General features: G+C 48.5%; 6 protein-coding genes, 2 long non-coding RNA genes and 1 pseudogene across 27 annotated transcripts; 2 read left to right on the plus strand and 7 right to left on the minus strand.

The window, feature by feature from the left end:
• Window positions 1-1,352: 1,352 nt before the first annotated feature.
• Window positions 1,353-21,424, minus strand: PRKAR1A (protein kinase cAMP-dependent type I regulatory subunit alpha). Of its 2 annotated transcripts, none has more exons than XM_036451400.2 (11): window positions 21,257-21,424; window positions 17,902-18,087; window positions 11,758-11,928; window positions 10,907-10,998; window positions 10,640-10,701; window positions 9,751-9,797; window positions 8,885-9,043; window positions 6,897-6,957; window positions 5,753-5,874; window positions 4,718-4,799; window positions 1,353-3,781 (listed from the first exon to the last, which is right to left on the minus strand). In XM_036451400.2, exons 2-11 carry the CDS (start codon window positions 18,073-18,075, stop codon window positions 3,609-3,611), a joined length of 1,143 nt encoding a protein of 380 aa, XP_036307293.1. In that variant the 5' UTR covers window positions 18,076-18,087; window positions 21,257-21,424; the 3' UTR covers window positions 1,353-3,608. The 2 variants fall into 2 exon arrangements, with proteins under 2 accessions (XP_036307293.1, XP_036307292.1); XM_036451399.2 differs by lacking the exon at window positions 21,257-21,424 and adding an exon at window positions 20,831-21,016.
• A 20,306-nt stretch (window positions 21,425-41,730) lies between these two features.
• On the minus strand, window positions 41,731-42,165 carry LOC118726522 (annotated as a pseudogene).
• Window positions 42,166-45,830: 3,665 nt separating this feature from the next.
• WIPI1 (WD repeat domain, phosphoinositide interacting 1) lies at window positions 45,831-74,622 on the plus strand. 9 transcript variants are annotated; one of them, XR_006742490.1, is made up of 13 exons: window positions 45,834-46,019; window positions 51,033-51,115; window positions 52,617-52,786; window positions 58,694-58,790; window positions 63,762-63,859; window positions 64,499-64,591; window positions 65,224-65,294; window positions 65,829-65,936; window positions 69,253-69,417; window positions 70,169-70,278; window positions 70,844-70,960; window positions 71,354-71,596; window positions 71,629-72,423. XR_006742490.1 is itself a non-coding variant. In XM_045586275.1 (13 exons), the coding sequence occupies exons 1-13, from the start codon at window positions 45,940-45,942 to the stop codon at window positions 74,122-74,124; spliced, it is 1,341 nt and encodes a 446-aa protein (XP_045442231.1). In that variant the 5' UTR covers window positions 45,834-45,939; the 3' UTR covers window positions 74,125-74,622. The 9 variants fall into 9 exon arrangements, 8 of the variants coding, with proteins under 8 accessions (XP_045442233.1, XP_045442230.1, XP_036307291.1 ...); XM_045586275.1 differs by lacking the exon at window positions 71,629-72,423 and adding an exon at window positions 74,077-74,622 and having other exon boundaries at window positions 70,169-70,276; window positions 70,842-70,960; window positions 71,354-71,454; XM_036451397.2 differs by lacking the exon at window positions 71,629-72,423 and adding an exon at window positions 73,404-74,176 and having other exon boundaries at window positions 71,354-71,454.
• Window positions 74,503-157,766, minus strand: ARSG (arylsulfatase G). Of its 2 annotated transcripts, none has more exons than XM_036451386.2 (12): window positions 157,567-157,766; window positions 120,336-121,097; window positions 108,542-108,729; window positions 106,173-106,220; window positions 104,280-104,391; window positions 102,422-102,559; window positions 99,909-100,090; window positions 98,907-98,987; window positions 88,190-88,298; window positions 86,001-86,121; window positions 81,545-81,635; window positions 74,503-75,600 (listed from the first exon to the last, which is right to left on the minus strand). In XM_036451386.2, the coding sequence occupies exons 2-12, from the start codon at window positions 120,551-120,553 to the stop codon at window positions 75,308-75,310; spliced, it is 1,581 nt and encodes a 526-aa protein (XP_036307279.1). In that variant the 5' UTR covers window positions 120,554-121,097; window positions 157,567-157,766; the 3' UTR covers window positions 74,503-75,307. The 2 variants fall into 2 exon arrangements, with proteins under 2 accessions (XP_036307279.1, XP_045442228.1); XM_045586272.1 differs by lacking the exon at window positions 157,567-157,766 and adding an exon at window positions 135,169-135,389.
• SLC16A6 (solute carrier family 16 member 6) lies at window positions 135,475-152,106 on the plus strand. 4 transcript variants are annotated; one of them, XM_036451389.2, is made up of 7 exons: window positions 135,477-135,652; window positions 141,311-141,470; window positions 144,754-144,992; window positions 145,762-145,905; window positions 147,687-147,815; window positions 148,663-149,469; window positions 151,046-152,106. In XM_036451389.2, exons 2-7 carry the CDS (start codon window positions 141,460-141,462, stop codon window positions 151,294-151,296), a joined length of 1,581 nt encoding a protein of 526 aa, XP_036307282.1. In that variant the 5' UTR covers window positions 135,477-135,652; window positions 141,311-141,459; the 3' UTR covers window positions 151,297-152,106. The 4 variants fall into 4 exon arrangements, with proteins under 4 accessions (XP_036307286.1, XP_036307284.1, XP_036307282.1 ...); XM_036451393.2 differs by lacking the exon at window positions 145,762-145,905 and having other exon boundaries at window positions 135,475-135,652; XM_036451391.2 differs by lacking the exon at window positions 147,687-147,815 and having other exon boundaries at window positions 135,476-135,652.
• Window positions 157,767-158,668: 902 nt separating the features above from the next.
• Window positions 158,669-167,109, minus strand: AMZ2 (archaelysin family metallopeptidase 2). 7 transcript variants are annotated; one of them, XM_045586282.1, is made up of 8 exons: window positions 167,031-167,109; window positions 166,661-166,750; window positions 164,879-165,161; window positions 164,431-164,604; window positions 164,201-164,329; window positions 161,148-161,311; window positions 159,766-159,942; window positions 158,669-158,861 (listed from the first exon to the last, which is right to left on the minus strand). In XM_045586282.1, the coding sequence occupies exons 3-8, from the start codon at window positions 165,159-165,161 to the stop codon at window positions 158,706-158,708; spliced, it is 1,083 nt and encodes a 360-aa protein (XP_045442238.1). In that variant the 5' UTR covers window positions 166,661-166,750; window positions 167,031-167,109; the 3' UTR covers window positions 158,669-158,705. The 7 variants fall into 7 exon arrangements, with proteins under 7 accessions (XP_045442238.1, XP_045442237.1, XP_036307300.1 ...); XM_045586281.1 differs by having other exon boundaries at window positions 166,577-166,750; XM_036451407.2 differs by lacking the exon at window positions 167,031-167,109 and adding an exon at window positions 166,958-166,972 and having other exon boundaries at window positions 166,661-166,752.
• Window positions 167,110-182,417: 15,308 nt separating this feature from the next.
• LOC118726224 lies at window positions 182,418-191,184 on the minus strand. Its single transcript, XR_004990243.2, has 2 exons — window positions 189,278-191,184; window positions 182,418-182,645 (listed from the first exon to the last, which is right to left on the minus strand). It is a non-coding gene; the product is annotated as an uncharacterized LOC118726224 (long non-coding RNA).
• A 204-nt stretch (window positions 191,185-191,388) lies between these two features.
• Window positions 191,389-220,869, minus strand: GNA13 (G protein subunit alpha 13). Its single transcript, XM_036450630.2, has 4 exons — window positions 220,415-220,869; window positions 217,813-218,039; window positions 200,069-200,119; window positions 191,389-195,408 (listed from the first exon to the last, which is right to left on the minus strand). Exons 1-4 carry the CDS (start codon window positions 220,695-220,697, stop codon window positions 194,836-194,838), a joined length of 1,134 nt encoding a protein of 377 aa, XP_036306523.1. The 5' UTR covers window positions 220,698-220,869; the 3' UTR covers window positions 191,389-194,835.
• On the minus strand, window positions 206,872-213,944 carry LOC123652920. The gene is made up of 3 exons (XR_006742491.1): window positions 213,933-213,944; window positions 207,857-208,741; window positions 206,872-207,399 (listed from the first exon to the last, which is right to left on the minus strand). It is a non-coding gene; the product is annotated as an uncharacterized LOC123652920 (long non-coding RNA).
• Window positions 220,870-245,491: the final 24,622 nt, after the last annotated feature.

Below are 245,491 nucleotides of genomic sequence, written 5' to 3' on the forward strand. Positions count from 1 at the left end.
AATTCTATTTATAGCCTTTACTAATAACTATTATGATAGCTACCTTGGGGGACATATTAAATGGTGATCTAGCCATTGCTTCTCAAGATTGTTTTACAAAAAAGGGATCAGCAATTAGTTTGTGGTTGGATATATTGTAGCATTAAGAAAACCGACATTGTGCTACTTCAATTTTAAAATGTTGGTATTTGAATCATTAAAAAGAGAAACCAATTCTATACCAGCCATGTTTTAGAGGAGAATTAAACTATAACCAGTACAGTCCACCTAGAAACATTAAAAAATATACATATATATCTATTACCCCCCCCCCCCCCCCGTGTGCGTGTGTGTGTGTGTGTGTGTGTGTGTGTGTGTGTGAAGCCCAGCTGGTGTGGTTCAGTGGCTGAGCACTGACCTATGAACCAGGAGGTTGAGGTTCAATTCCCAGTCAAGGCACATGCCCTGGATGTGGGCTTAATCCACAGTGTGGGGTCTGCAGGAGACAGCTGATCAACGATTCCCTCTCATTATTGATGTTTCTGTCCCTCTTTCCCTCTCTTCCTGTATGAAATCAATAAAAATATATTTAAATGTTTGCTTTTACTGATTTTAGAGAAATATTGATCAGCTGCCTCTTGCACACCCTCGGTAGAACCCCAGCATGTGCCCAGATAGGGAGTCAAATGAGGCCTTTTAGCATATGGGAGGACACTCAACTGAGCCACACTGGCCAGGGCAACTAGGGAACATTTTTAGTTGTATTCGGTTGTAACTCTAAAGGTTCCTCTCCAGTAAGCTGATGGAAAGGATTACTGAATCTGGATGAGATACAAAGCAGTGCAAACTAAAGGGTAATCTAGAATACAACGCATCTCCAACTCACCGGACATAAAGAAATACCAATATACTAATGAGTACAACTTAATTAAGTCACTCATAAAAACTTTACATATGCAAAATATATAAACAGACCTCAATATCTAAGTGGCAATTAAGTTTAACCAAGGTGAGTATTCTGACCAGAAATAATATTTCCCTGTTAAGTCTGGGAAAGTTCCAAAGCCAGAGAACCAGTCTTCAATAAAAAGGAAATGTCAGGCTTCTGATTTAACCCTTCCTTCCTCTACCCTGTGAACAGACCTGCTATATCTCAATTACCCTTTAAGCAAGGTTTTCAGATTCATTCTTTGACAAGCTGACTTGGAAACCACTGAAAACAAACACACGACTCTTTCTAAACACGAATTCCATAATTCACCTGTGATTTTCATCTTGCCCACCAGATTTGGAGATTCCAGAGTTCGAAGAAGGGGGGTGGAGGGGGTGGGGGAGGGAAGGACAAAGGGAAGAAAAACGGATTCATTTAAGAATTTAAATTATTTAATCTTTTTTATTACTTGATCTACCATTAAGACAATCTATAACAAAAAGAATAGAGTATATTATTAGCACACACAGTATAATCAGACTAGTAACCAGGAAACAATACAAAATGTTCCTTTGGCCATCTAATCTTTCTAGAGCAATAGATCTGAGAAATTCACTTACCAAGTCCAGAAATGATGACTTCAAAAGTCCTGATTATCAACTAAGACAAATTACACCATCATGATATCTCACAAATACTCAGATTGCACAAAGATAAAGCTTTAAATGTGTTAATTTTTAAATTTAGACTTAAATTTTCTTAGATTAAAAATTACAAAAGGGAGTCAACAGCAAGCCAAATTATTTAAGAGCAAAATTCATTTAGGAAGCATTATATGTGAACATGATTATTATATACAGATATGGAACTGCAATTTATGGCATTCTAATTAATTCACTGAAGTACAGTTTTGGCATTTAAACAAAGATCAAATCAAGCTTTACAAAGCTAATAAGAACAATTTTTACTTTAAATTTTTTAAATATAAAAGGTAGTTAAACACAACATATAGATCAGAAACCCTACTTAATATAGATTTGAAACATAAAAAAATTTGTAATAAGGTGGCTTTCTATCCCACACTGAAATGTAAATAAAACCTCTTTCCCAGATTTATTCTTCAAACTTAGTAACAACCTAAAAACTGCTCAAATCTATGAAAAAACTCTACCATGACCAATTTACCTTTTAAATGGCCTGGGAAAGGGTAGGAGAAAGGATTAGTAATCAAAGCCAGTTGCATACAAATGGAAAAATGCTTGCAGTCACTCCCAAGTATAACCCTACATCACATATAAGTCAGGACGAAAATAAAAGTGCCCACATTGCAGAACCGTGAGAGTTTGTTAAAAAAAAAAAAAAGACATAATAAAAATAAACTGTTGGGTATCATTGGTGCGCATGGAATAATGTACGTAACACATAAGGTTGATATGGCTGGAAAATACAAAAATACAGTTAAGACGCAAAACACAAGCTTACTTTGAAAGAACAAAACATCTGCCGGAGAATAAATGCTAACTAGGAAAGCAGAACTTTCAGCAGGATGGCCTTTGAGACCAATTTGAAACACAGGCACACCCCACCCCACCCCCACCCGCCATACACTCTAGCTGATGTAAAAAGGAGGGGAAAACACCAAACCAAAGTAAAAAACTTCTCCCCAAAGTCTCTTGCCCCAGTGAATTTAGTGGGCAAAGTTCTCAACAATGAACTCTCCGCCTGGCATTTCTTCCTTTAGCAACATCCCTCCGTTTTTCTGTTAGGACTTTTGCTCCATATGTTCTATCTATTCCCAGCAAATGAAATCTCCTGGAATCTGTGCTAATGAGCACTAGATTACCCTGGAATCCACTAACCAAAAACTCTAAGTCAACAACCAAGAGTGGAGACCTGGAATTCTAATTCCCAATGATCAACATTTGGCACTAGCTGGATTAATAAAGAATTTCTGAGCTGAGGCAGATGTAGTTAAATCATAATTGGTATTTACAGCCTATGATTTAGTTCCGAACTCAAAAGACAGGTATGAAAAGCTATACCTAAATGTGTTTCAGAACTGGAGAGGAAACAATCACAAAGATATATTCAATACCAGGCAAATTCATCTGACAAACACAAATTCTGGTTAAAAGGAAGAAAACATAACAGATCATATCCATCTGATAACTAGAAGAAAATGGGTATTTTCCTACCCTTAATCTAGTTTAAATACAGGCAGATACCTTCTAAGATTTTTTTCTGTATCAGTTTTCCTAATCCTTAGAGCTTAGTGAGAAATCATTTATTCTATAAAGAAATACAGCATAAATGGCCACCGTCTAAATATGCTTAAGATAATTAGAAAATGTTATCACTTAGACATCTTGCACTGTTACATTACTCTATGGTAAGTATTTAATGCAGGGATCTGCCCTCACCAAAAAGCATGGCATGTATCGCCAGATGGAATACTAACACTGCACAAAGAGAAGCAGTAACAGCAAAGTCTCCATAGAACTCTCTATTTATTTAACTGTGTAGGAGCATCCGGTTAATGCTCCAAATTAAAAACGGTGCAATAAAAGCAACTTTAATATAAACAGACAAGAAGCTGCAATGCCAGTGGCCACGTGGTGCTGCAAATAGGGAAATAAAGCAGTTTGCAAGAGTGAGGCATGGATTGGGGAGGTGAAACGGGAGGCACAGGAGGCAGATTTCAGACAGACAGGGACACAAAACTATTGTACTGCTGGATGTTTCGTTTGAGGATATCTGAGCACGGGCCAAGAACACGTTCAAATCTAGGTCGGTCCAGCTTAACGCACTTCAAAGGGCCACGAGCCACCACCGTGGCAGCTCGGGGACGATTCATCAGTAGTGCTATTTCACCTGGAGAAGGGAGAAAGAGGAATAAGAGACGGCTAACTTCTATGAGGAACATTTTCTGAGATGTGCACTTCAGAAGAAGAGAATATGTATTTCTCTTCATAACTTAGTACAGGCCACATCAAATCTGTACTTAAAAAACAACTGATCGGCCCAGCTGGCGTGGCTCAGTGGCTGAGCATCAACCTATGAACCAGGATGTCACGGTTCAATTCCTGGTCAGGGCACATGGGTTGTGGAGGCAACCAACCAATGATTCTCTCTCATCACTGATGTTTCTTTCTTTCTCTCCCTTCCTCTTTGAAATAAATATTTATTTTTAAGAAGTATTTTTTTAAAACGAAATGATCAATGAGATAATCAATAACTTATTTATTAACTGAGTAAAGGTCAAAATCTCACACTGGTTCTCAGAGAGGCAAAAAAGATTGCAATCTGTATATATATTTATATATATATATATAAAAGCCTAAGCAACCATTTGACCAGTAGCTATGATGTGCACTGACTACCAGACGGCAGACGCTCAATGCACAGGCATGGAAACATAGACCAGATTGATGAATCTCAGAGGGAAGAGGATGGGGGGAGGGCGGGAAGAAATTAACCAAAGATCTTTATGCATACTAAAGGTACAGTGGGGTCCCTCAGCCTGGCCTGTGGGGACTGGGTGAAAAGCAGCAGTCCAATATCCCCTGAGCATTCCTGGATTGAGAGAGGGGGCAGGCCAGGCCAAGGGACTCCACCGGTACACAAATTCAGCCTCTAGCTAAAGAATGAAGTTCCCAGGTATTGGCACCAAATCTCCACCCCCACCCAAAGTATAAAAAAATTAAATTCAAGAAGAAGAAAAGACAAATTATGAGACTACGACATTGCACTTAAAAGTGACTTAAAGAAACAATGCCTGTGTATTACATTGTGAGGAAATCTACATACCAAAATAATCAGAAGGCCCCAATCTTCCCACTTCAACGAACTCTTCATTTTCTGATCTACGCTGTAGCACAGCAGCTGACCCCTATAAGAAAATCACCAAGAAGCAAAAGAAATATTTTCAAGTTTAGGGTATAGTATATACTATGTAACTTTAGCTACTCTGAAAGAAAAAAAGAGAAAAAAAGAAAAAAAGAATTTCACGGATATTTAAAATCCTGTGTGTTCATATGACAAAAGCTGGCTGAACAGAGTGACTGCATGAGCTTAATTCCTATTTAACCAGCAGCCCCCCAGCGAGCCCTTCTCATCAAGCTAAGGTGCTTGGGTAACCTGAAGGGTTCACACAGATTAGTAAACTAGGGGAGGCGGGAAGCGGGTGATCTAAGCTTGCTGCCTGGTTTTATAGGTAAATTTCATAGGAACAGTGCACCAATTTATTTACAGTGTCTGCAGCTGCTCCTGGACTATGACGACAAACTCTAGGGCTCAGAGCCTAAATTACTTATCATCTGGCCCTTTACAGAAAGAGTCCCTTGATCCCTTGATCCCCCTCACCACACCCCCAGGTTAAATAAAACCAACTGGGATTTATGGAGCCACATTCACACTAGAAAATACACTTTTTGGATCTACTTTTTCAGTTGAGAGTATCTGCTGTACATTCCCATGGGTTGTGAAGCTATAAAATATAAAATATAGTAATTTTTAGAATTTAAACCCTTGTCTTTGATCTTCGGTTGCCAAATAGCCCAAACACATAATTTTAACAAAGATGGTGTTTGTTTAGCTTGCATAGGGGGAATAACTTCAGCAGGCCAGAATCGGGCTATTCCTAGATAGCCCTCCCAGACTTCTGACTCAAACACATTTAAAATGTGGTGGTCTGACAGAAAACCAAATAACTGCATTCCAAGATGAAAGGCAATTTTTAAATTAAACTGTCAGATATTCTTTAAAACTAAGGGTGTAATTAAGAATTAACCTTTTTGTTTTTTCTCTACAACTTCTAAAAGTATCAAATGCAAATCCTTTTACCTCTAAGATAATGAAGAACTCATCCCCTGGTTCTCCCTGCACCACAATCTTCTGCCCATCTTCAAACTGGACTGGTTCCAATGCATCAGCTACTGTGAGACGTTCCCACTTGTCCAAGGATTCTGAAAAGAATTGTTAAAAACTTTAAAACAAAAAGTATAAAGAGAATCAACCATATAGCCATGCCCATTCAATACTTGGTGAGTGTCTCAGATTAAACATGGTACCTCTCCTCAATTACCTCTAGTCTCAGCAAGATCCTCCGATTACTCACAGATAACCCTTAGGTCCTTACTTAGCAGTTCCTGTGGCCAGGTTAACTTAGACTAAAGGCACCCAATGGTAAAGGAATTAAAAATTAATCATTATGTATTCCTGAAGAGTGCCATCAATGCAAATCAAACCTGCAATTACAGAACCCAAAACAGTGTCACCATCTATATTATTCCAGAGGTTTATAGAAGTCATTTATCTATTTAAATCCTCATTTGAATTAATTTATCAAACTAACAACAACTAGAAAATAGTTTGGCCTTTGGAATAAAGCAAATGGAGCAGTTTCAGAGAAAGGACAAATAAGGAGGTCGAGGGTGTCAATTCACTGTAACAAAACAATGGCAGAAGGCATCCTATCACCTTATAAACACTGCCATTTAACCTTTCAATGGTTGTAACAACACACAGACTTAGCTCCAAAACTTCAACAAAACTTGTAGCTTTTTTGAGAAAGCAAACACCACCTCATCTTTCTACAGAGGAAATATTGTAGGTTCTTGGAAAACTCTCCTTAACCAATAAACTTACTGATGGAGCAGACAGACATCACAGGAGAAACAACTGTCAATGTGCAGAGGCAGGGAGAGGACACAGCCTTTCTGTCTCTCCAGGAGAAGTGAGTAGCACATAACTCCAGAAAGCTGGTCCCAGCTCCAATGTTTCCTAAGGTTTGTCCTATGCTAGCAAATTAAGCACACTTTAAAATTACTTCTCGGTCACACTTTAACTCTGTATTCTATGTGTTGTATGTTACTCTTAGTAAAAACAGAATTGTTAATGAGTAGTTTTTATGAAACATAATAGATTTTGCTAAAGTATAGCTAACACTTCAACTTGAAAATTCTCTATGTCATCTTCCAAAACTCACCTAAAATTGACACTTTACTAAGAAACTCCTCATACATCTTCCGCTTTCTCAGAGTGCTTCCCTATAAGAAAACACACAAAAAAACAAAAAACATCATGTCAAAAAATGTGTAATTATCAAATAATACTGTGGAAGAATAAATACTAAGTTTCAAGTAAATTGAGAGAAGTCACAGCTTGCTGCTGCTGCTTCTTGATACATAATTATTTTTCTTCATATGACTATAGTTGAATATAGTTCCAGCTCAGGGTTGTTCCTCATAACTCCAATCCTCCACGGAAGGAAAAAATAAAACTGCTACCACTTACAGCCCTCCCCCATCCCCAAAAGTGCCAAACTGTCTTATTTGCAAAGTTTGTTAAATATATGTAGGGAGGAAAAAGGGGAACAAACAGTACCCTATAATAAACATTCCTTACACACACACACACACACACACACACACACACACACACACACGGCCTGATGCACGGGGCGGGGGGGGGGGGGGGAGGTTGGGGGGTGGGGAGGAGAGGGTGTCCCTAAGCCCAGCCTGCACCCTCTCCAATCTAGGACCCCTCAAGGGATGTCCAACTGCTGGTTTAAACCGGCAGTCAGACATCCCTCTCACAATCCAGGACTGCTTGCTCCCAACTGCACACCTGCCTGCCTTCCTGATTGCCCCTAACCATTTCTGCCTGCCAGCCTGATCATCCCCTAACCACTCCCATGCCAGCCTGATTGATGTCTAACTGCTCCCTGCCAGCCTGTTTACCCCTAACTTCCCTCCTCTGCCGGCCTGGTCACCCCTAACTGCCCTCCTCTGCAGGGTTGATTGCCTCCAACTGCCCTTCCTTGCAGGCCTGATGCCTCCCAACTGCCCTCCCCTGCTGGCCATCTTGGGTTCTTGGAAAACTCTATTGTGTGTTGGAGTGATGGTCAACCTGCATATTACTCTTTTATTAGATAGGATAGAGGCCTGGTGCATGGGTGAGGGCCAGTTGGTTTGCCCTGAAGGGTGTCCTGATCAGGGTGGGGATTTCCTTGGGCTTGAGTGAGGTGCCTGTGGTGGTTTTCAGGCCAGGCACACCCCCTGGCGACTCAAGCAGAGGCCCTGGTATCTGGAATTTATTTACCTTCTACAATTGAAACTTTGTAGCCTTGAGTGGAGGCTTAGGCTGGCAAGGGCAGGTGGAAAGCTTGGCTTCCTGTGTTGCCTGGAAAACCCAAGCCTCCCTACTGCTCTCTGTGGCTTGTTTGGGTTTATTTGCATACTTGCTCTGATTGGCTTATGGGAGTGGTGGAGTGATGGTTAATTTGCATATTACTATTATGTAGCACACACATACATACACACACACACACCTACACCTATCCCCCAAATACAGAAAAATTTCAAAGTACATCTAACTGCATATTGTCAAATAGCTAGATAGGGTCTGCACAAATTTAGAAAACCATTCAAGGTGACTAATGCCGTTATCTGGGACTTAACAAACATCCAAAGCTACTCTATTAATTTGCCACGAAGTTCTCATAAAGTCTATGTCATCAGAATGTCCAAAAAGTTTTATTATTTTGTTTATTCCTTCAGTGAGAGGGAACATGACATTTTCATTACCGATTACCCACTTTCACTTTAGGGAGCTGATTACTTCTGAATGGCCTTAAAGAACTTTATGCACTCAGAAGCAGCACTATCAGACTATCTGTGATATGTAAAGAGTAGGCAAGTGAAGATGTGCCTATGAGCAAACAGAGAGAATTCCAAAGGTAAGCTGACCATTTCATATACACTACATTTGTTTCCCATGTAATTACTGGTCACACTTTTGTTCTAAAAGATCACTGTCTCAAATGGTACAATGAGTAATGCTAAACTGGGCTCAATGTAAAGCACTCAATCATTAAAAGTAACATTCTCATTTTAATTTGGTGATATTATTCAATTTAAACATTAGTTACATGGATAGGTAGTCTAAATCACATTTCAAAAACCATGGTCTTACCATAAGGATTCTTCTATAGCTGTCTCGGTCAATACCCCACAATTTCACATTTGTCTTCGCTTTGACGGTGGCTGCTCGAGGTGTTCCATAAATCAAAGCAAGTTCTCCAAAGCTTCCTCCTTCCCCAACACTGGTTGCCCATTCATTGTTGACGTAGACCTAAAATGCAAATGACAATTGCTTTTTTCCCTAAACACACAAATATCTAAGTATTAAAAACAGGCAAACATTTTTTTAGGGGTCAGAATCCTGAACTTGTTTTAAACAGAATAAACTATGTTTTCAATACATAGCAGAGAAAAATACTTGACTTCTGACAATGAGTTCAGTTCCGAGTGTCTGTGATTTACCTGGTTTAATTATCTGATAAGAAAAAAGTACTCACTCAACTGATTAGGGCAGAAAGGTGAAGTAAACATTAATAAAAACCATATACATTTACAGAGTACGGTGCTGAGCAGTGTGCTAATAATAAGCACTTCACTTGCATAAGGCACTGAATTTCCTAATAATCCTGAGAAAAATGCCATTAGTATCTCATTTCATTTATTATCAAAACTTAACAGAATCAAAAAGTTATAACAAGTCTCATTAATTAATGACAGGGTCTAGAGTCTCCCTTACACCTGTCTTACTCCACAGCACACACGCACAACTTAACCGATTCTCCAGCAAAAGTTCTGAACTGCATGTCTACCTAAAAAATAATATCTTGAAAAAGTTTGTGTCATCAAAATATTTGGCAAAATATTAATGGAATTAACATACAAAGGCTGTAACAGCCCTTTAGAAACTCTGAAAACCAATATATTTATCAATACATTGACTTTTAAGGTTATCAACATATTTTTGTGATTAAATCTTACATCCATCTCTCCTTGATCAATTACATAGAAGTTATCCCCTTCATCACCTAAAGGAGAGGAGAGTAAAAATGTTAGCAGCATTTTACAAATTAAAGAAACACAAAGGAAACTATGAAATTAATGTGAAACGAACTTATTTCCAGTTCTACTATGAAAGAAGAGAGTGTGTTATAAATTAACACAATTTTTCAAGGAGAAAAAGTACACTAATATATTTAAAAAATCATAAAACTGGTAAAATTTTCAGTCATCTCATGATGAAAAATACCTCTGAAGAATAACTTCAAAAACAGCCATTATGTGTGTGCAAAAATATTTACCTATCATCTGTAACAACATAAAAACCCAAATAAGTAACAAAATATCAGGCTGTCAAATATAGGAAAATATATGGATCATAAAAACCCAAAAAGATATCAAGAGTACATAAGAAAGGCAAAAGGTGGGAGGGACCCAAAAGGATAGATCCATGTTAGTGTATGTGGGAAAAAGATAGCAATCATTAGAAGGTATAAAACCTCATAAATAGAGAACTACATAATGGAGAAAATATTTATGCTTACTTCCTACTTTTTTTTATATGTGATTAAAAATAGGAAGGTTATGATTCTGAAATTCTATACATCCAACATAAAAAATGCAGGAATTTCCTTTAACAGTTACTAAAAACAAAATTGTATCAGATGGTAGGGAAATATTAATCCCTTAGGATTTTTAGTTTAGCGTGCCTTTTAGTTAAGTCAATTTTAATTTTCAAAAGAAGTTCAGTAGTTTAACAAAAGGAAACTGGTAGGTTGAAAGAGAAAAACAAACTTCAATATTAAAAATCCTACAATCTAGTCTCCTCTCCCAGAATAATATTGCAAGCCACAAAAGCAGCAGCCCTTACCTTGCTGAATAACAGTCTCTCCAGCAATAAAGGAAAGCGGAAACATGGCATCAAAAATATCACTGCAAGGGACAGAAGGCCTCGTGTTACATTTCATGTGCCTCTCCTGTGGATTTCAAGCATTAACCTTAAAATTCAAGCTCCTAAAATGTTCAGCAGGATTGTCATCAGGTGAGTAATGAACGTTAAAATGTGCAGCTATGATGAGACTAGTTTGGGACTACAGCTTTACAGGAAAAGGGCACATAACAAAGAACCTCTACCTACCTCCTCTCATTATCATCAAGATGTGCAAACAGCACGTTCTTTTCAATGGCCTTGGCTAGTGCAGCCATTGTCTTGTAATCTTTCGGTATAACCTAGAACAGAAGGTCAAATGATGACTGCGTAAACCAAAGACATTTCATGCTTGCAACCTGCGTGTCAAGTAAATGACAAGCTACAGGATGGTATTAAAACAAGACTGCTTTGAGCTAAGTATTTTCAACATAGCCCACATGTACTACCTTTGATCCACAAAGTACTCAACAAATACTGACTCATTAATCCCCTTGCTTATAGCCAGACCTGTATTTAAAAGCTGGTATTTGGTTCCCATTCAGCAACTAAAGAAACAAACCAAAGAACACCTTGACCAAGATCATTATTCTAAGGCAAAGAGAACATTTTATGGTAGTTATTTTTTAAATTGTGATCTCTTCCCCCTTCAAGCTAATAATGTCACCTGAAATGGCGGGTGGGTTCTAAGGAAGAACCAATCAGGATGATGCTTACAGGATAGAAGGTTAACAGCCACAACATGAATTACAAGATGCCAAAAAAATCGACACCATGATCCAAGAGAAAAAGGAGTACTGCCTCCTTCTAGTGCAAAACATCATGAAAAAGAAAACTCCCCAAAACGAAATTATTCACTGTTTAATAACCACTCAGTTCTTTTCTCTGGTGGCACTGTCATCACAGAAATTGTCCCTCGGTACCCAAGAACAACTCAGGGTGGAGTATAATCTAGCCCGTGTGTGGTTTACTATTCAAAATCATGACTGCATTCATCAAAGCAACTAGAATGTTTTGGGTTCCCGAAAACATTGCCCCAAATGTTTAGACATCAAAGCTACCTTTCTAACATATGATGCAGCGTCTTCCTCTGTGTAGACTTCAGCGCTGATGGCACCTCGTCGCCTCCGGCCTTTAACCACTGGGTTGGGTGGAGGAGGAGAGATTTCATCCTCCCTCGAATCTCCACGAGTGCTTGCTTTCTGCAGATTCTGAATCTGTTTGGCCTCCTCCTGGGAAAGAAAACAACAACATATACACATATATATACGTATATATGTGTGTGTATACACACACACACACACACACACACACACATTTTATAAAGGAGATCTTTCAGAATGTAAAGTAGGTGTTTTCATATTTCAATGATAAGTCACCTCAAATCTCTTCCTCAACACCAATGTAAAAGAGGAAAGGCCAATTCCAAATGGGGAAAACTGGAGTTGAGTTTGAAAATAAATATTCTGAAACAAGGACTGTTTCTCAGGTGATAATAGATGCCATACTTATTAATGAACAAAAGTCACTAGTATAAGAACACGTAACATGCAAGTAAAAAATTAGATACTCATTATAACAACACTAGAGGCCAGGTGTACGGGTCCCTTGGCCTGACCTACAGGGATCCGGCTGAAACTAGCTCTTCAACATCCCGAGGGGTCCCAGATTGCAGGAGGGCGGTTCTTGGGTGACGCACCCTGCAATCGGGCTCCTTCCTCTCTGGTTCTGGGTGTGTCACCTGAGAACCTCTGCTGCCAAGTGACTTGCAGTTCATGCCTTGCAGTAATGCAGTTCAAGCATTAACCTTAAAATTCAAGCTCCCAAAATGTTCAGCATCTTCCCCCTAGTGGTCAGTGCATGTCATAGCTACTGGCCGGTGGCTTAAGCTCATATATATATATATATATATATATATATATATATATATATATATATATATATATAGACAAGGATTGTAACATACACAACAGCAATGAACTGCAAAACAAAATCCTGAGGAATTAGGTTTTCAGTATGCTGCTGAAGACAGCATGAACCCCTCCTTCCCCCCAATAGAATGTATTCAGGCATAGCAAAGTGATTCAAGAATGTCTAGGTTACTGTGTTACTTCATTCATTCAATAAGCATTCGCTAAATCCCATGCCAAGGCAAGGGAAATATAAAAACCAATGAAGGAGGGTCCTGAGCCCATGGAATTCATTTCTAACTGGAGTCTCAGAAAAAAACCCACACACAACAAAAACACCCCACAAATAATGAAATTATGTGATGATGGAAACCAAGAATTTAAATTAGATCAATATTTCTCCTAGCAGAGCTACAAGCATTCTTCATTATCAGTGTTTATACTTATAGTTAAATTTTAAAAGCGTTACCTGCTTTTAAGAACATCTTGCTAAATTAATTCACATTAAAAACTGAAATGAACTATTTAACATTCTTATTTATCAAATCTAGAGCCTAAAAAGAAATTCCTCAGGTCTGCAGCAAAAATGAGTTTATTGTGCCTGATACAAACTAAGAATGAAAACACAAGAAGGTGTTACCCACTGCTTTCTCCTTTGACTCATTCTCCATTATTTTTCTAAACCATCTTTCAAATTCAAAATGAAGTTATTAGCACTTATGATTTCAGGAAAGTTTTTGATAAAAATGTAATTAAGGAAGTGGCTACCTCCCCTCTCCCCCCCACCCCCAACATGGTACTTTGGCCTCAAGCCAATACACATGCAGTAAAACATCCAGAACAGTAAGCACCAATATATTAATAGTGTTAATTTCTATTAACAGAACCATGCCTGACTTTTACTTTTTTTTGTTTTTGTTGTTGTTGAGGAACAGTGCTTGCTTTATTTTTCTCATTTGTTTGGATTTTCTAATTTTTAATTAAGAAAACACACAATAGGAAAAACATATCACAAAAATAGATTTAATACATTTGTATATTTGGTTACAAATGCATTTACTTCTTGACTAATCCATTCTATTTCTAAAAATTTATTCTAAGATATGCATATATGTGAAATGACATATATACAAAGTTAATCCTTATATCATTTTTAGTAGAAAAACACTGGAAACAACCAACATGGTCATTAATGGAATGATTTTAAATAAATTATGCTATATCTATGCAGGAAATTACCACATACGCATTTGAAAATAAGAAGCTTTATATATGAATTTGTCTATAACTGCCCATAGACCTATGAAACAGTGGTTGCATTCAAGGAAGACAACAGAGAAGTCTTTATTGTTACACCCTTTTATACCTGCAGAATTTGAAACCATGTATAAATATGTAACTAATTTTTAAAAAACCAACATTTTTAGAAAATTCACTTCCATTTTCATTCTGGTAACTGCAATAATCAGTAAGGTTTTCTGATTCCTTATTAACATAGAACTATAAAACTCAAGTCTCCCCTAAGTTTAATCAGCTTAACAATAACCCACAACCTTCGGACCAACTCCCCTAAGTTTAAAGAGTATAAGTGAAAACACAAATTCCAACTCCTAAATTTGTCATTGGAATATCACAAAAATTTCACAAATGACATCTCATTTGGAACTGTATTCTATCTAACTGTATTTTTAAGATTCTTTTGAAGGTAACTTTTTCTTAAATCCTCACCGAAGGAAATTTTTCCACTGATTTGGAGAGTGAATAGAAGGAAAGACAGAAATACTAAGTTAGAGAAACACACACTGATTGGCTGCTACCTGCATGTGCCCAGGGCCTAGGTCAAGGAGGAGCCTGCAACCTAGGTAGATGCCCTTGACTGGAATTGAACCTGGGACCCTTCAGTTCACAGGCCAACGCTCTATCCAAGCCAAACTAGGGCAGCATTTTGATTTTAACAATTTGCATAGATTCTCATCTTTACAGCAGATATAACCTAATCTTGATGACTCAAAGCCATTATCAATTTCGATTTCTAATTATCCTTGTTCTTGCTGTCATCAATTCTGCCAGTCTCCTCCCACTTCATTTCTTTCATATATTAAAACAATCCACCTCCTATCCCCCAAACCCTCCCAGACTATCCTTTTCCATGTTCAGACTAGAGGCCCAGTGCATGAAATTCATGCACTGGGGGAGGGAGCGGTGTCCTCGCAGCTGGGATTGTGAGCCCTCGGGGGTGTCTGAGTGCAGCAGAGGCGGGGAGAGGGTCCCCGCCATCACCACTGCGCTGGCCAGCTGTGAGCCTGGCTCAGGGCTTTTGGCTGAGTGCACGGACCACCAGGGGGCAGCTCCTGCGTTGAGCATCTTCCCCCTAGTGGTCAGTGTGCATCATAGAGCCCAGTGTTCCACAGTTTGGTCAATTTACATATTAGCCTTTCATTATATAGGACTATATAGGATACTGTCCTGACCACTTAGTGTTTTTAACAATTATTTGTTCCCTCCCTTTCCTTACCAGTCTATTCTTTCCTGTAGGTAAATTACCACCCCACTGACTTGGGGCTTGACCTTATGCCTTGCTTTGACCCTGGACTGTAAGTGGACGTGCCATACCATGCCCACTTGTGCAGTCTGACTCTGCCCCCTTGAACTCTGTCCCCTTTCTGCCTTGAGAAGGGCATGCTCTAATAGTGGCTGCTCCTTCCACTCAGCCCCAGAGTTAAGACATGTGGAGACAAGACAAGATGTGCTGAGTTCAGAAGATTTGCCTAGGATTGAGAAATAAGAAAGATCTTTTGTATAAACCACTGAAATTTGAGGGTTATATGCTGCTGCAACAATAACTATTACACTGTACAATCATAACCAAGTTACTTAATCACTCTTAATTGCATTTTCAACCTCTGTAAAATGGTGATAATCACCTAGCTCACAAGTTTGAAATGAGTATGTATGTAAAGTGCTTCACAGAGTATTTGGCACATATACTCAGTGGTTGCAGCTATTGAAATTCTTCTATCAGACAGGCAAAGTTCTAATATATGCATAAAAGAGGACTTGAATTCCAGATGACAGTCTGAAGTAAAACACAGCAGCTTTCAATAAACCCTGTGACAGCCTGGCCGGCGTGGCTCAGTAGTTGAGCATCAAGCTATGAACCAGGAGGTCACGGTTCAATTCCTGGTCAGGGCACATGTGCCTTAGCTGAGGGCTCAATGCCTAGTGTGCAAGTGCAGGAGGCAGCCAATCAATGAATCTCTCTCATCAAAGATGTTTCTATCTCTCTCTCTCTCCCTTCCTCTCTGAAATCAATTAAAAAATACATAAACATTAAAATAAAAAATAAAAAACGCTGTGAAAGTTTTTGGTGCACTGAGTAATTGAGGATACCAGAAACATGACCCTTGGTTAACACAAGAAAAGAGGTGAGAAGAATGTGACTGATTTTCAGACATCTAAACCTAACACCTAATATTTAGAACTGACCTGTTAAAAAATTGAAATCTACTTACTTAAAAGCCCTGGCTAAAGAAATGTTTGCAAGTGAACAAAAACCCTTGCATTATAGGAAAAGCTTGTTAAGCTGTGACCTTCATTAAAAGGTAAAGCCCACACACATTAAATCTAAAAAAAATCCTACCTGCAAAGAAGCTAATAACAATTTCTTGCCTTCCCCTTTGATAGTGCTTAATCAGTGCTATTGTAAGTACAGGGCTTTGAAACTAGCACCATACATTGAACATTCCCTGAAAAAAGACACATCATGTCTCACCAACTTCATCCCCTCCTTGGATGGTTTCTAGTGATATACAAAGAGAAGAATCATATTACAGTGACCCATTTCAGAAACAAATCTCTAGGAACGCACTTTATTGCAAAATAGAAATGCCCGTAGCAGCCTGGATCTAGAGTATCTCACTATTTGAACACAGATTAGGGAGAAATCTGCCCTGGCGAGGTGGCTTATTTGGTTGAAGCATCATCCTATACACCAAAAGGTTGGTTGGGTAAGTACAGAGGCAATTGATTGAGGTTCCTCTCTCACATTTATCTCTTTCTTGCTCAATCTCTCTCTAAAAAAATAAAATATAAATAAAATAAACATATCCTCAGGTGAGGATTAAAAAAAACAAAAAACAAAACATAGACTTTCTACTACAATTCCAAGACAGCAAGGCTACATGCACAAGGATCGGTTATATGTTGTTATTGTTAATTAATTATGGTACTAAACACCAATTTTAACAGCTTTTCAAGAAAATAGAAAATTCTCAATCATTGAGCCACTGAAACAATTTTTAAAACCTTAGTACAAAGTATTTTACAAATAAGTAAATCTGATTAACTGTCGAAATCAATTGGATTTATCATACATATTTCCATTAGACAGACAATGGTCATATACCTAAAATATCCCTAACTGGTTCATTATCATTATGAATCATATCAAAACTTCAATATGCATAATAAATCCTATAAATTTATCTCACAAATTTACAGAAGCAATTCAAACACGTACTCAATACATTTAGGGATCCAAACTTTCTCATTCATTATTTCTTGAGGGAATAATTAAAGCATGGTCTTTGATAAAAATTATCATTTTGCTTAGAAAAACATACACATATGCTTTGGGCACACTGATATACACACAGTGAGGATAAAAAAAAAGCTAAACAAAGAAAAACTGGTTTAACTTTTTTTTAAAAGAGGAAATGAGTCCTGACCAGAACTGTAAAAAAAGTACAATTTTGATAATCGTCAACCTTGATTTCTGCTCTACAGTCAATTCATCTGAGATATAGCCTATAAAAAAATGAACTGCACTATTTCAAAAGTTCTGATATACTGGTCACAAGCTAGACTCAAATGCTTCATTCCCTTGGTTTTAAAAGGTGGGATAAGGCTTATTAAGCTTTGCTGAGGAAGAGAAAAACATTAACTGCTTTTAAGTACTTTAGAATTTCTCATTCCATACACTGCTATATTATTTCTGATCAATTGTATGCAGTCAATTATTTTAACCAGTTTTATGTATTAATTAAAAGTTACAAGTTTGGAAACCCTTTGTTTGCCATGTAAACTTAGCATACAGATTTGTTTTCTGGCAAAGCCTATTGAGTGCAAAATTAAAAATTACAAATGCCTTAACTGCCCCCTTGTTTTGAAATTCTATTTTAGTCTTCCTATTTGGTCAGAATTTTGTTTCTTCCAAAAGATACAAATTAGCAACATTCCACAGCATTACATTTAACAATTGTCAGGGTCATCTCATCACCCCACATTTATTTTTACCTTCTCCAACCTCTCGAAGTATTCCCTGAGGAATGCCATGGGTCTCTCGGGTCGGGCAGTGCACAACTGCACAATGGAATCCTTCAGCAGGGCCTGAATGTTGTGCTTCTGCACGTAGAGCTCACATTCCCGGAGGCTGCGCTCCTCCTCAGCGGCAGAGGTGCCAGACGCCATGGTTCTCGTTCTCTACAAGGAAAGAGGCACACATATGCTTGCGTCAACTATAAAGAGCAAATGCCAATTTGGCTTTTGACTTAACAGAGTCATTAGGACTGATTCACAAAGGTGTTTTCTCCCCCACCCTAAGTAGGTCTTTATTTTAAGGAAGGAGAGAGCTAAGGGATGCTAGGATATGCAGAGAAATAGCATTCTTCCAAAGAAGTGTTTCATTCAGTTTCTGCTGCAGGATCTAGATTTTTGTAGGCAGCAACCGTAAGAGGCAATAACCTCAGCTCCAGGGAGGAAGTCTGAGCCACAATCCCCTGCAGAGGTGGGGTGCCGAGGAGTCAGGCCCTATGGGAATTTCATTCAGTTCTCCCCCTGCAAAAATAATCATGATGACGTGGGAAATGTGTAAATGGTAAACAGGACAGAGAATTACAAGGGCACACAAGTAGGCTCTAAGTGAAAGCAAATAAGCACAATGAAGAACATCTGACATTCCTTATATGAAACTCCTATCTCAAGGGACCATCCTAATGTCAGCCAGCAAACCACTGGGGCAAAGGATCTGATGTGCCAACTACTAGTGTAACCAAACAATTTTAAAGCACAAAAAGAACTCCAGATGAGACTCTTTTACCAGATCCCAACCCTAACTGATGACACACTCACCGCATTGGTAAGAAGGAAAATCCTTAATAAAAAAAAAAAAAAAAAAAAAAAACTTACCAAATAAACTATAAAAGATTTAGACAGGAAAATGTCAAAACATTTTCTTCATCTGGACAGGGAAATATTAAAATACGCTAAGTTTTAAACTTACATAAAGATTCAATAGATAAATTGCATTCAATGAATTTTAGAGGCTTTGAACTATCTCGACATGAAATATAGTAACAGGTAACTAACCTTACTTTGGAACTAAAAGCTTAGTTGATTTAACCAACAGATTCAGAAACTGTTTTCCTTCTAACTCCTAATTACTAAATAATTGATTAGAAAATAAAAGCCAAGTCTGCTCTGCAATTAAAATTAATACTAATCCAGACTTTTCAAAATATAATGCATGCAAAACTACTGAAATGAAACGGTACAAGTAAAAGCAGAAAGAAATACTAGAATAAAGTGCTACACTATTTCTCATGTTATTTTGGCGGCTTTTATAAGGGTCAATAAAGAGCAGATTAATTAAGAGACCAGGAAAAAGTGGGTAGCTTCCTGACAACATACATCAAAGGATGCAGACAAGGAATCATGCTGCCATTTCAGAAATAAACAGCTAAAAAAACCAAAACAAAGCCCAAAACATCCGCTTGAGGATGGGTTTATGCCAGACATTTTTTCAAGTCAATCATAAGAACTGGGAATAACCTTCACCGGAATTTTAGGCATTTCTGATAACACTGAAGGCCACCAAGAACAATAATAAATCAGATCCCTTATGCTTTAAAACAGACACCACCACCCCCACCCTCCCCACCCCCGAATATCTATACATATATTCAACTGACCAGAGAAACCATTCAAAGATTAATGAGAACTGGGGTCTAAAGGGACGAAACTGATTTATTGGAAACAAAGGAATGTATTTAAAAGACCAAAAAGTAGACCGTAGCTGGTAATACGTCAGCACATGAACAAAAATGCCCCCGTATAATAGAGTCGCCATGTGAATCCCTGAATATCCAAATTTCACCGGTCTTCATATTTTTAACTGAATATACGTTGACTCTGTTACCTGCACTGAGTCTGAGGAGCCCCACAATTTAGCTTCTCCCTCCAAAAATGATTGAATACAATGTCAATTGTAATGTCTCTGCACTCACATCCTCTCGTGTGGAGGTTTCGGTTGGGATAAAATGCAGGTCCAAAGGGATTACACGCTAGGAGGAAATATTAAAAACGCCTGGCCGAACGCTTGCAGATTGCGGCGGCGGCACCCTCCCGGAGCAGCCGGGAACGCTTCCCTGGGGAACACGGCTCAACAGGCCAGCCCTTCGGGAAGCTCCCGGGTCGCCCAGTCTCAGGGCATCGCACCTGCCCCGGGCCGCAGGGGTTAACAGATACCGCGTATTTTTGAGGGGAAGGACGGGAGGGTGCCCTTCGTCCTACTCTAGTCGGAAGGCCACCGTGGTGGCGACGGGGCCTCGGGAGAGGGGGGAAAAAAAATCGGGAGGAGGAGGTGAAAGGGGACAAAAGGGAATTTAGGAGCCAGGCTAGAACCGTGGGGGGAGGAGGGGTAACCCCGGCAAGGAGGAACAGCGATCTCCAAAGAGGAGAGGACAGTCGAGGGGAAAACAAGAACGGACGGGTCTCCGAGATCCGCCAGAAACGCCGAGGAAAACCACGGCCGAAGCCGGTAAAAACCGAGCTGCTGTCCTTCAAGAAACGGGGGAAGGCGAGCGGGGCGGCCGCGGCGCGCGGGGGCGGAGGCGGGGGCGGCGGGGCGCGTGGGCAGCGGAGGCCCCGGAAGGCCGCGGAGGGCCGGGGGCCGGAACCAGGAGAAACGGGGGGTCGGGGAGCCCCGCACGCGAGCGAACGTCCCGGGGCTGGAGGCCTCGGAGGTACAGAATCGGGGTCGGAGGCGCGGCCCGGGGCGTGAGGCGGCCTCGCGGGGAGGCGCCCGCCGGGGAGGGGCAGGGGGTGCGGCCATCCCCTGCAGGTCGCTCCCCGTGACGCCATCTTGGATCGGTCCACCGCCCCCCCCCCCCCGGACGACGGGGCGGCGAAGCTCGCCGCAGCGGGGCCCCGCGTCGAGCGCACTTGCCTGGGGACGGACGCGGGGAGGCGAGCGCGGGGCTGCGGCTGCAAGTCTGCGGCTGGCGGAGCTGTCTCCCGGCGCTTCCCTCCCAGCCCGGACCCAGTCTGCGATAGCGGCTCCGCGGCGGCTCCACCGGAAACGACCCGGCCGCAGCCAATCACCGCTCGGCTGCTGACGTCAATGCGCCTCGTTCTGGCCAGACCCGTCGCCTTGACAACCTTAAAGGCGCAGCGAGCCGCCCCATTTACGCCCCTTCTGGAAGGAGCGCCCCCCATCCCCGACCCTCCTCACCCTGGAATCGTACCCCTTCTGCTCTTCTTTCCTCCTTAACGCCTCCGTTATCCGCATCCCTTTTCTCACTGCCGCCTCTTCGCTTTTCCCCCCCATTCTTTCTAGCCCGGCGCTTCCCTGCTATCCACCTGTCATCCTTACCTGCTCCCCTCCGGATGCCTCGGGGTCCCCTTTGTTCTTCCCGCTGCTCTGTATTCCTCCTCCGCGCGGCGATCACGAGCTCCCTTCTCTCCTCCGCTCTTCTCCTCTCCTTCTCTCCTCCTCTCCCAACCCTCACTCCCGCCGCCTCCGCTTTTTCTCTCTCCTCTCCACCCCACGCCCCCAATCCCACCCCCAGCCCACGTGGGGCGGCGCCTCGGATGTCAGGTGGTCGGCTCCGCCCCTGCAGGGAGGACGCGGGGGCCCCCGCGGGGAGATTCGTGCAGCTCCCGGGCCCCGAGGAGGCGGTGGCGGCCCCCGCGGATCTGCGGCAGCTGCGCCCCGGGCGGGCCGAGCGCGGGCGGGTGCCGGGATGCGCATCCTGTGCCCCGCTCCCCGGCGCTGCGCGAGCCTCCGGCCCCGGCCCGCCATCCGGTCCAGGAAACCTGAGCCCGGCCAGGTGTCTGCTTTGGCTGACCGGGCTGCTCTCCCCCTCCGGGGGAGCTGTCGTCAGTGGGAGGCCACACCGTCCCCGTGGGCACAGGACACTGGAAAGGATGTTGTCAGGGTCCAAAATTGGCCCGAGGCCTCCTAGAACCTGAAATACTACCACCACCACCCATCACGCCCAGCCCGGTGCGGTGAGAAGCACGAAGCGTGCAGATGGGCACGGGCGCCCTGTGACCACACACAAAATCTCAACCGCCCACAGAAGCTGCTCCAACCGAGGGTGACTTGGGGGGGGGGGGGGGGGTAGCGATTTCACTCCTTCAGTCATTTCTTCCTCTCCCGCCCCCCCCCCCCCCCCCCATCATAGTATCTATCTGCTCCTGGAGGAAGGAAGAAGGGAGAGCAGGGGACAGGTTCCTATAAATAAAATCGCTAAATGAATACAGAAGACCCTTGGAGTACACGGATCCTTGGGTCTGACTGGTACCTGTGGTACTCGCCTGGTATATGCCTCCAAGGCTGTAGGTGTAAATACAATGAATGTAAGACTGAATTCATAGTGATTGAGCCTGGATGGACCTAGGAATCAGGAGGTACCAGTTAGATTCCTCATCAGGGCCACATGCCCAGTTTTGGGGCTGAATCCCCAGCATGGGGCGTGCAGGAGGCAGCCAGTCCATGATCCTCTCTCATCCTTGATGTTTCTATTTCTCTCCCCCCTCTCTGAAATCAATAAAAATATGTATCTTAAAAGTAAAATAAGATTGAATACATAAACTATCTCACTAATCATTTTTATATTGATTCCAGGTTGAAACGGCAATGTTTGGATATATTACATTAAGTGTGACTAAAATTAATTTCATCATTTTTTCCTCCCTTTTTAATGTAGCTTTTAGACAATTTTTAATTGTGGCTAATGCTGGTGTTCTATTTCCGTTGGACAGCACTGATGTAGGAGGCCAACTGCTCCCCTCACTCCACCGGGCTGTAATAAGAGTCCTGCTCGTTAGAATATTCTAGTTAAGTCTGGTGATCCCCCTGCTTTCTGAGAGAGGAAGCACAGGCAGCATCAGAAAAACCCGATTATGCCTCCAAGGGGGACATGAAAGAGGAAAGTTTCTCCTCCCTCAACTCGGTACCCCTAACATGTTGACCGTTGGCCTTGTGCCAGGGATGGGTGGCATAGGGGATTAAAGACAGAACCCGAGTCATATAGGATTTCACCCTTGCCCGCACAAAGCAGCGCTAATAAACTGAACCCGGAGCTGGCAGGCAGGACGGAATTCGATAGCATTGAGCAGGCCGGGTCCTGTTCCGAGAAGAAAACAGTGCAGTCAGATAAATCTGAGTTGGGTTTCAGGCCCTGCCATCTCCGGTAATCGGCTTAATCTCCGAGAGCCTCAGTTTCCTCAATTATAAAAGGATAAGCAGGGCTGCGCTAAAGTGACCGAGGAAAGAAAATAATGGCGAACATGTACGTAGCACTTACCATGTTCCTGGCACATAACAATTTAATCCTCATAATAACTCTGTGACGTAGGTATTATTATGACTGTTATTGTTCCAGAAGGAAAAGGGGGCGTGGAAGGGCTGAGTGACGTGCGTGCGCAAGGCTGCACAGGCAGTGGTCTTAATCACTCTCCTTCGCAGCGTGCGTCTATAATAAAAGTGCAATATGCTGATTAGACTGGACAGCCAAATGACCTTCTGGACGACCTTCCGACGAAGCCAGGGCTGCGAGGGCCGAGCCCCTTGTATGGATTTCGTGCACCAGGCCTCTAGCATATACATAAAGTGCCCAGCACAGGATGGGGCACATCAATAAATGTTCATTTGCCTCCCCCATGTCCAACTGCTCCTCCTCTTGCTAAAGAGCTACCCAAACTATACGAGTTGTGTCCCCACCATTAGTGTTACCTTCCTGAGACCATCGAGACACTTAGAATAAGGAAGCACCCCGACGACATGGAACTGAGTGCTTTGAGTGGCAGCTGCTTCCTTGCTAAGGCCCTGCTGTCCGTGTCCCTTTCAGCTGCCACAGGCCACTTCCTGTATCAGTCGTGCTTAGCCTTGTTCTAGCTGCCAAATCCTCCGATGCTGGGGCTTTAAAAGACAAAACAGGAACTGGCCAGTGGCTCGTGGAGCCTGGGGAAGAGCTCAGGGAGACAGCTGTTCTGAAAAACCGTACAACCCCGGGGGCTCCCCAGTGATGGGAATGCTCCTTCGGTGCCCCGGTGAGGTCCTGAGAATAACAACTTGTAAGTCTCATGTCAGAAATGATCATGGCTCCACTGCCGTGTCTGGGGTCTGCCCTTCTCCAGAGGCCTCTGCCTTGGATTCCGAGGTCTGTCGGCCCGTCCTTCGGCCTGGGTTCTTAGCAAGCTCAACAAAGGAAGCCTCTAGGGCAGCGGTTCTCAATCTTCCTAATGCCTGGGCCCTTTAATACAGTTCCTCATGTTGTGGTGACCCCCAACCATAAAATTATTTTCATTGCTACTTCCTAACTGTAATGTTGTTATGGTTATGAATCGTCATGTAACTATCTGTGTTTTCCAATGGTCAAGACCCACAGGTTGAGAACCAATAGCAGGGGTCCCCTAAGACCACCGGAAATCACAGATATTTACATTATGATTCATAACAATAACAACATTACAGTTATGAAGTAGCAACAAAAATAATCTTATGGTTGGGGGTCACCACAACATGAGGAATTGTATTAAACGGCCGAGGCATTAGGAAGGTTGAGAACCACTGCTCTAGGGTGAGGTTGCAAGTAAAATGTTCTCTTGAAAGCAAAATCCCTTAGTTGCTGTTACAATGTGTGTGAAGCAATAGCAAACCATTTGAAAACCAAATATCCGCAGTGCGTTCAGTAGGAAGAAATAGAACTAAGAGCCAACTCATAAAAAGAGAGAATGCTTGGGTGGCCCATTTCTTAGCGTTTCTTATGCTTGCAGCTTCCCTGGGCTGAGTTCAGGCCCACAGGTGTGAGATGGAGAACTTTTCAGACTCTCAGCACCCAGGTGGCGCTGAGGATGTACGCTCGCTGCCCGTGGGACCCAAGGTTTGTTTCCAAACTGAACTCAGTTCCAGCGAGCACGCCAATGCCCAAAGTCTTCCTACACTTCTCCCAGGCAACAGCTTATCTAAACAGAGAATGGGTGCTTATCTTGAGCATCACTGAGAACATCAACCACAAAACCGGAAGAGTGGCACTCTTGGGTCTCCTCGTCAAGAGATTTCCAAGTAAAAATATCTTCGGCCAAAACATGTCTTCGTCCAAAATAGCATGTGTAAACCCACAATGTTCAACAAGAGAGACACAGAGTACTCTCGTAGGTTTTCCAGAGAAACATCGCCAAGGGAATGTATATATAGAGAGAAAGGAATGTGTTTTTAAGGAATTGGCTCATGTGACTGGGAACCCTCGCGAGGCTGAAGTCTGAAGGGCACACCAGCAAGCTAGGAACCCAGGGAAGAGCTGATGTTGCCCCTTGCGTTCGAATGAAGCCGGGTGATAGAACTTTTTCCTCGGGGAACCTCAATCTTTTTTCTTAAGGCCTTCAACTGACTGTGTGAGGCCCACCCACGTGGTGGAAGGTAATCTGCTTTACCCAAAGTCTACTGATGAGAGGCCAATTACATCTAAAAAATACCTTCTCGAATAGTCACTCCACGGCTTCTGTTCACAGCTGGCAGGACTCAGATGGATGGAGCCCCCAGTTTATAACCCCCGGCCCCTGCTGTGGACGCCTGTGCCACCTCCAGCCACTGCTCTCAGATCCGGCGCTGCCATGAGTAGCTTGTGCGTGATTTCTGCATGTTTTTTGTTTGTTTCAGGTTTTCGCCAGGGCCTCTACAGTTTCCCGGAAGTGGGGCTGCGCTGGAAGAACACACGTGTGCGGTTTGGTTACATGACGCCAGTCCCCTTCCCAGGGATGGTCCATTTCTCGGTCCCACCAGCTCCATCCAGGGCTCTTGTCCCCTCAACTTTGCCAGCGCAGCATGTGCTCAGCCTTTTAATATCTTTTTAAAATACATTTTTATTGATTATAGAGAGGAAGAGAGAGGAGGAGAAGAGGGGGAGGGGGAGGGGGAGGGGGAGAGAAAGAATAATATCAATGATGAGAGAGTCATGGATCGGCTGCCTCCTGCATGCTCCCCCACTGGGATCAAGCCCAAAACCTGGGCATGTGCCCTGACCGGGAATCGAATCATGATGCTCAACCACTGAGCCACACCAGCCGGGCTGGTCAGTCTAGATTTTGGCATCTAACGGGGAGAAATGGTGTCTGATGTCATTTTCTCCTACAGTTATCTTATTATGAATAAAGTGGAAAATCCTTTCACATGGTTAAGAGAGGTTTGCATTTTTCAGTCAATCGTTGCTTGTTATTTCTAGCCAGTTTTTCTATGGAGCTGCTGGAATTTTTGTCTTTATTTTTAGTGGCTTTTATACATCAGGGCTACTAACCATTTCTCTTTGATGTAAATTACAAATGTTTCCCCCCCGCAAAAAAATAATAAAATAAAAAATACCTTCTCAACAGCATCTAGACCCTAAGGGGACCATGGCCTAGCCACGTTGACATGTAAAATTACTCATCACAAGCCTGATTCAAGTCCAGCCCAGATATTTGTATGAATCTCTTCTAAAGGTTCTCTTTCTGAATATCCATTTTCTATACCTATACTTTTTTCCACAAATGCTAAGGCTTTAAAAAAAACAGGGATTGGGCCCTAACTGGTTTGGCTAAGTGGATAGAACGTTGGCCTGCGGACTGAAAGGTCCCAGGTTTGATTCCGGTCAAGGGCATGTACCTTGGTTGCGGGCACATCCCCAGTAAGAGGTGTGCAGGAGGCAGCTGATCGATGTTTCTACTCTCTGTCCCTCTCCCTTCCTCTCTATAAAAAAAATCAATAAAATATATTTTAAAAAATAGGGATTGGGCCCAGCTGGCATGGCTCAGTGGTTGAGCATCGATTTATGAACCAGGAGGTCACGGTTTGATTCCTGGTCGGGGCATTAAAAAATAAACTAGTGATTGGTCTGTCATCCACAGAGACCTTTTGAGTGTGTTGACTAGGGTCAAATCAATAAAGTCAACAAATCTTATTCACATACCTTTATTAGAATAGCATTTAACTGACCATGTATTATCTACCTATTCCAGGAACTACATCAATCTCTCTCTCTCTTGCTCTCTCCATATATATGACATTTGTCATCCTCTTTCAGGGTGCTCACAGATCTCGAAGCCCATCTGCCCACAGACACCAGGTTCAGAAGACTTTAAGAGTGTTTCCTGAGCCTCTACACAGCAGGCACTAGGTGTGGAAGATGTAGAGATGGAAGAACCATGGCCCACCCTCCAAAGCTCTCAGTCTCAGGGGACCAGCAAGAACGTGGTGCGAAAGGGTCAGGGCAATTCACAGCACAGGTGGGAGACTGGCCACCAAGACGGCACCTTTGATCTGCCATCGGGAGGGATCTAAGCTCTTAGCAGTTTCTCCACATTTGCATAACCCGACTAAAGTAAGTAATCAGGAAGCTGTCACGCGGCTGAATGTTCATCTGAAACTTGGATGAAACTTGGATCAAAAGGCGACAGGAAAATACAGGGACCGTTAAGACTGCACTGTCACTAACTGCTTGTCCACTCATGTCCCACGGGGTAGATCCTGAATCATGTCCTTACCCAAGCACACCACAGTGTGATTTAAATCTCTCTCTGTGTGTGTGTGTGTGTGTGTGTGTGTGTGTGTGTGTGTGTGTGTGTGTATATATATATATATATATATTTTTTTTTTTTTTTTTTTCCCCCCCAGAGAGGAAGGGAGAGAGAGGAACATCAATGATGAGAGAGAATCATTGATCGGCTGCCTCCTGCACACCCCCTACTGGGGAGCAAGCCTGCAATCTGGGCATGAGCCCCTGACTGGAATCAAACCTGGGATGCTTCAGTCCACAGGCTGCTTTATCCACTGAGCCAAAACACAGTGTGATTTTGAGTGTTGTCCCCAATGGACACATTTTCCCCAAGCTTCTTCTCATGCCTTCCCAGAAGTTCTGTGTGTCACCCAATATGCATTCAATAGAGTCCTTTTCTACTTCTGTCACCTAGGGTCTGTGTCCTTGCTTACCTACGGAGCTGACTGACAGAAGCCTCACATCCTGACCTGGAAAATAACAGTATGAAAGTCTCCAGGCTCCTATTTGGATAACTAGGAAGCAGCCTATTCATTCAATATAAGGTGTTCGCACTTCAGGCAAAGCATACATTCCTGAGACTGATCCTGAGATGGGCTGGTGGGTTCCAGCTGGAGTGGTGCCACCAAGTGGGAAATAGTAGAAACAGCCTCAGAGTCTCTCTGGCTTTGTAATTATGTGGTTGGAACTTGATGACGTCCGTCACCTTATGCCAGATTTGCATCATGCTGACGCACACACTTTCGTCGTTAGTGCGCTTTGAGTTGTGCAGGACAATCATCCTTTCATTCAGTAACAGTTTCACATGTACCTACTCCACCAGAAACTGTTATAGTCCCGACAAGAGCGAGCCACACACAGTCTCTGTCTCTAGGGGGACACAGACAAATACACATGGGGAAGGGAGAGTGGAGAGCAGTCAGGGATGGCTTCCCAGAGGAGGTGGCATCTGGGCTGAGATAAGAATGAGGAAGAGCTGGGGGTGGGAGGGGAAGATGGACACTTTCCAGAGAAAGGAAACTTAGGCAAAACACCCAGAGGTAAGAGGCAATAGGCGGCAGGCAGGGCACTTGGGAGACTGCAAGTAATTCAGGACGCGTGGAACCAGAATCTGTGAGGGGAAATCGCAACAGAGGAGTCTGAAGAGTTCGTAATAATAAGGCTAAACACATGCAGAGTGCTTGCTGTGCGTCAGGGACTGTTGTCATGTGTCCCATGTTCCCTCACTTTACATGTGTTCCCTCACCAGAGCCTTTTATTGTCATTCCCATTTGACAGACGAGGAGCCTTAGGCATAGAGAAGTCCGATAACTCGCCCAAAGGTAGAGCTGGGGTGTACACCAGGGCCTTGAGCCAAGCGAATGAACTTGGGCTTTCATCTGAGAACAAGCGGAACTCTCCGAGGAGGCAGCGACCCGATCGGGGTGCGCTTTAGAAAGATTACGGGATGCCAGCGTGTTCTCCGATGTCAACGGCAAGATTGAAACCAAGGACGTTCGGGGTTAACGCTCGGAGCTGACACTACAGACATTAGAGCCAGGTCCGGAAGCAAGCCGGGGATGGGACTGGGGTCCTGGCCAGGTTTCCGAGAACTGAGTGGGGAGCTGCCAGGATCCCAGCCGAAGCTTCCGGAGAGAGGGGCACAGGGAGGGCAGCCGGCTGGCTCAGGCTGCACCTTCAGCCTGCTGGAGCCTCCCTGCCCAGGGCCAGACACCAACTTATCTTTTCAGAATGGCCCCTTATCTTCCAGGGCTTATCTTCTCGCCTTCACCCTAGATCCTCACCCAACTCCAACCCATTCTGTTACTTACACCCAGACACCAAAGGACCAAAGGCACGTTACAACACACAGGCCTATAATCAAACTGTATTCACTCGTGAATAAGAATAATCCTTAAGATCAGAAGAATCATAAGTAAGAACAGAAATCAGGCTTGGGTGGCAGAGGGAGAAGGGAGAATACCGAAACACAAATGTTCAACTGTCAAGTTCTCCACTGTTGCCGTCGTTAAGCTCCAGTTTGACACTAAGCTTCCAGCCCCAGCGAGAAGGGCGGCCCAGACACCGACCCATCGTTGCTGATGAAGGAGGAAGGGCACCCATTGGACAAGAGAACGTTGGTGGCCCTTGGCTCGTGAAGCTAGCTCACCTGGGCTTTCAAACTGGGCTGCTCTCCAATCCCTTCACGACTCGCCCCAGGCCGTGGCATTTTGTGGAAGAGCCACACTCAAGGGGCCAAAGAGTCACATGTGGCTCTCGAGCCTCAGTTTGCCGACCAATGGTCTAGGACATTGCTTACAAGCATATAGTCATCCATCAAAATCTCGCCCAAATGTCAAAGTCCGGCACTCATGATGGTTCCGTCTACTCCCTGATCAGATGTTCTTTCCCCGTCCATTTCTCTGCCTCGTTTTCACTTCTTTCATGCATCCAGTGCATTTACACACATGTCACAGTTCAGCGTATCTATGAGTCATCTTACGGCTGTGGGATAGGCTCGCCATTGCTGTGACAGCTCTGGGGTCAGTCTCCCTGGCTTCCGCCTTTGCCACCCACTGGCTGCGTGGCCTTTGGTGGATCATTTAATCTCTCTAAGCTTCAGTTTTCTCGTCTGAAAAATGGGAATTGTATGCTTGGCTGGTGTATTTCAGTGTTGGGTGTCGACCTACGAACCAGGAGGTCACGGTTTGATTCCTGATCAGGGCACATGCCTAGGTTTCGGGCTCCATCCCCACTAAGGGGTGATCAGGAGGCAGCTGATTGGTCTCTTTCATCATTGAAATTTCTCTCTCAGTGGAAATTTCTCTCTTTCTCTGAAATCAATGAAAATATAATGTTTAAAAATATATTTTTATTGATTTTTTTAATAGAGATGAAGGGAGAGGGATAAAGAGCTAGAAACATTGATGAGAGAGAAAGATTGATTAGCTGCCTTCTGCATACCCCCTACTGGGGATATGCCCACCACCAAGGTACATGCCCTTGACCAGAATCGAACCTGGGACTCTTTAGTCCACAGGCTGACACTCTATCCACTGAGCCAAATGGCCAGGGTGAAAATATAATTTTAAAGAAACAACAATAAAATAAAACAAAGTGAAGCAGAAAAATTGGGGATATAAAAGCGCCCAATCACAACAACCTCATACCAATCAATAGAAGACTACATCCATGTAACAAAAATACATCATTTTTTTTAAACGAGCATTTTCCTTGGTCTCAGCACGGTTCCTGACACAAATGATCATCTCACCATCATTTCACATCAACGGCATCTTCATAATCCTCAGGTCCTCTCCCAGCTCTGAGCTGCCCCAGGCAGGAGCCACCCGTAACAGGTGGCCCTTCAAATGGAAATCCATGCTAACTGCATAAAACGTAAGTCAGTTTCCCTGGGACCACATGTGGCTTGTGCCTACCACATCAGACAGCTCAGGGAGTGTTTCCATCATCACAAAAGCTCTCTGGCCTTGGCGAGTCTAGAGCGAGGGTCAGCAAGTTCCCCCTGTAAAGTAATTCTTTTAGGTTTGGCAGCCATCTGGTCTCTGTCACAACTACCGACTCCGCCACGGGAGCATGAATACCACATACATGAGTAAGCGTGACTGCGTTCCATACAACTGTGTATGGACACAAAATGGAACCGCCTCTGATTTTCCTGTTACAGAATATTATTCCTCCGAGTTTTTCAGCCACTTAAAGAAATGTAAAGGTCATTCTTGCCTTGCGAGCAGTGCAAACATAGTTGGTGGGCCATCCACTGCTGACCCCTATAGTCTGAGCTCCTTCTAGACCAGTGATTCTCAACCTTTCTAATGCTGCGACCCTTTAATACAGTTCCTCATGTTATGGAGACCCCAACCATAACATTATTTCTGTTGCTACTTCATAACTATAATTTTGCTACTGTTAATGAATTGTAATGTAAATATCTGTGGGCACTACTTACTAGTCTTTCTAGAATATTCAGAGGAAAAGAGAACGCTTGTTTAAAAGAAGAAGAAAAGGAGAAGGAGAAGGAGGAAGAGGAGAAATGAGAATCTCTTCATCATCCAGAGCGGGAGCCCCCTGATGCAATAACAGACTTCAGCCCAGTGATTTCCATAAAACGGCCCCCGGAAAGCCAATTGGCTTCCAAGACTCCATAATCCACAGGCATTTAAAAAACCCCGAGCGGCCTCTCTGCCTGGCCGGGACATCAATCTGACTAATGTGAAATTGATTGCAAAATTGGCTGACTCCTGAGAGAATCCTTTCTTCCCTTTTGAACAATCAACTGTTCACTGAAACCCTAAATGTGATAGGGACTGTAGGGCTTAATCGTGGAGCTGAAAGTATGTTTCCTTAGAATCAATGGAATGAAACACACACACACACACACACACACACACACACACATATATATATATATATATATATATATATATATATATTTTTTTTTTTTTTTTTTTTTTTACACGAAGAAAGTGTAGCTCTTCTGCCTTGGCAAGAACAATTAGAAAGTCTCCTCCTTTATCCCCCATAACCTCTTGTCCCCAAACCTGGCTGCAAAACAATCTCTATCTCGGTGTGGCAGGCTTCACCGCTTTGCAAACACAGGGAAAGAGTAAGAGAATTTCAAACAGATCCAGGGATATCCCTTTTTCTTTAAAAAAAATATTTTTTAAAATTGATTTCAAAGAGGAAGGGAGAGGGAGAGAGAGATAGAAACATCAATGATGAGAGAGGATCATTGATGGGCTGCCTCCTGCATGCCCCACACTGGGAATCTGAGCCTGCAACCTGGAATGTGCCCCAACTGGGAATCGAACCGTGACCTCCTGGTTCATAGGTTAACACTCAGCCATGGAGCCACGCCGGCTGGGCAAAATGCCCCTTTTCCCGCCTCCAACCACACCCCAACCTTATTTCCAGGTGCCTCCTTCAGAACCATCTCCGCCATGCTCGGCCTCGGAGACGAACTCACACCAGTTTTGAGCTTAACTCCTTATTGCCGAGCGACAGGAGCTCCCAAATTCATCCTGATCATCCCAATGCAGTGGAGGCCCCATCAACAGCCTGATCACCGCATCCGAAGGCCCCTACACCTACCTCTCTCAGGGCTTCCCTTCCACCTCCAGGTGAAGGGCTTGGGCCTCTTCTCCCTAGAGTTGGCAGCGGGGAAGCTGGGGGTGCTGAGTGTCTCTGGAAGATGCACTGACAGCGTGTGGCCTCATTCTCTCCCAGGACGTGCAGAAGCCTCCCCAGGCGAGTGGGTCCAACCGCCGCGGCCTAGAGAAGAACCTGGGCCAGCCCCTGTGCATCTGCGGGCTCTGGCCACGCAGACCTGCAGCTCCATGACTTCCTGGAGCCATGTCCCGGATGAGCAGGCAAAACGCATCAAGAAGGTGGGTGACACTTGTGACACCTGACCTCCCTCGTCTCCGCAGGCTGGCGGCCCCCAGGCTTCGCAGGGCGAGGATCTCTCCGAAAGGCTCCTCCCCAAGCATGGCTGGCTAGGCACCTCCGGAGCCCAGAGGCCTCTGAGGGGCCCCTCGGCCTCCCCCTGGTGTCAGGCTTCTGTCTGAGCCTCTCTCTGCAACCACCAGGCAGCCTTTTAACCCCCCAGAGCCCTCTCCCAGGCCTTGACCAAATGGAAACCATAAAGCTTCCTGCAGCAAAAAAAGAGAGAGGGAGCTTTTGCTCTCTTCATGTTGGAAATAAAGAAGTGTTTATGACAAAAGCATGTTCGAAATAAGGAGAGATACTGTACAGAGATAAAAGAGCAATATCCTGGGAAGATGTAAAAACCCCACCTGTGACACCCAACCATGTGGCCTGAAGACCCGTGAAGCCGAGCAACAAAGACCCGGATCAATAAGCTCCCCAGAAGGAGGCCAGGTGCACACGGGGAGACCAGAACCACCCCTGGAGGACCCAGAGGAAGCCTTGGACCGATGGGAAGGCATGTCATTGTTCAGGGCGTCACCCAGGTACCTGGTGGCCCCTCAGTAAGTCTATGATTGAACTCTTACAACATATGTTTTATGCCTCGCCGGATTTTGTTCTCGCCCCGTTTCTGAAATACCTATGCTATTTGCTAGACGTTTTGAGTAGACAACTCCCCTTAGGTTTACGGGAGTTTCTTTCTATTCCCAGCTGGCTGAGGCGTTTTATCGTGAATGAATTTGAAACCTGTTGATCCACGCATATGTTAAATTGCACCGAGTGTATTACTTCTCAAATACTAAACCATCAAATATTGTACATCCAATGTAGACATTGTGATTTTTTATATTATTCTTTTTAAATATATATATAATATATATATATAATTGATTTTTTACAGAGAGGAAGGGAGAGGGATAGAGAGTTAGAAACAATCGCTTCTTGGCCTTTTAGCTAAGATCAAGCGTAGAGAATTAGAAACATCAATTAGCTGCCTCCTGCACACCCCCAACCGGGGATGTGCCCGCAACCACAGTACATGCCCTTGACCAGAATCGAACCTGGGACCCTTCAGTCCTCAGGCCAACACTCTATCCACTGAGCCAAACCAGTTTCGGTAAAAAGAAGCCCTGGCCGGTGGCTTAGTTGGTTGAAGCAACATCCCGTACACTAAAAGACATTTTTAAATGTCTCAGTTGCTTAATTGAGCACAGCGGGAAGCTCGATGTGTTGGTTTTGCAGGTAGGTGCTCTGTGGTTTTTATGTGATGAGCCGATTGAGAAGCCCTGGTGTGGAGGGGTGAGCGGCAGCCACCTGCCTTCCTGCTCGGCTGACCATTCATCACAGGACCGGAGGCGGCCCTCTCACTGTGTGACCGCAGGCAGCCAGAGATCAGGCCGCCCCGGGGCACTGCCAGCCAAGTCACCCAGCCCTCCTGCCCCCCTGCACACGCACAGGGTGTCCAGCGCAGGAAATAGCCTTCTGCCAGCATCCTCCTCAAGCCTCAGGAAGCACACCTCATCTTTTGAAAAGCAGCCACAGAAATGACAGCTGACTCCCTCCCTTTCCAAAAACCTAGCGCTCCCCCCCCTCCCCCCCCCGCCCGAGAACAGCGGCGTGGACCTGACTGCACGCTCCACGCTGGGAAATCTCCCAGGCTTAGCAGTGTTCAGCGGGAGCGGAGATGCCAAACTCCACAGAGCTGTGTACAACGTAAGACACGTATGAGAATATTAATGGTTTTAGACAGATGAGCGAGCGTCAGGACATTACCCGTGGACAGCGGAGTGCTGAGATTGTGAGGCAACGTGCCTTTCTTTCTCCAAGTGTTCCTCTTCTTGTTGACAGGCTTTTTAACTGAACAAGTAATACACGGCCATGTTTAAAACACCAGTGACAGGGGACACCAATGAAGCGTAAGCTGGGACCTCTGCGACAGGTTCGACAATTTTTTAAAAAAGGATGAGGGCAAATATGTGATACCTTAATCAATAAAGAAATTAAAGGAAAAAAAAAAAAAAAAAAGAGGAGTAGCCCCCTCCACCCCACTCGCATTAACCTCCAAGCCTTCGGAAATGTCAAGAAACCTGGAAATTACTGTTTCCAGTTTATGTCCATTTTTCCGGAACCAACAATGCACATTCAAGAGAGACAGGGCACTTGGTCCCGGCTGATGTGGCTCAGTTGGTTGGGGTCATCTAGTATACCTGGGGGCTGCCGGTTCGATTCCGATCAGGGCACATGACGGGGTTGTGGGCAATCAGGAAGGCAGGCTGGTGAGCAGTTGGGAGCCAGCAGTCCTGTATTGTGAGAGGGATGTCTGACTGCCCTTTTAGGCTCGATCTTTCTGGGACTGGGCCTAAATGGGCAGTCAGATATCCTTTGAGGGGTCCTAGAATTGGAGAGGGTGCAGGCTGGGCTGAGGGACACACTCTCCTGTGCATGAATTTCATGCACCAGGCCTCTAGTGGAAAATAACAGCCTGCCATTCAAATAATCAGTGCGTAAAATGGTACAACACAAGTTATTTCTGTCCTTGGTTTGGGATAAATCTCTTAAAAAAACAATATCCCCTCCCCCCAAAGAAAATACAAACAAAAAAGCAACTCCACCAGATTCCCTGGGGTTGCCAAAGCAGGATTCTTGCAAGAGCTCAGGAAAAGACCCTATCAGAATGCCAGGGGAAGTGTTGATGTGCTCTGGGAGGAAAGTCAGAGCCAGACAGAACATTCCAGCGAGCGAGGTCAGACGTGGGTCATCTGTAGATAGTTGTTGGCTCAGTTGCCTGCGTGTGGAAACAGATCTCAGGGAGAAAGCAGAGAGAGTGGAGGGCCTCGGGAACAGCCACGTCAGATATTTTAAGACATGTCTCGCCCACTTGTTATCTCTCCCAAAGGCTCTGGAGCCAGACTTCCATTAAAAAGTAGAAGGAATTTGACTATGTGATCATTAGAAATTACATACCTAGGTCAAGAGGATAGAAGAATCTATACTATGTTCATGGATTAGAATGAAAGGGTATTTCCCACCTCAGAGAAATAATAAAAAACCTGTCACATGCCCTTCAGCTCTGCAGCGGTTAAAACTCTCCGTTGTGTTTTTGGAAAATACCAGCTTTTTATCCCTCACGAGTATTTGCAATTGATAAAGTAGCAAATCCCGCAGATAACAGGCACCAAAATAAACCGGCGCAATCGGTGTTGGTCAACGAGCATTTGCCAGTCTGCGTTTCCCTTTATAACAGAGGTTCTCACTCGTGAGCGACACGTGACTGGCTGGGAGCTGCGGCAGGGTTCCCGAAATGAAAGGAATACTGAAAACGCCAAACCAGGACATTTCTCTCCAGGGCTTCAGCGACCGGCACATCCTCCATGACCACTGCTCTGGCATCGGCGGCCACCTCTTTGCCAACGTCTCTCCCGATGACCATCCACCTTACGCTCAGGATATAGATATCTACCAACTGTCACATTGATATCAGACGGGGACACACAAACACGATCATTTCAATAAGAGCAGGGAGAGCACCGGGGAACAAAAACCACATTCCTGTCACAACGGACCACAGTCCTGTCAGGAACGAGGCACCATCCTCAAAGATCAGACTCAACAAGGCAGGTCCCTGCGTGGGTGAGACATTTCTGGGGAAGGCTTTGAAGGGAGAGGCGAGAGCCAGCGGGATGTGGGTAATCAATGATGCAACCTCATTCCACCAGGAAGCCCGTGAGGCCCAAGGACACCCAGGTGGCACTGGCTGCCAGTCTACCTGCTGACCTGTCTGTCTCTCCTTAGTCCGGTGTCTAACAGGCCATCGAGTCCCACAGCTTCTACCTCCATCCCCCTGTTGTCCCTGAAGTTCAAGTCTAATCATCTCGAACCGGATGCACCAGCCTCCCACCTGCTCTCTGCCTCTGCTTCCCCATCCATCCCCTGCAGCTTCCCCTTCTGCTGCCACCTGAGCTTTGGAAGATGCGAGTCTGGCGTGGTGGGTCAGCTTCCCCTCTCACACAACTCCGGTGTGCTCAGGAAGTGTATGTTGCTTAGCCTGGAGGCAGTGCGGCCTCTCTCTGGACCTCTGTGTATTCCCCGAGACCGTCCCAGGAGGCCCCGGGCAGGAGGGAAGGGAAGAAGCCCTGGTCAAGCTAAAAGAGCCCACAGCACAAACGCTCAGCCACAAATGTTAGCATCAGGAGGGTCCGGGCAGATGAGAGGCAGCTACCAAAAATAACACATGCTTCCTATAAAAGAAAAAAAAAAAAAAAAAAAGTCCTCACCCTTTTTGTTTGTCAGACACTTTTTTTTATATTATTTTTTAAAATATATTTTATTGATTTTTTTTGCCCCCCTCCCTCCCTCTCATACATACCCTCCCTCCCCAGGGTTTTCTGTCCTTTGGTTGTACTTATATGCATGTATACAAGTTCTTCGGTTGATCTATTATCTCCCCCAGATCTTCCTCCCCTCCCCACTGTAATTTGACAGCGTCAGACACTACTTTCCAGTTGGTACACTAGACCATGTCAGCGAGTGCAGTGTTCTCACTACAGACTCAGAATTTTACGGTAGGAAGTCATCGTTCGTCCAGCTTTTCCTAAACTCTGTTCTATGGAATGCTCAGAGTGTACATGTGTGCCTGCACATGGTATTTTGTGGAAGAGCCGCACTCAAGGGGTCAAAGTTTGCATGTGGCTCGTGAGCCGCAGCTTGCAGACCTGTAGGAAACCACCACCAGGCTCACCCAGTGTTGGTTGTACTTACTTACAGCAGCAAAGCAGTGTGCACACCAGAGATGCCACCAGGGGGCGTCTCAGCAACAGGCTGTGGGCAGGGTCTTCTGTAAGCTTTGGGTTTGTGCTAAGGGATCCGAAGGTGGGAAGGGAAGGGGAAACAGAAACCAGGTCAGGCCGGATCTGGTCAGGAAGCAGGCGTTTTAAAAACTGGGTCTCTCACACCTTTGGTTAGAGGCAGGAGGAATGGGGTGAGTGGGGGGAGGCATTGACACGAAAGAAGTAGTCACCCGGTGTTTGTCATTCTGCAGCTGCGGTGTGGCCTTGAGAACAGCACTGTTTGCTGTTGGCCTCGCCCCGGCCTTGCTTCTGGCTGTCCAGTGGGGACATCACAGAGCAGGGCTCATATCCTCGTTCTCAGGCCCCACAGGAGTCTGTGGGGGTTCCGGAAGGAAGAGACCTACATACGCCTGGAAAATGTCTGTTAAACAAGGTTCAATAGGCACAACGCTGGGCTTTCTGGCATTCCCCCCCCTCCCCCCCACTTTCCCACAGCACTTTTAGCTCGCCAAAGGGATTGGAAATTCCCTAAGACACCTTCCATTCATCTCAACACAGCTGCCTGGGTGATTCTGTTCAAATACAAGTCAACATGTCCAGCCTATCATTCTGACCGGTTTTCTGCAGCCACCCTGGCCTCCTCCCCCAAGCACTTTCCTTCCTTCTGCCCGGAGCACAGTTCCCCCACGTGGCTGCCCGCCTGCCCCATCTCTCCTCCAGTCTTGGTCCAAATGAAACCTCCCCCTCCCCAATACTTCCAAACGCCCTTCCACAGCTTGGTGTGTCTCCCGGCCACTCCCTGACATGGAATATGCCGTACAGTTTATGTATTTATTTTTGGTTTTGGTGTCTCTGCCCGTGTGGGCAGGCATTTTTATCTACGGTGCACCGGATGAGAGAGAAATGGTCAAATGCAGGCATATGGAACGCTCCCAAACTCCTCCTTGGGCAGAGGAAGTGGTGAGGCCTGTGGGGCTTTCCATGTGTAGACAGTAAAGGAGTTTGGGAAGGACACTGGGGGAGCCTTGGGGCTCTGGGATCAGCTCTGTCTTCTCCTTCAGGCCTGACTTTCCTTCCAGGCCCACCCACCCGCCTGGAACTGAACACTGTACATCACTAGATGGCGCTGTTCACCAAGAATCGTGGGACTCTGCTCTCCCCGGGAGCCCTTAGGCCAGTGGTGGGCAAACTGCGGCTCGCGAGCCACATGTGGCTCTTTGGCCCCTTGAGTGTGGCTCTTCCACAAAATACCACATGTGGTGCGCACTACAGTGCGATTGAAACTTCGTGGCCCATTGCACGGAAGTGGGTTTCGGCTCTCAGAAGAAATTTCAATCGTTGTGCTGTTGATATTTGGCTCTGCTGACTAATGAGTTTGCTGACCACTGCCTTAGGTCTTTAGTCACCTTCTCAGAGTGAAGGGTTCTGAGAAATGGATACCACTCCCTACATCATTTCTCTAGAGTCTAGACTAAGAAACCCAGAGCCGGATAGAACCACTTATCAACTAGCCGGACCCGCCCTGAGCTCGGTTAACCCTTTGCTTGGGAACAAAGATGTTCTTAAACACTTCTAATACCCTGGCAAACATAAACAAAGCTTCCATCCTCCTACCCACCCACACACCCCCCCCCAAAAAAAAAAATAAAAAAATAAAAAAAGCTGCAGGGCTCCATAACCTGCCCTTGCACTTGGCCTGTGGCCAGCCCTCCTGGCATAAAGCTGTTCCTTTCTCCCCACCCCTGGCCTCTCTGTCCCTGTACAGTTTGAAGTACAGGTTAAGATGCCAATTCTATTTCTAGCCTTGAGCCACAACAGGCTGAGAGGCAGTGTGGAATGGTGACCTTGTACTTGGGGACTGAACAGGAGCTACATCTCCATCACAGACTGCCCTGGCCCCCCGCCCCCCCTTTTTTAATTTAAATATATTTTATTGATTTTTTTACAGAGAGGGAGAGAGAGGTATAGAGAGTTAGAAACACCAATCAACTGCCTCTTGCACACCCCCTACTGGGGATCTGCCCGCAACCAAGGTACATGCCCTTGACCGGAATCGAACCCGGGACCCTTCAGTCCGCAGGCCCGAGCCAAACCGGTTTTGGCTGCCCTGGCTCTTTAGCAACGTACCCAACATCTCTCCAATTCGGTCTCTGCAGCTGCGTGGTGGGGATAAAACCCGCGGACCCAGATAGATGGAGTGAGCGTGAGATAAGAAGATGGATGAGGCTTCAAGCCACGCTTTCTGTAAAACCCCCTTTTCCGTGTTCAGGTTTGTTGTACTCGGAAACTTAAGCCAGGGTGACCGGCTGATCTGCTGAATCCTTTCCTGCCGTCTCGGTGGGTCTTGAGATGGCCTGGAGAGCCAAAACCCCATCACTGAACCAACCTCTCCATGTTGTCTCCATACTGAGTAGACCCTTAGCTCTGGCGTGTCTGCAAATGCACACACAGCAAAAGCTACTGGCATCGTGAATATCAGCCCATCAGCGAGTACTGATGGAGATCTTTTTTTTTTTTAATATGTTTTATTGATTTTTTACAGAGAAGAAGGGTGAGGGATAGAGAGTTAGAAACATCGATGAGAGAGAGTCATCGATCAGCTGCCTCCTGCACCCCCCCCCACTGGGAATGTGCCTGCAACCAAGGTACATGCCCCTGACCGGAATCGAACCTGAGACTTTCATTCCGCAGACTAACGCTCTATCCACTGAGCAAAATGGGTTTTGGCAATGGAGATCTTATGATCTACCTTGGGGGGTTAGGAAGATTATTCTGGAGACAAAAATAACAGGTGTGTGTGTGTGTGTGTGTGTGTGGTGGGGGGCGGGGGGGGGGTGAAGACAAAGACACCAGTTCACTCTCCAGTGAAATGTCATTATTTCTGACTCGTGAGAGGAAATACATAAGTCAAGGAACATGAGAACGGTTGTTGGTTTTGCTCTCTTCCCCTCTTCCCCCCCTGCTTTTAAGTCAATAAAACCAGACATAATGGTTCCATATTGGGAACCTTTGCACATAATAGGACTGTTCCTTCCCTGCAGTCATGTTCTCCCTACAGACTGTGCCTGTGATTAGGGACAAAGAGTTCAAATGTGGCCCTGGACTTCCTGTTTGCCAATCTGATAGGGTCACCTGCTCTCCCAGGAATCACACCACCGCCAGCCACCCTCTCCTACCTCAGGCTGACTCCCCATGCTTCCTTCATGCTGTGACACATGACCTGGCCCCGGCCCCACAGCTTAGCTTACCTATTCTGTCCTGCCCCCAGGCCCTTCCTCCCCATGCTCTCCTCCCAAAGGCCCGCCACACACCTATCCATCGGGGGTCGGCTCTTTCTCAGCCCAGGTTCTGGGTGTTGAAACAACATCAGAAAAGCACAAGGAGATTATTTCCTGTGACCTGATTTTATAAAAATAGACTTTATAAAAAGAAGATGAGGACAGGAGTGGTGTCTGCTCACCTAGTAGTTACTCTAATTATAGACGGTTGGGTGTGACGGGCACTCTTACTGGGTGACATGAGGGTTGCGTCAGACAGGATGTCTCCTTCCCAACTTCCCCTGGTAATGCCCCCATGGGCAGCTTTAAATGACAACCCGATGGTTCTGCAAATGGGGCGCCTCCCTAAGAGCTGAATGGGGCGGCGGGGGGGGGGCAATTTTGTATTCCCAAGGATGTTCCAGTCCCACAGCCCAGCTTGATTCCCCCGAGATTTGCTGACTTGCTGTTTCTCTAGGGATAATGGGCATTTTGTCTGGGGGGGAAATAGCCACTGAGACATTCTCATTTGGAAAAAGGAGAAAAAGCCTTATTCCCATTACAGAACAGTGTTGTGTTCACGTCCCCTGTCCCCCCCCCCAAAAAAAAAATATCTTCTGCTTCTGCTATTTAGCAGTGAGATTTCTGTTCCACCAACGTGCAAGGGTTAGGATGATGTAAATCCAACATTCAAATTAGGAGCTTCCACTCCCATGGGACCTAGAATTAGGCCTGGGATTTAAAAACAAAAGCGGAGCCTGACGATAAATGAATTCCGCACCTCTGAACTGAGTTGTTGCCTTTCTTTGGCTATTTATGTGAGTGGACATCTGGGAATTGTTTTTTTTTTTTTTTTTTTGAGATAGGAGTTCCTTTTTATTGATGTGGTGGTGGGCTCTGCCGAGCAGCCCCTTTACGTTTAAGAGCATTTTCCTTCTGTTCTTCTTCCTGCACCTTCTGCTGCTGCTTGAGCTGCCATGCCTCTAATCCAGCATCCATTTCCTGTGACAGCAGTACTACTCGTCTTGCGAATTTTTCTCTTTGGGCTAGTCTTCGAAGCTGGCCTTTCATCGGAGGAGCAGGGCGGCCATCCGAGTAAGACCAGTCTGGAAGCTCTGTCAGGGGCCCATAGTCTGTAGCCCGAGAGATTGGCAGCCATGCCCTGCTGGAATCTCCACTCACTCCCGGCCCTCGCCACCGCCCTGCCGTGCAGCCTCCGGGCCCCTGTGCGGAGCAGGATACCTAAAGCAGCCATGCTTCGGGCAAGGGACCGAAAGTCAACATCTGGGAATTTTAAAAAATATATATGTATTATTGATTTTTTTACAGAGAGGAAGGGAGAGGGAGAGAGAGTGTCAGAAACATTGGTGAGAGAAACATCCATCAGCTGCCGCCTACACACACTTCCCTCCCCTCACCCCCCTACTGGGGACACGCCAACAACTAAGGTACATGCCCTTGACCCAAACAGAACCTGGGACCTGTGAGTCTGCAGGCCGATGCTCCATTCACTGAGCTAAACTGGCCAGGGCCATCTGGGAATTTTTGTTTGAGGGTGGAGCTCCTCAAAGAGGCTGCTTATGCCTTTAACAGATGTCACACCCTGGCCCTCCACAAACCACAGCCAGTCGGCTGGTGTATTTAGTTTGGTCCACCTGGTGGTTTTCTGTAAAATAAGAATCAGTTGTCAACATTTTAAACAATAGTTTTATAGAAAATAAACAGGCTTATATAAATATAGATTAATATAAATATAGATTTATATAAACACACTTATGTAAAAATATAGATTTCTGAATTGTCTTGGGGAAAAAGTAAAACCAGATGAGGCCCTAGTTGGTTTGGCTCAGTGGATAGATCATCTGCTTGCAGACTGAAGGGTCCTGGGTTCAATTTCAGTCAAAGGCACATGGCTGTTGGCTCGATCATCAGTTGAGGGCGTGCAGGAGGCAGCCAATCAATGATTCTCTTTCATCATTGATATTTCTATCTCTCTCTCTCTCTAAAAAAAATAATAAAAAAAATAAATCAATAGAAATATTAAAAACAAAACAAAGCCTGGCCAGTTTGGCCCAGCGGATAGAGCGTTGGCCTGCAGACTGAAGGGTCCTGGGTTCGGTTCTGGCCAAGGGCATATGCCTGGGTTGTGGGCTCGATCCCAAGTAGGGGTGTGCAGGGGGCAGCCAATCAATGATTCTCTCTAATCATTGATGTTTCTATCTCTCCCTCTTCCTTCCTCTCTGAAATCAATCAATCAATATATTAAAAAATAATTAAAAAATAAAAAATAAAAACAAAACCAAACCAAACCAGATGAGGCAGTCCTGAGTCCTGAGATGTTATTTTCACTTGGGTAGCTGGTGGATGGTGAGCCCAGCAGGAAACTTACAGGGGGATCAGTAACAGGAAGGGTGGGACCAAGATGACCCGTTTTCTTCCATAACTACCTCTCCAGGCCCGAACCTCAATCCCAAGGAACATTCAGTTCTGAAGCGAAATGCCTCTTCCTAAATACCTCCCCAAACAGCAGAAAGCAGCACATCCGGGCTGCCCCTTTTCTAACCACAGAATCAGCTTTAGCCCGCCCCTCCTCCTGCCTGCCACGCCCCTTCCCCATCTGTCACCAGGCCCCATGGTGTGTCACATGGCCCTTAACGTCTAGCTAGTATGAAATGAGATGTGCTGTAAGTGAAGAAGACACACTGGGTTTTAAATACTTATGCAACCATTATCATCATCATCATCATCACCATCACATCATCATCTAAAATAGCTGATTAATCATTTTACATTGATTACCTATTAAGATGGTATTTTTGACATCTTGGGTTATATTAAAATGTACTTGCCCATTTCTTTTTGCCCTTTTTAAATGAGGCTTCTACAAAATTTAAAATTCCATATGAGGTTCACAGTGGCTCACATTGTCTTTCTGTTGGACAGCACTACCTCAAAATATCTCTTGGTGTAGAGGTGCTTATTATTGTTACAGGGCAATCATAATGCAGTATATAAATGTGTCAAATCAACATGTTATACACCTTAAGTTTATACAACGTTACATGTCAACTATATTTCAATTAAAAAAAATATCTCGAGTTTGTCCTAACCTATTTGACCTTGCCACCATCCAATAGCAGAGTAATATCTCACAGACCTTCACTTCTAGAATATCACATTAGTTTAGGCTTCCCCTACCCCTTCTAATCTGTTTTGCACACCCTGGCTGAGTTTATCTGACTAAAACACTGCTTTTATCATGAAACAGTCCTGCTCAAACATTAACACCAGCTCCCAATTCTACTCCACGAAGTCCAAACTCTTCGTAATAACAACTTCCACTTTTAAAACCTGTTCAGCACTCCGTGCGGTTCTCCCAGCAACCTAGCACCTAGCAGACCAGACACTTGGTTTTCTAAATAGAATAGAAAGGACTGAAGCTTTTGCCTGAGCTCGAGGGCGAGGGAACACATCTTTGATCTGAGAGGTCATAAAGATGATGCAGTCAAAGCATCCAAACAGCAGCTCCTTCCACTCAGGATGCTTATGCAAACACCACAGAACCAGCCAAAGAGCAATCACACACAATGTGAGTCTATGAGACAAACTATTTTTACATCAATCGAGAGAAGAAACTGCTATATTTGCATTTCAGAGAACCCAAACAGGAAATCCAACCAGAAAAGCTTAAGTGAAATAGTCCTCTTCTCTTATCCATTTTATGTCCAAGTGTCAAAACAGATAAGTTTGAACTATACCAATTTGAAATGCTGTGACATAACAATAATTGAAATACGATTTCATCTCAAAATTTGAAAAGCATGAATTAAAATTCCCCAGGAATTAAATAAATCTAAAGCTTGAAGAGCTGACAGAGGTAATGATTCATAAACTGTGCTGGTAATTCTACACGGCAGCATGTTTTGACCTGGGGAAATTAGACCCTTTGTCATCTCGAATTACATGAGTTTTGCATTGTGTATTCACAACTTCATACCTTTCATAAAACACATCATCCTATACATATTTTGGGTTGCTTTTTTTTTTTTTTAGTTACAAGAATCAAATAAGTTTTGTTCAATACTGTCTAGTAGAGCCGTTTGGTGCTTGGATCTTGAAATCAGACAGACCCACCTTCTCCATGGCAATCATGTTACAACATATAAATGTGTCCAACCAGCATAGAATACACCTTCCATTTAAAAACGCCCTGTACCATTTATTGTATTACTTTGGACAGGTTGGTTAGCAGTCCCAGGCTTCAGCTGCCGCTTCTTTAAAAATGGGCATCATTGTACTTTCCTCACAGCGTTTCATAAGAATTCAACGAGATAATACCCATCAATACAGAGCTTGGCATGTAGTAATTCTCCGCGGCGGCCGTGCAATGGCAAGATAACGTATCTGCCTGGCCTTAGCATCCTCATTTGAGAAACTTCTTTTTCAAAGCAGCTTGGAGACTCGACAGAAGGGTGGGGCCTCGGCGTCTCACGCCCTCTACTAATAACCTCTGTAAATTTAATAGACCCAGCGTTACACATGACGGGGGGGGACTGGGTGGGGTAGGAGCCCGAGCGTCCGCCGGTCCCCTCCGCGGCCGCCGCGACGCAGAGGCCGGCCTGGAGCCAGCAGGCCGGGCCGCAGCTGCACTGGTTCTCTCTTTTCCCGGCCGGTCAGCCGCTCGGGCGATGAAAACACCACCACGTGGCCTGCCGCCGCCGCATAGGGCGCTGTCGCCCAATGGCGAGCTACGTCATGGAGCTGGGGGCGGGTCTCCAGCGAGGCAGGTCCGCCCACCGCCGTCTCCCATTGGCCAAAGGCGCGCGGCAGCATGGGATCGTGGCCAATAGCGGCCCGAAGTTAGGACCCCGCCCTCCTAGTCGCCCCGCTCGGCGGCACCGGCGGGAGGGGCGGGGCGAAGAGGAAGAACGGGGCGGGGCCGGGGCGGAGAGGGGCTGGCGACCCGGCCCGCGGAGCCGGCGCCAGCGGGCTGCTGAGGTGGCCGTCGCCGGCTCGGAGTTGCAGCTTCCCCGGGCCGAGCGACCCCCGATGGAGGCCGAGGCCGCGGACGGCCCCGCGGGCGGGGCCGAAGCAGCGCTCAGCTGCTTCTCTTTCAACCAGGACTGCACGTAAGCCGCGGAGCCCGCCGGCCGGCCGGGAAGCGGGGGGCGGAAAGTCGTGGCCAGGGAGGGGTGTCGTCCTGTCTGCAACTTGTGGCCATAGAGGCGCGGGCCTGCGCCCCGAGAGGCCGGCGGCGGGACGGCCGGCGCTGGCCCCGACCGGTTGGGGTCTAGGTAGCCACCTCCTCTCCCCACCTCCTCCCCAAGCAGGGGGTTTGGGGAGGCGGCCCCCCAAAACCCTTGCTCGGGTGGAGAGCCCGGAGGGGCTGGCCGAGGGTGAAAGAGGAGAGGCAGCCAGGGGAGGAGAGCCGGAGAAAGCGAAGGAATGGGGGGTGTGGGCTGGTGACCATAGTGGGGGGTCCGGGGAAGGAGTGGGCAGAGAGACCAAAACAAAGGAGGTGGGAGGGGAGGGGCCGGCTGCAAGCTGACCCGAGGCGTGGTGGCTGGGCCCAGGAAGACCCGAGTCCAGGAAAAACTTTCCCATTTGTCCCGGAGCATCTCAACGTGGCATTTGGGCAGGGCCTCGGACCGAGAGGCAGCCTATCCCTGCGGCCAGGCCGGCCCCGGCCCGGCCCCCGGCGGCGGGGCATCGGGCCTGCCCACTCGGGATGGGATGTCAGAATCCTTTCCCTCCGCTCGCCTGAGGCTCAGCGAGGCCGAGTCGCCCTGCCCACCAGCCCGTTCTCCGTGCTCCACCCTGTTGCTTTTTTTGTGGAGTGGATTTTTTCATGTTTCCCCTGGATGTTCATGCGTGGGCTTGGGCCAGAGAGCTGGGATTTATTTACCCAACTGTATTCCAGGCACCCGGAGGATTGGGTCCCTTGAAAGCAGGCTTTTTTTTTTTTTTTTTTTTTTTTTTTTTCCTTCCCTGCCTTTTCTTGGAGTTGTTCGATGCCAGCCCCGGGGACCATATGGAATAACCTCTTTGGAATGTAACCCCCAGCGCATCAGGCCCGGACGGCCTCTCCCGGCTCCCCACTTCCTGCTGTACCAGTTTCTGTTGTGTTCTTGTTTGGAGTCAGTCAGCTTCAGGCTTGTGCTTTTGGCCTGCGCCGGGGCTGTGCTAATATTGAACCTTCCGTGGTGTAATTAAGGCCATCATGTACCATAAGCAGTTCTGGCTCCCAGTCCCTTTGTCTTTCTGTTTAAAAACATCCCATGCCAAACAGTGTGTCTTTGTTCAAAACACTGTATGTGTGATCCCCAGTCATCTGATTGCTGGGCAGCCTGGTCAAGATGTGCGTAACTTTGACGCTTTCTTTTAACCCACAATAAGAAATAGATGTTACAACATCACCCCATTTCCATATACAAATAATACCACTAAAAAAAAAAAGTGCACCACAGGATGGTGTTTACCTTTATTATGGGCAATCCCCGCTGGCATTTTCTGTTTCCTTTTTAAAAGCCATGTGTGACTCCCTGAATTATTTTTAGGATTCACTCATGGTTTGAGACGCACAATGTACAAAAAAGGATAGTCTAGATAAAAATTCTGATGTTTTGTAAGAAACATTTTGCAAGAGGGGATGGCTGTTGAAATGCCTAGGTGTTTTCCTTCCTAAGTGAACACAGTTTAAGGAGAGGAGTTATGTTGCTTATTAGCAAATGTTCTAATTTCTGCTTTATAGCATTGTTTATTAGATTATTTTTTATTTTTGTTTTTAAAAATTGATTTCAGAGAAAGAGGAAAGGAGAGGGAGAGAAAGAAACATCGATCTTGGCTGCATCTTCCTGGGAATGGAGCCTGAAACCCTGGCGTGTGCCCTGACCTGGAATGAAACTTGGTGACCTCTTGACCTCTGGGTGCCTGGGGCAACACTCAATCAACTGAGCCACACGGGCTAGATCTTATTAATGTTAATATATTTTTTTAAAATTTTCACCCGAGGATATTTTTCCACTGGTTTTTTAGAGAGAGAGGGAAAAACAGGAGAAATATCGATGGGAGAGAAACACATGGATTGGCTGCCTCCTGCATGAGCCCTGACCAGGGCCCGGACCAGGGAGAAGCCTGCACCTGAGCTTCATGCCCTTGACTAGAATGGAACCTGGGACCCTTCGGTCTGCAGGCCGACACTCTATCCACTGAGCCAAACCGGCTAAGGCAAGTCTTGTTGATCTTTATTCTAGTTAAGTCCAGGCTTTCATAGCAGTTGGATACGAATGTTATTTTCACATCTGCAGGGTGCTTGGAAAGTTAATTTCCTTCGTCCCTACTGTCAGTTCTGTTTTTTTGGATGAAGGCTCTGCTGGGCAGCTCTGTCTCGCTATAAATAAGTTTTTGTCACAGTTGTCTTGAGCCACAGAGGGTATGACGCTGGGTTTTAAAATGAGTCGAGCCCCTTACCAAGCACATTTAGGATGACCAGTGTGTCTTTCCTCTAAGTCACATGTGTCAAACACAAGGCCCGAGGTCCAAATCCGTCCCGCCAGGCCTTGCAATGTGGCCCGCACCGCGCTGTCATCACTGCACTCCGCTGCGTTTCCATCACAATGACAGTTTATGACTGTTCAGTAAACCATTCGGCCCGCGATTTAGGCTGGATTTTAGATTTTGGCCCCTTCTCTGATTGAGTTCGACACCCCTAAGTGTAGTCTAAGTTTGAGATCTAATGTGTCTGGGGAAGGTGGGTGACGATGGCTCTCCTTCACTCACGCTTCCTGCGTGGCCCTGTGCTGGACACTTGGGTGCATGTTTCCATTTGATTGGAGAGACCCGTGTGTCCCAAACCCTGTGTCCATGAGAGGGGATGAGAATTTTTTTTTCCCCCCTGTAAAAGGGCTTTATGGATAAAATAAGGTTTTCATCTGGATTCTTTGATTCAGAGATGTTTGTAGCCATTGATTAATCGTTTACAACATAAATAGTGACCACTCTCCCAGTTTCTCATATATAAAATTCTTCTGTGCAGGAAGCAGGGCATATGTTTAAAAATTATTTTACATAGCCAGATCTTTTAACATTATAAGACCCTAGTTACATTTTTGTTGTTGTTGTTATTTGAAAACTTTAGAAACCTGTTTACAACGAAATGTGTCTGTCTGTCTGTGAAAAGGTTTATGTGAAAACATTTAAAACACTACAGAGTGCGTTTGGAAGGTTTAAGATGCTGCTGGCTTGCCTTTTCAGTAGCTGACATCACCGAGGCTGTGTTTACAGATGCCAAACCTACTCACCCTCTGAAGCAAAGGGCCGGCACCATGTTAGCCACAGGGCAGGTTGGAGGGCTCAGGAACAGAAGCCCTTGCCTCGCTGATTACAAGTTGACTCTAGTCACAGATCCATGTGTCCCAGGGAAGAACAAATGTTTGGGTAGGGAAAAAAAATATTCCAGAGAAAATCACGTGACCGTCTCTTTTTTAGGCGAGTGAAACCAGAGCCGTGGCCACCTGCCTTGTCGCAGTACGCTAGCTGCTTATTTTAGTATAGGCTGCTCTGTGAAGAGCGAATCTCACCTTTTCATTTGTTTCGTGTTTGTTTTTTTAAAAATAATGTATTTTAATTGATTTTTAGAGAGAGAGGAAGGGAGAGGTAGAGAGAGAGAGAGAGAAACATCAAGGATGAGAGAGAATCATTGATTCTCTGCATGCCCCCCACTGGGGTTCGAGCCCACAATCTGAGCATGTGCCCTGACCAGGAATCCAACCCGGGACCTTTTGGTTCCTGGGTCAACGTTCAACCACTGAGCCACACCAGCCGGGCTCATGTGCTTGTTTTAAATGAGGAAGTTGGACTAACTTTGAGGTCCACTGAGGCCCATGTTAAGGTAAGGTGCCTTTCAGCTCAGACACTCCATTTCCCCAGGATGGAAAGTGCTCAGGGTCAGACTGCTGATTCTGCGCATCTTGTGTGTCCGATTTAGTTCATCACTCAAGTCTTAGGGGCAAAGCAGGGGAGAGCTGGATGGGGATTCCCCGCTGCTGAACAAACAAGCTTCGTGTTCAGTTGCCTTCATCCTGAGGCCAAGCAAACCTGGCTTCACACTCTGTCTTTAGCTATGGGTTGGGAAGTGAACAATTTAAAAACAAGATTTTTTTTTTTTTAAGCTGACCTTGTCCCAGATAAGCGTTTAGTTTTTGTTTTGTTAGTTTGTAGAGCATATTGGGGGAACAGAGGTGATCAGTATTTTTTTTTTTTTTTAATTTCCCAAGTGAGTTTAATGTCCATCCAGGGATTACAGCCACTGGTATAAAGTGTCTGGGAAAGTTTCATGGAAAGTGGTCAAAGGAAGCATCTTTTAAATTTTGCCTACTAATGACCTACTATGCCTATGAGGAACATGTATTTCCTTTTTAAGCAAAAAGAAGAAAAGTCGTCAAGGGAATAAAAAATGACATACCTCTTGGTATAGTACCTCTCCCACAACCAGAAGACCCCTGATTGTGTTGGTGGCCCCATGGTGAAAAGTCTTGAACAGCCCGTTTTCCCTATTTCTGCTCAGCTGGGAAAGCATGGTCTCTGGCGAGGTCGACATTTCCTTTGATGATTGAGCCCATGAAGTTTCATGTCTCATAGCCACTTCACATTTCTGTGAAGAACTGGGACTAATCATGCCTGCCCATCTCACAAGGTGTACCTCACCAAGTTAGAAAGTTACCACATAGCACCTGGCCAGTGTGGCTCAGTGGCTGAGTGTTGGCCTAGGAACCAGGAGATCACAGTTCGATTCCCGGTCAGGACACATGCCTAGGTTTTGGATTCGATTCCCAGTGTGGCGCATGCAGGAGGCAGCCGATTGATGATTCTCTCTTGTCATTGATGTTTCTCTCTCTCTCTCCCTCTTCCTTCCTCTCCCTGAAATAAATAAAAACATGTCTATTTGTTTTAAGAAGAGAGGAAAATGTCATTAAAGCATTAAAAACAAAAACAAAACAAAAAATGTAGCCAATATTGAAGCGCCTGAAGATGTTGGTTGGTCTGCCTCCATGAGGTGAGAGGGAGAAGGGGTGTCAGTCTTCACGGCTGTGGCTGGGATCCAGTACCTGCTGTCATTCCCAGCCTCTCCTTATCGCCCGCAGATCCCTAGCGATTGGAACCAAAGCCGGTTATAAGCTGTTTTCGTTGAGTTCTGTGGAGCAACTGGACCAGGTCCACGGCAGCAGTAAGTGTGTGCGTGTGAGGTCTCGGGTCGCCAAATCCTCCCTCTGGACTTTAATCCGTGCTGCTCCGGAGCTGTCTGCCTTTCTCCCCCTTACCCATCAGACTCGAGTCAGTATTTCTCAGGTTAAACATAAATCAGTGTCTTCGCTTGCTTTAAAACCAAAACCATAGTGAAGCACTTGGTGGGGTGTAGCAGTAGCTTAGGTAACATTTCATATTAAGAAATCCCTTGCTTGGAACCCTGTTGACAATTTTTCATATACATATACGCACCGCCATCAGTTTTTACAGTTGTCATAGCAAAAGATCGGTTAGGATTCCCCCCCATTAATTGGCACTGTAGAATATTGGGAATGTTTTCAGCCATGGAAGTATGTCCTTTGCTAATAAAGCAATACAACCCCATGGACATAGTCCAAATTGAAGATGCTGGCGTACTGCTAATAAATATTTTTTTAAAAATTCAGCTTAGAAACGTGACTCTTATCTTCCCAGGGAACGTAATAGTTTGTGCCACCATAATAGTGAAGAATATAATCTTTGGATTTCCTGGGAAGAAATTGTCTGGTAACTAATATATTGGGCTCCTGATTTATTTGTGAGATGTTATTTTTATTATGCCATTTTCATGGACGACTTGCTCTGTATCTGTCCTGGGTTGCTCCCTACGGGACTTGCCCAAGATCAAGAAAGGCATGCATAGGAAAAGAGTATTCTTCGGCCCTAGCCGGTTTGGCTCAGTGAATAGCGCGTCAGCCTGCGGACTAGGGGTCCCAGGTTCGATTCCGGCCAAAGGCACATGCCCGGGTTGTGGGCTTGATCCCCAATAGGGTTGTGCAGGAGGCAGCCGATCAGTGATTCTCTCTCATCATTGATGTTTCTCTCTATCCCTCTCCCTTCCTCTCTGAAATCAATAAAGAAATGTAAATATATATATTTTAAAAAAGAGTGTTCTTCGGAGGCCCACTAATGTACCTTCTTCCCGAGTACAGAGGTGCTTCCCTGGTCATAACACTGATGTCCAGATGGTTTTCAACAGGAAAGGGATTCCAGAAATTGACAGGGAGCATAGCAGGATGGGGTGGGGGTACAGGTCTTTCTGTGTCGATGCCCCCCATGGTGGTCCCCCTCGTAGCAATAGGAACAAGAATTCTGAAGGCAAAGGCTCCCGACAAAGCAGTCACTTCTTTGAAACCTCAAAGAATGAGAAAAGGGTAGCTGAGATGGCCCAAACCCCTCATTATGTTTCACAGAGCAAACAGTGGCGGGCACCCCAGGGCCTGGAGGGGAGCTCTGGAAATTCTGACTTGGTGTTTGGTCGCTAGCATCTTCTTTAGATATGTGAAAGGGCTGTTTCACTGGGAAGTGGCTAAAGCTTCCCCAGGGGGTGGGGGGCATTGCAAATGCATTCTAATGGGGGTGCCCAGTCAGCAGGACCTAAGGGACGCAGGCTGGCTGGCCGAGGCTGGAACCCGAGTCACCTCGGCTGCTTTCCCTCCCAGATGAAATCCCGGACGTGTACATCGTGGAGCGCCTCTTCTCCAGCAGCCTGGTGGTGGTGGTCAGCCACACAAAGCCGCGGCAAATGAACGTCTATCACTTTAAGAAAGGCACGGAGATCTGCAATTACAGCTACTCCAGCAACATCTTGTCCATAAGGCTGAACCGACAGGTAAGCGGGGCAAGATCCCTCCGGATTGCAAGGCTGCTGCTGGTTGGGACCGAGCAGAAAGATGGCTATCGTTCAAGAGGAATGCCTCTAAAACAAGCATCAAATTCTACTGGGCATTTTCATCCTCAGGCCTCGATTTATGGGGCTCCTGTAAAGAGAGTTTTTAACTCCATGCACTTGTCTCAGTGGCGGGTCCTCCCTGGTCCCCCTGCCTCTTGTTCTTTCTCAAATATCGGCCACCGGCGAGGGGAGCCCTCCCCTGGGTGCAGGCTGGGCGGGCCTCCGGCTCTGAAACCCTGAGCTGTTGCAGGGACACCCCTGGTTCGGGTCCCCGATGCTGGCACTCGCTGCAGACCGGCGGTCACGTCTCTCGGAAGGAAGCTCCTGAGGACAGCGTGTGGTCCTCCTGGGGAGGCTCTGAAGCCGGTCAGTAAAACTGCCCAGCGGGCCAGGTCCTCCGGCTTCCACGCCTCTTCCGCCCAGCTAGCCCTTGAAGATTTTTCTTGTAGTGTTTTCTTTGTTGAAGGAAGGCTTATTCTTATCTCAACTATGCAGCACCTTCTCTTGAAAAATACCCGTTCTTGTTAAATAAGTGGTTGAGGTATTAGCCGAGTTTCCGTTGAATTATTAGGTTCTACGTCCTAGGAGCAGGGCAGGGCCGTGTCTGGTTTTGATCACTGCTGTAAGGCCTGGTGGGAAAGATAGTGAATGCCTGGTGGAAAACTCTTCCACAGATGCCTGTTTCCTGAGCACCTGGTCCATAAACAAACAGACAGTCTCTGCACGACCGCACAGCTCTGTCCGTGAGGCAGGAGGGTGGAGGTCCAGGACAATGGTCTCTCCTGTCTTTGCACCTCGAAGAAGTGCTGATTAACTTTTTTAAACAAACGAGACAGTTTATGGTAAGGAAGAGATTATTCCTTTGAGTTGATCAAATATTTTCATTTGAGTCTCCACTTAAGCCTGCATAAAAGCAGAGAACAGCATGAGAAATAGGATATGGGGGATATTTGTTTGTTTATTTATTTATTTTAAAATATATTTTATTGATTTTTCACAGAGAGGAAGAGAGAGGGATAGAGAGTTAGAAACATCAGTGAGAGAGAATCATCGATCAGCTGCCTCTTGCACACCCCCAACTGGGGATGCACCCGCAACCAAGGTGCATGCCCTTGATCGGAATTGAACCCAGGACCTTTCAGTCCCCAGGCCGACGCTCTATCCACTGAGCCAAACCGGTCCCGGCATATTTATTTATTTATTTATTTATTTATTTTTTACGCAAAGAGGAGCCGGAGTAAAGAAGAAAAAAACCCCGGGTTCTTAGCAAGAGAGGAAAAGGCAGTTAGAGGGTTTTCAGCTAGAAGGCTTTTAATTTCCAGCACAATGCCTGGCTCAGGTGCTCCCTCTGAAGTCTGTTGTTAGCACGTTCAATGTTGTTGTCGAACTGTCTTGTTTTGTCCTCTGCATGCAGGAGTAATCAGTGTGGGAACATTAACTATCCTCTTTCTGTAGCCGATTGTCTCTCTCAGGCTGTTTAGGCCAATGGTCGGCAAACTCATTAGGCAACAGAGCCAAATATCAACAGTACAACCATTGAAATTTCTTTGGAGAGCCAAATTTTTTAAACTGACTCGCCCAGGCCGTGGTATTTTTATGGAGGAGCCACACTCAAGGGGCCAAGAGCCGCATGTGGCTCTCAAGCCGCAGTTTGCTGACCATGGGTTTAAGCAAATGTCCTGGAAAGATCAGAATTCTCCCATAGTATCTATGGCATGTCTTTGTATAACTTCTCTCTTACTTGCTCTCTGATATTTTCATTATCAAATGGGACAAGGGAGGGTTATTCCAGTGTCCAATCCAGTCTGTTGACCTTTAGATGTCACCCCACTCAGCATAACACTCATTACCTCTAGGGCTCTCCTCCCCCACCTCCCAAAGGACAGGAATGCACCTGGAATTACCTGGCTGATCGAGGCCAAGCTAATGTGAACCCAGGGCCCACATTTCTGCTCCTGAGAAGGTGCTTTGGAAGCATTTGGGGTTTGCTGTTCTTAAAACATTCAGGTTTGGGCCTTATCAACTTCTGGTTTAGGCAACTCCTGCAGCCTTCAGATAGATAGAAAGGAAGAATATCTAGTGATCGTAATCTTTTAGATGTGATCCCCCCCGCCCCCAGCACTTAACTGAGGAGATGCATTCAACGGAATTGTAAGGTTCCAGCTGAGAGGTTTGCGACACAGGAGCAAGACACGAGAGTCCAGGAGATCAAAAGGGGGAGGTTTTAATCTTGTGCTTCTGGGCAAAATTCTCTGGTCTGAGGGTGGGCCAGGGAAGTTCATGCCAAAATGGGGGTTTAGGTACTTCTTTTATACAGCTGTTTAGTGGGGGGAGAGCCAGAGAGGTGTGGAATTTCTGCCAGGAGTCTAGGAAGGCGCCAGTAATCTCTGTCACCATCTGCCTTGCAGATGCTTGCATCTGCTCTGGACTTCCCCCCTGCCTCTACCTAACAGGAATAAAGGCGGTTACCCAGATGCACTTCAATATGCGAGCATTTACGGTCTTTGCCACCTGTTCTCAACCTCCGCCTGGATGCCAAGGGCCCTAGAACAGATGCAGCATCTGCATCCAGGCTCGGACACCCAGTCTACGTTCGTGGTGCTCGGGAGCAGATGCTATAAATATTTTTAATTGCTAAAAGGGTTATTAATTATAAAACCTCGAGAAGTGGATGAGAGTCGGAGTGACAGGGAACAACCTGGAAACTGGCTGTTGAAGGAAGCCAGCTCCAGGCTCCTGCCCATCTCAGAAGCGTGCTGTCACGTGAACTGAGGACAAAACGCCTCCTCTTGGCCTCTGCGAGTTCTCGGTCTGTTCCCCTCCCGCTTAATTCTTGTCTGCTGCCCACACAGGGTTGACCTGAACGTGGGCCAAGTGGGCCACAGAGCAGATGGTGCTGAGAGCGCCAATGGGAATAGACGCAGACGGGACAGACTAGCAGTAGGGGCCATTTCTGCAGGAGGCGTGAGCTGGGGATTGGGTGTGGGGCTGGAGAGGACTACGAGAGAATCTCACAAACTTAAGGACATACACACGCATAGAGATAGTCCACACCATAGTGAGTGCTGGCAAAAGGCACGGGGATCAGGGCAATCGGAGAATATGTGCTCCACGGAGGAACACTCCTTTGTCAGACTCAGCACCCACCCTCAGACCTGTGACCCCAGAGCCTGCGTTAAGATGAAGATGTTGACATTTTATTTTTCTGCCTTTCTGCTTGGTTCAAGTGTTCATCTCCACTTTTCTGAGCTTTGAAGAGTCTTACTGGGCAAACAGCAAGGCAGGCTTTTCCCAGGATGGGGAGCCTCCTGCTTTTGTGTAGTGTGTTAGGTACTTCCCTTTCCATGTTTTGAACCCTGGGATAAAAGGGTCTGCTCCGTCAATGGTGGTTCTCAGACACAGGTGTACGTCAGATCCTCGGGGCACTGGCTGCACCACCTCCCGAACCAGAATCTCCGGGGAGAGCCCAGGCCTTGCCCCTTGGGTGCTCAGATCCTCACCCAAGTCCTTACCCACGGGCCACAAGTCAGGCGAGAGCAGAGGTAGCAGGTGGCTCAGAGTGAAGCCAGAGCTACCAGATGTGGAATTCTTCCCAGCTCCTCGCCATCACCCGCATCTGCTCACCTGTGCTGAGCTGTGCATCCAGTTCCTCACACAGCAGCATGTTAACCCTGTGGCCTGTTTCCACTGGGTAGAGAGCAGGGCTATGGGGAAGAGGCTCCAAACCTGACAGGTCTCGTTGGAAGAAGAAGAGAAGGGTCTTACGGCCCTGGGGAGGGCGATCCCCAAGGAGTGGAGCTGAGCATGGGAAGGGGAATGGGGTGTTCCCATGCCGAGGCTGGGGGGCGTGCACAAAGGTAGGTCTGCAGGAGAGTTTAAATAAGTTAAAATCTGACCATTCATTGGAGAGGGGTAAATCAGAAGATTGGGGAGCAAAGAAACCTACGTCTGCACAAGAGGGAAGAGAGCCTGTCTCCACATACGACAGACCCACAACCAACATGATACTCCATGGGCAAAAACGACAAGTGTCCCCCTTAAGACCAGGAACAAGACAGGGATGTCCGCTTTCACCACTCTTATTCCACACAGCACTGGAAATCCTAGCCACAGCAATCAGACAAGAAAAAGAAATAAAAGACATCCAAATTGGAAAGGAAGAAGTAAAACTGTCATTATTTGCAGAAGGAGTGATACTGTATATAGAGAACCCTAAATTTAGATCCTACCAAAAAAATAGTGGAATGGATAAATGACTTCAGGCAAGTAGCAGGGTACAAAAGAAATATTCAGAAATCAGTTGCATTTTTATATACCCATAATGAACTATCAGAAAGGGGAACTAAGAAAACAATTCCATTTATAATTGCATCAAAAAAATAAAACGGGGATAAATTTAACCAAGGATGTAAAGACCTGTACTCAGGAAAGTATAAGACACTGAAGAAAACAGTATGGAGTTTCCTCAAAAATTAAATGTGGAACTGCTGTTTGATCCAGTGACCCCACTTCTAGGAATATACCCTAAGAGACTCAAAACACCCATCAGAAAGAACATATGTATTCCTATGTTCATAGCAGCACAATTTACAGCAGCTAAGATCTGGAAATAGCCCAAGTGCCCATCAGCAGATGAGTGAATAAAAGTGCTGTGGTACATTTACAGCATGGAATACTCTGCAGGAGTAAAAAAGGAGGATCTCTTATCCTTTGAGACAGGATGGAGGGACCTGGAGAGTATTTTGCTAAGTGAAATAAGCCAGTCAGAGAAACGCAAGTATCACATGATCTCACTCATACGTAGAATTTAATGAACAAAATAAACTGATGAATAAAATAGGTCCAGAGACATAGAAACTCAGAACAGACTATGGACTCTCAGAGGAAAGGCAGAGGTGGATAGGAAGAGATCAAAGAACTTGTATGTGTATATGCATAACCCTTGGTCTCAGACAATAGATGGGGGAAGGCCTAGGGCAGAGGGTGGGTTGGGGGTGGTGGATTATAAGGGATCAGGGGGTAGAGGGCGGAAGGGGACATACTCATATGTAATACTTTCAACAGTAAAGACTTAATTTATAAAATAAGACACTGGAGAAAAAAGTTAAAGAAGATATAAATAAGTGGAAGCATATACTGTATTCATAGATAGAATATCATTAAAATGTTAATACTACCCAAAGCAATCTATAGATTCAAGATACCAATGGCATATTTCACAGGACTAGATAAATATCCCCCGAATTTATATAGAACCACAAAAGATCCAGAACAGTCATAGCAATCTTGAGAAAGAAGAACAAAGCTTGAGGAATCACTCTACCTGATATCAAACTATACACTTCAAGGCCAATGATAATCAAAACTTCATGGTACTGGCACAAAAACAGACATGGATCAATGGAACAGAGTAGAAAGCCCAGAAATAAATCCAGGCCTTTAAGAACAATTAATATTTGACAACGGAGACAAAAACATACAATGGAGTAAAGATAGTCTATTCAATAAATGGTGCTGGGAAAATTGGACAGTTAAGTGTATGACCTTACATAAGAATAAACCCAAAATAGATTAAAGACTCAAATGTTAGACTCAAAACCCTAAAACTCCTAGGAGAAAGCAGGCAGTGAAATCGCAGACATTTGTCATAGGAATCTTTTTTCCCGATATATTGCCTTGACAAAGGAAACTAAAGGAAAAATAAACAAATGGGACTACACCAGGCTAAAAAGTTTGGTGCATACATGTGTGTGCATGTGCACGTGTGCATACATAGACATCATCTCCAAATCCATCAGCCAGAGTTTTCCTCTGTCAGACTTGGTTGACGTGTCTGTGTGGTTACAGAGGCTGCTGGTGTGCCTGGAGGAGTCCATTTACATCCACAACATCAAAGACATGAAGCTGTTGAAGACCATCCTGGATGTTCCTGCAAACCCAACAGGTGAGCTCCCGAACGAGGGGGATGCCCGCTCCTCTCACGTCCAGGTGCCCCCTTCACAAACCATCTTTCCGCCTACCTTGAGGACCTGAAGCAGTTGTTTTGCTTTATAAGTTTTCATGGTGTTTACCCCAAGGCTGTGTTTTAATGGGGGCAGGTTCAAGTACGTCAGGCTGTGCGCCCTACAAGAGGCTGTGGCCCTCACGGCCGCCTCCTCCCCACCTCCCTCCAGAAACTCCTTTCATCTGGGCCCATTCTCAGCAAATGTGTCAGGGCGTTTAAGGTCGACGCGTGGGAGATTCCATGCATCTGGTACCGAGAGGTGTTCACCCCTAATTATTTTCTGTGGTTTCTCAGCACAGAGTAGGCGTAATAATTAAGAGCAGGTTTTGACTTGGTGTGTCTACGTGACTAAGAGAGAGACAAACCGAACTGCAAAGAATATGTTCTGTTATGTTACAGAGAAATCTCCACGTTGGACTTCCCAAACTTCTCAGGATGGGACGCTGCCGAGTCAGTTTCCCCGTTTAAGTTTGTGAAGTGCAGTGTTCTAGCCTTCTGAAAGGCCAGGGTCAGGTTGAACAACCACTGTGTGTCTTTTTAAAAAAATATATTTTTATTGATCTCAGAGAGGAAAGGAAAGGGAGAAAGAGAGATAGAAACATCAATGATGAGAGAGAATCATTGATGGGCTGCCTCCTGCACGCCCCACACTGGGGATCAAGCCTGCGACCCTGGCATGTGTCCTGAGTGGGAATCAAACCCTCTTGGTTCATAGGTTGATGCTCAACCACAGCCATGCTGGCCAGGCCGCAGTGTGTCTTATTACACCTGTGAGAGGATGTCCAGGAGTTTTACAAATCCTGAAATTTATACTTATCCTCTCAACAACCCCCCTGCCAGAATTACTCGGAGAGTTAACTGAGGGCAGGGAATGAGAACCATGGCACATCTGCCCCACATCACACGCGGCCCACTAGGCTCACTCACTAGCCCAGCGCCAGCCCCAGCATCGCATGACATGACCGCTCCCCACTCCAGAGCCATCGGCTGCCTCTGAACCCTCAGAACCACAACTGTAAAATCCTGAGGTCAGTGGCCGCCTTCATCCGCTCACTCTCTGACAGATACTCTGAACAGCACCGAAGATGGACACGCTGGCTCTGACCCATATAAACCCTTCATGCCCACAAGACAGACAGAACCGCATGTCTCATGGCTCGAACTCACATGCTGCATGCACGCTGCCCACGTGAACCATGAATCAGTGGCACGAACCGCGTCCTCCCGCTGCTCTGCGCTCAGCATCTGTGTGGCAGTACATTTCCTCCCTCTTCATCTGTGTTTGTGTCATGCCGTTCCTGTTGTGTCAGAGATTGCAGGCTGCTTCCTCTAAAGAGGTAGGCCCGACGGGGCTCGAAGCTAATTTCCTGCCAGCACAGCAGTGCGCCAAGCTGTGGAGGACAGACATCTCCGGACAGGTCTGCCAGCCACGGACTCAGCTGTGCTGCCGATCTCACAACCGTGTATGGGGTACTGAGGGGCAGTCTACACCCCCCCCCCCCCAATACTGTGTCTAACTGAGTCCCCTCTCTGGAAGTGGTGCTGCAGGCCGGAAGCTGGCTCTCATTTGCAGAAACAGTGCATTTGCAAGCACAGATTCCTTCCTCTGTCTGAAAACGGGAAGGCATGCTCTGGGCCACCCGTCAGCCCAGAGGGAGCAGCATGTCATCAGTCACCATTAACTTGCTTGAAGTTGGACGTGTCATGCTAGGCATCCCAGGACGCCGGTGGCTTAGAATCACAGGACGTCCCTGTATCCAGCGGACGATGCCATTGGCTCTTGAAGTGAGAGCAGGCCCTTCTCTTCCAGCTGTGGTGAAATCATAGCTGACAGTGATCTGTGAAATCCTGTGTCAAGTGTCAAACATCAGAACCTCGTTCCTATGGAAGGAAATGTGCTCACACGTTGAGAACAGTGAAAACCCTCTGGGTTTTAGGATGGTGGCTGATTACCTCTTCCTCCGTATCTTCTGGCTTTGCAAATGGCTAATCACTTTTCTGTTATAAAATACTACCAGAGGAAAGGCTCGTTTCCTTCCTTAAACGGCTTTGTGCGGCACCTGTGACAGGAACTGAAGACTTTGTGCTCTCCTTGGGGGCTTCCAAGCTGGTTGGATCCCAGGCAATCGAAGGAACTCACGTGAAGCGTTTGTGGGGGCCTTGGTTGTGTCTGCGAGGGTCGGCGTGCAGGACCCCGTGACTACAGGCAGGTGGTAGGCACAGGTGCAAGCCCAGAGCCCAGTTGTCAAACACGTGGGCTTGTGCCAGTGTGCCCCTGCCCTGGCCGCTCCCCTCTGCCCCTTTCTTGTTAGAATCTGGGGCCATGTCATTCTCCTCCAGGCGACACAGGAGGTGCCATGTTAGCTGAAGACGTTGAAGCCTGTCTTCCTTCCTGAGATATTCGATTTGAACATGAAACTCTGAAGGGCACCTGTGGGAATGGCTCATTCTAAAAGACAAGAAGTAACCAGGGTGGCTGAGGACCTGGAGAAAAGGGAGCCCCATGCCGTTGGTGAGAATGTCAGCGGTACAGGCACTATGAAAAGGAGCAGGGAGCTTCCTCAAACAGCTGAGCTGTCAAGTGACCCAGCTGTCCCACTGCTGGGAATACAGCCTGAGCAAATGAAATCACCCCTATGTTCATCGCAGCACTGATCCCAGCAGTCAAGATCGGGAAACAACCTACGTGTCCAGCAGCGGATGAGCTGATAAAGAGAATGTGCTGTGTACGTGCAACGCAATCTGTTCAGCCATGAGAAGGATGAACTCTTAGCATTGCGACAACACGGATGGGCCGTGAGGGTATTATGCGGAGCGAAAGATGTCAGGCGGACAAAGACAAATATCGCAAAAACCGTACGATCTCTTATATGTGAATTTTTAAAAATGACTTTGTAGCTACAAGAACAGATTAGTGGTTGCCAGAGGAGGGAAGTGAGGGGTGGGGGGCAAAATGGTTGAAGGGGGTCAACAGGCACACATTTCCCGTTATAAAATCTGCCCTGGGAATACACAGCATGGTGGCCACGGGGAAGAACGCCGTGTTGCACATTTGAAAGTTGCTAAGAGATAAGATCTTAAAAGTTTAGCAAGAAAAAAAAAATTGTAACTGTATGTTGACAGATATTAACTAGACTAGTGATTATTTTGCAATATATACAAATACTGAATCATTATTTTGGCAGACCTGGATCTTGAACTCATGTCCCCTGTCTGTGTGTGTCTGCCAGATAGATATCCTTAAAACACTGCCTGTTTTTTTCCTAACAGCTTATTGTGATATAATTGGCATGCCATATGACTCACCCATTTACAGTACATAATTCAATAGCTTTCAGTATATTCAAAGAGTTGTATGACCACCAGGGCAATCAACTTTAGAACATTTTATCCCCTTTAACCCCCCTAAAAAACACACACAAAAACCAAAAAAAAAAAAAAAAATGAAACCCATACCTCTTAGCCATCAGCCCCCATACCTCCAGGCCTAGGCAACCCTAATGTACATTCTGTCTCTAGATTTAGCTCTTCTGGACATGTCATAGTAGTGGAATGATACAATATGTGGTCTTTTGTGTCAGTCTTCTTTCACTTAGCATAGTATTTTCAGTGTTCGTCCATATTGTAATATCTATAATAATAAAAGCATTATATGCTAATTAGATTGGCTGTCCTTCTGGACGAAGCTGGGGGCTGGGAGGAAAGCCTGGGGCCTGGGTGCCAGAGGGAAGCCAGTGCAAGCAGTCAGAGGAAGGAAGGCCTGCTCTTGCACAAATTTCATGCATCAGGCCTCTATGTTAGTATTTCATATCTCTTTATTAATTAACTAGAGGCCCAGTGCACAAATTAGCTCATTGGTGGGGTCCCTCAGCCTGACCTGCACCCTCTCACAATCTGGGACCCCTTGGAAGATGTTGGATAGCCAGTTTCGGTCTGATCCCCGCAGGCCCAATCCAGAAAGGAGGGAGCTCAATCCTATGTGTTGAGCGTCTGTCCCCTGGTGGTCAATGTGCGTCACAGTTACTGGTTGACTGGTCATTCGGTCGACAGGTCACTTAAGCTTTTATATATATAGAATAGATAATATTCCATTGTAAAAATATACCACATTTCACCCACTCATCAGTTGACAGTCATTTGGGCTGTTTCTACCTTTTGACTGTTACGAAGAATGTTACCATGAACATTTATATCCAAGATTCTGTGTGGCTCTGTGTTTTCATTTCTCTTGGGGACAAGTCCAGGAGTGGGGTTTTTGGTCAGACGGCAACTCGGTGTTTAGTCTTGTGAGGAACAGCCAGGCTGTCTCCCCAGCTCTGGCCCACGTGGCCTTCCCAGCAGCAGTGTGAGGGTTCCAATTATGTCTTTTTGATAATAGCCATCCTGGTGGGTGTGAAGTGGTATCTCGGTGTGGTTCTGATTAACTCTGCTTTTTTTAAACACATGTACCCAGAAACCTTCAGAACATGCCGGACACATTCATCAGATCTGAACTCAAGTCCTTCTAGGGTTGCCATGTCCGATCTTCCTTTCTGCTAACCACCCCTCTGAGAAACCCCATGCAGACCAACCTGGTGTCCTGGTCTTCCCTCCCCCATTTCCTTCTGCTGGGCAGGCTGATCTTGAAATTGCATTTTGGTTTGCAAAGAACCCCGATGAGATGGGGAATTGGTTCCCAGAGCAGAACTGGGAAGGTCCGAGTGGTCCCTTGTCAGGCCTGGGCCAAGAGTGACCTTGTACCCGCCAGGGGGCTGCAGGGAACCAGAGCAGGCAGGTCCTGTCTGCCACGCCGTTCCTCCCCTCACCAGGAGGTGGCGGTGTAGGCGAGCCATTTTCAGGGGCCCTTTTGCAGGTGAGTTCTCTCTCTGTGGACACGGGCTTTTTTTTCATCTGCTGTTTGTTCTCTGCCAGGTCTGTGTGCCCTCTCTATCAACCATTCCAATTCTTACGTGGCTTATCCTGGAAGCCTGACCACAGGCGAGATTGTGCTTTATGACGGACACTCCCTGGTAAGTTGGCAGTGCCCGGGCTGACCCCGCCCACCTGCATGGCTCTGTGGTCAGTGGCAGGTGATGAGCGGGCTCTGTCGCAGTGGGGTGAGGTGCAGAGGCAGAAGCAACGCTGGGGGAGTTCGTTCCGGCCCCGGCGCTCGGGTGTGGAGAAAGTAGTGATATTTGCCCTTGAGCCATCCGTCAACATAGCCGGGAGGCAGCGTGCCAGGCCAGGGCAGACAGCTGCAGCGCCAGGGGAACCAGCTGCCAGCTGGTGGCCTGCTGTGGGCGTGGCCCTAGCGCTTGCCGACTTCCTGCCCTCCGCTTGCCAGGCTTCACAGAGCGGGCAGCGCTGCAGGGGAGCCCCCTAAAGACGCACGTGGGGAGGGCTCTCGACTGCGCCATCACTGCACACCGGGCACCGTTGGGCATCCGTCTTCCCGAGGGCGGGACAAGGGATGGAAACGCGTGGCCCTTGATGCAGAGTCTGGATGCACCTGAGCACGTGCACAGCTTCCACGTGAAAGGGCTGCTGGAAAGGGAGAAGGGTGACTGGCAACTGAGGGAGGGTGTCGCGGAGGGCAAGAGGACGCGGAGGGAGGGGAGATCCATTGACCGTCCCCCTTTCCCGAACCCCTTGTTCCTTTTCACCAACAGAAAACAGTCTGCACGATCGCGGCCCACGAGGGGACGCTGGCCGCCATCGCCTTCAACGCCGCGGGCTCCAAGCTGGCGAGCGCTTCTGAGAAAGTGAGTGCGCCGGCCTCTCCGGGGGGCTCTCCTCCCTCGGGGCTCGCTGGGTGGCGATCGATGCCGCTCAGAAGTCGTCTCAGAAGCAGCCCAGCAGGCATGGGGTGGCACGCTGATGCCTGTTAACTCACCAGCCCAGAGGCTTGTGCTAGGCAGGAGGCAAGATATTTTGCATAAAAACTCAGTATCTTTACTGAGAAGTGGGTGTGTCCATCATGGATACAGACAGAGGCTGCCTCTCCTCAATGTGGCATAAACGGAAAGCTTTGCGAGGTAGCAGGAGGTTGAGCGCTTCCGACTGGAATAATTGGGGAGTGTGAGCAAGCTGAATGTTCAAATGCCTCGGAGAACAGGTCTCTCGTGAGCGGCAGAGACTGACCGTTCCAGGAAGCCAGAGCCATTTGAGCGAACACACACCGAGCCTTGGGCTTGGCTGGGAGGGAAAAGGGAGACAGACGCGCCCCGAGAATTGCTTATATGGCACATATGCAAACAGAGAGGCCCCCCGCCCAGCACTCTGTGCTTCCTCCCCGGGGACAGGTGTTCAACGCCAGTAAAAACACGTCTTCTAAAGAGGCGTGTGTGTGAGGAGCCATGGATGGCATGAAGCGCCCGCCTGCTTTCTTTTCCAGGGCACGGTCATCCGGGTGTTCTCCGTGCCCGAAGGGCAGAAGCTCTACGAGTTCCGGAGAGGAATGAAAAGGTGTGTGTGCGCTGAGACCCACGTGAAGCGCCCACGGAGCGCTGCAGTGGGCGGCCGGTAGGGAGAGGCGGGAGGGGTGGCTCTGTGCCCGCCTCTCAGTGCTCCATGGGGGCAGAACTGTGCTCTCGCAGGCAGCTGACCCAGGGCCCCACTCACTGCTTAGGACACCTGAGCGCGAAGGGGCCGTTTTAACACGGGCTCAGCCAGGGGAGTCCTTGGTGGGTGTCGCTGTGTGGCCAGCAGAGGAAAAACGAGATCCAAAAGCAATTTCTGGTCCCCTTCTGCGGACAGAGGAAGGGGTGATGGTCTGGGACCCCGCTGGCCGTAGGGTTTGCAGCCAGCAGTGCAGAGGGCAGCTGGAAAACCTCCGTGGTGACCGGAAGGAGCAACCTGTTCCTTCCTGCCTGAGACCGTGACCCTGTAGGAACCTTTCCAACGTCGATTCCTAACGAACGCCCAGACTCTGGGGACACGTGGTTCTCTTATGAAGCTGACTCTCTGGCTCACGGGTCCACCTGCTGCTCTGTGTTCTAGGTACGTGACCATCAGCTCCCTGGCCTTCAGCATGGACTCGCAGTTCCTCTGCGCCTCCAGCAATACCGAGACGGTGCACATCTTCAAGCTGGAGCACCTCGCCAACAGGTAGGCTCGGCGCCAGGCGTCACACACTCATTAGGCGGGAGGATGGGGCCCCGAGTATCCTGTGCTGGCGGCCACGGACAGCACGTGTGGTTCCCTCTCTCTCTGAAAGCCACAGCCTTGGCCTCCCTCGTCAGAGCGCCGAGGGTGTGTGAGCAAAGGCTCGGCGGTGTAACGCATGGAGGCCATGTCTAGGGACCCTCCAGCGGGGGCAGCCACTTAATCTTTCTGGACGCGGTACAGATTCATCTACACACCTTAGGCTTGTTGTAAGGATTAACTGAGCGCCTAGACCTCGGGGGTGGGGAACGTCCTGCCCGTGGGTCTTGTAAGGCCCCGCACCCGAAATCACTCGGTCTGGCCCCGCCCAGGCCTCAGGGGTGAACTAATGGGCTGTTTGACCAAGTACAGCAGGCTGATATTTTGCGTTGCTCTAACTCACATGTGTCAAACACAAGGCCCGCGCGGGCCAAATCCGTCCCGCCAGGCCTTGCAATGTGGCCCGCACCGCACTGTCATCACTGCTCTCCGCTGCGTTTCCATCACAATGACAGTTTATGACTGTTCAGTAAACCATTCGGCCCGCGATTTAGGCTGGATTTTAGATTTTGGCCCCTTCTCTGATTGAGTTCGACACCCCTACTCTAACTCTAGTAATGCAGTCATTGCCGTTACCCGCCCCAGAGTGCCAGGCGAGGGCTGCCAGTGCCCTTGTGTGTGACTGGCAGGCGTGGGTGGGGTTGGCAATAGAGAGCATGTGTTAGATTGCAGTCGGGCCCTATTATCGCCATAACGAAATACCACAAACGTAAAACAGCCAGCGGGCGTACCTCACGGTTCTGTAGGTCAGTCGGCGGGACGGCTCAGGGCTCCGTCGGGGTCTCGGGAGGCAGACATCCCCATGGTGGCCAGCCAAGTTCACATCTGGAGCTGAAAGTCCTCCAGACTCACCCGTGTTGCTTCCTCCTCGGGCTTTGGCTTCCCCCGGCTCCCCCTCTGCCCTCCTTCCCCGCCAGCACGCCGCTGAGAAAGCTCTGTGCGTTAAGGGCGCACGTGATTCGATTGAGCCCAGCTGGGTAACCTCCCGCGCTGCAGCCGGCTGGGCCTCTCACCGTCACTGCTCTCAGCACCGTCAGGTCCCGGGGCCAAGGTCGGGGGGCTGTGGCGGAGTCTCGGGGCCACTGCTAGGCGTTCTGCCTGCCGTCGCGTGAGCGTGAATGCACAGGGCAAAGTGCTACGGGCACGCCCCCGTCTCCTCCTGCGGACGTTCACACCCGAAAGCACCACAGCTGTGAGGCGTTCCCCCGCCCAGCGCCGTGCGTGGCAGCGTGACCTTGCCCAGCCCACCTCCCAAGGTCAAGATCCCACTCAGTAGCAGTGTAGGTGGCTCACACCTTCCTCGGGGGGCGATGGACAGTCGCGTCTCCTGACACTTCTCTTAAGTGAAGGGAAATTGAAACACGAAGGCTTGGTCATCAGCTCAGTCCCACTCAGAAAGCAGGTGGTGGAGTCGGCGGTAATGGCGGTACAGGCCGTAGCCACTCCAGGAGCAGAGGAGGGAGAGGAGATAGAGTCCCTCCTCCTCTCGGTTCCCACTTCCTGCATTTGCACCTCGGGGATAACCACAGTCACCTTGCTGGGGACAGCTACGCAGGGGACATAGGCATGGGGCCTAGCACAGCGCCCGCACACAGCCCAGCTGTTTTGTTAGAGGGCGTCTCCGGGGCTGGTGTGACCGAGGAGGCTCTGGGATGGTGGCCTCTGGGAATGAAGGTGCCTGAGGAGGGAGTGCCATGTCCCCAGGAGCGTGTCCGTTGAGAAGACAGAGGATGGACTGGCCCGAGAGACTGGAGGGGACCGACCGCACAGAAAAGTCACAGATTGCACCAAGAGATGCACTTCCATTTGTAGAGCCCCTCACACCGTCCTCCCCGGGTCCCACCGCATCCCTGCCAGGCAGCGGGAGGTGCTTCAGGTGCCCCTGTCAGTAACTGCTGGGGTTTTCTTATCGTTCTCCTGGGCTGTGTCTCCTCCATGAAGGCAGGACCGGACACTAGAGCTCTTGGCAGGACAGTTCCAATTTTAAAAATTTGTCCCGCGTCCCCACGGTGTTTTAGAAAAGTCCAAAAGATTTAAAAGAATCTTTCCAAAAATTGGGACTTGTTTAAAACGCCGAGGGAGCCGAAACTGGTTTGGCTCAATGGATAGAGCGTCGGCTTGGGGACTGAAAGGTCCCGGGTTTGATTCCGGTCAAGGGCATGCACCTTGGTTGCGGGCATATCCCCAGTGGGGGGTGTGCAAGAGGCAGCTGATCGATGACTCTCTCTCATCGATGTTTCTAACTATCTCTCTCCCTTCCTCTCTGTATAAAATCAATAAAAATATGTTAAAAACAAAACAAAACAAAACAAAACAAAAAAAACGCTGAGGGACTCGGGACAAATTGTTAAAAATTGGAACTGTCCCGCCAAAAGCTGGACGTCTGGTAACCTTAGGTGAATCCCAGCCCTGAGCACAGGGCTCCAGGGACGACAGCAGTACACCCGGGAGGGCCAGCTTTCAGATGAGAACAGGGGGCCCAGAGGTCTGTCCAGAAACCGCCCGCCAGCCGGGAACAGAGTGAGAAACAGACCCCAGAGCTGTATGTGTGTGTTTCCCGCCAGGATCTGGTCCCCCAGACCAGCACCTCGAACAGGCGTGGCCACCCTGGTCACTGTGCAGAGCCGGGGCGAGGCAGGTGCCCGTGAGCCGTCCACGCTCACATGTCTCAGCAACAGAGCGGTCACCGCTCTGGCCACTGCGGGGGCGCACCGGGTCCCTCCGAAGGATCTGCACCACACGGAATCCTGGTGCTGGGTGCTCCGGGCTCGGATCAAATACGGCCCAAGCGTCTTGCCCTGGGGGGTTTGCTTCCCACTCATCTGGCCCCCCGGCCACACACTGAGTCTGAGGGCAGGCTTGAGCCTGTTTACAGAGTCCAGTTAGCGATCCCATCTCGCTCCCTCCTCTCACCCCCTTTCAGGAGCCTAGAAATCCGACCAACAGACACCACGCTTTTAATGCAGGAAAGTGTAACACTGGGAACCTCTTAAGAGCTTTGTAATGGCCCTTCTGAGGGACAGCGGCCACTTGCCCTGTGGGCACGGCCAGGACACGGTGTCCCTGGCTGCGCCGGGTGGGCAGGACATCACACTGAGGTGGCTCCCTCCTCCCTCGGCGCCGTGAGGGCGGCTCCCGCGTGCGGGGGTGGGTGGGGGTCACCGCATGGGTGCCCACAGCTCGGGCTCACGGCGCCTCTGCCTGTGCGTTGCTCCCCCAGCCGACCCGAGGAGCCTTCGACCTGGAGCGGCTACATGGGGAAGATGTTCATGGCAGCTTCCAACTACCTCCCCGCCCAGGTGTCAGACATGATGAACCAGGACAGGGCCTTCGCCACCGGGCGCCTGAACTTCTCCGGGCAGAAGAACCTCTGCACCCTCTCCACGTACGTACGTAGGGCAACGCCACTCCCACCCCCTCACACACACACATTCACGTCCCCAAAGCACCAACGCCCCAAACACACGCACAGGAAAAAAAATAATAAAATAATACAAAGAGAGAAGAAGGCCAAGAGGAAGGGTGAGCGAAATCAAACCCTCCCGCCGCGCATCAGCTGCCCGGTCATGACACGTGTTCGCGGGCGGCAGTGGGAGCTGGCCAGGGGATTCATGGCGACACTGTCCCCGAGAGCAGCTTCTGTGTTCACGTAATTATGTGCAAAGGCCCAGACACCTACGGGGTTGACATGTTTTACCCAAGAGGCTCAAAGGAGTTAAACATTTAAAAAAAATTTCGTAACGCCAGCCAGCCACGATGCAAGCCAACTTCCCACTCATTTCCTTCCCGTCACTGTTAAAGGTAGAGACGCCATCCCGTTCAGGTAAGCTCATGGTTTTGTTTTTGTTTTTGGTAACAGCTCTCCCTGGATCGGCGGTGTGGACATACATCATTTTGTCTCTCCCACACAGTTAGGTTCAAAGACAAGAGTTAGCTCTCAAGGTAGATCACTAGGTCAGAATGCAAAGAAACAGCCAGGCACCCAGAACCCGGGCCCAGTGGGCTAAGGGTTTGTTGCTGGCAGAAGGCGGCGGCGGTCAGGGGGAGCGAGGCCTGGTTGAGGCCTGGCTGTCGGAGGCCGGCCTGTGACCCGCCATTGTTGTTACCACAACACACGTTTTCTTTTGGCTCCTTAGGATCCAGAAACTGCCGAGGCTGTTGGTCGCATCCTCCGACGGACACCTTTACATCTACAACCTGGACCCTCAGGACGGAGGAGAGTGTGTCCTGATCAAGACTCACAGGTGGGGTTGCCCCGTAGCGTCACCCCTGGGCCAGGAACAAGGGCGAGCTTGATCTCCCGCGCTCTTTTTCCTCCCTCCTTCACCGGCAATCCCGGCGCAAACCGCCAGGGGGCGCCTGCTCCGAGTAGGGCTCAGTGTCAGGCTCACCATGCTGGGCGCTTCTGGGAAAGTGAATGAGAACACAACCGTCTCCCTCCTCGTGCATGGTGGGCGCTCAAAGATATTTCCCGAGTGGAACCGGAAAGTTCTCGTGACTTCCACGACCCAGTACAGGAGGGCCCGTTCCCGCAGTGGACAGGACAGGACAGGACAGGACGCTGAGCTGCCCATACCCCTCCCCCTGGAGCACTCCTTGCGAGCTCGTTTTTGAGTCCTGGCCTGAGCGACCGGGCAAACCAAGCGCCAGTCCTCCCTTATTAACCGTGAAAAGGGGTCACTGTGAGTCGCATGGCTGACCCTGGCCATCGGGTCCCAGCAGCAGGGCTGAGGGGCTGGGGCTCGTGGCTGGGGGTGGGCTCCTGGATGTGTGATGATCGCTCTTCTCCCTCTTAATTGCTGCCGTTAGACTGCTTGGCTCAGGAACCACGGAAGAGAATAAAGAAAATGACCTCAGACCTTCATTACCTCAGTCCTATGCAGCCACAGTGGCCATACCAAGCGCGTCTTCCGCCTCCACGGTGCCAGGTGAGGCGTGGGGACCTGCTAGCGGGACCCTCCCCTCCCCTTCACGTTACCTGCGGAGGGCACGCCCTCCCCACCACGCAGAGGCCGTGGGAGGAGCCTCTGCAGGCAGCTCCCCGAACCCGACAGGCCCGGCACGGCTCCTTTCCCTAACAGGTTAGCCCTCGGCCTCTGAGGACTGGCAAACCAGTGGGAAGGTTCAGGCGCCCGGGTGGGGGTGGTGAGGCCAGTCCGCCCGCCAGCCTCTCGGGGTCAGAGACCATCCACGGTGGGAGTGGAACTCCCCCGGGTCCCCGGGCCTCCCCACCTCCCCCACCCCGTTTTCTGAGGTCCTGCCCTGGTCACGGCGCAGGAGGAGACCCCGGGCTCCTCTCACGTCCCCTTCTTGGTTTCCAGGTTACTCTGAGGACGGCGGGGCGCTCCGCGGAGAGGTTATTCCCGAACACGAGTTTGCCACGGGACCAGTGTGTCTTGACGATGAGAATGAGTTCCCCCCTGTGAGCATTAGGAACCCTTAAGAGAGCCGCTCAGTCTGTGCGCTTCGAGGGCAGCCTTGGCCTGGGCAGGAGGCGCAGGCACTCTCCCCCTCGGCTAGTGTAGAGCTAACCCCCCTCCCTCATGCCCAGAGGCCGAGTGAGTGCCGGTCGTGCTGCGCGCTGCCCACTCTGCAGGCCAGCCCGCAGGGGGCGCTCCACACGGACACTAACGCAGGGATCCCGGTGGCCTCGCTCGCTCGCTATCTCCCGGCCCGAGTCCGTGGCTTGGCTCCTTAGTGCTGTCTTGGCTGCGGGGTGCACTCTGAGTTTCCTGAGGCTCCGGGGTCGCTTTCGCAGGACGCTGCGGTCTCCGGACTACAGGGGGCGATCTAACAGGGCTGGGCCGCTGTGCTCTGCGGGCCGGTGAGCGGACCCTCCCCTCCAGCTGCAGGGCAGACCCAGGATCAGCGGCAGCAGCTACAGTCCTTGTTCACTCACGGGCAGCACCCCCCCCCCCCTGCAGCTCCCCTGGGGTCCCAGCATCCTGCTCCCTCGGTCCTGGCAGCAAAGGCCACGGGCTGGCCTGGCGCTGGGCTTGGCTTCTCCCAGCGTCCCGGAGCACACAGCAGGTCCTCTGCCTGGGTGCCCACGGCCGCCTTCGCTTCTGACTCTTCCAGCTTCCATTTAAGGCAACATATAGACGCCTCTTGTGAGCTTCCGTCTGAGGACAGCCCAGAGAGTGGGCCTGAAGTCGGTTGGAGACAGGAGCGGTGCTTGGGCCGAGACTTGGGAGTGGGGGGTCCGCTGAGTGAGTCGGAGGCAGAGCCCCAGCCCCTGGGCACTGCTTCAGGGCCCCTTAGTCCTGGTGTGCAGTGCTGCCTCCTGACCAGCACTTGCTGTCAGCGGAGATTCCGTGGGCAAAAGGATGGCCTGCAGGTCTGGCTTCTGCTTGCATAGATCCATAGGGCAGCCTCGTAAGCACAGTCACTAAGAAAAGGGAGGGGGGCTGGGCCCCCAGTGCATGGCTGGAGGGCTGTGTGAGGGAGTTGAACTCCCCTGGTTCCCGGGCCTCCCCACCTGCCCCACCCCGTTTTCTGAGGTCCTGCCCTGGTCACGGTGCAGGAGGAGGCCCCGTGGCTCCTCTCAGAGGCGGGCACTGCAGGGTGAGACTTACACGCCGGCTCCCAGTCTGCAGGCCCCCAGGCCCAGGGCCAACCAGGAAGGCTTTAGGGTAGAGAGCCATGGTTCTTAGAAATACTAATTTTTACCAATTCAAAAGCCTCTGCCGGCCGGCTGCCTCCATGTGCCAGGTGCCTTGCCTTTGGGTTCTCATGCCCCACCTACCCATAAAGGTGGTGCGTTTTTTTTGTTTGTTTTTTGTTTTTTTCCCATCACCCAAAAGTTGGTGGCTATTTACCCGAAGTTGCATCTTCCGGGAACCAGAGCAAGTCAGACGCAGCCGGGCATATAGGTGACGGGGAGGTCACGGTCTGTGACTGCTGCAAAGGTTGTTCGAGTCTTAACTGTTACCAGGGTAGACCTTGCCACCCCTTATATTTACAGAACCGGGTACTTCAGGTGCGGCACGCACCTGTGTGAAACAGTAGGTTCACGGGTCCAGCATTTGTTTGGAGTGAAAACAAAAACAACGGAGATGCTTAAGAGCCAGCCCAGAGGCCTGTCCCCGGGCACTGCCTCAAGATGGAAAAATGGTTTAAAAATTATGTCAGGGCCCCCTGAGGGGGACCCCTGAGGGAGGATCAGATCAGCTGTCAGATACCAGTAAGCCTCGGGGATGGGGAGGAGAGGGTCCTGTTCTTAGAGACACTGACCGAGGAGCAGGCGGTTCCCCATCTCCCCACACAAGGCCCAGAGACACGAGCATCTACACGGCCCAGCCCGGTCATGCCTTTCCCACAATCCCGTGCAGCTGGAGAGCGCAGACGCCTTCCTCTCCCTGCCTCTGATAGACGTATCTGTCCAGAATCCACACCTCGACCCACAGTCCTTAGAAACCCCCAGGACAGTGAGAGAACCCTGGTCCCCGCTCGGGGAAAATCCCTCTGTCGGCTGGAGCGTGGGCTTGCCCGGGTGCCGTGAGGTCATCACAAGCCGCCTTTCTAAAAAACAGACCGACAGGTGCCTGGGCACGCTCCCTCCCATCTCCCTCCCAAAGGGTTTGCTTTGCTCCGGGGAAAAACGAAAGAGGAGAGAGCGGATCGCCTCTGCTTCCTTAGAAAGACGCAGCCCCGTCTCAGGAGGGCGGCCGACCTTGGTTTCGGTAACCAGCCAGCCTTATGGTCTGCCCGCTTCCCCGCACGAGGCTTACTCTGGTGGGCACGAGGGAGGGGCCGGGACCCCGCGTTTACTGACGTTTTCAACAATGATGTAGCAGCCTGTGTTTACAAGATGAGCCTTTAAAAAAAAACAAAAAACCCGCAGACACACATCAATACGCTTGCAAGTATTTTCCCTGCAGTCAGTTCTGAAACGGTGCCAACCTCGCCCGCGCCCGGGCGGCTGCCCGCGGCCCGCGTGCCAGCCTCCCCCGCCCACCCCGCAGGCACAGACCTGCCGCCGACGCAGCCTGCTCCACCGCCTCTTCCCGGGGAGAGTAAGGCCGTTCTGTTTTGATTCCGGTAGATAATCTTGTGCCGCGGAAGTCAGAAGGGCAAAGCGAAGCAGTCATGATGAGACGCGCGCCTCAGAAATCAGGACACCCCCCTGTCAGGTGGTTCTGGAGGAAACGAGGAAGGCGGAAGAATGGCGTGCGGTTGTGGGCGCGGAGTGGGGGGCAGGCATCCCAGGTGCCGCCTGCTTAAGCCACAGGACGTGGCTCACTGCCCACCAAGCCCCCCTCGGCCCCGGCGGCTGCCCTTGGGTTCGGGAGGCATGGTATACGCAACCTGCTATTGAAACTCTATTGCAGCCCTGATGTCAACGCTAACCAACCATATTGGTCTGTAGCCGGAATTTTGTATTAAAAGGGGCATCCCTTTTCAGTGTATGCTGTGTAAAAATGTACCTATAGGAAAATGTCTTCGAATTGTACTTCTGTATATTACATACATAGAGACTATTTTAACCAGGCGAAGTATTTTTTTTTTTTTTTTTTTTAGTGATTGGAATAAATCATGTACTACCTTTGAGTCCCATTTAGGACACTAACAATAAAATCATGGCAATGCATTTTTAAGGCTCTGAACGTTTATTTCTTCGTGGCTTTAGGAAGCAGGAAGAACTCCTCAAGTCTTTACAATCTAGCCATTTGACCTTTAAAAGGGGTCAGGGGTGGCGGGTCGGGCTCTTCTGCTTGGAGACCTGGAGCCTCTGACTTTGTCTAGTCAGCACCCACACCACCCAAGCACCCCCAGGGGTGGCCTCAGGCCCTAACCCAGACCTCCCGGGTCAGAATCCGTACTTTCCCAAGCTCCGGGTGAGATTCGTATGCGAGTTAAAGATGGAGAAGCGTTGCCTAGATACCAGCTGGCACAAATCTCTACGAAAGTGACCAGTGAAACAGAATGCATTAAAAAAAAAAAAAAAAGACTAAAACAGATTAAGTGCCTGCCTCACGTGCCAGGTAATATATGCCCGGCACTTCTATGGACTGCCTGACAGAATCCTCAACATCAGCTTGCAAGGTAGGGGAAGTCAGGCCCAAGTTCAAACGCCGGGCCTTGACCCTGGGCTGCCTCTGAGCCTGTGGGGTCCCCGTTACAGCTCTTGGCAGCTGATCTCCCAAGCCGGCATGCGGACAGGACAGTGGGGGATGCAAGGCAGTGGCTTCCCGCCCAAATCCAGAGACCTGTAATGTGTACATCAGTAGAAAGGGTGGGTGTGCACTTGCCGTCTCATTTTCTGACGCTCCTGCTCATGGGAGCACGGTCTGGGAGTCGGAATGGCAGCGGCAGGCAGGCTGGTGGGGGTCACAGCAGGGAGCGGCTGCGGGGTCCTGTGTGTAGTCTGCTCTGGAGACGTTGTCCCCAGCGATGTCGTGCAGGACGCCGGCAAGAACCTCGCTGACTCGGGGCAGCACACTCTGGTACTCGGCACTGCCTGGGTCCAGAGGCATGGCTTCCGCAACATCCTCTTCTAGGTTGAAAATAAGGGGGGGCTCGTGGTACCGTGCAGGCCCCATGCTCCCATCACAGGCTCTGGCTCCACCTACAGAGAGGGTGACAATAGGGCCTTGTCAATCACAATTCTGCCCGTGTGGCAAGAGGGGAGACCCGGGACTGACTGTTAATGAGCTCAAACACACCAGCACGTGACTTTTCAAATGATTGCCCTCCCTGTCCAAGAAATGACCATGAGCATCTGAGTGCTCGTCCCACAAAGCTCCTGCTCTCTGGAATGATCTGGAACTTCTCCTTAGACTTGCCTTCAGAGCCAGTAGAACATGCGTACAAATGTCTTTCATCTCTGCCCTCTGGGAGTAAAATCTGTTTTTAAATGGATTTCTTGGATAGCAAATATATTCAATTATAAGCATCAGGCAGGCAGACGCGATGACTCATGCCACTCGGGGCAGAAGTTGAGATTGCTGTATGCATTAGGCTGGCTGAGAAGGCAGTCCCGAAGAGGAGGGACAGGTGCTTGGGACGAAGGCAGCATCCTTGGTCGTTAATGATTCAGATGACTTACTTTCTTTGCCTTTTCCATGCAAATAAGTAGTTAAGATATCTGACAAAAGTGAATATGATATAATGGAATGAACAAAAGGAATGAAGGCCAAGGACGGCCCTTGGAGACATGGGAGTTCGTTCCTGAAGACCTCCTTCGACTTGGAGCCCCTCAGTGGCCAAGCACGACTGAGTCAGAAACTGGAATCCAGCTGCCCCAGGGAAGCAGAGCTGCTTCTGGCACTGACGTGTGAGAGAGCTTTTTCCAACGGCTCCGCACACATGCTTATGGGAAACCCAGCTGTATGGTTAGGAGGGCCCAGCCGATGGCCTCTTCTCACCCCCTGTATTAACAAAGTGGGAGTGTAACACCAAAGCGCCAGTTGGTGAAGGCAGACCCCAGGGGCCAGGCCTCGGCTACAGCACACGGCTTTTCGTTCTAGCCCCATGTGGGCTGACCTCTTAAATCTCTGAGGGATACAATGAGTCGGTGGTGTGGTCTTTAGGGAACCGACCTCAATGGCTTTCCTCCTGTGACTCAGATTCAGGTTGTTCAGCTGACAAAGAGAGTCACTGCCTTTGCCTGGAGTTTGGGGTTGAAACAACAATAAAGAGTGGTCATGTGGTGTTGGCCATCAATCAAGTCTTCACTGGGGTAGGCTCCTCTTATGAGAATGAAAGACTTCTGCTGGAGCCAGTTTGGCTTAGTGGGTAGAGCATCAGCCCAAGAACTGAAGGGTTCCAGGTTCAAGGACACCTACATTGATTGCAGGCTTAGAAGTGAGACCACCCCTCAATAACCATTGGGTGAGGTTCAAAATGGGTCATACCTCTCCACAACCATTGGGTGAGGTTGGAAGTTGGTCCTGCCCCTCAACAATCATTGGTTGTGGTTGGATGTGGGTCTTGGCTATCAATAACCATAGGATGAGGGTGGAAGTGGGTCCCACCCTCAAACCCAATTGGTTGAGGTTAGAAGTGGGTCCTGCCCCTCAACAATCATTGGGTGATGCTGGAAGTACACCACGCCCCTCAACTACCATTGGGTGAGATTGGAAGTGGGTCACGCTCCTCAACAAACATTGGGTGAGGTTCAAAGTAAGTTCCACCCCTCAACAAACATCAGATGAAATAGGAAGTGGGTCCTGCCCCTCAACTACCATTGGGTAAGGTTGGCAGTGGGACCTGCCATTTAACAACCATTGGGTGAGGTTCAAAGTGAGCCCCACCCCTAAACAACCATTGGGTGAGGGTGGAAGTAGGTCCACAAGGCAGGACACAAATTAATTACAGAAACACAGATCTCTCTGAACAACCCCCACCTTTAGGCCCAGTCCTTTGGACCGGTCCCGCCTCCTCCTCACTGCTCATGCCCAATCTACCCTCAAGGACCTGGGGCAATTGTGTTATCCCAAAGCACTTCCCACCCCCTCCGCTTTGCTCCCATTACCAGGAGGCTCTATGTGTCTCTCTCCCAATGCTCAGACTGTGGGATGGAAACCGTAGCAGGTGTACAGTGAAGATCCCAGCAGACACCCCAGGATCCTGGCCACCAAGGCCAACATCAACAGGGATCAATTGTGTTGGTATCACGTGCCCTGACTCTGTGCAATAAGCATGCTCCACACATGTGGTGCTCTTCCCTAAACCCCAGTCGATTATGAGGAAAACATCAGAGAATCCAAAAGGCACCCTTCAAAACACAGGACCAGCACTGTGCAGCCACACACGGCCCAGGGCGGCCCTGAGAGGGGGTGGCTGAAAAGCTTGGAAAAGACAGACAAGAGAGTGAAAGCTGGGTCTCGGTGGGATGCTGCTTCCTGAGAGACAGTGCCCAAGCCCACAAGCAGAGTCTTTAGTTTGTAGCAGATGCCACGAGGCAAAGTAAGGACTTGGTCAAGATGTTTACAGCATGCTCAAGGGTTTGAATCCTACTCCATTACATGCACCTGATCAAACTCTGTTTACTTGCAGCCTACATCGCTCAGGAACGTGGGGTCACGTGTTCAGACCGTAGGTTCAAGTTTATAAGACTAGCTGTCGGGTATAATTGTGCTGGGAGGCTCTGCCTTCCAAGCTGGGACATGCACATGGCCAAGAGAGGACTGGGCCCTCTCATGAGTCCCAGTCTTGAACCTGTCCAAATGCTGTAGCCCCTCTCCCCACAGCACCCTCCAAGCTCTTCAAGGTCATTAAAAACAAGGAAGACTGAGAGACACTGCAGAGACGGGGCTAAATGCAGTGTGGGGTTATGGGTAGGTCCTACAACAGAAAAAGGCTATTAGTAAAAGACTAGGGAAACACAAGTCTATAGTCCAGTTCAAGCAGGGCAGCAGCATTCACTTGTTAGCTGTGTAGGTGCCGTAGTTATGGAAGCTGTGAACAACAGGAGAGACTAGCTATGCAGACCTGTGCACAGGAACCCTGTACTCACTATGCAATTGTGGGAAGAAATCTAGAATTATTCCAAAATAAAAAAAATTATTTTTAAAAATGTAATTAACAGCTCTGGCCAATTATGTTCAGTGGTAAGAGCATCAGCCCAAAGACTGGTTTGTGGGTCCAACCCCTCAACAACCATTGGGTGAGGTTGGGAGTGGGTCCTGCCCCTCACCAACCATTTGGGTGATGTTGGAAGTGGGACCCACACCTCAACAGCCATTGGGTGAGGTTGAAAGTTGGTCACGGCCCTCAACTACCATTGGGTGAGGTTGGAAGTGGGTCCCCCTCCTAAACTACCATTGGGTGAGGTTGGAAGTGGGACTGGTCCCTCAACAATCACTGAGTGAGGTTGGAAGTGGGTCCAGTCCCTCAACAGCCATTGGGTGATGTTGCAAGTGGGTACCGCCCTGACCCTGCTGGGATTTGGTGACTCCGCAGCACGTAAGTCCCCCAGGGGTTAGGATTCCTGTTTGATGGGGGTCATTTTTAACAGCCCTGGGACTTCCCGGTCATAGTGTGACTCCAACTCTGCGGTGCCGAGAGCCTTCTGGCAGGGCGCTCCCTTCGAAAATGAACTCGGCCTGGGGGCGCCGTGCCTCTGAGATAATGTAATGTAAGGACTGTAATCTGGACACGTTCCATCTGAGAGCGTCAGAGTCATCGACTGGTTTGCGTTTCAGGGCTTGGAGGATCAAAGGCGGCCGTGGCGTTTTTAATATCCTCCCAGCGATGAGCTCATAGAACTTGTTTTCACGCCACGCTCTCTCCCGGGTCACTTATCGACACTCCGGGAAAATCAGTTTTGTTCTGTTTTCTATAATTCTTTGGAAAGTTCCAACATGATTAACTTAATCAAATTGGAATCTGCAGCAGTTAGGGTTTTTATTTTTTGTTTTGTTTTTCATTCATTAAAAAAAAAAAAAAAAAAGTTAATGGTCCTTTTAGATGCAAGACTCTGTCCACGCACATCAAGATAACAAAGATGAAAGGGCTACGGAGCCCTGGGCTCGGAGAGCTTGAAACTAGTCGTGGGAGCCTGGCTGGTCTGGCTCGGGGGTTGAGCAGTGACCCATGCACCAAGAGGTTACCAGCTGGATTCCCGGTCAGAGCACATGCTTGGGTTGTGGGCTCGATTCCCAGCGGGGGGGGGGGGGGGGGGGCTGCAAGAAGGAGGCAGCCTAGGGATGTTTCTCCCTTATTGATGTTTCTCTCTCTCCCCCTCTCCCTTCCTCTCTCTGAAAAAACAAAACAAACAACTAGCAAGGGAAATAAAGCACGCACTTAAATGACTGGCATGTGGGCAAGAAAAGAGAGAAAAGAGAGAGAATGTATAAAGTGGAGCCACTTGAACCAAGCTGCTAAAATTAACATTATGAAGGCGGAGGCGTGAAGGACAGATATGTTCTTATTGCAAGGAGCCCGGGCCCTGGGACGTTTTGAACTTTCCAGTCCTGCCTCAAAGCCTGGCTGTGCGTCTCCCCCGGACATCTGACTGACAGCGGTCTTGGACGAATCCTCAGGACGCAGGACTGAGCCTTCTCATGAATGTGCTTTTCGCTACAAGAACCCTTTCTTCTTCACTATAAGAACTTCTTTCTTCTTTGGAACACGTCTGGGTGTTTGCCTAGCTGTGTCCCCAGTTTGCAAACTCTGAGTCCCTCACGTGAGTAAATCTTTACCACTTATTTCTAACAAAGCCTGCGGTCTCTCTCTGAGTCTGTTTGAGAATGTGACAAACATCAGATTTCTCCAGACCCTACACGTCTGGGAAGATGAAAGTTTTATGTTTTGTTGATTTCAGAGAGGAAGAGAGAAGTCTTTCTTCTTCAGCTGCCTCCTGCACACCCCACACTAGGGATGGAGCCTGCAACCCGGCCGTGTGCTCTGACCAGGAATCAAACCGTGACCTCCTGGTTCGTAGGTTGACACTACTAAGCCACTGAGCCCTGCATGCCGCCGGGGCGAGAGGGAGTTTTATGATTCGGTTTGAGGCCTTCAAGTTGAATTGAAGATGGAGGCTGAGGCCGTGGCCCTCGGAGATGACAGGAAGGGAGGGGGACCCAGGAGGCTGGGGTCTGAATGCAATGGCAGCGAGAAGCCCTGGGAGGTCCTGAGAAGCATCCTAATCCGGTATCGAGTTTCTGATCACCCACTGAAGGTGGCCACCCAGACTTCCATCGGTTTGCTAAACCGACCTCCAAACTCTGTTTTCCGAAATTCTCTCGTCAAGTGAATCACACTGTCAAGCATCTCTGAGCTTCTCCTTAATGTTCACCCCCTCGGGCATCTAAAGCGCAACAGTGTCACGTGGGAAACTGAACAGAAAGAACCACAGGCTGAGGTGGAGTCCCTGGTGCGAAGCCGCATCACCAATCCCAGACTCTCACCTCGCTCTCGGCAGGTGCAGCCTCTCCCAGGAGTGGGATCTTACACCCACCCGTCCGAAGGTCTCATCAATCCTGGTGAGGTGATCTGCAGGATAACCCCACCCCCACCTCGCCCCGCTATTCCTTCCCTCCCCCCAAAGACCGCTGTCCTAAAAGGAATCCTTTCCTTTTTCTAATAACGCCCCGGCCACACCCTTCTGCTATACAACCTTCCCTTCTGTACCCTGCACGGCCCCCCCTCACCAGAGCGCCCTTCTATTGGTTAGATGGGCTGCTGCCCAGTTCACGAATCACTTAATACAGCCAATTCGCTCTCCAGGTGCACTCGGGGGTGTTCTGTTAACAAACGAACCGGTCTTCAGGTGAAAAGCACTGTGCACCGAGTCGAACACTCTGAGCGTGCTGGAAGCGTAGTAACAGCAGAAAGACCTGTTCGCTGCGGGTGGTGGGTGCAGAGCACCGGTGCTGGGCCCCTGGGTGCTGAGCCTCTGGGTGCTGGGCCCAGGCTTTGGATGGAAGGGCTGGGGGGAGGGGGTGGAAGCGCTTCCCAAGGAGGACCACCCACACTCATTCCTGCAGGCCTGGGTGAGAGTCCCCACAGGGCAGGGGCCGGGAGCCCTCCAGGCCTGCGGGCGGGCGGGCACCTCCCGAACTCACCGGTGACGTAGAAGGCCTTGTAGCGCTCCAGGCGGACGGCCTGCAGGGCTCCGTGCTCTCCCGCCGCCCCACTGTTGGGGTGAAACAGCGCCTGCGGAAGGTGGTGGGGCTCACTCATAACCGGGCTCTCTCTTCTCGTCCCCCCAACCCCGCATCGAGGTCCGTTCGTCTGCTCCCCGCCTCCCTGCTTCGGGTCTTATTTTGTGGGTTAATTCATTTTGTTCGTTAAAGTCCACAAATAAGTGAGATCCTGTGGTACTTGTCTTTCTCAGTCTATGCCTATATGCATGGCCCACAGACATGGGCAACAGGGTGTGAAGACCTGGGGGTGGGGGGGAGTGGGCGGGATAAAAGGGGAGGGGAAATGGGAGATACCTGAAATATAAGGTGACCAGACATCCCAACTTTTTAAAAAATATATATATATTGATTATTTTACAGAGAGGGATAGAGAGTTAGAAACATCAATGAGAGAGAAACGTCGATCAGCTGCCTCTTGCACACTCCCTACTGGGGACGTGCCCGCAACCAAGGGATATGCTCCCGACCGGAATCGAACTTGAGACCTTTCAGTTCACAGGCCGACGCTCTATCCACTGAGCCAAACCGGTTTTGGCAGACATCCTGATTTTTAACAATTTGTCCCCCGTCCCGTGGCGTTTTAAAAAATCGGGACTTTTTTAAAACACCGCAGGACAAATAGTTAAAAACCGGGACTGTCCTGCCAAAAGTGGGACGTCTGGTCACCTTACTGTAATACTATCAACAATAAAAATATATATTTAGAAAGAAAAGAAAGAAAACCAGGCTAGAGGCTCCCTGGGAAGCTAGAGGGTCCCTCTCCCCCACAACACAGACTTCCCTCACCCCCCTGACCCCCTGCTCCCCCCCCTCTGCCCCCGCCCCAAACGCTGACAGACACCGGCCCGAAGTCCACACCAGCCCCGTCCGTCCGTCCTGGATGAGAATGATCAGAGTGGGTCACAGCTCCGGCCAGACCCCCGGGCCCAGCACCAGCTGCAGGGTTCCCAGCTCCGTGAGCCTGGAAGGAACCTCGTCCAAAACCCGAGAATCTCACGATGATGAGGACCACAGCAAGCGCACTCTGAGCCCAGCGCTGTGTGCCCACAGCTCTGCCCCGCCCGCCCCGCCCGCCGGCTGCCTATGGGTCTGGGAACCTGCCGGCGCCACCCGGACGCCCGGGGCCTCCGATCTCTCCAGCAGCCGGGCTGTCTTCTCACCTGAGCCCAGGGAGGCCCCGGGAGGCCCCTTGCCAGACCCTCTCAGTGATCCCTCCAGGAATGGGTGCCCCCTGCCCTCTGAACGGGGCCTCAATCCTGCTCCCCCGGGGCCGGTCCTCCTCCCTCCTCTGCAGGTCCCGGCTGAACAGAGCCCTACGGCCTGGAGACACCTACGTCGGGGACCCCCAGGGCAGGACCGGGCAGGAAACCAGTGGTAAGGCCGGGGGGTTTGGGCTGGACGCGGGAGGCCGCCCTGGTATGAATCATGACCGATATACATCACCGGGAAGGCGATTCTGTGATTCAAAGTTTCCATGGGGCAAAAAAAAAAAAAAAAAAAAAAATCAGAACCATCTGTGGAGCGGTAAACAGCTGTGCCCCCACCTCCCGCCCCGGGGGATGCCGCGGGGGCCCCTCCCACACCTGCCTCTCCCAGGCCGGCTCTCGTGACAGCTCGGCGGCTCCCCAGGCAGCGTGATGACAGCGGCCCCTTCCAAACAGGAAGAGAGGCCGTAACTCAAAACCCTGGCTGCTTCAGGCCAGCGGGAAGCCAAGCCCCTCGCCGCAGGAGGCTGTGCGGCTTCCTCCTGAGGCAGCAGGAAGCGGGAGGCCTGGAAAGCCTTCTGTCGACAGATGGGTGATGCGCTCCCACGTCCAGGAGACGGGGGCCGGCCTGCTGGTTCCAATCGCGGGCGGGCGGGCGGGCGCTGCGTCCCGGTCGCAGATGCCACCGTGTGGGCCGAGATGTTTGTGCAACGTTACCAGAGGCAACCTCACAGCCCCAGAGGATGCTGATGGGGGGGGTGGGAGGGGGCGCGCTCACTCAGAAGCCTGGCTGGGTTTCAGAGAACTTGTCTGTGCCTCTCCCCTGCCCCCTTGGAGCTGACGGATTGTATTCTTGTTTCTATCAACACGGGAAGGCGGTTGGCAAACCGACCCATGAGTCACAGCTGAGGGAAGACATTTTCCCCTCCGAGGGCGCCCGGTCCAAACGTCGTCGAAGACAAGACCGCCTCCGGGAAGCACGCTGCCCCTCCGCGGCTGCCTTCCCCACCTGCGGGCTCCGCTCTGTTCTGCTTTGTGTCTACGCACGCGCGCACCGCCTTGATGGGTGAGTGCAAAGTGGGGGCTTGGTGCCAGGCTGTGCCCCCTCCCCTGCCTGGCTCTCCTCCGTCTCCCTCCTTGGGGTTGCCCTCTTCTGCCAAGACACGGACAGACACAGCGAGACCGGAAGCAGCAGAGTGCCTCTGGGTTTGAGCATCGCGTCACAGGGCCCCGGCCGCCCGTGAGAAGACCGTTCGGGGGGGGAAACCCCATCGCCCGTGAGCCTGCCTTTCCTCCTCTCCGCGGAGGGCCCGGAGCGGGTGCCAGAACGCCAGGGGCTCTGGGTCCCTTCGTTTGTAGGACAGGGAAGAACCGCTGCTGAGCTACGTGTGCACATGGCACTGAGATGACGGGGAGCTCCTTTGAGCTTCCTGAAACCGGGATGGCTTTCTTCCAAACCGACCCCTACTAGGATCGTTGTAGGCCTGAGATGTGCCTATCGGTGGGCACAACCAAGGGGTGCTTATTTAAAAACACACATGACATGCACATACATGCATGTACATGTACGTAATCAGAGTTTTTACCGCGTGGCCTCCCTTCGGCCAATTAGAGATGGTTTGGTGCGGTGTCCTGGGTCGCTGACCAGAGAGATAAATCCAAGGCCAAATTCGGGCCAGGGCCAGTCACGCCCTCGGTGGCTCTCCATGAAGGACCTCATGAATGCGGCCGAGACCTGGCGCCCCAAGAGGCGGGGTGGTCACAGGGGTGGCTCATGCCGGCAAGCAGCCCCCGGCGGGGGTTCCCGGGCCCCGGGGTGCGGTCAGGGAGCAGCTCCGCCTGCCTGAGCTGCGTGGCCACACGGACGTTCCCACGAAAGCCTGGTGGGCGCTTTGTCTCTGGTCCTCGGGCTGAGCCCTGAGGGGGGCCTCCTGAGCCTGCGGACGTGAGGGAGAGGGCGAGCGTCCTGCCCTCTGGGCACGGAGGGAGTGAGCGCCAAGGAGCTGGCTCCACAGGCCCTGGCCACATCAAGGAGACCGCAGTCCCTGACGCGCTTCCTGGTGACTCCGATGAGTCGGTCAGTTGCCATGGTGACGCACACTCGGGAGCATCTCCCTGACGTCCTGAATGGGCCCCCAGGGTCACGTAGAGAGACTCCCACCTTCCTGGCTCTCGTGGCTCAGGGAGCGGGGCGCGGCCTGGGAGCGCCAGCTGCTCAGAGGGTGGGGTGCTCCGGAGAGAAGCGGTTCTTCTCCGGGGGCCCCGGGTGCGGGGCGGGGGAGAGTACGTGCCGGGCACCGGGCATCCTCTGACAAACCCCGGGCACAAATGAGTGCTCCCAGAAGCGTGGGGCTTGCTGGGGCCGGCCGCGGGGAAGGACAGCACGCTGAGCTCACGGCATGTGAGCCGCTTCCATGTGGCCCTCGGTAAAGACATAAATAGAATCGGACGCTTGGATGTGCGGCCTCTAACTGAGAAGCCCCGTGCTCACAGCGCCTTGCAAAGAGGGTTCCGGCCCCTCCCTCCTCCCCCCTCCTCCCACTTCCTCTTCCCCTTTGGGCAAAAGGAAGACTGGGAAATGACAGGGACAGGCCATCAGGCCCAGCATTTCCTGGTGGCGCCTCAGAGCACCTGGGGAGAGGACACCAGGCCCTGGCTGGTGTGGCTCAGTGGATAGAGCGCCAGCCTGCGGACTGAAGGGTCCCAAGTGCGATTCCCGTCAAGGGCACATGCCCAGGGTGCAGGCTCCACCCCCAATAGGGGGCATACAGGAGGCAGCCGATTGGTGACTCTCTCTCATCATTGATGTTTCTATCTTTCCCTCCCTCTCCCTTCCTCTCTGAAATTGAGAGAGAGAGAGAGAGAGAGAGAGAGAGAGAGAGAGAGAGAGAGGGAGAGAAAGAGGGAAAACGAACACCAGGTGCTGGGTCGCACCGCCCCGAGCTAGTGTGGGAGCTGAAGGCCTCACGTGCACCCACCTCGGCCGAACGATTAGACTCAAATACAACAGACATTCTGGCTGATTCCGGAAAGAGGAAGAAGGGAGAGGCTCCTCAAACTGGATCTGGAGTGGTCCGCCGCTGGCCTGCCTCCCCCAGGGGGCTGTTTGCACAACGGGGAACAGGTCCACCCCGGAGGAGCCGGGCGGGGCACCTGACTCCGGCACTTACCCTGTGCCCGGTCTGCGACCCGCCGAAGAGCACGTCGGAGGCGTCCAGCCCGTCGAAGTGGCGGCCTGGGGGCAGGCGGGCACCGGCCAGGGCCACCACGGTGGGGAAGATGTCCAGCACGCTGCAGGAGGATCAGACAGACACCGTGGCCCCGGCCGGCCCCAGACGCTCAGCCATGCCGTGGTCAAGACCCACCGCACAGCCCGAGTGGCCCACCCTCCGCGCCTGTGCTTCCCTCACGCTCCCCCCGGGTCTCTGCTCCCCCAGGCGGCCGAGCGGCCCAGCGGCTCAGCACCCAGCGCTGCGGCCGGGCGTGGCCTGGGCTCACACCCCAGTGCTGCCCCCTGTGCAGCTCCGGGGCCTTCGGCTTTCTGTTCTGTGAAATGGGCACGATGCCCCGGCGGGCGTGGCTCGGTTGGTTGAGCGTTGTCCCTTGCACTAAAGGTTACCAGCTCCAATCCGGGTCGGGGCACACGCCCGGTTTCTTGCTCAATGCCCATCCTCTGAGCAGTGATGCCCCGGGGGTAAGCACCCCGGGCGGAAGGGCGGGGTGTGTTAGTGTCCTTCTCCCGAGCGAACCCTGGGGACAGGCAGCCGGCCGATCCCGGCAGCAAGGGTGCTCCCCGAGAGCGTGCACGGATCCCCGCGGGAAAACACGAGGGTGGAGTCCATGGAGACACGCCGTCCTGCTACCGTCGAGACGGTCTAACGCACATGTGTCAAACACAAGGCCCGCGGGCCAAATCCGTCCCGCCAGGCCTTGCAATGTGGCCCGCACCGCGCTGTCATCACTGCACTCCGCTGCGTTTCCATCACAATGACAGTTTATGACTGTTCAGTAAACCATTCGGCCCGCGATTTAGGCTGGATTTTAGATTTTGGCCCCTTCTCTGATTGAGTTCGACACCCCTAGTCTAACGCCAAACGCTATCCTACGAGGCGCAGCTCGCGGCCACGGTGCTGTCCCGGGGACAGTTCCCGGCGCCCTCGGCGAGCGTCACCTGTACCGGCAGCCCCGAGCCGCCCCCGAGCCGCCCCACTATGGCCTCTGCGGCCCGATGGCCGACAAGCTGACGCGATTCCGTCACGGCCAGCGCCGGGTGCATCCAGGTGGAAACACCACTCTCGGGAGAAGCCGTGCAGCCTCGGTGATGTAACGGCAGCCGGCCTGTGAGCACGGCCTGGCACTGCGCCCCACGTGGGCCCCGTACAGCAGCCCGCCTGGCCCTCCGCCCGCCCGGCAGCTGACAGCACGGGACCGCAGGCCTCCTGACTGTGCGGGGCCGACCCTGAGTCCTGGGGCTCCCGCTCCCACTGGCATCGGAGCCATTCACCCGGCCTCCGGGCCCCTGCAGCCTGCTTTCCTCTCCTAACGCTGTGTTCCCTCGGCCGGGACCCTCCGCTAATGATGAAGAACCTGCGGAAACAAATTAGTCTTCCAGCAGACCCAAGCTCCCCGCCTGGGAGCGGGCACCGGCTGCCACCGCAGGCCCCGCTGTCCGGAGCACAGGCAGAGCCCTGCGGGAGTGAGTGAGTGAGTGAGTGAACCGTCCCCGATGGATACGCTGCCCGACGGCCACTCAGCCAAGTCCTGGCCCCGGGAATGGCCTCCCGGATCTGCCCCAATAAGGAGCTGAGAGCGCGGGCGGGATGTCACAGGCACGCTGCCCTCCTAACGCAGGCAGCACCCGGGGGCCCGCTCCTGGCAGAAGCTTCGTGGCCGTAGGACGAAAGCCCTCACTAAGGGTTCATTCCCTCTGCGCCAGCCTGGGGGCCCCACCCCCTCCCACCCCTCTCTCCCCGCCGCCTTCTCCCCCTGCCCATCCCCACCCTCCAGGGCACCGGGACATCTACACTCCTTCCTTGGGGCCGTGTGATTGCCGGTGAAGGGCTGGCTTCCCACAGCACCCCTCGGACACCTGCACCCCACCCCCATCACCACAGCGCCGACGATTCCTCCCACCAGGTGGGGCCAGGGCAGAAGGGAGAGGCTGTTCTGTTTGGCAGACACACCACCCGGTCAGGAGCCCGCCCAGCACCCTCTTCACTCAGACAACTGAGAAGGTCCCACCGCGCTGCTGCCCGACCAGCTGCCAGACCAATATCGGAAGGCAGGCGGGAGGAGGTCCCTCACCCACGAGCCCCTGAGATTTCCTGGTGGTAAACCCCAGGTCACGTGGGTCTCCTACCTTAATAAGGCGGCGCTGGTGACATTGCCGGGGACTCTGCCGGGCCAGTACGCCACCGCCGGGACCCGGTGGCCTCCTTCCCAGGTGGTCTGCTTGGCTGGGCTTCCCCCTGGAAAGGAGGGGCAGTGGGTGCGTTGACAGGTGACTCCGGGCTTCCCCTCTCGCAGCCGCCCTCTGGCACAACGGTCCCTCCCTCAGGGGGCCGCCAGGAGCCTCTGAGAACACAATAGTAACCAGCGATTTTTTTTTTTTACAATATATTTTTTAAAATCTTCACCCAAGGACATTTTTCCATTGATTTTTTAGAGAGAGTAGAAGAGAGAGGGAAAGACAGAGAGAAACACATCAATTGGTTGCCTCCTGCAGAAGCTCTGATCAGGGCCCGGCCTGGGGAGGAGCCTGCAACTGAGGGACGTGCCCTTGACCAGAATCAAACCCGAGACCCTTCAGTCCACAGGCCGACGCTCTATCCACTGAGCCAAACCGGCCAGAGCAAAACCAGCTGTTTTTATTCAGGTGGTTAATATCTTTCAATACGTGCTTCTATTTTACTGGACTCAACATACGCAAGGAGTGGCCTCTGTCCCTCCCTATTTCCTTCAGGACACTTCACGCTTCACATCGTCTGGTTTACGGGCTGATGGTGAATCCACACGGTGAGACTTCACGGCTCCCGGGCCCTGGACACGGGTACTTAACGAATACCTGGTAAAGCAAGTGCTCTGTCTTTCTACTGGTTATAATGGAATCGTTTCGGATGAAAATATACAATTGGCCCGGCCGCGACAGCTCAGCGGTTGACCTATGAACCAAGAGGTCCAGGTTTGATCACTGGTCAGGGCTCCTGCCCCGGTTGTGGGCTCGATCCCCAGTGCGGGGCGTGCAGGAGGCAGCCCATCAATGATTCTGATCATTGAAGTTTCTATTTCTCTCTCCCTCTCCCTTCCTCTCTGAAATCAATTTAAAAAAAAATACAGTTCTTTGAAGACAGGCAAAGCAGAACATTCCCCAGCTATGTGATCTGCCCAACGCCCCGCGCTGGTCTGGCCCGGGTTTCACTGTTGTCTTTGCTTTGCTTTGTTTTTCCCTGAATCCATGAGTTGTTCTGATGTTCATTAGTAACAGTTCCAACCTCTGGCCTCTCAGGAGGAGGCGGCGAGAGCAATCGCTGTGCAATCTATGAATTTCCACTTTGCTAACGAAGGGAATTCTTTCTGTGTCGGCCAAGGCCAACGTGACCACCGGTTTAACGATGACCGGCGGGCTGGAGGAGATGAGGTCATGGTTGATGGAAACATCCTGAATGCATGTTGCCTTGAGCTAACCGTGACCTCCCCACTCCCACACACACCCCACCCGCATCCTGGCTGAGCCAGGGATTCCGCAACGTTAGTGTGTGGAAAGCCCCGCCGGGGCAGGCATGTGAGGCTCCCACGGACGGTGGTCATGCAACTCCCCCGTCCGGCTGGCGTGCATGGGAGAGCCATGGCCGCGGGAAGGAGGGGCAACAAGACCGAGGCGTCTGCCCCGCTGCCCTTATGCCAGCCCGCCCAGCCCCACGGTCCTGGCCCTACATGCCACCCCGGAGACTTTCTCATAGCCGGCTTTCGAGTGCCCGAAGCATTAAAGTGACAGTCAACACACAGAACAGCTCCCCTCCTGGGACTGTTCATGGTCAGGGGCGTGGGGCTCTCAAAACCAAGTGGCGTTGTGCGGGCTGGACGGGGAGCCCTCTGGCCTGGCCCAAAAGGTCTCAGAGACAGTCTTCCGCACGAGAAGCACCCCTTCCACAAACACACAGAGCCACTCCCAACCACGATGCCCACGGCGAGAGGATCCAGGGCCACAGGAAGCACAGAACGCACTCCCACGAGGCTGCGGGTGCATGGCTTACGCCCCAGCTGAAGGCCAACGAGCAGGCAGGCAGGGAAGGTCCACGCTTGCCTGTGCAGGGCTCTGCAGAGAATTCCACACCCGTGAGGGGAATTTATGTGGAAGCCCGGGGGGGGGGGGGGCGCGGAGATGGGAGGGTCAAGTGGATGGACCACGGAATCTGTTCATTTGCATGTCCACGATGCACGCACTCCAGACAGGTCTGCTTGGCCGCTGAGGCCAGATGCTAAGGAAGGTGAAGCTTTAGCTGTGAAGTGTGCCGACAGTGCTGACAGCCAACCAGAAGGCGGGCGAGAGCGCTGTGCGTGGCGGGCGAGGGCCCCAGGGCCGGCCCGGGAGCTGGTCTCCGCCTCCGGATGTTTCCGGAAAGGTGCGCTGGCCCCGAATGAACTAACCGGCTAATGGGCCTCCGCCCCTGGGGTGTCTGCTTGTTTGCCACAAGCTTCTGTGTTTGCTGTTTTCAGAGGAGACTGTTTCCGAGTTTGCCCTACTGCAGCAGAGGGCTGAGAGCTGGAGGGGCTGCAGGCACCCGGTCAGTTATAAGACGTGTACATGCCAACCCAGGGCAGAGTTCACAGGCTCAGAGCTAAGAGGTGGCGAGAAGAGGGCTGGCTGAGCGAAGCCCTCGGCAGGTCCACTGGAGGGCCCATCCCTCTCCCTCCCCCCCACGTCTGGCTGCGCCCTGGGATGTGGCTCTCACAGAGAGCCAGGGTTCAAAATCCCAGCCACGCCCAGAGACCTTGCAATCGAAAGCCATCTACTATCTGAAATGCACCCGGGGTGTGCACAAGCAGTTATAAAAGTGTGTGACCACAGTCTTACTCTGAATCCCAGCGTCTGCGGTACTGCTGGGGGTGGACAGACTCACAAAATCCACTTGGCGTTTCCCATGGGTGCCCAGGGCTGTGGGGTCTGGTGATCAGAAGAACGTTCCTCGTTGTGACTTGTCGGCACCAGCAGAGGCGAATCCCAGGGGCGCTGCCTCCGGGCCCCCAGGACTGCCCAGTGCCTCCTGCTCCTACAAATCGGACCTCATTTCCAGTTAAACTACAGCAACACGAGCACCTCCTGTTCACGGAGCCCTGCCTACGCGCCGAGGTACCCCTGGGTGCAACACGGAGGGCTTCCCTCCTTTAATCTTTTCGATCACCTGGAGAGCCAGGTGCCTCTTACACCCGTTTTTCAGATGAAGAAACCAAAGCTCAGAGAGGTTAAGGAATTTGCCCAAGGTCACACAGCTAGCAAACTCGAGAGCCAGGATTTGAGTCCAGGTCTAATCACAAAGCCAACCCTCTCAGCCATTAAATCTTCTAGGACGGCGTGCCCACTCATCCCTGAATGCATGGTAGACGCACAAGGGGAGTCTTGAAAAATGCCCACGCCGAGGAGCCTTCCCCAGAAACCGTGACTTCACGGGCCCGGGATGCACGCCGGTGAGGAGTGTCCATTCCGGAAGCAGGAGGGCGGGGACACGGCCACAAAGTGGACACGAGTAAAAATCAAATGCAGCCTCGTGCTTTCAACCACAGGGTTTTATGCTGCCCACACCTCTGCACCTTTAAGACGGATGGTGAACAGGAACCCGTGAGTTGTCATAAGAACAGGTGAGCCTGTAGAATAAATGCCTACGAACTCTCTGATTCCAGAAGCCACTTCTCGGCGAGGATGAGCCCTCGCCCCCTCCAGACCGTGGCGCGCACGGGAGAAGCACTGGCTGAGTGTGGGCTTCTGCTGGGAAAGGCCGGCCTGCCCACGGGCGTGAGAGCGCCTTGCAGTGCGCCTGCGGTGAGCGATGGCTCTCATTAAGGCAGAGCCTCTTACTTAAAGCAGTAACTATTTAGCCCCAGCAACCGAAGGATAAACAGAACCGTGATTCACGGAGCTGCCTCCCTGGTCTTCCCTGGCTACGGCAGTGACGTGCCTCCCCCCCGAGCGTGGAGGCAGGGCCGGCCACACTCAGGAGCAGCAGCCTCTCCCCGGAGGGACGCAGGGCCACACTGAGTCAGGAAGACGGTGCGCACCCCTTCTCCACAGAGGGGGACCCCGGCTTACGAGGTCCAGGGGGACTCGGGGGCAGGGGGCCCCGGTGCTGGGGGTCTGAGGATGTTAGCAGGGTGAGTGGGAGGCTCCTTGGGCACCCGCAGACCCCAGGTCTGGCTCCAGGGCCATGCTGCTCGCTGGGTGGCCTGAGGCAGAACTCTGAACACCCGTCCGGCTCAGTCTCCGCGGCCACAAAGGGCAAACATGATGGTATTTCTCTCCCGGGGCTGAGCGGAAAGCTACAGAAGGGAATGTGTGTGAAATTCGAAGCAAGAGCTTTTGGCACGGTGCCTGCCATGAAGTGCCATCCACAAATCAAAAAATTGCCTCGCCTGCGTGGCTCAGTGGTTGAGCATTGACCTATGAACCAGGAGGTCATAGTTTGATTTCCGGTCAGGGCACATGTAGGGGTCTTGGAGGAGGCAGCTGATCAATGATTCTTTCTCATGATCTTTCTTTCTCTCATAATCTCTCTCTCTCTCTCTCTCTCTCTCTCTCTCTCTCTCTCTCTCTCTCTCTCCCTCCCTCCCTCCCTCCCTCTCTCTCTCTCTCTTCCTCCCTCCATCCCCCAAAATCAATAAAAATATGTTAAAAACAACAACAACAACAACTGAAAATTACCTACAGGCAGAGAACAGACGAAGTTGCCACCTGACGGCTCGCACACTGAGCTGAGCCCTCTGACACGTTGTTTGGCGAGGATGGTTTGGTTTTGTTTAAACTGATTTTCTACGTCTTTGGACAGGACCTAGTCTCCAGGGTCCTGAATCCCTGACCAGCCCACGCTGACGACACAGACACCTGGCCATTCGGATCCCTGCCTGGCCCGCGAAGGTGTCTGGATCGGTGGCTTGGGCAGAGAACACGCCTGTGCTGAGGCGTGCACGTCCTCCAGCCTCTGAACAGCCGGCTTCCTTCCTAAACAGAAACACTCGCGTGCCCTTGCCAAGGGTGCCCGGAGCTGACGGGCTTTCCAGAACCAAAGGGCAGCCAGGCCTCCTTGGGGACTGAGGACGCGGGCTGGCCTGGTGGGCCTGACGTGTGAAAATGGGGGCGTTCCAGGCCTGGTGACCCACACAATTCAACCCCCCTGCCCCCAACCAGAGCCAGCAGCCACCCCCTTGTCCCGTGCTCCCTCCCCCAGCCCACCTCCGACTTGTTTTCCCCTCCCCTCCCCTCCCACACGGGGCAGAAGGCCCCTGCAGAGCCCTGTCCCAGTGGGAAAGCTTATGCAACCACCTGATAGCATCAGATTACAAACAACCAAGGTCTCTTCGCGCTGGGGATGCCAAACTCAACAGAGTGTTTCCTCATCACCCAGGGGAGGAAGGAACAGCTCTGCTCTTCAAATAAAACAACAAAGAGAGAGTTTCCAGACAGAGGAGCCGTCTGTGAGGGGACAAACACGCGCTGGTTCTGTCCCGGGCGGGAGCGGGGTCTGCTGCAGGACAGAGTGGGCAGGGCAGCTGCTCCGGGCCAGGCCGGGCCGGGCCGGGGCCGAGCGCTTGGGGTCAGCAGTGGGCAGGCACCACGCGTCCTCTTTGTTTGGGGGAAGGCAGGGCCACTTTGGGTGGCCTCCTGCCTGCCCCCTCCCCCGGTTTGGTTTCTCCTCACCCCTGCAGGGCACAAGCCCAGGGGAGCGCCCTCACTCCTGCAAGGGGTGAAGCTGTGACCCCAGGAGACACTGCCTCAGCCCATCAGCTGAGCAAGGCAGGTGGCCAGAAAAGGCAAGGGAAGACCAGGAGGGGGCCTGGGCCTGGGAGCAGGGGAAGGCAGCACGTGCCTGACGCAGCAGGCTGGCGGCAGAGAGGAAAGAGCCAGGCTCTGGGTACTGTTTGTCCTCCTCGGTTGCAAAAACACTGGCTGTCTTCTCTCTTTCATCTGCTCTTGAGACCGGCCCCCTTACAGCAGGATGTGCGGCATCCCACCGATGAGGAACAGGTGGTTCAGAAGGGTCCCAGCTCACCTCCGATCTGAGTCCTGGCCACATGCCTTCCACACAGGGCTCTGCCTGGCTTCCCTGAGCCCCCAGCAGCTTTCTGTGCAGGAGGAATAGCTGACAGAAAGCTGGTTTGGGGAATGAAGATGAGGATGTACTAGATGTACAGGTTAATAATGCAATTAGCTCTTAACCAGTTAATAATGCAGATTAGATTAGATATTAACCGGCTAATAATGCGGATTTGATATTAACCAATTAACAATGGCAGATTTTATAATCAAAGAAAACACGATAATTTCAAGAGAAACACCAAAAGTGCTTTATTCAAAGTAATGTCCATGGCTAGCTACACATTTCCTCACCTTTCAGGTAATTTGTGGATATTGTCTTAACAGAACTTTGTATGTTTTTTTTGTGTTTTTTAAAAAAATATATATTTTATTGATTTTGTACAGTGAGGAAGGGAGAGAGATAGAGAGTTAGAAACATTGATCAGCTGCCTCTTGCACACCCCCCACTGGGGATATGCCCGCAACCAAGGTACTACATGCCCTTGACCGGAATCGAACCTGGGACCTTTCAGTCCCCAAGCCATTGAGCCAAAACCGGTTTTGGCAGAACTTTGTATGTTTTGAGGCAAACCATTCAGAGACCCAATTTTCCACTTCTTCGTACGTTTTGAAGTGCTGTTCAGAAAGTGCCTGTGCCACTGATCGGAACGAGTGGTAATCTGAAGGAATAAGGTCTGGTGAATACGGCGGGTGGATTAATTCTTCCCAGGCAAGATCTTTTAGTGTGTCTTTTGCTGGTTTTGAAGTGTGTGATGGTGCGATATCATGAAGCAAAATTACTTTGCCATGTCTTCTGGCACGTTCTGGTCGTTTCATGATCAAAGTGTGGTTCAAATTGATTATTTGTTGTCGATAGAGATCAGTATGAATGTTTTAGATCAGTATGAATGTTTTCACCTGATTTTAGAAGCTCATAATACACCACACTTTCCTGATCCCAAAGGCAGAGCATTGTCTTCTTTCTGAAGCGATTTGGCCTCATAGTCCATGTTGATGGTTGACCTGGATCAACCCATATTTTGTGTGCTTGGGATTCTCAAAATAAATTCACTTTTCACTGCCAGTCACAATTCGATGCAAAAAAGACTTTCTTTCATGCTGTTGAAGCAACATTTTACTGATGACTTTTCAGTTTTCCATTTGTTTTTCTTTCAGTTGATGTGGCATCCATTTTCCTTCCTTTAAAATCTTTCCCATTGCTTGCAAATGATCAGAAATTGTTTGCTGAGCAACGTTTAATCTTTCTGCAAGTTGTTTTTGAGTTTGACAGGCACCTTCATCCAATAATGCTTGTAACTGTTGGTCTTTAAAGTTTTTCGGTTGACCTGGACGTTCTTTGTCTTTCACATCGAAATCATCAGTTTTAATGCATTTAAACCAGGGTTCACAAGTTTCTTGAGATGGAGCACGTTCACCATAAGCTTCCCGAAGTATACGATAACTCTCAGCAGCACTTTTCTTCAAAATAAAGTAATGAATTAAAATCTCCCTCAAATGTTCTTTTTTTGGCACAAAATGAAGTGTAAAGATATCTATGATGTTAACACCTTCAGAAAATTTGATATATGAAGTTTTGAAGCTTGTTGTCAATACAACAAAATAGCATACCTATCAAATCATATATATATATATATATATCAACATGTGTGTAACTCCATCTACTAAAAAAAATCCGCATTATTAACCGGTACACCTAGCATTTAGCCTTAGGCCAAACTGGCCTTCAGGATCTCCTGAGGAAAGAATGGATCCGGCCCAGCCCCACCACGAATTCAGGGGCTGTGCCTGCCACTCAGATACCACGTCAGGCCTCCCTCACAAACCCCTGGCCGTCTCCTCCTCCCAAAACCAGCACTCAGGAGAGCCCTCCTGCCGCCCTCCCAGTGGACGAGAGGCCCTTGAGCGTCCTGCTATCAGGGCAGGACCCTGCAGCAGGATGACCTGCTGATGTGTCCGCTCCCATTCTGTCCAATCGAAGTCTTTGCCGTCATGCAAATGTTTTCTATGTGCACCATCCAATAGGGTAGCTGCCCACCACACAAGGCTTCTGAGCCCTTGAAGTGTATGTGGCTAAAGTGACCAAGGAACTGAATTTGAATTTGAATTTAACTAGTCATGTGTGGTTACTGCCACAGATTTCTGGGCCACGAACCCAGAGTTCCTGATTCAGCAGGTCTGGGCTGCGGGGGTGGGGGGGTGGGTGGTGGTGGTAAGGGGACCTAGAACCTGCATTGCTAACAAGTCCTCAGATGGCACTAATGGTCCCTAGACCACGCCTCGACAACAGCTGGCTCACATCTGGAAGTTCCAGACTTGGATGACTCTAGAATCAAGATGGTCTGGATGTGGACACTCTAGGTTGGTGGTTCTCCAAGTGGGGTCCCTGGGGTAGACTATCAGCGTCACCCAGGTGCTTGTTGGAATCGTAGCATCTCTTCGCCATCCCAGGCTCACTGAGTCAGAACTTCACCATCCCCTCCAGCCAGGGCCTTTGGTGACCTGTGTCCCCAGCACCGAGTGCCGGGCCCACAGCAGGTGCTCAGCTAAAGGAAGGAAAAGGGCGGAGCAGGTTGCCCAGCTAGTAAGTGTGTTTCTCCTAAGGCAACGTGCTTCCCTCAGAGAATGGGCCTCCCGGCCACAACCTTCAGCTGGAATCCCTCTCCCCAAACTGCCTCCCAGGGCGGGGAAGAGACAAGACGAGACAGGTCCTCAGGCAGGAGGCCCAGCGGTCACCTTTGGGGGAACAGAGAGCTCCCCACAGAGGAGCCACTTACGATAGACCCTGTCTCTCCCCCCCCTCACCTCCTTGGTTTCCATGCCTTCTGGATTTTCTCCCTGGAGAGTTCTGACTCCAGGCTTTCCAACTGAGCGTGGGAGGTGGCAGCTGGCCTGCGGGTGTCGCCCTGTGACCCACTAACGCAAACAGCCACTCCCCTCTCACACCTGCTGCCGTTCCGGGTGCCAGACACATCGCCACCTACGTCCAGTCCTGGCACCTCTTCCTGGACCAGCTCTCCAGGAACCAGAAGTAGGTTACAGTGTTCTTGAACAGGAGAGAACCAGAGAGGTCCTCAGAGGGAGAGGCCCAACCCTGAACGGCAAAGTATCCGCTCACTGCCCAGGGAGGGGCGTGGCACCGGTGCCCTGACCCCTGACCCACTCTCCTGACTCGACATGTGGCACAGGCCCGGCAGCCGCTCCCTCCTCAGGTTCTCCAGGGTCCGAGCCAAGGAACACCCGGTGAAAACTGCCAGAGAAGAAGAGACGACGGCATGTCCCTCCCGCCCCCGGCCATGAGGGGCACAAAGGTCACAGTCCTGGCGAAGACAAATATTCTGCCCGACAGTTAGGGAGGGACTTTGTGTCCTTTGACCTGGACACTGGAGGCCACAGCTCAGGATCGAGCTGGACAACAGGAAAACCCGGGCACAGGGGGACCCTGCCACGCCTACCTCCAAACCCCTCGGATACAAGCACCATCTAAAAACGTATTTTAACTTTTTCGGATATAATGCCAGTTTGTTGTGGCCAATATATATATATATATATATATCACACTTCAATCCTCCAGAGAGAATTACCGCTAATCACTGGTTTCCCTTTCTTGCCTCTTTTAACAATTTTCCCAAGAACACCTATGCTTATTTCCATATAATTATCCCTTCCTTATTGTTTTTGTGTTTTGTTTTTTTTAATATTAATCCTCACCTGAGGATATTTTCCCATTGGTTTTTAGAGAGAGTGGAATGGAAGGGAAATAAAAAGAGAGAAAAACTTCAGTGTGAGAGAGAGAGACATCGATTGGGTTGCCTCCTGCCCGTGCCCCCGACTGGGGCCAGGGATGGAGCCTGCAACCAAGGGACAAGCCCTTGACTGGGATCGAACCTGAGACCTTTCAGTCCGAGGGCTGGCGCTCTATCCGCTGAGCCAAACCAGCCAGGGCCTTGGCATGTTGTTTTGCAACCTGCGTTTTCACGGGAAAGTACTGTATGCACATGCTTCCAGGTCAGTGATATGAGCGTTTCACACTCCTCTATTGATCGGGCCATGTCCAACAGGCATCGCTGCATGTGCATCATGGCGCACTTGGTCATTTCTCTTCAGGACACATCCTTCGAGGAGACGCCGAGGCACCAGCAGGCACGCGCCTTTTTCAGGGTCTGGTCCGCACTAGCGAACTGTCAGAGCGGGTGGACACGGAGCTGAGAGCTGAAGGATGTTTGATCAGAGAAGGGCAGTGTGGCACAGTGGGGAGATCGCCAGCTTTAGCTGGGTGACGGGGGACAGGCTATGTGGCCCCTCGGAGTCTCTCTCTCTCTTCATCCATAAATGGAAATGAACCAACCTTTCACGATGGAAAGCGTTAGAGACAACGGACACAGAAACCTTCAGTGAGCTCCGCATACTTATCTCTTGGATGAATGGCATGAATTAATGGTTAGGTGGATGGAGGGATGACGTTTTTTAAAATGAGAGAAAGGAGGGAAGGAGAATGAGAAAGGACATCGGGATGAAAGAAAAGGGAGAGCACAGTCGTGGGCAGGTCCAGGTGTGGCTCGTCGGGAGAGGGTGGTCTGAGGGAGCCCCAGGAGGAGAGGCGAGAGCAGGATGCTCCGGGCTGAGCAGAGACTCTCTCTTCCCCACAGGGTCTCTTCTGGGGCCTGGTGGCTGTTGAGGACTTTGTCCCTGGTTCACGAGGATGCCCTGAGGCCCGGAGATAGAACCCATGTCCTGCCCACAGTGGGACCCACCAGCCCGGCTGAGCCCCTACCTCGAGGAACTTGCCACAATCCGGTGAAGGGACCCACGCTGCCTGCCAGCTCACATTTCTGAGCCCATGGGCCGTTGTCGCCTAAAAACCAGAAGGAGCAACATGGGAAGGTCAACAGACCAATGGGCACTTTGGCTGAGTCTCTCTCTCTAGCCCTACCTCCCTGGGCACGGCAGGGGACCGGACAGAGGAGGGGCCTGTACAATCCACCGGGACCCTGCCCTGGAAGCGCTGCTGGGCCTTCAAAGAGCGGGGCTCCCCCTCCCCGAGGCGGTCCCATCGGGAGGCCCATGCCTTGTGGACCCTGGCCTTGTACAGCGTTAGCCATCTCATCGCCCGCGCCACCAGCCCAGCCACTGCCCACTGAGACCCTAGGATGCGCCCGGGGCTTCACACACATGATCTCACAGCCTCCATCATGCTACGGACGAGGCTCCATGGTCAGCTTCCCTTTGCACATGAAGAGACAGGTGTGTCGACATCAACCTTCTCCACAGTCGCCCATGGATTCAAGTCCAGGTGTGTATGGACCCAGTGCAGCGCTCTGACCCCCTGCCCTCCTCCGACCGGGACCTGAGACCCACTGGGCCGTGCGGGCCTCTGAATGGCCCGCCAGTTCCGCTCCACTCAGCCAGAAGACGGGACCTGGCGAGCTGGCAGCCATAGCCCCCGGAGTCCCCGGGACAGGGCAGATGGTGAAGAGGGAGTCTACAACAGTCTGAGCACTCCACAGGTTGGCAACGTCAACGTTATTCATTAATTAAGACTGAAGGGGCCAGGAGGGTACCTGCTCTCTTTGCGCAAACCTGTCCAGGGGCTCAGCGTTGCAGGCCCCCGGTGGACAGGGGCTCAGCATTCGCCAGCCCTCACCGGCAGGGCCCCAAGTTCGGAGCGAGCCCCCTGCCCGGGGGAAGACGATCACATGACCAGACTCAGCTGTCAGGGCGCACGCGCAGTCAGCCGTTGGCGCCCAGTCAGGCAGGCTGGGTCTCGCCACCTCACCTGCAAACCAGAGGAGCGTATTTCCCTTGGCCGTGCGGTCAGCTGCGTCTCTGATCCGGCCCACCAGGCGGTCCATCTCCCGGAGGCCCGCGGCGTACGGGTCTGCCGCCCGCGGGCTCCTGGCCAGGGGCACGTGCATGTGGGCCAGGCCCACGTAGAGCAGGAAGGGCCTCCCGCTGGCGCTGGAACAGAGAGCCACGGGTCACCCTCCCGAGGGCCTCAGAGCAAAGCCCCAGAACACCTCCACCCCACGTACTCGGGGAGTGCGTGTCTGCCTCGAACCTTCCTAGGCTATGTGGAGGCGACCTGGTCAGCCAGTTAAAACCTGAGAGCAGCCCTGGCCGGTTTGCCTCGGTGGCTAGAGCGTCAGCCCTCAGACCAAAGGGTCTGGGTTTGATTCCTAGTCAAGGGCATGTACCTGGGTTGCAGGCCCAATCCCGGCCCGGTCTGGGCATGTACAGGAAGTAACCAGTGGGTATTTCTCTTTCTCTCTCTCTCTCTCTCTCTCTCTTTTTTCCCCTTCCTTCCCTCCCTTCCATGCTCTCTCTAAAGATCAGTGGGACAAATATCCTTAGGTGAGGATTAAAAAAAAAAAAAATTCTGCCCTAGTCCGTTTGACTCAGTGGATAGAGCAGGGGGCCTACTGTGGCTTTGCAGAGCTGAGGGAGGCCAGGGGGCATGGTGGATAGGAGCAGGGGGAGGCCAGGGGCATGGTGGACGGGAGCAGGGGGAGGCCAGGGGCATGGTGGACGGGAGCAGGGGGAGGCCAGGGGCATGGTGGACGGGAGCAGGGGGAGGCCAGGGGGCATGGTGGATGGGAGCAGGGGGAGGCCAGGGGCATGGTGGACGGGAGCAGGGGGAGACCAGGGGCATGGTGGATGGGAGCAGGGCTGGTCAGGGGGCATGGTGGACGGGAGCAGGGGGAGGCCAGGGGCATGGTGGACGGGAGCAGGGGGGGGGCCAGGGGGCATGGTGGACAGGAGCAGGGGGAGGCCAGGGGGCATGGTGGATGGGAGCAGGGGGAGGCCAGGGGCATGGTGGACGGGAGCAGGGGGAGGCCAGGGGGCATGGTGGACGGGAGCAGGGGGAGGCCAGGGGGCATGGTGGACAGGAGCAGGGGGAGGCCAGGGGCGTGGTGGACGGGAGCAGGGGGAGGCCAGGGGGCATGGTGGACAGGAGCAGGGGGAGGCCAGGGGGCATGGTGGACAGGAGCAGGGGAGGCCAGGGGGCATGGTGGACGGGAGCAGGGCTGGTCAGGGGGCATGGTGGACAGGAGCAGGGCTGGTCAGGGGGCATGGTGGACGGGAGCAGGGGGAGGCCAGGGGGCATGGTGGACAGGAGCAGGGGGAGGCCAGGGGCATGGTGGATGGGAGCAGGGCTGGTCAGGGGGCATGGTGGACAGGAGCAGGGGGAGGCCTGGGGCATGGTGGACAGGAGCAGGGGGAGGCCAGGGGGCATGGTGGACGGGAGCAGGGCTGGTCAGGGGGCATGGTGGACGGGAGCAGGGGGTGGCCAGGGGCATGGTGGACGGGAGCAGGGGGAGGCCAAGGGGGCATGGTGGACGGGAGCAGGGCTGGTCAGGGGGCATGGTGGACGGGAGCAGGGGGAGACCAGGGGCATGGTGGATGGGAGCAGGGCTGGTCAGGGGGCATGGTGGACGGGAGCAGGGGGAGACCAGGGGCATGGTGGATGGGAGCAGGGGGAGGCCAGGGGGCATGGTGGACAGGAGCAGGGGGAGGCCAGGGGGCATGGTGGATGGGAGCAGGGGGAGGCCAGGGGGCATGGTGGACGGGAGCAGGGGGAGGCCAGGGGGCATGGTGGACGGGAGCAGGGGGAGGCCAGGGGGCATGGTGGACAGGAGCAGGGGGAGGCCAGGGGCATGGTGGACGGGAGCAGGGGGAGGCCAGGGGCATGGTGGACAGGAGCAGGGGGAGGCCAGGGGGCATGGTGGACAGGAGCAGGGGGAGGCCAGGGGGCATGGTGGACGGGAGCAGGGCTGGTCAGGGGGCATGGTGGACAGGAGCAGGGCTGGTCAGGGGGCATGGTGGACGGGAGCAGGGGGAGGCCAGGGGGCATGGTGGACAGGAGCAGGGGGAGGCCAGGGGCATGGTGGATGGGAGCAGGGCTGGTCAGGGGGCATGGTGGACAGGAGCAGGGGGAGGCCAGGGGCATGGTGGACAGGAGCAGGGGGAGGCCAGGGGGCATGGTGGACGGGAGCAGGGCTGGTCAGGGGGCATGGTGGACGGGAGCAGGGGGTGGCCAGGGGCATGGTGGACGGGAGCAGGGGGAGGCCAGGGGGCATGGTGGACGGGAGCAGGGCTGGTCAGGGGGCATGGTGGACGGGAGCAGGGGGAGACCAGGGGGCATGGTGGACGGGAGCAGGGGGAGGCCAGGGGGCATGGTGGACGGGAGCAGGGGGAGGCCAGGGGCATGGTGGACGGGAGCAGGGCTGGTCAGGGGGCATGGTGGACGGGAGCAGGGGGTGGTGGGCACTCGGCCAGAGGACTCCTCACCTGGCATGCTGGATGATCTGGGTGGCCTTCTCGGCGTACCGGCGCGCGAGGCCGCCCAGGTCCACTGGCTGCTCCAGGATGCGCAGGTTCTCGTACAGAGGAAGGGCCACGTCCGTGTAGCAGTCCCTGTCGGGGCTCCTGGGTACAAACCGCAGACGGGGAGCATTCAGCTCCATGACCTTCTCGGTCCTGAGGCGGAGCAAGATGCTCTAACGCAGGGACACTCCTAACTACAAACCCCTCAGCGGCCTGGCGCCCGGAGGTTTCCAGCCGCCACCTCCTCCGCGTGTGAAACCACCACCTCTTGCATTCCCTCTGAAGAGAAAGACTCCTGAGCTAGGAGCTCTATTGCTTCCACGTTGCTGGGAGGGAAACTGAGGTCTAAACAGACTAAATTACTCAAGCAGAGCCCCTCAGCCCATCAGGAGCCCATCCCTGGCTTCTCGCACTGTCCCCCCAAACGATGACAACGTCATGAGGCACAACATCTGACAGCAGAACAGCAGATGGCCGGGGACAACTGTGAAATTTCAAACCATGTCTAGAGAATTTGGAGAACCTTTAGCCATTGGGGGCGCGGGGGATGGAGGTCAATCCAATAGCCCCTCCAGGAAAAAACAATCGCAGCCCTGGGTCTTACAGAGCAAAATGAGTCTGACCTGTTGCTGAAACTGGTTTGGCTCCGTGGATAGAGCCTTGGCCTGTACCTTGGTTGTGGGCACATCCCCAGTGGGGGGTGTGCAGGAGGCAGCTGATCAATGATTCTTTCTCTCTCATCGATGTTTCTAACTCTTTGTCCCTCTGGCTTCCTCTCTGTAAAAAAAATCAATAAAGTCTGACCTGGTTGCTTCCTGCACATGCCCAGATCAGGGCTGGAGACAGAGCCTGCAACCGAGGTACATGTCCTTGACCGGAATCAAACCCAGGACCCTTCAGTCTGCGGGCTGATGCCCTATCCACTGAGCTAAACTAGAGCTTTATCACCTTTTTCTGGTCGTTAATGTATTGCAGGCTCATCACTGAATTTTGGGAAATGCAATGAGAAAGAAAAAAACACACAGAACTCTTAGTCCCACAACCAGAGTGGATGGCCCATTGTTGGCACACTCCTGTGGTGTCTCCTGACTGACTATACCACATAAACGCTTAGATAGCTATGACCCCACTGGTGGTGATTATTTCCTGCTTTCTCCACTTCAGTCCTGAGCATTTCCCAGTGCGCTGACTGTGTGTGAATGAGTGCCCCGAGGCCGGCCAATGCCAGATGAGGCTTATTTGTCGGGTGGGGCTGGGATGAGCTTGTAAGGAGCCCCGGGTGCTTCCTCTCTGGGCCAGGTGGGTGCCCAGGAGCAAAGCCAGCAGGCAGAGAAGGAGGAAACCCCACTGGTGACGGGGCCGTGCGGGGCTCTGCCCAGCAGAGTTAAACAGTCCCAGGAACCCGGCCAATTCTAATGAGGAAATTCGGTGAAATTCTATTGGCCTCACCATTGCTAGAAGTTTTCTTGCTCTTTTTTTTTTCTTTCTTTCTGTCTTTTTGTTTTCTTTTGCTGTTAATCCTCACCTAAGTATATTTCCCCCCTTGCTTTTCAGAGAGAGTGGAAGGAAGGGAAGGAGGGGCAGAGAGAGACACATTGATGTGAGAGAGACACATCAACTGGTTGCCTCCCACATGCACCCCGACCGGGCACAGGGATCGAACCCACGACCCAGGTGCATGCCCTTGAATGGGACCCTTTCTGCACGGACCACGTGGCCAGGGCGCTGTTTTGCCGTCTTGACTGTCCCGTCAGCCCCTCTGAGTTCCTCCTGGTGGACCACACCCCCAGGGCTGGTGGCTCTGGACCCCACAGCCAATTACCTTGATGGTCTCTCGCCCCGGGGGCACGCCGGACACGGAGGGAGGTCAAGGCCCGGGCTGTCCGTGCAGCCCATATCGTGGCTGTACGGGATCCCAAAGTAGTAATCGAACCCTGGAGGAGAAGCAGCTGGTTAGCACCCCACTCGGCTTCCGTCCCAGGAGCTTGCATTCTTACACCCAGGACAAAAATGTCACCTTCCCCCTTCTCATACCGCAGTGTGATGGAGGGCATAATTAAGAGAGCATTTGATGAATATCCCTTTGCAGTCTGCAATAAACACTTTGGTGGGTTCTGGCGGGAAGGCCAGGTTTGGGACACAGTCTGTGATCCTTTACCCCAGAGCGGGAGGAAATGGAGAGAACGATTAAGCCCCTGCCATCCCGGTGCAGTTACTGACACTTTGGGAAAGTATTGGCTGAAAATCTACTACCCGTGTTTCCCCGAAAATAAGACATCCTCCGAAAATAAGACCTAGCACAACTTAGGGAGAAAAAATTAATATAAGACACCGTCTTATTTTCGGGGAAACAGGATACATGCCTGACGCCGTAAGGGACTAAAGAATAGGTTCTGCCTCAAAATACTTCCCTTCTGAAGGGAACATAATATACACAGATTAAGCTGTAAGAGACGGAGAATCCATAGAACAAGAGCGATTAGGTCAGGGGCGGCGACCCTTTTTTCTGCCAAGGGCCATTTGGATATTTATGACATCATCTGGGGGCCAAAATGACCAACGGGAAAAAATCAGCCTGCTGTATGTATTTGGTCAGACATATATATTTGCGGTTAATCCTCACCTAAGGATATTTCCTCCCTTGATTTTCAAAGACAGTGGAAGGGAGGGAAGGAGGATGTGAACGACAAACATTAACTCAGCGTTTTTCAACCGCTGTGTGCCGCGAGATGTTGCCTGGTGTGCCGTAGGTGCAGACAAGACAAGAATTTTATAATTTTTCACTATTTTGTTTACTTAATATTTCATAATAAAGTAATTATAAAATACTTTCTTTGTGTTTATTTGATTCCTATTCAAGAGAATTACTTTATATATAGTCAATATAGGCACAGAGTTAAATTTTTTAACATTTTCTAATGGTGGTGTGCCTTGTGATTTTTTTCATGAAACAAGTGTGCCTTTGCCCAAAAAAGGTTGAAAAACACTGCATTAACTCACTCCTAATGCCTTGGCAGAGCCAGATCCAATGACTGTGGGCCTTTCGTGGCCCACAGGCCAGGTGTTCCCCACCCCTGGGTTAGAGGAAGACGTTACCCCCAGATGCTGGGTGTGCGTGGGGTGGGGCAGAAATCTCATAGTGCTTCTAGGAAGGGCTGGCATTTCAGCTAGACCTCAGGAAGCTGATGGGCCTGGGCCTGAGGTACTGAGGTGGGGTGTGGGTGTGGGGTGTGCTGAGGGGGGGCGGGGAGGCTGTGAATTAAATTGAGGCATGAATATCCATGTGGGCTTTTTTCTGAGATCCTTTCTCATCCCGTCTCTTCTCCAAGCCAAGCTTTAGTGTGAAGTTTCCCACGGGATTCCTCTACTCCTCCCGCGGGGCCGGGGTCCCTGCATGGGTGGCCCCATCAGACAATGTTTACTTCTTACCACACTAGGACATCAGCCATGTCCCCTGAGATGCAAGGAACCCCGTCAGAGAGAAGAGTGGGGCTGGCGATGGGGAGCCAGGGGGCAGACAGGAACCAAGGATAGGGGACAGGGAGGAGGGTGTGAGATCAAGGGGAGCCCAGGCACCCCAAATGCACCCGGGGGATACTGTGAACAACGATATCCTAACTCAGGAGCAGGATGGCTTCCAGGTTACTCCAGTCCTTTTACACGCAGGTCCTTATTTCCCGTTTCCCAGGTAACAAAGCCCCCAAAGAGTGCTTACCTCGGAAGTTGGGGTGATAAGAGCTGTGATGCCCGAGGTGCCATTTGCCTGCAGGGAAACGAGAAAGAGACTTTCAGAGGCCTCTCCTGGGCCCCAGCCCCTCCGGGAGCTGCTCACACTCTTGGTTCCCCATCAGGTCGCCCTTCCCTGGGTTCTGGCTGCAAGGCCAGATCTGGCTGCAAAGTGATGAGGCTGCAAACACAGTGCCAAAGCCAAACCCTGCTCCGTGGGGCCCAGAGGGAGTCCACGGGGAGAGAGGAAGCGAGCCTCCACAGGAGAACGCAGTGCGAGGGGAAGACACGCCATTCCTGGGAGCCCAGCGAAGCCAGCAGGCTGAGCTTCGCCCCTCCACGAGGTTCCAGTGCCCACAGCAACTCCCCTCTCCCCCCCCCCCCCAGCCAGCTGCACCCCCACTCTGCTCTCCTGGGCTGGGGCCCGGCCAAGGGTGCATGTGCGTGCCCCACACGGTCTCAGAGACGCCTGGTTGCATCATCCTTTCTGGCCAACGCCCACAGCCCGCAGAGCAAGGACGAGAAACGGCCTCCCCACTGCGGTTAAGCGCACTGACACCTACCCAGCTGCCAACGAGCAGACTCCTGGCTCTGTCGATGCCCGAGGTCCAGGCCGGGGTGGGTGGGGGGAGGGGAAGCTGGTGATGCAAGCCAAGTGCTCCGATAATGCTGGACCTCTCTGACCTGCTCTTTCTGCTCAGAGTAAAGAGGCCGGGGGACTCACTCACAGGTAAAAGGGCCCGGAAACAAATGCGGTTCAAAGATCTGAACCCGTGGGCCCTCGCTGCAGCCCGTTAGGTGGCACACCGTCCCTCCTGCTTCATGCCCGGGGGAAGGAGGCAGGGTTCCCACAGGAGGACCCAGCTCTTGGAGAGTCGGAATAACAAGCACAGGCAGACCGAGGCGGATGCCGGGACTGCTGGGTTGCCTCAGGGGAGAGACCGGCAATGAAGCAAAACACGAGACCAAGTTGGACCAGACATGCCTGTCTCCTGTACCCGCTCGGGGCCAGGCGGCGCTGAGCAAGTCTCCACACCTGCCTGGGACTCGGCCTCCCCCCTATAGAGTGTAGGGCGAACCAGACCCAGGGCACGGCCATACGTGGAGCAAATAAACACTCAGCCCAGCGCGGGCACAAAGTAAAGATTAAGTAAGAGGTGCTTCGTGAGAAAGGAAAGCACGCTGGCGGGCAGTGTGGCAGATGCTGCTGATTGCCTGCCCTACGCCCATGTCCCCACTCATCCCGCTCCCAGAACTGTGGTTTTTGGGAACCTGGGGTTGGGAACCTGTGCCTGATGCCAAATCACCCCACCCCCCACCACTATTTCCCAGACTTCCTTGCAACAAAGAGTGGTCATGTGACCCAGCTCTGGCCAATAAGGTGCAAGTGTACTTCTGGGGCTGAGAAGACTGTGTTCCTGATAAAAGGGAACAAGTGGGCTAGCACTGCCTCCCCTTTTCCCTTCCTTGAGGCCAAATGATGGCGAATGGTCTGAGGCTGCTCTACGGCAACCAAGAGGCAACAAGCAGGACAAAAGCCAACAGAGTAAGGGCAGCAGAACAGAAGTGATTTCTCTGAGTGGCTGAGCCGATAGAAGCAATCACTTAGCTCTATGCTTATTAGAATGAGAGGAGAATAGCTCAGATACCCTTTGGCCCGCTGTTAGGCCTTCACAGTTACTCACCGCCGAAAGCATTCCTAGCTTAGACAGCAAGAAATCAACAAAAAAGCAGACAGACGCAGACGAGGCAGCGAGTTAGGGCTACACAAAGGCGAAGCAGCCAGCCCAGGACAGCGGGACCTCAGTTCTCAGACTTAATTCGTTTGGGGAAGGCTGCTCCAATCACATTTTCCCCATTAGAAATAATGTCAATGAATTAACCCGTACCCCACCACAAAATGACCCTCTGTTTTAATCTTTCTCATAGACAGTACATGTCTAATGTACTGTTTAATTTACAAATATGCACTTTGAAAACAAAAAGGACATGAAATGTACATGAAATAAATGAAAAGTCAACAAAACGGAAATTAAATGTATAGTAAAAAAATGAAAATGTAACAGTAATAAGCAGCAACGAAAGCAAAACACATGCACACACACACACACACACACAAATATTCACAGCACGATTTCCTGAGATGTTAACAACATGAGGTTTAGTGGTAAGCTGACTCATACTCTTGTATTCTCTCCTTCGTCACCTGAGAGGCACGTGACTGATCATACAGGTATCAGCATGACAGGGTTGCTGGGTTGAGAAGTGAACTGTTCGAGACAGGAGACATTCGAGAACCCAGGTGTGACTGTAGGTGCAGTGGGAGATGGGGCTGGGGCTGTGGGGCACCCATGTTACCTATCATCCCGGTGACGTAGCCGGCTTGTTGCAGCACCTCGGCCACGGTGGTCTCGTTGAGCGGAAGGCCCCCTACAGAGGTGACGGCAAAGTTGTGTGTGACTCCGTTGCGCAGGCCCAGCCGGCCGGTGAGCAGGGCGGCCCGGGAGGGCGAGCAGGTGGAGGCAGCCGCGTGGAAATCCACAAACCTGCATGGAAAGGGAAGTGATAGAGATCTCTAAAAAAAAAAACAAAAAAACAAAAAAAAACTCGCCCAGTAGAACAAGTAAAGAAAAGGGAGCCCAGAGGAGGAAGGGGACTAACCCAAGGTCACACAGGTCATTCCAATGGATACAATCCAACATATTTAGTGGATCCTCTTTATCCAAAGATTCCATATTTCTTACGTGTATCTGTAACCCCGAAATCAGTACGCCGTGGCTCTTACGCGGTTATACAGAGTCATAGGCAGACCTTTGGGAAATCTCAGACACCTGACCTGCACAGGCCCAGCTGTAGTCGGCTCTCATTTCTATAAGCAAGTGTCCTCCTTTTCAGAGTCTGGTCAGTACCCTGGTTTTTGCATTTTTGTTCTTCCATGTTGTTGATTTCACTGTTTGAAACGGCCCTCGTGCAGAAGGCTGAAGTGCTGGCCAGCGGTCCTAAGCTCAGGAAGGCTGTTATATGCCTTACGGGAAAATATACATGTTCTATAAGCTTCATTTAGGAATGTGTTCTAGTGCTGTGGGCTGTGAGTTCAATGTTAATGAATCAAAAATATATGTTAAACAAGCTGCCCTTAAACAGAAACACACACAAAACAAGGTTCTGTACTGATCAGTTGATGAAAATGTGGCCAGAGGCACATAGGAACCTAGCCTTGTATTTCCCCTAGAAGCAATGGCTCAGTATTCTTCATCTATACCAGTGTTTCCCAAACTTTTGACATATGTGTATCCCTTCTATAATTTTCGTAACACTGAGTACCCCTCATATTCATGAGAACGTAGAATTAGGCGCAGCTAAGCACGTCCCCACCAAACTCCAGTGCATATCCCCACCAAACTCCAGTGCAACACGTACCTCCACCAAACTCTTCCTGTACCCCTGGGGGTATGAGCACCACACTTTGGGAAACACTGATCTACACTAATAAAAGAGAAATATGCAAATTGACCGTATCTTCATGACACCCATCAGCCAATCAGGAGTGAGTATGCAAACTAACCCAACAAAGATGGAGGGTTAATTTGCATATGCAGGCACTGCCCCCAGCTGCTCGGGGCCTCTGGGCAGCGGAAAGGTGATTTTGGGCAGAGCAAGACAGAAAGACAGTTCCAGCCTGAGTGAAGGTGGTGCTGGCAGCCAGGGGAGGGAAGGCCCATTCTTGCACAAATCTTCATGCATCAGGCCTCTAGTAATTCAATAATTATCCAATAACTCGGTGTCCACGGAGACCTTATAGAACATAACTACCACCAATAACAAGAGCTGACTGTACCCGCTACACACTACCATATGCCCAGCCCTCTGTCAGACACCTTGAAAAAGCATAAGCAGTCTAGCCATTTTCCTATCCTTGAGGAACATGACTAAACTTAATGTCACCGACAATGGGGCAACCTGGCCTTGTATGTCTCCTAATGGGATGCAACATGAAGTTCATAAAGTCAAGGATTCCTGCCAAAAACATTTAACTCGAACCTAATCAGTCCCCTGAAGCTAATTTCCAGGTTCCAGAAAATATCACTAATAGAAGAACAAGCTGTTTGACACCACAAGGAAATAAGTGCACAAACCAGCCTCTAGACATTCTATAAAACAACTGGTTGGGGAAAAAGAGCCAATATCTGACGGGAAATTGGATAGAGGGGGGGATACTGTACATTAAAACAGACATAACCAAATGGTCCTTGATGGATCCTAGTTCAGACAAGCTAATGTAACAATACATGTGGGGACTAATTAGAGAAACCTAATATTGACTGGATATAAGATGCAGCTAGGGAATCATTGTTCATTTTCATGAGTGTGGCCATGTGGAAAAATGTCTTTATTATTTTTTCCAGCTTTATTGAGATATAATCGACACATAACATTGTATTCATTTAAGGTATGTGACAGAATGATTTGATATGTGTATCTACTGTGAAATGACCACAATAGTTAACATCCAGCACCTCATATCCAAGTATTTTTCCTTGTGATTAGAACTTCTAACATACACTCTCTTAGCAGCTTTCCAATATACACTACAGTATTGTTAGCTATAGCCACCATCCTATACATTACAGCCCCAAGGTAGAATTATCACCCAAAAGCATATAGTGTAGTCCTCATCTCACTACCTCAGAATGCGACCTTATTTAGAAACTAGAGGCCCAGTGCACAATATTTGTCCCTCAGCCTAGTCTGCACCTTCTCACAGTCTGGGTCCCTGAGGGGGATGTCCGACTGCTGGCTTAGGTCCGCTTGGGCATTCCTTGAGGGGTCCTTAATGCTGCTGTGGAATCAAGAGAAGCTCCTGCCACTGTTGCTGTGCTTGCCAGCCGTGAGCTCAGCTTCTGGCTGAGCAGCACTCGCCCTGTGGGAGTGAACTGACCACCAGGGGGCAGCTCCTGCATTCAGCATCTGTCCCCTGGTGGTCAATGCACATCATAGCGACCAGTCATTCTGCTTGTTTGGTCAATTTACATATTAGACTTTTATTATATAAGATAGTCATTGCAGAGATAATGTTAAGTTGAGATTACAGTGGAGTAGGGTGAATATAAGTTTTCTCTTTACCGCCCAGCATGGCTAGAGAGTTCCTGAGTAAGGGAGGCTGGGGATTGAGAAAAGGAAAAAAAAAAGAGACAGACACAGAGACAATAGGGAAAGCCTGGACTGGGTGGGACAACTGTCCTCTGATGGACAGACAGTGACCCAGAGTTGGTTAAGCACATTTATTATATACAGCATGATTCCAGGAAGTTTTACTAGAGTTTAAGACAAAGGAAATTATGTGAAATCATGGTTAAAGATCAAGCTGTAATTCTTCATTCTTGTGGCTTCTTGGTAATTGTCACTCCTGATGAGCCTGGATAATTGCGTCTGTTCCTTGCACCTGGCTGAACTTAGATAATGAAACCCATCTCCTGGCACCTGAGCTAAAGGTCAGGCTGACAACATACCTGCCTCTGGCAAGGTGCGTTTCCAGGACATGGCTCTGTCAACACCATTGGACTCAGCCGACAATTAGCTCCTGTGCCTTCCCAGGCACTCTCTACAGCACATGTGTCAAACACAAGGCCCGCGGGCCAAATCCGTCCCGCCAGGCCTTGCAACGTGGCCCGCACCACGCTGTCATCACTGCACTCCGCTGCGTTTCCATCACAATGACAGTTTATGACTGTTCAGTAAACCATTCGGCCAGCGATTTAGGCTGGATTTTAGATTTTGGCCCCTTCTCTGATTGAGTTCGACACCCCTACTCTACAGGTTGAGTCCTTAACCCAATATAATTGGTGTGTTTATTAGGAGAGAGAGACAGTGAGGAGAATGCCACATGCAAACAGAGACACACGGAGGGAAGGTGGCCCTGTGAGGACAGAGGTAAGGACTGGAGTTATACTGCCTCAGGCTAAGGAGTGCCTGGGGCTAACAGAAGCTGGGATAGGCAGGAAGGAACCTCCACTGGAGTTTCCTAGGGGCCTAACTGCCAACACCTTGATTTTTAATGTCTAGCTTCCAGAACTGTGAGAATAAATTTCTGTTGTTTTAAGCCACTCAGTTTGTGGTCTTTTGTTACAGCAGTTACAAGAAACTAAATACACCACCTGCATAGGCCCAGCATTCATCCCAACAGGACCCTGATTCCTGGAGCATCTCACATCCCACACACAACTCTCCAGCTCAACACCTTGGCTCTGCTGTATCTCAGCCCAGAGTGCTTTACCCCTCACCTCCCTCCCAAATTCCTACCTGTCCTCTGAAACCTACCACTGTCTGCCACACAGTCTTTCTTTGTCCCCCAGGAGGATGGGCCTTGACCTTGACCTCTGCAGCCTCTTCATGTCTGAATGGCGACATTCATCTGACATCAAAGCCCTTATGAGAGTCATGCCTTCCTGTGGTGCCTGCACCCCTTCTCTACCTGCCCATCCTCAGGACTCCTGTGGGGCTGCGGATGCCTGTTCCCTGCCCCCACTCTCACTGGCCTTAGACTGAGGAAGTCCTAAGACCTGCCCTCAGTGGTATCAGCTCTATCAGCTCCAAAGCCTGACTTACTTCTACACAACCATGGGAGTCAGAGAGAGACACACAAGAACATCCATTTCCCAGCTGACCTCCGGGGATGGGCACAGCACGTCAGTGGTCCATGTTTCCTTCCTGCTCACAAACTGCACAGGAAGCCAGACTCCGAAGTTTGCCTTGGTGGGTGTGGAGTTAACTAACTAAGGGCATCAAATGGATTGCTAAGCTTAAGGGACTTCTATCCACAATGGAGTTAACTTTGCCAGTGGGTCTGGGATGCTCAGAGGCTGTTGACCACCACTTCTTCACCCCTGGTGCTACAGGATGAATGTTTGTGTCCTCCAAAATACGTCTGTTAAATCCCTAAAAAAGTGATGGCTTTTGGAGGTCAAGCCCTTGCGAGGTGATCAGGTTTAGAGGAGGTCCTGAGGGTGGGGCCCCCACGATGGGATTAGTGCCCAGATAGAGAAGGAGACCAGAGCACTGTCTCTGTCTCCACATGAGGACACAACGAGGGGTCAGCCAATTGCCATCCAGGAAGGAGGCCGTCAACATAACCTGGCCACATTGGCAACCTGACCTTGGACTTCCCAGCCTCCAACACTGTAGAGCAAGCATGTCAAACTCAAAGGCTAACACAGGCCAAATAAACAAGGCATGTGGCCCATGGGCCATGAGTTTGACATGCTTGCTGTAGACTCTACAATGTAGAGAATAAATGTGTATTGTTTAAGCTCCCCGCTCTGTCCTATTTGTTGTAGCAGCCCAAGTGAATACACCTAGGCAGTGCCAAAAACACATGGCGATCCTGACCCTGACCCCACCCGCCTATTTCTCGTGACTCTCCTGAGAGCAGGCTCTCCTTGGCCATGGTAACGCCATCACCTTGGAAACAGCTGCAGCACATTTCTACAGCAAGATGGAGCTTCGAGCTCCTTCCCAGTCTGTAGGTTTTGTGAGAATGTGACCTGGAGTTGCAACTCCAGCCCCAAGCAGGGCGCCTTGCTGGGATGGAGCAGTTCTGGCAAAATCTGGTGGACGAACGAGCAAAACTGGAAGAGAAAGAGGCCCCTGTCGTCTGATTGGAAAAAACACGTTAGTCCGCTTTCTCCATAATCACTTAAGCTGATGTCTTCAGGGCTCAGTTCCCGCCCCACCGTGTGACCAAGTTCACAGCTTAACTCTCAGAAGCAATCTTACTTCCTTAGGTTCCAAGTCTTTGGAGAACCCTGACCACATCCACGCAGCCCTCTGAGCTGACCTGCCTGTCACCTTCCCCCCTCCCACCTCTGTCTCTGTTTGGCAGGGACTAATTAATAAGGAATAAAATGCTCTTGCTTTTTGGAAAGCCTCTTGTTTTCCCCCAGTTCTATCTGGGCAGGCTCAGGCCAGTTCGCCAACAGGGGTCCTAATTAAAGTCTGAAAACGCATTGTAAAGCGAGGCTGGAAACACAGAGCCAGACATTACAGCAGCCTGTTAACGGGAAAATCAGCTCAAATTAAGACACAGCCAGACGGAAACCAAAGCAACTTGCCATTGCATAAATTACGTGCGTTAAGAATCAGGGGAGGTTAGCAACCACCGCGAGAGCCCTGGAGAGGCATCACGTTGCGAAGTTCAGCGTGTCCGGCCTTCGTTTATAAGGAATTTAAAATAGATGATGACACCTTCTGTGGCAACTCTCTAAATAGCTATGTGACTGGAATAAACACTACCTTCGCTCCATTCACAATTTAAAGGCTTGGAGGGGGAAATAGGTCTGAAAAACATCATTTGCTGTGGCCTTTGTGGGTTGAGGGACAGGAACCAGAAAAAAAGCTAAAGTAGGACTTAGACCAGCTCACCTCAGCCCCCATGTTTCCTTCATCCTTCAGAAGGTTAAGTGGGAGTATTGAGATAGCCAGTATGCAGGCTCTTTATAAACTACAAGCAAATGTGGCAGCAAATAGCCAAGTTTGAGTGTTTTGTTCATTTGTTCATTCTTTCATTCATTCATTCATCCATTCATACACCTACTCATACTCCTGATCTTTTCAAAAAAACATTCCTGACAGCTGAACTTGGTATGATACTTGGCACTTTTTCCCTTTCTCCTTCACGTTCTCCTTGTGGACACACACAAGGTACATGAAAGCAAGATGCACACACAGGCCTCTCAGTGCCTCCTAGAATCGGCAAACTGCGGCTCACAAACCACAGGCAGCTCTTTGGTCCCTTGAGGGTAGCTCTTCCACAAAATACCACGGCGTGGGCGAGTCTATTTTGAAGAAGTGGCATATTATTGTAGAAGAAGTTTAAGTTTAAAAAATTTGGCTCTCAAAAGAAATTTCAATCGTACTGTTGATATTTGGCTCTGTTGACTAATTAGTTTGCCGACCACTGGCCTAGACCAGCACTTCTTCTCCCATTGCCACGACCTTGAGCCCAACCACCCTGGAGGCACCTGCAATGTGCCCCCTGCCCTCCACCAGAGGAGACCACCCCTAGAAAGCTGGAACAATCCATCTCAAATGCAGGTGGTTGTCCTCGGTGCTCAGGGCTGCCCACTGGCTTCAGGATCAAAGTCAAACACTTGAGCATGCACACGATGCCCTTCACCACCCACCTGCCCACTAGGTCAGCCTCACGCTCCCTGTCCCAGCCATAGTCAACCACTATGATGCCAGCCAGCGCCAGGAGAGTGAGGGCTTCCTATTGTTTGGGCACTCATACATTCCCAGCACCGAGGACAGTATCTGGGGGAGCTTCTAGAAATGGGCACCTTTCCAGCTGTGGGTCTTTGTTCATGCTGTTCCCTCTGCCTACAACACTCTTTCCTCTCCCTTCATCTGGCTGATGCCTACTCATCTTTAAGGTCTCGGCATTCACTTCAGCACAACCTGGCCATGGCAGCAACCTGACCTTGGACTTCCCAGCCCCCTAACAGATGAGCATTATGGAGCAAGTCATGGCTTCCCTGAGGAGAAATGACCTTTCTTTCCTTACAGTCCCATAGCATTGTCTCCAATATGATGCAGCTCTGAGGAATTCAGCTCTTATCACCCGGAAGGTGAGAAACCCAGCGTGGACATTCATTATTATTATTATTATTATTATTATTATTATTATTGATTTCAGAGAGGAAGGGAGAGAGATAGAAACATCAATGATGAGAGAGAATCATTGATCGGTTGTCTCCTGCACGCCCCCTATTGGGGATCGAGCCCACAACCAACGCATGTGCCCTTGACCAGGAATCCAACTGTGACCTCCAGGTGCATAGGTTGGCACTTGTGCTAATTCCGTCCTGTAGGAGGTAAACTTGGGTCATGAAGGATGGGTCACATGTCACAATTCCCGCACTGATGGCGCATCGCCTTCTGCATGCCAAATGCTGGTTTCTTGTCTTCTTTTGGCCAGAGGACTGCAAACCGCGGAGGGCCGAGCTGGCTGGGGTGTCCCGGCCTTGTCTCAGGAGCTGCTCTCAGTAGAGGTTCATCGCTGAATGAATGTCGTGGGGAGGCTTAGAAGCGGAACGAATGAGGGCTACCAGGCAGCTGTTTTGAACTTGCAGTTGTGAAGTAAGCGGGCCCCGAGGCCTCACAAGTTTCTATCTCAGTTCCTTTTTTCTAAGATTAGCTGCCATCTGGATCATTGTGTGCCTGGACGTCCCCATCCACTGAGGCAGACACGAGGTTAAAGCCCGCAGCACCACTACCATAGGCTTCCCCTTGCCCCAGGCGGGCAGGATGTGATTTCTACGTCTCCTGACCTTCTTACCCAATAGCAACGACGTACAATCGCCTGTCCCATGGCGCTGAGCACCTACAAGGAAGCCGGGACCTCCCCAAGCAACCAGCTCAGAGTTCACGACGCAGGTCACAGCACCAGAGGGTGTGTCCCTGATGAAGGTCCTCAGCCCTGAGTCTGAGGGGGCAGAGCTGGATGGAAATTCCTTGGTGGGGGAAGCGCCTTCTTCCTGCTGGCGTAGGTCTCCTTCAGAAAGTTCTAGCTCTCACGGCGTCCGCCAGACCTCATCCCACTCCCCTGCAGCTCTGGGCGCCAGCCTGGTTCTCCTCTTCCTCTAGGTTACTGCGAACCCCAGGGCCCGCAGCGGGCTGAGGCAGCCCTGAGAGGTAACGGGATGGAGGGATAGTTGCGAAAGCCAATGCTGAGAGCAGAAATCCAATGGCATTTGGCTGAACGGGCAGCTCAGCTCGCTCCTTGCTGGGGCCCTTTTTAGAAACAGCCTAAGCCCCTGACAGCCTCTGACCTCCCAGGGGCCAGCACTGCCCTTGGATTTCTAGCTCAGCCACCGCCTGGAAGTCTCAGCAACAGCACCATCGGCTTAAGGAGAATTAAACTGCGGGCGGAGAAGAGGTGAAGCAGGAAGGGGGAGCATTCCAGCACAGAGTTACTCTAGCACAGTGGTCGGCAAACCCATTAGTCAACAAGAGCCTAATATCAACAGTACAACGATTGACATTTCTTTTGAGAGCCACATTTTTTAAACGTAAACTATATAGGTAGGTACATTGTTATTAACTTCATTAGGGTACTCCTAAGCTGGCCTTTGCTAAAAACTCATGGGGCCAAAGAGCCGCCGTTTGCCGACCACTGCTTTAAGCCATCCAGGATTGGTTGAGCCTGTCCTAGGAAATGAATAGGCTAATCTTTAAAAAAGACAATAGAAAAGATGCGTTCTGGAGTCTCCCAGTTTGGCAGTCAGCGTTCTGGTCTGGGAGCCCTGGTTTCCCGCTGGCAGGAGCAGCAGGGGGAGCAGCCAGGGGGAGAGTGATCCTCGGCCACACAGGAAGCCCGCCTTCCTGTCAGCAGAGCCCAGAGTGAGAGGCCCAGGACCTCGGGCCAGAGGGCTGTCTGGGGGAGAAAGCATTTCCATTCATGGGAGAAGGAACTCGCAGAACTCACTGCACTCTGCTGCCTCTGGTCCCCGAGGCTCCTATTTCTCAGGAGGAGAGTGTGCAGGTGGGGACGGCCCCTAAGAATGTCCAGCCCTTTCCCGCCCCCCCCCCCCCCACAAACACATATCCATTTCCCCACTAATCCACTCACCACCAAAAGCACAAGTTCCCAAGCTTTTGCAACCCATTTTCCTTTGACGATCTGGTCAATGGCATGGACTTTAACTCCTTCCCCCGAAAGAAATCCCCATGTGGGAAATGTGGGGTGACATTTCGAGGGAGGCGTTATGAATGCCTAAAGCCCATTTATGGATGAGCCAAGATTTATGAATTGCCTACTATGTGACGAGCATGGTGTCATGAGCTAAGAATATAAAGGGGAAGAATGGATAAGGCGCTTCTCTTCCTGATGCCTAGAGCTAGGATCCAGGCGTGTGAGTTTCCAGTGGCCGCCGTAACAAATGGCCACAAACGAGGTGGCTTAAAATGACAAATTTAGTCTCTCCCAGCTCAGGAGGTGAGAAGTCGGCTCCTTCTGGAAGTTCAGAGGGAGAATCTGATCTAAGCCTCGCTCCCAGCTCCCCGTGGTGGCCAGCAACCCTTGGTGTTCTTGGCTGGTAGAGGCACCTCTGCCATCTCCGCCTCCATCTGCACATCGCCACCTCTGTGTCTCTCTGCGCCCTCCCTCCTCCTCCTCCTCCTCCTCCTCCTCCTCCTCCTCCTCCTCCTCCTCCTCCTCCTCCTCCTCCTCCTTCTTCTTCTTAATATATATATATTTTATTGATTTTACACAGAGAGGAATTGAGAGGGATAGAGTTAGAAACATTGATGAGAGAGAAACATCAACCAGCTGCCTCTTGCACACCCCCTACTGGGGATGTGCCCGCAACCAAAGTACATGCCCTTGACCGGAATCGAACGTGGGACCTTTCAGTCTGCAGGCTGACGCTCTATCCACTGAGCCAAACCGGTCTCGGCGCCCTCTCTTCTTATAGAGACACTAGTCAGTGGACTTAGGACCCATCCTCAATCCTATAGGACATCCTCAAAATCCTCACGTACATTTGCAAAGACCCTGTTGTCCTAGAGCACATGTGTCAAACACAAGGCCCTCGGGCCAAATCCGTCCCGCCAGGCCTTGCAATGTGGCCCGCACCTCGCTGTCATCACTGCACTCCGCTGCGTTTCCATCACAATGACAGTTTATGACTGTTCAGTAAACCATTCGGCCCTCGATTTAGGCTGAATTTTAGATTTTGGCCCCTTCTCTGATTGAGTTTAACACCACTATCCTAGAGGGTTATGTTCTGAGGTTCCAGGTGGACATGAATGTGGGGTGGACGCTGTTGAACCCAACACAGGTGTTCAGGTGATTAGATGACCGCCATGGAGAGCTGAGGGGCAATGGCAGGCTCTCCTGAGGACTGCGCGTGGAATTGGCGTGGAATCGGAACCCAGGGAGTAGAAACTAATTCAAAAGAGGAAGTGGGAAGTGCACTAGTAATCTCACAGGTGAGGACAGCTGCAAGCCAGAGGGGCATTGCAGAACAGTGTGGATGGAGCTTGGATTGTATCCTCAGGGACACAGGGTCACTCTGAAGGACTGGAAGCAGAGGAGTGTCTCTAGAGAAGTCCCCTTGGCTGAGATGAGGAGGCTGGACTGGAAAGGTGAGAGCACAGGCGGGACCCCAAGGGCCCACAGCTCAGGGGGCACTCCCGGCCCCGGGTGCAAGTGGCCGGAGCTCCGTGGAGATGCCCCTGCGTCGTCCCACACAGCGAGCGGGAGTGGCCCCGCTGAGCAGGATGGAGGAGCAACCCAGGGCAGACGGGACCTGAGCCGGCCAGTCGGATCAAGGTCAGCCCGAGAAGAAGGCCCAAAGGATTGAAAGCTGACACTTGTGTTCTAGCCATGTGGGGAGGGACTAGGCATTTGAACAAAAAACTAAGGAACACTTCTGTCCGCTCAGACGCAGACCCTCTGGGGTAAGTGTGCCTAAGTATTGTTCAGCTTGGTATTCGATTTCCTAACACACACCGATTCTGAATGTTATCAGATGGATGGATGGACTGGCTTCATACCACATTAATCAATCCCATAACTATATCAACATGGACCCATTAATTAATTCTTCAAATGCTGTCCCTTCCCCCGAAAAGAGGCAAGTAACACATCCAAAAAGAAGTGGACTGCCTGGCCAGCGTGGCTCAGTGATAGAGCTAGGAAGTCATGGTTCAAATCTCGGTCAGGGCACATGCCCAGGTTGCAGGCTCGATCCCCAGTGGGGGACATGCAGGAGGCAGCCTATATGATTCTCTCTCATCATTGATGCTTCTATCTCTTTTTCCCTCTCTGAAATAAATTATATATATATATAATTAGAGGTCCAGTGCACAGATTCATGCACTGGTGGGATCCATTGGCCTGGCATGCGCCCTCTGGCAATCTGGGACCCCTCGGGGGATGTTGGATAGCCAGTTTCAGCCCAATTCCTGCAGGCCAGATTTAGACAGGAGGGAGCCTGATCCCCACAGGTCCAATTCAGACAGGAGGAAGCCCAATCCTGTGGGTTGAGCATCTGTCCCCTAGTGGTCAATGCACGTCCTAGCAACTGGTTGACCAGTCGTTCGGTCACTTGGACTTTTACATATATATTAGGACTTAGGATCCTCAACTCACCTCATTCCCTCGGCGGCCATCTGATCAAGGTTGGCAGTGTCCTTTGCTTCTGCCCAGTTCGCTCCCAGGTCTCCCCACCCCATGTCATCTGCCAAAATGATCACAAAATTGGGTCTCTGGGCTCTTGCTTCCCCACGGAAGCAAAAATCCACAAGAGGATAAAGGCAACCCAGGAAACTCACCCCCACCAATGAAACCTTTAGAAAGAGCCAGGCCATGGTGGGGAGGGGAGGGTGCCGGCTCTACGGAACGATGGCCGGCCACCACGAGAGGCGTCTCCGAGAGTCCCCTTCCGCTCACTCTCAATGCAGGACGTCTCCGGAGGTTGGTGTGTGGCAAGAAGATAGTGCCACCCCCTCACTGGAAAGATGGGGCTGCTTAGGCCCAGCGTTCTGGTGGTGGTGGTGGTGGTGGTGGTGCCTACGTGGAGGGTGGGAGCTGCAGAAATGAGGCCCTCGTCTAGAATCCCAACTCAAGAGAGTCGGGAAAGTTGCGCCCCCAAATGTGGCTTTCCCCCAAGAGGACTGGCTGTGTGCCTGTTGGACGTCAGTGTCCACCACGGCCCTGGGGCCGATTAGAAAGTGATCCTGCCGTGGCCCAGGATGTCAGAGCCGAAGCATCTGGTCGGGATTCCAGCTGCTGAGCGCAGGGCACAGTCTCACAGCTGCCGGACACCTGGATGTTCCAAAAGCCGCCGTTGTTGGTCCCCAGCGGGTTTCTGAGTTCCAGGTGGCTGAGGGCTTCATGTTTCGGTGAGGTTTCCTGAAAGAACGAAAATCGACAAGAAAACAGGCTGAGAAGGGCCAGCGCAGCTGTGTTTGACTCAGTAGCCTAGGAAATAATCGCTTTCCCATGCCAGCACATGTTTTCCTTATTATTCGGGTATTTCACTGGCTCATCAGTTTCTCCACCTGAGGGACAGGGAGGACGATAATATTTACAAGAGCCGATACTCACGCGGGTGGGGGCAACATCAGAGATGACTTCTCTCCACCCACTCCCTGTATACACGAGGATGCCGAGGCCCGGTGTTTGGATGGGCCAAGGGCCAGCATGCCACTCCGCATGACCCGGGGCTCCCCCACTGCCACCCACCAGGCTTCTCTGATTCACAAGAAATCCCCACACGGACCACGACGCTATCAAACCCACCGAGGAATCTAGGTGAAAGGGTGCGACCCCAATGACCCAGATCTGACCTTTCCTAACAGTTGTGCTGCAAACAAACAATTCCGCACAAAATCCTGGACAGATGCCCGGCCAGGGTGGCTCAGTTGACTGAGCGTCACCCTGTGCACCAAGAGGTCGCTGGTTTGGTTCCCGGTCAGGGCACATGCTAGGGTTCCGGGCTCCACCCTCAAAAGGGGGTGTGCGGGAGGCAGTTGGTAGATGTTTCTATCTTTCTCTCCCTTCCCCTTGCTCTGTCTCTAAAATCAATAAAAACATTTTTTTTTTTTAAATCTTGACAGAAAAATCTAAGGGGAGATGCTATGGGAGCTCATTGCAGACCCTTTCAATTTTGCTGCATCATTTAAAATTGTTTCATAATAAAATGGTAGGAAAAAATTTTTATTTCTTAATCAAACTGTGTCCGTTTATATCCTGACAATGTCATTTTTAATTAAGAAAACCTAAAGACAAATACTCAACCTGTGCTTCTCACACTTCAATGTACATACCGATTACTTAGGGAGTTCAAAATGCAGGGACAGCCCGGCCGGTGTGGCTCAGTGGTTGAATATCAAACTATGAACCAGGAGGTCAGTGGTTCCATTCCCGGTCAGGGCACATGCCCAGGTTGCAGGCTCAGTCCCCAGTGAGGGGTGTGCAGGAGGCAGCCAAGCAATGATGCTCTTTCATCATTGATGTTTCTATCTCTCCCTCTCCCTTCCTCTCTTGAAATTAATAAAAAAAAATTTTTTTTAATAAATTAAATAATGCAGGTTCAGGAGGTCAGGCTGGGGCCTGGGTCCTGCACTTCTATCAAGCTTCTGCTGAGCTGTGTCACGCCTTCCTCAGCAAAATACCTGGGAAAGAAGGTCCTGATGCAGGTCCCGGAAGAACACTAACCCAGCCGGGGAGGAGTCAGCTTCCGTGGACAGACACAAACGCAATCAGTCACGTTCGGGTTCAAACGACAGGTTACGCCTTCCACACAGCTTGCCAACGGGAGCCATAAAACAAAACCACAGCACCCAGAGTGCACTTAAGAGCCGGAACTTTACGAAGCTAGTCAGAAGAGAAAGACTTGAATTGTGGACCAAATGAAAAGCTCAAGTGGACACCAACCTCCGGAGAAGATGGCAGGAGAGCCAGACTGGAAAATGGCATGAAGAGATCCGGCCGTGGGAAGGCATGCACCCAGAGACGGGACAGCGGGAAGACAGAGGTGACCTCGGAGGGAGGGACAGCCCCACGCTCACCCACCAAGAGGAAGCCCACGGAAACAGCCGTGCCTTCTGGAGGTCAATGACTCCATTGTCCAGAAATGCAAACGTTTGTTTTCCAAAAGGAGGGTTATGATTTCAGAGTCAATTAGATTCCACTGGTGTTTGTTGATCTTGGGGCCCCGAGGACGTCTCTCTTTCTTGAAGGCAGGGCCCTGGCACCGGGAGGGCGCCCCGCACACATGCGGGGACCCGCGGGTGGACTCCCGGCCTCCGTCCCACTGGCTTCTGACCACGGGCAACAAGCACAGGAGCTTTCCTGCGTAAAGCCACTTCGCTCGCGACGCTGGCATGGCCTCATTCCTGGGTCCCTAATCCGCTCCAGAAGGACCCACCACAGAACGACTTAAAAAATAATAATACTGGCTTAAGACGGAAGCTAAAATGAAGGTGGAAACATAGATGGTTTTTGCTTAATTGTTCCACGATAAAACAAACATTCCTTTGAGGATTTTCAGAGAATCGCTAAATACTTCACACGTTCACAGAATGGAAAACAGCTCATGCAGCCAGCGCTCCATGGCGTTGGAATCCTGCATTCCCATGATTCCGGGGGGACAGTTATTCCTGCCCCCCCTTTATTTCTCTAAACTACAACGAAAAGGCAAACAGGACACTCTAAGAGTGGACTGTAAGCCACGGACTTAAGACCTCAGTGTGGAGGGGTGGGGGAGATCCAATCTGACATTTTGGGAAACAGCATAGAGGTTCCGCAGAACATTAGGAAGAGAACGGCTGTGGGATCCAGGAATCCCACCTGTGGGTGTTTACCCAGAGGCAAGGGCATCGGTCTCTTGAAGAGAGAGCCGCACGCCGTGCTTACGGCAGCCACGACAGCAACACAACTTCCGTGCACATCGAGGGGTGAACAAGTGAGGGAAGCGTGCTGCATAGAGAAGATACAGCATATAAACAATGGAGTAGCATTCAGCCTTTCCGAAGAGGGAAAGCCTGTCATTTGCAACAACCTGGATGAACGTAGACAACATCATGCCACGTGCAATAAGCCCGGCACAGAGACAAACCTGCAGGATCGCACCTGCGTGTGGGACCGGAAACAGCTGACCTCGCAGAAGCAGGGTAGAATGCTGCTGGCCAGCGGCTGGGGAAATGGGGAGAGTTGGGCCAAGATGACAAACACTCAGGGATGCAGGACGAATCATTCCAGAACCACAGTTAATGATACTGTATCGCAAACTTGAAATCTGCTAAGACAGTAGATCTTAAAAGTGTTCACACACAAAAATAAACAGTAATCCGTGAGGGGCTGGATGTGTTCATCAGCTTCACTGTGGCGATCATTTCACAATCAAAACATCACGTTGGAAGCCATCAATACATACAATTTTTATTTGTCAACTGTATCTCGGTAAAGCTGGCGGGGTAGTTTTTCAAAGATCCAAGCTAAGACCGAGCTCAATGGCTTATCTGGGTAGCTTTCCCAACTTTTTATTTTCTCCCCCATTAATATGTGTTTGTTGATTTCAGAGAGAGAGGAGGGGAGAGGGAGAGGATTCAGCCTTTCATAAGAAGGACAAGTCACTGATAGGCTGCCTCCTGCACACCCCTTACTGAGCATGTGCCCTGACCAGGTGTTGAACCGGTGACACCCTGGTTCATGGGTTGATGCTCAACTATTGTAACTATTGAGCCATACCTGCTGGACTCAACTTTTTCTTACCCACCACCCTCCCCTTCTCAGAAGAGAATGTGGACACAAACAAGACGCACTCCTGTGGGTGGGCTAAGGAACAAAGCTCCCCACCCCCACCCCGCCTTCCACTGGCTGGAAGCTGTCTGACCACCTGACTCAACAGACTCCACGAGGAAGGCCGTGGCTCCATCTGCTCAGTGGGAGCAGAGCTGGCTGGCGGGCTCCTTGCTGGGCACCAGGGTGGACCCTCCCGGGGCAGCAGGCCAGTGAACTTGAGTTGCCGCCAGTTTCGCAGTGACTCCTGCTCTTTTCCGTGAGCCCTGGTTTAAGGCAGGACCGCTGGGCCTGCTCACGCCTGGCCTCCCTCCGCCCTGGTTTGTTTAGAGACAAGGCCGCGTAGACGTGGCCTGACCCACAGATGGGCTGCGGTCCAGAAGAGAGGGACGTGCACAGGCGGAGATGTGCTCTGTGCGAGGCGCTGCCATGACCGGAGCAGGAGTCCGTCACCTGACCGGCTCCCCGGGGCCTCGCCGAGGCCAAGCAGCCCGGAGAGCGCCCGGATGCAGCTGAAACCACCAGAAGGCGAGGTGATGTCTCCGAGCCCCGCTGGTGTTCCAGAGGCGACGCTTCCCATGAGCCGGGGCCAAGGAGGACAAAGGCCCGCGGGGAGTGTGGTCTCTGGGGCAGATCAGAACCCGGTCAGGGTGCCTGCTGCCGGAGGAGTCACATGGGGCTGCCAGTGGGGGCCTGAGGCACAGGCTGCCCCAGGGGAGCAGAAATGTCTCCCCCAGGCACTGCCTTCTACCCAGCCAGTGTGACTCAGTGATAGGTGTCAGCGGGGGCGCTGTGCACACAGTGGTGAGGGACACAGGGAGCCCCTGCCCTCCCGGCACTCTCCTGCAGGGGGTGGGGGTGGGGCCAGAACACGAAATGAGTCAACACCAGTGGTGGGCAGAACGTCAAAGCCGGAAGAGGAGGGGGAGGGCAGGTGCAAAGTGAACGAGGGAGGTCAGGGACAACCTCCCTGAGAAGGCGACCTTTCTAGAAGGAAGTGTAGAAGACAAGGAAGGAGGCTGTGCAGCAGCAAGCAGGAAGGCAGGCACCTGTCAGGGGCAGCAAAGAAGCCACCACCAGAGGCATGAGAAACTGCAAGCGTTAGAGGGAGTCAGGGGAAGGCAGGTGTGCAGAGTGTGGGGGGAGGCTGGAGGGTTTGAGCCCCTGAGCAGGTCCTGCCTGCATCCACCATGCCCGCTGTAGCTCTGCAGAGAAGGAGAACGTGGGCCTAGCCCATTTGGCTCAGTGGATAGAGTGTTGGCCTGTGGACTGAAGGGTCCCGAGTTCGAATCTGATCAAGGGCACATGCATGGGTTGCAGGCTCGATCCCCAGTAGGAGGCAGCCGATCAATGATTCTCTCTCATCATTGATATTTCTATCTTCCTCCCTTTCCCTTCCTCTCTGAAATCAATAAATATATATATATATATATATATATATATATATATATATTTTTTTTTTTTTTTTTTTTTTTAAAGGAGAACGTGCTACAATAGGACAGGGAGAAGGGGAGCTGGGAAGTGAGCAGTCCACTGGGTCCTCCAGGTGACAGCGCCAGGGGGGAGCCAAGTGCCCGGGCACGCCCTGCGCTGGCATGGCCCTTACACCGAGCTCCGGCTGAAGTGTGTGTGGCCTCCCCCTCCCGGGAGCCCAAGTGGCCTGGAGGATCTACTTGCCCCGGTTGCCAGGACAAACAGTGACCGAGGCAATGAATGTCTACGTGTCATCAATATCCTCGTGGCCCCTAGCTCTGCCCCTGGGCCCTAACATGTCAGCTAGAGAGAGGGGGAGGGGAGGGGAGAGACAAAGAGAGAAACGTGGATGTGAGAGAGACAAATCGATGGGTTGCCTCCCACATGAGCCCCGACCAGAGCTGGGGATCAGATCGAGCCTGCGACTGTGGTGCATGCCCTTCACCGGAATCCAGCCCAGGTCCCTTCAGTCCGCAGGCCGATGCTCTCCCCACTGAGCCAAACCGCTAGAGCAACCCTGCTTTCTTCGGGCAGATCTGGGGAGACCTCACAGTCTTAGCTCAACAACAAAGATGTGAAGTAAATCCCTTTTTTTGCCGGCCGGTGTGACTCAGTGTGACTCCCAAATGTTTAAGAATTTCTTTTACGCCCTAACCGGTTTGGCTCAGTACGGCCGGTGAGCATGGACCTATGAACCAGGAGGTCACCGTTAGATTCCCAGACTGGACACATGCCCAAGTTGTGGGCCCCATCCCCAGTGGGGGGCGTGTAGGAGGCAGCCGATCAATGAGTCTCTCATCACTGATGTTTTCATCTCTCCGCCACTCCTATCCTCTCCGAAATCAATAAAAACGGTTTTTTGTTTGTTTGTTTGTTTGTTTTTAATATATTTTATTGATTTTTCACAGAGAGGAAGGGAGAGAGATAGAGAGCTAGAAACGTCGATGAGAGAGAAACATCGACCAGCTGCCTCTTGCACATCCCCTCCTGGGGATGTGCCCGCAACCCAGGTTCATGCCCTTGACCGGAATCGAACCTGGGACCTTTCAGTCCGCAGGCAGATGCTCTATCCACTGAGCCACACCGGTTTCGGCAAAATCAATAAAAATGTGTTTAAAAAATGTTTAATCCTTGTTTTTTCTTGGGCTGCATTTTCTTTAGTTTTATTGACATACGGTTGGCACACCACACGGTGTCAGGTGGAGGGGTCCAGCATCATGACTTGGCTTTCATACACTGAAATGATCACGACAGTCAGTTTAGTTAACATCCATCATGTCCTGCTAGACACGATACGTTAAAAAGAGGAAAAAAGTGCTTTTGTCCCCGGGAGGAGAGCTTTTAGGAGCGACTCTCTTAGAAACGTTCAATCGTCCCGCACGGCGGCTTCACCGTGCCGCATCCTGTCCCAGCACTCCGTCATCTCGTAACAGGAACGAAGGAAGTCGTTGACCGCATGTCTGCACACAGGCTTGGAGAGCAGCTTCTCTTAGCCATTAAAATGCCGGCGTGTTTGTTTTTTAAGCTTGAAGATGTCACGTCAGATCCTGGTGCTGGGAATATCACCTCGGTGAACCCAAGGATGCCAGGAAACTCGGGGGGAGGCCTGGGGGAGCCCCTCGGACATCCGGCCCGCCTTTCTGCAGGAATCACCTGCTGGGACTGTCACAGGAGGAAGCCACGGGGCAGGAGCCAATTTGGGAAGGCAGAGGCGGCCGCACGCAGCTCACGACCCGGCTGTCTGCAGAAATGCTATCTGGGTCCCTGAAATCGGGTCAGAAACACAGGAAGCATTGGCGGGCCTCGGGACAACATCCTGCCTCTAAAATCCTCCCCTCTCCTGGAGAAGAACACTCAGGAGAAGTGTGGACAAGAGGGAAGGGCTCCAGGTCAGTTACGTGAAACCCGCTCTTGAGAGTTTATTTCCCAAATGTTTAAGAATTTCTTTTACGCCCTAACCGGTTTGGCTCAGTAGACAGAGCATCGGCCTGCGGACCGAAGGGTGCACGGTTCGATTCCGGTCAAGGGCATGTACCTAGGTGGCAGGCTCTTCCCCTGCCCCAGGCCCTTGTCAGGGCATGTGCAGGAGACAGCCAATCCATGTGTTTCTCTCTCATCTATGTTTCTCTCTGTCTTTCCCTCTCTCTAAAAATCAATGGTAAAATATCCTCGGGTGAGGATGAAAAAGAAATTCTTTTTTTTTTTTTTTTACATAGCAGTACCTATTATTTATTAAACATTCTATGATGGAAGTTGTCAAACATACAGAAGTTGAGAAACTCACGCACACCCATCCAATATCTAGATTCGACAATTACCAACACGTGGCCAGTCTGGCTGCTCTGTCTCCTCATCTACTTCCCTTGCCTTCATCCTCCACACTGGATTATTCTGAAACAAACCCCACATATAATTTTACCCGTAAACATGTCTATATGGTCCTCTAAAAGATAAGGATTCTTTTCAAATGTAACTATAATTCTATTAATAGCCCCCTTTAAAAATGAACAATTTTTTTTTTTTTTTAAATAGAAACATCAGTGATGAGAGAGTGTCACTGATCAGCCGCCTCCTGCTACCCCTACATTGGGGATCAAGCCCACAACTTGGGCATGTGCCTTGACTGGGAATTGAACTGTGACCTCCTGGTTCATAGGTCAATGCTCAACCACGGAGCCATGCCAGCTGGGCTGAACAATACCTTTTCACATTAAAAATCCAATCAGTGTTTATATGTCCCCCCTTGTCTCGTCGATGATGATTTTACTTTGTTCTAATCAGGATCCAAATCCACCACACAATGTGTTTGTCTCTTCTCTATTCATGAATAAGTTCCTGCTCTCTCTTCTGTACAATATACTTACAAATTCGTTTTTTTTCTCCTATCAAATTTGTTAAATTTTGGATCTGGCTAATTGCACCCTGTGATGTCATTTAAAATGTTCCCCACTTTCCTGTTTTCCCTGTAGACTGAGTTGTAGATCTAGAGATAAGATTAGACCCAGATTTGATTTTTTTTTGGCAAGTCCACCTCATTCATCTTACCTTCCCCCGTGTCTTAACAACACTGATAGTGGTTCATAAGGCAAAGTTTCATTTCTCATGAGAATAGGGAACTTTCTCTTAAATGCTACATATGATCTTTTCTGTTTTTGCAGATTTATCCTTTCCCCAGATCTGCTTCACCTCTGCAATGAAACAGGCTGGATTCTGTCTTGGACTGAATGTTTGTGTGCTCCCCAAATTTGTAAGCTAATTCCTAACGCCCAAAGTAATGGGATTTGAGATGGGGCCTCTGGGAGGTAGATCAGGGTTGGATGAGGTCTTGAGGGGGAGGTCCTCATGTTGGGATTAGTGCCCTTGTATGTATAAAGAGATAGGAAAGAGCTTATTTCTCCAACACAGAGGACACAGTGAGAAAGCCAGGAAGAGAGCCCTCATCAGGATCCTAATCAGCCAACACCTTGACCTTAGACTTCACAGCCTCCAGTATTGTGAGAAGTAAAGGTCTGATGTTTAAGCCCATCTTTGGTATTTTATTATGGTAGCCCAAGCCCACTGAGACAGACTAGCACAATTTTAAAGCATAAAAAGGCCATTGAGAGTGCTAATGTTGCTCTAGCTGGTTTGGCTCAATGGATAGAGCATCGGCCTGCGGACTCAAGGGTCCCACTTGGTTGCGGGCACATGCCCAGTAGGGGGTGTGCAGGAGGCAGATGATCAATATTTCTCTCTCATCAATGTTTCTAACTCCCTATCCTTCTCCCTTCCTGTCTGTAAAAGTCAATAAAATATATTTCTTAAAAAAAGAGTGCTAATGTTGCTAAGGGTATAAAAGAAACAATAATCACAGGTGACTGAAGAGGTGGAAAAACTGTTGATTGAATAAACAACAAGCAGTGAACCAGTGACAGCATTTCGGAGGCAGTAGAATATTAAAAATCCATTTATGGCCTAACTGGTTTGGCTCTGTGGATAGAGCGTCAGCCTGTGGACTGAAAGGTCCCAGGTTCGATTCCGGTCAAGGGCATGTACCTTGGTTGAGGGCACATCTCCAGTAGGGAGTGTGCAAGAAGCAGCTGATCGGTGATTCTGTCTCATCGATGTTTCTAACTCTCTATCCCTCTCTCTTCCTCTGTAAAAAAAAAAAATCAATAATATATATATATTTTTAAATCCGTTTATGGCTAGTAGGGGCTGGTTTGATAAATTTAAGAAGCCTTTATTTATAGATTAAACTGTATGTTAGACATGTGCTGTGTATAAGACAGGTGAAAGCAGGGAAGCATTTGAGGGTCCTGACCGCATTAATCCAGCTTCCGATATTTCTAATGGAGAGAGAGAAAAAACAATGATTCGGTTTCCCAACAAAATTGCTTCTTGAACAGCCTTCCGGAACCAATTATACCGAAAGCCAAGGTTCCACGGTGCATCTAACAGGAACAAGGAGGGCCCAGCCGCTTCACCCTGACTTGAAAGCCGGGCTTCCTCCCCTCACGTCCCAGACCTCGGGTGACCTTGCCGAGTTCCCCTTCGTTTGCGAGTCTCACTTGCAGAGGTGCCCTTGTTGAAATGCTGTTTGGGGGTAAGTATCACACGCGCGTCCTGTCTTCCCACCTACACAGTCCACACTCTGAGAGGAGGGGCCCCAGCCTCTGGGCGCGGTTCTGTGGCCTGGGAGGTGTCTGCGCCCCTCAGGCCAGCTCCTGATGGGGCCATGCTGAGCAGACACTGCCCCGGGAGAGGATCAGAAGGAGCAACGGGCTTGGGTCGGAAGGATGGGCGCTTCCTATACCCCACCCTGCCACACACCCTTTTTAAAGAAGTATTTTTTTTAATTGATTTCAGAGAGGAAGGGAAAGGGAGAGAGAAATAGAAACATTGATGATGAGAATCATTGATCGGCTGCCTTCTGCACGCCCCATACTGGGGATGGAGCCAGCAACCCAGGCTGGCTCATTGGGAATCGAACCGTGACCTCATGGTTCATAGGCCTACGTTCAACCACTGAGCGGCACTGGCTGGCCAGGCAATACACTCTTTCTAAGCATCAGACTCATCTAAGGAGTCCACAACGCTCCACCCACCATGGCAGGGCAGGGTCCCTCTTGGCTTCCTATTCAAAACACACCCCTGGATCTCCCTTCTGACTTCTCCGTGTCACCCCTCCTCACCCGGAAGTGCGAACATGTCCTGTCCCAAAGGGACCAACATGGACACCTCACACCACGTACTGTGCCAGGGAACAGCAGGCAGAGCGTGTTTCGACAAGACGGCAACAGCCAGCACCTCCCTTTGGGCCAGACACCGAGTGGGAGAGCAGGTGTTCATGCCCGGGGCCTTGAGCAGCAGGACAGGTGGCTCAACGCCAGAAAGGATCCGAAGAAACCCGGCTGTACCCGGAGCCAAACCCAGCGGGCCTGCGCAGCACTTCCCGGACTTGCCAGTTAGGTTCCGTGACCCACCACTGCGTCATCAAAGTTGAAGATGGCATGTGTTTCTCCTAAAAGCAATGCGACTGGAACCACTTGGTTCTGAGAATGTTGATGTTTATTCTGTGTCACTTTGAGGTCTTCTGCAGCAGGTCTGGCTAGGTCAGTGGTCCGCACACTGTGGCTCTCGAGCCACAGGCGGCTCTCTGGCCCCTTGCGTTTTTGATTTTTGTTTTAGCAAAGGCCAGCTTACGAGTGCCCTAATGACGTTAATAACAATGCACCTACCTAGACAGTTTTAAGTTTAAAAAATCTGGCTCTCAAAAGAAATGTCAATCGTTGTTCTGTTGGTATTTGGCTCTGTTGACTCATAAGTTTGCCGACCACTGTCCTAGTGTATTCCTAGCTCTGGGTAAGCAGGGGAAGACCACGGTGGCAGCAGCAGGCCTGAGCCCCCACGGGTTCTCGGATTCTCAGAAAACCAAGTTTAGGAAACAGATGATGTTCCAGGCAGTCAAGGACTCCTGCAGAAGGTCCCCTCAAATGCTCCCCCTCTTCCCCGGAAGCTCTGAAAACTCGGCCTGCAAAAAGCAGGCTAGCCCCCTGCTCTGAACTGCAGGCAAGATTCCTTCCAATGGAATTCGCCCAGGCTCAAGTTCTCACGGGCTGGTAAATGCAGGGAGCTTATTTGCAAGCCAGGGTCATATCTGCTTGGCAACCCAACCAAGAAGACGAGAAGTTCTACAAATGTTGACAGAGAACAGGCAGGCCAACTTTGCATAATGGAACCCGTTTTCATGCAAATGACTCGAAACAAGAAGACCAGAAAGAGAGCAGTGGGGATGGGTCTCACAGCCAGCGGATTTCCAGAGAAGATGCTGAGGGACTTTTTAAGGGCATCCTTACAGCCCTGCCCACTAAGGGCCAAGGGGCTCTGCTCCACGTGGTGGCCGCGGACACTACAGAAGATGCTAAGAGGGGAGAGGGATCCCTTCCTTGATTTCATGATTTTTCTGGTTCCCTACTCCAGACTCCGAAGGTTCTTTTGTTCAGATTTAGAACTAAACAGAGGTGGTTTTGTGTGGGGAGGTGTTCACCATGGCAACGTGGTGCTTTCCCTGGGAAGAGTGAAATGAGCAGGGGTTTGCACGCTCGGTCTCACTAGGATTGAGGGAACGCGGGGAAGGCAGCCAGCCTCTAGCCAGGCGGGCACAAGTCACTGGTTTGTGGCTGGCAAGGCTGGGTTCCTCAGCCAACGCGCTGTGATCCAAACACAGGTGGCACGTGCCATCTCTAGACCAACTCCATCTGCAACGTGGGCCAGCGTGTACCACTGTGAGAAACCCTGGGCAAATCCCCCCAGTGCTCTGCGCCTCAACAGTTCCCACCTAGAAAATGGGGATGAGTCCTAGCTGGTTTGGCTCAGGGGATAGAGCATTGGCCCATGGACTGAAGGGACGCAGGTTCGATTCCAGCCAAGAGCACACGCCCGGGTTGTGGGGTCTCAATGCCCAGGGTGAGGGGTGCAGAAGGCAGTCGATCAATGATTCTCTCTCATCTTTGATATTTCTCTCCCTCTCTGAAATCAATAAACGTATATTTAAAAAGAAAATCATTTTTTGTGTGTCAGCTGCCTAAGCCTGATCATAGGATTAAAACTGGGTCACATGTAAGGTACTTAATAAAATGCTGGGAACTAAGCGAATCTGTAAAGACTCATTATAAGATGAATAAAAATAATCGTGAGCATTCATTATTAGTATTATTGCTATATCATTACAGCTCAGTCCCAACAGCCCGTTGTCCCACATGGTCAAATACTCAGAAGTGACTCCCTCGGCACCATTCACCTCTGGCGCCATCTTCCCTCTTTTTGTTGTTGTCCATCTTTACCCGAGGATATGTTTTCATTGATTTTGAGAGAGAGTGGAAGGGAGAGAGTCACCGGTTGCCACCTGCAGGAGGCCCTGACCAGGGCCGGAAATCCAGCCTGCAAACCAGGTCCCTGCCCTTGACCAGAATCAAACCCGGAACGCTTCAGCCAGTAGTAGGCTGACGCTCTATCCACGGAGCCAAACTGGCTCGGGCTCGGCTACGGCCAACTTGAACATCCAGGAGCTGAAGTACCAAGACCTCTCATGACCTGCTGAGTGAGGCCCACGCAGTTGTAACTGCTGGGCTGCACCACTAGGCTCTTCAGTCTCAGCAAGACTCAGATACACTGGTCACCGTGTCTATTCAATATGAATAAAGCGGCAGGTCCCAATGCTCTGGTTACACTTACAGTCGTGTTAGCACCCACGGGTTCTCATGTTAGTGGTAACGATCGGGTGCCACGTGTCGCCATGTGTGGATTCTGCACAGAACCACTCGGCAAAGGATCGCTTGCAGCGCGGGTGAGAGGAATCAGTGATTGGACTTGGTAAGCCATAAATAATAAATCAGTGAGAACTCATCGGTGCTGAGGGCTAGCCATATTACCAGTCACTTTGACCTGAACTTTACAGGCATCAAAAATTAAACCTTCCCATTCTGGGAGCTGTCGCCATTGTCCCCATTTTACAGATACCGACGCTGACGCTCTAAAAAGTTTAGTTACTCTCACAAAGCTGCAAAGCGGATGGGTGGCTCCTGGCTGTGAAGCAGAGCACTCTACCCCAGCACCCCTGCCCCCCCCCCCCCCCCCACACACACACGCCGGGGCTCAGGAACAGCACAGAAAGGCATTTGGCCCGGTGCACACGCTATCCCCAAATCATGAGGATCATCAGGCGGCGAGCAAAGAGCGGTTTTAATCAAAATTCACATGGCCCATTCCTCTCCTCCTGGAGGCGACCCAACGAACGTGCACGCACTCGCAGACTAGGGTCTCTCGAGTTTGACATCAGAACCACATTATCTGAACCCCAAGGAAGAGAGAGAGCAGCCCGCCCCAAGTAGTCGGGGCCTTTGCCCCGAAACCGGGGTCCGCGGAGGGCACGGGACCCACAGTCTGCGTCCCCGCGGGCTCTGAATCGCGTGGGGCTGCTTCGTTCCCAGGACTGCTCTTCACTGAGGCTCCCCATGCGGATCTGATGAGCTCACGGGGCCCTGGGGGTCGGGAACATCCGGATGGAGGGACACGAATTGCTCCCTAAGGCTCCCCCAGGCGCCCCGGGCCAGCAGCCATGCACCTGTGCGGCTCCCGGCGGAGAGCGCGGTCCGCGTGTGCCCCCGGCCGGGATGCTGACTCAGCGCGGATGATGCCGCCGCCGCCGCCGCCGCCGCAGGAAGGGGGGAAACCAGGTCACCCTCAGCGGCCGGGCTGCCAGCTCCTGCGGCCACTGCGGCACTCCCCCCTCCCTCCCGGGAGGGGAACTGCGGGGTGCACCGTGGACGGAGTGGGGGAAGTTGGCCCTGGAGGAGGAACTTGGGGACCGCGGCGCCGCGCGCGCGCAGCTCACGCTCAAACTGGAAAGAACCTGTTCCGCCCGCGGAACCGCTAGCGCCGCCCGCGCCGCCGGGGACCCTCCCCAGAGCCCCTCATCCTCCTTCTTCCTCCCCCCCCCCCCCCGAAATCCTCAGGACACGGCCGGCTGGGGCATGCAGAGGGGCTGCAGCGAGGACGATGGAAGGGCTAGCAGCGAGGGTGCGGGCGTCCCCACACAAGCCCGCTCTCCCCGCTGGCAGAGCCGGGGTCTCAGCGCCGGGGTCCGATGGGGCCAAGGCGCGCAAAGCCTCGGGCGGTGCGGGCACCCGGGAGTGGGCGGCGCGGGGGACAGCGGCGCCGTTACCTTCCGTGACCCCCGGCCGGGCTGGGGCGGGCGCGCGCCTGGGGCGGGCCGGGTGCACGTGGGCCGGCGCGCGCGCTCCGGGCGGCCCCCTCCTCCGCGGCGCTCGCTCGCAGCACATGGTCGGCGGCGGCGGCGGCGCGCCCCCGAGGCCGGCGGAGACCGGCTGCAGCCGGTACAGGATCAGAGGGAGGCAGAGACCGGCGCGGGGACCCGGGCTGGGCGCCGGCGGGCGGGGGGAGGGAGGGAGCGGGCGCCGCCGCCGGGGTGCCTGGGGCGCGGGAGCCCGTGGGGGGCAGGGGCCGGGGCGGGGCGCTGCGGGCGGGTCCCGCGGACACTCCTCTGAGCCAACAACTTGCGCTGGGCTCGGGCCCACGCCCCAAGGAGTTAAACCTCGCTCGTGTCACCCAGCGGCTTATAAGGCGGGGAGGCCCGGCCCGCGCCTTAGTGGGAGCCTCTGGGGTTTATTCTCTGCCCTGCTAACTTGGTGAGTTGGTTTTATTATCTTACACGTTTCAAACTTTGGTGACGGGGTGTGGGTTGTTTTAATGGGTGAGGCACCTTTTTTAATTATTTTTTTTTTGGCTGGGTGGGTGGTGGGAGGCGGAGGAGAGCGCTTGAACACCTTCACCTTTTGGAGAGGTTACTGCGAGAACATAGTCTCTGGCCCTTCGGAATGCCAGGGCCGCCGGGGTGAAGCGCTCTGGCCGGTGTGGGCAGCTGGGAGCTGTGATCCCGGCCTGACACAGAAAATCCTGGCCTGATACAGTTGCGTCCGGAAAACAGCTAAAGGCGAGCCTGGCTGACAGTGCGTGCGCCTGGCCCCGCTCTGGGGGCTCCGGACCTCGGGGCCACTGGGGGCGCGGGGCGCAGCCTTTGCAGGGATTCCCCGCAGGAAGCGAGCCGCCTGTGCGCCCCCAGTGCCATATGGCAGAGGTGCCTTCCCCAGATCCGCGCACGCATGCGGGGCGGCCGCGAGGGAAAGTGGGGTTCCATGTGTCTCCCACCCACAGCTCACTAGCCTGTGGGACCCCCTGGGGGAGGCAGGCGCAGGTGCTCAGCGGCTGGAGCCCGCGCCGCTCACCTCCCCAGGCTCCCTGCGCTGCCAGCCGCAGGAACGCGCCCCTGAGGCTGAGCAGTTCCGTAGCGAGGGAGGCTGATTTTGTAGAGGAAACGGGTTATTTCCTTCTCGTGTTTTTCTTTTTTTTTTTTTTTAAATTAAAACAACAACAACATGCAAACACTCAGAACCAACGCTACCCTCCCTCCAGCCCCCGGAGGCAGGTGGCAGAAGTTTGCGCGGTGCCAGATGCAATGTCACCGGACACGGGAGCGGTAGAGAGAGCTCCCCAAGAGCCAACTGCGGAAGAGCGATTGCAACTTGTCAACCAGGAAGCTGGTTGAGATTGCACGGCCACGCGCTCCGTGCCAGCCCTTTCTCGAAAGAGATAGTTCCTGTCTTGGACAAGGACATTTCTCGGGAACCTTAACTGTTTTGGAAACCATAATAAAAAATGATTTAATTTGTTTGCAAAAAAAAAAAAAAAAAAAAAAAAAAAGCCAAGTGCTTATGCTGAAATCTCTAAGCGATGCACCTCCCCACGTCCCAAGCACCATGGTGTGGCATGTTGGGGGGTCAACAAGCCGTCCGTCCTGCCTGGTGGGCACAGAGATGTCTCTTCTCGTGACTGAGGGGAGGGCAGGCAAGGCGGAGGGTTACGGCGTGGAAGTAAACAGTGCAGCCAGGGAGACGTGGCCCCGCTCTGAATGAGCACCCCGAGCCCCCAGCTTTCCCTCTGCGGCTTCCCAGAACGGGCTTTTCCTCAGTGGGACTCCTGAGGAGGACACTTAAATTAGGGGCTTGGGTTGCAACGTCAGGATCTTGTAGAGTGGGTGAGCCGCTTGTATCCGGTGATTCAGTGCTGCCGAGGCAGCCCTACAGGTTAGGCTTGGGATTTCTTTTTCTTCTTCTTCTTCTTTTTTTTTTTTAATAGAGAATGAACTTTGCCTAAAAAAGACAGAATGATTTTTGACAACTGGGAACGGAAACAGCTTGTCGAAAGCTGTTCCCCAGGCCACACCTTCAAGAAGAAGGGAGGTTTGGCGATGCATCGCCCAGACTTTGCTTACCCCAGCTGCCGCCACCGTTTCCAGCCAGAGATGGCATTTTGAACTGGACTCTGAGATGGTCTGTAAGAATCGGATAGTTTGCAGTCTTCATGCCCCCAGGTCAGGTCTTTTCTCAGCAAATCAAACGGCAGTGAGATCCCCAGGCTTAGCAGCTGAACAAGCCTTGGCTGAGGGCTCATTTATTTAAGGTTAAGGCAGTCCAGCGGTCGTAGGGGAGATTCCAAACTGCCCAGCGTGTTTTGTGTGCCTTCCTTTGGAGGAGCATTCGGGTGGAGACAAGATGGTAGCCAGGAGCCTGTGTGTGCGCGGAATCATAGTTTTACGGTTGGAGAGACCCTGGGATTGCCACGTCTAACCCCTGCTTTCAGAGATCATGGACGTTAGAGACCAAGCAATACCACTTCGCAGATAATGCTGGTGGGCTCAAAAGAAGCCAGGTGGCTTTGCCTCAGAGCACTCCACAGGGGTTGAAAGAAAAAGAAAGAGTAGCTTAGAGCAAGCCAGGGCCCCAGGCTACCTAGAATGATAGGTTTCAGGGCGGGAGGAGGTCTGAGGTCACCGAGATCTAGTTCATCTGCACTCAGCCTGGCCCTCCAGGAGCAAAACGATGCACCCAAAACCAGTCACTCAACTCGCCTTTCCAGTTAGATCCCTGCATAGTAAAACGAATATCCCTTATCAGATCACTCCACCGAAACGGACAGATAATTCCCGATTCTGGAAGAATCTGGAGAGGCTTCTAAGTGAGTGAGTTCAAAAGCCGGGGCTTCGTTTCCTCACTCTGTCGAGGCTGAGCTTGCTGAATGAGTGGCTCGAGGAGAGGAGACGGGTCCGGGAAAGCCTTTATTCTGCAAGCAGGGACTTCAGCACCCGGTGGCTCGGCTCCCTGAGGACAGAGCGGTGCACTGCTCGGGGGTTTGTTCAGTGAACTTTGGCTGAGCACCTACTATGTGCCAGACATGCTGCCAGGCACCGGGTCTGCAGACAGCTGCTGACTACTACCCTGTAGGCGCCTGCCCTGTACAAGATATGTGTTATTCTTCCGTTTTTATCGACACTGTGTGATCTTATCTTCAAAGCTACATTCTGCAGAGGTAGCCTGCCTTAGAATGAGGAAGTCATAAACCAGAAAGGAGGGCTGAGTTCCGGGACGGGGGTGGGCAGGGGGGTGGGCAGCTTGCCTTTATGGGATCCTTGTGGGAACAAGAAGGTTTCTGTCCTCCGAAAACCTAGGCGTGCAGGTGCAGGTCACGTGTGCACGTAGCTTCTGGAGAGGGGCACCGATGAGAGCAACGCTCTGACAAACAAAGGAATCGGGCGTCCTGAAGGGGCTCAGAAAGCACAGCGACCAAAAGGCCTCCTTCTAGCCAGCTGACCTGCTCTCCCCCAGGCCCAGCTGCCTCTCACCCCCTTCCCAAGAGCCACCTAGCATGTGCCCCTTCGTCCCAGCACCCTGGTGTCCCTGGGCCCCCAGCTTTGGCCGGAGGGATTGGGTGAAGAGTGAAACTCTGAGCCTTGAATATTCTCCAGAAGACCTCTGACTAAAGACGACAAATGAGCAGCTCAGGCCCAGAGAGGTGGAGTGACTTTGGCAAGGTCACACAGCGGCTCTGGTGAATCAGGTCACAGACCTCCCTCTACCCACAAAAGTCAGGGGAGTTTTTTTTTGTTTGTTTGTTTTTTTAAGAAAACATGTTTCCTTACAATGTCTATGTAAAACAACCCCCTCCCTGGCCCTTAAAATGCCATCCCAGAGCTGATCCCACAGGGCCCAGGAGGCAGGACACCTGATTCCGGACCATTTGGGTCGGGTCTCTTTACCTCCCTGGGGCTCAGTTTTCCCGTTTTGCACAAGGAGCCGCCTCGTGCAAGGAGGAGATGGACAAGATGAGGTCCGCCCTCCCTTTCAGCCATCACATTCTGTAACTCAACTCCACTCGGGGGCTACAGGTGGATCCTGATCCCACCGACTGGTCAGGACAGGCAAAGGAGAGGGGTGCGCCCACCACCAGGGCCGGAACGCTGGCCTGACGCAGGGCCTTCCGAGGACGGGGCGACCTCTCCTCGCACAGAAAGTGCAGTGTAGTCCACGTCGTCTAAAAAGATCTGTCTTCATCCGGCAGTCATTTTAGGCCAAAGAGAGAGTCCGTTTGCCTCTTTGGGCCCTCATCAATTTTATCCCAATATGTGTGTTCTTTACCCCAGTATATTTATGTGCAGGTGGGTCCTGAGCCCCCTGGTAAGACTCAGACCTTACATGCACCCTCCTAGGGGCCTGGCACAGCTGTGCCTGTCCGAGTGTGCTGGCCTCTGCAGGGAGGTTGTAAACATGCATTTTAAGCTGCAGGCTCCTTATCATGATCGACAAGCATGTAAGCCTCAGAGCAGAGACCATCTCTCTGTCTTTTCACTACAGTATTGCTATTGCCGAGGCCTAGCTTTGGGCGTGGCAGTAGTAGGCACTTTTTTGAAAAATAAATAAAAGTTATATGCAAGGTACTGGGAAATGGGGGAGGGCAGGACATATGAAGAGATGTAGAACCCAGATGCTGTTTTTTATGAGCTTAACATTAAACTCCTCAAATAAGATAGACTCATTGAAGTATTCAACGATGCCTGTCACGTGGAGAAAGCCCTTTAGGTTGAGTCAGCCAGAAGGAGCATCGCGGGAGATGGATTTTGATGGCACCGGGTCTTAAAGGTGCCAGCTGCAGAGGGCACAGGCCTGGTGGTTAGAACCTGGAGGGCAAGGAGGAGTGAGGCCATTTGGGCCATGGCAGGCAGGTCACGTTTTAGAACAAAAATAAGGCTTCAAAGGTGAAAGGTAGGTCGGGGTTCGATCCTGAAGGACAGGCTAAGGGTGGATTTGATGGCCCAGAACGAGGAAAGCCACGCAAAAGTCAGAGAGAGAGAAAAAATGACGTCGAACTAATGCAGCGTTTCAGAAAGCTCAATCGTACCAGACCCGAGGAACCAGTAAGAGACCAGAAAAGGAGCAGTGGCCTGGGAGGGGGGCGAATGCAAGGGGTGAGGGCTGAGGGCCTGCGCTGTAGACGGGGCGGGGGGTGGGGGCAGGGAGCTTCTTTCCTGCTCCGGGGGCCTCACCTTGGGAGTGGATTGAAAGGTCTGATGAGGCAGGGGCGTTGTGAAAGCCTCATTTGCTGGGGGGCTCAGGTCAGGGCTCCCATCTCACCTCTGCTGCTTTCCAGGATGGGAAATGGGAGTGCCAACTGCTCTGTAGCTCGCAGCCTACACCTCCAGCTGTTTAACTGCCCTTCCCACCTTCCCAGCCGCGCTCGTCGCGCTCGGGAAGGACGCATTAACACCCGTGGAAACGCAGAGGCCTCTGCCGCAGGGAGCTTAAAGCTTCTGAAAGCCTCTTACGCCTGTTTGTGCAACCAAATGCTTAGGAGCGATAGGGCAAAAAGTGGGCATCTAGCCCTTTCCAAGTCGTAGGCTACTGTGGGAAAGTGATGTGAATAGGGTGGACCATGAATTTGGGTCATATCTGCTGCCTTTTAAAAAATATATATATATATATATTATTGATTTTCACAGAGAGGAAGGGAGAGGGATAGAGAGTTAGAAACATCGATGAGAGAGAATCATTGATCGGATGACTCCTGCACACCTCCTCCCTCCCCCACTGGGGATGTGCCCGAAACCAAGGTACATGCCCTTGACCGGAATCAAACCTGGGACCCTTCAGTTCATAGGCCGATGCTCTATCCACTGAGCCAAACCGGTTAGGGCACATTTGCTGCTTTTTAACGCTTATACAATAAACTCAGAATATGAGATTCTAGCACCAGAAATTGGCACGTCTACTGGATAGAGGAGGTTGTGTCCTGTTCTTATTTAATTACTCTTCATTTATCAATAAAACTTGCCTTCATTCCTAACACAGCAGACACTGAAAGGATCCACACATCCTAGAAATTCACTGTGTAATTGAAACCTTAAACTCAAGGTGGGTTAGCATTAAGAACTTAAAACCATGAACTAACTATTATAGACACTAATTTTTAGCTGGGCTCAAAACATGCATCCCTGTTTCAAAGTACATGCAATTGCAGAGCCTGAAAACCAGGATTCATGTGCAACAGCCCAAAGCAGAAGATTGAACTTCCCCTTCAGTGTTAAGTCCAGTGCTTTCCCTTGCTTATGGTGTTAAGGTCTGATGTTCATTGCGGTTTGAATGGAAAGCTGCAAGGTCAGGGATAACTTAGGGTTAAAACTGGCTGCCCAGGTCCTACAAGTTGACAGTGTCTTTTTTGGTCACTATATTCTATGTTTGCAACTGATTTTTAGGGACAGGGATAGAAAGATAGAAACATCAATGATGAGAGAGAATCGTTGGTTAGCTGCCTCCTGCACATCCCCTACTGGGGATTGAACCTGCACCCCGGGCATGTGCCCTGACCGAGAATCGAACAGTGACCTCTTGCTTCGTGGGTTGACGCTCAACCACTGAGCCACACCGGCTGGGCTGGTCACTGTATTCCAAAGTCACATTTGTGGCATGCTCGGGAATTCAGGTGCTAAATGTGCCAAGTGCTGAGCAATCTGGGTAACTTACTCGTGCCAAACTCCCAGGAGACAACTTGGGAATTTGGACGTATAGTTATATCCACGTGGAAAACAGATCATAATCATGAAGCAGCTGAGTGGGAAATGGGATCAAAGAGAGGTGGCTGGATAATCTGGTCAGAGGCATCAAGCACAGGTGCACAGATGGCGTTGTCCGTATTTGCCTCTTAGCCTGCTTTTTTCTAGGTTTCATTTCTTTTTTTTTTTTTTCTTTTTTTTTTCTTCTTTTTTTTTTACTATTCTGATCACTATGTTCCTGCCACCTCAGTAGAGGTGTTGAAGTCCCCTACTGTGACTGTATTGTTGTAGATCTCTCCCTGAAAGTCCTCTAGAAATTTTATATATATATATATATATATATATATATATATATATATATATATATATATATATTCCTATATTGGGTGCATATATTGCATATATGTTTCTAGGGTTATATCCTCTTGTTGGGTCAATCCCTTTAGTATTTATGTAGTGACCTTTGTTGTCTCTTGTGATGGCCTTTGTTCTCAAGTCTGTTTTGTCAGATATGAGTATTGCTACTCCATCTTTTTTTTCTTTTTTTCCATTTGCATGGAAAAAATTTTTCCATCCCTTCACTCTGTGTGTGTGTCTTTGTTTTGAGGTGGGTCTCTTGTAGACAGCATATAGTTGGGTTATATTTTTTTATCCATTCAGCTATCCTAGGCCTTTTGATTAGAGCATTTAATCCATTTATAATTAGGCTTATTATTGAAAGGTACTTATTTATAGCCATTTTAATTCTGTATGCCTAGGCTTCTCTTTCTGTTTCTTCTTTTCATTATGGCAATCCCTTTAGCATTTCTTGTAATGCTGGATTGGTGGTGATGTACTCTAGTTTTTTGGGGGGGGGTTTTGTCTTTTGTGTGTGTTTTTTTTGTGTTTGTTTTTGTTTTGGTTTGTTTTTATCTGGGAAGCTCTTTATTTGACTGTTTATTTTGAATGACAGCCTTGCTGGATATACCGTAGTAATCTTGGTTTCAGACCCTTGCTTTCCATTACCTTGAGTACTTCATGCTATTCCCTTCTGGCCTGTAGAGTTTCTGATGAGAAATCTGATGTCAGCCTTATGGGAGCTCCTTTGTAGGTAACAGTTTGCTTTTCTCTTGCTGCCTTTAAGATTTGACATTTAATTGTTGGCATTTTAATTATGATGAATCTGGGTATGGGTCTGTTTGGGTTCTTCTTGCTTAGGGTTCTCTGTGCCTCCTGAACTTATGTGTCTTTTTTCTTTACCAGGTTAGGGAAGTTTTCTGCCATTATTTCTTCAAACCAGTTCTCAATCTCTTTGTCGCTTTTTGCCTCTTCTGGAACACCTGCTATTCTAATATTGTTACATTTCACATTGTCCCATATCTCCCTTAGCTGTCCTCCTGTTTTTTCTTTTTGGTTCTCTGATTTTTTTCAACCCTGTCTTCTAATTCACTGATTCAGTCCTCAGCTTCCCTTATTCTTCTGTGTGTTCTTTCCAATGTGTTCTTTGTGATGTCATTCTTTATCTCAGACTGTTTTTTTTTCATAGTTACTATATTTTTTTTCATGCTGTTGAGCATCTTTACCATCATTACTCTGAACTTTGTTTCATTTATCTCCTTCTGGATAATATTCTTGTTCTTTAATTTGGGGGTTGTTTCTTGGTCTCCTCATTTTGGCTATTGGTTTGGGTTTGTGACTGTGTATTAGGTAGATCCTCTATGCCTTTCAATCTCTAATGCAGGAGTGTCAAACACTATTTCTAACTCATTAGATCAGGCAAAGACTCAAAGTCTCCAGAGACTACCTCTGCCTACAGACTGATAGAATTCAGACTTGAATGACCCCAGGCAAGTGTCCTCAGGTATGGCGAGTTTTTGTTTTGTCTTGTTTGTTTGTTTTTTAAGAGTGAGTAACTTGCGTCTACCTGGAGGCTAATTGTTCTTTTTAGTCTCGGAAGTGACCTTCTAATTCCCAAGTCCCCAATCCTGGCTTCTGCTCCCACAGCTCCAGTCCACTCTGCCCTCCCTCTGCCAGAGCACAAGGATTTTGTGCATTGGCCCTTTAAGAGGGTGCCTGAATTTCTAGGTGTTGTTCCCTAGCAGAGAGCAACACCACTGCTTTCCACAGCCAGATGTTATGTAGGTGCCCTTCTCGGTTCTGGTGCTCTCCGCTGGGTTGAAGGGGCAGGGGCAGCTTGGGGATCAGCTCCCAGAGTTCTCAGTGGCAATCCCCCACAGCTGAGATCTCTCTCCAGACCTTCAGTTGCTGTTTGTGGATGCCTGGCCAGCCCTTTTGCACCTCCAACCAGTCCCTATGCAGTCTCCACTTTTGGTCCTCGGATATCAGGGTTCTCCTGTGAGTCTTCTGTTGGTTATTCGGAAAGTTTTTCTGTATTTTAGTTGTAATTCCAGTTTGTTTCTGAGAGAATGTCTGTGAGGCATCCACTTACTCTACCACCATTTTTAATCCTCTACCAATCTAGGTTTCATTTCTGATCAACATTCCCTTTGCTCACTTCACTCGTCCTTTACCTAACTTGTCTTCAAGTTCAAGGTCACCACTGAGGCTTGGTCTTTTGGCCATTCTCTGTCCTTCACACTGCCTCTACTAGTAAATATCTTCCCTGATGCTTTATGTTAGTTTGTTTTTGCCATTTAATTTCCATAGCTTGAAAATCTTACCTCTAAATTCTTTGGGGGCTCCATTAGATCTTTTATTATCCAAAGACTTTATATTAACTGCACATGATTTAAATATTCACCAACCTAAGAAATGTGATAAACAGTTCTTATCTGTTATGTTTGCTAGAGCATTCGAATCATCAGCCCTCGTGCTATTATGGTCCTGACCTTTTAAAACTTTTTATTTCAGATTAAGAATGACCGAGAAGAAACCACAGCTTTGTTCCGGAGCCAATGTTTATACTCAAGTGCCTGACGGAGGGTGGGGCTGGGCAGTAGCTGTGTCTTTCTTCTTCGTTGAAGTCTTTACCTATGGTGTCATCAAGTCGTTTGGCGTCTTCTTTACTGACTTAATGGACAGTTTTGAGGAATCTAATAGCAAGATCTCATGGATCATATCAATATGTGTGTTTTTCTTAACGTTTACAGGTGAGTACATCTTTCCCCTTCAACACTGTTAATTCTAAGTTGCCTGACGACAGAATGGTACACATTATGGTTGTGATGCATTTTCTCCATGATCTCTTGGCACTTTCTAGCCTCAAGTAATACCATTTTCAGGAAGTTGAAAATGGCCCAAGAAAGAGGATTTGGGGGGGGGGGGGGGTGAGAGGGGGGAGAAAGTCTTACTTGTCAACCTTGACTGACTTCAGTTTAACACACATGTATTAGACACCTATTGTGAGCAGATTCTTAGTCCGCTATTCTTTACTTTGAGGACAGCAATAACCTCCAGTTCCACGGGGGATGCAACTGTTTTTGTTTATATATTTTTTTATTATTGATTTCAGAGAGGAAGAGAGAGGGAGAGAGAGATAAAATCATCAATGATGAGAGAGAATCATTGATCGGCTGCCTCCTGCATGCCCCCTACTGGGGGGTTCAAGCCCACAATCTGGAAACCTGTACTTTATTTTAAAAAAAATTTTTTTGTGCTAATCCTCACCCAAGGATGTTTTTTCCATTGACTATTTTAGGGAGAGTGGAAGAGGGAGAGACAGAGAGAAATATCTGGGTGAGAGAAATACATTGATTGGCTGCCTCTTGCATGAGCCCCAACCAGGACCCGAGCAGGGGAGGAGCCGGAGCTTTGTGTTATACAGTGTGCTCTGTCTTTCCATGTCCGAGACTTTACAGAAGGAATTGTGCTAAAGCAAACGCTGGGAGCCAAACGTCACGCTATGCTCTTTCCACGCAGCCCCCCTCTCCACCGTCCTGAGCAGTCGCTTCGGACACCGCCCGGTGGTGATGGCGGGAGGCCTGCTGGTCAGCGCCGGGATGGTGGCGGCCTCCTTCTCCCAGAAGGTGTACCACATGTACGTCGCCATCGGCATCGTCTCCGGTAAGCGCTCATCCGGGATCCAGAGTTTTCCAGACACGCGGTCTGAAGGACAAGGAAGGGAAGCAGGGACTCAAATCCAAAGTGTTATTTCTTTTTCTCTGTCCCTTTCTCATCAGCGTTTCTCCCTGTCCTTCCCTCTTTCTTCCACTCTCTTTTAAAAAAAAAAAAAAATTTTTTTTTACAGAGAGGAAGAGAGAGGGATAGAGAGTTAGAAACATCAATGAGAGAGAATCATCCATCAGCTGCCTCTTGCACACCCCCTACTGGGGATGTGCCCGCAACCAAAGTACATGCCCTTGACCGGAATCGAACCCGGGACCTTTCAGTCTGCAGGCTGACGCTCTATTCACTGAGCCAAACTGGTCTAGGCCTTCCACTCTCTTTAAAAATCAAAGAAAAAATATCCTCAGGTGAGGATTAAAAATAATAATAAAATAAAGTGTCCCAGATTAGTCTCTTGGAACAGGCTGTATGGACTCCAGGGATCTGAGACTCTATTCTCAATGCTCAAGAAATTTTGTCTAATTTTTCAATGTTTACCAATGAGAAAGGAAGCCTCTTTAATGATACCGGGGTGGGGCAAAAGTAGGTTTACAGTTGTTCATATGGAAAATAAAAATAAATAATACAAGAATAAGCTCTACTTTGCATACTCACAACTGTAAACCTACTATTGCCAACCCCTATAGTTTGCCACTCAAAGACATCATTTTCACAAAGTAAGATTTTTAATTTCTTTATCCAGTATTTCCCAAATCAGGGTCTGAGGATCCTGAGCTATTGGGGGAGGCTTATGCTTAGGAGTCTGAGAAAACGTTTTTCACTTAAAAAGGAGTCCATACATTGCTGACACATATATATATTCTACAGACTAGAGGCCCAGTGCACGAATTTGTGCATGGCGGGGGTCTGGCCAACCCATCCTGATAGGAGGGCCGATTGGGCCAGGCTGGCCAGTGGGAGGGGATGTGGGAGGTTGGCTGGCTAATCCGAGTGGGGGTGCCAATGTGGGCAGGGCCAGCTACTGGGGAGGGGCTGGCCCCACCCCCTGGTCAAAATCCCAGTAGAACTCCCAATCAAGGGGACAATTTGCATATTAGCCTTTTATTATATAGGATAGATAGATATGACATATTGTATTATGTATATATGCATATATTTTGCACACTTAAAATTTTTAGGTATTTCTGTACAATTCAAAACTGATTTCCTAATGGAAATCTTATATATAAAAACTACAATATAGTCAATAGAAATAATATCCACTTTGAATTATATATATCTGGGGGGGAAAATAGAAAAAAAACAAAGCAGAAAAACAAACAGAAAACAGTTTTCATACTCTAAGCATCCCAAAACAATTGTCTCAGCATCTCCAGTCCTCTAATGAAATCCTTTCCCATGAGACCTTTTCCGGAAGCTCCCAGAACTTACTATTTAAAACATAAACACAGCCGAAACTGGTTTGGCTCAGTGGATAGAGCGTCGGCCTGTGGACGGAAAGGTCCCGGGTTTGATTCCGGTCAAAGGGCATGTACCTGGGTCGCGGGCATATCCTCAGTGGGGGGTGTACAAGAGGCAGCTGATGGATGATTCTCTCTCATCGATGTTTCTAACGCTCAATCCCTCTCTCTTCCTCTCTGTAAAATAATCAATAAAATATATTATAAATGAGTAAATAAATGAATAAATAAACAAACACAAACCCCCCCAGGCCTCGGGAGGCATCTTCCTGAGGCTGGTCCGTGGGAGGCGCTCACCGTGCTCTCTGCCTCGCGCAGGCCTGGGCTACTGCTTCAGCTTCCTGCCCGCTCTCACCATCCTGTCTCAGTACTTCGACAAGAGGCGCTCGATCGTCACCGCAGCGGCTTCCACGGGGGAATGCTTTGCCATGTTCGCTTTCGCACCAGGTAGGTGACGGCCACAGTCTGGGCACCGACGTGGGGAAGCCGCTGGGCTCCGCTGCCTCTCACTCGCCCTGCTGTTGGCCACGGGACGGCTGTAACTCTGCCTAAGGAAAGGGTGCTTCCTTCTCTCCTCCAGCACACCTTTGGGGGGTGTCCTCCCTAACCCTCATGTTAGGAATTCAAACACATTTGTATTGATTTCAGAGAGGAAGGGAGGGGGAGAGAGAGAGAGAGAAACTGCAATGATGAGAGAGAATCATTGATCAGCTGCCTCTGCACGCCCACAATGGAGGTCAAGCCCGCAACCCAGGCATGTGCCCTAACTAGGAATCGAACCAGTGACCTCCTGGTTTGACGCTCAACCACTGAGCCACACCAGCTGGGTAGAAATTCAAACATTTCTTTTTTCTTTTTTCTTTTTTTTAAAATATATTTTATTGATTTTTCACAGAGAGGAAGGGAGAGGGATAGATAGTTAGGAACATCGATGAGAATCATCGACTAGCTGCCTCCTGCACACTCCCCACTGGGGATATGCCCGCAACCAATGTACATGCCCTTGACCGGAATCGAACCTGAACCTGGGACCTTTCAGTCCGCAGGCCGACACTCTATCCACTGAGCCAAACCGGTTTCGGCAGGAATTCAAACATTTCAATCCTAGTTCAAATTTACACAAACAGGAAGATCTGTGGCACCTATTCCGCAGCAAGGCTTGAAAACATCCATTCCGAAAGGAGTCATTTAGCCAACTCTGAATCCCTGTTTCTGCTCAGGGGCGTCTCCTGTGTCTTGAGTCGATGCCTGGTCTCACCTTCTATTTCTCTTCCCTCCCTCCCGCCCACCCAAGCATTCACGGCCCTGAAGGAGAACATCGGCTGGAGACACAGCCTCCTCCTGGTGGGCCTGCTGCAGCTAAACATCGTCCTCTGCGGGGCCCTGCTGAGGCCGATTCTCATCACGGGGCCGGGGTCCCCGAAAACAGCCGGACAGGAGACTGCAAAGGAAGTGCAGTACATGCTGGAGAACGAGAAGACGCGAACCTCGATAGACTCCATCGACTCAGGAGTGGAACTCACTACCTCACCTAAAACCGTGCCTGGCCACGCGGCCGCGGAGCTGGGGCCAAAGGCCGACGTGGAGCAGCAGGTCCTGGAGCAGCCCCGCCCCCCGCGAGGCCCCCTGCTGGACTTCTCCGTCCTGAGGGAGAGGAGCTTCATCTGGTACACGCTGTTCGGTCTCTTTGCGACGCTGGGGTTCTTCGCCCCTTCCTTGTACATCATCCCCTTGGGCGTCAGCCTGGGCCTCACCCAGGACCGCGCTGCCCTGCTGCTGTCCATGATGGCCATCGCCGAGGTGTTCGGGAGGATTGGCGCCGGCTTCATCCTCAACAGCCAGCCCATCCGCAAGATCTACATCGAGCTCGTCTTCGTCCTCCTGCTGACCGTGTCTCTGTTTGCCTTTACGTTTGCGACTGGGTTCTGGGGCTTGATGTCCTGCAGCATATTGTTTGGCGTCATGCTCGGGACCGTGGCGGGCACCCACATCCCCCTGCTGGCGGAGGACGACGTGGTGGGCATCGAGAAGATGTCTTCTGCCGCCGGGGTCTACGTCTTCATTCAGAGCATCGCGGCGCTCGCCGGGCCACCCCTGGCAGGTAACGTGAACACAACACCAAATCCAAACCCTTGGCTGCTACCCCCTCCCCCTCTCTTCTTCAACATAGAGTTGGACAGGTGGAACGTCTGTCGCCTTTCTGGACCTGAGCCATACTAGTTCAACGTGACACACTGTTTAGAGCAGGAATATTCCTAAGGAAGACTGGAGATAGCTTCCTAGGCTCTCAGTGGAGATCATATCCTATGTAATAAAAGGCTAATATGCAAATCAACCAAAGGGCAGAATGACAGGTCACTATGACACGCACTGACCACCAGGGGGCAGATGCTCAGTGCAGGAGCTTCACCCTGGTGGTCAGTGTGCTCCTAGCGAGTGCAGCAGTGTGGCAGTGCTAAGGATGTCTGACTGAGGATATCCCCCAAGGGCTCCTAGCCTGCGAGAGGGCACACAGGCCAGGCTGAGGGATCCGCCCCCGCCCCCAAGTGCACAAATTTCATGCACTAGGCCTCTAGTTATAAAGTGGGCCCTGTCCTATGGATTATATAATCTACAATGTTTAGTATTCCCTCATTAATTGTGTTAGCGTCCTGTTCGAGTCTAATTTAAAAGTCTACTGATTCTCATACTTCCATAGAATTACAGAGCTGGCAGAGTTAGAGAGGACCTGAGCAGCTCTCTGGACTTAAATAGGAGGAAACGGAAGTCAAAGATTGTGAGCCGATGGTCCAATGGTAAACCGGTGACCAAGTCCCTCTGCAGCCCCAGCTGCCCAGGCCTTGCCCACCATCCTGCTGTATAAGTGCTGGAGGGGCCATGGATTTTGAGCTCGTTACCCTCTGACTGTGGGACAGCAGGACGGGGAGTAACAAGTTCTGTGAGCCACCTTCCCTTCTTGGGAGGGGTGTCGGGATCTGAGCACAGAGCAGCACTCCATTCGGCCCCTGATCACTCACCCACACGTCCTCGAGGGAGACACGGTGTCTCTCATACCTTAGACCTGAAGTAGCACCTTAGGGTTGTTGGGACTGGAAATCTTACCCCATGTGAACAGAGACCTGTGAAAATAATAGTGCTCTTTCCTCTCTTAAGAGTATTCCCTTTCCGAAGAAGCATGCATTCAGCAGTCCCATGTTTTAGGACAGATTAGCCCATGAAGGCATTTAAAAATATATGTTTTTATTGATTTCAGAAAAGAAGGGAGCGGGTGAGAGAAATAGAAACATCAACGATGAGAGAGAATCACTGATTGACTGGCTGCCTCCTGCACACCCCCTACTGGGGATCGAGCCCGCCATCTGGGCATGTGCCCTGCCTGACAGGGAACCGAACCGTGGACCTCCTGGTTCACAGGTCGATGCTCAACCACTGAGCCACGCCAGTCTGGCAGCCCATGAAGGCATTTTAGCGACACCATTACCTCGGCTGCTAATAAGTATACACTGTCTGTCTGCTTTATTCTCCCCTCCCCTCCCCCCATCTAGAAGATTCCTGCCTTGGACACGTTCTTTAGATAAACAAGATAAAACAAAGCAGGCAGAGAGAGAGGAGCGTCTGTGTGGGGGGCTGGGAGAGGGGCTTGGTGCCCGGATGCTAACGGTGTGCATGCTCCCCAGGGCTGCTGGTGGACCACAGCAAGGTGTACAGCAGAGCCTTCTACTCCTGCGCAGCGGGCATGGCGGTGGCGGCGGGGTGCCTGGCGCTGGTGAGGCCCTGTGGGAAGGGACTGTGCCGGCGCCAGCCCGCGGGCGACGGGAAGGCGGAGAGCTACCGGGGGAGAGCTTTACAAGACGTCCCTGAAGACTTCCTTGAGATGGACCTTGGGAAGCAGGAGCATAAAGTTCCTATGAAATCGGAGCCGGAATGACGGACAGACCCTGGTACATCAGCCACCCTGCTGGCTGGCTGGGGGGGAGGGGGCGCGTCTGGGGGCACCGTGGTGTAGAGGAGCCGATCGTCCCACCTGCTTTCAAACGGCACTCTGCAGGGAATGGGGCCGCGGGCACCACCAACAGCATCCTTCTTTTTATGCTTTCCCGTCTGCTTGTTCTTTAAGCCAAAACAGAAACAACCAAATACTCTTCCGTACAGAAACCGGGCTGCACCCCGGGGCGACGCAGAGGTACGCAGGAGCACCGTGGTTCACACTCCGGGTTTGAAACAGCGATGCCAGTCGGCACAGTGGCTGTAAGCGCATCTCCCGTATCTCACCCGCTGTCCTGTAAAACGGATTCTAGCCCAGGTCGCTGAAATGAAATTGGCCATTCCAAAATGCCCACAAACATCCTAAATCACTTTTCCAGTTTCTCACTTTCAGAAATATGAACAAATCATTTAACACTCTTTGAAAAATACTGAGGTTTTATATTAAAGACGTGTAACCTCTTAACTTCTTACATAGTCAGTGGACATGAAGTACACTTTAAGAGCCAACATTTGGTTGATGGCCAGCCATTACCAGAAGTATTTCACACGGGATATACGGAATAGCATTCAAAATGCACTTCCTGAGGCTCTTAATTATTCAGGAATATGTGATGGTCGTACCTTTAATGTAAACCACTATTTATTATTAAGTTATTCTAGGATGACTGACATCATCACGAGAAATACCACCTAGGACACCCGCATCCCTCTCGCCTCCCTCGGCAATCCTTTTCTTTTCTTTTTAAATATATTTTATTGATTTTTTTACAGAGAGGAAGGGAGAGAGATAGAGAGCTAGAAACGTCTATGAGAGAGAAACATCGACCAGCTGCCTCTTGCACACCCCCTACCAGGGATGTGCCCGCAACCAATGTACATGCCCCCGACCGGAATCAAACCTGGAACCTTTCAGTCCACAGACCGACGCTCTATCCACTGAGCCAAACCGGCTTCGGCCCTCGGCAATCCTTTCAACGCCTCAGAGAATGCGAACACCACGTCTCCAGTAAAGTTACTCCAGGGGGTAATGCCTCTTCGCTGTGACTGAGGGCAGCACCTGCTGTTTGTAGGGGGGATATAACGAGTAGCAAATAGCCTTAGCCTCTTAAAACAAGGTTCCCTCGCCTAACAATACTTGAGGATGCTCTCTGGACCAGAACTCTATCTCACTGAATGGCTGACGCATCTCTGGTTTAGAAAGAAGGCCTTCGGACTGCCGAAGCATGCCTGCGTTTCACCCGGGCAGGCAGGGACGTTAGCTTGACCATCACGCATCACCAGGGGCGATTTTCCGTCTCATCTAAACTCTGACCGCTCTAATTTGCCAGAGTTTTCAGGGTCATTGATCATTGTTGTTTTGTTTTTGTTTTTGTTTGCAGTTACACTATATGTATGTCTCATTTTAGCCACTGGCTGTAAAGAAGGTCGAGGTGAGGAAAACGGGTGGGTTGCTTGCTCCTACGTACGGACTCTGACTCTGCAGGTGACGGGCCGTGCTCGCTGCTCCATCCTCATTCACCTTCACTGTGGATTTGTGACAACTCAGGGGGAAACAGTATCGCAGGCCTAGTTTGGTGACAGGTACACAAAGCTTGAATATTTCTCTGCACTGAAGTGGAAGTGGCACCGTCCAGCACCGCCTGCTACACGTTGTACAGAATTTGATCAGCCATAGGCACAGGACAATCTGTCAATCTCTGGGGGGAGGTGGGACAGGAAGCGGCAAAGTGTTTGTCAAAAAGACACACACCGAAAACAAGGTGGGTGTGGCAGACCGGTCCCTGCTGGAGGAGGCACTGAGCTTGTGACGGTGTTGCAGACTTACGTGACTTCAGCACTTTATAACCCTTTTTACTCTGAATGTTAAATACGGTTTAATATTTATAACTGGTCTCTGAGCTCCTGGCTCTGTGTCCATTCTGTTAACTGCATGTGGGGGGAAAAAATGTATGCCAATTCCAGTTTATCAATAATCAAGGTTTTCAATGTTTGGAAGAAAATGAAAACGGGATTGCTTATTTGTTCTGTACGAGGGACACTCTGGTACTTCTAGATTTGTAATAAATATATAGCTTTTTTATTTAAAGGAATTGATTCGTGTGTGTTTTTAATTGACTCAGCATTGATTGTTTGATCCAATTATAGCTATAAAAACAACTTTTCTGGGAAAAAAAAAAAGTTTAAGTCTACTACTAGAGACACAAACACTTCCAAGAAGTGTTTGCTGAATTTATTTCTTGAATGAAATAATGAATGAAATGATACCATAGCAGCCACAGAGTAATAGCTAAGCCTCTCAACTGTTGTAAGTGGAAACGGTTAAGACTGTTCCCTTATAGACTAATCCTAAGAACTGCTCTCCCTCTGAGTGGACAGCGCTGACTCTCCAGGCCAGGGGCTGGTGAACTTTTTCTGTGAAGATCCAGATGGTAAGTACTTAAGGCTCTGGGGGCTGTGAGGCCGCTGTCACAGCTATTCAACTCTGCCGTTGTAGTGGGAAACTAGCCACAGACAGACAAAACTCCTGGACCAGATGGCTTCGCAGTTCCATTTTATCAAACATAGGAAAATTAACATGGACCCTTCTCAAACTATACCAAAAATGTAAGAGAAGGAAAGACTCAGAAGCTCATTTTAAGAGGCCAGCATTATCCTGACTCCAAAACCAGAGAAAGACATTACAAAGCAGGAAAGTTATAGGCTAATCTCCCTGATGAACATAGATGCAAAATCTTCAACAAAATATCAGCAATGCGTTAAAAAGATCATACACCATGATCGAGTAGGGTTCTTTTCTTGGGATGCAAGGTTGGTTTAATATCTGCAAATCAATGAATGTGATACACCACGTAAACAAAACGGATAAAAATCATATGATCATATCAATAGATGCAGAAAAAGCACTTGATAAAGTCTAGCACCCATTTATAATAAAAACTCTCAGCAAAGCAGAAATAGAGGGGGCATACCTCAATATAATGAAAATCATACAGTAATATGACAAACTCAGAGCTAACGTCATACTCAGTGGGGGAAAACTTTTCCTCAGGATCAGGAACAAGACAGGGATGTCTACTGTCACTCCTATTCAACATAGTCCTGGAAGTTCTGGCCATAGCCATTGGACCAGAAGAAGAAATAAAAGGATTCCAAATTGGAAAGGAAGAAGTAAAACTGTCATTATTTGCAGATGACATGATACTATCTGTAGAGTACCCTAAAGATTCCACCAAAAACCTATAAGAATTCATAAATAAATTCAGTAAAGTAGCAGGATACAAAGTTAATATTCAGTAACTGGTTGCATTTTTATACACCAATAATGAACTATCAGAGAAACTAGGAAAAACAATCCCATGTGCATTAAAAAAAAAACACACACACAAAATACCATAAAATACTTAGGAATAAATGTAACCAAGGATGCAAAAGGTCTGTACTTGGAAAATTATGAGATACTAAAGAAAGAAATGCACAAATAAATGGAAACATACTGTGCTATGGATAGAAAAAATATTTAAATATCCAAACTATTCAAAGCAACCTATAAATTCAATGCAAACCCTGTCAAAACACGAAGGGCATTTTCCACAAAACTAGAACACATAATCCAAATGTTTATATAGACCACAGAAGACCCCAAACAGCCACAGCAACCTTGAGAAAGAAGAACAAAGTTGATGGTAACACACTACTTAGTATCACAGAAACAGACCACCTGGCTAGGGTGGCTCAGCCTGTGCACCAAAGGGACTCGGGGTTGTTCCCAATCGGGGTGCACACAAAAGGCAGCCGATCGATCTCTCTCTCTCTCTCTCTCTCTCTCTCTCTCTCTCTCTCTCTGTTTTTATTGACTTTAGTGAGAGAGAGAAAGAGAGAGAAAGAGAGAGAGAGAGAAAATGGTTTTCAAATCATGGTTCCCATGGTTCAGGTCACCATTGACGTTCATGGAAGGTATTTATTATACTTACATTTCTGCATGCCTCAAATAACCTAAAATTCATAAAGAAATGGTCATGAATCCTTATTTTTAAAATGCTCCCAGATAGGAGGCTCTCTAATAGGGATCTGGCATTTAGAAGCCATTTCCTTTAAATTCTTAAGTGGTAACGAACACTACTTTAAGTGACTACTGAAAGTCACTTCCTTAAAGGTCACTCCGACAAACATACATTGTATTGATAAAAGCACCGTCCTTGTCTTTGGATTTGTCTTTAGAAGTGAGGGCTAGCCAAAACCGGTTTGGCTCAATGGATAGAGCGTCGGCTTGGGGACTGAAGGATCCCGGGGTTCGATTCCGGTCAAGGGCACATACCTTGGTTGCGGGCACATCTCCAGTAGGGGGTGAGCAAAAGGCAGCTGATCGATGACTCTCTCTCATCGATGTTTCTAACTCTGTATTTCTCTCCCTTCCTCTCTGTACAAAATCAATAAAGTATATATTTAAAAAAAAAAAAAAAGAAGTGAGGGCTACAAGCTCCAACAGGTGGGCCCGCCAGTCTCATAAGTAAGGAGCCTAGCGCCCTCTGGTGTTCTGTTTCTGTATTGTCTGCCTTAGGGTGCAGAATAAGAAAAGTGACAAGTTCAACTTGCAACTTCACTCTTCATGTTAAATAACCTCTCACATCCAAATCGTAAGTTCTGCGGTGACTATGGATTTCTTAAGGGCAAATTAGATACCAAAACTGGTATCCCAAACCTCTATCTATAAAGGCTTTAAAAAATACATACATATATATATATATATATATATATATATGCATATACATATATTTTATTGATTTCAGAGGGAGAGATAGAAACATCAGTGATAAGAGAGAATCTTGGATCAGCTGCCTCCTGCATACCCCCTACTGGGGACCAAGCCAGTCATGTGACCTAACCGGGAAATTGAACTGTGACCTCCTAGTTCGCAGGTGAATGCTCAACCACTTAGCAAAGCCAGTGGGGCTCCATGATTTTTTTTTTTTTAATGTTTCAACTGGCAGCAAATGCTTTCCTGGATATTGAATCTCTTTTAAAAAACATATTTTTTTAATTGATTTCAGAGAAGAAGAGAGAGGGAGCAATAGAAACATCTATGATGAGAGAACCATCAATCAGCTGCCTCCTGCATGCCTCGTACTGGGGATCGAGCCCAAAACTTGGGCATGTGCCTTTGGTCGGAATCGAACCCAAGACCCTTCAGGCATTCGCTCTGTCCACTGAGCCAAACCAGCTACTGCGAAATCTTTTTTTTATTTTTATGTTAAAGCAAAGTATTCTGATTTCTCTCCCTTTGAGCAAGCTCAGCGGCCCTACTTAAGGGTAAAGAGGTTGAAAAAAGAGTTTGACCTTATAACCCCGTTTATAAGCAACTGGAAGAAAATGGTAGGTTTCCAGCTTGTGGCGTCTTATTTCGGATGAGGTCATGCAGCAGAGAAAACAAAGCACCACTGGGAACAGGGAGACGGATCTGGTTTCATTGCTGCCACTGGTGTCACCGCACACGATTTCCTCAGCTGCCGCTGGTCTCCCCCCTGGCAGGGCCTCAGCGGCTTCACAGGATTAACACTTCACAGTTCTCTCCAAGAGTGGAAGCGCAGGTAAAGGAAACACCACACCTTTGGCAACAGCAAGAGAGCAACAGCCAGACCCAGAGGTGAACCAGCGCCAAGCCAGAAGCCCTTCGGGGTTCACACCCTTGCTGCCTGAGTGTCAACACTCACTGTACTGGGGGGGGGGAGGGGTTTGGGAGGGGGGCGCCTCTGAACCTTTCCTTAAAAAAGGTTTTTCTCTCCCTTTAATTCAACTTCACAGGCCCATCCTTCCTTGGAGACCACAAGGCGCCCCTAACCTGGAGCTGGGCGCCCAATAGCAGGAGTGGGGGCACTGGGAAGGCGCCTGTACCTGAGCCGCGCTGTATGTGTACAACAGCCAGAACCTGAAGACTAGGACGAAAGCAGAAGGTGCATATCTCAGAAACGGGTACACTCGGCACACGTTGGAACAACAGTTTGGATACGCTGAGTTCAATGAAATGCGTTTCACCTGCTCCCTCTGCACTGGCTCACGCAGCTGCCTGGAACATTGTCGTTCCGTACGTGTGTGGCTCGTTACATTAGCGTTGGACGGCTCTGCTCTGGATCGCCCATCGGGACGGGAAGGGACTTCAGGCTCAGACTCTCGGAAAGCACTGTTTACTGCTCTCCCAGGACAGGATTCCACTTACTGCTCGGCGGTGGCGTTGGCCTCGCCATGCGGGTTCCCGAGGCCTCCGGGGGGGGGGCGTGCGCTGCAGCCGGGACACGAGGGGGGGGAGCGGCAGGTCCCGGCCCCGGGGAGGCGGAGTCCCCGCTGCGCCCGGCGGCCGCCGCGGGGGGAGGAGGTCGGGGTGGCGGGCGGGGAGCAGCTGAGACGGGGCTCACAGCAGCTGGTCCGCTCCCCGCTCCGCTCCGGCTCCGGCTCAGCCCGGACAGCCACGCCGCTTCCTGTGGGGGCAGGGCGGGCAGGGCGGGCCCGGTCGCCGGGTTTGGCGCGCTCGCTCGCAAGAGGAGACCAGCGCGCCCCGGGGCCTCTGAGGGTTCGAAATTTACAAGTATTCAGATCAGGTGAATTTGCGGCCGGGAGAACAAGTTGGGGACTAGACTCTGAGCAGGATCTTTGCCACCTTCTATTTAAACCACCGCCCCACCCCCTCCACAGTCTCGGCCGAATGAAATGCAAACACTTAATCCTTCCCCTGACGGGAGAGATACTAATTCCACCCGCACCAAAGTGCACAGCATTTCGGACTCACTTAATTTTCTCCATTCAGCATTTGCAGAGCAAAACTTAGATGGATTTCATGTTTAGCAACTACAAAGATCACGGACAGGGCATGAAATAGAGTTGCGGTAAACAAATCTCAACCCTAGGAAATTGCCCAAAGGTATGCACAACCCACTAGTTAAACACAACATTTAGGTGATGGTTGTTGAATTAATGCCTGTTACATAAAACTCATGTTTGTCCAACTTTTAAAAGACTAAGTGACTTGTTTCTATAACAGAAGATCTTTTTCCTGCTCTCACAGGGCAGAGTAGGTTCCAATGGGCATTACAAATTGTCTAAATAACTGTAACCCCAATACCACACCTCTTCCCAGGCAGAGTTCAGTTAGCATTGTCACTACAGGATAGTGGGGGTCCGGTTCCAGACCACAGCAATAAAGGGAATATGGCAATCAAGTGAGTGACATCAATATTTTGGGGTTCCCAGTGCATACACCATGTTACAGGGCAGGATCAGTAGTTTACTCCAATGAAACACTCCACAGAAAAGAAGGCATCATAATGTGCAAGTATTTTAATTACTCCTGTCTGAAGGCCCTTACTTTTGGACAACAGCAAGGCATTTCATTATCCACTCTCTCCACTCCTCGAAGGCTTCCACAGGTTTGGGCAGATTCACGTTACCATCAGGGCCATGCTTCGGGGTACCTCGGGGCGTGTCAGCAGAGTCGTCATCGATCCACCTCACCAGGGCCTTGAAAAAAAGAAGGGAGGTTAATATTTTAAGAAAGCACAGCAAATAGTTTTAGGCAGGAGAAAAACACTGGCTTCTAAATCAGATTCTCTGAATCGGTAACTTAGATTACCCATAAAGATGTTCCACTTGATAAAGAGGGTTATGAATATGAAAAGAACACTTAGCTAACATCCTGAGTGAACGAATATACACCCAAAATACGCTATGATGATAAATTACGGTCACGTACGCATAGGAGAAAAGATGAAAAATAAATACACTAATCCTCACAGTTTTCTAGGGTGGGAGAATATTGTTTTCTCAACTTGCTAAATGTCCCACAAGGCATTAAAGTATGCTTTTGATTTTATATGAATGCATAAACACAGGTTAAGTGCACTCACAGCTAAGAGTACACATATGAAGGTACATGTAGACGTGTAATGCAGTTATGAATGGGTAGTTGTACTATGAGTACTTTTGATGTTTGTGGGCATGTGAAGACACACATACCTTCACACATACTGAGATTATGCATTTCCCCTCTTCCTTCTCAAAATCACCTTTTCCTCCTAATAACTTTACCTCTGTCCTCCACGTTTTTATAGTTTTTAAAAAGGAGCTTTGCACACACATCAGCATTTATTCTGTTCCGAAGATTCAGGCTCTCTTGTCATAAATGAATGGCAAATGCAGAAACATCTCCCACCGCTGCTCATGAACTACAAGTGTAAGGCACTCTGAGGTGAAACAAGTTTTTAAGGAGGCTATTTCTCTCTCCTTTTTTAAACCACAGCTTCCTGCTTATCTCTGCACTAGTTTCCTCTGATAAATGACAGCTCCAGAGAGGGGCCTAATATAAAATCATAGTTTGCTATTTATATAACCACTTCTCCCTTTTGACGACCCCACCTCCATTTACTTTGTATCTTTCTACAATGTTGAAGCCAACAGCACATTGCAACTTGCGTAAACAGATAGGGCACAGGTCCAGGGGGCGCCGGTCGGCTTCTTCCAAGTGGTTGGAGCCTTGCATTAGGCATGCAAGCCACTGGCAGTGTCGGAGTCCAAATATGTGTCCGATCTCGTGGGTTAAAGTCTGCAAGACATGCACACTGAGGCTTTACAGAGCCGCCATCAACAGTGAGTTACACACCCTGCTTTTCCTTACTTTTCTAAGAAACAGATTTGTAGGAGTCAACTCCCTCACCACCATCCCCAAAACTTCCATCTGCCCAAGACTTAACCCCGGTTTCATTTAATGTCTTCCTGCTTTCCTCACTACACTTACCCACTTAATTCCCGGACCCGGGCTTCTCGATTTCCACACCACTGACATGGGTGGGGATACTCTTGTGGGAAGAAGGCTCTCCCGTGCCCTGAAGGATGCTTAGCAGCACCCCAGGCCTCTCCCTAATAGCTGCCAGTAGCACCCACTCCCCAGCTGTGTCAGCCAAAAGATCCCTGGTGGGGACTGCCGCTGGGTGAGAGCCTGGGTAACCATTTAGAGCACATGTGTCAAACACAAGGCCCGCGGGCCAAATCCGTCCCGCCAGGCCTTGCAATGTGGCCCGCACCGCGCTGTCATCACTGCACTCCGCTGCGTTTCCATCACAATGACAGTTTATGACTGTTCAGTAAACCATTCGGCCCGCGATTTAGGCTGGATTTTAGATTTTGGCCCCTTCTCTGATTGAGTTCGACACCCCTAATTTAGAGCCTGGAGCCCTTCCCCCGGAGATGCTGTGTCAGTGGGTCTGACCTGCACGTTAACAAGCACAGGAGGTGATGCCGGTGCAGGGAATGTTCCCTGCAGACACGGCTCTGCGAGGCGATGGTCTCAAACCCCACAGAGAGGACTGGTGTTAGCAGAGAAGCCTAGGCCCCCGGCTATGGAGGAGGGAGAAGGCTTTCCCAGGAGCGGGAGGGGCTGGGGGGAAGACATCAGGGACTGTCAGCAGGAGGGAGCCTGGAGACCAAGAGCAAGGCCCTCCTCCTTAACCTCAGGCCCCAGGAGGCAGCTTCCCTGGATGGGCTACCTACTCACACACAATCCCGGAATTAAACTACTGGTGAGGACGTGGGCGCAGCCAAGGCTGCGTATAAATAATAGGACAAAACAGGGGCAGATACTGTACATTTCAATATTAAGGTATCCATTATTTCAGCCAAGCAACAGCCACCAAAAGTAGACAAGTGATACATGCTCACTGATGATATTACCTTGAGGAGCATGGATGTGCAGTGGAGGGTGTTAAGACCTCTCTTTACTTATAATCCTGTTAGGTTCTGTCAACAACTCACCTTGCAGGACCGAAGCAGCAAAACACTTGTCACGTCGGGAGTATAATAGCTGTCAAACGCTGAATAGTCACGCGAAGATGGCCTCTGCGGCGCCTTCACCTTGCCTTCGTAGCTGGAGCTGTAAAAGTCACCGCCATACCTGGCAAAGCTGAAGATCCCCACGCCTACGGAGAGAGGACAAGCGACAGCAGGAGGACAGTAAGATCCCCGAAGGGGCCCGGACAGGGAGTGTGTGTCTGACTGTACCCCTGCCTTCACAGAGTCCAATAGGCTTCCGTTTTGCCAGGACAAAGGACTCTGCCCCAGATTTTCCTCTCAAAACTCTTCTACTATCCAATGTGTCCTGTCTTGAGGTCAAATTCTTGACAAAATGGAAGTTATGGAGGGTTTGGTTTTCCCACAAAAGAAGTCTTTTTCTCAAAGAAGAGTCCAAATCAAGTACTCCAGAAAAAGCAATGAAAATGATCACATGAACAGCACACGCTCATGATTTTTCTCTTTAAGAACACGATAAAAAGCCCAGCCAGCATGGCTCAGTGGTTGAGCATGGACCCATGAACCAGGAGGTCAGGTTCGATTCCCAGTCAGAACACAGGCCCAGGCTGCGGGCTCGATCCCCAGTGTGGGGCGTGCAGAAGGCAGCTGATCAATGGCTTTCTCTTCATTGATATTTCCATCTCTCTCTCCCTCTCCATCCTTCTCTGAAATCAATATATATATATATTTAAATTTATTTTTTAAACCCCACAATAAACAGATCTCCATGACCTATGTGTCCGTGAGGGGGCCTTTCCTTCCCTCAGGCCCCGCCCCTGAGGCCGTGGAGGCCATGCCAGGGCCTTTAGACACAGACAGACAGACAACCTCTGCCCCTCCTCCCCCTCAAGCACAGCACCACTTTATTCCGTGGCCGGAGTCAGAGGACCAGAATAAACCTTCTTGTAGCCGACTTCCTGTGTTAGGTCTTAGGCTTGTCTCAACCATCTCCACACACATGGAGGACGGAGGATGGTTTTCAACTCATTCTAACGAGGACTGCCTTGTAATCCGGCTTGTTTACATTCCCACTTTCATGTAGGCCTCTCTTCCAGCTCTTATTTGAAAGTCATGAGGAGCCTTTTTGTTACGGAAATGATTTCATAGTAAGTTTGTCCGATCCAACTCGATTCAGAAAGAATCTCTTTTGGAACGTGTCCACTGGTATTTGAAATTTAGGGGAGAAGAAAACATTCTGGAAGTTTAAGAAAACTGGATCTACTCATGTGTCACAGTAACCTCCTCTGGCCAATAAGCGTGGGTGTGTTTTACTGCAATACCTTTAGTGAGAACATTTCGGAGGCATGCTTCCTAATGATTCTACAGACAGAAGGCCGTTTTCTTTATAATTAAAAATGTCTCAGTTTAAAAGCACAAATCTTTGTAAACCTGGAGAGAATAGCGTCACTTGATAAACTTGGCAGGTCAATGCTCTAGCTTGCTACTATTTCTTGTATGTGACACAATGTTTATGAAACTGAAGAAAATTAAAGTAGAAGCATTTTGGAGGAATGCCTCCTGACCTCCTCAAATGTACAAGATAAATTAGCCAGCAATCTATAATCATAAAAGCGTAATACGCTAATGAGACCAGACAACCGGAAGACCATCCAGACGAAGCCAGGGCAGACACGGCAAGGGCCAAGGCAGGCCGAGCCCCTTGCACAAATTTCGTGCATCAGGCCTCCAGAATCTACATAAATAGTTTTAATTTTTTTTTTTTTAAATTTCCTTCTCTACCAGGTTAAAAATAAAAGGAGAGAAAACAATTTAGCTCGTACAAGTTCATTTTTGATAGGAAGGCAGCACCACTCAGGAACACAGCAGTGACCCAAGTCTCCAAGAGAGTGTATCGGAAGGGTCATGGGGAGAGTGGGGGCCATAAGATAACAGAGAATTGAGGATGAAGAAGTAGTGCCCTGGGCCCCTACCTCTGACGTTAAGAGGAGCTATAGAAACATTTGTCAGAGGGAGGCTAATATTGATATGTGATCCAGACAGTCCATACACTTGGTATCATAAAGTACAGTCCTGGTGCATGCCCACTGTCCCCAGACACAAATGGATAACCACTCCCCTTAGTTCTCTGGACCTTTCCCCTTCAAACGGGTCTCTGAGCCTGGGGAGAAGGGTAGAAAAATAAGAGCAAAAATGGACACGAGGGACCTGGCTGGGTGGCTCAGTTGGTTGGAATGTTGTCCCAAACACCACCACGAGGGTTTGGGTTCAATTTCCAGTCAGGGCACATTCCTAGGTTATAGATTCAATCCCCAGTCAGGGTATGTGTGGGAGGCAACCGATCGATATTTCCTTTTTTCCTTCCTTCCTTCCTTCCTTCCTTCCTTCCTTCCTTCCTCCCTCCCTCCCTCCCTCCCTCCCTCCCTCCCTCCCTCCCTCCCTCCTTCCCTCCCTTCCTTCTTCTCTCTCCCCCTACTTCTCTCTAAAATCAATAAATATATCCTCAAGTGAAGATTAAAAAAAAAAAAAATGGATGAGTTGAATAGAAGTGAAGACAAAATAAAATAGGCAAAAAATATGATTTTCTTCTGGATCCTTGCCCACCCCCAATTTTACCATGCAGGGTATCAAATGAGTCAAAGTTTACTATATCTCCAATCACAGACTGAAATTTACTTTTAAAAATAAAATTATTTTCTTTTAAAATAAAATAACACACAGGACCAGCACACACTTATAAAGCAATCTGTGGCTACTCCATCTATGCAAAATAACTACAAAAAAATTAAAAAACACACACAATTAAGCAAGATTTTCACTGAGGTTAATGAGAGCTCAAATATCTTTCATCAAAATTATAATGGAATTTCCCCTCCCCCCCTTTTTTCAGCACCTTCCAATATTCTCAAGTTCAGAAAGTTTCTACAAACAATGCCAAAAAGAATACCATCGGACAACAGGGTGTGGGGGCATGGATGGGGAGAGGTTTGGGATGGGAAAGCGGGGGATGAGGACAAATATGTGATACCTTAATCAATAAAGTAATTAAAAAAGAATACCATCTGTCAAAGAGGCCTGCCCAAAAACAAAATTCCAGGAGTCTCTTGGGTAAAGATCAATCATTGTCACTCCCACTATGCAGAAGGCATCTTCCGGTTTCTTCTTTTTTAAGAAGTGCAGGATGTGCCCTAGTCAAAAAGATATGTACATGTGTTATATCTGTATCTATCTACCTATCTCTCTCTCTACATCCTGGGCTCAATTAAAAATGTGAGGTTGCTTCATTCACCTGCATGTATTTGCAGGTTCTTCGTGTTCTCGTTGACTCTAAAGGCACACTGTGTTGCAGAGACAGGAACCGGTTCCAGGAGTTTCACTGTCAGGCCATAGAAAAATGCTTCACAGTAGCCCTTGAGCCATTTCACATATTCTTCACTGATAATTCTGGTATTTCCTAGAGATCCTATAATACGGAAGGAAATTTAAAGACAGACGTTAGGATGATTAAAATACTCCGTCCATAATAATTATGGATTGGGAATTAGAAACCAATTAAATCTAAATGTTCAAAACACCTTTATCATTCAGTAACACCAATATGATTTAGGACCAAAATATCTTCTTGTAAGGCAGTCTGGCTAAGCACTTCCGCCACGGAATGAGATAACAGCCCAAACTACCCCTGGCAACGGCACCACGGCACAACCAAACCAAAGGCAGCGTATGACAGTATGTACCAATGCACTGGATGTAAATACTGTGTTTCTCTCTAGAGGGTGTCTTTCTGGAAGGATCACTGAAAAACTCTTCAAAGCCTTGGGGAGGCTCGGGATGGGAGGCGATCCAGTCTGACTGAGAATGCAGGACGATGGGCCCGAAGAGATCGCTGGCGGGCCGGAAGGCTTCGTTCATCAAACGCCGCTCTGCAGCATCGAGCTTCTCATACTGGGACACGAGGGCTGGGTTCTTGGAGATGAGAGCTGTTCTCAGCGACTGTTCCGAGTGCCGTACTGTTTTCATCTACCAAGAAGACAGACATAAAATGTATATCCATCCCAGAGACTTCGGTCTGTCTATCCTCCACATACCAATTTCTCTAATTTCTCCCAAAATGGAATGTCTGACTACCGTATTTTTCCGTGTATAAGATGCTATTTTTTTCCCTAAAATTCTTAGACTGAAAATCGAGAAGAGTCTTATACACGGAAGTCAGCCACGGAGGGAGCCGTGCAGGTGTGTAGTTGCCCATACCTTGTCAAACAGGCTTCCTCCAATCACAAGCCTTATTGTTCCTGATGTCAGCTGATGCCGTAATTGGAGGTGGAGGTGGAGAGTGTGCAGATGCAACAAGGACCAGAATGTTCTGAGCCCATAAAGAGGTCAAAAAATAAAAAGATAAATACCGGTAAGAGATTGTCCTGATCTGCAAAATTCAAACTGAATGTCATCAGCTCTGCAAAAGAGCATGGAAAGAGATATGCAGAGAGACAATGTGGACCTCCTCCCACTGAGTGTATGATCAGACAGTGGAGAAACAGGAAGAACAACTCCTTTAAGATGCCAAAAAAGAAGGCCTTACGTGGAAAACCAGCAAAATGTTTAAAATATTGATTTAATTTGGGGTTGGAAAAGTAAAGTACTTATTTATGCCTTAGAGGGGCCACACAAAAGTACAGTTTGCTGCAGAAACCGGTTTGGCTTAATGGATAGAGCGTTGGCTTGGGGACTGAAAGGTCCTGGGTTCGATTCCGGTCAAGGGCATGTACCTTGGTTGCAGGCACATCCCCAGTAGGGGGTGTGCAAGAGGCAGCTGATCGATAACTCTCTCTCATCGATGTTTCTAACTCTCTATCTCTCTCCCTTCCTCTCTGTACAAAATCAATAAAATATATGTATTTTTTTTAAAAAAGTACAGTTTGCCGGGACCGGTTTGGCTCAATGGATAGAGCGTCAGCTTGGGGACTGAAGGGTCCCAGGTTCGATTCCAGTCAAGGGCATGTACCTTGGTTGCAGGCATATCCCCAGTGGGGGGTGTGCAGGAGGCAGCTGATCGATGACTCTCTCTCATCGATGTTTCTAACTCTCTGTCTCTCTCCCTTCCTCTCTGTATAAAATCAATAAAAAATATATTAAAAAAAAATGTACAGATGGTGCATTTAAAAAAAAAAAGTACAGTTTGCTTTCCCCATTTTCAGTCTAGTTCTTGGGGAGGGTATCTGACAAAGCAGGAAAAAAAAAAATCATTTCTCCATCTCTTATGGAACCTGACCCCATTATAAAAACTGGAGGCTAGTTTCCTTCTGTCATCTGGGTAGTAACAGCAGTGATATTGTGAGTTGACTCATTAAGGCCACATGAGAAATACTCATCCTTCCCATCGTGACTCAAAGGGGTCCACGTCCAGAGAAGCAACGTAAGAACGGCCAGTTCTGTACCTGAACCGCAGCCACTTAAGGTTATGGTCAGGAGGTCACGTCACCCTGGGGAAGACGTCAGTGACAGACAGAAGCCAGACTCACAGTGACAGGTCTCTCCTGGTCACATCCCGTTTTAAGGTAGAGCTTCCATGCTTCCCTTTGAATGGGGCAAACAGCGGTTCCACCACGAGGCTTTGTGAGTTAGGACAGGAAAAAATGGGACATTTATGTCTGCAACCTACTATATTTTCTATCTGTAGATTATTCCAGCTTACAGACAACTGATTTAAGTTCATGGCTGTTGTGGCCGGGTATCTGAACCCCGGGGTTTTAGAGTGTGGGAGACATTCCCAAACTGGTCTCTAGTGTCAAAGCTCTCTGATCAGAGCACGGAATCACCCTCACCGCCCCACAGCTGCGCTGAAATTGGACAAAATATGAAGCAAGATGTGCCCTCCTGTATTTTTCCTACCTTCAGGAACACTTTCCATTGGAGTGTTTACATGTTAGGGCTTGGTCGGGAAAGTGTGCGGGGTGCCTTCACCCTAATATCAAACAGGCAGAGTTTAAAAAACAAAACAAAACAAAAAAAAAACCAATATTAAAAAGTCTCCCGGACCTGGGTGGAGCCTCGATGGGCTGCGGGCCTGCGATCCTGCCAGCGCTACACCAGCACAACCCGGGCAACCGGGACAAGCTGGCACCAAGCTGGTTGCCTATAGCAACCGCCGCCTGGAGCCCGTCCAGGAGCAGGCGCGACGGGGTCCCCGACCGGGGGCGGTGGGGGGTTCCCCGGGGACTCTCGCTACGTCTTTCCTCCCAGAGGAGCCTCCGCACAGGCCGGGCCTTCCTCCCCGGAGACACCTCCGCCCCCGCAGTCCTCCCAGCTTCCGCCGCGGCTGCCCCGCCCACAGCCTCTTCCCTCAGCACCGACCGCGACCGCCCCCTTCCTACAACCCGGCGGCGCAGCCTGGGTCCCGGGCCCGGGAACGACGCCGCCGCCGCCGCCGACGTACCTGCACCCGCCCGGCCTCCCCGTCGCCAGGCTCCCCGCCCGCCAATCGCGGCGGGCCCTGTGCGCTTGCGTATTGCGTTCTGACCAGGCCCCGCTCCCTCGCGCAAGGCCACGCCCCCTGGACCGGTCACGCCCTCGCCACGCCCCTTCGCGCACAGCTGTCTCCCCGCGCCCAGTCCAAGTCCTACCGAGCGCTGCTGCCCTTGTCGCCCGGAGCCTAAGAGGGTTCCCAGGGGGGACCAGCCCCCCGCAGTCGCCTTTCCTCCCGGGGCCCTCGCGGGGGGGGGGGCGCCGCCTCCAGTCCCTAAGGGCCGCGCCGGGCCGGGGGGACACCGGGGCGGTTTCCCCTGGGGCCGCCCCGGGGTTGTGGGGTTTGCATGTGTGTGAAGGTGCTCGGCGGGCCGCGGGTTTGGAAAGTGACTAATTTAACCAGCTTGGCCCCAAACAAGTCAGCCGTGGCCGGGGGCTGACGCACGGCCTCCGCACGCGCTCCCCGGCGCCGTCACCCCGTACTTTCCCTTTGCTGGGTGCAGCGGCTGCAGCGGCGGGGCGCCCGGAAGCGCCGGCCGCAACCGCGACGCGGAGCAGGTGCAGCGCCCAGGGCGGGCGGACGGCGCGGAGGCGGCGTCCGAGCCCATGACGCCCGCAGGGCTTCTCTGCACCCGGGCAGGCGTCCCGCGGTGTCTCCCTGCGCCCCGCGAGCCTGGGGGTGGACGTCAGGACGGAAGTAGCTGTGTGGCCTTGGGGAGGAGGCCCCTTAACCTCCTGGGCCTCGCGGGGCGCATGGGGAAGAGGAGAGGAGAGCCCTGGTCCCCGAGGCTCCCCGCAGCCCTGGAAGTTAGAGTATCAAAGCAGAGGACCCGCCGGTCCGCAGCCCCTGTACATCCCAGTGGCCATCTATCGTGAGGGCATGGTGGATGGTCAGGCTGTGCTGCCAAGGACAAACCGTGACCACATGCCCCCTCTCCCCCCAACCTCCAAACAAGACCCGCCTCCCCCAGACCCTCCTTTCTGTCCAGCTCAGTCCGTTCTTCCCCAGCTTTGTCCCATGCACGCCATTCAGTTCCTCGGAGCCACTTTCTACAAAGGGAGCCCTATTCCATTGGATTCTCTTCCAAGACCTTCACCTTAAGGGAGACCCACTGTTTCCTCCCTGGTCCTCACTTCTTACCTCTCAGCCTCGAAATAAAGATACATAGAGACAAATATTGTGAAATCTTGCATATGTGAAAATAGTTTTATTCTACCCTCATACTTGAGAGTTTCCCTGGATTGGTATGGAATTTTATGTTGATAATCTTTTTCCCTCAAAATTATGAAGAGTTTGTTTCATTTTCTTCTCACTTCTAATAATGCTATTTTTGTTTCCTAATCCTTTGTATGTTACCTGCTTTTTTAAGGAAGATCTCAGGGACTTCCCTTTATCCTTAGAGTTCAGAAGAACTCTGAGATTTTTAACGTTTATATGTTTTTTTAAAGATGTGCCCTGGTCTGGGCCTTTTCCCCATTCATTTTGTTGCTCACTCAGTGGGCCCTTCAATCTTGAGACCCTCCCATTCTAAGAATTTTTCTCATAATATTTATTTACAGTTTCCTTCCTTCCTTCCTTTATTTATTTGTTTATTTATTTATTTATTTATTTATTTATTGCTGGATATGGAGTTTCTTATTTCTTTTATCTCTCATAGTTTCCATATGTCATTTTGCACTATTTTCTGAAGTTTTCATCAACTATTTCTTCCTTTTCTTTTGAATGTTTATTTTCAAACATTGTATGTAGTCTCCAATAGCCAAAAGCCCTTTCTTGTTCTGATTGTTTATTTTGCAGCCTTTCTCCTTTCATGGGTAAGGTATCTTTTCTTGGCTCTCTGTGGATATTAATATGCTACTTTTAACGTTTTGTTCTGCTCTTTGTTATGCTTCCTCTCCCCTCCTCCCCCGCCACCCGCCATGTTAGAACTTTCCACAAACATCTGGTGACCCTTAGCTATCTGTTGAGATTTCATCATGAGGCACAAAACGCTGGCTGATGGCTCTGTGTGCATGAGAGTGGCGTATCCACGGTGGGGTTTCTCGGAGGCGGCCAGAGAGCCAGCTGAATCGCTGAGCGGAGATTGAGTACCCGGCGTCTGAACCTGTGACCATCCTGTTTGTTCCAAGGAAGGATTCTTTCCTAACCAACTGCCAGTGCTCTGGGAGCCGGCGGTGTGAGTAGCCCCACTCATGAGTGTGCGGAGATTCTGCACTTTTAACCCCCTTTCCACACCCCCTCGACCTTACTGCCCACCATGACTCCCAAGGGTCACAGCCAACCTGTTTTAATGTGAGAAAATAGAGGGGGGCGGTCTCAGTCACGCATCTGCCGGCATGAATTCGTATCTGCTAGCTGGCTTCTCTAGCCCTGACCTGGTACCAGCTGAACGGAGGAAATGGTAGTCTGCTTGGTCAGGAAGTGGGGACAGGTGGGGAATTTGTGGTCCAGCGTCCCCCAGCAGAGCGGCCCAGAGAACGGGGAGGGTGCTGCGTGCAGGTTAGGGCACAGGGACCTGAATGCCACCAGGGAGGTGGCAGACGGAAAAGGAAGTTAACTTACATTTAGATGGTGCTCAGAGCCAGGGCTGTGGGTGGACAGCGAGAGTTGGCTGGCTTTCTCCCTCCTGCCCTCAAGGCCCAGCGACCAGGGACAGTGGGGGTTAAGTGGCGCCATGCAGTGAACCTGAGAACGGGTCACCCTGGAAAGATGGTTTCCAGGGAAAACACAGGCTCCAAACAAGCGCCTCACAAATGCTCTTTTGGACCACGTCCTGCTTTGCACACGGAGGCTCCATGTGCCCGCAATGGGCCAGCTCCGGCAGTGCCAGGGCAGAGGGGCCATTAGCAGAAATACAAAGCAAGAAGCCGTTCAGTCCATTAGGTTAAACGAGGGTTTTTTTTTTTTCTATCCTTTATTATTTATGATTTGCGACTTCGGTTGCTGTTTCCCGGAACAAACAGTTATGGTTTTATTTCGGCTCACTGGCGCACACAGATGCTTATCATCAATCACGCTGCAGATCGCTGAGCAGTGGCTCCGGCCTCCGGGGCCGCGGCCGCTTCTGCAGCTCTCTGATAGCGCGTCCGGCAGGTTGTTTTCTGTGCCAGCAGTTTCCGAAAGCAATCTGGTGCCCATGTGCGCATCTATGCATGCACCTCTGAGCGTCTCTCTCGTGCAAGTGCATACAGTACACTCACAGAATGAGCAAAAGGATGCCACTCCCCCACAACACAGGCACTGGGGGCCCCAGAGTCCTCCGCAGCATTTAGGACTCCTTGGGTGGGAGCTCAGGCGTTGGCTTGAGGGGAGGAGGAAGGGGCAGGTCAAGCGGCCTCGGTGACCTCTGAGGGGGTGCCGTGATCCCCTGGGCGACTTCCCCAGTCGCGGGTGAAGGACAGTCCCCATGGTGAAGCTCCCTCTGAAATTCTGAGTGTTCCTCCCACATTCCCCTTTCTCAGTCTCCACGCAGGCGGGGGCGGGGGTGGCCTTGGACACTGAGACACAGACGAAAGAGGAAGTGTCTCAGCACTAACCAAACATAATAGAGCCCACTCAGCCAGTGACCTCTATGGAAAAACCGAGAACATCCTCTGCGTCCTTACAGACCTTCAGGGGCAGCGGCGGGGGTGGGGGTGAGGGGAGAAGGGAGGGACTGGGGGAGAAGGGAGGGACAGAAGCACCCAGCTTCCCTCTGGCCCGGTCTTTGCTGGGAGCTGAGAACAGATGGCTTCCCCGGTCCAGGGCTTCTGATGAGTCTGAGGCTAGACGGGCCTCCTTGCCCCTGTGTGACCCGCCAGGCTGCTTCCTCACAACGTGGAGATGCCCAGGCTGAGTTCAATGCAGCTGCCATCTGAGGGGGCCACCCTAGGACCATGAGCCATGAGCACCCGCCTCCAATTCCCCCTCCAAGCCAGTCAGCAACGCCCACTGAGCACCTGCTGGTCCAGCTGGTGCTGGCTCAGGGACAGGATGGAGGCGATGAAGACACGACAGAGAGTGGCCCGTGACAGGACCCAGCGCGGTGCAGAGGAAGCAGGAAAGAGAGCACCGCCAGAGCAGGCACTAAAAAAACACACCCGTATTTCTTGTGCAATGTGAAATACATTTCTGCTTCCCCGGCCGGTTTGGCTCAGTGGATAGAATGCTGGCCTGCAGACTGAAGGGTCCTGGGTTCAATTCTGGCCAAGGGCAGGTACTTGGGTTGCAGGCTCAATCCCTGGGCCTGAGGGACATGGGCAGGGGGTGGGCATGTGTGGGAGGCAATCAGTCAATGATTCTTTCTCACAGTGATGTTTCTCTGTCTCTCTCCATCCCTTCCACTCTCTCTAAAAATCAATGGAGGTGAGGATTAACAAAAATCAAGTTGTTAGCAGTGCAGGTGTCCCATCCCTTGCCCCCATATCCAAAAACCAAAAAGCTCTGAAAAGCACATTTTTACTCGGGTCAATGTGATGAAGATTATAGTAAGACATGCTTATAATAAAAAATCTGGAAGGACAGAAGAGTAGACAAAAGCACAAAATCACTCTTGGTCCTTCTGCCAGGACATAACCTGTGTGACCAATGGCAGGACTTTTAGATATTGATGTGGGCCCATTTTTTACATAACTGTGATCACATGGCGCCTCAAAAACTGTACATGCCAACTTTTCCATGTATTTCATTCCTTTGCCAGAAGGAACACTCTACACATAAGAATGCTCATTACAGCATTGTTCATCCCCAAACCTAAAAATGAACGCTCTTACTTAGCAGTTCAGCCAAATCAATCTCGTAATAATGTAATTTATTTAAATCTATACTATCAGCATAAAATATATCTATTATATAGCAAGTGAAAATGTGAGTTACCAAACCTATACATAGTATGATGCCATTTTGGTATTTTACACTTTTATATGCAAATTTACAGATTTTTATATGTAAAATTGCAAATAGAAAAATATGTACTTTAGCCGGGACCGGTTTGGCTCAGTGGATAGAGCATCGGCCTGCGGACTGAAAGGTCCCGGGTTCGATTCCGGTCAAGGGCATGTACCTTAGTTGCGGGCGCATCCCCAGTAGGGGGTGTGCAAGAGGCAGCTGATTGATGATTCTCTCTCATCGATGTTTCTAACTCTCTATCCCTCTCTCTTCCTCTCTGTGAAAAAATCAATAAAATATATTTTAAAAAAAAAGAAAAAAAAAGAAAAATATGTACTTTATAAACTTTAGCTATAACATTTACATATATGTATTCATAAAACTAGTTTAAAATTTTGTCTTTTTAAAATATATATTTTTTTATTGATTTCAGAAAGGAAGGGAAAGGGAGAGAGAGAGAAACGTCAGTGATGAGAGAGAATCACCGATCAATTGGCTGCCTCCTGCATGCCGAGGCAGGAGCCCTTGACTAGAATCGAACCCGGGACCCTTCAGTCCGCAGGCCGATGCTCTTTCCACTGAGCCAAACCAGCTAGGCTTGTATTTTTATTTTAAATACCAATCCTGTGTTATATTTTAAACAATGACATTTCTATTGTGGGGGAGAAACGCCACGTTTGTGGCTGAGTCCTGGAGAAGTGTGGACTGGCCAGGTCTGGACCATCCAGTCCAGCCGAGGGAACAGCTCGTACCAAAGGCACAAAGTGACAAAGCGTGGCGAGGGTCAGGCCAGCCGCACCGCCCCTGGCATCTGACACCGCAGCGCGCTCCCCCTCCTGCGACTCTCCTCTTCCCTCTGGGTCACGTTCCTTCTGGGCCGCTCAGCGGCACCGCCAGCCGAGCAGGCGCTGGGCGGCCCCGAGGGAACGGACAGGGCCAGCGACCCGGTGCTGTTGGGGCGGGGCTCCGTAGAGATCACGAGGATTCAACCCACCTCACTCACAATATTCTAGAGGCTCAGGCTTGGGCACCACGGGAGAGAGCAGAAGCCATGGTTAACCCCAGGTTCAAGTGGAGGCACTACCAACACCCCACACCCAGCCCCCAGCCCCAACCAGCCTCAGACAGCATTTTTTTAAAAATCCTCACCTGAGGACACTCTTTTCCATTGCTTTTTCCTTTTCAGAGAGAGTGGAAGGGAGGGAGGATGGGAGAGGGGAGGAGAGGGGGGAGGAGAGGGAGAAAAAGGAAGGGAGGTAGGGAGGGAGACACATGGACTGGCTGCCTCCAGCATACATGCGCTCTGACTGGGGGCAGCGAGCAAAGAGGTGCCCCTGACCAGGAATCAAACCCGGGACCCTTCAGTGCTCGGGCCCAACACTCTAACCACAGGGCCACATGGGTCAGGACACCTCCCTGAACCTGAGTCTCTTTCCACACAATGGGACAATAGGAACCTGGGGGGTTGCTGACAGGGCTAAGTAGACTCGGGGTAAAGCCCCTTCCAACCAGCCATTTTACCATCAGGAAGGACCTGACGCAGGCACCGCAGCATGGCAGAACCCCAAGGCAGAAACACTCCAGCCCGGCATTTACGCAGGTCCATTCTGGCTAAGAAACAGCGCTCACAGCAAGCACTTGTGACGGTGCCCTCGTGGTTGGACACGCCAGTCACAAGTTCTAATTATGGAAACGAATGTTCTCTGACAGAAGGGCCTGTTGAGGTGAGTCACCGCGGTGGTTAGCTCTCTGGGCCGGGAACTCCCCTGGAATGAATGGTTTGGAGAGATGCACATCCTCATGCAAAGGAAGCCGAGACGGGTCATCGTTTTCACCCAGGGGTGCCAGTCCTGACAGCCACCGGCTTCTGGAACAGCAGCTGGTAAATACACTGAGTGGCCAGATTATTATGATCCCTGAACACATAATAACCTGGCCACTCAGTGTGTGTGTGTGTGTGTGTGTGTGTGTGTGTGTGTATTAGAGGCCCGGTGCATGAATTTGTAAATGGGTGGGGTCCGGCCAGCCTGGCCAGGGGGAGGGGACATGGGCCGTTGGCCGGCCTGCCTGCTGGTCAATCCTGGTGGAGGGGACAATTTGCATATTAACTTTTTGTTATAAAGGATATACACTTTTTGGCCAGATTATTATGTGTTCAGAGATCATCTTAATCTGGCCACTCAGTGTATACCTTGCTAGGTTCTCCTCTTACGCCCTGTGAAGCCCCTTCTCTCAAATGTTCTCCTCAAGTCTTTCCTTTTACACACACACCTCTGTTGACTCAGGATCACCTGGGTAAAATATTCTAAATGGAAACTCAAATAACTTCCGTCTGCTCGTAAAACACAAATCCGAGAGGGTTCTACTGGATGCAGGCAGCTACAAAGTGGTTTCCAAACGGATGAGGCTTTTATTGTCACCCCGGAGAGTGAGAGGGTGTGCTGACATCACTTCCCTTCAAGGGTGAATACTTCTTCCTCCTTGATATTTGGATTTCTTATCTGGAGTCTTCTTGAGCTTGTTTTCTCGCTTGTCAAGGTATTTGTTAACATGTAAAGCTCCCCTAGGCATGGTTTCATATGTGGCAGGTTTGATTCCAGTCAAGGGCATGTACCTTGGTTGTGGGCACATCCCTAGTAGGGGATGTGCAGGAGGCAGCTGATCGCTCATCCGAAGTTTCTAACTCTCTATCTCTTCCTCTCCTCTCTGTAAAAAAAATCAATAAAACATATTTTTAAAAAAGAAAAGAAAAAGAAGATGTTTGCCAAACTATTAATAATCATCAATGATCATGGCCCTGGCCTGTGGTGCTCAGTGGTTAGAGCGTTGACCAGCAGATCTGATACCCAGCTCAAGTTGGGGCTTCTGTGGGAGGCAACCAATCGATGTGACTCTCTCAGATGGATGTCTCTCTCTCTCTCTACCTTCCTTCCTCCAGGCCACTCTCACTCAAAATCAATGGGGAAAATATCCTCAGGTAAGGATTAACAAGTGACACACACATCATCATCATGGGAAGAAGCCATGGGTTGGAGTCCCAGCTGTGCCACCTACCGGGGGGTGTGACCTGGGTCAGGAGGGCTGTGCAAACCCCTCTCAGAGCATTTCTTTATCTCTGGAGCCGGCACAGAGTGCTGCTGTGCGGGTGACAAAAGACAGGGCACCCACTCAGGAAAGGCTACTTGTTACGACCCCGCACTCAGACCCGAAGGGTGGGGTTCTGCCCTTTGCTGTGGCCGAGACCAGAGAAACAGCAGCCGTTGGAGGAAAACACAGCTCACTGACGTCGGGTGTCCCTGCGGGGCTCCCCTTCCCCGTGTGCACGGGGAGAAGCGGGGAGAAAGGCGCCAATGCTATTTGATCGTGGCCCGCGCCCATGTTCCTAAACCAGCCCATTCCCTCCCAGGAGGCCCGGGAAGCCAAATTCTCACACGTCTTCCTGGTCAACATGGGGAATTCATAGGCTGATCTCAAAGGCCCCTGCCACTCCAAGGCCTGGCAAGTATCTCCACGGGGACATCAGAGCTGCCCAGACCTGGAAGTGTGGCCAGCATGAACTTGACCTCCTGCACCCCACAGATGGAGGGGGCGGGGCTAGGTGGGGGGCACCAGTGCTTCCAATTTCTCTGGCTGATGGCCCACCCCCTGCAGGACTATGTCTCTGTATAATATATATATGTATATATTGAGGTATATGTATATATATGTATAAGTATATACGTATAATACACACATTTATATATATATATATATATATATATATATATATATATATATATTATTTTAAAATTTATATCGTTCCCAGTTTTGTACAGATTATACCCGCTGTCAGGTCGTCCCCATAAACAAAGACCACCCCCCCCCCAAAAAAAAAAAAAGAAAATAGCCAAGGTTTGTCTCTGATCCTCCATTTTCTATTGTCGACAAACCCTCTTTCCACTGGCACATTCGTAAGACCTGTTACAAGAGAAAGCTCAAAGTGTTTTTGTAAATATGCTTCTCTTACCTTCTTCAATTCCAGTCAAGTGTTGCTGAAAGACCCATTCTGACTTCTTAAAGTGACTTTCCATTTCTTCGTTCTGATCCACGTGTTAGTTTTATACTTTAACTCTCCGGGTGGGGCTGCCAGATACAATACCGGACGCCCGGTTACTGTGAGTCCCAGGTAAACAATGAGTGCTTTGTTTTGGTATAAGTACGTCCCATGCGATATGTGGGGCACACTTGTACTAAAAAAAGTATTCATTCCCACAGACTGCGTTGGGAGAGGAGTTGGAGGGTTATCTTGTCAAGGAACTGGTTTTATCACATCTTGAGCAAGTTGCATTTGCAAACGGCTGCCACCACCCTTTGCCTCCTTCACGGGTTCAAGCAAAGAGTGTGAGGACTAGTCAGGCACGCTCTAGCACGGCGGCATGCCTGGGTGAAGGTGGCCGAGGAAGGAAAGGTGACATCTCTGCTTTGTAGATTAGACACAGTCCGGACAGGTGGGCCAGGGAAAAAATTTCTGGAAAGTACATCTATTTCCCTAGTTTTCAAGAAAAATGAGAGTCTGGGCTCTCAGACCTAATCTGCTCATTTACTGTATGATGTATAAGCTAAAAACTCAGGGGAGACTCAGTGTTCTCATCTGTGAAAGGAGAGCGGGGCTCAAACCAGTGCAAAGGAAACCTCTGGGTGACGAGGCGCTGGCAGTCTGGCAGCCCCGCTCCAGGGCCACGTGGTCCCTGTGGTTCCAGTTGTCCTTTCTCGATAAGACAGAAGTAGGTTAGGCAACTCCCCGGAGCCAGCCGCTCTGAAGGGTGCTGAGGGGCGGGACCAACCTCCGCCCCTGAAGAGCCAGGTGCCGCCTGGAAGGACAGGCCGTGGGGAGCAGGTTGTCACAGAGGGGGCGCACGGGAACCCACACCTCCTGGAAGCCAAGGTTCTCTTCCCGGATCTGGGCTGCTTACCACAGAGCGGGACGGGGGGCACGCTGCACCGGCTCTGGTCTGTGCCGGAGGAACGCTCCGTGGATTCTGCGTTTGCACTTTGGGGATCCCCGAGCCACCATGTAGCAAGTCAGGCCACGTGGAGAGGCCACGTGGGGGTCACGTGGGGGAGAACTGAGGAACTCAGGCTTGTGCCCTGTTGGAGCTGATCCAGCCGCTGCCGGACCAAAGAGCTGAAGCGGCTGAGACACTGGAGAAGGTCGTCGTGGCTGTGCCGCCCAGCCGGAGACCAGGCACCCCCTGTGCTGTGTCTGAGTTCTGGGCTGGCAGACTTGTGAGCAAACTGTTTTGCTGTTAAGCCGCAGAGTTTGGAGTAATCTGATACACGGCAATAGGCAGGAAACCTCATACTCACAGGAAAGGCAAAATGCCCATAAAAATGTCCGGAATCTCTGCCATCTGGCTGGTCAGGTTCCTCAGGGTCAGAAGAAAGGACTGTGCCCGGTTCAACCCCCGCAGGAGCACTTGTTTCTTGGATTCAGTGGGAATGGGTGACAGGTACCTGGTGTGTGTGTGTGTGTGTGTGTGTGTGTGTGTGTGTGTGTGAGGGGGAGGGGTTTCTCCACTCTTGCTCAGAGCACCCCTGGGCTGAGGGACTCACCCTGTCTTTGCTCAGTTCCAGCTATGCTTCCCCAGAGAGGCAATGGCAGGGAGAGCTGTGTTCAGGGGATCAGAGATGCCTCTACTGGACAGACAGGTGCACCCCAACTTCCAGGCAATAGCAAAAACCAAGGGACAGGAGTGGAGGGGGGATGGACGTGAGAAACCACCTTGTGAAGCAGCAAAAGCAGCCACCAGGGGCTCCTACAGTCCACCTAGGACAGGAAGCAGAACCAAGGGTCTCAGAAGGGTACACACTGCGCAGGGAGCCACGTACAGGGCACTGGGCTGGTGTGTAGGGCAGGCTCCTCAGCTAGGGTCAGGGAGTTCTGCACCCAGGGACACGCCCCTGAACCTGCAGAAGCAGGAGTGCAGGAATCCCAGCCATGGAGATGGGCCACGTGTAGGAGAGGTGGGTGAGAAATGTGAATGCCAGACCAAGTCAGCCGATGGACCAGATTGTGATTTAAGGCTGGGCCTGATTCATCTTGGACCCCCCCAGCAGCTAACACATAACAGATGCTCAATAAATATTTGCTGCCTGGCCAGCATAGCACAGTGGTTGAGTGTTGACCTATGAACCAGAAGTCAGGGTTCAATTCCCAATCAGGGCACATGCCTAGGTTGCAAGCTCCATCCACAGTGGGGAGTGTGCAGGAGACAGCCGATCAATGATTCTCTCTCATCATTTGTGTTTTTTATCTCTCTCTCCCTCTTCCTTCCTCTCTGAAATCAATTTTAAATATATATATTTTAAATATATTTTATTGATTTTTTATAGTGAGGAAGGTATAGGGATAGAGAGCTAGAAACATTGATGAGAGAGGAACATCGACCAGCTGCCTCTTGCACATCCCCTCCTGGGGATGTGCCCGCAACAAAGGTACATGGCCTTGACCGGAATCAAACCCGGGACCTTTCCACTTTCCAATCAAACCCGACGCTCTATCCACTGAGCCAAACCAGTCCCGGCATCAATTTTAAAATATTTTTAAACAATAAATAAATATTTGCTGAATGGATGGACTTTGCTTCTAGGTCAAGGAGAGACCCAAGTGCATGAAGTGAAACAGGTGCTGGGGTGACTGGCCGAAGGGGAGGCTGGACAGGAGAGCCCGTGAGGCTTCTGCAGGGTCCCCAGGAGAAGAGAGAAGGCCAAGGCCAAGGAGGTTGGCAGCAGAGACAGGGATAAGAGGTGGGGGTAGCCATGGCTGGAGTGGATCTCGGGCTCTAGACCAACCCTGCCATTAAATAGCCCCATGGCATAAGACAAGTCACCGTCTCACTTTCGGGTTCAGCTCCGTCTCTGTGAAGTTTCCCCTCTCCGCGGAGACTTTGTGACCCTGAGACTGGGTGTCTGCTCTAAAGCATGGGTGGGGTGGTGTCGTGGAAGCAGAGGAACTGGGAAGGGTCAAAGACAGTTCTGAGGCGGGTTATGAAGAAAATGATGTGACTGTGGCCAGAAATAGGAAGTCAGAAGAGAGAGCTGGGCCGGGCGGGAAAGATGACGTGTTCGCAGTTAGGGAAGTTTATAGGGGGCCAGAGACATCTCCAGAGCAGTTGGGACACACCACCACAGCCACCTGGAGCAGTGCTCTGTGCCCTCCTGCCTCAAAAAACCCCAAAACCAAAAACAAACCTCACATACCCAGGGCCCTGGCTGGTTTAGCACAGTGGATAGAGTATTGGTCTGTGGACTGGTAGGTCCTGGGTTTGATTCTGGTCAAGGGCACAAGCCTGGGTTGCAGGCTTGATCCCCAGTGGCGGGGGGATGCAGGAGGAAGCCGACTGATGATTCTCATCACTGTTTCTATCTCTCTCTCCCTCTCCCTTCCTCTCTGAAATCAATAAAAATATATCCCCCTACCCCCCACCCCCCCACACACACCCAGGTCCTAATCCTTGGAACCTGTGGATGTTACCTTATATGGCAAAAAGTTCATGGCAGATGTGATTAAAGCAAGGTTTTAAAACGAGGAGGTGATCCTGGATTATCAGGGTGCCCTGAATGCCATCATGTGTATCCTCTGAGAGGGAGGCAAGAGGAGATTTGACACACAGAGGAGAAGGCGATGTGAGAACAGAGCAGAGAGATGTGAATGCTGAGTGGTGTGCCCACAAGCCAAGGAATGCTGGCAGCCCCAAACACTGGAGGAAGCAAAGAACAGATTCCGGAGCTGCCAGAGGGATGGCAGCCAAGCAATACTGTTTACAGACATCTGGCCTCCAGAACTATGAGAGGAAAGATTTTGGTTGTTTTAGCCACTGAGGGTTTATGGTAATTTCTTACAGCGGCCACAGGAAATAAATACTGGCCGTCCCCTGAACCAGAGACTCAGCTCACAGCCAGGTCCCTTCCACTGGGCCCAGGTTAGGGTGACGAGTCTGCGGAGGCAGAAACTGTGTGTATCCCACTCTTCCCAAGAAGGAAAATGGGTTGTAGAGAGAGGTAGGATAACCTCCCAAAGACCAGTGACAGCCAATTCCCGCTGAGACAGGTGGGACTCCAGAGGCAAGCCTCTCAACCACTCTGCCAGTACACCTCCCAGCTAAACACTGATTCCTCAACATGTTACCTGCACAAGGTCGCAGGTCCTGGTAACGAAATCAGTGTCTTATTCTCTCCGTGGCCTAAGTCACAACGTTATTATCTACAGCCGCCACACTTCAAAACCCCAACTCAATCACAGGGTGTAGCATGCGAGGCTCCTAACGGGCCTTTGAGCGTTTATCTCCTGTGGCCTGCTGTGTCACAGGGGAGCACACTGGGACCCTGAGAGGGATGGCTTGGTCAAGGTCTTAAAACTGGTCCACTGGGGGACCCCTTTCCCCCTCTCTACTTGGGAGCCCATTCTGTGGGACTCTTCCCTCTCCCCACATGGGAGTCTGTACTTGTTCTTCAATAAATCTCCGCCTTTGCTGTACCAAACAAACAAACAACCTGGTCCACTGGTGTTAGAACCAGGATCACAAGCCAGTTCAGCACGTCCCTACCCAGCACACGAGTTTATCTTAGGAGCAAATGAAGCAGCCCGTCCATTGGCTGACTGGAGGCCTACAGGGGGCTCTCATGCCATGGGACAAGCTTATGAATGAGGCTAGTTCCCTTCAGGGAACTAGAGATCGTGTAGACTGAGGATTGACACAGAACCAGAGGTGGAGAGACAGAGGGAGAGGAGACAGCAGCCTGTCCGCAGAGCTGCCTGCTCCCGGAGGCTCTCCGGGCTGGCCTGGCCTATCCTCACACCCGTCCGTCCTGCGGGGAGCCGCAGTGAGTCTCCATTCTTCACCTGGACGTGGGTCGCCTACAAAGCAGAGGAAAACTTGGACGATGAGCATGTTTTCTCCTCCGCCCGTTTGCTTTGCATCTTTGCGCTCAGATGTCTACATTTTCAATTCTCATTCACTTCTAAGTGTCCTCTTGAATTCGTTTTGCTGTCTGTCACACAGTGAATCCACTTTGGGTAAGACTGATTGCCCTCTCCTGGGACCGGTCCCCTCACTGGACCACTCCTGTTTCAGTTCCACTCAGCTAAGGGCCAAAATGCGATAGAGGTTGGGACCGGGCGACCTGGGACCCACTTTCTATGCCAACCTTGCCCTCTGAGGAATATTTAGCTTTTGGGTGAGCACAACGCTGACTTAAAAAAACAAAACAAAACAAACAAACAAACAAACAAAAACAACCCCTTACCTCTTCTGTTTACTCATAGTAAAAATAGAGTAGAGCTGAACTCTGTTGGCCATTAGTCATTGATTTAATAATTTGTCCTTGTGGTACTCGGCCCATCACATGATTGGGGTGCACATGTATTTTTCTTAAAGATCCTATTAATTTAAGGCTGAACATCTCCAACTGTATGCTCTCCCTCCAGCCACCAATATCAACACAACGTCTTTCTCAGGGGAATTCTAGCGTAAGTGTCACCTCCGGATAGCAAGGGTGATATCATAGCTGAGAATTTCAAAAATTGGTTTCTGTTTCTTTTGGGGGTGGGAATTGTGAAGTTTAAAAACAAAGGAAGCAGCCGGCACTGGTTTGGCTCAGTGGTAGAGCGTCGGTCTGGGGACTGAAAGGTCCGGGGTTCGAATCCGGTCAAGGGCATGTACCTTGGTTGCGGGCACATCCCCAGTAGGGGGTGTGCAGGAGGCAGCTGGTCGATGATTCTCTCTCATCGATGTTTCTAACTCTCTATCCCTTTCTCTTCCTCTCTGTGAAAAATCAATAAAATATATTTAAAAACAAAAACAAAAAAAACCAAAGGAAGCAAAGAGGAGGATGAGGGAAGAAGGAAGACAAAGAAAGCAGAGGGGGTGCAAAAGAATAAAATAAAAATAACATTAGATGCCCCCAAATCCTATCCCGTGCCTGGCACTGTAGTAGCTCTGCACTGAATGTTTAATAACAAACTTACTCCATAGGTGTTAGGCATCGATGAGGCAATCAATGCCCAGAAAGGGTAAGTCATTTGCCCAAAGCCACACAGCTTAATAAGTAGAGAAGCCAGGGTTTCAATCTAAGTTTGAAATGCATGTTCTTATTTATCAATCACGGAAGCATCCTGTAGTCATTCCTTGAAGAACCTTGCAACATAAAAAAAAAAAAAAAAAAAAAAAAAAAAAAAAAAAAAAGCACAGTAATCCTCTAGAAAAGCAATAAAGTTGAAAGCTTGGGTGAAAAAATGTACTGAGTTATGACTCATGCTGGGATTAGCAGTTGGGGCCTCTTAGACTGTTGAGCAAAGAGGCTATTAAATAAATGGATCGCACAAAGGCAGGCCCCGGGGCTGCATGGCCAGGAGGACTATGGCTGAGATGAAAGCATCCAGAGGCGGTGGGTTTGCCACAGCTCCGCCCTGCATGCCTTCTGGTATGCACCCCACTCCAGCCGAGGCTTTGAAGCTGTTTCCACACTTACATCACCACCTCAATGAGGTGTTGTTTTTTTCTAACTGTGAAAAATGTCAAACATACATTCTGAAAGAATAGCATAATGAACAACTAATATTTCCCCATTTGCTTTATCTGTCTCTGACGATCTCTCAGGGAGGGTTCTTGCTGCTCCCCCTCACCCCCACTCGTAAGCTCCTCCATGCCCCAGTGCCTTTGCACATGCTGTACCCTTTGCCTAGAACGCCTTATGCTGTATTCTTCTTCTACCACAGCCTTCCATGTTTTTGTTTCCCCTATTGAAGAATGAGCTGTTTCTCCTCTTTACTTCCAGTGCCCTTTCTATGCTGTTCTATCCAACAGGCACGCAGTCTCTTGTCCAGATCTATGTAAGTCATCTTCAGAGGCTCAGCCCATATGCCTTTTCCTCCACAAGTGTTTCTGATTCTGTCTGGACGGAGGTAGCTGCCCTTCTCTGAGGTAACTATCTAGTGCTCCTGAGTGGCACTTATTACTGCATGTCTTGGTTTCAGACATATGCGCCTACCCCACCTAGATTGTGACCATGTTAAATTCAATTCTGTAACTGGATCATGTTCTTATCACCAGTCTCTAGCCCATAGGTGACATAGTTGACATTGCATAACTTCAGTTACATTCTGCAAATATTATTTTGAGCATGTACAGGTATCTAGCAAGCTATTAGACTGCGGGCACGGAGAGGGTAATGGGATCCACACAGGGACCTCTGCCTCGAAAGCTTGTGGCCTATTCTTTAGGGCAGGGTGGGAAACAAGTGATTATACATGTATGACTGAGACACCAGGCGAACCAGACCAGCAGTTTTTGAGCAAGCACAGAGAGGCTTATACATGGCTGGCCCATTGCAGGCTGCTCTTTCGCTTTTTAAATGTTGATTGATTTACTTTCTTAATATAAAAATAACAGATGCACTTTGTAAAACATTTAAGAAACAGAAACGTGTAAAGAAGACAAAATGTCTTGATTGCCATCACTCCAGAAAACCAAGAAGTTAACATTTTGGTGTGTATTTTCAACCTTGCTTTGCAAACTGTGTGGGGTGACTGAAGGTTCACATTCTTGCATTATTTTTAGAACTCAATATACTATAAAATCAACCAACTTAAAAGGGCGATTCAGGGGCTCTTAGTGTAGTCAGTTATGCAACCATCACTACAACCTAGTTTGAAAAGGCCATCATCATTCCCCCCAGTGTCCACTCACGCCCCATCTCCGCTACTGCCAGCCTCAGGCTGCCACCAATCTGTGTTCTGCCTGCTCCGAACATTTCACACAAATGGTTATGATTATACTTGTAAAGATGAGGTCCTGTTGTGCCTGGCTCCTTTCTCTTAGCATATTAATGCTTTGAGGGTTTCTCAATATTGTAGCATGAATCAAGGCCTTCATTTTTTTTTTTAATGCAAAATAACATTCCATTGTATAGCTATGCCGCTTTTAGTTTATCCGTCCACCAGTTCATGACATTTGAGTTGTTGCCACCTTTTGGGTACTATGAACATGCATGTACCAGTTTTTGTATGGATGTGTTCAATTCCCTCGGGTTCATACCTGGGACTGAAATTGCTGGACCCATAGTAACTCTGCTTAACATTTTGAGAAATTGCCCAACTTCCCAAAGGGCCTGTGCCACTTTACATCTCACCGGCAATGGACGAGGCTGCCCATTTCTTCACAGCCTCACCGATACTTATTACTGTGCATAGGTTTGGTTTTTGCTGGTTGTAGATATCCTGTTAGGTGTGAAGTGGTTATCTCACTGTGGTTTTGATTTGCATTTTCCTGTCGGCTAATCACTTTGAGAGCATCTTTTCATGTGCCAGTGAAAGCTCAATTCTCATTTGCACAGTGCTACAGAAGTCTTGCTTACATGAGGACTATGATAAAGACAAGAATTAAGTCACCAGTGAATAAAAAGGTCTGAGGTTTGAAATGGAAGCTCACCGATAGTTCTGAGCTGCCTTTTGTAAATAATTACATGGACACCCTTGGACACAAGCCCTACACTGCCAGAGAATGTCCCCAGACACACACAACTAACAACACAACAACAACACACCCCAAAATCTAGGTACACAGGGATAAAACTTAAGCAAAGTGTAACCTTACAATGCAAAAATGAAATCTTATGACCTCTATGACTAATCGGGGAAAAGTATTTACCACCAAACTGGGAATTATGCATACCATATACTAACCCACAAAACACAAGATCGGTTTTTCAGTTTTCCTGTTCTGTTCTATGGTGCTGCAGGAAAGGGCGGTTCGACGTCTACGAAAACATGGAAGGCCTTTGAGATGCTGATTTTAGGAGGACACTGGAGAATTTCAGAGCCCAGCTCACTCGTGTCTGGAAGAACAAGTCAGGCTCAGTAGCACTTTGATTGTTAGGAATGTGAAAACTAAGTGGGTGTCGCCACTTTTGCTTCTGTGAGAACAGTTCACAGCCCCTATGTGGGCAAGAGGGTCAAGTAGAAAGTTATAGATAGGCCCCAAGGGACATATGCACCCATCTAAAACCGTTACCATTGGGGCTTATGCTAATGACATGTTAATGAATCCACTAGTATGCAGGGTGTCCCCCCAAAATGCATACGTACTTTAACAATAGCCGATAGGTCAATTTTGAAAATGGAATGTATTCTAATAAGCCCTGCCTTTATAATTATTCAAAGTGTGTGTACACATTTTTTGGGACATCCAACAAACATATGGGGAAAACTGATAAGACAGAAACACCAAACTTATGTATGGTGCTTGTGACAGAGTAGTAGGTTAGAAGTGTTGGTTTTGGGTAGCGTATGAACATGGAGAAAATTTATACCAAAAACGGTGTCAAACAGAAGATGGTCAGGAATTCTGGATTCTTATCCCTGTATCGGTCCCTGGGGGGCAGGGGCAGGGGAAGAGGGGTGGGGTGGGCAGGAAGGAGGTTGTTGGAGGAAAAAAAAGAAAATCAAGCAGGATTCAAGCCAATCTGATGATGTTTTGGTGACTCTTACGGACTGAATATTTGTGCCCCAATGTGGTGGCTTTGGGGTTGAGGCTTCAACATGATGAATGAGCCAGTGCCCTTAGGAGGCCAGAAGCTCCCGGGCTGTGGGGTGAGGAAACGTGTGCAAACCCCATCACGCTTGCCCCTTTACTTCAGACATCCAGTCTCCAGAAGGTCGAGGAGCAAACCCCTGCTGCTGTAGGCCATCGGGCCGTGGTACCTTACAGCAGGCCCAACTGGACAGGGACGATGAAACAAATGGACCTGAAATCTCCCGAGTTTTCAGGCAATCACACTCTGACTTTTAAAACTCAGCAAGACAAATGTGATCTTGAATATCTACAGTTGGATTGGGTTACAGAAAAATACCTACAGAAATTCTCCATGAGGAAGAGTGCAGGAAAAAACCGCACTGGAGTGAATTTAAAAACCACACACCAAGGGTAAGTACCCTTGGTGCTCTAAGATACTTATCATTTCTCCCATGAAGTCCCTCCCTTTGCTTTTTTCCCCTCAGAAAAAACTGAAGATCTCATCATAGAAACTTTGTATTATTGACTGTAATTCTACATTATGCTACAAACCATTTCTGCTGCAAGTTGGGGTATTCTAGAAGACTTTGAAGAACCTGAATGTGGTCAAGAACATGGGTGTCATCTAGCTCCATCTCCTCATCGCTGATAATCAGTTTAATCAGGCCACTCCTCCTGCTAGTCAACAGTTAGCTGGAAAGCCACAGCCCACACTGGGAGGGCGGCGTTCTCACGGCCCTCCAGTCTGCTTTTCTCAGGCTCCAGGCACAGCCTGGCTGAGTCTCTTAAGCAGAGGCTGGCCCTGGCCGGCTGGCTCAGTTGGTTGGAGCATTGTCCTGTGCACCAAAAGTTTGCAGATTTGATCCCTAGTTGGAGCATACATGGGAGGCAATGATCAATGTTTCTCTCTCCTCTCACATCAATGTTTCTCTCTCTCCCTCCCTCCCTCCCTCCCTTCTTCTATCAATAAACATATCCTTAGGTGAAGATGAAAAATAAAAAATAGAGGCTGTGCAGGCTATTCTCACCACCAGCCTGGGGTGTTAGGCACTCAGGGAACTTAGGAAGAGCACCTGTGAACCATTAAAAAGTTCACATCACAATCGAGGAGAGGGGCTCAAACAAGAACCCAGGTGGCTTACAGCCAGGGAGAGCCTTTCAAGTGCCTGAGAGAAGAATAAGATGGGATAAGAGTTCAAGGGAAGAAAAGGGCCTTTAGCCTCAGGGTTGGTAGAGATCAGGAGATCTGGGGATGGGGGATGGGAAGGGAGCCATGAAGGATGAGTCAAATGTGCCCGAGGCAAGGCCAGAGAGAAGAGGTATGGGAAAACAGTGGTCTAGCTTAGCTGGAGTGTTGGTTGGAAAGGTAAAGACTCCATGCCTTAAATGTGCAGTTTGAAAATTTCCTGTGCCACTGACAAGTCATATGCACTTTGAAAAGGGTTATGCCCTACAGTTTATTTGTCTTAAATTGATGCTCGTTAGTTCTGTGTGGTTGGATGGCCAGTCCTTACTCTTAATATATTTCTCTTTTATGATTTACAGCATCTTCCCCCAAACTGTAACCTGCTACCTATATGCCAGGATTGAATGTGCAAAATTTGCTTTAATAAAAGATTTCATCAACATTGCTAAGCCTTGGGCGCTCTTTTTTTCTTCCTCTTCCAAATAAAGTTCTAATGAAACCAGCTATTTATATCCTACAAAGCTAACAAGAACTAGAATTTTCTGTGTAGAATAAAAAATACACACACACACACACACACACACACACACACACACACACACACAACTGCACTTCTCTCCCAAGGCCAGTGTGTTTGGCCTTCAGTTTTATCTTATAAACTTATTCTCTCTTCAACACTTGACAGCAAGCCTAAGTCTAAAGCTGCAGTGTAGTTAATGGCAAGAGAATGATCAATTTTTAAAAACGCCTCATTCCTAGTGTTCCCTCTCATGCACCTTCACGGAGAAAAGAAAAATCTACACGCCCCTCCACCCAGTATAAATATTCATTGTGGCCACAATTTGCCTCAGTCTTCTCATGGCCAACAAAGGCAGCTTCACACAGACGCCCGGTTGTTAGTTTGTATGCAATGTTTGTTCGGGCCTTGTCTCTGGATGTACTTGAAAGAGATGCTTGTGTAAGAGCTGCAGTGTTTTCAGACTTTCCTCATACCCATTTCATGACTGTATTTCAGGTACCCCACTAATCTGAGGGAAATGTACAATGTGAATTTTAAAACACTGTCCCGGTCAGTTGTTTTTTGAGGATTTGCCAAATTTCCCATCACCAACACAAAACTCTGGTTTATCCTACAAACTCTTGAGTTTCCTGCATTCTTGAGACCAGTCTCTTTTCCCTCCCAACAAGGCACACTGGGGCAGTGGAACAGGTAATTTCAAGAAAACATCCTGTGTTAATGGTGTGATGGTGCCAAGGAACCATGATTGGGCAAAAACTTTCCTAGAAAATAGTTTGAGTTTTAGTAATTTCTTTTGACAACGATGAGTATTGCTTTGTTCCAGCAATAACTTAAGAAAAGAAGAATTTTTGGTTTGTTTTGGCGATTCAAATGCTCCGTTGAGAGTCAATTAAAAAGATCTTCAATCTCTAGAAGAAAGCCTTTAATGAATTACCTGTTTTCAACCTACAGAGTTCTACACATTTTTAGATTTGAAGGTATTTTTTTTTATGTCCAAACTTTTCTCTCAGTTTCTCTTGGGACCAACCGTGAAGAGTGTTAATGGTGAGGCCTCAGAATAGAATTTTTAATTTGCCAGAAAGGCCTCAAGCCAACCAGCCTGGAACCCGGCCATTACCACCTGCTTTGCAATCCCAACTGTGGGGAAAGACCCTTCGATCTACTTTGGGGAAGAAAAGTACATGCTCAGCTTCCATCCTATGCCAGCGAAGAAAAGGTATAAATATGCCAACATTTACTTAACACCTTCTCATTTAGCTGACGTTGTAAAGGGAAAAGGTGAGTAGTGTGCCTCATAGGACTTGATGGGAATGGTACTTTATCACTGTGGTCCCTAAACACTTAACCCAGTCTAATCATGAGAAAAAATAAATAAATCAGAAAGATCCCATGAAAAGGATAATCTAGAAAAAACAGTATACCTCTAGGATAGTTCCAGAACACCACAGTAAAACGAGTGAGCTCTTGCTGGTGGAGGCTCTTGCCTTTGACTTGTAAAAAAAAAAAAAAAAGCCTTAACATCTGCGAGGTGCAATAAAGATATGCTTGTACCTGATCAGTATGCCTCTTCCTCAGAACTGCCCAGGCCATCAAAACAAGGAAATGCTGAGAAAACAGCAATGGTCAGGAGGAGCCTGGAGACATGCCAACTAAATGAAGCATGTTATCCTGGATGGAATCTGGAACAGAAAGGGACATAGGGAAAAACTAAGGAAATCGGAATAAAGAACGGGCTTTCGTTAATATTAAGTGTTCATGTCGGTTCAGTAATTATGACCAATGTGCCATGAGAATGCCAAGTGTTACTTGGAGAAACTTATAAAGGGGAGGGAGAGCAGGGGAGTTCTAGTATCTCTGCATTTTTTTCTGTAAAATAAAACGTATTGAAATATAAAACTGGGTGGTAGCATGTTTGTTTTTAAAACACCATTTCAGGACAAAAGACACAATAGCATTACTTCTGCAGGTGGACAAACTAGGAGCCCAGACACACCATCCTGCCAATTTCAGCAATTGTAACAGGATCACAGAGAACTCCCACATCAAAACGTAGTAAGAGTCTGGGAAGCTCCATGGATGAAGTCCACACCTCCACCTTTAGTAAGGAAACGTTTACAGAGTAATGCTAAGGCACAGTATCACTAGAGATTTCTGTGCTTCAAAGTCACCAGATGAAACGTTTGCTTTCCAATTTTAAATAAATGCCAGCTTCACATTTTACATTTAGCAAATAGTTTAAATAACATCATAGTATTGAATAGTTTATAAATGTTTATTAAATGTCAGTAATCTTTACAAAGCAAATATTAAAAGCAAGAGGCAAAAATTCTGCAAAATATGTACAAAAGTAAAAAGCCTTAACAACTAGCAACTCATTTTATAAAATCCAACTGTTCTTGTCACTTTCAGACCTCCTTTAGAAATAATTTATTGCCAATCCTGTACTAAAGCACTGACAGAAAATAATTTACAGTATCAGATAATGTGCTTAGTTCCTGGAAAGTTATAAAAAGATATATATATATATATATAAATCCTAAGCCACAAATACTTTTATACAGAGCTAATACAAAGCATGTTTGGTTAGGTACAGTATTATGAGGTTGTTACAAAATATACTTTTTGATAAGGCTCTTTGTGGTAAATGAGCTCTACCCCCGGTATAGTAGTACTGTACAGAAAAGCCAGTGAAAACGTTTTCTACTTCTGCTTTAAGAGGTAAAACAAAAACGGGGAATGTTAGTTTGTTGCATTTTTACATATACTTTCCATGAATTAACATCCCTCCCACCCCACCGCCACCGTACCATCAAATAGGCGTGACTGAGGACAAATGCATCACTTACTATGGCAAGAAACATATAAGCTTTTAAAATACAAACCCAAGGAAAGTAGCCTATTTCTATCATGATATTCACTGATTGAAAATTTATGCATAGTGATCAGCATACATTGACCCATCTGGAAATGATCATTATCAACAGATTTGAATATGTCTCAAAACCTCTTATCAACTCGGAAAACAATGCCCTATCATTAATGCTTTTTTGGTCAATATAAGCTCTGGCATTTGAAATCAGATGATTAGACCTGGATGAAATAAGAATGAACATATTTATTTCAATGCTAACTATACATTCAAGTACAGACATAAGAATGCTAGTGGTACAAACACTGTACTCCATATGATGTTAAGAATCACTTGCCACCTAAGGCTAATATCAACATGGTGGTACTTGAAAAAGCCATGAAAGAGCCATGAAAGCCAACTTGTTTAAAATGTTCAGGTTTAGTCTTATACTTCAATTTCTAGCATAAACTCATTAAGCCCTAGCCTCGTACCATAAAATAATGGGTATGTATTATTTGGGACATGGAGAAACATACACACTCACTCTCATACAATCCCTCCCTTCCTCATGTTTACTGGACAAAAAGCCAATCTGTATCCTATCATTTAAAAAATAAACCCCACAATAAATCAGTTCTGTTAGTAAAGCAGCACATGACCAGATTGTCGGTGACTAATGGAACTTAACCTGTTGATATGACAGGAGATAAAGTGGCTCAGCACTAAGTAGATCTCCAAATGAAAAAGACATATGCAAAATTTCTGTTCTGATTCCTCAAATAAAACTAGAAGAAATGAAAAGGTAGCAGAGTAACTTTCTCTAGATTTATTAGGGAATTTGTTACAAATAGTGAACTGAACTTTACAGGCATGATTCCATGAATTCAAACAAGAGTTAACACTGATAATTTAGCCTTCTCATTACATATACAGAAATAACATTGCTACAAATTGCAATGAAGAGAATCTTGTTGCAAATGGCTTGGTTTGGGGTTTTGTCTAAATGTATCATTATATAATGAAAGCACCAATTTGAGGGCTTCTCAAACAGTGATTTGAGTTTCAGAACATTAACTTGGTAACTTTATTCTTCATCTAAATAAGGCATAACTGGATAAGTGTATTAATGCTGAAAATACATTTCATCAAAAGCATAAATACAAGTATTTGGGTATACATTGGAAGTTAAGATTTATTTATTCCTTCTTACAAAAAATTATAGGACATATGATTTGTCAAATCTAAATTAATATTTCTAGTCATTTCTGGTACTAAGGTCATCTTAATTCCTCCTACTGTAAGCCAGCCACTGCCACCAACTGAACAAGGATTTCCCTAAACAACCTCACTAGAGCAATTCACCAGAGGTTCCTTACTTCATAAAATGCATGCCAATGAACCGTCGAAGAAAACAAAGCGAAAACGAATGACCCTTTTTCACTCACGTTGCCTTCTCGGATTGCGGCTGCGCTCCAGCCATCCAGTGCCTTTTCCAGACAAGACTGAAATTAAGATTTAAACTTAACACAGTATTTGGCAGAGAGCAATGATTCAGGTTATTAAAAATAATACTTAAGCAGCAGAGGCACGCCTTGGATTATTTGGATCTTCAGAAAACATTTGACAAAACCCTTTTCCTATATGAAAATCAAGGCCCAAATTTGTGGTGTACTTTGATTTATAATATAAGGCAACTCTGTATACTATTGTATAAAGTTATGCAAGGTCAACGAGGATATTTTGTAGCATTTCTTAAAATTAAATGAGAAAACATCCAGATTTAAGAACAGAATGTAAGAAAATTAGGCACATCTTATTCCAAATAATCATGAAGTCTAAGAAAATCTGACACATGAAAGAACTTTAAGTCACTTTTTTAGAGATTAGGGGTAAATTGGCATAACTATGAGCACCCTTTTAATTTTGTTCAGTAAACGTCACTTCCATCTTCACATAGTGGTATTTCAAAAGGATTTGGTTTGCATGATATAGGTATAACGACTCCTTCATCCAGTTTAAAAATACAGTATATAAAAAGAGTGGACTAAAGCAGTCAGATTGAACTTCATAGTTCTACTGAATGTCTAAACAAACCTGCCATTAAATATAAGTAATTTACTGCCTCAAAGTGTATTCTAGATTTTACCATAAAAGTCGGTTGAATGAGACATCACACACATCAGGAAAGAAAGTCACAACTGCCCAAAATAATACCGTATCTGTTTTGTGTTTCAACATTTCTTGGTAGTAGCCAATATAGGGAAACTGGTGATTTCTGCTTTGTCAAGCAATACTTATGGTTCACGTCACAAATCTTAAAATATAAAATAAACAGACCATGTGTCTTCTTCACATAGGGAATTCACTTTAGCCCCTCGCTGAAATGGTTTGGCCATTCCATATTAGCTGAATCTACACATAGACTCTTCACCACCTAGTCCAGTCTAACTATGACTTTAACAAAGTATTCTTTTTGGCAAGAAGCACTAGATGTTTAAATATGCATGGACACTTGCATTATCATGTGGGCAACAGGTTTGGAGGTCATTTATCACCAAGGCATGAAAATACTGGAAGTGACTATAGATCGAACTGCAAATGCAAGAAAAGTCAGGTATGCAAGAACAATCCCTGGTTAGCTCAGAGAAAAGCCCTTGTCTCATATTAGACAGCAAGACAGACCAAGAGCCATTGCCTTAATGGTGGGTGATTCATACTGTTCACCCATCTTTCAAGAAAATACCTGAGAACCCAGTCAGCTTTACAGTAAAGCGACGGATATCACATCTTAATCACAATTTTCAGGAAAAGGAGAAAAGCTGCCACTTCCAAGCTATCCCCAGCCTTGTCCATCTTTTCTCTAATCTAATTCCAACACTGCACTTACCCTGCAAGCCAGGATTTTCAGTACTGCAAGCCAGCCATTCTGAAGAGTCTGCTGTGAGTGTATCTGGAACCAAAAAGCTACCGCGTGGGTACATATGTTTTCATTTGGTGAGAAATGGGGGGAGGTCAAATGCAATCAGATTTTGGTGTGAACTAAAAAAACTATCTCTTGTTCTCAGGAATATCCTTAAAACATTCCAAATGCACTTCAATAAAGCTGGAATTTCATAAACAAACATGCACATACTGTGCTTTTTTTAGTGACATACCAAGAATGAGTAGGAATTTGTATCAAACTTCTTGAATAGTTTGATACAAAAATACTGCAAGCTCCAAATGAACAACCACAACAACAACAAAATACCCAAAATGCCACTCTCTGAGTTGATGGGAATAGACAGGAGAGCAAAAGAAAGATGTTTGTGATGGTATAAAATGGTTTCCTACAGTAAGGCCCCAAATCCTGTGAAACGGGATTTAAAATCTGTGAGTAAAACACATAACATCTGGAAAGGTTATGTTTATTTATAAAGTTCTGTTATCAAGTTGCTTGCAATTTTTAGTTACTGCCATGGCCAGAATGTTTCACATCCGGCACTTTTATTACATGATATTTAAATATGAAAAGGGTAAATTGTATTTCACTCATAACTTTGACCAAAACATTACATATGGCACTTGATGCCTTTTGCTCTCCCGTACCATTTGTGAACTTTCCTTAGCATCAAACCAGAAATCCTTATGTAAACTTTAAAACACTAAAAACATTACCTTTAGGAACCACAGAAATTTTAAAACAAAACAACTGTTGTGCATATAAGTAATGGAAAATACATGAAGGCTAAATCTGGTGAGTCTATAGAATGCCATTCCTAAGATCAAAATTTTTTCCAACAGCCATTTCAAAATAGGTCACCATAAAGCTAGGCATGAGTGTTGAGTTATGTGTCAGGCAGACAAAAGGTATCTTATTTGTTTTAGAATTGAATACTCTTAACCTCATACTACAAATACTCAAAGGACACCTGCTATACTTGGCACTACAGGAGAATTCAGTTTGAAAAGTGGAAGGAGTTAAAGCCTGAACTATACCTCGACTGAGGTTTGGCAGGAAATTACAACTCCACTCTAATGGAAGCCATAGCAAAACCGACCAAAGCCTAAACTTCAGCAGATATTGGCAATGTGTTGTTATTCAGCAGCTTTCAGCCACAAACCAGAGTCCGCAGAAGAAGGACTAAGATTTCCAAGAACTTCAACACAGCATCAAGATTTTTTCTAATTCCTGTTGTAAACTATTTTTAAAAAAACAAAACAAACAGAAAACAATAAAAAAGACAAAAAGGTATTAAAACAGCAAGTCTTTTGTACATCACTGGAGCATAAGCTGCTTGAGGTTGTCATGAAGAATAGTATCCTTCACGTCACGGAACACCAGGCGGATGTTCTCCGTGTTAATAGCAGTGGTGAAGTGGTGGTACAGGGGTTTCTGCTGCTGGTCCCGGCGCTTGTTTCGGAAACACTCCACCAGGAATTTTTGGACGTCTCTTAAGCAGTGGGGATCCCCTTCAAATTCTAAGAAATAGTCTTTGATGCTCACAATTTGCACTTTCTCCTCAAGCAAATCTGTCTTGTTTAAGAAGAGAATTATGGAGACATTGCTGAAAACCCGGTTGTTGACAATTGTTTCAAAAATGTTCAGAGATTCTGTAAGGCGATTGGTCAGTCGGTCTTCCATAAGCACCTGGTCAAATTCACTTGAGGAAACAAGGAAAAGTATTGATGTCACACTGTCGAAGCATTCAAACCAACGTTTTCTTTCTGATCTTTGACCACCTACATCAACCATTTTAAAAGGAACATTTTTAATTTCAAAGTCGTACTCATGAATGCCTTTGGTGGGCCTTCTGGCAAGAAGAATATCTTGTTGTGATGGAACATAATCCTGGAAAAAAAACACACAAAAAAAACTTTTATACTCAGGAATACAGAATTAGAATTTTTAATGTTCTACTAAGAGTCTAGTGAATGGATATGCAAACAAAATTATATTTTTAACATGTCAACACCTCTTAATAACACTAAAGCATCAATACTATTATTATTATTCCAATTATACAATGCCAAATATATTAAAATGTTAGTGTACCATGACTGGTTCAAAATTCATTTCAAATGGACAGCACCTATTTGTTTTCATTCCTGCTCAAATTTGAGTAAGGTCTTTCCCACCAACTGCTGTGTATCTGCCTTCAGTATAACTCCCCACCATAACCCATTCGTAGTTTCAGCCAAGGTGACCTCACTGCTCATACACACACCTGCTCCTAAAGTCTGAATTTCAATTCAGGAGGGTTACTTCTAGGCTCTGCCTCTCTCTATTCCACACTAAACATTCCTTTACCGCCTCAACGACTAAGACACTCTAGGCTGTCACTCCATGTTATCATCGCTGCTATACTACCGACACAGAAATCACTTCCTTTACTGTAACTAGTTAGCAGACTTTATTTGGCCACTTTCTGGGTCTGTTTCCAGGGTATGGTGTAGCTGTGTTCCAGCTGTCTCATCTACTGACACAAGTAGTCATTTACTCTGTCAGCACTTCTGCCTGTGAAATGAAGGTGACGATGGCTTGCCTACCTGCCTCTGAGGGACAGTTTATGCAAAGATCAAATGAGCCCTTCTCTGTGAACAGCTCAGTCAACTACCAGACCCTGGCAGACGGAAGTGGCTGGTCTCAGAGTCACCGGCTACCGTACCAGTGCCCCTCGTTATGCAGTATAACTCGCTCTTCTCAGGCTAGTATTTTTCCAGAACTTTGACACAGCTTTTTGGCAACCCTGAACAGAAGAGCCTTAAATTCTCATCATCAATGATTTTTTAGAATCAAGGCAAGTTTTTAAAACAGTGCTGATTGTTATTTGCAATGCTGCATTTTATGTCTTTCCAAATATGTAATATGATTTTGAAAGTGTCCTTATAATGCGAATGTAAACTTATCTCCTGAAAATAGAGTGTTGAAGTAAAGAAAAAACAGGAGGCAGTTCACAGTTTTCTGTAATCAATAGTCATTTTATTAAGTAACTCTGGGACTCTAAAGTGTTGGCATTTCCATGTTTCCTTCTAGCTGCTGTTCACATACCTATTTACATCGATGGATTAATGTGATATGATTTACATAAACATTTTCCTACTAGTGGTCATTTAGGTTGTTTCCACTTTTTTGCTTTAATTAATAGAGGTGCAGCAATTAAAATTCTCATGCAAACATCTAAATAATTGGAAATAAAATTATGAGGTCAAAGGTTATAAATATTTTGATAACCGTGGACACTAAATGCCCAACTGCTTTCTAAGAAGGTGGTACTAATTCACAGTGCACTTGTGTGCCAGATGCCTTAGAAACATGCCAGCCCTGAAGTGTCCTTTCTTAAAAATGTTCTAATTCCAAAAATATGAAAACATATTTATTATTGCCTTAATTAGGAGCTAACACTCTAGTTAGGAAGCTAAAGGCTAATTCATAAAAAGCATAAAACACAGGACAATGTCATTTAATGCTAAATGGGGTAGTAGTAATACTGATTAGGAATGTGAATTCTAAAGTCAGCTTTAATACTAGCTGTGTGATCTTGGACAAGTCACTTAACCTCTCCGTCTCAATTTTCTCATTTGTAAAATATAGTAATATTCCTGTGAGCACTATATGAGTTAAAGGAATGAAGTGCTTAAGAGTCATATTTGGCACATTTTATGTTTCTATCTAGCAGTTCCTACTGTGCCAGCCACCACCACAGCTGCCACCACCACGGCCACTTGCTGTAGAGAGGGAAATCAAGAAGGCTATGACAGGCAGGTAATCTCATTTTTAAATGCTCCCTATTCATTTGTACTTGATAATCTATTCACAAAACAATGTCTTCAATAAGAAAACTCACTCATTTTCTTTCTTACCAACTCCTCCAAGTCCAACCAAGGAAAGTTTCCTTTCTACTTCCAGTCCCTCCAACAATGTCTTTCTTTAAGCCTCTCTATCATCTCCTATCTCACATTAAACCCTCTTTGTCCCTTCTCTGAATCTTTCCTCCATTTTTCCTTTCCTCCTTACTGTCCCCACTTTTTCCATCTCAGGCACGGATCACCATCTCTTCACTATTTCTCTGCCTTGAATGCCTTGCACCTCTTGGTTCCATCTCTAAGCCACCCAGACCGACCCCTCCTGCATCGTGAGTTCGGAACCACCCATACTCCATCAGATCTGAACTTTCCTGACTGCCTTTCATGACCCTCCTTAGCTAGCCCCTTGATCTTGGACTTCCAGCCTCCAGACTGTGAGAAATAAATGTCTTTGTTTAAGCCCTCCAGTCTCTGGTATTTTGTTATGGCAGCCTGAGACAGGGGGTTTATTTCATGTTAATTGTCACACACCCTATGCGGTCGGTTCTCTTACTATACCTATGACATGGATGAAAAAACTATGATTTAGAAACGCCCAAAGTCATACAGAGCCAGTCTGTGGTAGCACTGGGATTGGAACCCGGGTGGTCTGGCTGCAGAACCCATGTCCTTGACCCACCTACCAGAGGGGCACGGGGCTGGGCACACAGAAGGGCGTCAATGACCCTGCTGCCATAGCCAGGGATGGAGAAGCAAATGCAATCCTGGGACTTGTCTAATATGTACAGAATGGGTGGCCGGTGTGCAGTGCACCCAGGTTTACAGCCCTTCCCTCCTTCACAGCTACCAACTGAGTACAGCACCTTTTCCTTTCCATTCCAGATGTAGCCTCAGAGCTGTCCTCAATGTAAGACACCAGCAGTTAGTACAAAATTTACTGGAGTTTACAATAAGCACAGAACAAAGTAAAGCAACTGCAGTAATAAGAGCAAGGAGGTTTGAAACAAGCAAGGGCTGACCCTGGAAAATAAGAGGAGAGACCTATTTTAAACGGTGTGCTCAAAGAAGGACTATGTGACAAGGCAGGTTAAGAAGAGCAGGTCAGCCCAGCCGCTGTGGCTGTGGTTGAACGTCACCTTTGAACCAGAAGGTCACAGTTTGATTCCTGGTCAGAGCTAAAGCCCAAGTTGCAGGATCGTTCCCTTATAGTGCAGGAGATAGCGATTAATGATTCTCTTATCAATGATGTTTCTCTCTCTCTCCCCCTCTCTGAAATTATATAATTTTTTTGTTTAAAGAAAAAAAAGTAAAGTATAAAAAGAAGAGCAGGTCAGTGTCTGGATTGGAAAACATGGGGAAAAAAACTCTTTAAAAAATATGTTATTGATTTTTTACAGAGAGGAAGGGAGAGGGATAGATAGCTAGAAACATCGATGAGAGAGAAACATCAATCAACTGCCTCCTGCACACTCCCCACAGGGGATGTGCCCGCAATCAATGTACATGCCCTTGACCAGAATCCAACCTGGGACCTTTCAGTCCGCAGACCGACGCTCTATCTACTGAGTCAAACCAGTTTTGGCGGAAAAAAACTCTTTAAAAATTAGTTTATCTACTAAGGCTTCTCAATTTTTTTTAAGGCTTATAACCTGACCAGATGGAAAAGTGACAATGAGATAAGACTTAATAAAAAGTTTCACTGATGTGGACTGAGTAAAAACAGATAAATATGGGGATACCAACTTCTGGAACATTTGTATGTAAGAAACAGGCAGGAGAAAAACACTGGTTTTAAGGGCAGACAAATACAATTTAGCGAAATACAAAAGAAGGGAAAATACAAAAATCGCCCTGCTAGAGTGAAAAGAGGCACCTTTTCACGTGTCCTGCATCCTTCGGCATGTCACTTTCCTGCTTGTAATGGGCTTCATGTTGTGCTTCCTTCAGCTATATTTTAAAGTTAAATATCTCAAAGAATCCATGAGATCATACTAAAATTTGTAACAGAAATTAGCTTTATGAGGAAAACGGAATTGCACTAAACTTAGCAGGTAACAAATGACTCCAAGGCAATGGCTTCCAAACATTTTCCAGGCACAGAACCTTTCTCCCAGTGGTGTCTTCTGCATGAATCCAACATAGAGAACAGACAGTGTAGCTCTGCCCGCGGCGGCCCAGGCGAGGGCCAGCCACAGCCAGCTGAGAGCTGCTGGCTCTGAGGGATACCCGGCAGGAAAATCACAAACTCTTTCTCTTACAACATGGAGTCCCTTCATTGGGCCTTCCGTATCTAGCCTTCCTACACTGTAACTCAACACAAAGGGATCCCGAGCTGGAAAATACCGTGTTCTGAAAGGTTTCAAAATCAATAAACTCACTGTGTTCTTTCTGTTTTTGTTTACAAAAAACCCCAAAAGACAGTGAAGTAGAATATATAATATGCGATCTCATTTTCAAACATAAACTTCTTTCTCTATAAACAGTTTTACTTTCATAAAGCAATGGATCAGGAAATTAATTCTTCAAGGAAATGGCAGAGATCTGGATAGCAGAGGGAGAAAAAAATGAAGTGGAACAGTCACAATACTGTCACTAGGAAACAGAAAGAAGTAAACAGCTTGATATATACTTTTTCTAAATTTCCTGACATCATTATCCTGACTATTGCTTTCAAATGGCACTGAACACTCAGTTAAAATACTTACTGGTTCTCCAAGTTTATCCAAGTTATCCAGGAAATATTTTACAGATTCACCCTAAAAACAAGAAGAAAACAAACAGTTATTAGGGCTTAGAAATGGAAGATTTTGTTACAACAGTTTATATTAAACTGTCTGGTTGTACACTTAATCCAAACAGTTTGTTTCAGACTGAACACGAACCCCACTAAAAACATAAAATGTCTGCCTCTGCCCCGAAGTGCCATAGCTTGGTTAATTTCACAAATGCTTTACATAAATGATACCCCCAACTGATCATCCGCTTGGATTGCATGCATGCTTTTGATATCAACTAAACTTTAAGTGGGATTTTTTTTTTGTCTATATTTTTCTACCTTAAATTTATAGCAATGGTGGTTATCTTCAGAATCAAGAGCAAACCAGAGATGAGGTGAGAACACCATATAAAATATCTTCCAGTTACAGGCATGTGCCTAGAGACACGCTTTGCTAAGAACAATTCTGAGTAATGCTGCAGGCTCTGTCTCCAATAGGTCTTCTTTCCCTCAGTGACCAGCCTACTCTCAGAGCCCAGATTTCAAATGGCCCTCCAGGCAATTCCAAGCATTTAAACAGTATGAGAATACGTTCCTAAAAGGCAATACTTGAACAGAGAAAACCATTTTAGGAACGAAGGCTCTGGTTCTTGGAATCTCCCTGAGTTTTCACTTTCCTGTTGGACTTCTACTGAGGCACTTCCCCTGCCAGAAGCCCTTTCCGCAAGATCCTGAAGGATTCTTTAATGTATGGGAGAATCCCAGGAAGATTGCTATACTGTAGTTCTGATTGGAGTAGGGATGCGGTGGGGAAGGAAGTACAATAGTATCCACAGTTCAAGTGATTTCCGGGACCACACTTTCAGTCACAAGGAATTAAAATAGCAATTCTCACAATTTTTGATCTCAGGATCCCTTTTCATATCTTAAAATTCTTGAGGAGCTCAAAGAGACTTTGTTCATATGGCTTATAGCTACTGGTATTTATTTAGCATATTAGAAAGTAAAACCAAGAGATTAACAAATATTTTATACTTAATAATTCATTTTAATATATCAATAGTAAACACATCACCTGTTCATCGATATTATAACATATCTTAATAAAAGACAGAGACACTCATCTGCTTCTGAATTTGAACTGCTACTTTAGGTTGGTTGAAGTATGATGAAAATCTGCCCTTACACAAAAATGTAGTTGGAAAAGAGAGAAGTGTTTTAATAACTTAATAGGAAAACACTTCCTGAAGTACTAGTAAACTGATAGATGTTTGTGCTCTAAAATTGCAAAGTCCAATGGTTTAAAGTGGCTTACATCCGTTCCATGCATAGTAAGTCCTTCTATTTGCAAGTTTGAAATATTTTAAAGAGAAAAAAAATCAAGCTATAAGAGAGGCAAATACAAATCTGTTTACTCCTTAAATTAATTACAACTGTGACTTGTGTTGCCATATTATATTGCATCTATTGACATAATAAGGTATAATATGCCTTTAATTTTCATTAGTTTTATAATCTCCAAACGAAGCCAGGTCAAAATGTTTTCTGAATATTCACTAAGCAGGCTTCATTAAGCATGCGTTTAGTGAAATCTATTCAATAGGAAATTTACTAACCTGCCTTTAAAAGCGACCTATTAGTGTTTAAAAAAAAATAAAAATCAATAATTCACATTTATATAGAGTAGTAATTGAAGCCCTGCAAATATCTCTGTGAAGCCACATCTAAATAAGGATCCTTTTGGACAATATTCTGTGCACAGACTATGTGTAATACAAACGTTCCAAGAACCATGTGCCAAATAGAAATAAGGTACAAAATGAAAAAAGGGTGGGGTTAAAAGTTGGTTAATGAACCAAGATTCTTCATTCAATCTAAGGAAGGGAAGTGGCTAGTAACAAAGATAATTAAAAGCTCAATTTCCCATTTGACTTTTCCTTTCTCTATTGTTTCTTCACATAGTCACATGAAAAGATGAAATATACCAAGATATTGCTCTGCCCACACTATTTGAAGTCTAAGATTAGAACATTATACTTAATTCCTTAAAGACAATAAACATAAAACCAGGCCTGATTATATTTAAAGAGTTTGTTCATAGCTTTGAAAATGACTCTAAAACTAAAAGATATTAAAAGCATCCTGTTTCAAATATTTGAAATATACCTCTATAATGAGAGCCATGTCTTTATTTCTCCCGTTAATTTTAACTTCAAAATAAACAATAATAAAGAAGCTAGCTCTGCACACAGAGCAGGCATCAAGCTCTCTGGTCCTGAGCCTGTCATGGGCGGTTTCACTTCTCCTTTTCATTTATTGCCCTCCCAACGTTCTCATTTTGCCTGGTCTTCACAAAGGACCTATTTTATTGTTTCTTATCTTTGAGATGGCCTACTTTTTGTTTAATGACATTCTCTATTCATTTTTATTTGGAAAAAGCATTGTAAAGTATTGATGTGACGCACAGAACATGTTTTTACAATAATAAGGGTGATATTGTCATCTTTATCATTAAAGCATACTTAAAGTACTACTCATGTTTTGTTTGGTTCACACGGAGTGAGAGGATTTACTTACAGTCAAAGGAATATAAGCTATTGCCCTTCGCTTTGTAGATAGGTTAAAATTATGTAGACTCCAACTAAATGCAGAATTTCAAGTTTCTTGCTAGCATTTTCTATGTTCATCACTTAAAACTTCCCAAAGGGCCAAAATTAGTTAGGTACAACAACGTAAACCACCCCAATATTTGAAAATATTTTTCATCAAATTAAATACCTATCCAAATTAATCTAAGATAATTTACAATAGTCTAAATCAAATGTCCAAAAGAATACCTAATTTAGACAATTTTAATTCTCGCTTGCATATAAGCTATAAAAAGAAACTAGTGCACAAAATTAGAAGTGAAATTTTTTTTAAAGAACTAAATTATCACTTTATTTTATAAACTGCCCTTTCTTTGCCATTGCTCACAAATGAATAAATCCCTTTTTATATCCAATTTTTCAATTAGACTTACCAACCAAATAATTTAAATCTAGAATTTAGTTTTTAAGAGTATTCTTGTAGTCCTACAAAAATTCCAATTTACACATAACACAAAATGTACAATGCAGTTTAGTAATTCTCTTATTTTATTAAAATGCTTCATCCTTAGAGATATGAGGAAAAAACTTAGCCAAATGTCTAATGCATTTTTGGATACATGGATATCTTATATTTATGCATGTGTATCTAATACTTATATGCTATTCAATTTTGTTATTTTAAGAAAGTATCAAGTAAAAATGAAATGCAGGCCCTGGCAAAGTAGCTTACATCCCGACATGGCAAGGTTGCAGTTTGATGTCTGATCAGGGCATATACAAAAGGAGCAATAAATGAATGAATGCATCATTAAGTGAAACAAGTCAATGCTTCTCTCTCTCTCTCTACCTTTAAAAAATCAACAAAAAAAGAAATACAAATTTTAAATATAAGAAAGAAGATTAATATTACAGATAGGGGCTAGCTTTAACATGATAAATACCATTGATTAATTAGGCAACAACATGGTAATTTATTCCACATTTATTCTATGTTACCATTTACTATACCAGTTTCTGATCCTTACATATGTATGGGTGTCTGTCTACACACACACACACACACACACACACACACACACACACACACGAGAATTTTCCATGTAAACAAACAAAAAAAATCACATATATTTTCCAAGAATGCCTTGCCAGTTCTGAGAAAATCAGTGCCTGCAGGAAATACTAAGGTTGCACTACTATTATAAGTGAACAGGATATAAAACTGTACAGAAAGTCCTGAAAAGTTTATCTCAAAAGTTAACCAAAGCTGTACTGAAATACTAGAAGGAAATACACCAAATATCAACAAAGATGTCTTGGGGTGATGTATAAGTGGCTGACTAGATGCTTTTCTACAATGGACATATAAGTTTTAAATTAAAAAAAATTTTTTTTTTTAAAGCTAATTTGGATTCTGGAGCAGGTAATTCCCTCAAAAAAATAAAACAAAACAATTTTCTTATTTTTCAGTTTTCACATAACAATAAAAAGCTTAGAGTTCTGAGAACTCCTAAAAATTAAAATATTTTTTTGGAAAGGGTCAATCTTATACAATCTGAACAAAGAAATATTTAGCTGTGCCAGTACTAGAACCTTTCAGTAGTAAATTTTTCCTTCTTTCTTTTTTTTCCCAAAAAAAGAAATGACCTCAATTGTTAAAAAGAAACAAAAAATACAATTTTCCAACACAGGTCATACTTCCCAAATATAGTTTCAATTCCCCTGACAACCAATAGAGGGCCTATAAGAGCAATTCACAATACCCAGAAGTCCTTGTGAATGCACACTGGATGGAAAGTTCTGCTCTATGATGTGCTACAACAAATCTTTAAATCCCCACAACTCAAAATTATACCATAATCAACATTAAGTAACATTGACAATAAACATCAATTAATAAATTCTATGCCTTTATTACACAGCAGATGAGAGGAAAACCCAGATCACTTTACTCCCAGTTAGCTGTTGAACCAATTATCTCAACCCTGGCCAGTATTGATCACTTTCCCTTCTCCGTCTGCCCAGCAATCATGTCGGACAGCAAAGCAATGCAACCTATGAATGTTTCTAAATTCTGAAGAAAGTAGGAAATAGCTCAAAATTTATATTGGTAATCAGTTCCTTTTCCAAATCTCTATTTGGTTAAGTGAGCTATGAAGGGACACAGGAAAGCAAGGTTGGTTGTGAACATAAGACACGGGCTACGGAGTCCTACAGCCCAGAGTGTGAAGCATGGCTCTATCACCAAAACTACCGGTGGCCTTAATCTCTATGGACCCATGTTTTATGTATAAAATGAAGTGAATAGGACTATATGCTCTCTTAGGTCTTTTCTAGGTTAGCATACTCTTAGCAGAAAAGCAACAAATATTATAGCATTTATAATTCTCATTTACAAACACTGTTGGTTGACTTTTTTTATCTGCTCCCCACTAGACTGAGAACCTCTTGTAAGACAGCCAGACAGGCAGTTGTTCAGTCCCCAGGGCCTGCCCATTCAGCCCAGATCAGTGGTCAACAAACTCATTTGTCAAAAGAGCCAACTATCAACAGTCCAACGACTGAAATCTCTTTTGGGAGCCAAAAGCCAGCTTCTGCACATGGGCTGCAAAGTTTCCATTGCGCTCTAAGTGCACGCCCGCACGTGGTATTTTATGCAAGAGCCACACTCAAGGGGCCATAGAGCCGCATGTAGCTTGCAAGCCACAGTTTGCCGACCACTGGCCCGGAACATACCGTGGGAATATATTCAATACATGTTTGCCGAAAGAGTAAAGAAATGAATGAGTGCATTGTGTATAACTGATCAAATTATTGCCCCGCTATATAAAAATGGTCATAAAACAATCAAGTACAAAATGAAAAGGTCTTGTGCTTGCCTGACCTAACTGACTAATAATTGCCAACTGATATTAACACTTCTTAGAGTGAGATTCAAAAAAACTGGTTAAAATAAACACAACGTCCTCCTGAATTTTAAAAAGGCTTGAAAAGACCCAACCTATTAATACTAAGCCAGAAGGTTGAAAGTGCTGCAAAGAGAAATGAGAACAGTCATTTCAAGTGGATCTGATCTTCTCTACTTCCTCACCTCTCTTCCCTCTTTGGGCCCTTCCAGCCTGACTTCATCTTTATCAAGTCTGTCACTTGCCACAGTCAGCAAAACCTCTCCATTGCCAAAATCAATGGACATACCAGACCTCTCAGTGGCATGTGGCACCAATGGCCATATTTTTCTTCACTGAAACACTTTCCCAGCCTCCATGGCATTACATGTTCCTGGATTTCTCCTATCTTTCTGGCCATTTCTGCTAGCATCTCCTCTTATGAACATTCTCAAAAGGTTGAAGGTTCCTCAAGACTCTATCTCGAGCCCTAATTTCTTTTTATACCCTTTCTCTGAATAACTGTGTGCATCCAAAAGATTTTAAATATCACCCGAAAGCAAACAACTTCTACATTTCCATCTTTTAGCCCAAAGCTCTATTCTGGATTCCAGACTCATGTAGTAAACTGTCTACTTGATTCCACCTGCATGCCTCACAGATCTCAACCTGATATGCCCAAATTAAAGTCTTAATCTTCCCTCTCAAATTCCTTTCTTACAGTCTTTTCATTTCAGCAAAAAGCACCATCCACCTGGTTGTGAAAACCAGAAACCAGAGTCACTCTTTTTCAAATATATATAATATATATATATATATAATTGATTTCAGAGAGGAAAGAAGAGGGAGAGGGAGAGAGATAGAAACATCAATGATGAGAATCACTGATTGGCTGCCTCCTGCACGCCTCCTTACTGGGGACCGAGCCTGCAACCCACGCATCTGCTCTTGACCAGAATCAATCCTGAAACCCTTCAGTCCTCAGGCCAATGCTCTATTTATTGAGCCAAATTGGCTAGGGCCTGAGTCACTCTTTTTTTTTTTTTTTTTTTAAGAGCATATAGCATGTCTTTTTAAATTTTCATTGCATTTTTCTTTTCTTTTCTTTCTTTTTTTTTTTTAATGTATTTTTATTGATTTTTTACAGAGAGGAAGAGAGAGGGATAGAGAGAAACATCGATGAGAGAGAAACATCGACCAGCTGCCTCTTGCACACCCCCCACTGGGGATGTGCCCGCAACTAAGATGCATGCCCTTGACTGGAATCGAACCCGGGACCTTTCAGTCCGCAGACCGACGCTCTATCCACTGAGCCGGTTTCGGCCTGAGTCACACTTAACATATGCCTCTCTCCCTCACTTCATATCCAATCTGTCAGAACCCCAATGATTTTGTTTTACCTTGAATCTACTGTTGTCCCTGCACCGCAATGGCTACCACCTCGCTCTGAAACTGCTCAGCATCCAGAACAGTAGAAAGGTTTTTGGTAGGTTTTTACTGACTGGCTGCTCTCCTCACTTCCCTCCAATATCCACACTCCAGCAGGCTTTCCCCACCTCAGGTCCTGCACACACGGTTCTCTTTCTGCCCGTCAAACTCTTCCTCTCCTCGCCTGCTGACCCTGTCTCACGCATCTCTTCCATCTCTTCAAACCATCCTCTTGTTCTGCCACAGGTTCCTTTTCTTTTCCTTCAGAGCACTTATCACATGTGGGATTGTTTGTAATGTAAGTTCCTCCAACTAACACTAAGATGAATGAGATCAGAGATTGTTTTCATTTGGTTCGCTAGCAAATACCCAGCCTAAAACGAATGCCTGCTCACTATTAGGTGTTCAAGGATATGTTACTAAAAGGCTGCTGAAGACGGTCATGTGGCCTGGGCGGTCATGTGGCCTGGGTGTGTGGGTACAGTGGCCGTGGGCCTAGGGGAGCTTCAGCGTGTCAGGAGGATGGAGACTCGCTGCGTTGTTATGTCACTAGCATCTCCTGAGACTCACGCACGCAATGAAGAGAGTCCGCTGGATGTCGGACGGGGCCGCCCCGAGTCTGTTACCAATGTCCTCGATGCTGTCGATATCGTACTGTAATTTATGTCCTCATATTTATGTATATTTGTTAAAGCTGTAAAGAGTTCACAGGTTTTCCCCCCAGTATCTGTGCAAGATGTGTGTGTAGCTCAAACTGCGCCTGACCGGCTGTCTGCATGTGAGAGGGGCCGCGTGGCTCTGGTGTTGTAAGTGGATACACGCCATGTGTAACGTGCGCATTAAAACAGGGAAACACACACACACACACACACACACACACAGGCTGCTGAAAGCTGCCAATTGACAAGTTGATTTATCAGACTTGTTAAATAAATAACTGAACCCTTGAAATTTGCTCCCCAAGGCCTTTTTACCCTCATTGACTTTTACATTTACTCTTCAATTTTCACATGAAGAGAATTCAAGTGATCATAATGAAAATGCATACTCAAGTCAAGATCATGCTTCGAAACCTTAATACTTGCATATAGTATAAAATATAAATAAGTAGGGAACCATCAGGTGGATATAAATATTCTATCAAATAATGCAGAATGCAAGTTTTTCTTTTAATAAAGAGCCTTATTTTACAAAAGAAAGGTATCTTGCATTAAGGCCAAATGTGCAAAATGCTTTACAACAGGTGAACACCTACTAATTGGTTGCAACATCTGATCATAACATAACTTAAAAGGTCAAGGAAAAAATTAAGCAAATATAATTCTCTCTGCCCTAGTCCAGAATTGAAATGTGTATCATCTATATGGTAACAATTTTAGGTCCCTATCAGTTTTGAAGCTATAGCTAATAAAGACAGTTTTACTGCAAATATGGCAAAATATTAAGTTAAAAATAGCAAGTCATTTGCATTGCAATATTTTAACTCAATAAACGAAATCATATTATTTTAATGATTGCAACTAAAATGAAAAGTATTTGCAGCATATAGCATTCAATTATTCATTTTTTTAAATCAATAAAAATGAGTTTAGAGACCATCTTACATTTGAATAGCAACTTGTCTAAAGTATAATCATGTCTATTTTCTCATTTATTAGGCCTTGTGTAGCACACAGTTGGCCAGGCAATAATAACTTGTGGGTGAATCTTTAGCAAAAACCTAGTACCTTTGCTCAATGTTAGTATCTTCCAGGAGTTTTTCTTTTATTTAATATCAATAAATGTATACAACCTCTTTACATCATGAAGCCTAAATGAAAGCCACCTAATAGTTTAAGATGACAAATTATACAACTTCTACTGAGGCAGTCCATCCTGTTTAACAGAAAAATGATTTTAAAAAACATTACCCAGGGAATAGGAAAACAGTACCAGATTACTAAAAAGGAAAGTCTCACCCAATTAATCATTATTCCAGCTCTTTTTCTTTAACCTTTCCAGAAGGGTTAAAAAAGAAATGTCCTATTAACAGGATACATGAAGCTGCTCCAGCTCAAAAAACCAAAAGACACTGTAAAAACTATTTGGAGTGGGGGATGTAAAAAAGTTTTGCTTATTGGCTAACATCGTTTTGAAATGCCAAAGTCAATAAAAAATTTTTCTTTAGGGGAACAAATTTGTTTATTTTGCTCCATGAGAAAAAGTAGGAATTCTCTATTAGACTGTTTTAGTTGGTTTTTATATAAAATGGTCAGAAGTCCTAAAATCTCATAAAAGTACACGAAATCTTAAAAAGAAAATAATTTTGTATTTTACTAATATATGGTTAGGTTTTTTTTGTTTTCTTTTTACCTTGGGAAAAGAAACCCAAATGCCCTCTTTAGCCTGAGGAGTACTCACAAAGCCTCTGCCCACCACAGGCACAGGAAATGGCAGAAAGGGAAGGAGCACAGTGGGTACCGGGTGTAGGATTGCCACAGAGACAAAGGAGGGAGAGGGAAGGAGACAGCAGAGTACCTGCACCTATGCCAAAGGTTTCTCACCACACTAAGGGGCAGGAAGCCAAGGATTTGGCTAAATCGACTACACATTAGATTGAAAAATCAAGCAAAGTGACAGGAGAAGGCAGCAAGAATCCAAGTAGCAATGAAAACCTCAAATCACTCTTGGAAGTACTGCCTTTATTAGACAACATGGTCTAATGAGAATGTAAGCCATATTCTGCATTATTAAGAATTCAGAATTTTTTATATTAGTAAACAAGTTCAAAGAATGAATCAAATAAAAGCTTATGGTGCTTTATTTTAAAAAAAGATACATATGGTTTATGTACATATGGCTAATATTAATAAAATGGTTAATATGTGTCAGGCATTGCACTACAGTCCTTTACATGGATTATCTCATGTAATCCCTACAACAATTAATAACGGTGGGTCCTTGGATTGTCCCCAATTTTCATCTGCAGAAATTCAGAGATGCTGAGGGACTTGCTCAAGCTCACACAGTGAGTGGCACAGCCAGGACATGATTTCTGGCTGGCCATTTAGTTCCACTTTATCTCATGGCACTGTAGAAAACCATTAAGGCTATCACATTAAAATCATTTCTAAATGTTTCACAATATGCAAAATAAATCAATACTTTTGAACATGGTTATTTTCTAATTTGTTTCGAAGATACACAGTAAAGTTTCATGTAGCAAAACCAAGTACATATGTCTTATGATTGAGACCAAAACCAAAATAAATCAAGGACGAGTAATTCTACTCAAGTATTCTGAATCTGTTATAGAATAGTTGGGGATGAAAAAGTACACTCACTAAAGTGATTTAAATTTTAAAATTTGTTTTGTCCAAAGAAGAGAGAATAAATTTGAAAGATTAAGATAAACAACTACTATCAATGCAGAAGATGGCAACTTTAGTCCAGTCTCAAAACAAAACATTTCCTAGATCTGTATCAACCCATTCTAATAATGCTCTGTTAATAAGGATGGAACAAATTCTCTCAGGAATAAGGCATCTTGCAATATATATATTTACCATATAGACAAAAGTGAATTGTACCATGTAGCTAGAAAAAAATGAAATACTTTCAAGCAAGGAAATAAAAATCACTTAATTTTCAGAAATATGCACATAAAATATAGCTTCTAACTATAAGAAAAAACTGCAACAAACTGCAATCTGGAATGCTCAATAGTATGACAACTGTGACAATTATCTGAATAACACTGCAAAGGAGCTCATAAAAATAATAATAGTGGCCGAAACCAGTTTGGCTCAGTGGTAGAGCATCGGTCTGCGGACTGAAAGGTCCTGGGTAAGATTCCGGTCAAGGGCATGTACCTTAGTTGCGGGCACATCCCCGGTAGGGAGTGTGCAAGAGGCAGCTGGTCGATGTTTCTCTCTCATCGACGTTTCTAGCTCTCTATCTCTCTCCCTTCCTCTCTGTAAAAAAATCAATAAAATATATTTAAAAAAAATAATAGTGTTCTGATATCCCCTTCTCCAAACCAAGAGCAACTACATACTGGATATGTGCTAATGTCCAAATGACACTTTCCTAGAAAATTATATGGCTGCCTTTCAGATAACAGGTCGCCATTAAACTTTTCTTTTTCAGGGTACAATAAAAACCATGTTCATTGTCCTGGCCAGGTAGCTCAATTGGTTAGAGCATCTTCCCAATATACCAAGGTTGTGGGTTTGATCTCTGGTCAGTGTACATTTAAGCAAGCAATCAATCAATGCATAAATAAGTGGAAAAACAAAATCGATGTTTCTCTCCCTTCCTCTCTCTCTGAAAATCAATAAAAGTTAAAAAGAAAAACATGTTCACAAAAAATAAAACAAATAAAAACCATGCTCACTAATGGAACATCAGTTGAGGATGACTAGTAGTTGATTTATTGTAGCTTTCAAGGAGGTGAGGATTCAAACGGCCTTTCCCATGATGAATAGTGGTTAGAAGAACTGTACCACTCTAAGTTAATAAATTTACTATTAAATGTCATTTAAGTTTATTTATATCTTAGCATAAACTAAGTTAATACAATAAAAAAGGAATGGCACAAGAGTATTATGAAAGTTCAGAATATAAAAACAACCTGGTGAATATCAGTGCAATGCTAAGTATTCTTAAGAAAACCTTACATATATTTAATAATGTGCAAGAACTTAAGAGAGGAGTGGTAATATTTGAGCATATAGGTTTTGGTCAGAGTCTGAGAAGAAGAGAATGCTCCGTGAATATAACATTGGAGTTCGTGCAAAACAGTTGTGGCTAGTGCTGTGGGCCAGGCGTCAGTCTGGGTCCCAGTGTCCACTCTATTATTTACTGATTCTGTGATTAAAGCTTTAAGGAACCTCTCTCTGCATCTGAATTTTTTCATCTGTGAAGTGGGAGCAATACACATCTTCTATTTCTGTGTTTTGTTTTAAAGGATTGCATGATAATGTATGTCACAGAACTCTGAAAAGAACAAAGGCATTCTGAAAAAACAAAGTATTAAAATGTGATATAATTATCAGCACTTAAATTCATTTTCTGGAGAAATTAGCACCTGATTTGGGCTAGTATGACTAGATACCTCAACTTGTTTGGGCTGCTGCCTATTTGAGGAAGGTCAACGGGGAATATTCAAGCCAGGGAGTCCTTCAGTCATCATGCTATGCTTTCCTTAAAAGTGAGCTCACAAAGCCTGCTCCTGGGCTAGGTCCACACTCTAGTAAAGAATTCTGAAACTAACATCTAGTTTACCTAACAAAATGAGTTCCTTGGTTTATCCCTTAGTTGTTTAATAAACATTTTCAGAGCAGCATAAATTACTGTTATCACTAGCTTTGTTTAGCAATAAAAGTGTAATACAGAAACCAGCAAAGTATTTACAATCCCCCTTTCAGCACCGGAGCCCACATATCTCACAGCTAGTCAAGTTCCTACTCCCCCACCCCAAAATATAAGATATAAACATGAACATGTCAATATAACAAAACTCATCAAGACATATACTTATGTATGCATACATACATGTTCACACACAATCTCAGAAAGTTGTTTTGTATAAGTACATGCTAAAAACATTTTTGTTTTTTAATGTAAGCAGTACTAGAGCTCTGGGCTTCCAAGGTTTGGAAAAAATGTAACCACTCTGACATTTGATCAAATTCACCAACAGGAAATGCTACCCATAGAGACATGAATTTTAAAGTCTCTACAACCTCTGTTATATGTAATCCTTATCTTACATTTAACTCTAACCCTAGAATCAGTAGACAATAAGTATCTAGCAACTTGAAGTCAAAGTCCCGTTTTGCTCTTATTCATAAAGAAAATGAACCAAATCCTCCAAAAGAAACATAATCATACTTTACAACTGAAAGCAGAAATTGACTCATTTTCTAAAGCAGATCCATATCAGTGTCAAAGAATAAACCAATGCCTCTAACTCTATAGTATTTCAAATCCATGCTACAGTGAAAATAAATATTTTACTCCAGCCTGAAGTTCTTACCTTACTTAGCACTCAGCTCTTTTCAGCAGCTAATACATGAGATTAAATAGTTACTTTGCTACACAGAATAAACTACCCCATCAGCTTGGAGAAGTGTAACTATGTCAAGCACAAACTGCACTACTTGAGTAAGAAAAATTGCTGAAGGTACCATGATAACAAAGAAAACAGTTTGGCTTTAGGTATTGCAAAAAAAGACTAGTTGCCTTAGCTGGCGTGACTCAGTGGACAGAGCGTCAGCTTGAGGGCAGAAGGATAGTGGGTTTGATTCCAGTCAAGGGCGCATGCCCGGGTTGCGGGCTTGATCCCTAGTTGGGGGCAACCAGGAGGCAGCCAATCAATAATTCTGTTTCATCATTGATGTTTCTATCTTTTTCTCTCCCTTCCTCTCTGAAATCAATAATATATATATATTTTTATTTTTTTTGAAAAGAAAGACTGATTACAGGAAGTTGTATTAATGCTGACAAGTTAAATTGTATATAGAAATTAGGAAGCTCTACAGCATTCAGTGTCACACACTTTCCTGTCCATACATCCAAGTCTACAAAGTCTGCTTATATTTCTGAATAAGCAACTATATATTAAAAGTCCAAAAAGTTTAATTGGCAGTAACCCCTAGTTATTGCCTTAGTTTTATTACATACCTCCAGCTGTTTCATTTCCTAGCCAACTCTGGACTCCCATCTCTTTAGTCATCTAACTTACCAAATTCCCTAACTATTGTCTCCTCAGTACAGTGGCAGGCTGCAGTGAATGCAGAGCCAAAACTGAGCATGACAAACATTTAACCAAGTACCAACAGAGACCACTTCTTAGGATGTATGTATTATCCTCAGGTGCTAGTGTATAAGAACGGTCCCTTAAGCTATAACAACAGATTAAATTCTTTTCCCACAGTAAGCTATTTAGCTTACCCATAATGAAACTAACCAGAAAAGGAAATGTTTGCTTTTGAGAACTCCAGGGGGAAAAAAACCATTCATGTTTGCACCCAAAGTTATTACTAACAAACGACTGGACTGCTGAAAACCTAAGCTGTGATATCACTATCCTATCCCTTGTCCCCAAAACTAGTAATAGGGCAGTCATTCATCTGACGCAAAAAAGCCACAGAGAGGCTTAACAAACCGACACATTTTCTTTTCCTTTCAATTTGCATTAATAAGTTTAATAATCAATTGTTAAAGCTAAAACAGCCAATTTTACCTCTCATTTCCCCTGTTTACTCTTTCTATCCAAGATTCAAGAATATATATTGAACATTGCGAAAAAGAAAATTATTCTGTAACACAAGGACTTCCCATCTCCCGGAAAACTAACAAATTAGCATACAAAAATAATTTATATTTCCTGGAAGGAACTTAATGTGGGATGTTTCTTTCTTTTCTTTTCTTTTTTAATAACCTTATTAATTCAGTATGTCTAAAAAAATGAGGAAATAAAATAAATGTCAGGCCTTAAGCTAGAGAGAGAGAAAAAGACAAACAAGTCATACTAAAGGAGCCTCTACTTCAGTGGGAGAGCCAAACAAGAATGCAAATAACTGGAACACATGTGAGGGTTAGAAGACAAGCATACCACAGAGAGTGAGGGCACGGGCATTCCACTGGGGACCCGGGGAAAGCTTTGATCCTAAGCAGTGTTCTTCAGTGTGGCCAAGGAACAAATTTATCCAAACTGCCAATGGCTGTCTGCTGAAAATACAGATCTCTGGGCCCGCTCCCAGATTCCTGAATCGGATCCCCTTGCGATGATGTCTCGGAATCTGTTTAGCTTTGTATTAAGCAAGCATTCCAGGGAATCAGATTTAAGGGGTCCACAGAGTGCATTCAGTCACATTAAAATTTGATTACCACTGTTCTAGGTGAAGGGTAGGACCTAGTGAACCGACGCAGTGATTAGAAACCCTGACAGAGGAACTTGGTGAAGAGCCGTGGAAGCGGATGATCAGGGGATGTGGGAATTGAGGGGTTATAAGACACGTGCAGTGGCCAAATAAGCTATATTGAATATATTGTTGGAATCGTAGGTAAGCTAGCTAGTTTTGGTGCAAATAAAGAGGCTGAACTCTATTCTTTGGGCAATAGAGAATGAGCAAAGCTTTCTGAGCCAACCCATGCTGTAAATGGCCAAGATTGCCTGGGAGTCCAAGCAAGAGGTACTAGGACAATAATGTAAAGGAGGAAAGGAGGGAGTGGGTGCAAGAGATGTTGCAGGCGCAGAAAAGACAGGACTTGGGGATTGGCCGTATGTACAATAGATAAGAGGAGAAACCGAATATGACTTTGGAGGAAAATTTTTAATGAGCCAAATGCCTTCCCAGTGCCTGACACTGTGCCAAGCACCACAGAACATCCAAAAAGTATGAGAATCATTAAGAGTTGAGCACCAGGTGCCAGATACCATTAACAATGCCAAGAATATTTGGGGGAGGGGGAATCCATGTGCTCCAGGAGTTTAAAATTATATCTTTGCCCTGTCCCTCTTTTCTTGTGTGCCTACTTTTATCAGGAAAATTGATTTCTAGAACTTGTCTCTTCTACCCAATGTCTTCTTTGCTCCTGAAGCATCAGCTAGCTCAAATCAAGAACATGCAGATCCTCATCCTAAGTGGTTTTAGCTATTTATTCTTAATGACAAATACTTAGGAATGCTTTCTCAACAATGATGGCAAGACAGTCTTGATTTTTAACAGTAAGAGGTGAATGCCCAAATTCAAGAAGTGTCGGTGAAGCCCATCTTAAATTAAATGGATTTCTGGAACTTTCCCACAGAAAACTTTAGAGTACAGTCATTTATTCATTCAGTCAATATGAACAGCATGCCTGTTACAAATGGCATTTCTTTCCTGACCTGGAAAGATGAATAACATCCTGAAAAAACTTAAGAATGTACAGTGTGGTTTGTTGGGAAAATGAATTCAGAAGAAAGGAGAATAAGCAGCACTTAAAAACAGGAGAGAGAGTGAAGGGAGATGAGAAGGGGTTGTGGAGAGGAACTTATGCAAGGCTACCAAAATTCATGTAACAAACTAGAGGCCTGGTGCATGAAATTTGTGCACAGGTAGAGCCCCTAGGCCTAGCTGGCAGGGGCCTTACTTTGCTCCGCACCACCCCCTGGTGGTCAGCACACGTCATAGCGAGCGACAGAAACCCTGGTTGAACTCCAGTGGGGATACTTTATATATTAGCCTTTTATATATACAGGTTAGATAGATAGATACTGACCAAAGGACAAAAGTTAACCACAAGTCTGAGAAATGGATGGAGGTCACTTGTTAAATTAATAATTTTCAACATATAATGCTGCCAGCTACTCAATTTTCACAATATTGTGAGGTAATCTCTGCCTTTCATTAATGGACAAATTACTTGACAAGACACACTCACCAAAGAAGAGAACTATACAAGATAACACATACCCAAGTGCTAGACTATATGACACACATGAGAACCAAAATTCAGAGACAGATCTAAGTATCAGTTTTATTCAAAGCTATCATAAACACTTTTTTAGAGCTCCTAAGAGCTAAGACTGCTTCTGAGTACAAAGAGTAATGGCAAAGACTGCTGGCTGTACATCACGTTGTAGCCACACCCATAAATATTGATGGCTTTAATGCCAGTGACACCACCAAACAACATTCTAAGCAGTTTTACTCGTAATGGTCCCTTTATTTTGATCATAGTACAATGACACTTCAGATCTTAGCTCCAAATTGTATACAGTCTAGATTGCTATCATTCCTGGGATTTTTCCAGTCTTTGGCAAATAAAACCCAGAATACAATCAAAGCATTCACAATTAAATTACAAAACACTTGATTTAAACAAAAATCTTAGTTATTACTTTTGTATCTTTAACCTGGATCGGATCCTTTCTCTTCCACTCTCTGTAACAGCTACAAAGTTTTATGGTCTTGTTTAAGACAAAATAAAAAAAATATATAAAATAAAATCTAGGTGCTTCCCATGTAAAACAGATACCTAATAACTTAGATGAAATAACTAAGATTTGTTTGTTTTTAAAAAAAGATACATTTTAGCCGAGTGAGATAGCAGGAAGGTGGCCGGCCATTTATGGACCAGGAAGTGGGCCCTCACTAGACACTGAATGTGCCAGTACCTTGATCTTGACCTTTCCAACCTCTAATGTGAGAAATACATTTCTGTTGTTTTTAAGTCTATCGTAGTTTGTTAATACAGCCCAAATGAAATAGGACACCCACTTAGTTGGTCCATAAAATTTTCTTTGAAAAAATAAAAAATTCATTTTATAAAATGTGCTTAGAAGCTTTAAAAACACACATGCAAAAACAGAATGCAAATATATGAAAAGTACAATGACTGTTAAACATTATTAAGGACTTTAATCTCTCACTATATTAATCTGTATCATAAAAAATGAGTACTTCTAAAGACCAAATAGCACAGTTGAGCCTAGTTCAGTTATTGAACTCTTAGTCCAAGAGTAAAAGGTTGATTTTTTTAAAAGAAGGATGAATATTATTGCTGTAATTGAGGTAATTATTTTCAAAAGCTGAAAAAAATGTAGCAGTGCTTACAAAAATCGTTATTTTACTTTCAAAAAGAAAAAATGATCAATTAACTATCACAGCTTCACCAAATTGATGGGGTTTGCCTTATTTTTACCTTGCTAGTAAACAGCTCATCTATATAGCAACCCCAATTTCTGAGGCTAACATTCTGCACAGATATATTACATTGTGGAAGTCAGTGAAAAGGGTGTGTACCTCTCAGATAATAAATGTCATTCAAATAAAACCACAGCATTTTAACAAATCTCTTACCAGTTGAAATTCTCGACGTCGGTCGTAGGCATTCTGTATCCCGCTGTCTGCCCATAATGCTCTTATAGCAGGAAGATATTGTAAAAAAACTCGAGTTTCCACCAGTCCCTGGGCCACCAAGGGGGAACGGGTGTCAAATGACATCATCTTGTCTCCATGGAGTTGGTTTGAGTTATCTCCCCAGGGAATATGAAGCTTCTCTCGAGCATCTACCAGCACCCTCATACCTTTGTTAAAAAAAAAAAAAAAAAGAAAGAAGTGTGATAGGAATCATTAGACTCCCAAAAGTTCTATTCCAGTATTATTTTCTTAAACTTTACTACTCCAGACCTACCTGCTCCAAAGATGGAGACCAACATCAAAACAGACATCTGTAACTTCTCAGAGTTTTAAAAAACTAAGTTATTTACAGCCATAAAATTAGAGCCTTGAAAAGCAGGTACTATTAAACAATTTCTCTTTCTGAAGGATTTTAACATGTTCTCATTTATAAAATAACTTCTGAGGTAGAAGGCAGACAGTCACAAGAGAAAAAATAAAAAGCTGCATAGAATGATGTCCAGGCTCTGAAGATTTCCTGAGCCCCTCAAAAAGACACTCATTTCCCAAATGCCAAGTTGTTTGGTCCCTGAGCATCCTATTTAATCCACTGAGTCTTTTAGGAACACATTCAAAACTCAAAAAAGTCCCATGTCAAGCTTCACATCAGTATGTCACAGGATGGCATTAGAGTTCCCTAAAAGAAAGACCAAACGCAAAAAAAAAAAAATAAAAAAATAAAAAAAAATAAAAACAGAAATTTCAACTCACAGAGATTAGTGCAAGCCCAATAACTCTATCACTACACTGTTATCTTTGGTCCATCCAACAGTCACATAACTATCAAGAGCTCATTTGCTTGGATACCTGAAAACTACTGTGCTGTCCATTTTCTGATCATGCCAACTCAAAAAAAGTAGATGTCTAGCATCTCATACTCAATGCTCAAAATAGGCACAGTTAAGAAGCAGGTATTTACCGGGCTCATAACCAGTTAACATGTGGACTCTCTTCATTGACATAATTCCTGAATTCAGCGACATCAGGATACAAAGGTACCTTGAATTAAGAATTGGCAAGGTGGAGTCTGAAAAAGACCTTAATTACTTTTGTGCTAAACATTAAGACAGGATAAATACAGCTGTTTTGTACAGCTTAACTGCAGTGGTGCTAGGGCTGGGAGCTCACTGTGGTCTGGGAGCCCCCCACCTAGTGCTCTTCTCAGTCATTAAACCCCCGGGGGGCACCCCACCAGCTACCCCCATAAACACACACCCAGTCAGTCTTCCTCTACCCAGGCCTGGGAGCAAAAAGTGACCCAAAGGAGCTGCTTAAGTACTTCCCAAACATACAAACAAACAAAAAAAAAACGCAACTCCTTTTAAAAAATACTGAAAAGACCTGAAATCTGTGGCAAACTCCTACCCAGATGAAATAAAGAGAATCTGGATGCACCTGAAGGACCAGACTCTGTATCTCAAGTTTGCCAAAATGTCTTTTATAAGATAGAAAATATCTGGTGGTAAGAAAAATAAGCGCTTACTTATCGCTCAAATGGCAAAATGAAACCCGTCTTCTCTAATTCTTTGAAATCACAGAAATAAAATTCTAGTGTATTTTTCCCTTAAGAACAAAGTATAACTTTAATTTTTGAAATAATGTCAAATAGCAGAGTCTACGATCCAAGCTGACACTGATGCATGGACTACCTGCACAGGCTCCACATCATTTTTAGATCAAAGGTTCTTTATGTCAATGCACAATTTCATTTAAGTTGTGGTGCGGCCCCCCTCAAATTAGAGAAAGAGAGAGAGAGAAATAAACATGCCCATGGTGGTTACAGGCAAACATCCTGCCCAGCCCTGACACTGGGCCGAAAAACCACTGATGCTAATTTTTTATAAACTAACTATTACGGGTCTACTCTCCCCTGGTACCTGCACAACAAACAGAACACCCTCAAGTTTCATATCCTTGTCCAAGAGGACCCAGAGCCTGTCACCCTTTGCCCTTGACAAGTCTCGGCAAAAAAAAAAAAAAAAAAAAAAAAAAAAAAAAGTTTCCAGATCGCGACGGTTCCAGAACTGCCTTACTCAGGAGGCGCCCAAGGAAGCAGGGAGTCGGGAGCAGACCGACCCCATGTGACTCGGGTCACCCACCAGGGGCGTGCGGGCGGGGAGGCTGGGCCGCCAGCGCCCGGGCCCTGGGTGGGGGTGGAGGGTCCGGGGTTGGCTTTCAGGTCTTCCTGCCTCCTCTGGGGCACCCGGCTCTCTACACTTCCCTGTCGGAGGGCGGGGTGGGAGACCAGCCGTGCCCCCCAACCCGGGCAGCAAGAAGGAAAGCGGGGAGCCCTAGGGCACTCCCTCTCCACGGAGACCGGGGCACTCCGCACAGCAAGGAGCGGTGCCCCGGGCGCGCCCCCTTCCCTCCCTCCCGCCCGCCCGCCCGCCCGCCCGCAGGGCCCGGTCCTCCGCCCTGGACCGAGCCCGAGGGCGGTGCCCGCCCCGCGCCGCGCCGCCCCGGGCCCGGCCCCCGGCCCCCCGCGCCGACCCCCGCCCCGCACCTTTGATCACGTTGCTGTAGATGGTGGGGCGGAACTCCTCGCGCGCGCGCTGGTCGAAGTCCTGTCCGTGGATGATCCGCATCTGCTTCAGGAAGGTGGACTTGCCGCTCTCGCCAGCGCCCAGCAGCAGGATCTTCACCAGCCGCTTCACGTACGTCTTCTCCCGGGACAGGCATTTGTCGATCTCCTTGGACTTGCGCTGCTGCTCGGCCTCGCCGCTCGTCAGCACGCAGCCGGGGAAGCACACGGACAGCACGGACCGCGACGGCAGGAAGTCCGCCATCTTGCCGCCGCCGCCGCCGCCGCCTCGGCGGGCCTCTCCGGCTCCCTCCACCTCTTCTTCGGGCGCCGGGCGACTCCGGCACCGCGGCTCGAGGGCGGAGAGCGCTGCGGCGGCCGGAGCGCGCCGGGGAGGGAGGGAAGGAGCGAACTGACTAGCAGGGCGGGCCGCGCAGGGCGGGCCGGGCGAGCAGGGGAGGGAGGGAAGAAGGGCGGGCCCGGGAGGGGCGGTGGCCCCGCGGCGCGCACGCGCACGCCGTCTCCCGGGGGCGCGCACGCAGCACGCACGCACGCAGCGCCTCCTCCAGGCCTCCCGCCCCGAGGCCCGCCGGTCACGCTCTGGCTCGCGTGCGCGCCCCGCTGTGGTCAGGTGACCTCCGCGGTCGCGCGCCTCATTTCGAAGCCATTGGCTGGAAGGAAGGATATTCAAACCGCGGGCGCGAGCCTAAAAGGCTTTTGGTGCACTTGCTTACGGCGGTTCCCTGACACCCTGCTCTCCCAAGCCCTGAACGCTAACCAAACCTCGCCAATCCGCCCACCCTGCTCTTTCTGGCATTCTCAGACCCCTGGAAGGCCCTCCCTCCCACGCTTCCCCGATGGAGAAGGAACTGGAGCTAGAGTTCATCTGAGATGTGCGAGGAGGCCTTGGCTAGTGTCTGTGAATGTGGATTCCCTCCCGAGCTGCGAGCTGCGGGCTGCGGCGCAGAGATCAGTGGATGTTAGCTGCAGCAGGGTGAGGTCATAGTGAAAATCCCCCTAAACCGGACACTGTGATGCAGGCTCTTCCCTACAAGGAAGCAGATAAGCAAACAGACCCGGGACGGGAGCCGGCAAACTTGAGGTTTCCTGCCAGATTGCAGAGGATATGATCAGCCAAGGGACTTTTTTTTCTTTTTTCTTTTTTTCTTTTTTCTGTCCTAACAGTAGATTCAGGCCAGGACACCTGAAGGGGCTGCCAGGAGACCAGCAAGCAAGTGACAGCCGAGCTGGCAGTCGGCTAGCAAGGACCCCAGATACTTCTTCCTTCTCTGTGTTTGCTTTCAAGTGGAAAAAAGTTTTGGTCTGTCTCTGTTTGGGGCAGTGCTACCATAATGCTTCTTGATTCGGGCTCCTTGTAGCCTAGAATAGAAATGACCTATGTGTTAGGCTGTTGAGGTAAGAGGTCAGCAATCTGAGAAACTCATGAAACAGGCTTAAGTTTAAAAAAGATAAATCAGTGCTAATCAGTTACTGTCAGGGTTGGTTTAATGGCAGACGGACCTCATGACTCAGTGCGTTGGCTGCAGGAAACAATGCCTGAAGTAGAACTATCTCCCATTGTCCTGGCCGACCCCATAGGGTAGACATCTGCAGAATCCACAGTGGGGCAGGTCCAGTGCTGTGTCTGTGGGTTGAGAGGGTCAGAATCTCAGGGCTGTGGTAAAAAGTCTTCCCTTCTATTGTTTCACTGGTATTTGGGAGGCTCTGACCTCCAACCACGGAAGGACTATCGCTGCCCAGGACAGGGGCCTATCGTTGGCTGCCAAGCAGCATGTCCATGGGCACTCCAGCTTCTCACCTGAATTCTACAAAAATGAGAGGAGGAAAGCCTGGGAGTTAGGTAGTTACCTACTTTTTTTTTCTTTTCTTTCTTTTCTTTTCCAAAAGTGTGCACAACATAATGGAGGAAGCAAGGATGCCTCGGAGGCAGGAAGGTATTCCTGCCCAGCCAGTTCATGCCGGGACTTGCAGAGCAGCAGAGAAAGCTGCTCAAAGCCCTGCCTGTAACGTGTGTTGGAACAAGCTTGGCTCAGTGTTTCTGAAAGAGAGACCTCTTTGAGCCCCGCCTGGGTTTGGCTGCAGGAGTCCAACCGCCTCTGTCTGGAAATTAAGCCACCTTGAAAGGGCATTACACCTTGTAAGTGTAAAAGTGAGTCTGAGGTTTGGTGCTTTCTCAGAAAATTAAACACAGCACTGCCATGAGACCCAGCAGTTCCACTTCTGGGTAGGTAGCCAAAATAATGGAAAACAGGCTTTCGAAGAAAAAAACCGTATACCTATGCTCATGGCAGCATTATTTAGAATAGCCATAAGGTGAGAACGACCCATATATCCATCAAGGGATGAATGGATAGACACATGCAGGACATCCATGCTGTGGGGCTATTCAGCCATAAAAAGGAATGAAGTACTGACATGCTACACCATGGATGAACCCTGGAAGCATTATGCTATATACAAAGGCCACATATTGTGATGTTCCATTTATATGAAATGGTCAGAATAGGCGAACCCATAGAAACAGCGGTAAGTAGTTGCCTAGGACTTAGGAGGAGGGAGGAATGGGGAATGGCTGCTTAACGGGTCCAGGGTTTCCTTTTGGGGTGATGAAAATGTTTAGGAACTAGAGAGGGGTGTGGTATGTATTACATACCACAAACTCTTCACTTTAAAATGATCAAATAATGAATTAGATGTGTGAATTTTACCACAATTAAAAAAATTAGGTAGATAAAACAATAATTTCCATGAAAGAAAAGTCATTGGCATCATTTAACACTGAAGTGCCCACAGTGTGCAATATTCATGAATAAAAGGGTGATTGTGTTTGTTTTAAAGTAATAATAGCAATTTAAATTATTTGCATCAGAAGCAAATCTACTCCAGCAGATTAATAATATTAGTGATATTTTAATTTTCAGACAAATTTTTCATAACTGAAAAAAAATCTAAACTTTTTAAGGGAATAGAAAATCTATTGATTAGAATTGAATCTGCTGGGTGTATATTTCCACTAGCCCTAGATGTTAATTCATTGGAAACATTTGTATTGCTAGGCAGTTAATTCAAATGCAAATGAGGAATTCAGAAGTCCCAAGAAGCTGTGATATAATGATTGAACAGTTGGTTAGTTGCAATGCCCTTTCTAGGAGTGCAAAGTCCAATGCCAGTTTTGCCAGATGAATAATGAAGGTGTGACTAAAAATGTAGAAATACATCCAAATGGCTTTTCTCCTCTAATGTGATTGCCTTAGGATACAACAAGCCCTTTACAACAATTCTGCCCATCCCTGGAATCTATTTATAACTGCTCTGTGGAACAAAAAGAAGACAGCCTTCCTATCTTAAAGACTTTTTTTTTTTAGTGAAAATACAAAATGGCATTACTTAGCTCATTTACCAACATTTATGCTTGGTGCTATTTACATAGCCATTATTACCCACAAAGGACAAAATCTTTGTCACCCTAAGACAAATGTGCCAGAGGCTCTCGGAATAATTCCAAAAGGGGAGTTAAGTGTTTTTCTGAGTGATGGGAAAGATTAAATAGGTGTTCCTCTTGCCAAGGTGGCTACTGACTACTCAGAATTGGACCACGCCTACTTACATATGTTTATTTAAAAATCAGTGGCATTACTTAGTGATTAAGCCTTGTGATAATCTATAATCACAAGGCATAATATGCTAATTAGACCAGACGTCCGTCCTGTCCGTCATTCCGGATGAAGCCAGGGCTGAGAGGGAAGCCCGGGTCCAGGGCAGCCGGGGGAAGGAAGGCCTGCACGAATTCTGTGCATCGGACCTCTAGTTTTATTATAGGAATGATGACACATGCAGGTTCTTGGTACACAATTGTGTTCTGTCTCATCATCTATGTAAAAATGGTGGATTCGAATCCTTTCTTGGAGATAAAACAAGCGCGGGCTTTTCCCCCCTTCAGAAAAGGAAGAGAATTCCCTAGCCCTTCCGTAATACAAATCCTTGGCATTTGTGTCCTGTTTTAAATGCCCCAAAGCTCTTTGACCTACTTTATCTCATTCTCTGCCCACAAGAGCCTGATTAGGAAAACCCAGCGTTAACCTTCCTCCCATCTGCACAGGAGGAGGCTGAGGGGAACAGACGTTTGAGTGACACCCTCAAAACCTCACTCTGCCTGGCTGGTTGCAGGGCCAGGACTAGAAGCTCCCTATTGACTCTGAATCCGGTGCTCTCTCTGAGATGTCCAAATTGTCCTGGCACCCCAAATGCCCAGGGGGAGGAAGTTTAAACTGAAGAGACCAAGAGCGACCTGTCCTTAGCCATGAGGTGCTATAGAGCCTGGTGGTTTGGCTGGCTGGTCTGTTTTTCCAGCCCCTTTAGGCAGCCTGCCATCTGGACCTTTACCAGCCCTCAGGCTGATTCTGGTAAAATGTTCCGTACTTTGAGCTCAGCTTCTGGTTTGTAAAGTGTTCCAGGTGGTTGATGTAGAAATAAGAAAAGAGGAGCCAAGCGCTGGCAATATTTGCATGGTGCATGAGCCCCCGACTTCCCCTTCAGGTGAGCTAGATATGAAAAGGCCACTTTTTTTTTTTGTAATGAATATCAGAATAAGCCTCTCATGTGGAAAGTTTTGCATGAAACTAGACATGTGGAATCGCATTGTTGGTAGGGTTTTTTGTTGTTATTAATGGAAAACATGACTTTAATTACTGGTTATTTTTCTCAGCCTCCGAGAAAGATCCAGGAGCTGCTGCTGACCAGCTGCGACCTCACTTGATTAATCCGCAGTCAGGAGCATGTGCTGTCTTAAAGCCACACACCAGCAGGCACAGGAATGCTTGCACCTCGCTTACTGCATCGCCCGCATACAGGCAGTCTATTTATATAACGCCGAGCACAAGGCTTTGCCTGTAAATCTGAGATTCTTTCCGAGAAATTCAAAACATCCTGCTCAGTTCCTCTCTTTTATGTTCCCTTACAGCTATTAAAGATGAGGGATACTTTTTATGTGGCACTGCCCATAAATGGGCTGCCTCTTGCCGGAAACTTAGGTTCTGTTTATCCAGGGACGTTTAAGTCTGCAGAATCTCAGAAATTTATTCCCGTATCTTAAAATCTTCTGCTCCCAACCCAGTGGCAGTGTTCATTCTCTTGGATTGATGAGCAAGCTTGGACCTGCCGCTTCCAGGAACCACACCCCTGGTATGTGTCACATGTCACAGTGTGTAGACCTAGCCTTTGCCTCAGTCCATATGCCAGGGTGCGTCAGCTGGTCGAGTTCACCGTTAAGCGTCTATCGGTGGCGCTAGGACACGGTCCATGTAGATTTTGTCAGACTGGCAGGCTGGCTCCCAGGTCAAGTAATGCCACAAACATTTCTGTCTCCAAACGCCCATGTGAGCTTCTGAGAAGATCAAGTGTGATAACATGTAAAGTGCCTGGCCCAAAATAGGTGTCAGATAATTATAGCATTTGCTGCTAACCACTGGTGATTAAAAGCAGTTAATGATTTTGTTATATAAAAATAAAGATGAACAAAAGCAATGTTGCATCATCTGAGTTTTAAATGAACTATACTCATATTTGCTTCAGGAATTTAGAGTTTGGAGCATGGGTGTGTGGCTCAGTTGGTTGAGCATCGTTCTCTACACCAAAAGGTCGCTGGTTTGATTCCTGGTCCGGGCACATGCCCAGGTTTGCATGCTTAGTCCCCAGTTGGGGCAAGTATGGAAGGCAACTGACCGATGTTCCTTTCTCACATCCGTGTTTTTCTCTTCCTCTCCTTCCTCTATCTCTAAAATAAAATCAGTAAAGATACTTAAAAGAAAAAATACGTAATGCAAGACACATATGTACTTTTAAATTTTCTAGTAGCCACATGAAAAAGAGTAAAAAGAAAAAAGTGAAATTGATTTTAATAATATAGTTTACTACATCCAATGTCATTTCAACGTGTAATCAATATAAAGATTGAGAACTATAGCACATTCTTGCTTTTATATGTTAAAATTCAGTGTGCATTTTACATTTGCAGGAATCTCAATTCGGATGCTAAAGTTTCACTGAAGATATCTGGTCTGTATTTAGATTTCATAAAACATACAGTTGAAAAGGTAGAATCACAAAATTGAATTGTTCCAAATGTACTGAGTCGTTAAATTTAACTTAATTAAAATAAAATAAAATGCAAAATTATAAAGTTCCTCAGGGTCACTTGGCACATGCAAACAGAAGCTCTGAATGATTGGGTCCCAAGGAAAGGAATGAGGAAGTGCATCCAGGCAGGTGGAATGGCCGCAAGGGCATGCTTCTGGCCTGTGCTGGGGACAGCGTGGGAGCCGGTTTGATTAGAACCAACCGGTGAGGTTGAAGAGGCATGGTGGAGTCAGGTTGGGAAGGGTTTGGATCCCCGGTGATGATGTTGAGACTTGATTCTGTCCCTAACCAGGAATCACCTGGTGGGGAATTGAACAGGTAACCTTTTGGTGCCTGGGACAACGCTCAACCAACTGAGCCACACCAGCCAGGGTACCACTGGCATATTTTTAAGGAGGTGCACGGTTTCAGGACCGTCCACCTGGCACTGGGGCCCAGGAGGGGATGGAGAGAAGAGAGGCAGCAGCTGAGAAGAGCAGCTTGGAGGTGGCTGTGGTGATTCAGGTGGGCAGTGGCAGCTCCTGGCTAGTGTGAGGGCAAAGGAACCAGCCTGAGGCTTTACGAGCCAGACTCCATCGTGCTAAGAAAACCAAGAGGCTCTATAGAGGGAGGGCGAGGAAGGGGCAGAGATGGCGGGAGGACTGGAGCCTAGGCCCTTGGGAGACTGGGTTCACACCAAACGCTTTGAGGAACCAGGGTGCTGCTGCTGATCAGGAAGTGACAGATGGCTGAAGCCAGGCCCAAGACTGTTTTTAATGGATTTAAAAAAAGCAAATGTATAATTTTATCATCCTCTCCACCCCATGACTCACCCGGTGATCCTGGACTTTGTCCAGTCTCTGAGATTGTGAAAGTCCCTCCTTAGCTGGAGGGAACCCCTGGAGGTGCTGGTTCTCGGCTGGGGCCGAATGCAGGACAGTTCAGCTGTCAGAAGGGAGGTCTGGGCTGCACCCCTCTGTTCCCTGGCCATCATGCCCCTGATGTCTTCCCCGGGGAAAAGCATTACTTCTGATGTGAACTCAGGGTTTGGCTGTATAGTAAGGGAGAGGCTCTTTGGGAAAGGAAGGGACTAATCCCCACCCCCACTCCACCCGCCCCTGCCTCCTGAACCTCTGTAATCTGCAGGCTTCACCAGCAGATGATCCACTTCAAAAGTGAGCCCGCTGAGGCTGCTGCCGCAGGGCTGGGGACAGAAGTGTGGACTGTGAAGCCCAGCACTGCATTGTCTGGGCATATGGGCAGTGCCTGTTCGTGCCGAGCACTGAGCCCCATGTTGAGGAGCACAGAGAAGAATGAATTTACGAGGATTTACAGTGGGCAAAGCCAGCTGGTCGGCATCATCACTGTGCTAAGTGATGGGTGCCAGGAGGGCCGCAGGGACAGCTGCCCAGGGCCTTGGGAGTCAGAGAGGCCCACCAGCTGGCTCAGTGGGGGGCCTCATTGAAAGCAGGTGGGCGGTATTGGAGTTGAGCTTTGCAAGAAGAGAAAGGGAAGAGGAGGACGGGGAGGAGGGCATTCTGGGCTGGAAACAACCTCCAGATGAAGACGAGGAGGCATGGAGAAGTAATGGAATAATAATGAGACCCTGGTGGTGCTCATTGTCTAGGAGCTCTTCCTAAATGCTGGGCACAGTCCAAGGGCCTCTCATCCATGAGCCTTCTTCCCATTTCCCAGATGGGAAAACTGAAGTTCTGAGTGGTCAAGTGCATCCGCCAAGGCCATATTCAAGGGAAGGGGTGGATGCAAATCTAGGCATGCCTACTCAGCCACCACTCAGCACATCAGGGCTGCAAATCATTCAGCATCACATTGGGAGCACGTGGTAATGTCTTGATGAGTGGACCCAAGTCAGGTCTTAGGGGGGGGGAGTCATGAGATACTCCTGTTGCTGACCTGAGTAACCGGAAGAGTTGAACATAGTTCCGTGCAGGACGTGAAGGGATACTTATCGACTGTCATGGCCCTGCCCAGCACAGCGGCCTGCAGAGTGGCCCCTGCCCCCAATGTGTCCATGTAGTTGCGAGCCCCCTGGCTGGGCGGGTCTGGGCAGGCACTTCCTCCCGGGCCTGGCGAGACGTCAGACGCTGGTCTTTTTGGGTCAGGCGGGCCTCTCTTCAGCTGCGCCGAGGATGCAGTTTGTCTAAACGGCAGACGTCGTGGGCACTCTGAGTAAACACAGACTATCTCCCAGGCCACCGTTTCCTCCGGGAGGCTCATCCTCCAGCTGGGACACTTGATTCCAACTCTCTTATCAACGGGAGCTTCCTACCCTGATAAAAGGAAGCTATTCAAGTCCGTTTCCTGGTACCCCGTGTGGGGGCAGGCTTGCATTGAAGTGAGTGTCCCTTAGGAGGGAATGAATGCTTTTTACCTTCAGAAACTCATCATGCAGCCTCAGCTCCCCATGTCAAGGAAGCCAGCAGGCATTCCAGAACATGGGCGGCCAAAGCCTTGTGCATTTAACGTTACCTTCTGGCTCAACTAGTTCAAGTGCCTTTCTTTGGCTCTGGGGACTGTCCTCGAACTGGCCCAGGCCGCCTCTACGCCTAGACTTTTTTTTCTTCCCAATGTCATTCCCCCCTTTGCTATCCCTCAAATAGGTCCTGCTCACAGCTTTTACACTCTTCCTCATACTCCCCCTGCTTCCCTATCGCCCTTATGATTAGAAAAGTTCTACCCCCCACTCTTTCCAAGTACTACGGAAGCAAGGATTACGAGAAAAAGGAATGATTAAAGGTATCCTTTAAGATTTAGCTAAAAAAATCAAAACAATACCAGATATTCCCTGATGCTGACCTGAGCAACTGGAAGAGTCAAACATGGTTCTGTGCAGGACGCGAAGGGATACTTAGCGACTTAGTCCTCCAGCCTTCGGTTTTCCTCACTGAACTCCTCTGAGGTCAGAGTCTCAGCCACAGAGTTTAGGACTATGGCGGCCAGCCTGGAGGATGGCCCCCGGGGTGAGTCCCTCCCAGGATCCACACCCCGCAGAACTCATCCCAAAACAGGCAGGGCCGGCCCAAGGAATCGACAGGTTCCTCTGGCACAGAGCTTTACCATGAAAGCCACGTGGCTTCCGCCTCGCTCTCCCGGGTTACTCCTTGAAGCCCGCCACAGCTGTGAAGATGCTCCTGAAGAGAAATCCTGAGCTAGAGACAAGCAGCCAGAGGTTGCTGCCAAATCCCTGACCCACAGAAACTCCATGAGACCGAAATGTTGACTGTTGTATTAAGCTGCTGAACTTTCTTTAAATCCTTACTCTAGCACATGCTTAGAGAGAGGAAGGGAAAGAGAGATGTAAGAGAGAAACGTTGACCGGCTGCCTTCCATATGTGCCCCAACTGGGGATCGAACCTGAAATAGAGGTATGTGCCCCAACCGGGAATCGAACTGGCAACACTCAACCAACTGAGCCACCCTTATAATTTAAAAATAAACACGACAATGAGAATGAGAATAATAACATTACTGAGTGCTTGGTAAGTGCCAGACACTGCTTAGCACTTTACACATAACATCTCACTCAAGAGTATAGTCAATCCTATCATGCCAGAAACTGCTCTAAGTGCTTTACACACACTCCATCCAGCCCTCAGCAGCGGCTGTGACTGGCTCATGTAAGGAAGTGAAGACAGGAAGAAGTTGAGTAACATCTTCAGCCCAGGGCCCGTAGCATGGATGTGGCGGAGCGGGCCCGGAGCCCAGCCTGGCCCAGGCCTGTGCTGGCCCCTCTTTCCTATGCTGGCCATGCTGTTCTGTGGGACTCTTGACTCCTCAGCACAGGTGGAGGCTTTTCCCAGTGACTGGTCCTTTGCCTAAGAGCCCCCACCTCCTGCACATGGCACAGCGCTCCATAAACGCGTGCAGGCCTTTGGCATTCCTTAGCTCAGCACCTACTCATTCAGCCAATCGATGGTGCCCTGGTCCCATGCAAATGCGGTAAAGCTTTTCCAGGTGCGAGCACGCCCTACAGAGCCACTGAAACAATGGACAACAGTGCTGCCTAAAGAAATGCATTAAAAAAATAAATAAATAAATAAATAAATATATATATATATATATATATATATATATTTATTTTTTTAATATATATAAAATTGATTTCAGACATGAAGGGGAGAGAGGAGAAACATCAATGATGAGAGAGAATCATTGACCAACTGCCTTCTGGACACCTCCCTCTGGGGATCAAACCTGCAACCTGTGCACGTGCTCTGACCAGGAATGGAACTGTGACCTCCTGGTTCACCACTGAGCCATGTGGGCTGGGAAGAAACGGATTTTTTTTTTTTTGCTAAACCCATGAAGAGTCTCACTCAGCCAGTGTGTTCCAACATGCTGCTGGAACTGTGAGGCCAGGACTGTACCTGGGGCTTGGACCTGTGGGCATCATGTTCCTCGGTCCTCCAGGCTCCACCAGCCTGCCCACTCAGGGTAGTTAGCGCCCCCTGGGGACCCTGGGGACATTTAAAGTGCCTTCCATGTATCAGTCAGACACTCCAAGGAACCTCAGGCTTCCATTTCACTTGGAAGCAAAATCATTCTGATTTTACCTCAACACCGGCTCCTCCAGCTCCTGCCCCCTGGACTGGGAGCCTGAGCTGCAAGTGAGGTGGGAGGAGAGGGGGTGGATTCGGCAAACCTGGGGTCCTGGTGTGAGAGGGTCACCGGCAGGGATGCTGGAAGGAGCCTGGTGGGAACGGGTGGCTGACAAACCTCCCCTGAGTGAGGCTCCTTTGTGTCATTTTGCTCCAGCATTGACATGACGAGTCAAATTGCTTTAGTCAAAATCCATCCTATCAAACATAGGAGCGGAACCGCAGACTGTAAAGATTATCCCCAGGAAGGAGGAGACGAGGAAAGTGGAATGCACTCTTCAGACCACTTGAAAGGGGCAGCGGAGGAGAGGGCCCTGCAGGCTCCCGTCTCCGAATGGGAACGTGGTGCTCAAGCCACTTCAATGTTATCTGATGGTGCTGGTCCTCGAGCAGCGGGATCCAGGTTGGCTGGAGGGGGCGCTTTGGACTCCGCTCCCAGGGCTTCCTGGAAAGTCCGGAGGAAGGACAGGAAAGCACAGGCTCCTGTTCCCAGCCTGCTTCTCTGTGCGGAGCTGTGAGTCACCCTGGGGAAACTGTCCGCAGGCTCCACCGAGCATTTCGAAACTCCCCGGGTTGTCCTGACCACGCGTGAGAGCCAGTGTGTCCCCAGGGCTGGCCTGTGTGGATGGGCACAAAAGCCATGCCAGGCTCGGGGACACTCCTGGAAACCCGGGCTCTCCCTGGACTTCTGAGACCCTAGGTTAGGGGTGTCGAACACAATCAGAGAAGGGGACAAAACCTAAAATCCAGCCTAAATCGCGGGCCGAATGGTTTACTGAACAGTCATAAACTGTCATTGTGATGGAAACGCAGCGGAGTGCAGTGATGACAGCGCGGTGCGGGCCACATTGCAAGGCCTGGCGGGACGGATTTGGCCCGCAGGCCTTGTGTTTGACACATGTGCCCTAGGTGAACAGCCTCCCCAGCTCCGTCCACAGCGCTGGGAGCCTGCGGGGGGCCAGCGCAGAGTCAGAGCTGGGCCGAGAATGTACTTAGGATACACCCTCGGGGCACCTCGGCTTTACAAATTAGCACGCTTCACAGGCCTCTGGAGTCACTTCTGAACTACAGTTTTAAGTCGGGGACTGCAGGAAGGACTCAGGAAGAGGTGTCCGAGCCCCTCTTGGCGGCCGCGTCCCCAGCTGCAGGAGTTTCCTGGGGCTGCAGTGACAGAGCCCCCCGACTTAAGGCAACAGAAAGGCGCTGTCTCAGCTCTGAGGCTGCAAGCCCTGAATCCAGGAGAGGCGGGGCACGCTGACAGCTGGGAAGGTCCTCTGGAAGTCTCTAGGCCAGCGTGTCCAGCTCCTGGTGTTTGCCAGCACTGCTCAGCCTTGGCTTAGACCGCGCAGGGCAGCTCCCTGTGTGTCTTCATGCCATCGTCCCTCTGCCCACACGTTCCCGTTTTATACGGATACTCTCATTGGGTTAGGGCCCACCGAACCTCATTTCATTGTTTGAGAGCGAGCGAGAGAGAGATTTGTTGTTCCACTCACTAGCAGTTATGCATTCATTGGGTGATAGGGGCCCTGGCATGTTGGGATGATGCATTAACAACTGAGCTACCCGGCCAGGGTCCCCAACCTCACTTGTAACTTTTTTTTCTTTTCTTTTTTTTTCCTGTAGAATTACACTCTGAAGTACTGAGTGTCAGGGCATAGCTTTGGGGGACACAATTCAACCCATACCACCAGTCTCACCAGCCTATTCTTGGCAAAGGCCATATCCAAGTGGGAGAGGAGGGAGGACGGAGCAAGGCCAAGGAGGGAATCGTAGGAAACAGACTCAAGAGCCCGCACAGCCAGAGGTGGTGGCCTTGACCAGGAGGCAGGACCCCTGTTCTGACAGGAGTGAATGAAGACGAGTGGAGGAGGAGGTGGGAGTCAAGGCCACCAGCTGCGTAGCTGAGCGGAAGGAAGGATGGGTTGATGGATGGATGGCGTCTTGCCTGGGGAGTAGAGGGTTGTACTTGAGAGGAGGGCCAATGGGTGGAAGAGCTGCAGAGGGAGCCAGTAGCCTTGGGAGTGCGTTGCTGGGCTTTCACAGTTGGGTTTCCCTCCAGTTCTCTAACTCACTTGCATATGGAACTGCCCCAAAGCCTGGGGATGAGGGTGAGTCTGTGGGGTGGAAGGGCCCAAGGAGGCTACGGAAAAGTTAGCTCCCATGACTGACCTGGAGTCCAGCTGGGTGGGATGGGATGTGTGACCAAGGAGGGCTTGATGGGGGGGCCCCCGCAGCGACAGCACTGAGCAGGAGGGAGGGAGAAAAGGCTGGAGGGACTGGGAGCTGCTCCCGGGACCAGGAGCTGAAATCCCAGTCGTAAAGGTGGCACGGTTCTGGGTGGGGGCAAGGGCAGGTGTGGCTTTGGCTTGGGGTGGGCGGGTGAAGTGAAGGGACAACAGAGGTCCAGGGGATCTATGAGAACGGGAAGTCCGATGGTCACCCAGGGGGACCCTGAAGTCACTCCAGATGAGGACAGGGGAAGAAACCTGGAGCCACACCGGTGGGTGAAAGGAGGCACAGTGGGGTACTCTACACCCCAGGGGAGGCTGGCCTTTAGTGTCCGAGTGCGGAGTGTGGGAGGAAGCAGAGAAGTCAGCTACAGCCACTTTGGTGTGGGGGAGGGGGAGCTAGGGGTGCTGCGTTTCAGGTGGGGTCCTGGGAGGACTCCAGGCAGTTTGCTTAGGAAGGCAGGATGGGGGACCCCAGGTGAGACGGGGGAGGAGGTGGGTGGAGAAGTGTGCAGTGTAAGGAGGGGGGGGATGAGGAGGTTAGCGAGCCCCAGGGGAGTGCCTGCAGTCCAGAGGGGACAGGGAGTCCCGGGAGCTGTGGGTGTCACAAGCAGGCACAGAACCAGGGCTAACGAAGAGGAAGGAAGCTGAGCTCTGATGGGGCCTAGGGCCCGGAAGGAGCTCCGCCTGCAGCAACGGTCAGCCACGTGGAGGCGGGGAGTCAGGGAGAGGCAGAGGCCTGAACCGAGGCAGGTTCACGTGCCCAGGAAAAAGCGAGTCTCCTGAAATGACTAAGGAAGCAGGTGGTAGGGGGTGGGCAGAGCAGGAGGGGGAAGGAGGCAGCAGTCAGACCCACGCGGAAGGGGAGCAGAGACGTAAGAGTGACGGGGGTGGAATCTGAAAGTGTCTAAATAAAGCGGATGGCGTGGATGTTAGGCAGAATCCTCGCAGGTGCCTGTGCTTTCATTTCCTCTGGGAGCCTGGATCAGTCATCTTCCTGCACCCTTGAAGCCGCCGGCGGCATTCCCAGGAAAATCAGAGCCAGAGAGCAGGGGGTGGGGGTGGGGGGGCTTAGAAAGCCCCTCGCTTTGGGAGGTCGCGGTTGGGCGGACACACTTGCTCCTGCTCCCCATCTGTTCGCTTGGGAAGAGGTGCCTGCTGGGAGCTGAAGGAATGGCTGAGCCTGCCGCAGGGACACCAGGGAAGCCAAAACCCTGGGGAGATCATGGTGGCCAGTGTCCCTGAGGGTCATCAGCTGGTGTCCACCTAGGCCAGGGCACGGCAGAGTGTGGACTCGATAGAATCAGCTTGCCCGGGGTGAAACCCCAGCTCTGTCACTTACCACTCAAGGCTTCATGACCAGGGGTGGTTATTTAAAGCCGCTTGGACTCAGTTTCCCCATCTGTAAAATGGAGATCATAAACGGGGATCGGATTCTCCCTGGAGATGTTGCGAGGACTGAATGAGCTAAGAGGTGCAAGGACCCAGCAACCTGTAGCCAGCCAGGAAAGGTGGGCCGTCTCCTTCAGCATCACAGCCTGCGGAGCTAGAACGGGGCAGGTATCTGGTGGGCTCCCAGGTGAGTGGGCGCGAGCAGGGGGGGTGGGTGTTGGCATTCTTTGCTGAGGGACCAGTGATGGAGGCAGAACTGCAGCCCGGCAGCATGCACTCAGCTTTGGACTATGACCACAAAGTTGAGATCCCAAATGCCACGTGAGGTCACAGGGATGGAAGACAACACTGGACGTGTGGCTCTCAGAAAAGAGGTCTGTGCGATACAGCGGGGCCACCTTTAAGACAAGGATGGCGGCCAAGGTTCACCAGATCATCAGCATGTGAGGGAGAGGACCACTGTTGTCACCTACGGATGGGAACACTGGGGCACGGCCAGGCTATGAAACAGGCTCCAACAATTCCGGAATGGCCTGGCTGGGAACGGAACCCCAGGCAGCAAGGCGACCCTGGAATGCCATGAGCGTGGGCGTGCCGGGCCCAACCTTTCCTTTTACAAGTGAGAGAAAAATTCATCACGAATAAATCACTCGCCTGAGGTCACCCCGGCTAGTTACAGCAGGGTTGGACCAGAGTCCAGATCTCCTCACTTTCAGTACATTCCTTCCCCTCGGACATTCCATTTCAGGTTATTTAAACTTCTGTCCCCAGATTAGATATTATTAAAATTTTACAAATGCATTTTATCCATTTCTAAATGTGCAGTAGTGAGCATGTATATTTACAGTAGAAAAAAAGAGACCCATCAAAGCACAGACATCAATATTATTAAGCAGACCCATCTGACTTCCGTGTAAAGAAGGCGTATTGTGGCGTCTCGGGGGGAAGGGAGGGAGAGAAGACGGGACAGTATCGTCATGATTGCCTTTGATGTTTCTGGGAAACATCAGGTGTTTCTGGGAAATTTCTGCTCTGGACTCATTGAAAGAACTCCACTCCCGCTGAAACCCACATCGAAACTGGGACCTTTCAGTCCGCAGACCAACGCTCTGTGGCTCAGTGGATAGAGCGTTGGTCTGCGGACTGAAAGGTCCCAGGTTCGATTCCGGTCAAGGGCATGTACATTGGTTGCGGGCACATCCCCGGTAGGGGGTGTGCAAGAGGCAGCTGGTCGATGTTTCTCTCTCATCGACGTTTCTAGCTCTCTATCTCTCTCCCTTCCTCTCTGTAAAAGATCAACAAAATATATTAAAAAAGAACTCCGCTCCCTAGGATGGAGGGAAAATATTTATTACAGTGGGACTGACGGTGTGTGTGTGTGTGTGTGTGTGACTAAGAGGTCTTTCTTAGATCAGATTATTCTATTGACATCCTTGAAGGCCTGGCACCCATCTGCATTCCTCCCCCCTGCCTCCCTCCCTCCCTCCCCCACCTCACCTGGAAATTATAGGAGTACAGGGGAGAGAGAGGAAGTCTTGGCCTGCAGGAACGAGACACATCCTTTTACTTCCGACCAATTTAGATGAACAGACGAGCTCTAATCAATTGTCTTGTCAGAAGGGCAAGATGCTTAATCAAACTCCAGTATATGTTCACCACACTGTTCCTTCTCCAGCAGGCTTCTTGGACTACAATAAAACAACGCAGTTCCAAAAGATCATTTGGGTAAATGGAGTTGTTGATCTTGAAGGCTGTTGAGACGGCTCATTTCCCCCCTTTCTTCCCCATCTTGTCCAAATTCACCAAGCCATTTCCCACTCAGCATTCACATATCATTTATTTAGCATATTTATATCCTGAGTCATTCCAAAAAACGCGTTGCTGTGGCTTCAAAGAAAAAAGCCCAGACTATAAAGCCCTGGTCTACGAACTCAAATAGGAAAATGGGTTGAAGAAGAAAATTAAAAACCAAATACTCATTTCAGTTATTCCAAGGGAGCCTTCTGCCATATACATTCGGAGTGTAACGCTGGTTGAGATGGAAAAGGAAACAACTCTCTCTTGATCAGGGAAAGGGACACCTTGGGGGTGGTTTCAGGGAACTCTGAGTTTTCCCTGGTACTAAACTTCGAAAGAAATGTCTCCGGCGGTAGATGGTGGAGAGATAGCCTGGAAATCCTGACAGCAGCTTTGGCTCGGATCAGAATTTGTTCACAAAGAATTCGCATGACTCATCCCCACGATGACTTCTGATAACAGTTAGAAATCCTAACACTGCACTTTGGCCCAGAGATGCTGAGTCAGTGTGGGCATTTGATCAGCTCTTGATCAAAGCACACCGACTCTCGTTGGCAACAACTTTTGGAACCGAGTGTTGTTCCTAACGCATTGGCTCTTCATTTATTTTGGGTCTTTGTTTGAAAATATAAACATGTGTCATAATGATACAACTCATTATGATGAGAGGAAGAGAGATGGGGGGAGAGAGAGAGAAACATCACTGATGAGAAGGAATCATGGATCACCCCACACTGGGGATCGAGCTCGCAATCTTGGCATGTGCCCTTGATCGGAATCAAATCCAGGACCCTTTAGTCCACAGGCCAACGCTCTATCCACTGAGCCAAACCAGCTAGGGCCAAATCACTGATTTGTTAAATATATTTTTATTGATTTCAGAGAGGAAGGGAGGAAAGAGACAGAAACATCAATGATGAGAGAGCATCACCAATCAGCCGCCTCCTGCACGACCCCCCACTGGGGATTGAGCCCGCAACTCAGGTATGTAATCAAACCCTTCAGTCCACAGGCTGACGCTGGCGCTCTGTCCACTGCGCCAAACGAGCCAGGGCTCATTATCATTTTTAACAGGATGCAATTTAGGGCGAATCTTGTGATGTGCAATATCTCTATGGTCTAACTAACCCCACTGATGGTTAAGAAAGACTTTTGGGGATATGGCCATTCAGACTCGATTCCACTTACATTCGTTTTCATCTGATCTGTTTATTTACTTATACCATGCCTCTTTTCAGAATTGAGTCAACGAGGCACACAGGAATATGCATAATATAAAATAGTAAAGTACGAATGAAAAATCAGGACAACAAATTCAATATGGCATCGAGACCAGGGTGAGAACAGGGTGAGGTTGGACAGATAGGAGATATGACGACAATGCAGTTCTGCTGTTGCTACAAACGGGCTGCTGATTTGCTTTGGCTTCCTGGACAGGAGGGGCCGAGTCACGTTCCCCTCCGGTCCATAGGCGTCTTGCTGGAATACCACGAGGCCGTGTTTCCATCATTCCCTCCCGGGAAAGCTACTAAAGATGATCCTTTTTGCTCTTCGTGACCTAACAAGAGCCTCTAGTGGCCTTCAGTTCCGTTTGTAAGAGCTCCTGGAGTATCTTAGCTCTGTGCTGCTCTCCCATCCTGGTGTCTACCCCAGGCTCCCACTGCCTGCTCACCGTCTGTCTCCCTCATTCATAACTTGAGCTCTCCCCTGGATTTGCTTCTTCGTGGGGCTGATTCTACCTTGGGGCTTTATTTATTTATTTGTTTGTTTTTACATATTTTATTGATTTTTCCCCCTCCCTCCCACACATCCCCTCCCTCCCCAGAGTTTTATGTCCATTGGTTGTACTTATATGCATGTATACAAGTCCTTCAGTTGATCTATTATCTCCCCCAGATCCTCCTCCCCTCCCCGCTGAAGTTTGACAATCTGCTTGTTGCTTTACTGTCTCTGTATCTATCTTTTGGTTCATCAGTTTATAATGATCTTTATTATCCACAAATGAGTGAGGTCATGTGGTGTTTCTCTTTCATTGACTGGCTTATTTCACTCAGCATGATGTTCTCCAATTCCATCCAGGTTGCTGCAAAGGATTTGGCCACCTCTACTGGCCAGCTCAAGTGGCTATTTCCAAGAGCGGCAGTCTGGTTGCTCCAGGGCATCATTTTATATCCGGCCATGTCACAATCGGCCTGATTATGGAGTGGTGGCCTGGGGCAGGTCCTCCAGTGTCCTTGGCCCAGTTTACCAGGTGTTAAGTCCTATGGTCCAAAATATCAGTGTGTGTGTGTGTGTGTGTGTGTGTGTGTGTGTGTGTGTAAGGTACTGTGGGTGAAAATATTTTTTTAAAATATATTTTATTGATTTTTTACAGAGAGGAAGGGAGAGAGAGAGAGAGCTAGAAACGTTGATGAGAGAGAAACATCCACCAGCTGCCTCTTGCACACCCACTACTGGGGATGTGCCCGAAATCAATGTACATGCCCTTGACCAGAATCGAACCTGGGACCTTTCAGTCCGCAGACCGACGCTCTACCACTGAGCCAAACCAGCTTCGGCATGTGGGTGAAAATATTTTCCTTGCAAAGAAGTTTAAGTCTGGCAAGCAATGGAGGACCTCGTGTCTTTGTCCTGGTGAGGGGTTGAGCTTGGGCATAGCAAATCAGCAGCCTTTCTGTCGCCGCTGCCATTGGTTTGCTAAATAAAGACCTTTGTCTTTCTGAAAATACTTTCTTCTGAGTTGCTCAAGTCATTTTCCTTGGAAGTGTGTCAGAGGTTTTGGGAAGCCCTACATAGCAATCCCTTTTACATGTATTAGGCATATGGATTTCTAAATGTACCGCACTATCACCCTCTTCCCACTTTTTGGGTTATATTGATTTATAATGTCACTAGTGGACCGGTGTATGAAATTCGTGCATGGGGGGAGGGTCCCCTCAGTCTGGCCTGTATACCCTCTCCAATCTGGGACCTCTTGGGGGATGTCTGACTGCCAGTTTAGGCCTGACCCCCAACTGTCTCCCCCTACTGCCCTGATCGCCCCCAACTGTTCTGCCCTGCCACCCTACCTGCCTCTGTTTCGGCCCCACCGCCATGCTTTGTCCAGAAGGATGTCTAGAAGGTCTCCCAGTCTAATTAGCCTATTACCCTTTTATTAGTGTAGCTAATGATTTATAATCTGAGGAGCAAGTCCTTTCAGACCTTTGCGACTCAGATTGAGGTTAGCGTGGGCATCGCCTGGGAGCCTGTTGGGAATGCAGAACCTTAGCCTCACTTGGATCTACTGGATCAGAACCTGGTTTTCACAAGTTCTCCTGCTGTGTGTGCCTCAGTTTGAGAAGCATGACCTGTATTGCAGACCTTAGGAAGTGCTGAACAACTGGCCAGGGACTGGGTCTTCGAGAGGGGATGTGACCGTCTGCATCCCCCAATGGGTCAGTAATAGATCTGGAATCAGAATCCGGGTGTCCTGAGTCCTAGTCACATTCTCTTCCCACCACCCCATGATGTCTCCCATCTAGGAAATGAGGAGGCTTGATGAGATCATTGTCAGGACATGCGATCAGCGTGATCAGGATTTATCATCCATAGTCACTCTGAAGTGTGCAAGAGGCTACTGGGCAAGATGCAAAGAGCCCCGGTGGCCACTCTATACACCTGCAGTTTCTTCTGTTTTACAGCCATTCACATCTGCCAACTAATTTAAACGGCACGAGTGGCCAATGATTAGATGATCTGAAAGTGCTAACTATTCAATAAAATCTGGCTCTCCAGTAACCACACACACAGTCACACTGTCTCATTTTAGTAGACAAATCGCCATCTAACCTGACTAAGAAAAAAAGGGAGAAAGCCCAAATCAACAAAATATGAGAATGGGGAAAGGTCACAGATACACACACGTTTAAAGCAGTTCTGAAATTACTCGGCTTGTTTCCAAAGCGTGTGAGCACCTGGATGAAACGCGTGGCTTCCCCCTTCCACACGCCACTGCAGAGGCCCAGCTGAGCTGCAGGCTGCATGTCATGGCTTTCTGCCAGGTCATTTTCCTGTGAGTCAACCGGACTTCGGAGTTTGGTTTCTATTCCATCCAGCACTTTAATTCCGAGCTAAGATGCCTGGGTAGCTTGGCAGGAGCCAGGCTCTTCCGCCCGGTGGGAACCAGATTATCTGAGGAGTTGTTTGCTGAATGCACAGCGTATGGCAATGTCCACCCACCCTTTTCTGACATCTGCTTCATCTGCCGCCTGCCAGTAGCCCAGCTCTGGAAATGAGAATCCTGATCAATGTTTCCTTTTAGAATCCTGAGTGTTAGACCTCAGTGGTCCCATCTTATCATCTCATCCCCCCACCCCTTTTTAAAAAGTTTTAATTTATTTTAGAGAGAGAGGAAGGGAAAAGGAAACATTGATCAACTGCCTCCTGCACCAGGGATCAAGCCATAACCTTGGTATGTATCCTGACCAGGAATCGAACCAGCAATCTTTTGGTGCACAGGATGACACTCAACAACTGAGCCACACTGGCCAGGGCTCAACCCTCTTTTTATAGATGAAGAAATTGAGAATAAGGAGTGGGAGGTAACTGTCAAGTTGAGACTATTTTCATTCCAAGTTTTGTGCTCTATTACACTATCTTTATTTTTTTTAATTTATTTTAAAAATATATTTTATTGATTTTTTACAGAGAGGAAGGGAGAGAGATAGAGAGCTAGAAACATCAATGAGAGAGAAACATCGACCAGTTGCTTCTTGCACACCCCCTACTGGGGATGTGCCCGCAACCAATGTACATGCCCTTGACCAGAATCGAACCCGGGACCTTTCAGTCCACAGACCGACGCTCTACCACTGAGCCAAACCGGTTTCAGCATATTACACTATCTTTAATAATACTAATATTAATAATTGATATCTACTGATCTGTTTACTCCATCTCCCCTTAACAACTCTATGAGGTAGACAATCATTGCATCATCCCCACTTTACAGAAACAGAAGCATTTTACAAGCATTAGCTCAGTAATCTCAAAACCGAAACCACCACCCCAAAAAAACAAACAAAAAACAAACACACACAGGAAGACGGTGCAGTGTCCTCACTGATCAAATGGGAAAATGAAGGCCACAGTTTCCATATGTCCATTGAGATCCAACAGGTAAGTGGCAAATCCAGAGCCCACAGCCAGCTCATCTGGCAGGTGAGCAGCATTCATCACAGCCAACTACAACCCACTGCCAATGGACTTGGTGATTCATTCCCTCCTCACCAACGGACAGACGGGTCATTTCCCACCCAATCACTTGCTTTTCTCTGGTTAGATGAGGAAACTGACCTGCTTGTGATGTTTAACTTGCTAACGGCCATCCAGTGACTTGGTGGCAGATCAGCCAGGGAACCAAAGCCCGTGTAAACTATTTTCACTTATCCAGGCTTTAGTGGTGTGAGCCACGGCTCCCTCCCTGCAACAGATCCTCCCACTCGCGGTCTCACCTGAGGCTCTGCCGGTCACAGCGGAGCCACACACTGCCCCCTGGCGGCAGGTGGGCGCAAGCGCAGCGCATGATAAAAAAAAAAAAAAAAAAAAAAAAAGCTCGGGGTGCAGCTCGCTGATTGGCTGGCGCGGATGTCAGCTGCTTTCCCAGGGGCCTGAGCCCAGCGCGAGTAAAGAGGCGCCCCGGCCCGCACCTTCTGGGCCCCCCCAAACGCCCCTTGAAGTTAAGGGCGTGCGAGGTGCGCCGGTCCTTTCACTTGCGGGCCTCTCCTTTTCTCCCCTCTTTGTGTTCTGGTTCTGAATTCATCAAGGGTCCAGGATGACAATCTGGCACCAAAGCCAGGGGTACAGCCGGAGGATGGCATTTCTCCAGAAGGCAAGCTGGGCTCTGGGAGGTGCACCGGGGCCCAACTCTGAGAGTTGGAGATGACGGAGGCATAGAGCATGAAGAGCATCTCTTGTGGTCTTAAGTGACAGCTATGTAGTGTAATGACCAGTGTCTGCTTAGGTTTCTAGGCTGCCTGCAGATCTTGAAGAATCGGCCCTGCTGGGCCAGAATAGGGAGGGTGAAGAGCCTGCTCAGGAGCTTCCTCTTCTCTGGAGCGGGCTGTTTCTCAGAGGCTCCTCTTGCCCAGGACTCCAGGGTCCACAGAATGCACCCTGGGCTGCCCTCCTTTCTTTCTCTGGCTCACTTTCCCAAACCGCTGCTGCCGCTTCTCAGGATCAATCCTCCCACCAACACGAAGAGATTATGATCCCATTTTACAGGTGAGGAAACAGGGAAGGAGCAGCCTGGGATACTGTGGCACAATGACACTGGTCTCACTAACCACAATGGCAGAAACATAGAGTACAGCGCGCAGTGGAAGGGAGCTTCTAGGATTCAGTCCACGAGAGGAGTAGGGGGAGAAAACCTGAAGCTGGGACTGAGGAGGCTGGGGCTTCTGTGGAGAAAGGGCAGAAGTAAGACCCCGCAGCAGGGGCAGAGGGTGTGCCAGAGCAGAGGCGTGTGCCAGGCTGGTGTCTGAAGCAGGCTGCTCGCAGGTGCTGCACAAAGGTGGATCCTGAAGATCTCCCATGCCTTTCAAAGGTGGTCCAAGGTTCCCCAAAGGAAGCCATCAGGAATTTGGAGCAGGTGAGGGAGTAGACAGATTTAAGGCCAACAGACTACTCTGATGTCAGCCAGAGGACTAGTTGGGGTGTCTTCTTCTTCTTCTTTTTTTTTTTTTTTAATATGTTTTTATGGATTTTAGAGAGGGAGAGGGAGATAGAAACATTGAGAAATCGATGAGAAACATTGATTGGCTGTCTCCTCTCCCGTGTCCCACCCCATCTGCCTCAAGAAACACTCACATTCTTTGAGATGCAGCTAAACCACCACCAAATCTCCCAGAATCCTCCCTGTGGTGTCCCGCCCAGGAGGCAGTAAATGCCTGCACTGAGATGCTTCTGTCCTCCAGGAGTCTGTCGTGGCACCTGTGATGTGCCACTGGCTCGGTGAATGTGGCTGTCTCCTACGACTTGACTGGGAGCCACTTGTCTTAAATGTCTTTGCTATCCTAGCTTCTATGAATGCCTGACACACAGGAGGAGCTCAATAAATGCTTGTTAAATGGAGAAATATATAAATGAAACAAGCAATTTTATACCTGCCTAAGCCTCATTAAGATCCCTACTCTTTGTGGGCCTTGCCTAAGCCCAACTCATTCCCTAAGGAGAAGAGGAAAGCATTTGCGAGAGCTGGAAGATCTTTCTTTCTATATCTCTCTCTCTTCCCCTGAAGGCCAGGGCTGCCAGGAAGGACATAGGAGATGACAGGCAGGAACTGGAACAGAGCCAGTGGATGCTGGAGGTCACGTGTGGCAGGCTGCTTAGTCGTGCTCTTGGCTCCACTGTGTCGTTAGCTGGTTCCCTCCGGCAAAGCTCCTGGACTGTGGATGCTCTATCTCTTTCCACCACATCTTAACAAGCTCAGGTGGAGTGCTGGTCACCAGTCACCAGGCCGTGCAACAGAAATCAGAGGCAGTGGCAGTGTGACTGAGGGGCCTATTTGGTGTCGCACTGGGCAGAGGCCCACGAGAAGTCTCGTATATAAGTTCTTTGGCTTATTAACCCTGCCACTGCAACCATGCAGAAACTTCATTTCTTTAATATGACCTTTTCTCCTTTCCCCCTTTTCATTCAAACTAGCCTTATCCAGGCAAGAACATACAATGGGGTAAAGATGGCCTATTTAATAAACGGCATTCGAAAGACTGAATAGACATGCACAGAAAAATGAATTGAGACCACCTTCTTCTATCATACATACACAAGAATAAACTCAAAAAGATGGAAGAGTTAAATGTAAGGCTTAAATGTATGAAACCATAAAAATCATAGAAGAAAACATAGGCAGTAAAATCTTGAACATTTCTCATAGCAATATTTTTTGGGATATATCTCCCAGAGCAAGGGAAACAAAAGAAAAAAATAAACAAATGGGACTACATCAAACTAAAAAAAATTTGCATATAAGGAAACATTAATAAAATGAAAGACAACCCAATGAATGGGAGAACATATATCTGGTAAGGGATTAATGTCCAAAATTTATAATTATACAGCTCACCCAGCCTGGATTGTTCAGTGGTTGAGCATCGACCTATGAACTAGGAGGCCACAGTTCAATTCCAGGTTAGGGAACATGCCTGGGTTTTGGGCTCAATCCCCTGTGTGGAGCATGCAGGAGACAGCTGATCAATTATTATCTCTTATCACTGATGTTTCTATTTCTCCCTCTCCCTTTCTCTCTGAAATCAATAAAAATATATTTTGGGAAAAGAAAAGAAAAAGAATTAGATAGCTCAACACTACAAACACAAACAACCAAATTAAAAAGTAGGCAAAGGACCTGAATAGACACTTTGCTCCTGATGCACAAAATTCGTGCAAGGGGCTCAGCCCCTCACAGCCCTGGCTTTGTCTGGAAGGTCGTCCAGAAAAGGTCATTTGGCTGCTCAGTCTAATTAGCATATTACCCTTTTATTATTATAGATGTCACTCCAATAAATTCAATAAAAATTAAGATAAATAAAATTAGTTAAAAAAAATGAAACAAATTGACCTGGTCAAGCACCCTGGCTTATCTGTCTCCTTCTCCCTAGCACGTCTACTCCCTTAATCTTTAAGCCCTCAGGATAATGAGGCCCCTGTCAGCATTAAGCAACTAAGGCCTCAGGGCTACTGACTACAGAGACAGTTTAGTCAAACTAAAGATAACATCTAGGCCTCAGCGGTGGGTGTTTCGGTGTTTCGGCTCCAGACTCAGAAAAGTGAACCGACTCCATCCTTGTGAAACTGGCTGAAGTGATATCAGGAAAGCAATGGTCACCTGTCCCTTACCCTGGCACCAA

This window comes from Pipistrellus kuhlii, unplaced genomic scaffold (assembly GCF_014108245.1).
Source record: "Pipistrellus kuhlii isolate mPipKuh1 unplaced genomic scaffold, mPipKuh1.p scaffold_m20_p_22, whole genome shotgun sequence".
NCBI lineage: Eukaryota > Metazoa > Chordata > Mammalia > Chiroptera > Vespertilionidae > Pipistrellus > Pipistrellus kuhlii.

Bases quoted from the DNA above. Each gene is read 5' to 3' on its own strand.
- PRKAR1A (XM_036451400.2), bottom strand. From the start codon at position 18,075: ATGGCGTCTGGCACCTCTGCCGCTGAGGAGGAGCGCAGCCTCCGGGAA. The intron at 6,958-8,884 runs GTAAGACCATGG...GTTTTCTTATAG, and splicing joins GCTATAGAAGAATCCTTATG to GGAAGCACTCTGAGAAAGCG. The intron at 5,875-6,896 runs GTGAGTTTTGGA...AATTCTTTTCAG, and splicing joins TAGTAAAGTGTCAATTTTAG to AATCCTTGGACAAGTGGGAA.
- WIPI1 (XM_045586274.1), top strand. From the start codon at position 45,940: ATGGAGGCCGAGGCCGCGGACGGCCCCGCGGGCGGGGCCGAAGCAGCG. The intron at 51,116-52,616 runs GTAAGTGTGTGC...TTTCCCTCCCAG, and splicing joins GGACCAGGTCCACGGCAGCA to ATGAAATCCCGGACGTGTAC. The intron at 69,418-70,168 runs GTACGTACGTAG...TTGGCTCCTTAG, and splicing joins AACCTCTGCACCCTCTCCAC to GATCCAGAAACTGCCGAGGC.
- ARSG (XM_036451386.2), bottom strand. From the start codon at position 120,553: ATGGCCTGGCTCTTTCTAAAGGTTTCATTGGTGGGGGTGAGTTTCCTG. The intron at 98,988-99,908 runs GTGAGGTGGCGA...TCTGGTTTTTAG, and splicing joins TACGCTCCTCTGGTTTGCAG to GCGACAACGGCCCATGGGCT. The intron at 88,299-98,906 runs GTAGGGGCTCAG...CCTCCTTTCCAG, and splicing joins ATTGTGGCAAGTTCCTCGAG to GGGGAAGCCCAGCCAAGCAG.
- SLC16A6 (XM_036451389.2), top strand. The intron at 144,993-145,761 runs GTGAGTACATCT...CTTTCCACGCAG, and splicing joins GTTTTTCTTAACGTTTACAG to CCCCCCTCTCCACCGTCCTG. The intron at 147,816-148,662 runs GTAGGTGACGGC...CGCCCACCCAAG, and splicing joins CATGTTCGCTTTCGCACCAG to CATTCACGGCCCTGAAGGAG.
- AMZ2 (XM_045586282.1), bottom strand. From the start codon at position 165,161: ATGAAAACAGTACGGCACTCGGAACAGTCGCTGAGAACAGCTCTCATC. The intron at 159,943-161,147 runs GTGAGTTGTTGA...CATGTCTTGCAG, and splicing joins TGCTGCTTCGGTCCTGCAAG to ACTTTAACCCACGAGATCGG. The intron at 158,862-159,765 runs GTAAATGGAGGT...CTTTTTTTCAAG, and splicing joins ACATTGTAGAAAGATACAAA to GCCCTGGTGAGGTGGATCGA.
- GNA13 (XM_036450630.2), bottom strand. From the start codon at position 220,697: ATGGCGGACTTCCTGCCGTCGCGGTCCGTGCTGTCCGTGTGCTTCCCC. The intron at 200,120-217,812 runs GTAAGAGATTTG...TCTTGTTTTTAG, and splicing joins GACGTCGAGAATTTCAACTG to GGTGAATCTGTAAAATATTT. The intron at 195,409-200,068 runs GTAAGTATTTTA...TTTTTTTTCCAG, and splicing joins TGGATAAACTTGGAGAACCA to GATTATGTTCCATCACAACA.